A 288,358-nucleotide genomic window follows, 5' to 3' on the forward strand; every position below is an offset into this window, starting at 1 on the left:
AAACACAAATTTGAGTGAGATTTTTCAATATTTCAAGGGTAACTATTGTAGCTTTAGGGTGAAATTTTATAAAAATGGTATGTAATTTGCAAAAGCAGTGGTGTTTTCCAAGAGTGCATATTGTTAAAAAGTGCAAACAGATTCTCTTATCTCTGCAGAGCTGAGGAAAAATGCTTACTTTTTTATTATTATTTTTTTTTAATTTATTTTAATTTATTTTTTTTTCCTTGCATACAGGAATTTGAACTGCAGGGGGAAATTTCCTTTGAGGAGCATTGTAAGCACATTGTGTATGGTCTATTCCCTCTGCAAGTGACATTGATTTTCTTCTGCAGTGGGACGGGAGAGGCATGGAGAGGGGATCTCACTGCATGTCATTTGCAGTGGTTGGACTTGTTGTGCACATGCAAATCTCTAGCAAAGATACAGGACCAAGCAGCTGCACAAGGCAGACTTGTATGTTAAGATCCACTTAGTAGAACATTCTTGTTTTTCTCCCTCATGCCAAACATAACTCCAACTAAGTAGTATTCCCAATTAATTCAAAGACATAAAAAAAAAAATCATTTGTCTCAAGCTAAACTTGGAAACAGCAGCCCCATCCCCCAGATAAACCTTTGTGTCTAAATCAGGAGTATGAGACTAGGATGTGAGTCCAGTTTGAGTCTGTGTAAGAGAAAACCGTAAGAAAAAGTTGTAAGAATATAATTTGTTTTCCAAGATCTTAAAGATCTTTCAAGGATTCAGTGCTTTATTTGATTATGATTTATTGCATATTCAAAATCCCTCAGGACTGTTCCCTCAGGAATCTCAGTTTTTTTCAACACATTGAGAAAAAGAGTTAAATGCAAATGCTGAAAGTCATAAATGCCTGACATGGTGGCTGTATGTATGCTAGTAAAGTAAATAGCATCAGGGACTGTTCTTCGGAGCTGGTGCCAGCTAGCATATCTGACCATGTTCATTGTCCACACTACTATATTATTCTTAAATGTGATACTAGTTTTGTCCTCCAAATCAAAGCCAATACAACACTTACTTTTTGGAAACGGTTTCTGGTCCCTACTAACTACTCAACATTTCTCAGGAATTTTTTGGGACTGTGCTGGTCAACCCAGACTAGAGCATGTCAGGATCCATTTGGATAAATTAGCGTAAAATTCCAGTTATGTTCTAGTGCCTGAGCATGTTTCCTGGCATTGTTCATCTTACCAGGACTGACATTACTTGAGAGTCTAACCTGAAATGAAGAAATACATTTTAACATAGGTTAAAAGTTTTGGTAATGGTTCTGTATGTTCATAACAAGCATTTATTCTGAATGGGTGTTTAGCTTGGAGAGCTTAAATGCAAGTCCTGTGAAAGCTGTGATTCCTGAAACTGAGAGCAGTGTTAATGAAATAAAGAAGGAACCCCCATTCCTATAAACAGCACTATTAAACTTTTTTTTTTTTTTCCACAGAAAACAAAAAAGCAAACAACCAAGGATTTTAGAAATTTTGACAGTTTGAAGATTCCTTTTTTTTTTTTTTTTTTTTTTTTATTTATTGTGCAAACAGTAAAAATTTTCTTAAAAATGTTAAGAAAGTTTTGCTTAACACTTCTGTGAAATGTGACATCTTACCACTTGGTATGTGATACTCCTGAATTCTTTAGGTTGTAAAATGTTTCTTTATTAATTCACCCAAGTGCTTTCTTCTGTTGTGGTTGATATAAGTTCCAACAATCTGTAAAACAAATAGCTGAAGGTCAGATGCTAAAACATTTATCATAATTAAAATCTCCACACACTTGGTCTTTTTGTTTTGAAATGTAACCTCTGTTCCTAGATCATTTGTTGTTTCTGTTGTTGTTGCTTTCTCTTTCATTATTTGCTAGCTGAAGTCATTATCTGTAATTTAAGAGCAATTAATTTTTATTAAAGTATAATTACGGAAATCATTTTCTTCCTTCTAATGCAATCTTTGTTAAACTAAACTCAATAAAGAAATCCATATAAAATAAACAAACTAATGAAGAATAATATTTGTTTTACCAAAAATGATAGCATTCGAAATCAAGAAAAGAGACGCTGCCACTATGAAGTTGGATACCTGCACTCCTGCTGATAAAGAGAATCATCTCTCTATATGTTTTATTTTTCTTTAAAAAAAAGAAAAAAAAAGAAAAAAAAAAAGAAATAAAATAAAATCCCTTCTTTGATCTTGGAATGCCTCCCTGCTGAGCTGGGATTGATCTTTAAGAAGCACTGTTTTTAACTCTTTGCTACCTTTGAGTCTGTTTATGTGCTGAGAAAGAGACTGGACAAGCCATTTATTGCACTTGGACAGATATGTCTGGGTACATTTAGCTTGGAGGTGTTTTCAAGATCAAAGCAAGACAAAACAAGTGTTTACCTTTACTCTATCATTTATTGCATTGCTACATTGCATTCTAATGCATTTCTTGCATTGCTACACCACTCATGGTTCACAGTTCCCAAAACAGTAGCTTACTACTGAAAAAAAAGATCCCCCATGTCACTGAATCTAATTCTTGCTATTGTAGTTGACCACATCATAGAAAATCTTTCACAGATTTAACAACCAGTCTTTTGATACTATTAATACTGTCCCCAAAAGTCATATTAGAATTTAATTCTTTTTGATAGGTTAAATTTGCTTTGAATTTTTGGCCTGCATTTAATCATGGCCACTTTATCCCGTTGCATTTGTGCCAGCTGGAGTCTTTAGCTTACGTAGATTTTCCTTCCCTGTATTGTTTTCTATCTCTGAGTCTCCATCTTCAGCTAAAAAGTCAAATCATTCTCACTGAGGTTTCCAAGACCTAGTTAAACAATGCCATGACAGATAAAAGTAGTGTTGGTATTTTAGCAGAAGATTGGACTATGTGATCTCCAGAGGTTCATTTCCAAGTCACTTTTCTGTGATATTTGACTAGGAAAAGAGATTGAAGTTATATCAGTCTCAGAAACATAGTAACTTCTATTTCACCTCCTAAATCTAAATTAAAGGCTGCATCTACACAGGGAAAAAAAACATCTTTTAATTTTAGATATCCTATATTAATTGTATAAACCCTTGACCTCTTGCTATTTAGTACAGCATACAGAAGCTGAGCTGACAATATTAAGCTAAATGAAGTTTCTGCTTTGAGCATCTATGAAAACCTAAATTTTGGCTTGATTTCAAATATGCCATGACAAAACAAATAAATCCCCAAACCAGTATTCTTGGCTAAAACTAAGAGAAAAGCTGGTAGGTAGGTTTTTTATTTTGACATTTCAGTATAGTTTAGCAATTTAAGCTGTAGGTTAAAGATCAACATCAAACTTACTGTAAAGGTCATTTCCTTGAAAAAAAATTTAAAACTCAGGAAACACTTATGCCAGTATCCTCCTTCATACAGAGTGAAGAAAAACATGACACAGCTGAGCCATCTGGCCCAGATGAAATTTAAAGGATTCTTGCACTTACAAATGTGACTTGTAATGCATGTCTGCCAGTAAAAATTGCCTTTATAAATCTGGGTGAAAAAAGAACAAATCTTGCCAAAGCAGGTTCATTTAAACACCTAAGACTCTTTGTATTATTCAGCAAATTTTAGTCATAACTCAGTTCTTTCCCAAAATGGAATCTGGAAAGAAAAATATTGTCCTGGTTTCAGTTAGCACAGAATTAATTTTATTCCTCAGACCTTTCAATTTCAGGATTTTCTCAAGAGGAATCTCTAAAGATTATATAGAAGTTATTTGTAAATGTTATGTTTATGATTAGAGTTTAATTATTTTTTTTTTCCTAGGTTTATATTCAAGAAACAGTTTGGAAGACTCTGGGAAGAGACGTACAATGGATTTTATATGCTGATATATTTTTAGTAGCATGCTACAGGATAGAAGTTTTGGGAGGGTGAAGTTTTCATTTTCCTACAGGAAACTTATTTTTTTTCAGTACTGTAAACGGAATCCTGACTGCTGACTCCAAGCCCACTGAGCAAGAGTTGCTGTGGTTGGTACTGTTCTTTATACACCATTTTGAAGCTATAGGGATATGATTAAGAGTTGTCATTAATTCCTTAGATCTGCCACAGTCTAAGGTTTCCCCTGACCTTTTCCTCCATTATTTCTACTCACCTGTATTGTTTCTGCAGTCCTCATTCACATCATTGTCTTTGATTTGGCTCTTTTTTACTGAATAACCTTTAATATGTCTCAAAGTAGTCTGGGTAAAGTGGCAAAGAAACGGCAATTACTGAAACATCAAAGCATATTTCATGCTTCTCTTATGTAAATTCAGCAAAATCTTTGTCATATGCAGTCCTCCTCTTTTATATATAGGTTCCATTGAATCCTTTGTTATCTTTTAACATGCTTGCAGAATTCCTTCTTATCCAAGTAAGTTTTCATCCAGATATAATTTGCTTTCCATCGTGTGCATGCTTTTATTAGAATACTGTGGCTGAATTTTGTTCCTCAGAAAATATGCTTAAAGTCTGTAGGATCACTATTTTAGTGGCTGTTTTTGTATTTGTTGTTGCTTGTTTGTTTTGATTTGGTTTTGGTTTGGTCTATTTATTCATTCATTTATTTAATGATTTTTCCCATAGGTCTCTGTATGTTAGCTTATATATATTTTTAGGGTATTTGTACAATGACTGTAAATCAGAAATTTGTACTTACTGCTATAATGGATAGACATAGGATTTGGAGGGAAATATAAGCAAACAAAACCTTAGTGGTAGTCTTGGAACAATAATAAACCTTGATCTTGTAAAGCTTGTTAAAATACTCACATGCTTGAAGTTAAATATGCACTTAGCTCTTTGCAAAGGCAGGGATGAAATAGCATAATTGGCTCAAATAGAAAATAATAAAAAAAATTATTTTAAGAATAATACACATAATAATGGTGTATGGAACAGTAATCAAATCAAATATCAAAGTTTTCTAAGCATTTCATATTAATCAGTGTATGAAGACATACTTACATACTTGTATATTAGAAAGCTGTGTTTGCCTATCCAAATGCATTCATTGGTCCTCACATTCCTGTCAAGGGGATGACTACTGCATTGGAGAACCGGACATTGTTATAAAATAAACACACAATAAATTTTAAATTTTTTTTTTCAGGGCCCTGCTGAAAGGTATTGTATGTCCCAGAAGATACTGTTTGACTTAACTCTATAAAGCATAGTGAAAGGAATTCCAAGCATCTCCCAGGACTGTTAACCCTGTTGCGATAATATATGAAATGAAGAACATCACAATTGTTTGTGAAAGAAACAGAGATCCAGCAACACTCAGTTTCAAACAGGCTGTTGCTATCAAATGCAAATCAACTATGGTAATCTTCTTTTAAATAGTAAACAACAGGAGGCAAAAAGACTCATGTGGAGCCCTCCAAAAAGAAGCTGAGTGATTTTTTCTATTGTTTTGTATATCTAATAACTTCAGAAAATAGTGTGCAGCCAAAACATAATATCAGTTTGTGTGCATGGCTTTCTGATTTCAGTAGGAGGCACCCAATCTAGGGGTACAACATCTCTCTGTGCAGCGACTCCCAGTGGTCCTGAAGATAGCTGGAATGCTTCTGTTATCCTCAAAGGGAACAAGGCCCTCAAACAAAAACAGAACTTACCAAACTTCTCTACATGCATTTTACATATTCTGCATTTTTTGCAGATCACAGATATTAATTTATGAAAGATAAAAGTTGTCAACATACAATCCTCTGGAGACTTTTTTTTTTTTTTTTTTTTTTTTTTTTTTTTTTTTTTTCCTATGTAAAATCACCACTAAATTCTAATTTATTAGTCATTTATAGAAAGCACACATTAAGCTTTAATCCTACAACATCTAGGGCATAGACATACTGTCTCTACATCAGATAGAAAGGGACTCCTCCAGAGGCTGTTCTCTTCCAAGAGAAGAGGCTGTCTGCAATAGTGGGGTGAGCTGCACATCAGGTTTCACTGGTGACAGAATAAGGTAGGTGTTAAGCTTAGTTTAACTGTAAAATGCTTACCTGGATAAAGCAAAAGATTTTTTAAATCCATTTACTTCAATACTTCAATGAATAACGATAGAGTATAGGACAGGTATATGTTAATATAATTTCTTTAATTTCATTGTAATTTCTTTGGATCTACACAAGTGCTGGTCAGAAGCAAGTGCCTTCTTCCCGGAGCCACTCAGATATTATTAATTTATCTTCATATTTTGATTGCAGGTTCAAGAAAATCCCATACTCATCCAATGTAATTTATCACTGGACTGTATATGATGTCCTATGCAAAGTGAATGTGCTAGGAAGAAATGGCTTAGCAATGGGCTCATTTTGTACCAGAATCACATATTTGTAGCTTTGACCTCATTACCCTTTCTAAACAGCAAAAGTGTTCAAATCCTTATTCATAAATGAAGAATTAAGAGACATAAAATGCAAATGTTTTGATTAAAGCCAGGCAGTAATCTCCAGTGGAAGACTGGAACCCCAGTTTTCCAAGGCTTAGGCCTGTGTCATCAGTAACTTTTACTTGTATGTATATTTGTTGTTCCTAGAGTGAGGCAAATCTCATGGATTTAACTTTTTTTTTTTTTTTTTTTTTTTTTCTGAGAATATGATACCTATCCTAGAAAATCTGTGTTATAACTTAGTTGATGGGCTTCCCCACTCTTTTCTTCCTTGTGCACAGTCTTAAATTTGACCTCTATACAGTTATTTGTCTATTATCTCTGCTCTCTGCTTATATACAGAGACTCAGCTTATTTTTCATTTTGCCCAGTCTCTGCTCCATTTTCACCCTATTTTTCATTATTAATTTAACTTTCCATCACGTTATCTATTCCTGCAGGTAAAATGAATGAATACATAAAATAAAAGCTCCATAACACTCAATTCAGAACCAATAACATATCAGTGACTTTAGTATTATCATAGACAAAATGAAAATGCCTGTCCTTAGCTGTAATTCATTATTCTCCCAGGCATTTGGTACAAGTTATTAAATGTGAGCATTTCAATGAATCAACATGTTTCCCTTCTGTGTATGGTACATCATTCCCAGAATAAGAAGGAAGGACTAATGCTAGTCACTAATCAACTATCTGCTCAATGATGTGAACTTATATAATGTTATAAAAAAAAAGTCACTAAGTTGGAGGTAAAAGTTGATAACATTGCAAAGTGAGAAACCAAAGCTACTGAAAGCACTACATGACCATGTTTAGTTGTAGCATTTTGTCTAATTCATGTCATGTCACATTGCGTGTTAACCCCAGTAGACAACTAAGAACCACAGAGCTTCTCATTCACTTCTCCCCTCTTCCTTCCCCCTTCAGTGAGACAGGAGAAGAAAAAAGGAAAGGTAAATGTAAGAGAAATTTGTAAGCCAGGAAATAAAATGCTTAATAAGTGAAGGAAAAGTGGAAGAAGAGAGAAAGAAAATAAAATAAGTGATGCAAAGGCAATTGCTCACCACCTCCCTGTGCCCAGCCAGTTCCTACGCAAATGATGGCGAACTCTTAAATCATCCACCTCTTCCCTTCATATTGCTGAGCATGGTGTTATATGGCCTGGAATATCTCTTTGCTTAGTTCAGGTCATCTGCCTGGTTGTATCCCCTCCCAGCCTCTTGTGCACCACCAAGTGGGGGGTGGAGCACAGAATAAGAAACTAGGAAAGTCTTGATGCTGTGCAAACATTGCTTAGCCATAGCTAAAACATTGGTGTGTTATCAGCATTGTTTTGGTCACAGATCTAAAACATGTGCCATGCTAGCTGCTATGAAAGAAATTAACTCCATCCCAGCCAGACCTAGAATATCGCATTATGCTGATGATATAGTGTGCATCACAGAATCACAGAATTTCTAGGTTGGAAGAGACCTCAAGATCATCGAGTCCAACCTCTGACCTAACGCTAACAGTCCCCACTAAACCATATCCCTAAGCTCCACATCTAAACGTCTTTTAAAGACTTCCAGGGATGGTGACTCCACCACCTCCCTGGGTAGCCTGTTCCAGTGCCTAACAACCCTTTCAGTAAAGAAGTTATTCCTAAGATCCAACCTAAAACTCCCCTGGTGCAACTTAAGTCCATTCCCCCTCATCCTGTCACCAGGCACGTGGGAGAACAGACCAACCCCCACCTCGCTACAGCCTCCTTTAAGGTATCTGTAAAGAGCAATAAGGTCGCCGCTGAGCCTCCTTTTCTCCAGGCTGAACAAGCCCAGCTCCCTCAGCTGCTCCTCGTAGGACATGTTCTCCAGGCCCCTCACTAGCTTCGTCGCCCTTCTCTGGACCTGCACAAGCACCTCGATGTCCTTCTTGTAGCGAGGGGCCCAAAACTGAACACAGTACTTGAGGTGCAGCCTATCCAGATCCTCCTGCAGAGCCTTCCTACCCTCGAGCAGATCGACACAGGCACCTAGCTTGGTGTCATCTGCAAACTTACTGAGGTGCCCTCACCTCAGTGCCCTCACCCAGATCATCAATGAAGATATTAAAGAGGACCGGCCCCAGTACTGAGCCCTCGGGAACACCACTAGTGACTGGCCTCCAACTGGACTTGACTCCATTTACCACGACTCTTTGGGCCTGGCTATCCAGACAGTTTCTAACCCAATGAAGCATGTGCCAGTCCAAGCCAAGAGCTCCAGTTTCTTGAGGAGAATGCTGTGCGAGACGGTGTCAAAAGCCTTGCTGAAGTCAAGGTAGACCACATCCACAGCCTTTCCCTCATCCACCCAGCGCGTCACTTTGTCATAGAAGGAGATCAGGTTCGTCAAGCAGGACCTGCCTTTCATAAACCCATGCTGACTGGGCCTGATCGCCTGCTGGCCCTGCAAGTGCTGCGTGATGACTCTCAAGAGAATCTGCTCCATGAGCTTCCCTGGCACTGAGGTCAAACTGACAGGCCTGTAGTTTCCCGGGTCTGCCCTCTGGCCCTTCTTGTAGATGGGCGTCACATTTGCTAGCTGCCAGTCAACTGGGACCTCCCTCGATAGCCAGGACTGTTGATAAATGATGGTAAGCGGCTTGGCCAGCTCCTCTGCCAGTTCTCTCAGTACCCTTGGGTGGATCCCATCCGGCCCCATCGACTTGTGCACATCCAAGTGCCGTACCAGGTCACCAACCAGTTCTTCGTGGATGGTGAGGGCCACATCCTGCTCCCTATCCCCTTCCACCAGCTCAGGGTGCTGGGTATCCAGAGAATAACCGGTATTGCTGCTAAAGACTGAGGCAAAGAAGGCATTGAGCACCTCCGCCTTTTCCTCATCTTTTGTAACTAAGTTTCCCCCCGCATACAGTAAAGGATGGAGATTCTCCTTAGTCCTCCTTTTTGTGTTGATGTATTTATAAAAACATTGTTTGTTATCTTTAATAGCAGTAGCCAGACTGAGCTCCAGATGAGCTTTGGCCTTTCTAATTTTGTCCCTGCACAGCCTCGCAACATCCTTATAGTCCTCCCTAGTGGCCTGCCCACTTTTCCAAAGATTATAAACCCTCTTTTTTCTCCTAAGCTCAAGCCACAATTCTCTGTTCAGCCAGGTTGGTCTTCCTTCCCGCCGGCTCGTCTTTGGGCATGTGGGGACAGACCGTTCCTGCACCATTAAGATTTCCTTCTTGAAGAGCGCCCAGCCTTCCTGGACTCCTCTGCCCTTCCGAACCACCTCCTAAGGGACTCTACCAACCAGTGTCCTCAGCAGCACAAAGTCAGCCCTCCGGAAGTCCAATACAGATCCTTGCCCTTTAATACAAGTATTCTGAGAGTGATTCACTCGCATATATGCTGAAAAGTTTAAACTTGCTGATAAGCTTACTTCAGACCTGGTTTCCTCTCTATATATAAGAAAGAAGAGACAACAGGGCTCAGTGCAAATTTCTGATTCTATCTGGGTCTATAGTCTAACACTCTCCAAAGGTGTTAATATGGATGGATATATGCTAGGAATTGAAATTTCTAATTTCTCACCAAACAGCAGAGAAATACAGAGCTTTTCAGAGTAGTTAAGATCAAGATGATTATATGATCCTATATGCTTCTAGGCAAAAAAAGTCTCCTGTGGGTATACTAATGATATTTGCAAATGAAGGCTTAAAAAGGACCAGAACTCATAGTGAATAATTAAGGCTCTTTCAGAGAAACATGTATGCATTAAAAAAGACATCTGAAGTTGAATTCTGAAAATGTACGTATTTTAATACTAGTGTTTACAGCTATTTTAATACATTAAGCATTATGTGGATTAAGTATAAGCATTATATATAATAATAAGCATTAAGCATTATATATATAATATATATATATATATTATATATAACATATATATATAATATATATATAACATATATGTTATATATATATAACATGTATATTATAATATTATTATAATATATAATATATATATTATATATTATATATAACATATATTATAATATATAATATATAATAATATAATATTATATATATATATATATAACATATATATTATATATAATATATATATATATAAAAATAAGCATTAAGTATATTCAAATTTAGTATATGTAGTAACTGTGAGGTTACAAGATTTTGTGGGGTACAAATATGATCCGTATGGAGGTCTGTACATCTGATCTGTGAGGGCAGAATCAAGCCCTCAGGTCCTAGGAACCTCGGAATATGGCACTTCTTGTTCTCACATACTGTAGCTGAGTGGCTGAAGAATGCTGCTGAGAATATGGAGCCTGCCTGGGTATGGCCCATGCTCATAGGTAAAGTTTTATAGTCCTAAATTGTTGTTCCTTCTGCAACTGGTGGAGGTTAGTCAGCATTTCTATGAAAAACAGGGATTCTGCTATTAGGTTTTAGCAGCTTTTGTTTTTTAAGTACTTGCTGACTGAGAAAGGAAAAAAAAAAAAAGAAAGGAAGTGCATTTCCAATATATGTATATTAACTCACATGGTACCACTGTTTTTTCCTCCATGATAAACATTGAACATATCAGAATACTTCTATCTTTTCTGAGTTTTGTCCCATTTCTTAATGAAATGAATTGTCATTTTTATTTTTAATAAATATAATAAATAATTAAAAAAATATATGTATTTTTTCCTGACCTACTGGTGTAAGCAGTTCTAGATGTGCTGCTGTCCTCTTCACATCAATCTTTTCTAACAATGAGAACAGGTCTAGATGGCATTGATACATAAGCATCAGTGACTGTGTAAGGACAAACTCAATGAGTGTTTCTGTATTGCTAGTACAAGTACTAGTAACGTCAGGATATTGAAAGGAAGACTCTTAATAATGTAGTATCACAGGATTCTCCAATATTTAGTTAAATGTATTGTAAATGTATTGTGGGAATAATGCAGTTTTGGCACCCCACCTTAGAATTGCCTGTTTGTGTTGGCTTAGTGTTATACTCAGATGCTGCCCAAAACTTGTAGCAAGGTAATCATTGTAAACCTTCAAAGTAACTTCTAGGATGAATGCGTCTCTCGCTATTTGCATAGTGTTATCACTGAATTCTCAGAATGTGGTAGGCAGCCTGAAGTCTGAAATCAGGAATTGCTAATTAGGGTACAGTATTGGAACATTAATCTGATAGCCTTACAGAAGAGCAGAATAGGCCATAATATAGTCTCCTACAGTGCTACGTGATATGACAGGAACTACAGATAATTAAACAGGAAAAAAGAGTAAGAGAAAAAGTTATTTCCTCTTACCCTAACAAAAGAAAGATATTTTCTGGGACAGCTGCTCTGGTTAACTCAAACTCACAAAGTAACTGATACATCTGAACAGCTAAGAAAAAGCTTTATATCTTTTAACATATATATTTTCTTTTTATTAACTTGGTTTCAGCATTTCCAGATATAAGTTTCAATTAATCATGTTCTTTAATCCTTTTGGCTGTCAGTCATAAAGATAACTGAGTGATCTCATACTTGACCCTCCTTTGAGTCAGAGGCAAGACTAAATGACCTCCTGACATCCTTTTCAACCTGAATTATTTTATGATTCTGTGATCTGAGACACCAAGGTATTCAATTCCTGTGCATGTGTCAATCCCAATTCTGGAAAATTATACACTTTTCAGCAAGCAAGACCTAGTTCTTCTCCAAAGATGCCTTTCTATACTTAGCAACATGGACAGGCTTGTGAACTCTTTTTGAGACACTGAGAAGAAATAGCTTGTCTGTGCTAAACTCTGCCATCTTGAATTAGATTGGTCTCCAAGAAGGCTGGTAAAATACATTTTGTAATTACAAAAAAAAAAAAAAAAAAAAAAAAGTTGTGGAATTTACAGTTTCATGTAATCGAATTCTAAAAATACTTCTCAACTGTCTTTCTAATTTTATTGTCCAAAGAATATGTTTTCCCCTGCCCATATCACAAAGATCCAAAGCCAGGACCCCTAGTTTCAAAATGTAATTTTCAGTGTTGCTACAGTCTTATTTACAATTGCTGCCTCAGGCAGGTGACATGCACAGGGTGACGCTCCTGAATGGCATGGCATTACCGATAGTATAAGGGCTGCCCTGTAACAAAGTTTTTGCATTGCTGAGTTAGACAATTTCAAGAAAATATCTGAAGTCTTTCTGTTGACTGGGTAGAGCCAGCCTGAAGTAGCTTACCAAAACTTACAGTACTATTTATCTTCTCTGAAGGTCTTGAAGGTGCAGAAGGAATCTGCAAGTTTTGCTATTTGTGTGAAATAAAATCTGAATATTTTCAATGTTTATTATTATTTCATGTGTGTTCTGTATCCCTGCAGTTTACGGTATGCTTTGTCTCCACTTTTAATATCCTGTGACAAAAGTGTCATACTTTTTTCCCATGCTGTACTACATTTGAAATTTCCAGAAATGACCTTTTTAATGGTATTAATTCACTGAGCACACACTGAAAGAATTTAGCACATTTAAATTTGCAGAACTTATTGGCCATAGACAATTCAATTATGTCTAAATATTCCTTTATCATGTTATCTTGTGTTTTTACTTGCTTTATTGTTAATTCATTGCATAGTACCTATTTATGTTAGATCAGCTGTCGATTTGTTTATTTTCTTTTAACTAAACAGCTATTTTTATTCAAATAAAATTACTTTCCTCCCAATACTTGCTTTTATCAGCGTATTATAGATTTTTATTAAAGAAAAAATATAATCACTTGAAAACTGTCTAATTTATGTGCACAGTAACTTCTTTTTATATCACTTATAATTGTGTGTACATACCCATATTGATATTTAATGTATTAGAAACTGATGAATGTGGTGCTTTTATGAGATACCATATAAAATATATATTTAATGACCTTTCCATCCCATGGACAGATACTTTAGTTCATCACATTTGAGAAGAAGCTAGCTATATTCACTGTGGCTATTATGGTCTTTAATATCATAATTTGCAATTTTTAAAATCTATCACAATTCCTGGTACATAATAGAGTTCTCGCTGTATGTCAGGTAAATAAAATGTATTTTGAAAACTCCCTAAACACCTACTTTTCAACAGTGGTTATTAAGGTTATTTATAGATATTTCTATTCTCAGCATGTGGAATTCATAGCCACAGGAAGTCATAGAATAAAATATCAAAGCTGAATTTGAAAAGTAGCCGGCTCATTTTATGACTAGAGTAATGTTTGTGGGTGGTACATCCTTTAACATGGCAAGTCTGTGCAGGTACAAGTGCAAGAGTAGATTCATTGCCTTGAAGGAGAGAGGAACTTAAAATCAATCTTGTTGCTCTTCGCTGAATGTCATCTCATTTTTCATCGTTCCTTTTGAAATGTGATTGCCAGAACTGGACAGAGAAATACATGAACACTTTTTAAGTGCTTAATGCTTTTCTCGAGGTTTATTCCAGATCCATGCTCCTATTCAGATTTCCACAATTTAGTCTTGCCTTATTGTGTTATCCCTCTCTGTCAGCAGATCATGCAGTGTATGTACCACGCATCCTCTATTCCCATAAGTCATTTCTCAGAAAAATGGTTGTGCATGACTCAGTTGCCATTACGACTTTACTTCCTAACATGCAAATACACACTTACCATCTTAGATCTACTTTAGTGAATTATTCTTATTATTATGCTCTACCCTATGTTTTTTTTGTCATCACCAGATTTTAACGGCAGTAGTGTTATTACCCTTCTCTGCTAAAGGTAACTGGATCCTAAAAGACATCTGACTTCCCACTTCCAGTTACTTCAGGAAGTCTATTAGTCACCCACCATTAGTGATTCTCCACCATCAGTATGGGCTTTATTGATTTTATATAGTATTACATGCTGTGGTAAACTCAATAAAAAAAGTCTCACAGAAAATAAAACAGTTAATATTTTTCTACTACTACTCTACAGTTTCCTTTTCCAATCAAATTTTCAGTCCTGTAAAACTGATGACAAGTTTTAGAGTAGATCAGAGTATTAAACACAGTTGACCAAATGCAATGGGTTTGCAGAGTGTTTCCATTTCCCACCCACCTCCCCGCCCTCAACTGGCCCATGTTCAGGTGGCTTCTGAAGATCTTCATGGAGGAGACTCCACAGCCCCTCTGGGCAGCCTGTGCCAGTGCTCTGTCACCTTCATAGTAAAGACGTGCTTCTAATGTTCAGGTGGCACCTCGTGTGTCCCAGTTTGTGCCCACTGCCTCTTGCCCTGGCACTTGGCACCATGGAAAAGAGCCTGGCTCCATCCCGTTAAAGTATTCATAGACATTCATAATATCCCCTCCCAGCCTTCTCTTCTCCAGACTGAACAGTCCCAGTTCTCTCAGTCTTTCCTTATAGGAGAGGTATTCCAATTTTGGTGGTCCTCCATTGGACTATTTCCCGTATGTATTCATCTGATCTATTACAGAGATACAGTATTACATAAAAAGAATGTTTATTTTACTTTTCCAGTAGGTTCACAATGAAATAAAAGGTCTAACATATGGACTGTAACTGTCCTGGCAATTATTTAAAATAGCAAAGCCCAAGTACAGTCAGATCAGCCTGCCATCGCTCCTAGCTGCAGCACATACTGAAACGCTTATAGCTCATTCACCAGCCAATACCTCAAACCACCAACCTCTCCTCAAAGGTTAGCTGGAACAGATGGACCTTCCTACATAAAACCAGAAATATATATTTTTAATGATGTCTTTCCAAGACTCGCAGTGTGAGACTGAATCCTGATATTTAAAAAGTCATTATTACTTGATGCAAATCTGTTTAATAAAATCTCACAGGCAACAAAGACAACAATATGTGAATGGGAGAGGAAAGATCACAAAATCCAGCAAATGAATTAATGTAAATTCATGCATGAATTAATTCATATGCATGTAATCGTTACTTTAGGCATGTTATGCTTGCTGTGGAAACACCTACATGAGAAAATGAAGCTGTTTAGAGACATAGAGTCTCTCTGGAAGGCTCCTGTGTAGGCAGCTGGCCCCAGCAGAAGGGTGCAGGAGGCCTTACCCAGACATGTTCCACGCTGCAGCAGCTCGGAGCTCCAAAAGGCGCCGGGCAGATGGCTCCTCCACTCTTTTTGTGGCAAAGCTGGAAAATCTTCATATCCTCAGGGAACATGAAGAACCCAGAAAACTCAGACCGTTCCTTATAGACAGGTACTGCTGACCACCAAGTCTGTAGCTTGCAGCTGGCCTGTTCATTGGAGTATCAACCCCATTTTCTGCTGGTAGCTGAGCAGATCTGTGTCTGCTCTGGATATGTGTGCTCTTCTGAGGGAGCATATGTATCAGGGTAAAGCTCTTTCTTGATAAATTGTCTGTAGTTAGATCATTTAGATAGAAAATTGCACAGCAGTCCTAACAAATGTGTATTTTCCTGTTTCCAGAAAGTCTATCTAATCAGTTTCCTGGGGAATACCTAGGGGACAACCCCACAATGATCCTGCTGGGCTGTGTCAGAAGAACAAATAAGAAACTGCACCACTCTGGCATGGAGTCAAGGAAAGAAGGATCCCTACTGTTTTTTTCTAGCACCCATGGTTGTTTCTGGTGATCAGGATTTATGTAATATGAAACAAGAAGTGGAATATAAATCTCCCCTTCCCAGACAAACGATTGTCAAGACCAGCACGCAATCCAGTAAGAATCCTTTTTGTTATCTTTTCCAGATCTCATGACCCTTATTGTGGCCAACCTCCATTTAGAAAGGTGAAAGAGGCACTAGTTATTTTTTTTTTTGCTACCCATAATTAGGGGAAAAATGTGTCTGGAGTTGACCAAGATTGAAAATGTGGGTCTTAAGTTTCATTTTCTACCTTTGTAGGTAACTATGTAGGTAACTTTGAAGTAACTACAAGGCAATGTTTTCTACTGGGCATATCACGTTTGATGAATTTTAGGAAAGCTTAAATATATCCAGCAAGTAGGATTATCTAGGGAAGTGGGTAGAACTTAGATATCACTATATAATATAGCATATCTATACATTTACAGTCTTTTAGTACTTGTGCGAGGTTCATAGGGAATGTCTGTGATTCAAAACTTGGGCAAAGAATAATAGAGATGCCTCCAGGATTGGCTGGCTACAGTTGGAGTTTTCTAGGAGTTTCTGAATGGGTTTCTTGAAAATACATAACTCTCTTTTAAGTACCTAAGTGTACTCTTTGGATCTCATTCAGAATTTGCAAACCTGAATGTTTAAATTAAAAAAATAATAATTAATATTTAGATAGGTTAGTTAAAACTGAAGTAGTTCCATCCAGTGTCTCTGCAGCTTTTCTTTAGTGTGGGACAGCAATTTTGCCTCCTCAAAAAGCTGGAAAACAAATTAGAGGAGGTATAGGATGGTTCTCTATCATGGCACCCATTCTGACAGTGAAGCCCAGATGTTAATATTTTATTTTAGGCTATAGGATAGTTTTGAAACACTTCAAGATGTGCACACACCTGTAAGATATCTTCCCAATGGCACTTACTTAGGTCTCCTATGGCAGTCCTACATGTTTGCAGCACTGAACTCATGTGCTGATTTGTGAAGGGCAATAATTTTGTAATGAGATTCCTTACTTAGTATATTAATTAACAGTGCCAAACATTTATTATTAATCTGCATCTGTATTTCTCCATTCATGTATTCAGAAAGAGGCAAAGAAAAGCATGAGCTCCCTGCCCATTTTAAAAGATGAGAAAAGACTATGCTGTTTGAATTTATGTAGCTGAAGAAAATTGTCATAATTTATTTAAATAATTTGTATAAAATTATTAGCATGAGAAAAATATAATATCAAATTTACTTATCTGAAGAGAGTTGATGTTACACAGGATTTCTAATTTTGCAGAGCTGTGCAAAATATACTGAAAACACAATATGAATATAAGTTACACTTAGCAAAATGTATTGATTGAAATACACAGTTCAATCAACACCAATGTGTTTCCCATTACCAGACTCTATAATATGGTCTCCATCAGGATGCTTGGCATCTCCAGTTGCAAGTGAAGGAATACATGGCTTGATGCCAGTTCAAGCCTGTTTTTCTCTTCAAAATTCTTTTGTGAGGTGTTTAGGTTTTCTACTCTATGTTGGGCTGAGCCATGTATTCCCTCCCCCTATAACTCAGGGATTAATGTTTACACGAGCAGCTGATCCACTGAAATGATACAACTGTTCATTTAAAGCTGTCACCCCCCAGTCCCCTTTGTGTAGAAATAAAGTTAGCTTCCTTTCCAGCAGCTGTGGTCAGGCACACCCTGCATTATTCCCTGCGTTTCATAGGCATGTCACCCTTGCCCATCTCCACCGAGCCTTTTTCCAGTGTTGGAGTTTATTGGTCAGTCACAGGAGGATTCAAGCAAAATCAAAACTCTGTGTTTCTGATGCCAGAAAAGAGCACATTAACAAGAAACCATTACAAGTCATTGGGACGCCATGGAATAATTTTTCCCTATGGTTGTTTTCATGGCGGTGAAAGAACATGATGACTTAATTAGTTCAATAGGAAGAAGAAAATGACAAGTAATATATCCTCAGTTCCTTTGGTTTCACTCATAGTAATTCTCAGGAATATGAGTTTCAGTGACCACGGATATGACTTCTCTTTATAGAGATTAGTCCAAGTTCGGGGGCTAGTAATGTTAATACTATTCATGATTTTGAAAAGGATGGGACCCATGACTAGCATGCTTAATGAAAACCCTGTAGGATTTTGTCTGGATTAATCAAAAGAAATTGGAACTACGCAGGGAGATTTGTATCTGTAGTCTCAAAGTTAGATTTCTTTATATGTTTCTACCCCAGATCTTGGTTCACAGAAACATCTAGATTCCTCTTCTGAAAAGCTAAATGATGACTTGTGATGGGTAATTTTAACTGACAGTAGACTATTCTGGTTAACATGAAAAGTGTGTGATGGCTATTATGACAAGCAGTTGAAGCATTTTCCTCCTAGTGTGGCACATACTGCATTTGATATTTGGATAGTGAGTGTTAGTCTGAGAAGCTGATGTCTCTTTCACATAACAAATCTAGCTTTCTTTGATTTTAAGATTCTGCACAGCCAAAGTATACATAGATAGTTAGTTAGACAGTTTGACAAACACACACATGAATGCATTTTATATTTTTAAATGTGTAGCATAAACTATTCAGTCTTTAACCAGCTTCTACAGCTGGAATATTTACATGCTGAAGGTCATCTGTGAACTGGGAGACTCACAAAAAAACAACCCCCCAAAACCACCACCACCAGCACCACCACCAAAACAAAACAAAACAAAACAAACAAAAAAACAAACAAAAAAACACCAAACTCACAAGGGCAACAATAGTAACAATTCTTTCTTCTCTTTCTTGATTAAATATCTAGTATAGCTTTATGTCTTATGCAAGAGTACAGTAACTAGATGCTTTTTGTTTTTGTCAGTATCTTGGGACAAGTCATGAAAACAAATCCATCTCCTGTTCAGCATTGAGCTATATGGAATGTTTTGCTACCATGTGTCACGCAATTCTTGCAATCAATATTTGCTTGTGCATATGGTTTTGTGGGGTACATCCAGATAAGTTAGACCAACATTTCTGGGCTATTCAAACAACCATTTTTTATAATTTATTCTTTCCTTCACCATCTGATACAATGCTATACTTATAAAAGAGCTAACTCTAAGTGAACCAGTTTATCTACACAGGAGAGTAGTATAGAGCAGACATATATTTCTGGCTCATAGAAACAATATTCCTGCATCAGCATTGATGTCCAACGGATGTGGTTGTGAGTAGCCCCTGGAGAGAAGGATTATCAGTCCAATATACATCACTTCCAGTTGTGAACCTACTTCATTGAGAGCTAGCTGGGGATCTCCATGGAGACATATCCAAAGTGTACCTCTACAGCATGTGCATTTGGCTGAAACACGGGTAATAATAGCTGTGACCAACAAGGAGAGCATGACCTTTTTACTTGAAGGTAGACTTTGCCACAGTGGTACACATCTCTTTGAGTTTGCAATGAAATTGCTGTAATATACTCTGTATGAGTCTATACACTCAAATGGAAAGGGGAGTGACAGCAAAATACAGTTGCCCCATGTAGGTAGTATTTTGTGTTTTTGCATCATTGGTCTCCAGTGACTGCTAATTTGTTTTTGGATGGAGGTCATCTATAAAGCTCAGGCTGTGTGAGATCCAAGTGCTCCTCTCTGTCATCGTGACATGCTGATCAGTTACGATCAGCTAATGCTCTCTCATTAGTGAAAAGACAGAGCTGCCAGAAGCTCCTGTCCTCATGTCCTTCACAATGGATCCTGGGTTTTAAAATTGCTGCTTTCTGCCAGAACTCTGCTCTATTGGTTTTTCAGATTGCAAAGCCAATCTTTTCACCACCGCACCTAGGTCACAAAAACAATTGAAGTTTTTATAGATCATGTAGTTTAATATATGAAATATTTTATCTTCCAGGTATATTTTGTATTGGGTGGGAGAGTATTTGAAATGAATGATGACAGCAATTATATCTAGGTGTCTCAAGCTTGTCATGGATACTTATTAACACTTCAAATTGGAAAAGGAAAAATAATAATCAAATGCAAGTCATTTAGAAGGAGACCTGATTAGCTGATGTTGCCCATCTTTAGATTAAATGGATCCACTGATCGAACTCTTGTTATGTATGCTTTGTGGTAATTTTTAAGGTGATATCTATGCAAGTGAGTTATTAAGTACAACCTTATGCTAGTGTTCTACATTTTGAGTGGTGATTATCTGAATGTACACAGACAGACATTTATGCAATTTTGCAGATTTCTACCTCAGACTATGTTTTTATGCTGTATTTCTCAAGCTTCTTCCAATCAGAGATTCTAGTTATTTTGTTAAGATTTTCTTTTGCTTTTCAAAATTCTGGGATCACGATGATTTTGAAAGTAAGAGGTTGTTGTCACCAGATGTACAGGAATACTTTGTTATTTGATATTAAACTCCTTTTTAAAGTTATAATACATTGATCACAATTCTAAATCTGATACTCTGTTGAGTTGGCCCAGTTTTATCAACTTTTGAAGAATCATGTATACACATATAAGTAACAAAATAATTAATTCAAAAGTTAGCAGTAACAAGCTCAGTTCCATCTATTGCTCACCATACTCCATAGTATGGTGGCTTTGCAATGTTAGATGATATACTAATCTGTGGGTGACAGTTTGTTAGTCATTTCGAATAAGCAGCTAGGGATATAACCTACAATTCATTGGGTCTGATTACTAATGCAGGGTTGGCCTTCAGGAGAATGAGAATGTATTAGGAAATCTGTGATTCAGTTGTACTGCGATTCTAAAATTCTTTATAATTCTCAAAGTTTACCATGCATCATACCAAGAAAAAAAAAAAAAAAGTGAAGCAGTTGATCACATTTGTCTATTTGTTTTACAAGTAGGTGTAGTAGGAGAATATTTTTCCCCTTTATTTACTATCCAAAGATTGTGAAGCACAATCTACCTTGCTCGATGACTTCTTTTATCTATCTTCTTTGTATGTTATTGTAGAAAAAAAAGAAAAACATGGGAACAGTGATATTGTAGGATAGTTTATGTCAACTTTCTTATCCCTAGATACAAATACAAGAGCATTTTGAATAGGTAGATAAACTTGTCATGCCTATTAGGAGATTAATTTCAGACATGTGACTTGGAAAAATGTCTAACCTTGAAATGATAACAGAAGATTAGTAATTTATCAAATTATCTGTCTTTACATGGATCTTTACTTTTACTGTTAGAACTAGGAAAAAATAAACCTGGAATAGAAAGGTGGTCTCATCTCAACATCCCTGAATATTTCTGATCATTTCTGAACATTCCTGCCTATCTATTGCTGTCCATAGCAAACTGCAAAAGGCCATCACAGGCGCGGTAAATTTCATGCTAATTGTGAATCTGACAAGTGCATCTACTACCATTTTTAACATCTTTCCTAGATGAGTTTGATCTAAATTCTGTTTCCAAGTAACAGTGCAGCTAAATCACAGTACTTTGCAGATAAATTATAGAAGTCTTTCAGCACTTGGGGATTCCTATGTAGGCAGATCTTTGCTAACAGATGACAGTTCTGTCTACTTACAGATAACAGAGCTGAGCCCCCAACTTCTTGATGTTGAATTGCTTTGTTGTAGCAGGATTCGAGTAAGAAATTACATTCATATGTATCAGCAGCTGTATAACAGGTTTATAATTCATTTGATTTTCAATGTATAATTTGATATGTTAGGATCTTGAATATTGCCTGATTTCAATAAGTGGTTTACTCCTTTGTTATCAGCAAAAGCAAATAAGTATTTCATTTGACTTAGACATTGTCACTGTGTGAGTGCTGAGTAAACTGTTAATGGAGCTACCTCATTACACATGACAAGTATGCAAAACTAACGTGAGTGATAACAAACATTCCTGGACAACTTCAAATGCTTAAGCCAAATATGTGAAGTATTACCGTTTGCTAATGAGAAACTCTATTTACTTAATTAAAATGCAGTGCCTGTGTGCTAATACAAATGAGAACAGTCAATATGTAGCTAGCAGGCATAAACAAAAGGGGATTACCTATCTGGAAAACACATTTACCTTAATTACAGCACTCAAATTTTGTAAGTCTGTTCCTAATGAAAATGAGAGGACATTATAAAAAGAATTGAGGTTAGCATATTATTCAGGCAATTGATTTAAAAATATGTTTCTAATACAGTGACTGTATGCCATATTGTCAACCTAAGAAACATTGTTCAAGAAGTGTTATTAGTATTTCATTGTATTTAAGCTTTAACTTTGATTTAATTTGCTCATATAATTCCCTTAGTAATTCTCAAAGGACAAGAAATATTGTTCTGTAATTTATACTAATGATGCTGATAACAGAATGATCAGTGTTCTAAAAAAGATGCTAATCCAAATATAGCTATCTGCAGTTGGCAGTCAGCAGGAAACACCATGACGTGCACACCAAAAGAAAGTGACACCGTGATCTGTTAAGCTAATGTCACTTTTGGGAGCACCTCCTTAGGAAGCAAAGTATCTTGGCAGCAACATATAGGTGTTTTTGACAATAAAAGGTTATTTCCAGAGTTGCTTTTTTTATGAAAAGTTGTTTCTTCTGAAAATGACCATGAACTTGGTCACAGACACAGTGCCTCTCATGCTGTGAACAAATACTGATGCCCTTCATTATTTGTGAATCTGCCCATTTTCTAATCTTGTTGAAAGAGTGTTTCAAGTCTTAGGACTACATCTGTTGTCCTTCTCTACTCCTTCAAACTGAATGCACGTAACAGTGGTCTTTTTACCAATGAATTACCATGATATGAACTAAGTGGTACACCTGCTGCTTGACTTATGAATGAGAATATCATTCCAACACCAGGCTCAGCAAGGATATGCAGCCAAGAGCTGCAGAAGTGAAACAGGAGATTGGAGGGTGTTGAGCTGTAGCTTCATCTTTCACTAATTTTTATAAATGCTGCATGAAGCCTGTGAATGCTGCTAGCAAATGGCAGCTACTGCAGCTTACCTCTGGCCACTCAACATTGTAGTTCTGTGATGGGAACATAAGAATTTTACATTGGATATTTGTGACTGAAAATTGAAGGCTGATTTAATTTTTAAACTAAGTATCCCCCAAAGTTTAAGATGTATCTCTAATGGCTTCTCTCTGGCACTTTCCTAAAATTGTGTAAATTAAGCTGAAAACATGGTCTTTACAAATGCATGCATCCAGGCTCAGACAAGGTCTTTCTAATCCATGCTATCAATGCAAAGTAACTGAGATTGCCTAATGACTGAATAGCAGTAAATACCTTTCCTGTGATCACTGATGCTCTATCACAGGTAAGGGCACTGGCAGCAGAATTCTTCCATCAGCTTTCTACTTTGAGCCACTTGCTTCCCCTCAGTCGGCAATTCTTAGCCCCTAATTGTGCTGACACAATGGTTTGCTGGTGCCTTTGCAAATCTGCTCACTAGAATCCCTCAGGTTTAAAAAAAAATACACAGCATATTTAGTGGGTGGAGGAAAACAGTGTCTGTGACCACAACACTATTTTAATCCCAGACAATTTCAGATGTTTTAAACCACAGTCCCATTAAGAGTTACATCACTACAATTTGGTGGGGTTTGGACTTTGGCAAAAGGGATAGAAGGTAGATACAACTTCTTAAATCAGAATTACTGTGTAATGTTATAGATGAAAGGTAGAAATGTGAGTGAATTTTTGCTGACAACATATCAAAGGCATGTCTTTCTTTTTTCTTTCTTTCTTTCTTTCTTTCTTTCTTTCTTTCTTTCTTTCTTTCTTTCTTTCTTTCTTTCTTTCTTTCTTTCTTTCTTTCTTTCTTTCTTTCTTTCTTTCTTTCTTTCTTTCCTTCTCTCTCTCTCTCTCTCTCTCTTTCTCTCTCTCTTTCTCTCTTTCTCTTTTTCTCTCTTTCTTTCTCTCCTTCTTTCTCTCTTTCTTTCTCTCTTTCTTTCTCTCTTTCTCTCTCTCTCTTTCTCTCTCTCTTCCTTCCTTCCTTCCTTCCTTCCTATTTATCCAGATTCAACATAGAAGGTGAAATATAACCTTGTCTTTCTTACTTTGCTGAACATGTAGCTTTTCTCATCTGGGGGTATCTACCTCTTCCTCTTTATAATTGAACCTGGGGTGTCCATTGTAGGTCGTTGCCAGCTGAGCATCTCTGACATCAGTATGTAATACATCTGTGATTGTGTCAGCGAGACCAGGAGGAGAAGCGCTTAATGCTACCAGCTGCTGTCAGACACAGTACACAAATATACTTGAAACGTCTTTCCAGCGGCAAGGACTTATTTCCTGAAAGAGAAGCCCTTATTCAAATGGCAGCTACAGGACAGCAGAGCCATGTTTATTGCAAAGCTTTTAGCTGCATGAAGCTCAGAAGATTTGCAATGGCACCAACCTCTGTTTAAAACAAATCACTGATGCCCCTGTGTCACAAGATCTTTAAATGCACATTAGTCTGTAATTGGTTCACCCATCAGTGTGAACTTTTCACTCACTTGATAAGATAATTACCTCTGGCTTATATTAGTTTATCGCTGCTTTCTCAGAAAACAGCCTGATTATTGCATGCAGGCATTCATTAAACAAGCAGCTGCACACAAGGTTTAATTAATTTACGTTTAGGTGCATGATCCCCAAAAGCCAGCTCCTAAGACCACATGATGGTTTTACTGCCCATCGTGTGTCCTCTCCACAAGTATCTGTTTGCTGGCTTCTGGCTGATGACTTTGACCACCCGAGCCCTGCCAGCAAGAGGGATCATGTGGTTACTCCTTAATGTGCTTTTGGCAAAGTTAATCAGTTTAGCTTAAACCACTTTCATTGACAGGTTAAGTTAACCTGACTGACTTTGCCTGAAGAGGATGAGGGAGAGTTCACATGATCCTTTCCCCTGGAAGAGCTGTAGGAAGAGTGACCTCTGGCAGAACAACTGAGAGCTGCAACATCTTCATTGGGTAAAGCAGTTTTCAAAATGGATAAGTCATGACCTAAGTGTAGGCACCATTGGCCTAAGTAGCATTACGTACAAAAATAATGATTATGCCTAGAAGCATGGCATGAGGAACAGCCTCCACGACTATGTCTAATAATAGTAAATTAAGCAGAACGAGGCATAGATCGTGCACTGGCATGTGATCATCCATGCTGTTTGCTTGTTAACATGCTCCCTGGCAGATCTGGCCTGGGCCAACCAACCCGAAGAGCATAGCCTCGGGGCAGCGCAAGCCAATAAGCAAGGCTTACTTATGTGCAAGGCTACCTTTGCAGGAGAGTGGAGAGAAGGGTTTAACTTTGTAAGCATGAACTATGCCTTACCACTTGCCCTCAGGACAAGACAGGAGGAAAGGCCATCTCCTGTGTTATTTACTATTAGAGCTGCAGCAAATGGCGTGGGGCCATATGATACATAAGAGGAACTGAACGTCAGTAGGTAAGTGGCCAGATTCCCTTAGAAACCCTGCATCCTCCCTGAAAATCTGAGCTATTCTAGGCACTTGGATTACATGGTTAGCCTTTCAGTTGAATAGATGGGGAGTCATTCACTGTATTTAAGGCATTTGTGTGTGTAAAATTAGGCACTGTGATTGTTCTCTCCTGTCCACATCCCACCCGTAGTTTTGCATGGACAAGCTACAGATTACTTAACCTAGTAATGTAAGGGAGTGTGGAAGGAGAGAGTATCTGCTTCTGTAAGATTATCTGTTCAAACACCCTGTCAAATTGAAAGATAAGTAAAAGTGAGCAATAAACAAAACAGAGACATAGACCTACAGACAAACAGTAATGACAAAGACAAGAAACCAACCTCAGTTGTCACACTAATTTGATGGGCTACCAAGAAACTGCAGATACCACTTCAGAGAGGGACCAACTTGTATAAGGACACAAATCCAGGGCCCTGGATATTGGGGGTCATTGCTGAAACTATGAACACTGATGAAAGGGCATGCAGGGACAAGGGGGAGCAGGGAGGAATGAAGTGGGGAATAGACTGAAGGGGCTGGTCACATGTTAAACGGGGCTTGGTCAGTACACTTTTCTGACCAAGCCCTGCATCAGATAACCTCAGTATGTCCTATTTTCATGTTAAATCCTTCATTAACTATCTCTCTGTGCAACTTCATTCTCCATCCTGTGTGTGTGAGCACTGCAAGGAATAAGTGCCAGCTACTGGTGTGCCGGTGTGCCAGCTCCTGGAGTCAGACCGGGGCTGTGAAGGCCCTGGCCTGGGGTGCCAGCTATTGGAGCCAGGGGTTTCCAGTGCCAGTGACTGGAGCAATTGGGTGTCTATAACATCCAGCCACTGGTGTGGGAATGGTGTGTCCCCAGACAAGCTAATGAGAGGGACTCATTAGCATGTGGTGCTCCATACTGGGCTGGAGTGGGACAGTATGTCACAGCCCATGCATGTGCCACTTCTGGGGGTGCCAAATGTCTGTATCTTCCCTGGCCTGGTGTGCATGGGTTCTGCACGTGTATTAGTTAGCAAACTCCAAGATGGACTTGCCACTGAGAAGGAAGCCCTGGGTCTGGACAGGGATATCAGGCAGTTGAAGGTTCTGTGCTGATATCCAAGGGGACTTGCAGGTGTTGTTTGCCTGTGGGATGAGTGCATGGTGCATGTGTGTCATGGCTATACCCTTAACTTGTTGCAACCCATGTTCTGAGTTGCGTGTTATAGGAAGTCCTATTGGAAGGATTAGCCTAATGGAAGATGAGCCTCACGAGAAGCAGTGCAAGTGCAGCAGTGACCCAACCAGAGTTGGCTTTGGCATTCAGTAATTTCATACAACACACTGCGTCTCTTGTCCTGAACAACCACTACAGACAGAATCTAAGTCGTGGACTAAGAGGACTCATTTTGTGGACATTTTACAGATACTTCATAGGGCTGGTCCACAGAATAAGGGAATGATATCTGTGTATTAATCATAGAATAATAGAATGGTTTTGATTGGATTGGAAGGGACCTTAAAGATAATCAAATTCCAATGCCCCTGCAATGGGCAGGAGCATCATGCACCAGACCAGGTTGCTGAAAACCCCATCCAACCTGTCCTTAAACACTTCCAGGGATGGGGCATTCACAGCTTCTCTGGGCAACCTGTTCCAAAGGTGGTGATTAATGAAAATGTATAAAAAAGTATGGGACCTGAGCATTCCATACATAGTAGGGAATAAGGGGTTGATATTATTATAATTTTGGCTAGAATAGAGATAATTTTATTGATAGAAGTTTATAAGGTGTTATGTTTCAGATTTTTGATGAAACATAATACACTGATGTTTCAGTTGCTGCAGAGCAGTGCTCACACAGAGCCAAGGACTTTTGTGCTTCTCATGCTGCCCTGCCAGTGAGGGGGCTGGGTGTGCACCATGAGCTGCGAGGGGACACAGCCAGGACAGCTGGCCCAGGCTGACCAAAGGGATGTTCCACAGCATGTGGCATCATGCTGAACAATAAAAGCTGTAAGGGGGAGGATGTATGGAGTTATGGTATTTGTCTTCCCAAGAAACTTATGTGTGATGAGCCCTGCTTTCCTGGAAAAGGCTGAATACCTACCTGCCTGCCAATGAGAAATAGCAAATGAATTCCTTGTTTTGCTTTTGCTTGCACACATGCACACAGCTTTTGCTTTACCCAGTAAACCGTCTTTACTTCAACCCAGGAGTTCACACACTTTTACCTTTCTGATTCTCTCCCCCCTCCCACCTGGGGAGAGCAAGCAAGCAGCTGTGTGGTGCTGAGCTACCTGCTGGGGTTAAGCCACAATGTTGTGTCTGCAGCCAGCACTGAGACAGAGTAGCCACAAAGCAGGGGCCCCATGGGGCAGGAGAAGGTTGAGTGTGCCTGCACCAGTGACCTTCTGTCTTGGCAAGCCCCAGAGGAGTAGAGGACTTGGCTATCTGGGCAGAGTCCTCAGGTCCCCAGGCTCCAGCAGCTGGGCAGGAGGAGTCCTGTGCCAGGGCTGCTGAAGGAGGTGGCTGCTCCTAACAACCCTTAACAAATAATTTATAATGTGACTTGTTGCTTAAACATGGAATTTGGAGCCTCTGTGTGAGATTTGCATTGGAAGAAATATGAATCGTATCAAATTTAATGTATTCTGATATTTTTTTCTGTTCTTCAGAAATATGTAAGAATTATGTTAATCCTTATTTCTGGGGGAAAAGAATAAAAACATCATACTCAATCCTATTTTTCAGCCCACACTAAACAAGAAGCTGATAAAAATATGATGGTTTTGTGTGTGATTCTAAATGAGAATGATTAGCTGCAAAAATTTTCCTGCAGAGTTTGAAAATTGACATTCCCTGTTGTCTTTCAGAGATATATTGAAAATCATTACAAGTTCTCTGCAAGTACTCAATAGTTTAGTCAAGTTGCTAAAATATACTTCACCCTTGAGCTTCTCCCTGCTCATTGCCTTTTACTTCCAATGCTATCAAAACCCTTACACCTTCACAAATGTACATGACAGGGCTGTGCCTTTCTGGGGTTTGTGCATATCATGGTAAATTACAGCCTTATAATCCTCGGCCCTCAGTCTTATATTAAAGCTGTTTAGCCAGGCAATTTTACTTCTGAATATTTTGTCCCCTGAAAACTAAAGCTGGGGCTTATCAGATGATCTTGGTAATTAGAAACGAAGCCCATAATGAAAGGACCATTACTGTCTCATTTGGATTTGCTATGTCAGATGATGAGTTAAAATTACAGTAAAATGGCTAATTTGCAGTGCATAAACATGATACCCAGAACCTAAATTTGATGCATTTTAAGTTCCTTTTGTTTACAGAAATAAAGCCTTTGCTAGAGGGATTGAGCTGGCTGTTGGCATAAACTCTCAATTTTCTTGATAGTTGTGAATCCCCTTAATCCCTTGCATTCTTTGTAAATGATTTTGCATTACACATTCACTTTCTTTCGACTAGATGAGCTGTTTACATGAGTTGTTGATATGGATATATTTTTAAATTTGTTTTTAAGTAAGTTATTTTGATTTTGATTATTCAGAGCCAGGCTGAACTTCATAACTTGGAAACAAATTGGAATGTATTTGATATAGATTACAGGTCTTCTATGTAAGTCTTTAGAAATACTCAATAATTCTTAATGTTTGGAAACTACTTTTAATACCTAATCCACTAGTTTTTCTCATGTGGGTGGAGGGGAATACTAAAATTGGCAGTACAGAAATCGTTTCCCACTACAAGTCCAAATAAGTTGCAATTGTACAATAGTATGACTGTGCCTGCAGATCATATGGTTGAGTGTAAGTGATGAAAAAAATTACAAAAATACAAATGTCTCTTAGCTTGAAATAGATTTAAGATACATCTTGTATCTTCATGTGCAAAATATTATCTTATCTTATGTGCAAAAGATTGAACACCATTCCAACCCCACTCACTTTCCCCATTCCAGTGTTTAACTGCTGTCCATCCACATTTCTAGATCCACACAGGTTGTGGAAGTCCACTGGTGACAGTAGCTGAAGCAAGGCTTGGAAGGATCACTGCAGATCTGGTTATCCAGCAGATGAGTTTGGGAGTACATATACAACCTCTGGGTTTCAGGGATGAGACATAGGCTGCTTCCTCCTATACTTAGGCTATGGATACAGAGAATAGCAGGGGACAAAGGATACGATGGGCTGGATTTTCCCATGGTGCTGTCAGGAGCCCTTAGGAGCCCAGCCCTCTATAGGAAATCTACTCTATCTATGGTCTCACAACAGGTGGAAAATCCCTCAGGACAGAGCAGATAGTCAAAATACATGCAGTTATGGATCAGATGGAAGGTCCTTGGTGACAAGAACATGGCCTGTATCTCAATGTACAATTTGCGAATAGAAAAGAGAGTAATTTCTCTACAAGCTCCTGTTTTGACCTTAGAGGCCTAACTTGCTTTTGACAGGCAGACCGTGCATTACCATCTTTATGTGGTAGGACATAAACAGTGTAAGTGTGAACCAGTCTCTATAGCTTGGTGCATGGATCTAGGTCCAGCCAGATGTGGATGAGAAAGACAAGAAAGCTTCATGTAGTGACATAGAAGGCGTACAAGAAATGGCTTTATTTCAAAAGTACACCAAAACAAATGGACACTCACGCATTGTAAATAAAAAGAAGATACAGGTAAGTAACATCTGTGGATGACTGTACCTTTACAGCACTCTGACAATAGGCAGTTGGGACTGACTGTTATACTATGATAAGGCTTCCATTACATTATGTTTTTATATTAGAACTTAAGGCTTTGGATGAAGTAGACTCAACAGACAGAATTACGTGACTGCTGATCAGACTGTACATCATTCCTGCTGAGTTGGTTCTACCATCTGAAATCATGCATAAAATAGAATCCATTTTGATAATGTAAAACTTGATTTATGAATTAGAGAGAAGACAGTTTGACCTGGTTGAGAAAAACAAGCTAAATCAAAAGCTTTGAGCAGCATAGGAAGCACAAAAATTACGAAATAAAAGTAATTAAGGAAAAAAAAAAAGGAAAGAAAGAAAAAAGAAAATTCTGTGAATGGAAGCTTTAAATGAGAGACAGAGTTTGGTATAGTAAGATGTGGTCACCACCCAAATGCATACTTGGGTAGGAAGGGAAAGAGTACAGATATATATTGCAACAATGACCCATGTAAAGAAATATGTGGCTAGCTGCTTACCCAATCTATCAGTTTTACTCTGTAGATATTGAAAGACACCCATGGAATGGTGTCTACTCATCTTGGAAAAAAAAAAAAAAGATCCCAAGGGGAATCTGAAGAGCTTAAATTGTGAGCTTGTAGCTGTGTAATACTGTTTTTAGTCTGCTTTTCTGATTTCATGTTGTCTGTAAATGATATGTAGAAGGAACCTGGAATCTCAAACAAACAGGAAGAAATAGAGTGAGATTGATTGGATAGTTGTGCAGAAGTTTTTCTCAAAGCAGTGTTGTTCATTTTAGTATATGCATCAAATGAAGCAGACCCCTGACTCTTGATGCTCAGTGATTACCAAACAACAATACCAAACAACAAATGAGTTGTCTCTTCTGAATGTTCTAGATTACTTTTGATATGATGAATCACTAAAAGAGACAAAGAAAGATTAAAAAAAAAGTAAAAAAAAAAAGTAGTAATTTCAGAATGACTATTGTTTAGTGTGAAATGGAGTTGCCACACAGGATAGCAGCATAGTTTAGGAGAACTCAGAGAAAGTAACTTTGAGACAGAGGTCTTTCCACAAATATTAAAATTAAGTTAATAAATTGTCATACAAGAGGTTGCTGTCAAATGTTTTAATGGCTTGAAGGTTGCCTTTAAATGACAGGATGTCATCTTCTTTGGAACAGGCCTCATGTGTTTTCTTCTTACATAATTTGTTTTAAGAGATTGTTCCTGTGGAAAATAAAATTGAATGAATATTCTATGGCCCTCTTGGGATACATGTGGATGTTTGTTTTCCTTTTTAACCAGGTCACACTGTTGTTGTTTCCTCAAGATCATTTTAAATCTTGATTTTTAGAAAATGCTATTTTATTTTCATATTTGTTTTCTCCTGTCCAATGCAATTTCATTTGTGAAGTATCATTCAACATGCCTATTAGGACTAATATGAGAAGACAAACAGCAACATTATTATCCACACTAAGCACATTTAGAAATGTTCATTTTGCTTACTGCTTTTTTGAAGCAAGCCATTTCCTGAGCTGTAAGGCTGGCAGAGTCCACAGTTTTAGGTATTTATCAGTCACAGCACTCCTTCTTATGCCAATAGGCTGTTTCTTTGATCATTTGCTAGAATTTTCAAAATATCAAGGAAAACAGCCCAGAGGAATTTTGGTTGGATCACAAGCAGGCTTAAAAATATCTTAGCTCCTTGCTTGTTGATGGCACTTTACTTCAAGTAAGACATACAAAAACGCTTATGCTGGCAAAGACAGCCAGCTAAGTTATACTTCAGTTTTACTTACAGTGAAATTAAGACCATATTTCTATAATTTTTGTAATTTAATGTTATCAGGCTGACTTTCAGTACAGAAGCTGCAGAAGTGCAGGGGTGACACCAGAGGATCCAGGTTTAAATACACACAAAAAACAACCAAACAAAAAACTTTAACAGATATTTGTCAATGAGCAACATCATCTCTTAATTAAACTGGCCTTTGCTAATTGTGCAAATGCTGTCTTTTCTACTGCTGCATTGCCATAAGTGTACTAAATGTAAATGTAATAATGTATAATATGCTTTATTGCCATCAATGCTGGTGGTAAGGAGTCATGCCATAGCAGAAGAGCTGTAGTGCAGACCAGCTCTGAAGAAACACATCCAAGGGTTGAAAAAAGACTATTGAAAAAATTCCAGTAAAATCAGAGCCTCTAGAGTTTGACATGTAATCTGAAAAATAAGCATCTGTCAAATCTATCTGTACAGAAACTCATTATCCCAAATTATCCTTCATTGCTAAAATGGAATGTATGACTATTATTATCACTAATGTTAATAATTCCTGTACGTAGTGATTTTAACCATGTTCAAGCACAGTCACAATAATATCCAGTACTCAACTCCTGATAGGAAAGTCATCCTACAGATTAGATTACATTACAAATTATAGGTGCAAAATTCAGTATGAACTGTGGCTGTGATGTAATTATTTTTGACTGTCTAAATTATATAAATGGTTCTTACAAAGAATTTGTCTCCTGACTCCTTTCATGAACTATTAGTGCTTTCTGCCAGTCGTACTACAGGTAGACAACTTGTGTCCTGTACAGATGAAGATCAGGAAACTCATTCTTTCCATGCTGGTTTTAGAATATCCCTCAAGGTTTTCATAAATAATTCCTGTGTAAAGTTCCCCCCCTCTCCTTGAGTAATATTTGAAAAAGTAACTGAGGACTTTTACAATGCTGATTACTCAAAAGAGGTTATCTTCTATCATGTATATTTAAAATCCTCAGGCGTGATGCTTCATTTAAATACATATGTTCTATAAAGTGCTGTTTACATTTTTTTCCTCTGTTGTTTGTACTTCTTTTTAAAAGGAAGAAATGCTGATCAAAGTTGGAAACATCAGTAAAGTGAATCTAGTTCACAACATTGCACCATCACTAGAGCAATTACTATTCCTTCTTGCCACAAAAAATAAAAATAAAATAATAATATTAATAAAAATACTTTAATTCCAGAATTTGGCTTCTAACTTATCTTCAGGAGCATTTTACAAACTACTCAGAAGTGAGTTTAGTGTTTTGGTTAAAGACTTGCAAACAAATATTGCTCTGTACAAGCACTCATAAATTGCAGATTATCTGGTATAATCTTCTTGAAGATTTTTTTAATGCATTTTACTGGCAAAGCTTGTTTTCATGACAGCCAATACGACAACATTCTATGGAGATTATTTTCACTGTTTCATTTATTACATGATATTTTCCCAGATTTTAACAAAGCATTTGGTATGTCATTTTAGTCTTTTTCTTTAATACTATAATGTAAAATATTACCTGTTGTGAGACAGCATTTCCTTCTTTTTGATATTTTATGTTGTTTTTGTTTTTGTTTTGGTAATAGCAGCTAAAGGATATATATTTTGGGCAAAATATATTTTATATAGGCACTGAGATGCCTGTTTCATTGTTATTTTTGCCCCCACAGGACTGGGCTTGAATGCAGAGAGTATTCCCAAATGCCTCTACAAAATGATGGCTTTGCACTCTAAACATTTGTTTCTGAATCCAATTTAATTCCACATTGGGGCAAAAATTTAAAATCTGCTGCAGATGAAAGCTGGGTGTTTGTATCACAGTAGAATGAATATTTTTTCCTCTCAGTACAGTATAATCTAATTTTGCTCTTAAAGGTCGGTAAGATCCCTGATTGGAGAAGATAAAGATGCTTCCAGTCATTTTGTAAGGGTCACTTTCCCTTTTATACCTTCTTTTCCCCAGAGCAAAACAGAAAAATCCTGGTGTTCTTATAATGTTTGACTCTACACTGAGCATGAGAAAGACAACAGAAAGTGATTTTATGTACAGAAAGATTTTTAGTGCAATGTTGAAAAAGAAAATCAGGCATATTGAAGTGTAAAGCCATATTTTAACAGATGAAGCAAATTCCAACCTCTGCAACTCCAGCCAGTTCCAGGAGATTGTCTAAAAGGCCTGGTGTGCCCTCACTGTCTGCAGATTTTCCTTAGCCCTAGAATGCGAAGACTTTTTGATAAATCTACCTATGTTTGCGTTATTTGTTACATTGTGTGCTGCAAAGTCAGTTGTGCCAGTAAGACAACTCCAAGGAACTAGTGATAGAGAGGCAGACTTCCAGGGGGCAGAGGATGGAGTGAGCTGGCAGAGATTATGCTTCAGGAAGTGTGATACCCCCAGCTGCACATGGAAAAACACTCATGGCACCTAGGGCTCATGATAACTCTTTATATGTCTCACCTGCAACAGATAAGGCAGGTGTGAATAAAATTCAGGTAAGCTATAGTGAAAGAGTAGTCTCAAAAAATGTAAACAGGACACATAAAAATAGCTAACTGGAATAACACAAGATGTTGAGATAAATGCCAGGAGTCTAAAATGCAGACATAAAGGGAATCAGAAATTTTCTGAGTCAAGAATCAGTCAAGGCAACATTCCAATATAAGGGCAAAATTGATTTACAAACGTCAGAGGAAGCAAGACAAATGCAGAGAAAAGAAATCTAAAGCCAAGCCAGGTAAATAAATTAAGAATATCAGTAAGTCCCACATAATTTTTATTTTGCCTTTGATCTTCTGTTGTTTGTACTTTGCTGCTAAACACAATGGCTTTGTGGGGTCCTTTTTAAGTGCAAATATAAACTTCTAGAAGCAAAAATCCTCTCCAGACTTCTGCAGGAATTCAAGCTTTACAACGAGGAATTATAAGGGAGCCTGTTTAAAAAAAAAAAAAAAAGTAGGTTGGCGGGGACTGGAGGTGGTTACTCGTGAAATACAATGGTGTACTGTGCTGGGACCTGTGCTATTCAGTGTATTCATTTGTCTGCAAAAGAAGATACACAACAAGGTGACAGTTTTCCTAATAACTGAACATTTTTCTGCATATTAAATTTCAAAGCCAGCTGAAGAGAGTTAGGGAAGAGTCTCATGATACTGAGTGACTGGGTGATGAAGTGGGGAATGAAAACCAGCATTGATAAATGCAAAGTAATGCACCTGGAGAAAAAACAGCCTAACTATGTATACACAGTGATAGCTTCTAAATTAGCTGTTACCACTCAGAGGAGAAATTTTACTGTTATTATGGATAATTCTATGAAAACATCTCACAACAACACAGTGTTCTGTACTAGGCAAATATGCAAGTTCAGAATTATTAATAAACAAAACAGGAAATGTTATTACGTTGTATACATTTATGGTACATCTAAACCCCGAATCCTCTGTGTGTGTAGACCTGGTTCTTCTCAACTCTATCTTTTCAAAAAAGGTTCGGAGAAGGGCCAGAGTCATATTTAAAACTATTGAATGGATTAAAATTCTTCAACTTTGAGATGACTGAGCAATAGAAAAGTGGTGGTGTTGGGGGGAGGCAACAAACAAACAACAAAACCCACAAACAAAATCATAAATGGCATTGAGAATAAAACTAAGGAACAATCAATTACAACTTTTAGTAATACAAAAGTAGTCTGGAATATGATGTCAGGCAAAGGCTTGCAAGCAAGCTACTGAAAGATGCTTTCATGCTATTGTCACAAGATAGTCTTGATAGTCTTAATGCTGGAGGAATACATGAATTAGCCTAATTCAGAAAGGAATAATTATTAAGCATAAAATACAAACTCAACTGCTGACTCAGGATCTCTCTTAAGGTTTCAAGAAACAGGGAGTATCTAGCATTGTGCTTTATTTTCTCCCTTTTCCACGTGTGTCCCTAGTGAATAGAATCACAGATTCACTCACACTGGAGGAGATCTCAAGAGATCTGCCCAAGCTCCTGCTCAAAGCAGGGTCAGCTGTGGCGTCAGGCTAGGTTACTCAGGGACTTGAAAAACCTCCAAAGATGAAGCCAGTGTAACCTCTCTGGGTGACCTGCTTCACTGCTGGGCTGCTCACATGGTGAAAACATCTTATCCTCATATTTGGTCTGAATCTCTCTTGTTTTAATTTATGACCTTTGTCTCTCCTCCTCTTCACCACTATGAAGAGCCTGATTCCATCCCCCTAACACCCTCCTTGTAGGCACTCTGTCTGCTGTTATGTCCATTTGAAGACACCTCTTCTCCAAACTGAACAAGCCCAGATACCTCTCCTCAAAGGGCAAATGCTCCAGCTATGACCATCTTGTTGATCCCTGGCTGAACTCACTTCAGTGTTGCAATGTTTTTTTCTTGAACTCCTTGAACACTTTTGCTAAGTGCAAATGTCTGGGAAACACTGATGGAGGCTGAAGTAAAGATGCCCTTTAGTACCTTTGTCAAAGGCCAGTATTCTGCATGCCATCCTGTGCAACATGCGCTAGGTGACCCAGCTTGGCAGGGGGGTTGGAACAGATGATCTCCAGAGGTCCCTTCCAATCTCAGACATTCTGTGACTCCCTGGCCACGTTCATTTAGATATTCCACATGAGTTATTTAAAGATTATTTGCTTTCTTATTTGTGAGAAGTATTGCCCAATTTTTCATTTAGATTGACTAGTCTGTAGCACAGTCCCACCATGTTGCCACCTTCACTGACCTCTCCTCTGATCCTCACCCACAAACACATGCCCAGCCTGTTGTCTAACCCATATAAGAGCTCCACATATCTCAGATGCCATTTTACATAGAGGGATACTCTCCTTCTCATTGTCCCTGCCTATCTTTCCAAAGAGCTTTTATCTGTCTGTTGCAGCATAGCAGTCAGGAGAACTATCCCACCACATCTAAGTTTTTCCTGCAGTGTCATAGTTCTGTGACCATGTGCCTTCCTTCCCATTTCTCAAGCTGTATGCATTTGTGTGCGTACACTTAAGGAGGGTGTATTTTCCCCCATTATATCATTCTCTTGATCCTATCACTCAGTACGTTTTGCTTTCCAAGCAAATAATAATATCACTGATTTACCCACTAAGATAGAATATGCACTAGAGTGACCCTTCATGTGTTCCAGAAAGTTAATTCCTATATTCATATGCTATTCACCCCAGCTAACTACTTCTTTCTATATTCTCTGAGATCATATCTCCTGCTCCAGGTCTCTTCTCCCAAGTTGTTGGCCCCAAGCATGTACTCACATCAAAACCAATAGTAAGGGTGAAAAGGATTCTTATCTATTTCATAAATTCCCATCGAGGCCATACACAATCTAACACTCTTTTAGTCCATAAAAACGTATGGTATGTTATATGAATGGTTAATATTTAATCATAGATTCCCTTACATTTTATGGCCACAGTGAGTAAAACATCTATCTACAGGATTGTACAGAAAGTAAAACAGATTAAATATGTAATTACTATATTAAATAAAACAGCAATTCCCCTGAAATAATAATATGTCTCTTGGTGAGGCTTGGGAGAAGATTGGGTTGTCTATAATGCATTCAAGCATAGATTAGCTGGCAGCTGGAATTACAGCTACCTCATACAGGAGTTGTACAGAAAAAATATATGGCAGTCTAGTGAAGGGAAATAGAAACATATGATCTTTTATGGCATTCACAGATAATTATTGAAAATATGCTTTTTTTTTTTTTTTTTTTTTTTTCTTACCACACAGCCAATGTACCAAGTTCAAAATGTCACGGAAAAGAGGAGTCTCAGCAAAATAAATTTTATCTCTTTTTTTCCTGATCTGTGAATGCTACTAACAATGCACATTATATCTCAGGGTAGGTCTGTTGGTTCAAATCATTAGTCACAGTCTGACTTCTCACAAGAATAGGAAATCAAATTACGGTGAGTAACGAAAGAAACTCAGTATTGGTGCATAAGGTTCTATTCTGAAACCCAGACAGCTCGTTTTATATGATATTTTAAAGTGAGCTTAATAGTGGTGAAAGTTGCTGGACTGATGCTTTAGAAAAGAAATGGATTACAGGTGTTGCATGGGCAACCACTGGGCCCATGTCACAGCTTTAGCTGCATCCAGGGATGACAGCTCCATTAGTGAAAAACAAGTTAGTCATGTACTCCTGCAATTTTTGTTTCCCATTTGGCAAAGTTATTTTTTGTCTTATGTGCTGTGCTGGCAAAGAAGAACCTTTATGCAGTGCAAAGTCATGTCATCTCTATATTCCATGATGTGGTGCCACAGGAAGTTGACCTGGACCTTCTAACCCTTAGCCAGTTATGTTAGGAGCAAGAAACAAGGCAAAGTGATTTATACAGTGATTTAGTCCGATACTGTGTCACGTTGTAGGATCTTACAGCCTGGAATAATGTTCCTTATCACACTATTCAAGTGCTTTGGGCTCATCTCCTGCTAACTTACCCATCATGAACTAAAGCAGAGAAGAAAAAAGAAAAAAAAAGAAAAAAAAAGAGGCCTGCTAATAGACCCAGTAAGGTTAGTGGCAGTGTTAGCATTAGCTTTGGTTACTAAAGTGAATATTTATGTCCCAAAGGAAAACCGTGATATCTCATAGCCCCATATACCATCTTAACAATGTTCTTGTTCATAACTGTATCTGCTGGTACAGTTACAGCAGTCTTTACAGTCAGTCTTTACAACAGTCTTTAAAAAAATGGCTAAGTGGTGTTTGATTAGGCGAAGTGAAGCATGCAGACATTTATTGCCTGCACTTCTGCTAGATATGTGAAAGGAACAGCATGGACTGGGTTTTCACAGTTGCTTTCCTTTCTTTCCCCTTGCTTGGGGCAGAGGTGATGGTAACTCAGGGAAATTCACTGTAATTGAACCCAGGGGATGATTGGACTTGAGGAATGTGCCTGCAAGAAAGGATGAAGTCTGAGCATGACTGTGAACTGAAGCTTGCTGAGCCAGCTGGTGTTGCTGGACCCCCTGTCCATGCTCCAGGAGGTCCAGGCTACAGATGAAGCTTGTCTCACTGCTTTCAGTGAAGTGCCAGTCTTTGGTCATCTGCTGTAATGAGTTCAGCTCCAGCTGTGCCCAGTACATTCAGACTACTGGCAGGAGAACTTGGCTCTGTGTGTGGGGAGCAGCAGGCACCAGAGCTCTGGCTGAGCCTCAATATTGTCATCAGTGCAAGCCTTCTTCACAAAAGGTTTAGATCTAGGCTTAGCCAGAGAGAAAAGCATATCCTAGCTAGCCCCCAAGGCATCCCCTTGCTCCAGTAGTAGTATCAGAAGGAAAGAATAGTGTTTAAAATAAAAGAAAGAAGTCAGCCTAAGAGCTTTGGAACTGTGGAAAATAGGTTGGAAAGAAATAAATTGTATGACCAAAACTCAGTGAGTCTAGGTGAGAATTTATGGTACTGTTTTGATTAATAAACTAGCTTAGACAGGTATACAAATTTGCTCATGTACTATGAAAATACCTTCATTTGTTATTTCTAAGGCATTTCTGAATGTAGAATAGTCATGACATACCAAGATATCATGAAAACTTCTCTTAATGTCTTTTTCCTTTCAAAAAAAATATTTTTGTTAGACAGGATCTAGAAATCTTGATACTGAAAACATGACATATGACAGTCAGTGTGGTAAAAGCACAAAGGGAAAATGTTGCAACTCTGAAACCACATTCTTAATCCTTCACACTCTTCTTGATGTTATTCCATGATGTGGCCATTGTACTCTGCTGTTTTGATATACTCTGAATATGCAGATTTTATGTATTGTTCAAGTTTATTGATTACTTTTTTGGAAAAGAATGCTGAGAATGACTAAGACTTTAATAATCCCATAGAGAGATTAAAAATATTAAGGAAGAAAATGTTTATTCTGTGAGAAAATCTGGCCTTTCAGAATTTATGTCTGTTTCCCTGGAAAAAAAGTCCAGTTTTTAAGGAATGGAAATACTGGGATTTGATTCTGGAATACTGAAACAATATTTTTTGTTTGTTGTTGTTATTGTTTTGGTTTGGTTTTCTTCCCTAATAATTTTTCTAATAATTTCTAATATTTTTTTTCCTATTTTTTCTATTTTTTTTCTAACAATGCTAAAACATTTTCCTTCAATGTCGAAAAACTATTTCATGGTGTTTTAGAAAAGGATATTATGAAATACAAGGTATGTTGCATACAATGCAAGATGAATATTATCATATGAAAGACAAAGCATGAAACTTGAAAGTGAGTGATTAATTTTAATTTTGCTTTGATTTAATTATTTCTATTACATTTGAGTGAAGTTGATTAAATCCCTTGAGCTTTCCAGTCACTTACATGGTACTCTCCCATGTTCTGTTTAAAGATTTTGGCCAGTTCTAATCACCAAAAGTTACCTTTTTTCTTCATTACAATCTAGGGAAATTACCTTATTTTTCTTTTTTCTCTTGACAGTCGTGAAACAGCTGGCAGCAAAGATGACAAAGGTACTGACAGAAAAGTTATTTTTTTCCCCTTCATTTTGATGTTATGGATCGATGTCCATTCCAGTAGCAGCCTCAAAACCATAGATCACCTAGCGCGTGACTTCCAAATCAACAAGAGACATTTACAGGTTAGCAAATGTGTTCATTTCCCCCTTTGGCAATTCAACAGGGATTCTAGCCATCTGATTCAGAGAAGCACATATGGTAAATACTTAATGGAATATAAATCTTGAGAGCACACCTTGAAATTTAATGAGATTTTCAATGGGGCTCAGGTTCCTGTTTTTCAAAAGTGCTTTTGTGAATTATATCTATTGTAACCCTCTGACAGTTATTTATGATTTTAGGCATGCATATACTCAAACGTTTAACCTATCCCATCTGTGTTAAATCTAGTTTTATATCTGAATACCAATGTTAACTGCTCGCTGACCTACTGATATAATTAAATTGCCTTTATTCATCCTAGATTTTATTACCTGACCTTATGACAGAGATCAGAATGTGTATGAAGATGTCTTTGTATTATTTTTGCCACATTACTATATGTTTTAAAAATATTTTAAAAGATACTATGGCATATTTTGCTTTTCATTAATACTTCTTGGCCACAAGGGATGAATTACAGAAAATAATTTTTATGGATTTACTTTTACAATGCAATATGTCTCAGGTTTTGTATTTCCATAATATATTCTAAAGCCACATTTGTCTCTTGGGAGTCTGAAAGTTTTAGAGTTGTGAGCCTGCAAAAAGGCCCTTTGCTTTTTTTTTTTTTTTTTTTTTTGAATGACATGTACTTCAGTCAGTGGAGCTGCTCAAACTGAAATGGTTAAAAAATAGATTCCAGACCAGTGGAGGCTAACAGCAGAGTGTAGATGGTTTTCATTTCTTATATTGGAGCTGTGCGAAATAGGAGCAAAACATCATTCAGTTGTAATCTCCTTTAGCCAGTACACCTTCTGAGACTTGTCAGATTGCGGGAGGGCACAAAGTCCAACCTTCCAGACAGCCGTTCACTCCTCAGATGTCTGTGCTGGATGAAGTAATTGCTGGTCCCCATGCTGTTTGCTGCTGTCATTTTGCTGGAAGTTATGGCCCCCACAATCTTGCAGCAGAGTGGTTAATGTGAAGGATTTCTAATGTGATACAGGGAAAAAACAGCTGGTTTAGCTAAACAGTTTGTTCTCTCTCTCTCTCTCTCTTTTTTCTCTCTCTCTCTTTTTTTTTTTTTTTTTTCTTTCTTTCTTTTTAAACTATAGTAGAGACATGTGCTTCCTTAATAGACATCTGTAGTGGAAAATGTCTGGTTCTCAGTTACACTTTCCCTCAAGCTTAGCATTGTTAAAGATAAAGCATCAAGAAATCTTTAAAAAATACAAAATAATTCTATTGCATTTAATAGGCGTGCCTAGAAACCAACTCCTTGTAGGCCATCAAAAGTGACATACTTTTTTTTACACTGTATGTTGTGTGTGTATGTCTAGGGATAACCTAGTATGTATTTAAAGGAAAACATCAACATCTTTAACAACTTTTGAAGGTTATTTTCATAACACACTAGGACAAAAAAAAAAAAAAAAAAAATCAGAGCACAGAATCCAGAAAGATCTGAATCCAGGTCTCTTCTCTGATCAGGATCAAAGATTTGTCTTATTAATTCCTCAACATTTAGCTGAGCAGGATTGCAGAAGCTATGGTGCCTGCACCACCAGTTCAGCATTTGATATAAGTAAGTACCGTGGGCTCCAATGTCAAATGATTAAACTTCCATTTTTTTACTAGCTACATGAAAGGAATCACAAAATGTGGGGATAATGATGCCAGAACATTTTCCCACTTGCCAGAATAAACCCAGGAAAGTCATGAAGAGTTAGAGAATGCCCACAGATTTCCACCAGTTTTTATTCTTTATTCTTGCTTTGAATCCTTATCACACTATTAGATATTAGGAAACTATCATCCTTCAAAAATAAATAAATAAAAATTCCACTATCTTCCTCACACTTTTAAAAAACAATTTAGTTCTCATTCTGAAAGAAATGTGAGCTTTCATTGTGTGGTGGTTCCACTCGAGTGGGCAGCTAAGCTCCACCACAACCGCTCTCTCACTCCCCATCCTCAAAGAGGAACAGGGAGAAAATACGATGAAAAGCGTTCAAAGGTTGAGAGAAGGACAAGGATATCACGCAGTAATTATTGTAACGGGCAAAACAGACTCGGCAAAGGGAGACAGTAGGATTTATTGCTTATTACTAACAAGCTAGAGAAGTGAGAAACAAAGGAAAAAAAACAAAAGCACGTTCCCCCCCATCCACCCTCTTCCACCTCCTCCCCCCGAGCAGCACAGGGGAACGGGGGTATGGGGCTTATGGTCAGTCTACAGCACTTCTTCTCTGCTGCTCCTTCTCGGTCACTCTCGTCCCCTGTCCTGTGGGGTCCCACCCACGGGATGCAGTCCTTGATGAACTGATCCGGCGTGGGCTTTCCACAGGCAGCAGCTCTTCCAGAACTGCTCCAGATATGGGTCCGTACCACGGGGTCCATCCCTCAGGAGAAAACTGCTCCAACCTGGGTCCCCCACGGGCAGCAGCTCCTGCCAGGTCACCTGCTCCTGCGTGGTCTCCTCTCCACGGGCTACAGGTCAAGCCCAGAATCTGCTCCAGCAGGGGTCTTCCACAGGCGGCAGCCTCCGTCGGTGCAGGGCCACCTGCTCCACCGTGGTCTCCTCCACGGGCTGCAGCATGGAACCCTGCTCTCATGTTTTTGGCCGCACCTCGAGTACTGTGTTCAGTTTTGGGCCCCTCGCTACAAGAAGGACATCGAGGTGCTTGAGCGGGTCCAGAGAAGGGCGACGAAGCTGGTGAGGGGCCTGGAGAACAAGTCCTACGAGGAGCAGCTGAGGGAGCTGGGCTTGTTCAGCCTGGAGAAGAGGAGGCTCAGGGGCGACCTTATTGCTCTCTACAGATACCTTAAAGGAGGCTGTAGCGAGGGGGGGGTTGGCCTGTTCTCCCACGTGCCTGGTGACAGGACGAGGGGGAATGGGCTTAAGTTGCGCCAGGGGAGTTTTAGGTTAGATGTTAGGAAGAACTTCTTTACTGAAAGGGTTGTTAGGCACTGGAACAGGCTGCCCAGGGAAGTGGTGGGGTCACCATCCCTGAAAGTCTTTAAAAGACGTTTAGATGTAGAGCTTAGGGATATGGTTTAGTGGGGACTGTTAGCGTTAGGTCAGAGGTTGGACTCGATGATCTTGAGGTCTCTTCCAACCTAGAAATTCTGTGATTCTGTGATTCCACCGTGGTACTCCATGGGCTGCAGTGGGACATCCTGCTTCACCATGGTCCTCACCACAGGCCGCAGGGGACTTCTGCTCCGGCGCCTGGAGCACCTCTCCCCCTCCTTCTTCACCGACCTTGGTGCCTGCAAGGCTGTTCCTCACTCTCACTCTCCCAGCTGCTGTGTGGCACAGCGTTTTTTTTTTTCCCTGTCTTAAATATGCTCTCACAGAGGCGCAAAACAACATCGCTTATTGGCTTGGCTCTGGTCAGCAGTGGGGCCCTTACCAAACATACGGCAGCTTCTAGATCCTTCTCACAGAAACCATCCCTATGGCCCCCTGCTACCAAAACCTTGCCACGTAAACCCACTACACATTGTTAGCTACATACAAAACAAATAACCTCATTCAGAATTTTTCTCAATTGTTCTCGTTTTCTTGGTGCTTAAACTCAATAAATGTGAGTACTTGGTCTGCCTGTGACTTAGAAAAAGTAGATGCTTAGCATGGCTATTGGGCATTCCCATGGGATGTTGAAATACGTTTGAATCAGAGAAAACAAAATGAGGGCATGTGCCTAATACCTAAGTGATATTACTCATAGCCTGCTGTTTCAGGAGATGTGTGTGTTTTTATAACATTTTATTTCACACAGTTACATTTTAAGACATACTCCCTGATGAAATATTCATTGAGACTCTCCTCCAGAAATATTCAAGTTTGATAATTTAGCTTTCATATTAAAAACAAAAGCAATGAAAATTTCCAAGCAAATTAAATCCCTAATTAATTCAGTTTCAAATCAGGATAGAATGTGTATTCCATGTTTGTAATAACAGTGTTTCTGCACAACATTTTCTCAATATGATTTTTCTTTCCAATTTACTTTACTTTACTTCCCCATAATGTTCATAGATGAAACTTAAAAGGAAATTTGAAAAACAATAGGAAATTAATCAATAGGTTTGGCCCAAACACAAATTAAACTTTATAAACAATAAAGAAATAGGTATATGTGATAGCCGCCTCATGCAATTTTTAAAATGAACACCAACATTCTTGAAGAAACTGAACCACTTACAAAGTCACCTCATACAGTTTTAGACAGAGAAAAGACAGCATTTCATATTACAAGATGGCACCTGAATCACATGCATAGGATCAGGCAACTCACTTCCTCTTAATCCTCTATTGCAATACAGTCCTTAAAATAGAGATTGATTGGAAGGTCAAACTGGGAAAGTCTGCAACTAATCACTCAGTTAAACAAAATAAAATAACTTTGCTTTGCCCAAAGGTTTATAACCTTTTGATATTTGCATTTTGGAATGAGAAAATGAAAGAGATTTTGTTAAGCTCTTATGCAAGTGGTTTTCTTTTTTTTTAACTAGATTTATTTATATTTTTTTTTTACCAGAAATGCTATTAGTGAGATAAACCATGAGATTTCTGACTAATCATAAATAATTAACACAGCTGAAACAGTGAAGACCAAGTAATCTATGTGTGAAGAAAACTGTGATCAGTTTATTCAGAATTAAGAAAAACTGCAAAAATGAATTTGAAGAAATGGTGATCTATTCATGGTTGTTCAGGGACACAGAAAAGAGATAAACTTTCTTAGATAAATTATTCATGATCGGTTATTTGCTCAGCTTCAGTCCGAGTACATCTTGTGACAAAATTAGATTTTAATCACATATTTCTTTAAATCCCAAATGAAGCATTCAGCATTCAGAGATAGCAAAAAATGTCAGCTTCTCAGTGGTTAGGGGCTGGTTCTGCTGCACTGAAGTCACTGGAACTATTTTTAACCAATTTCAATTAGAGTAGGGTCAAACTGCTGGGACTTTATAGTTCTCTGTGTTCTGCTACATTTGCACCATTTTTTATTTATTTTATTTTATTTTATTTTATTTTATTTTATTTTATTTTATTTTATTTTATTTTATTTATTTTTTTTTTTGCCTTCCAATTGAGTTTCTCATGATTTAAAGGAGAATGTGCACAAGCAACTAGAGCACTGAAATAATGGGGAAAATTATTATTTTTTATTTCTTTCTAACAAACATAGAAAGAGGCTTTATTGGCTGCATTGCTTACTGGTCATCTGGTTTACACCATGATCATTAAGAGCTGGTTCTTCAACTTTCATGAATTATGTCACACCTTTTTCTACTGTGGGGTGAAGGTAATTTTCATGAGTTCATGCTCTGACATGATTTTTTTTTTTTTCTGTCATTTAAATATAATTGACTGGAGAGGGAGTCAAGTTGGCCAGTAGAATCTTGTTAGACTTTCTTCCTAATGTGAAGAGTAGCAGCCAAATGCTGTAGGTACATAGCAACTTTATATGACAACTTTAATTAAAATATTGTCAATTCCAAAATGTTTATGGAGAATAGTAAAGCTGGGAGGGCTAATCTATATGTTGGTTTATACCTGGTGGGTGTATACAGTGTGTACATATTAGCAGTTCTTTCCAAATGCTGTTACTTTTGCCTGTATCAGACTTCCACAAAGTTCTAGAAGAGAGAACATGTTTTTCTTATTGCAGAAATAGAAGCTTAACTAGCCATTTTATGAGCCATTTGGCAATTAGTAGTTTTGAAATTATAAACAGCTCTTTAGATAGCTCATCTGAAAATGTTTTCTGAAAAGACTGCTATCCTTTGAAAATAATATTGACTTTTAAGAGGTGACCTGTTTTACCATGTTGAAACTTCTTTTGTGTCTGTGATTCTTTTTTCCATGTTACAATGTTATTTATTGGGTAAGTACTTAGACACTACAGAAGAGAGAACCATCTGAGCATACAAGTAAATGTAAACTGTATGAAAATTTAACAACAAAAATATCAAATCCTAAATGTACTGAAGATCTAAAAGTGACTTGATTTGTAATTCGCCGGAGGGCAGACCCGGGGAACTACAGGCCGGTCAGTTTGACCTCAGTACCAGGGAAGCTCATGGAGCAGATCCTCTTGGGAGTCATCATGCGGCACTTGAAGGGCAAGCAGGCGATCAGGCCCAGTCAGCATGGGTTTATGGAAGGCAGATCCTGCTTGACGAACCTGATCTCCTTCTACAACAAAGTGACGCGCTGGGTGGACGAGGGAAAGGCTGTGGATGTGGTCTACCTTGACTTCAGCAAGGCTTTTGACACCGTTTCCCACAGCATTCTCCTCAAGAAACTGGCTGCTCTTGGCTTGGACTGGCGCACGCTTCGTTGGGTTAGAAACTGGCTGGATAGCCGGGCCCAGAGAGTTGTGGTAAATGGAGCCAAGTCCAGTTGGAGGCCAGTCACTAGTGGCGTCCCCCAGGGCTCGGTACTGGGGCCGGTCCTCTTTAACATCTTCATCAATGATCTGGATGAGGGCATTGAGTGCACCCTCAGTAAGTTTGCAGATGACACCAAGCTAGGTGCGTGTGTCGATCTGCTTGAGGGTAGGAAGGCTCTGCAGGAGGATCTGGATAGGCTGCACCGATGGGCTGAGGTCAACTGTGTGAAGTTTAACAAGGCCAAGTGCCGGGTCCTGCACCTGGGGCGCAATAACCCCAAGAAGAGCTACAGGCTGGGAGAGGAATGGCTGGAGAGCTGCCAGGCAGAGAAGGACCTGGGAGTGATGGTGGACAGTCGGCTGAATATGAGCCAGCAGTGTGCTCAGGTGGCCAAGAAGGCCAACGGCGTCCTGGCTTGTATCAGAAACACTGTGACCAGCAGGGCTAGGGAGGTGATCGTCCCCCTGTACTCGGCTCTGGTGAGGCCGCACCTCGAGTACTGTGTTCAGTTCTGGGCCCCTCGCTACAAGAAGGACATCGAGGTGCTTGAGCGGGTCCAGAGAAGGGCGACGAAGCTGGTGAGGGGCCTGGAGAGCAAGTCCTATGAGGAGCGGCTGAAGGAGCTGGGCTTGTTCAGCCTAGAGAAAAGGAGGCTCAGGGGTGACCTTATCACTCTGTATAAGTATATTAAAGGAGGCTCTAGCGAGATGGGGGTTGGCCTGTTCTCCCATGTGCCTGGTGACAGGACGAGGGGGAATGGGCTAAAGTTGCGCCAGGGGAGTTTTAGGTTAGATGTTAGGAAGAATTTCTTTACTGAAAGGGTTGTTAGACATTGGAACAGGCTGCCCAGGGAGGTGGTTGAGTCACCATCCCTGGAAGTCTTCAAAAGACGTTTAGATGTAGAACTTAGGGATATGGTTTAGTGGGGACTGTTAGTGTTAGGTCAGAGGTTGGACTCGATGATCTTGAGGTCTCTTCCAACCTAGAGATTCTGTGATTCTGTGATTCTGTAATTTTTTCTACAAAATGCTAATATCAACTATTAAAACAGCAATCACTCCTTTGATTATTTTTTAATCATGGAAGTTCAGAAAGTTTTATTTAGTTAGAATAATGGTATGTTAAATCACATTTTTATTTAGATATTCTAGCTGCTGGGAAATTAAAGCCAAACATGATTTATCATTCACCTTTACTATGTCACCTTCCAGCTGTATACTAAATCATCTCCACTGACTTAAGATAACTTACAAAACCTCAGCACAACTTCAAATAAAGATATCTATCTATCTATCTATCTATCTATCTATATAGATATAGATATATATATACAGGTATACATAAATATAAATGTACTCTGCATATAAAAGTGTAATATAATACACACCAGTGCAGTATTTAAGCTTTATTAAGATTGCCAATTGAATAAAGAAAAAGTTAGAAATCCAAATTTAAGTAGACCTGCAACTGAAGTTTTGCCTTAAAGCACTCTCCTTTAAGAGTACGATCACTCTTCTTTTGTTGCCCAAAGGAGAACTATCTCATCTGGTATGCTCAGTGCTCTCAGTGAGTGGCTGTTTCATATTTGGTATTTCTCTCAGGGCTTGTTTACTACATAACATTAAAATCCTGCTCTAACAATAGTTACTAATTTGTTCAGGAGCCATTCTGTGATACACATTATTAGAACGTTCAGACAACAGTTGGTTTATTTTCAGAAAATATTTGCCTAGTGAAAGGCTGGCATTATCCCATTTTAGAAACAGTGAACTGAAACATTTTGATATTGATCCTAATGATTATCCACTAATTGTAGTAGATCCACTTTGTGTTATCTCTTTGCCCACTTTTCAGAGTTCTGAGTATTCTATAACATTTCTTCAGTTCAGAGGCTCCTGCTGATTTAATTTGCAGCTATTAGTACTCAAAACCTCAGCAAATTCAGATCTGAATCTCAAGCTGAAACAAACAAACAAACAAACATTTAGGTTGAATTTAATTTAATTTATTTTTAAATTTTATTTATCTATTTAATAATTAAGCATCCAAACTGAACTAGCTTTCTAAGCTTCTACTTTGTCTAGTCAATGGAGTGGCAGGAACCTCAAGAGACCCAGTGTCTTCATCAGTTAGAGAAGAGTTTTAGAACAGAATGAACTGCCTTTTGGAAGTGCCTCCCATTGGCAGCAGAGAAAACCTAGCTAACTAGCTGAGAAAATCTACCTTGCTTGTAGACTGAAGTTAGGTGAGATATATCTTATTCTTTGAGAGGTGTTCCAAAAGTTAGCAGTTTGTTCTAGTCTGCTGTATAAGAGGATTATTCATGCCATTCAAACTTGTAAAAGTGCTGTGAAGAATCGCCCTCTAGAAGCGCCCATTTCTCCATTGACTACAGACACTTTAAACATCTAAATTGAACGAAGATGAACCAAACATTTACTGGTTGCCTTTGATGACTGTGGCTGTAGTGATTTGCTCAGCATGCAGGAATTCTGATGAAGAAATAAAATGCTCTACAAAGTGTTATGCAACTCAGAGAACAACTTTCATAAACAGGTTATCATTTCTCTTCATATCGTCTTCTGTCCTGTTCAATACATGGATTTCTTTGCCTTCAGAAAAAGATGTTCGAAGAACATCTGAGAGGGAAAGAGAGACTTCAAAAGGCGGTTCAGACAACCTTCATTGCAGCAGTTCCTAAATTCAGAGAGCTTATACCTCCAAACAAAATTTAGCAGGTTTTATGTGTGTTTTTCCTAGGCTTTTTAAAAAAGGCAGTCTGTTTTAATAAAAATATTCAATTATTGAACACTGTAATTCTCTGCTTTGAGCATGGCCTGAATACTATGTTAAGGAGAAAGGCAGAATTCTTCACAGGTAGCTGTCAGGCAAGACAAAAGTCTTCCCTGTCAAAAAAAAAAAAAAAAAAAAAAAAAAAGCCTGAGAGCCTTTTCTGTTTAATGGTAGACAATCAAGCAAATTTCTTCTCTTTGTAAGTTGCAACTAACTACTTGCATTTAACCCAGTTTAAATTAAGGATGATTTCAAAGTATTTGGGCAAACCAAGACACTGAATTTCACAAAGGGGAATCGCTATGAGTGAGGACTTCAAGGTAATCCTGGAAAATTCTTCAAGGCATCAAAAGTATAACAGAAAGTGCTGTGATAGATGTTTCAGAGACCATATGGAGAGCTGGTATTAGAAAAGTCAGAAGAACAAATGACTACCAGTTCTCCTGGATATATCATTACCTTCCATACATACAGGAGAAGTTTTCTATCAAAATAGTTCTCCTTGGGGAGTTTGTCACACTGGCACGACTGTGTTAGTGCAGGTAGGGATCCACAGGGTGTCAACATTTGCCTAACCCACCTAGAAGGGAATTTAAGCATTTATGTCAAAAACTGGGGTGTTATGCATTTTTCTATAATATCTGGATATGATAATTGTAAGCTGTTCAATGACTCCTTCATTGACTTCAGTCACAAATTTATTGAACATCACCATTTAATTAAGTGCCATGCCTCAATATCTCTCCCTGTCTTCCAGCTTCTTTTTCCATCACAACCACCTTCTTGTTTGATTTGCTTTTCTTCTTTGCTAACTGTTTTATTCCTTTCTGACTGGTTCAAAATGACCAAAAATTTTGTTGGAGGAGGAAAATACAAGCCACATTAAGGTAGATGTGCCACATGAAATTTCACTTAATGAACTGTATTCAAGTGGAAACAAGGTTGACAGCTCTCAAACTCATTGTTTGGAGGGGGTAACCCTAGTAGGCAGCTGAGCACTATGAAGCAGCTTGCTCACTATCCCAAAGTGGGGTGGAGCAGAGAATTGTAATGGTAAAAGTGAGAAAGGTTGTGAGTAAAGGTAAAGACAGTTTAATAGGTAAAGGAAAAGCTGTGTGCATGAGCACAGCAAGATTTAGGGATTCATTCAGTACTTCCCATTGGCAGACAAACCATTCCCTTGTACACACCACCGCCTTTTGTTTCTGTCCAAACTATCCTTCAAGTTTTGTAACTCTGCTTCAAATCTCATGGTTTGTTGAATACCTAGAGTTTCACAGTCCATAGAGTGGTTCTGTCTAATGTTAATAAACAACCCCACAAATGCTTTTCTTCTACTCTACCTGTTAAAAAAAATCTTTTAAAATTTCATAGACACGGAATACAGCAGCATTCCATTGTAACTTCAAATACTGCCTTCAGATACATAGACCTCACGGTAACAATAACGTATATTTTCTACACTGCAGAACAAAAAAAGAGATCTTCATAATTTCCCAGAAAGATCAACTTTCATCTCAGAAGAGCTTACAACACCATACTTAAAACTACAACATTTTAAATGTACAATAGCCATTTAGGTAATTTTAGAGGATTATTGGGCTCCCTCTACCATAGTCCTGAGTACATCTAGATACATAAATAAGCAAGGCTTTAAAAGAAGAGGCATATAAAAAGCTAGCAACAATGACATTTTTAAAAACTGTCTAAAACAGTCTAGGGTATCAGGATTTTTTACCTTTGTAGAGTGTAGCATTTGTGGAGTGCAGAATTATGTGATAAACTATTTTATCAGGTTTCAGCCAGCATGGCCTCCTTCACCTGCAGGGTGGAACAAAGCAACCTGAACTTAAGTCAGCAGAGTTTCCAGAATACATTTTCCCACGTAACATGTACATATTTAATTTTATTATTAATAAAATTTTATTATTAATAAAATTATAAATGTAGACAAGCTGTAGCAGCTGGCTTCATACCAACAAAATAAAGCCCCTGTATTTTGAAATTGCTTTATCCTAGCTACTCAAAATAAACTATATATTTTCTGTGATCTCTAGTTCTTAAGCTTAACTGTCCTGTGCCCTTTGTGTGCTCATATCTCTCAAAAATTTGTGGCAGCTGAAGAAACATTCACAATGATTTTGAAAAATAATGCCTGAGAAAACAGCTTTACAAATCTTCTTGAACTTTGCAGACATTATAGCATCATAATATGAAATGAGCAAATACTCAGAGGCAGAAAAAGTAAATTTTACTTTCCTGAATCCACCTACATCACACTGGGAGAGCACTAGTAGTTGTGAAAGTCCCATTTTCCTGTCAGTACTGGGTGATGAGCACCTTCACTTGGACATGGATAGAAGAGAGGAAGCATCTTCTATGAAGAAACTAGTTCACAAATATACATATATTACAATTTCCTTCCCATTCTAATGTTCAGTTGTACCTTTCTCTAGGATAAAAAAATAATAAATTCAAAAATACGAGGATTTGAAAGTGATAAGGTGTGGTGTAAATGCCTGAAGTAACTAGGAGAATAAAACTAACATTCACACTTTTAAGGAAAAGGTACAGCATTGAAGAGGCTTTCAGGGTAGGGCATAACTGCATTATCTGAGCGTTCCCTAGGCTCCCAACCTTAGATGCTATCGCGCTGTGGAAACTTGGTGTGCTAGCTCTAAGGAACACCACGGAGCGTGGAGTGGAGTGGAGACACCACGGCTAGGCTCTGTGATCAGGTGGGACCTCGATTGTTCTTGTGCACAAAGCTGCACTTTTTGCCACCCTAAGCCAAAGACCCGTCATGTTTTGACAAATGCTGTACCCTAGTGTTCTTTTTGCTCATTATAATATCATTATAATACCAAAACACACCTCCATCCCAAAAGCTACCCGCCTCCAAGGTGCGACCACCCCTCACTGAGCATGCGCTCTGAATTTCTCGGAGCCTATTACTTTAAACGGAGACGGGAAAACTTTACACCAATCATAACTAAGATATGCTTGACTAGAGTCACTCAAGCTCCACCTAAAAGATAGAAAATAATATAAATTGGCCCAAGAGAGAGGGGATGTTAGGGAAGATACCATCGTCAGGGGAGATACCATCCCGAGGACATACAACATCCTTAGGACCTCCTGACTCCTGGGATCAGTCGACGGGCTGAGCCTCTCTTCCCCCCCCATTGGGACGCCTTTGGGTGAGATCTGAATATTTGCTCATAAATCTCTATAGAGTCTTTGATCCTTTTAACGCGTTTATTTCTAGGCTGCGCACCTGTAACACCTAGAACACCTGTAACACCTATAACACCTATAACACCTATAACACCTATAACACCTATAACATCTGTAACATCTGTAACATCTGTAACATCTGTAACATCTGTAACATCTGTAACATCTGTAACATCTGTGACACCTATAACACCCGTGTATTTCATGCATACTAGCTTGCTTTTGCAGACAGTCACTATCACCGGCAATCCAAAAGAACCTGATTATCTGTTGCTGTAATAAACCATACTTGATTGCATTGTGATAGCTTTCATTAATGCGACTTGGGTGAGGGTGATTATCCGTGATAATTCAGTGTTCTGAATCTAACCAGACCCCCAGACGGTTAATGCATTGTTGGTGAATGTCTGAACGGACCCCCAGGTGGTTAATACGTTTTTGGTGAATGTCTGAGTGGACCCCCAGGCGGTTATTACGTTTTTGGTGATTGTCCGAACGGACCCCCAGTTTTGGTGAATGTCCGACTGGTTCAGTACTCTGAATCCAAACGGGCCCGTGATGGTTAATCAGCTACACCCCTTTAACGCGACATAAGGAAAGCTGTTATTTGAGTCATTTTTGAGGCACAGGCTATTTCCTGGCATAAGCCCATTCTGATCCATGTAATTAGAGATTGCTTTTCCTGAGAACAGTCTCATGTGGTCAGAAACCAAATGATCCATCGCAAAATAGTGGAGTAGCCCTGTTGAATTGAGAGCTTCTATTTACATTGAGTTGACTAACACTGTAGGAGAGGAGTAGTAACCCTGTCTTGGGATTGTTGTTCTATGGGAAATATAAATGCCTGGAGTTTGCCAGCAGTCTCATTATGACTCTTCAAGGTAGAAATAAATTCAATTTATACTATTGAAATGCAATGATCAAGAAAATGATCATATTTAGAAAGTGAATTGTAGGGAATAAATATTATGCCTAAAACCAACATTTTCTATCTTCAGTATGAAAACTCCAATGACATTTCACTCTGATTTGGCTTTGCAGTGGTATCTGTATTTCCTCCATTTAGTAAGCTTTTTGAGAGGTGTATAAGATGCTGCCACGAACTACTCAAATAGTAAAGGTATTGCACCAAACTCTGTGATGTTCAGACAGTGGAAGAAAATAAAACCCATCTTAAAACAGGACTTCTGCCAAATAAATGTTTCTTTCTTTTCAGATCCTCTGAAGTGTAAATAAACCTGTTTATAGAATTTGAATGCATATATTGCTCACTGTAAGATAAACAAAGATTTGCATCGGTTTATGAGCCTAGGTATATAAAAATTTTATGACATAAAACTTCATAACTATTCCTTGTAATAACTTAGAAACAAAAACAATGACTAGTGTGTGATTAGTTCTTGATAATGAGTAGAGAAGATAGCATATAAACATACTAAGTTAATAACATTGTGGGATACAGTTTGCTGAAATATAGGGATACTAAAAACAAGCAAACAATAAAACAGCTGAATTAAATGAGAAGGCAAGAAGAGTTTGGCCAAAAACAGAAAAAAAAAAAAAAAAATTAGAGTAAAGGAACAAACAAACAAAGAAACAAAAAACATAGCTCAAAAAATCCAGAGAGATGAAGGTAGATTTTTTCTCTCCATCACCAAAGCTTTTTTCACTGAATGTCAGTTTTTCCTGATGTGATTTTCTTATGCAACTTTAATGCTTATTTCTTGTCCAAATTGAGTTTCCAAGTCAAGGCTCCTTTGATGAGAAAAAATTCTTGTATAAACCTTCAGATAAACAAATCAGAAATATGTTATTTCAAATACATAAGTAAAATTTCTGATTGTTAACAGAGTCTACAAGCAAAAGTTAGCAGATATGCTAGGTATCTGGGACACAAATTTATGAAGATTATTTTCTTACTTTACTCATTCTGTGCTGGCAAGCCTTATGACTTCATTCTGTGTTTCATAACTGTTGTGAGTTTTCAAGAGCCCCAACCTTGAGAGTCATGCTGTCTGCAAATCCTCAGTTTTTCTTGAAGTATATTTTTACAACTTCTAGTCATCATAACTGAAAAAGAAAAAAAATATTAAAATCTTTGAACTTAAAATTGAAAAAAACCTAAATGGTAAATGGAACGGTCTCAAAGTGCTTCTAATTTTATTTCATGAATTTATCATGATACTAAGACTTTGAAAAGATGGTAGTGGTGATATCAAAGATTTGCTTTATTGAAAGTGAAGATGGAGAGATACTAAGAGTTCGCATGACTTAGAGAAAGCTTAGCATAAATTTTCCGTGTACACATCAACTATGGAGCTTCAGGGTAGAGAAGTTTTTAAATTTCTTTTCAGATTTTTTTTTTGTCTACAAGGAGAGTAGGAGAATTACTTGGCTTATAGTACCGATTTTCGTACTAGTACTTTTGCTAGAAACAGGAGCTGAGAATGGGAAGGGCATCACTTCCACATCAGTCTGAGATAGATAGACAGAAAGATAAAGACTTTCTTTGGCAGTGTTTGTTTTCCTTTTTTATTCTACATCTCTATAAACTTTAGCTTGTCTTCTCTGTCTGTCACGATTTAGTCTGTATTGCCATTTGCTCCACATTCTCCTCTCCCCAGGGACTGTGCTTTAATTCAGTGATAGCAAGCAGTGTGTGTAGGCATCAAGACTTTTTGTCACTTTCTAAACTTCATCACAAAATTATTTTCTATTAGAAAAGCAAAGTGTCTGCTTTCCAAATAGTTGGAGTCAAACTCAGAACATTACTTGAGGCAGAAAGTGGATGTAAAATAGTACCTGCTCTTATGTCCTTGCAATGCTTAGGAGACAAAGTGGCACAAAAACAATGAATGCCCTACTTATTCATCTGTATCAGGAGTTTGGCTTAGATAACAGATAAATGCTCTGGTCTCAGTTTCAATTGAACATTGTCAAATTAACACAGGCCACTATATCAGTTGTCACCTTAGTCTTTGTTCCAACAAATGACAGTTATGAGCAGCTACTCATATTTTTTTTTCACACCCCAAGAGCATCTGATGACATGGTGTTCATACATAGTGAGATGCAATGTACCACTGGGAATAGTTTTATCTGTGCAAAACCTGTCACAGCCATGAGAAGTCATTACTGATGTGGCTACACAGTTGTATGAACACAATATGGGTGCCTTGGGAGCTGAGCACAGCTTGCGATAAACCCAAGTGAGAAAAAAGATACAGTTCTGTTTTCTCATTGTGACACATCACTTGCAAGAATATGTTTAGGGTGGAGCAGAAAATGGAAGTCCTGACCACTTTGGTCATTAAAGAAGCTGTGACACTTTATAAAGTGACTTACAAAGAATAGGAATTTGAGGCCTTGTGTTCTGAGAAAATCCATTTGGAAAAATTTTATTCTCCCTAGCAAAATTACTCCTGTAGTTTCAATTGCCCATAACATTCTGCTTTATTACTACTCTTGATTATTCTCTATTGCTCATGAACACTGCTAACTTACCTACTTTCAGAAGTAGATGTGTTTCACTGGTGGGTGAAATGCTTGCCATATATATTAAGGGATATTATATCTTTCTTCAATAGATTAAAGATTCAATTAAACACAGTATTTTCTCCCTGTGGAGATACTAACAAACCATAATTAAGTTACCTTTCACTCTCTCTCTCTCTGTATATATGCAAAAATGACTCCTTTATGTATCTTGGTAAGGCATTTTCTTTAGTTCTTGAATAATTCTAACAGCTCTTTTCTGTATGCTTTCAGAAGTTTTAGTATTGTTTTTCTTTAAAAAAAAAAATACAATGAAGCCATGTACATATTTTTGAAGTCAATTTCAGCAGTTGCAACAGAACTATACGTATAGATTTCTTGAGTGAGTCCCAGCAGCACATCACACAGAAATGAAATCATTCCTCAAATCCCAGTCTGAACATTAACTTTTTCTGCCCATGTTGCATGCAGGTTCATGCTCTGCTACTAATCTGTAGTTGCTCAAACTATTTTAGAAACCTTATCTTCCAGGTGACAGTGTCTTACTCTGTACAGATGGCCAATATTCCTAGTTCAGTATATACCTTGTAGTCACCTGCCATGTTTGTCTGGTAACAAAGACACGTTGACTATAATTAACAATAATGCAATAGTCAGTAAAACAGTAATATTTTTCAAAGTATATCATCCAAAGAATCTTAGTTACAACAAATATCACAACACTTGGTATCAGTTGTATGTTCTCAAACACCAAATAGCTATTACCAGAAAATGTGGACTGAGCATAAAGGTAAATCTATCCTTGAGAAAACTTCAGCTCTGACAGGATGAAATGAGATTAAAGATAGACAGAAGGAGCTAGATTGACAAGACTGAATTAAGCTCTTTACTTCAAACACCAAAGGCTTTCTAAAATTTAGGTGCCAGTAGCATTTATAAGACCTTACTCAGCCAGTGCCTAAGCCTGTAAAAGTCTGTAGCTGCTAGAAAGCTGATCCCCAAAGGGATTTAGCCTGCCAGCTTTTAATTAATTGTCAGTCCCTAACTGAGAGTAATAGAAATGGTGAGTGCTTCAGATTCAGGACCTTAGAAACCTTTGTGAGCCTCAGTCCAAATGCTTAGATTTCATTGGCTATATCCAGACATCACTAAATAAACTGGGAAACTGGGACACTGGTTAGTATCTCAGGGTCTCTCAGTCCTGTATATAAGCCAAATGCACAAGTAGGACATTTTTTAGTGTACATGTATTTCATTTGAAACTCCCAGCAAGTGCCCTAGTCATACCAAAGCAGGAAGAAGAAAATAGTGATGCCTTCAGTGCAGCAATGCAGAAAGGACAAATTTTAATACCTTTGACTTAGAAGTGTTCTGTTTTTTCCAAAATTTTAAGTGGAGGTTGCAGTGTTGCTTCAAACTTGAGTCTCCCAAAGGAGTGCTGAAATACAGGCTATAAGGTTGTTCTCAGCTTCACTATGCTTTCACCAGAATTTATTTTTGCATATTAAAAACACCTCAGCAGGCATGAATAAAGACTTCCTCTCTTGAAAAGCAAGAGGCCTTTCCATGGATACCAGTACTTTGTACATTTGCACAGGTCAAGATTAAAATTAGATTAGATTACGCAATTTAAACTGATCTGCTCATGTGTCAGTATTCCAACAGTTGAACATTTTCTGAAGGGAGAAGCATTGCCACAGTTTCTTTATATTATTATTATTATTATTATTATTATTATTAATAATAATAATAATAATTATTATTATTATTATATATATAAATATATTATATTTATATATTATTATATAATATATTATATATAATATATAAATAATAATAATAATTATTATTATTATTATTAATAATAATAATAATAATAATAATAATAATAATAATAATAGTAATGAGTATGTAGGATGATCAGCTCTAGGAAAGGGTTTCCAGCTGCAGATCCCAAGCAGAGGGAAGCACATCCTTCTCTTCTGGAACTAAGCATTAACTCATCCACTCCTTGACATTTCCTGCAGATGGGTTTAAGCAGCTCCTTTCTGGAAAGTGGGTTCCTTTTTTAGTTCATCCCTTTTATGGGGCAATTCGATTTCCTAATTTGTGGGTGTGTTTTTAGTCACTTGCAAGGTGTTATGCTTAGCCATATTTCTATTTATTCCCTTATAAAGCTAATCTTAGACACAACAGCAAATCATCAGTCCTGGAAAAAAAATATAGCAGGAAGGGAACTAACTAAGCTCTTTGTAAGACTTTCAGTCACTTCGCTGACATGGAAGTGAATATTGACAATTTTCAACAGTAATAGATCTGGTGTATAGTCTATCTCAACCTCTCACTTTTTACATTTTTACATACAAAGGAGTGCATTCAAGCAAAGCACAGCTCTGAATCTCCAAGTCTCCATTTGTTTCCAGAAATCAGACTGAGAAAAACTGTAGAATACAGACGAGTGGTAGTAATGACAATAACATGACCATTGACACTGTTCATTTTTGTTGTGAAATAACAAATGATTGTTCTTGCTGATTTTGTTGTGTTTGTTTTCATTGCTAGCAATGTCTTTATTAAGTGCTCTGTTGTAGTGTCTTGTACTTCCCAGCCAGGAGTTGGGGACTCATTCTGATAGGTGCTGTATACATGCGTCATAAAGAAAACATGCTTTAAGCAGGTTGTGATCCTTGATTAAAATAAAAATGGGATAACCAGTGTACACAACAACAAACGTGAGCAATCCCAAACTGACAATGAGGCAGTTCTGATTAATGTAATAAGCAGAATTCACAGCATACAGCATGTCTGTCTACTGTTAACTGATTCACTAGTATTGTAACACTGGTAGGTTTTAAGTAGCTATTAAATGGAGGATATTGTGGCCATGTAGAAAGAGAATATTTCTCTCTTTTCACCCCAGAGACCATTATCTCAAGTACAATGAGTTGTAACTGTGACATGGTCAAACCTTGCTCACAGTAACACATTCAGCTTGAAAATATCCTAGACTCTTGTGGTTCTATGAATAGCAAGGGCTGGTAATCGTCAGTTATATCAACTTGACCTGTCTCATCCTCTTTGTCTTCTTCTAGTATGTGCATGTATACACAAGTTCATGGAAATTCTGCATCAATAAAATCTTTGAGTATTGAGAAAAATCTATGGACAAGTTCCTCTAAGGATAAGGTAATGCTGGTGAAAATCAAGAATGGCTCAGATAAAGTTCAAGTAAAACTTCATGACAGTTTACAAGAAACTTTCCATTACAGGCAGGATGTAGTCATACTTTCCTATAAACAGCCTAGGGCACAAGATTTTCCTTTACCATAAAATACCCAGTTCTGCTGCTTATTCTTTTAAACAGAAGTAAATTCTGTTTCTTGTCCCTTTTCTTTCTGCCACATTGAGATTATCCTGCTCCGTTCCCTCTCTTGGGAGAAGAGCTTTGCCTGCATCTCAAGTGAAGAGGCACAGACATGTGGCTTCCATTCTGCTCAGAAAATGAACACCCTATTTAGGGAAAACAACAACAACAACAACAACAACAACAAAACATCTCTACATTTTTCATAAAATAAAATGTTTATATATATATATATTGAATTATATGATATATATATATAAATATATATATATTATATAATTCTCTTTCTCTTTCTCTCTCTCTCTCTCTCTCATTCTCTCTCTCTCTCTCGTTCTCTCTCTCGTTCTCTCTTTCTCTCTCTCTTTCTTCTCCCTCCCCATTCCGCCATTCCCCTGGTTGTATAATCTAGAGTACTTTTTTCATATCCCTTCATTTCTATTGTACATCTAGAGTAAACCAAACTCTTAGCTGTGAGAGCTGAGTCATGAGCGGTGCATCATCCCAGTAACAAACAGTCCCCAAAGACTCTGATACACAGATTCTCTGACATTCTCCATTTCTCCACTGCATGGAAATAATCTTCACAAGCTTCCCAGAAGAGTCATCTCTGATTACTATTGTAAGAGAGGTTATGCACGTGGGTTTACATATTTCTTAAGTTTTTGCACTTCTCTCAAGGAAGAGTGTAATGAAGTTGTACCCAAATCCTACTTAGGTCACGTTAAGCTTATACAGGGACATAAGACATGTAGGCACAAGTCTGATATAGTGTACAAATCAATGCAATTTTTGGAAAAAGAGTGCAATTTTTGACAGGTTTATTTCCCAGATCCATTCCAAACTTTTTGCAGACTTTGTCAAGGTAGGCTTCTAAAAATATTCTTTTCACAGGAGAGTAAAACATCCAGATTTTTTCCATGGGAAAATAATTAACATCCGATAAGTTTGGGTAAGACATGTGTATATTTATTTCTGATTGACAACATACCCCCCCCCCCCCCAAACAAAACAAAACAAAACAAAAAACATAAATAGCTACAAGTTTATTAGATTGGTGCATATCCCTTTGAGGAAGTGCTTTTCCTGGCTATGGCAGGAGGTTAGTTACACATGTAGATAAATCAATGTCATAATTGATTTGGCAAATCTCATTTACCAGCCAGTCAACACTTTGTAGTGTTGTGTACCAACTTTTGAGAAAATCTCTAACTTCGAAACGTGAAATGTTTCCATCAAAATACCACCGAGATGCTTGTTTTTATAACATACTGTGGCTGTTTCAAAATTAGCTTGATTGTCCTTAGGAAATATATTCTAAAATTGTATCTAAAAGAAGATAAACTAGAAGTGTATTTGTTCATCTATTATACATATAGACCTTCCATATTGACCTTCCATATTCCACTTTATATGCACATAAACACAGAAGATGGCTATGTTAAATTTTTGTATTATTTTGTGATGTACTAGTGGCCTGTTCATGTAATTTGGAAATGTCTCAACCCCAGGTGTAAGCCTGAAGGCGAGATCCAATTGTGACATCTGTTGGGGAACAGAGAGAGGGGCAGTATTATAGGACCCGAGAACTTCAGATAGACAGACATCCCTCTGAGGGAAGGGATGTGCTGCCAGCATGCATTGACACACAAAGAGAGACAATCCCTGCAGCATCATTCATTATTTGCATGCACATGAGCTAACACTTTGGACCAATATGACTTAGAAAAGAAGCCTACACTGTTAAGTTGGGTTCAACACCTCATTTGTATTCCTGACTGGCAATGGATCGACAATAAACTTATGTACAGTATTCTTAGGACAGGAGGTCTGCCAATTTTCTGATGTGGGAGTCCTAAGCAAAAGCTGACTCACTGAAGAGCTTATTGAGACGGGTAGCCAGAAAAGTTGAAAGAGGACAAGAAGCATGCCTCCATATGGCTCAGAACAGCAATCAAGAATAAGGGGCAAATCCAACAGCTGTTGAGGCTGAAGTTCCCCAGAACAGCAGCCTCAGACAGGAAGTCTGGTGCTCCTTACTCACCAGTGCTTCAGATCATGCTGCTAATAGAGTCCCAAGAAACTATACATCACTTAGGAAAAACAGCAAATGACTGTGCCAAACAGTTGGATTTCTCTGAGGCTGGGCAACAAACTGTGAGTGGTGAATAGCCCAGGAAGGAGAAGGGCATTCTGCCAACATACTGACAGCTGTAGGAAGAGGACAGGCTGACAATGAACAAAGCCCAGGAGTGAAAATGTTCCTTTCTCTCGGTTATTTTGGTTTTCCAAATTGCCTTGATGTTTCCCTTGCCCTCTACAAAACTGTGGTTGCTTCAGCTCCTTTAACTAAAGACATGGCCCCATGTGGAGAAGTCATGTTCATTTTGGAATGCCCAGGTGAGATGATGCATTTTCCCAGACTCCTGTGGGAGGTTCCCATTGGGGTCACTTAATTACTTTTTAGCAGGAGCAGGAGTTTGTTGACCATTGTCCTTTTCCATGCTTGACAAAAAGGTCATATGGTACACAAGTAATTTGGAATTCTTATGGAAAAGATATTGTTAATGTCTACCAACGTTCTGTATGACACAATATAGCACAATGTGTTCTGATGAATTTCAATATGCAGGACACCACTTTCTTTACATCCAAGCATTCAGATTCCGGGGAATGAAAAATGTGACTCTGAGAGATCAGCGGTAAGCTTGCAAAAATTAAAAGTGCAGATTTAATTTATTATTGATATTAAACCATAGTCATATAATAGCAGAGACAGGTTCACAAGAAGCAAATGAACATTAGCAACAATCAGTCAGCTGAGCTACAAGTGATGTACTGAGATCAAATGGCAGTGTTCGGTAAAGTTCTGCTCTATGCCAGGAAAAGTAGCAGCCCAATGTGTTGCATTTAAGAAATACATTTTTGTGTAGCACAGAATGACATTAAATTGCACCTGTCAGGATACTGAGATTCAGATATAACTTAAATCATGATTTCCAAATGGCCAAGCTCTGAGCTGCGAGGAACACCTGCCAACATAACTAATAGTGAGGATAAAAAGCCTGTGGTAGCAAGTCCCTTGAGAAGGAGATAATAATATATGTGCCCTGTTCAATAAGCTCTTAGCCTGAGGTATTTTCAGTATGCAAAGAAAAGAAAGCTTACTTTTAATTTTTTATGCTGTCCCCCTTTATCTTGATAGGTTTGTTCCGTTTTCCTCAAAGAGATTCTCGATTAGTTTAACAGAAGTTTTCTTTTCTAAAACCAAATCTGGTTCTCTGTAGAAGCCTTTGATGGGAGTTTCCATATAAAGAGAGATTAAAGACATGAGGGCTAATTAATATGGAAAGAATAAGCAAAGCACAAGAGAAGATATAAGAAAACTGACATGTATCATATCATATATGATGTATATATCATTATATCATATATGAAGTATATAATGTATACACACGTATAATGTATAGATAATGTATATATATGTGCATATACATATTATATATAATGTATAGTGTATGTAATGTATATATAATGTATAATTATATGTATAATATATACATAAATAAACAGACTCATGATAGTCTGTCCTAATTGGACATGTTTCCAAGATGGCAATCTTGTAAAGAGGAGGACCAACAGGAAAAGAATTTTTGGGTTATGACTTGCAGGACTACAAAGAGCAGCCAGATCCTCAGTCATTGTCATTCTTTGTATTCTGTATTCCAGATACTACCCGATATTGATGTATTTTCAGTAATAGAAAAAAATTGACTGCAACAGTGGGATCACAGCAAGCTCCATCTGGACTAGCAACGATTCACAGGATGTTGCTAATGGTTTCAATCAGAGGAGTCATCTCTAAGTTTTAGTTAAGCCTGGTCACTTTGGGTATAACTGAAGGGTTTACGCCACTGCCATGCAATGAACAGAGAGATTAACATCCATCATGATTTTGTGGTTTAACACAGCCAGCAGTTGTGGTTGTGTACCACACAACTCTCCCTCTCCCCATGTGGGATAAGGAAGAGAAAGGTAAACGTGTGAGAATTCTGTATCTCCCGTATGTATACAGGTGTTAATGTATACTGCTGTGTTCTTATAACAAATTTACTTCTCCAGAACAAAAGTTAGAGAAGTAATAGTAGTACCTTTAATTTTGAAATATATTTGTGAAGAATGTTATGAATGTTACTAAAATAAATGCTTATTCTGTAATTTAGGAGCTGCCTTTGGCTACATATCTGAAAGATCTCAGATAGAAACAAGAGGATCATAATGCCTACTCAAGTATTATAATTTGTTTCATGTAATCATATCTTACTAATCATAAGAAGCTCTGATTAGAGATTTTTATTTATTTATTTTTGTCCAATACTCCTGTTAAAACATGGTTTCAGAATCTTATTCTTCTGTGTTTCAAAATATCCTAAGTTGTAGGCTAAACTGAGTCACAACTAGGTTTTATCCATTTGTACTTGTGCAAGCATTGCTCTTTAACATAAAATGTTATTTTGCAAATTTTAAGCAATTCCTTCTTTTGTCTGAACTCTCTGCTGCTTATTCCCCTAATGTATTTATAACAATAATATTCTCAGCCAGCCTTGGTTTTGTTGCCTTTTCTTCTCCTAGGCAGAAGAAGCTTTTTTTTTTTTTTTTTTTTTTTTCCATGTTTAATAAATTCTACATCATCTTGGTCATTTTAATGGACTTTTTCACATCTCATTTGAATCACCTGCACTGAGCCTTAGTGACTACATGCAAGATTTCATAGTAAGTCTCACCAGTACTAATAGCATTAATACTTCTATACCTGACTGCAGTTTGTGTCAGCAGACAAGGGGCTCAGGGAGGTGTTTTGAACATTATTACTGTGAGAAAGACACAGGTTATCCAAGTATATGGCTTTAATCCCATTCAAAAACAAAAATACTGCAATTATTCAAATAGTTTCTGTTAGCTGTATATTTTATAAATTTCCATGCATTTGGACTGGAAACTTTAGATTTTTAAACTGTTTTCGTAACTACATATACACAAATGAGTTTTGTGGGTAAGCCTAGACTTATCAGACAGACAAGGCTGTTGTCCCATGCATTCACTGCCTCAGAACATGACTTTCCTTTGTGTTTTTGTGTTTTTCTTACCTTCTCTCAATGATCAATGAAGTCAGTCTTCCAAGTCTTCCACTGTCTGACAAGTACACTTTCACTGTGTTTGATTTTCCTTTTCCTGCCTTTTTCTACCCCCTGATCCAAGAAGTCCTGAAGCTAGACATACCAGATCTTATATGCAGCAGGTTGCTGATTTCTTGTGAGAAGTATGGTTAATAAACCCACCTATTACGTAGAGCACATCCATATTGTGGAGGAAGTCTGTAGTATAATTGTTCTGATCCATCCATGTATAGGTGTCTTGCTGTATCCCTGGTAGGTGGCATAGTGTTATTTATAGGGGCCTGTTCCACTGAGCATTGACTGTTTGGCACATGGGGATGAGTGTAACACAAGAGAGACTTGTCCATCTACATAGTGATGGGTATAGCACATATATAGATTATAGGTATAATATATATTACCAGAACACCACAGATCGTACATGGCGTATATAAATCAATGTACAGTTATGCATGGATAATATGCCTGGGGAGAGGGGAATGGGGTTAGTTATCATTCTATGCTAGGAAAAATGAACTAAAATAAAAATAGATTGTTCCTGTAGCTGAGAACAGCAATGTCTTTTCAAGCCATAGTCCTTGGAGAATAACCAAGCAGGAATTAATTAACAATTATTTTGTATTTTTTTCTAGGTCTTTGTTTTGTACTGGGGTAGCATAGAACCCTTCTCCTTATTATGGGGTGGTGAGTTCAGTGTTGGCATCTTCTGCTGGATGTAGGTCATTGCTGAATTTAGGGATTTATTTTGTGTCCTTGGAATTGTTTATAGTTTATTTAGGGGTATGTTAGTGGTTTTTGTTTACACAGTGTCTTTAGTGGCTGAGCTGTTTCCTGTGGGTTGTGGGGATTTTTGAAGGGTATGGGATTAGAAAAGAGAGGTCTGCCAGGCAGGCAATGTGCCCAGTAGCAGGGATAGGGAAAAAAGAAGAGAACTTAGGTGAGGAAAGCTGAGAAATACAAGAACTGAAATTACTATTGAGCTTAATAATGCATTTTCACTGTTTGCAACATGGCATAGATCTGTTTTGTCGCTGTAGATCAGCACTCTATATTTTTTTTCTGTCCTTTTCTCATTGCATAGAGCATCTTCTCTCAAGCTTTAATTTCTGTGGCACAACTGTACTTAAAACAATCTCTTGTTGCCAGATGATCCATCCCAGATCATTCTTCTGGCTTTTTCTTTCATTTGTGCCTTTTCTCCTTGTTCCTGTCCATTGACTGTGTAGTGCAAGCTGTTTGTTCACAGAGTGTAAGCTCTTTTCAGCAGGAATGCTAAACTTGTCTGAGCTCTGTAAAAAGTATGGTTGCCAGAATCTTGCTAACTTAGCTGTAGTTACATTATATAGTGGATAAATGATTTTCCAATCCCTTTTCTCCCATGTTAAAAATCACTGTAACTACATATAGGAGAATAGCATATTTGTGTACTGCTTTTCGATGCTAGCTGAATCCCCTAGATCCATGGAAGCAAAATCAAATTCAGGTATTTAATGCTTTCCTTATGATCATCACTGCTCTAGAATTGCTTTGCATGCTAAAAGCCAAAATTTCTCTAGGGGGTACCACTCTAATAGTTTGCTTCCTCCTTTTCTGCCCTCTCCAGGTATCCCTTCACAGTCACAATGAAACACTAGGAATAATTTTCCTAGGAGACTTACAAAGCACTGCCAGTAATTAAATGTGAGGCCCGGAGAGAAAGAAAGAGTTGTGAACAACACTTGCGTCTTTAATTGATCCTGGAGAGGAGCTTTTATTAATTAATTAATTAATTAATTTATTTATTTATTTATTTATTTTTAATTTTCTCCCCAAAATTTCTGGGAGTATATTAGTTTCTTTTCTTGATATTTTACAGAATTATGTAATTGATTCATTTTTAAATAGGATTTTTATTATACTTTTCCTTTTCTTTTCCTTTTCTTTTCCTTTTCTTTGCCTCTTCTCTTCTCTTCTCTTCTCTTCTCTTCTCTTCTCTTCTCTTCTCTTCTCTTCTCTTCTCTTCTCTTCTCTTCTCTTCTCTTCTCTTCTCTTCTCTTCTCTTCTCTTCTCTTCTCTTCTCTTCTCTTCTCTTCTCTTCTCTTCTCTTCTCTTCTCTTCTCTTCTCTTCTCTTCTCTTCTCTTCTCTTCTCTTCTCTTCTCTTCTCTTCTCTTCTCTTCTCTTCTCTTCTCTTCTCTTCCTCTCTTTTCTCTTTTTTTTAGTAGGTTAATAGCATTTCTCTAATTCACAACTCCTTTCTTTCTTATTCTAGACATACTCTTAAATTCATTTTTTTCATGGAGCATTCTGAGATATTCCAGACCCCTAGTTATAAAGGAAATGCATCCCAACCATACCTGGCAGGTATTATTTCCAGATAACAGAGATAGCCCTAAGGCATAAATCTATCAAGTGACTTGCCTGCCTAAGGTCATACAGATAAGTTTGCAGCAGGGCTAGGTCTCCTGAGTCCTGATCCAGTGATTTTACCAGAAGGAAAACATCCTTTCTCCTAGCAGTTGCAGCCTATTACTGACAGGAAGATGAAGGGCTGAGAAATGGTGACTGTGGGCATCAAGGAATTAATTTTCTTTTAATTACACAAAATAATTTAGCTATGACTCTGACATAGAAGTTCATTAGTGAAATGCATGAAGGGACATTGCAGCCTAAACAAGGTACAGAGGGGTCTATTTTTATTTCAGTGAAATAACATTAAAATTAATGAAAGCTATAATTATTGGATATGGGAGGTTAGTCATGTTTTCAAGAATAAATTCAATTGTAGCTGACACTGAGACTAACAAATTCAAATACAGGAGGATTTCTTTCATAAAAATAAAAGGAGGGAATACAGCATAACAGTATGATACCTTTAGCATATTGAACTATGCAGTTGCTATTGGTGACTTCAGTAATTGCATGCTATATCATTCTTGAATCTGCATTAGAAACGCTTTTCACTTAACATCAAGATTTTTCTGTAGTTATGGTTCTCAAATTATATAAAATATTCATGTAATGTTTGCTTTTTAAGGGTAATATCTAAATGAAAAGCTCAATAGATTGTTTGAAGAGGTATACGCTGACCATTTTATTGTTTTCTTTACTTAGAGTTCTCTTGCTTCAATCTAAACCTGATGTTTTTCCTTGTCTGCTTATGTGATTAGATTTAAGACAGGATTAATGGAGATAACTCTGCTAAACAAACACACAAACAAACAAACAAAAACAAAAATTTTCTGATGAAAGCCACAAAGCATTTCTGTTTCCATTATTACTCCCTAATTCTCATTAAACAGAAAATTAAGATCTTTAAGACAGGGAACACTGTGTACCCCAACTTCGCAGTAATTGAAAGAAATATCATGAAGTCTAAGAGTTGTAGCTGGAAGGAACATTTCAGTTTTCTTTTCAGTGACCCTAATTCCTATGCTGTATATAAAGTTTCACCAAACCTTTACCTCCTCTTTTATATCCTCTTGACCTTCTACAAGTCAAGATGTCACACTAAGTTGTACAGTGCACTTAACCTCAATAAAACATGTCATTGCACTCAAAAAGATAAGTTGTGTCCTTACTCAAGCAACAAATGGAATAGTTATCATTGAAGGTGGCCTGTCTTTCACAACGTGTATACATACCATGACATTCAGCAACAAACTTGTAGGCAACCACAATGAAATTCACAGATTTATGGAAGGTATGTGAATTCCCTGGAAATGGAATGGAAAGGGTGAGATCCTTACTAGTGGCATTCACAAAAGGTAGCACATACAGTAGTCAGGTATACCTGAACCAGGCAAAAAGACTTGTGGAAGGGACACCTGACTTCTTTTATTCTGGACTTTGAATAAGTGAAAATGCGAATGTCTAAGGTAGCTCTTGTGTTTGTGTTATATTGTTTCTGCGCCAGTATAGGGAGTATGCCCTTCACTGTTCCTGTTTAACTTGATGCATGTTGTGAAAGTGTTAAGGGAAAATGGAGAAAAAGCAAAATATTCACTCAATAGCCAGTGATAAGCATGCTTTATTGAGAGAGGAGTATCCTGAGCACTCATCACTGCTCACAGATCCAATCCTGATTTTAAGCAGTGTCAAGTTCATATAAAATGCATAAAACTTAGCAGAAGCCAACATATGTGTTGCATCAGGGCTGCAGCTGGAGTTCAGTGGGGCAGAAGAAAAACAGACAAGGAAAAACTTATTTGCTATCTTCAGGTAGTATCCTGAAGTGAGAGACATAGGATTCCCGTTCCTAACATCTGCATAATTATACATTATGGAGGCTTTGGTTAAAACACAAAAATCATCTAGCCTGTATAACCTGAAGATAGTGTTTTCTAAGGCTTTCCTACTGGCTGATTAGACAAAAATCTGACCTTTTTTTTTTTTTTTTTTTTCCACCAAATTAGTGATTGTGGTTTCTTGTAAAACAGATAAAAATGGTGCCAATAGGTAGGAGGAGGTGGCACAAAACTGAGCAGTAGGTGAGGGACAGGAGGAGTGGGAAAGCAACATTTCTCATACATACTATCTTTAAGTGCTCATAAGTCTACTAGTCTGAAGGAGGAGAAAGTCAGAGAAAGTCAGACTTCAGAATTTACTCAAGAAAGTGTTATAATTTGATTTTTCTGTCCTTAAATGGACTGAAGATATCAGACGGTAGAGACTGTTAATTAGTATTACACTCTTAATTAGAAAATATAAGACTCAGTGGCTGGAAACCAAAAGGACTCTTGTGTCTATGAATGAAAGTTATTAATCACTAGAATAACTTGATTTAAAACAGATAAGATATGGTAGCTTATTCATCGCTGAAAGAGTTTGCATTGAGCCTGGCTCCCTTTCAAAAGATGTTCTGCCTGATACTACCAGAAGTTGCTGTCTAGAAACTACATGTATATGGCAGAATGATACAGTCTTGTCACACAGGCAGCAAGTCCAAACAGTCTGGCCTGTAAACTTTCAAACTATTATATTTTAGGATTGGTTTCTGTGGAAGAATATCTTTATGGCACCTGTTGTACCCTATGGTGTGGAGTTGACATATTAAGCATGTAAAGCTCTTGTATAGCAAATAGCATTTCAATTTTTTGTCACACCAAGATATTTTACTCTGTTAATTATATTAGTTTAACTTTTTTTTTTTTCCTCACATTTTTCTTAAAATGTATCTCCCATGTAGTCTGAAATGAATAAATACTAACAAAGGAAATGGAATATTTAACTGATGATATAAATATTCATAGACCACTTGAGTTACATTCACTTAACTTGGACAGAAGTAAGTTAAAATGACTGAGTTTCACTTTTTCTTCTTAGAGAATGAAATTATTTCAATTCCAACCCCAGCATTAAATGGAGGGGTGGGACAAAGATTGTGCTTTTCTGTCATGCCTCAGTATAACCTTACTCTGTAGGAAACCACCTCAGAATCTACACTGCCAGTAACTGTGACAATTTTACTCAGTTGTCTGATCTGAACACATTATTTAAAAGCTGAACTGCAGCTCACTTTCTTTCAGAAAGTTAGGCATTGTACATCCCTTAAGTGTTAGAGTTTGTGTTATGTTTGAATTGGTCCTGAGGGCTTAGGTTATGTTGGCTGTGAGATCCTGTTTGTGCAGGAGGCACAAGGCAGAAAAACTTCCCTAAGGAAGCATGACAGTGGATTGCTGCTCATATTAATTCAATTAAGGTTTGATAATAACCAAAGAAATACAAATCTATATGAATTTAATATAATCATATCCTAAGTATACAGACTGGTGAATTTCTACCAGTGACCTTTACTTGCAGTATGTAATTATGTAAGGTGGTTAAGGCAAAAAAAAAAAAAAATATATATATATATGTATATATTACTAGAAATAATATGATTTAAATGCTTTCTTAAACCTCTACATGAACAATTTTTTCTTGTCTTTCTTTATATTAGACTGTGAATAAATTTAGATTGAAATATTTTAGGTTAGTTAGGGAGAATGACAGGTAAAGCAGGCATTCTTAGAGACCGATATAACACTCCATGGATGAGTTTTAACAGTGAATTACTTAACTAGACAAATTCTTGGTTTGACCTTCCATCCCCAAATGCTCCTTGCATTATACATCAGTTGCCTATAACAATACGTTTTGTTACTAGTTATGGTTATTGATGTTCCTTCTGCATTCAGCATTTGCCAATACATATGTGCTAAAGGTTTCACCAGCTAGAAAGAAAACAAACAAAAAAAAAAAAACACACACACACCACCACCACCACCAAAAAACACCTATATGAAATTGGATGCTTTGGGTAAAATTTATGCTTAGAAAACATACGCAAGCTCTCATTTTTCTATACACAGTAGAAAGAAAACAGCAAGATATGGCTTCCCTCCCATGTCTCCAAGATACTTTCCCAGCTAGAAGTTTATCTGCAAAGCTATTTCTCCATTTAAGTATCACACAGCAGGTCCTTCTCTGGCTCCAGACTGAATTCACAGTCTTTTCTGAAGGTTCCTGGGTTGCTTCTATTTACAAACAAGCTCTGAAAGCTCCACCAAGAAAACAGGAAATCAAACCTCTTCAATCAGCAGAAACCATATATGCAGCTAGTATTTGGGGGAATAGTTCAATTTGTTTAAAGCTTTGAACATTAATGTTCGAAATGAATGGCAGCCACCAGTCCCAAGAATGATGGCACCTCCATTTCAGCTTGGCTCATCTTCTCAACAAAGTCCCATAAAATGACTGTTGTTATAGACCATCTAGAACAGAAAGCAAGAAGAATAATTTACAGATTACATATGTTGCAAATTAAACTTTCATGTATAACGACTCCTTTTTTATTTTTTTCTCTCAAATAAAAATAGATACAACACTCTAATTCCTTTGGATTTTGTTTGCTTGCTTGCTTGCTTTCTTGCTTTCCATGTGTTTGATTTTCTTTCTCTCCTTTTACCCTGGGTAATGCCTTTTTTTTTTCTCAGAAATCTACTGAGTTAGACAAACTGTTGGTTTTGTTCAGCTGGAGAACTTTTTACTGCTGCAGCCATTCCATTCTCAGCTGTCAATTACTAAATTCCTAATCTCTCCTCTTCCTGCTATTTCCTTCAATATTCTTTAGGAATTTGGCTTAATATTGTACCTAGGTGTGTTCTACATAACACACATTGGTGTTTGTTTGCATCAGTATCATACAAAGGCTCTCTAAAATTTTCTTCCAGCTCAGGATTCTGATTTATTTCTAGGATTGTGAAACATTTAAACATTTCCCACATAACCTTATATCATTTTAATGGTAGTTGCTCTCAACTTCCCTCTGACAAAAGAACATGAGTTTTCAATTTTGGATTGCAATGTTTCTGCAAAGTTCTTTGTTCTTCTTCAACAACTCCATAGAAGAGGTTTCTTGGGGTCCTTGTCTCACACTGACATATGAGAAGTGCCAGGACAACATTTCATACTCTCTCATTGTTTGCTTTTCCAGAAGCCGTCAAAAGGAATAGGATATGCTTATTCCAATGCCTTTGATACTTTTCTAAAATGATGGCCAGCTGAGCCCTTCAAATCTAATTGAATTTTGCATCCATCTCAATGTACCATTGGTACTCAGGGCATGAACAAGTTATGTGGATTCCCAAGACCTTCCAGGCCAGCTGAAATATTTTGAATTTCCTCCTTCACTCATATAAAGTCACCAGAGAAATCAAAAATTCATGCATTCATTAGCGGAGCTGGATGGACAATATTAGGTGATTCTTCTGGAAAGAAAAAAAAAAAAAAAAAAGCTACTTTGTTAAAGTTTGCTTGTTTCCCAGATGGAGATGGAAATTAAAAAATATATATACAGAAATTCTGAGGAAAGGTAAAAGGGATTTCATGACCTGCAGCTTTCAAGCAGTGAGTGAGCCAGAAAGGAATTTTTGGCTGTCTGGATGCCTTTCTGGAAGGTTTTTGTTGATTGACAGAAATTACCATTGACCAAAGCTTGCCAGCACAGCTGCAGAAAGAAAGGCCCCTGCCCAAACATACTCTAGAGCTGGGAGCCATTCAGCCTCTTTAAACCCAGGAGAATAAAGACATAACTGCACTGTAGAGTGAGGTACAGAGAAGCCCAAGCTTGGTTGCTAGCCAACCTTGTCACAGGACTGCCTCACAAGCTCAATGCAGAGCCAAGCCCACGGCACTGCATTGTTCAGCTGTGCTGTGATACCCCAGTGCACTCAGACAAACCACATGTCATCATCTTGGCATCACTCATTCCTCAGTGTAAGCATACCCAACAAGTGAAGGTACTGCATGCTCAGGAAGTTTCCGTCAAGGTCACTGATAGAAACTGGAGGTAGATACGTTACTATCGATTACAGAAGACAATTTTGTACATGATATACGAGATATGTACATGTATGTACAGTAATATGTTTCTGAAAAACTGGTATTTAGAATCTTAAGATTTAAAAGGACAAAGATTTTCCTAAACAGTTGTCCCATTAGGAGGTAAACAATAGGAATGATAGACACATTTACACGTGTCTCAATACAGTGTCTCAATATCTATTCTTTGCTGGTGTCACATGATTATTTATTTATTTATTTTTAATGCTGTGCAATTAAATCTAATAAATAGATGGGAAAACTGGTGTCATGGAAAACTTGATTTTCAACACAGACTTTTATAAACTGGGGGGAAAGAAGAAATACTTTAAAACTGAGAAGTAGATAACTTTTTTTCTAGTGTTCAGAAAAACTGCAAGAGCCATGGTACGGCTAGTTATAGCTCTGTCACTACATTTTTCTGAGTCTCAAGCCAATTAGGCCAACTTTTTAAAGTCTGGATGTTTAAATATGTTAATACATATAATGTGTTAAGGACGGAATTCAATGAGGAGTGAATTCTCTCAGCCTCCTTGGGAATCAAGTCCACTGATTCAGGAGGATAAATATGAATGCTTAGTCTGATAAAATTAGGCATAGTGATTTGACGGTGCTGTTGTAATCTGTACTGTATCTCATCTTCTCTACCTGTGTAACAGGACTAATATTACGAATGAAGATTACCCCGTAGTATCTGTAAGTCACTTTCAGAACAGTAATATTATACAAATACAAAGTACTACTAACATCTATAATTTGAAATTTAGATGTTGGACAGGCTCCATGTATAGAATTCTGTAGCAAGAATACAGTTTCATCATGTTAGAAACCTTTTTCTTACAGTAAAATGATCATCTTTCTGAAATACATTATTTAAATATACTAGCGCTAGCCAAAATTCACTTGATGCAGAGGAAATGTTGAGTGCATTGTTCAATAACTATTCACTCTGTACCACAGACAATAATTAGTAGTATTATCAGGTTGAAATTACTGCAATGAAGAATTCACTAATATAGCATGATGAACTCCCTTGGAAAGTTACTGTACTTTTTTAGAATCACAATCGCTTTGTTACTAGCTGCCAAATAGTGATTTTGGCAGTGTATTGTCTATGAATACTCTCAAAAGTACCCTTCAGTGGATAGTAAAAAACTGAAATAGCAATTCTTTCATTGAGTAATGATTGCTCTGGATAGACCCTGTAGCATATAGTACAGTACAAACACTGAACTCTATGATTTATTTATAGACCCTTGGTTACTATGACTCACTAGCTATTCCAATGGTTTGGGGGCTACTTGTCATTTTTCTTTAATTGAATGTTACAAAAAAAAAAATAGTAAAGGCCATCTTCTAATATAAATCCTATGAGATTTTTCCAGTCATAACATTATAAGAGACTTACTTTTAGAACATTTACTAATGCTTTTTCTCCTAGGATAAGTATTCTATGGAGAAGAGTGTGGAACAAAAGGTGGTTATCCAAGTCCCATTGAGAGATACATAAGGTTGGAAAGTACAGTTTCAGTATTCTTGATTCTTGGTTGCTCAGGGAGAGGATGCTACCCAATGGCAAAAAAAAAAAAAAAAATCCACAAAGATTATCTGTAGCATAATGAAAAATAAAGTCACTAGTAAATTACAGATACTTTATGTGATAAGATTTATCAGACTCATCAGGGAACTGATAGAAACCAGACTTTCCCAGCCAGCAACAAACAAATAGCAAATTAAATTCTAGCTGCTCAGTCTCCTGAAGTGTGTTGGTACAAAACTAAGATCTTAGATATCCCATTATTCAATTTTACTCTTTGCATTACTTAGCATAAAACCAGACTTGTTGCACTGGCTCTGTACTGTATGTCATAAATGTCAACTGGCATACCAATTTAACTCTGACAAACTTTACACCAAAAAAAAAACCAACAAAACAGAAACAAAACAAATAAACAAGCAAAAACCCTGAAAAATAAAACACATTGCTAAAAACAGGAAATAAAACTGTTAATGAGGAAGGACTTAGAGAAATTCAGATAACCTTAAAATGATCAGTAGCTTTTATTTTATTTTCAGTGTCTATAAGGTTCCACTTTAAGTCTAGTCATTTAGATTCAGATTTACTAAAAACTGAACCAAATACACGGTTTTTGCCTTACTCCTTTGTGAATTGAGGTCAAGATTTATCCCTCCTTATTTCTGTCAGTAAACAGACTCTGTAGATTAGGACCTCAGTTTGTTTGTCTTTTACTTACAGACAACAGAAAAACCACAATACCTCTTCAGGTATTACAGATCTTAAATGGCCAGATTTGACTCCATTGATCAGGAAGGATCACAATAATAAGAATCCAAATCTGAAAAGACTTCTGAATGACATGGTATCAGGCACCTGACAGAGTATCACCACAGCATCATTTTATTTTTCCCTTTCCAGAAATGGGCCTGAGATTTGGTTGGGTGAATGTAGTAGCTGGAACAAACTGGGTTATCTGGACCAAAAATTTGCTTTCTTAAGACTATGAGTCTATAATCCTTTCCTAAAGGGTTGAGCCCTCTACCACTGCATAACAATGGGCGAAATTGTAGGCTATTCGCTGTAGAGTTTATTTAGAATTAATCACACTAGTTTGAACACATGAACTTCTCTTTAATAGGAATCACTTATGGGCAAAGAGTCCTATAAATTTGACTCAATCGAATTATTATTTTATTATTATTATTATTATTATTTTTACTATATGATTGATTTTTTTTTAAGTTCTTGATTTTAAATTTCTGAAAATAATTTAACTATTTAATACCCAAAATGTGCGCTGTTCATTTATTTCCCCTTCCTCAAATGAATTTGATTGACTGTTAAAAAAACACTTTTGGTAGGCATTTTGGAAACATATTTGTGAATGGTTTTAATAAAATCTTGAAATATCACAAAAGGATTCATTTCAACTCTTGAAATGAAAACATATTTTCTACTGCATTTTTTCAAAACCAGTTTTTCATTTTTCAACCATCTTAGAATGTCAAAACATTGCAAAGTTTGGAAGTACTCAGAATTACATAGGACCAGGCACCTGACAGAACGTCACCACAGCAACATTCTGCAAATACAAAATGAGAGCTCTTTTTCCTCCAGAAATATGCAGGGACCTGTTACCACACCTCCCTGCACAGTCTATTAGAAAGCGTGTTTTCATCAGAAGCAGATGTCTACATGCACAAAGCAATCTGAATGCTTTTTATTTCTTCTCCTGCAAGCCTGTCTTTACAACACTGAATCTTTAAAAGTTACCCCAATGTGATGTAAAATCTGTATGAGTTTATTCCCGCTTCTGAAAATCTTCTCTGGGATTTGTTCTGCATTCTGCATTTTTCTCATGCTCCTATTACTGAGTAGTTTCTGTTTCTGGCAGGAAACCATCATTTTTTTGAGTAATTATGCTATCTCTATATGTGCATGATGATCAGCTTTTATACATTTACCATGACTTTCTTCTATCTCCCCTGTGAATCCTTAATAACTCTCTCTTTACTGCCTGATAAAATAAAGACTTTTAATGTAAAAGCTTTATCGTAGATAGAAGGGAAAAGGGGTGTTTTCTGCAGGAGCAAAGCAGACAGTGTCAGTTAACAGTGGCAATGGAAAAAATAATATATATATATATATATATATTCAAACTGTAAATTTTAATGAGAAGCATGTTTTATGGAAAGAAGAGTCTTTACTTTTTATTGGTAGATGTTAGCTTACATGGAGCATACATTCTGCAATGTAAAACTGCCTAAAAGGACCCCTTCTGCAATGAGAAATCAAAATCTATTCTCTTTTAGGGAGTTTTCTTTTATGTACAGACCACCAAGACAGAAACTTCCAAACAAGTCTTCTCTGCTCCTGCAGAGGTTTGAATTGAAATTTGTCCTCACATTTCCTGAACTGCAGGTGAGATATCAGCCTTGCACTCTGTTGGCCTTAGAGACCAGCATGGAACTAGCTTAAGCTGGCTTGATATAGACTCACTATTTGCAAATTAAAATCCATCATCTCTGAAAAGAATCCCAAAAAAGAATACAGTTCTTTATTAACTGTAATTTTTTTTTTTTTTTGGATGGCTCTTACCTCAGAGTGTCTTTCAAGAGTTATCTTTTCAGACCTATTATATAATCCCAAATCCTGATTCTTTTAGGTATTCAGCACATATGTAAAACTATTGGGTTAGCTCATGCAGTGCTTTTTTTTTTTTTTTTTTTTTGTGTGTGTGTGTGTGTGCGTTTTCTTTCTTTCTTTCTTTCTTTCTTTCTTTCTTTCTTTCTTTCTTTCTTTCTTTCTTTCTTTCTTTCTTTCTTTCTTTCTTTTACTTAGTAGTTTTTTTGTTTTTGTTTTTGTTGTTGCTTTGTGTTTTGTTTTGTTTTGTTTTGTTTTTTTCTTTTCAAATAGATGTAAAACATCATAGTGTTGGGGGGGTGGACTGGTTGCTTTTTTTTGTTTTGTTTTGTAAATACTTTAGAAAAATAACTCAAGGAATGAGCAGCCAATGAGCATATTTTTCCATTATTAATTTGAGATAGACGGGCTAGATTGTGTCTGATTATCTTAAGATATATCAAAACAGTTAATATTACTGGCTCACCAATTGAACTCATTTGCCCTGAACTATGCACATTTTTCTGTCTGCAGATGTCCAAACCTTTATTGAAACTTAAAAATGTTAGATGAAATACCTCTCTCAAAAGGTAATTTTGCTACTATTATTTCTTAGAATATTTACCCTTGATTTTCCAGATCTAATTCCTTTTATTATTTTTAATCCTATTTGGCATCAAAGATATATCTCCTATGTGCTACTGTAGCGCATGCATTTGTCATGTCATGTCTACTCTGCATGACAAATTCTTAAGCAAAATTCTTGCTGTCTGTTACCGTGAAAGCTTAATCTCTTTGGGGTGGCTTTCTTGAACTCCTGCTTTCCCAGCTATTGTCTTGAGGTCAGTATCATTCATCTGGAGGCTTTGCACTTTAAAAAATGACAGACTGTGATTAGACAAGGGCTGCTCTCTGATTGTTTCCAGTGGATGATTCTATCTGACAGTACATTCTCCTGACAGTGAAATCGTGCTAGGACATTTAAGATCAAAATAGCTTCCAATATCTTAAAATTTTCTGGAATTTCAAAACAGATAGGATCATTTGGAACACAGCTTTGCTGTTTGCTCCTCATAGCAAAGAGCACCTTAGAGGACAAAAACATTGATACTATAGCATGACATTGCTGAGAATAAGATACTAGCCCTTCATGAGATAGTTGAGGTAGAATTCAGACAAGCAAAAGCAGGGATGTAAAAAGAGAATCAAAAGAATCAATTTTGATATAACTCTTGGTGCAATAATAGGAAAGAATTCAGAACCTGTTCATAAATACTTGAAGTATTCCAGGTAGTTAGTTTCTAAAGCTGAGACAAATCTATTAGGCTAGGTGAACAATGCTTTGGACAGGGCTTAAAACTTCTTACATATTTAAAAATATACTTTGGTGAGTTTGTTGTGAACAATTTAAACTGGTAAACTGGTGAAGCTTGATATCCTGTTTTTTTGGTTTTTTTTTTTTTTTTTTAACTGAGGAGATGGAACTGCTTTACAGCCTGTGCTAAATGGAGCAGATGTTCAGAGGACCTTTCAAGGCTTTCAGTTACAGCTGAAATGTCCTACTTTGTGGTCTTCTGAGACTGAATGAGACTCTGTGATGCACCATATATCACAGAGGACACATGCCGGGACACTGCTCTTCTTCCACTGTGTAAGAGAGAGAGTTTCGTTTCACAGAAGAACCAAAGGGGAAGAGCCTTCTGTTGACCACAGATGGGAGAAGATAAGATGATGAGAGGAATCAGGGGAGAAGAATCTGTTGCAGTTACTTATATTTGTGTGTGGGCATTTCCAGGAAAAAAAAAAAAAAAAAAAGCAGACTAATCATGAATGGTATGATAGAGTATTTGATATAAGAAGGAAGACAGAAGAGGCTGCTTAAGAAGCTGACAGTAAGAATTTAATTCTGAATATGATGTGTGCTGCAGATAAAAGGAGTCAGAGGCACAGGAGACCAAAGCAGAAGGGGTTGGAGGGAGAAGCACCCACAGCATGAGTGAAGCTAGTGAGATGCCAATGCCACGGGATCAGCCACTACATAACCATGGCTGCTCAGGAGGAAGGATGGCAGAGAACCACCCTGCAGTGGGAGCAACCCTTTGCTATGCCATGCACTCATTTAGCAAGGAAGATCTTGAACTTTACCTTCTGAGGAACTTGGCTGTGTTTCCCATCAGGGTTGTTTTTGGAAAGGCTCAGTCTGTCAGTGGTGCTATGGAAGGCAATATGTCTGCTATGTGCTGGGGCCTGTTCCTGGATATCTCTATGAGGAGCAGAATAAGAGCACCCATTAACTTATCACAGCTAAAATGCATTACCACCATGCTCCTCATACACTACAGACTTGCTATTAATTTTTATGAATGCTTCCCCACTTAAGAACCCTTTGGATATTATTACGGATGAGCAGATTGTATTATAGTAACATGTAAAGGCCTCTATCCACATTTCAAGATACTATCTTGCTCTGCTCATATCACTGTTACTGAAATGGCATGGTAGAAAATTCAATACTTCACGTTCCTTGGTTGCACGCCAAAGTGGTAAAGCAGCAAAATCAGGCCCCACCGTTAGTGATGGCAGTCTGTAAAACTAGAATAATTTTCTATTGAATACCTGATTGAATTACTTGTGAATTGCTGCTCTGCTGAGAAAATAATATTGGAGGTTGGCAGGCGGTCACTGCTTTTATTTGCTAGAGGGTATTATCTGAATTTGCCTGTCAGGTGATTGCCTGGTTAATCCCTTCCCAATATAAATAACTGTGTATTTTAAAATGTGATAAATAATAGTAATAAAGTTCGTAGGGAGAAATATTCTTGCTGATACAAGAAATAGCACTTAAACCAGCCATTTATCTACTGCTTACAAACAAACAAACAAAACAACAAAACAACAATAAAAAAGGCTGATTATATGATAATATATTCCATTATTCCAGTGGTTTGAAAAAATAAAAAGGAGGGGGACTCTCTGTTTGAACACCCCCTCCCTCCCTTCTTGTAGCTACAGTTTATAATAGCTTTGCCTTTAATTGGTATTTTAATTCTTTATGTTTATGAGATTTGATAATTTGAAGAGTCCTTGCAGTGGTATCATTTTGTTCAGTGAGCCAGACATTGCAAAACTGCATTTTTATGTAATTGAGGTGATTTTGCCTGGTAGCTTGTGGAAAATTTCATAAAAATGTGTATGCATTGATCAACTCATTTAATGTGATATCTCAGTTTTTGAGCTGATCGGCATTTTTCCCTGGTACTCCATTGCAAATCAACTATTTTGTACTTTGTTTCTAATGGTAAAATAATGAACAATATAATGCTTCCCAAGGTGGAAATACAATGTTCATTTTCCCTTTGGCAAATGAGAATGTAGCTATTAGGAACAGCGCTTTCCCCACTGCTCCTTAGAGGGAAGGGCCAGTATACAGATCACAGGCGCATAGATTTTGTTCAGACCACGGGAAAATTATGTAAGACCTGACTGTGTGTCTCTCTGTTCCTGACTCTGAAGCACTGCTGCTACTCGAAGTGACAGATTACACCAGTTTCACTGAAAGAGTTTGGGAGACTGTTTGTGGGGGTACCATTGCCACAAAAGATCAAAATCAATAATATGTCTTTCTCAATGAGTTCTCTTTGCCCTTTTGTTAATAATGGTGCTTTTGACAAGAAATACTGTGTCTTTTTTTCAAAGACAGACTAACCACCAAATCGTAAAGTTCAACAGCTGGCAGGTAGAGACTAACACAATTTCTTATACATGATCTATTGTCAGGAATAGCAAATACAATACTTCCTTGTGGAGGTTCAGTGACTTTGATCATTGGTTCAAATCCAGTTCAGATCTAAGCCACTAACTGAGAGATGTGCATGGCTGCTGCCAGTGGTGTACCTGTTCTGCCTATAAAGAGGGCCTCAGCCTCCAGGAGTGTCAATCCAGCAGGCTGCTTCAGACAGGCAGTGAAACCTGCAGCTGCAGGGGTGCCCCTTGGGTCGAGTGCGATGTGCTATAGCTCTTCCATATGCATGTGAGTTCTCCATGGGGATGCTGAGAGGAGGAAAGAGGTATGCACTGGCACTGAGAGCAGCAGAAAATCTCCTGGTGTGATAAACACCTGGCTGCTAAGCTGTTGCACAACACTGCTGGGATATTTCAGGCAGGGGACTTCTTTATTCATGAATCTGTGGTATTAGATCAGATCAGACTGGCCATGCTAAGCACATGCCACGAGAGGCACTGCTAGCAAGTGCAGTCTGGAAGTTTTGGACTGTTTTCTTGTCAGTAGCAATAAAGGGTGTGGTGGGTCCCTAGCCCCTGCCTTTCAGACGATAAGAGAGAGATGAGGAAGATCTCACTTTAGACATCAGCTGGACTGAAGGAGCAAGTTTCTTCAAAACAGAAACTACTTTCTCAAACTAATGGCCACCACCTTTCAGATGGTATCAGAGTATGTGGGAGTGACCATGGAAAGAAGGGTAAACCATGCATAACAATTTCTCTCAAAGTGCTGTTTCTAGAAGTAAAGTTGTGGCCAAACTGACTCCAGCAATAGCCTTTCAGCTTCTTGTAGCAGAGCAAAACAAGCTGTGTTCTCTCTCCTGGCTTACATGTACATGAAGCTGAGTGACACAGCAGTTACTTGACAGAGTTGTGTCACCAAGGTGTTGTCTATAGAAAAAGACAGCACAGAAGGACAGTGGAATTCAAATACATCTCTTTTGTGCTCTTTGTGTGTCTATGCTTTGTATCTTGCATTCAATGGAAAAATAGTGATTTTGTGAAGATGTTCCTTAAAGCAATATTTGGAATATGTGAAACCATGTAAGACTGTAATGCAAATGCATGGAATTCCATGGGGCATTAAATCTGCATTTCACAGAACTCTGCTTTGAAGCCAGTTCTGATGGTCTCATTACTCTAATTTAGAATAAAATATCATAATAATTTAATGGTGAATATAGTAATAGCAGTTATGCTAAATGTACTCTTCAGAGCCTTCCCATTGTGGGATCCTTTAACCAACACTGCAATTTTGTAAAAAGAAATGTATTAAAATAATTTGTAATGACTCTTGTACATTGGATAGTTTCTTGAGCCCCCTTCCCACCCAGACAATCTTTCTAGTTTAATAGAGATCACTACAGCAGGGGAAACAAGCAAGTTCCTTACAACATGTTTCCAAACTGTGCCTTGTGAGACTACTGTAAAATAAGCAATATGTAGTCCACAGAACATTTTTTTTTCCTAAGTTAATTATAAATGTGCATGTGGTTCTAAAGAAAAGTGGAGTATTATCCAAAATATCTTGGAATCCTGGGATTAAAATACCTTGTTTACTGACAGTACTGTCATAAAGTTTAAACAAGAAGACTGTATTCTATATATGTGCCTAATATTCTGTAGGCAGAAGAACAGCTCCTCCTTCCCCCATATACCCTTCATTGCACATTGTTACAATCTCTCACCAGATAATGAGACATCTGTTGACTGTACCTCTTTAGTTCCTTAGGTAACCTGTCTCTAAATCAGGTTTATGCAACTGCAAACTCCAGCACAGGAAAAGCAAAACCTGTTTTCACGAAAGCTGGGTGAAATGCAGTTATGCAAATAGCTGAAATGGCAGGGCAGAGAGGGAAGTAAGCTCTGATAGAAAAGAGGTGGAAGGGAAGGGGGTCTGGACATATGAGTTTAAACTAGGTCTTCTACTGACAGAACTAGTAATCTATAATGACAGCTTGTGTGGCTTTCCTAAAGCCAGGAAGAAGATCTGTGTTGTATCAGTGAATCAACTACATATTTCAAACACTAGTAGTTTGAACTATTTGAAACACCCTGAGCATTTACCAAATATCTTCTTATCTCAGATTAGCAGTATGGTGTAGATTTCTGGTAGGTGTATCTGGTTATGAAAGCAAATACACTGGTGGCTTTTTTTTTTAATGTTAGCGGCTGTAGAACAACAAAGCTGAAAATGCTTTTGTCATGGAGCTGTGCTACAGGTGGTGAGAACTAAGGTCCTACACTCAGTTGATGGCATTTCTCAGTTTATGGAAAATTAATAGTTTGAAACATAATGACTCCTGATTTACAATTGATTGTAGACATTGATGAACACAATATTTCTGATTTTTGAGTCTGTAAACCATGTAAACAGGAGTCAAATTTTACCCATAGACTTGCGGGTGTTATGGACAAATTAATCTCTCAATCAGTGTTTGTGCTGTCAATGCTTATTTATCTAAAAGAGCAGCTTATTATGACATGACACGTTTGAAAGACCCAGAGAGAAGGCTTTAGATAGGCACTCAGAAGTTAGCAGGATAAATAAGAAAGGAACAGATGTCTCCAGAAAAACCTACAAGTAAAACTTGCAGATAGCATAGTTGCCTGCTTTAAATTGAAATTCTGTCCTTCTCAAAGGAGAAGTGAGGTTGCATATTGATATGACATGTTGATTTGACATTTTGTTACCTAATTTAACTGGACTCTACAGTGATCCAAGAAATACACGTGTTATGTGTTGATCCTTGAAACTGTACCATTTTGAACAGAGGATTTCTACTTTCATCAATTAATTATTAACACAAAAGCTAGAACATTTGTGGCCCCCATCGCTGCTTTGTGGCAGGAGCCTGAATTGTCTGGAGAATGCTAAGATGCAATTTTTCTGCAGAGTGACTTATGGTACAAGGTATACTCATGCTCATAAACTCTCATGCTCGTATTAGAGATCTGTGTTTCTCTAGTGGTTTAAATGAAAAATTATTAAAAAAAAAAAGTTAAGTTCTGATTTCTGCTTTACTAACGGTTAAGTAGAAGTATGGGGAGAAGTGGACTATTATACAGTCATCCCTAAATCTGATTTTCTTTTTATTATTCCAATTAAGTAATCAAGGAATTTCAGACCCACATCACTCTACCTTGATCCTATGTCTTTATCTGCACCTTGTAGCTCTACCGTGTTGCTCGTCTACGGCTGTTGTGTGCAGAGTTCGATTTGAATGTCAGGGATGCCGTTTCACTGTTGTTAAATACATTTCAGGAGTCACATTGGCACTTTTTCCATACCAGGAACTGCTGAAATGAGTAGCGCTCCATTAGGCAATTTGGTTAACATCATGCTTGTATTCTGTGGCTCTCCCTTGAGTATATTACAAAGACAGTTTTACTTTCTAGCCTGAATAGTCCACAAAACCCATCTTCCTGGACACAAATGTTTGTGACTATATGTAGACAGTGGAATTTATGGATATGGAAGTTTAAGTGCTTTGCTAAAACAAGGCCATCAGGAGTCCATGTAATGGAAGATTTATCACCTTCACCGTTAAGATATCTTAGTGGTTTATGACTCATTTCTAAGAGTCACATTTTCAGCTTAAACTTTAAAGATTTCACTTTTAAAGTATCTCATGACTTTTTTTTCATATTTGACAGGTTTACCATACATAATTAAATCTTACATAAGCCTGCAAAATAAGGCTTACCTAGGATCTAAGGAGAATGTTGGTCTTAGGCAAGTCTACTGCATGCTTAGGGGTATATTTCATCATTTAAACTCATTCATTTAGCTTTGCTGCTAGTCAATTAACTATCAAGGTAAATCAGCACTTCACTGCTTTCTGAAGTGTATTCATATCTAAAGCATGAGGATGATTCTTTTTCCAAACATTATCAGAGAGTATAAAGAAATTAGGTCTTCTCTCACCAACTCAGTGGAAGAAGCAGCTGTCATACTATCAAACAAATAAAACTGCTGCCATTTATTTATGTCACAGAAATGTATTAACTAAACATATCTGAAGACGTTGAATGGTTTAATAACAAAAAACAAACCCAAAGTTGTTTCTAGCTTATCAGTGATTTTGTTAAAAGATCAACCAACTAATTTGCTAACTTTAAAAATAGGTGAAAATCATGTTTTTAAAACTCTAGGATAAGAAGAAAGAAAAATAATGGTTATATATCTCGAATCAATATAAATATGTCATTATTAGAAAAGCCTTGGAAACAATATACCATGAGGAATTCATGATTCTGAATAAGATTTATTTGTCATGTTCTTAGTAAAAAAAATATGTCTAGATCTACCTATGTGTATTTATGTAGAATTCACAATCAGCTATTTCTTTCTAGAGGCAGATCTTATCATCTCTTGGCTTCACTTCATTTTAAGATTTTTTTTTTCCAGGTTACTTTTTAGTTCAGAACTGGTGAAAGAAAAGACAAGATGAAAAATAAAATAAATAATAGCATTATTCTGGAGGTGAAAAAATAATCTCAATCTTGAGGCAACTTTGCCTTTTTTTTTTTTTCTAATTCTAAATAATTTTTGCTGAGAACAATTTAGTACCTATTAATTCCTGTTCTTGAATATTTTGATCAACTAAGTCCTTGAGCTTTAAAATTCTATTTACATTTTCTAATTTTACACAGTGATGTACTTTATGATTTATCCTCTGGGATGGATAAAGTTTTAAGCCTCCAGTATGTTGTTACATAACTTAAAATGCATCTTTTCAGTGAACACTTGTGCCTAGTAACTGTACAACTGCACCTAATTTGATGAATTTAGAAAGCCAGGTTAATGGTACCTAGCTTACACTGGGAACTTTCCATCACTTAAAGGGAGTGCAATACTGCAAAGCTGGTCAAAGAAACACCTTATCAATGATCATACCCATTTAGCTTTTGGTTTGTCATGAAAAAGAGGCCATAAATGAAAAGAGGTCATTTAACAAAACAGGCATTGGAAAGTAATTGAAATTACTTTAACTTAAAGATTTTTATTTTTGTTTTTATTTTATTTATTTTTATTTTTATTTTTTATTTTTATTTTTATTTTAATTTTCTGTCTGGAAACCTACACATCTGAATTAGTGGTCTAGAATGTAGATCTCTCACCCTGAACCAGCCATCTCCCATTTCCTTTGTTGTTAGTCATAAAAGGAAAAGGTACTTTGGGGAATGCAGTTAACGCCATTAGCTTGAGCATCTACATTTGAATGAAATTATTTATGTCCTAGAATTGCTTGTTATGTTTTTGTTTGTTTGTTTGTTTTCCTCTGAGATTGAAATTAGAGCACTAAGAAATTTGTTAAATAAGAGGTAGATATCTACACCTTGTCAGGTGAATCCTACATATTGTTCCGTCTTTTGGTATAAAATCTTAAGTTATAGTTAAGTAACCTGAAGAAAAAAGAGGTTAATTGGGAGTGGCAGGTCAACGTAGATCTGTCCCAAGAAATAAATTGGGTCAGTGAAGCAAACATAGAGTTGTTAGTCCTATTTCAAAGTCAGTTTCTTTTAAGAAAACCTCTGTACAGTAGAAGTTAAAAAACAAACAAACAAAAACTTAACCAAACAACTCTGTACAGCCCAACAGAAGCCCAATGGAAATCAGAAGCATTTACAAACAAAAATAAAATGAAGCATTGTTCTGAGAAGCTGGGCTCAAACCTTCAAAACAGTGTACAATATTCATGGAAAACCTCCTTTTCATAGATTAGGAATTTCTGCATTAGGGGAAAAAAAATTAAAAAAAAGCAGTGCACGTATTCATGGTTCTGAAAGCTTTGCCTTTGGATTTTCACAATGTACTGGGTCTAGGTAGAATGTTAACTTTCCCTTCAGCAGCCCATACAGTACTGTGCTCTGCACTTGTAGCTGGAACAGCAGTGTTATCACACCAGTGTTGCGTCTGCTGCTGAGCAGTGCTGGCACAGCACCGGGACTCTCTCTAACCCTCCTAGGGAGTGGGCAAAATGTGAGAAGAGAAATATCACCAGGGCAGCTGACCTAAACCAACCAAAGGGATATTTCATACCATGTGATGTCACATTCAGCAATAAAAGGTGGAAACAGAAAGAAGCGGGGAGGGGTGGGCTCTCATTGTGAAAACATCGGTCTTCCTCCTGAACAGCGGCTACATGCGTTGAGGCCCTGCTTCAAGGACGTGGTCAAGCATCACTCATTTGTGGGAAGTAGAGAGTAATTTCCTCTGCACTTCCACATAGCCTTCATTTGTTTTATTTGTTTGCTTTCCTCCCTTTTTTTTCCTTTCCCCCTCCCTTTTCCCCTTTCCTTTTTTTTTTTTTTTCCCTTTAGTTAAATTGTTTAGTTCATACTAATCTTTCATTAATTATTATTATTATTATTTCCTTTAATTAAATTTATCTCAACCCGTAGGTTGTTCTTTGCTTTACTTCTTCCTCTCCTCATCTAAGGAGGGGGAGTAAGAGAGTGGTTGTGGTGTTTAGCTGCCCAGCATGGTAAAACTACCACACATACTTCAAGACAACTTGTAAATATCATCATGTTATGTCATATGACTAGTGGTATGTCATCTGTATTTAAAGATAACAGTTACTAGTTTTCTCCGTAGCTGTTGTTACGTACTGTTCTAAGGAAAGATTAATGGAGATTTAATGGAAAGCTAGGATTCATTTTTGAGAGATTGTTATGTCCAAATGAAAAATATCCACAGTTCCACCATTTAAAAACTAAAAATTCTGCTGTGTCATCTCATCTGAATTATTAGCTAGATTCAGAAGATGCAAAGTTGAAAGATTCTGTCAATAAAACAATAAGAGGTAATTTGGAGTCCTATAAAAATAATAAAATTTAGAGCAAAGAGAAAATTAATTGTTGTGATACTTAATAAGGGCTCAACAAAATATGTCTGTACAGGATCATAATGAGTTGTTTTTGTATCTGGAATGCTGCCTGAGCTGGCCCTCTGCATCCCACCAGCTGCTGCAACCATGTCCTCTGTGTCTGCTCCAGACAGAGAAGCTGCAGCATCAGTGACCAGAGCATCTCAGGTATTTTCTTTTTTGTCATGCTCTTGTCTATGGGTCTGTGGCTATGCTGTTTATTGTGAAGATATCTTGAAGCTCAGATAAGAAAGCTGCATTACAGCAGTTTTATTTACCATGGTCTACCTCTTGTTCTGACAAAGAACAAGATTATTAATTTGAATAAGTACCTGCTGCATGAGATGCTTTACACTTTTACATAATGGGCAAAGGAAGCTGTGGATATATCCAGTGTATCTTGGCAGAGTTCCTCTATGACTCACGAGAAAAATGAGAAGGATGAGAGCTGCTAGGCTTAAAAGATCTAATATCCCTAAGGCCCAGGAGACTCAGCTTAAGAGCATGGAGAGAGGCCCACAGAATGATTCCAGAGTCAGCCAGACCATTTGGAAGACTTAGCCTTTGGGATTTGCTATCTTAGCATTTGAATTACTACTGAAGTTTCTATACAGAGAGCATGAACTTTGCTCACATTCATTTTTCTATGTAGTAATTTCATATTTGCAAATATGGTTTTATATAGTTGCTTCTCTGACTTTAAAACTCGTGTTTCTGTTTTATCTCACAGATGGCGGATGGCTATGAAATATTAATGCTAACTCTAATATAAATAATGAATTAAACAATGAAAGCTTTGGCTTAAAAAGTCTAACTCCTAAATGAATACAGACTTAAAGGTGCACGTGATGACAGAAATGCATCATTATTTCTTCCAAGCTGAGTAAAGAATTGCTTGTTTGTAAATCAGACATAATCTTGTTAGTTTATGTTTCTACTTGGGGCACAAACAGTAACCACTTAACAAGGTGAACTCCCTGTCTAGTCTCTCCCAATATTTGTTATTCTAATTTATCTTAGCAGAAAGAACATAAATTCCCTGAGCACCTGAGCTGAGCCCTGTTTTTGCTGCAGGCTTCTGATCTTGCATTCTTTGTGTCACTCCTAATGCTTTCAGAGGGTGTGCAAGGGAAGCAGTGCAGGCCCCATAACTCTATCTGAAGAAAGGCAATTTAACATTTTCAGTTTCACTTACCAGTTCCTGCTCTGATCACAGTCTTGCTGTACATCTTCAGTTTTAACAATCATTCCTTTCTTTTTGTTGTTAGGTATAAAATGATGATGTATTTTTCTATAACATGCTGTTTCCTTGCAATATTCTCACTCAGTAGGGTAGGTCTCTATTGATTATTTATTTTTGGAAGAACCTTAGCACAACCCTATGCTGTGAGCTCTTGTCTCTTGAGACATGACGTTATAAAGTCTGTGAGCATTCATGACAGAGTACAGTACCTAAAGATAAAATTATGCTTCAAATTGCAGTGTACCTGTGCAGTAGTTTTGCAATATGTAGTGGTAAAGAACTCTTTTTAATCTCTGATTCTATTTTTTTCAGATTATATGTGCCGGAAAATGATGTGCCAACATCTTAGCCTTTCTAGGGGACAAAAAAACAGCTGGAAAATGGATGTATTTGTCTCTATTGAAGCCAACCATTTTAAACAGCTACGATGACAAGTTTAGGCAAATCCCTTCCAGATCCACTGTGGAGGTGCCAGAGCTTGTGAGAAGCCAGCTGTGATTAGAGAGATTTTATTTTAATGGTTAATTGGTTAAGTTAGTGGAGTTGGACATGCAAAAATGCAAACCTGGATCCTCATCCCTAAGTTTCTACTTGACCTAGCAAAAATTCAGATGGCCATTGTGGAAATCTGGATTTAATGTTTCTGGATTCATTAAAAAAAAAAAAAAAAACATCTCGAGCCCTCATCAGCAGGTCTGTGAGGATAAGCCTAAACTGTCTGTTCTCAGTGAGCTAATTTTATTCGGTTACTCACAAACATAACGTTGTCTTGAAGAACAACCCTTTATTGAAAGGAGAAAAGAGAGGGACTGAGCACATGGTTGCCTCTTCTTCATAATATAGGTTACTATTCATGGTTCTTCTCTCTAGCTACTTGGTGAGAAAACTGTTAGGGCAACTGACTACTTACCAGTTTCTGCATTACCACTTTCTCTCTAATTTGAGACTGTGAAGTGCCATGGGTTTTGTGTTTACCCTGCAGGCCAGAGAGGCTTTACCCAAGGCTGAGCTTCCCCATGGTGTAAAGTGCCCCGCCAGCTGGTATTTATGGGCCCTTCCAGTGCCCACCACAACTTTGCTAACAAGTTCTGTTCTGTAAACAAGAGTGCAACTAGTACACAGAGGGCACAGGGGCTAAAACCCCTATGACCTCTCTTACATAGTTGATGCTTTTAAATCTGAAGAATTTGCAACCTGAAGTGGCAAGTGATTGACTTAATGAAGGGCATAGTCAATGCACAGCTAGACAAAATTATCTGTGCCACATTTCTACACAGTTATAAAATTATTAAATCTTTCTTCCTTGACATTTTAACTTTTCTTTCTCTTAACAGAGGCAACCCACTTATCCTAAAATAACACATACAAACTGAGTATATCTCAGATCTGTCCATTGACTCATTTTGTTTTACTTTCTCCCCACTAGAAACCAACAGATCTGTACTTCCCTTTTGCTCTGTCCCACTTGGAGCCCTTGGGAGAAAGATGGGGGTGCATCCTCCCTTTGGCATCAGGCACCCTGCTAGTATTCATGTGCTCTGAATGACTCCTCTGTGCAGACTGCTGCTCTGTGGGAGACAGGATATAAAGAGACATTCATATAAGCAGTCTTTCTGGCATTTGTGAAAGAATGTGGATGTTGTGTGCCAGCTACACTGTTTCTTAATGGTCATTAAGGACTTGAAGTCATTGTACCTCAGATTAAAATGTGACTCTATAGTTTTGTCTAATTAATGTAAGTGACTAAGAAACTGAAGAAAAATGATCTGGAGTCCTTCTTTGAGCTGTTATCAAACTTACTGGTTTGGCAAACACTTCAACCATAAATGTTCCACACTTCTTAAGAGCACATTCTTCTAATAAGGTCTGATAGAGATTGCAGTATATCAGTTGGGTTAGAAGATGAATTTAGAAATATCTAACATATTAATCAATGCACAGTCCTATAACCAATCTACCCAGCAGCAATAACAAAAGTGAGTTAGCACCATAAGCCATCCAGAATGAGACATTTGTATTACTGGTGTTTCTAGTCAACAGCACTGCAAACTCTGGCAGAGCAAGTTAGAATGCTGTCTTCTGTGTGATGTTGGAAATCACCGGGTGACATTAGAAAAGTTGTAACAACTACTGGATATAATGTGTGTGTATATATATATATTCTTGAAGAAATATTAACATATTTATCTTTATCTTTGATCCTATGCTTGTGGTAGAGAAGGTGAGTGTCCAGATCTGAATGGCAGCATTTATCAGCAAACTGTTACACCACATTAACCCCACTGCTGTCTGATTACAAGTGTGTGCCAAGCTACTGTGACAGTATTGCAGAAAATGAATAGACTACTATGTAGGAAAAATAGTACACAGGATTTGGACACCTTGGAAAATCCATTTATTCTCTTTCATTTTTTGTATCATGGCAGCTGATATAACACAACCAAGGTACCACCTCTAATTGAGAAAGTGAAGAGAAAACTCATATAACAGGTGGTAACACGTAGCTTGTTGGTGGCAAAGACAGTGCGTTCTGAGTTTCTAGAACATCATTTTAAGGTAGAGAGCACCTATATTTTATTAAGTTACAGGAAGAAGAGAGTCCTCTACCCTTGCCCTTTTTATATTGTTAAAATAAAAAAATAATTGTTCATTCAAAATGTGAGCATTTAGCAATTGGATTTTTAATTGCTGGAATGAGAATTACCAGATTTTGAAAACAGATTTTAAAGGATTTCATGTTTGTTATTATGACTTGAACTCATGTGTTTTATTAAAATAATACTTTGTGGAACCTTGCTCCCCTCTAAATCTAAAATGATTCACTAGGGCAAGGGTTTCATTCTCAGATTTTAAAATGCACATTTTGATTTTGCACATTATCTCTAAAAAATTACACTGACTATCTAGTAATTATTTTATTTGAATAATGAGATGTCCTCTGAAGTCTTAAGGTAATTTATTTACGTTTTAAATTAAATTGTGACTGAGATATCTGACATAATTGTGCTTACTAAAACAACACAGGAATATAAAAAGATACATAGAAATCTTGAATGAAATACAATTGCAGTTATCACAAATTATATAATTTGAAACTTTATAGCAGATTTCATAAGAATCTCCTTCAATTCCATCCAGATATTAAGCTCTCAGCAACAAGGGCATGTTCTTAGGTCAATCACCAATTCTGGTACTTGTAGGTAGCTTCTGCAACACCTGATATATAGTCCATAATATATGGATTTCTCTTTGGGCTTCCATTTCTCATGGACCACAGATCTGTGTCAGACAAAGTAAAACATACGCATTCCATCTTTGTTTAAATCTGTTGTAGACTATGTAGGCTCTAGGAGGTCCTTCCAGTTTCTCCATACTCAGTTATAAAGTGGGGCTAAAAAAAGGAGGACACTTATATGCTGACATGTGTCATGCAGGCCAAAGCCTTTCACTTTCCAAGGTATAGAACATCCCACAGCTAAAGTCCTTGGCTAAAGGAGTGCATCTATCCAGTTTAAAGTCCTGCTGTCAACACTGTCAGAGCCTGGGATTGTTCCAGAGAGCTGTCAGAAATGGGAAGAAAAGATGGATAAGATGGATTCTGAAAGGGGCTACAACACTAGAAAAGCATGGAATATGACCATGAACCCTGTTGTTTGGTGACATCTCTAACTCACCATCAACCTTTTTTTTTTTTTTTTTTTTTAAATCAGAACTGATAATCTATAGCAACATGTCAGACTTCTACAGCGATATTTTTTACTAAATGCAAATGCTAAGTAATTTTGTTTGATATATTTGACAGTGATAGGTAGTTTCAATACAAGTACTTGAAGTTATGCCTTTTCTAAGTTATTCTTATAATTTGTTATCTTTTTATACACAAGCAGCTGCTATTCCCTAATGGAAAGCTTACTTCCCCACCCCTTCACACATTCATCTCTGCTTTGGTACAAGTGGTAACCAAGAAATACAATGTTCAAAGTGAGCTTTACAGTTTTACAGTGATCCCGAACTCCCAGAGAATCTCCACTGCAGTGTTTTGGAACCTAGTGGACCCACTTATTGTGAAACAAGGATAAGGACTGAGATCTTAAAGAGTTATTGTTGTGAGAAAATTTGCCTGCCCTAGAACTCAGAAAATGCCAGGCACTTTAATAAGAGCAAGGTAGTTTGATGCTTTTGTGGATGTGCTGTTAGATCCAAGGGAAGGATTAGTGGGATTTGTAGAAGTACTGATTTAGTATAATATTTTGGAACTATAAAATTATATACAATTTACAAGCTATATATTGAACTGCCAAGCTGTGCACACTGTTAGCCTACATAATGGCAGGATTGCTTGTAATCTTATCTCTTCTCTCTTATTGCCTCCCAGTGTCTGAAATGCACTTGTTGTGTCTTCTCCTTAATCATCCTCCAATTCGATATGAGCTGTGAAGCCCTCTGCCTCTGTTGAATGATGCTGATTTCAGTTAAGCTCTCCAGAATACAAAGGTCTGCCTGCAGGGAGAGGGTGAAGGACAATAACCTTTAAAGGGAGAGACCTCATTTATCTCTGCATCCTGTGAATGCAAAAGCCCTCCAAGATACTCTCTGCCAGCCAGTTTATGACAGGGTTTTAGAGTAAGCACGCTCTCAGCTGCAGGATGACTCATATCTTTTTCTGTGATGACTGTTCCCCATCAAATTGTGTTTGGGACTGAGGATGGGACCTAAGCTCCAGACTGGCTGAGCCAGTCTTCATCAGATGGGTGCCCATGCACCCAACGCGGAGCATTAAGGCAAATTAGTGTCTTTGATGATCTTAAGGAGGAGATCCTGGCTGTCAGAATTTATGTACCTAAATCAAGCACTGTGGATCTTCTTCTCCATGGACTAGCTGGGAAATATGGTATGCTTTTCAGTAGGACTAATCTGCCTAGAGAGTTATGTGCTGGAATCCAACAGAATGGATTTGCCTTTGCCATGTCTGCATGAGTAAATTTGCTTTTCCAGCCCATTTTAGAAGTAGATTAAGTTAATGAAAGCGCTATCCTTGAAGTGCCTCTACAGGCAGGGGAACATTGGGAATGTGTGCCTTCTGGAAGGGAGAGAGACTTCATTTATTTCAGCCTGATTCAACCCCACTGTTTCCATGGGAAAAACTTCAAACCACTGCAGTCTACCTTAAGGCAAGCTTTTTTTCCCTTTCTCTCTCACCTGTAATCTCTCTCTCACAGTTACTATGTTCTATTCAGGATTTCAGACGCTTTAAAACTGGTGATTTCAAAAACTCATTATGTTTGACCTAGGTGTCTCCAAGCTATTAGTGAACCCTGAGGTCTTTACCTATCTATTAACCCCAAGATCTGATTCATCAGAAAAATATTGGTAAACATGAGGTGTTACTGAGAGAGCAACATGGCTTGCTACCAACAATTCAACTCAGTGTTCTGCATAGATATATTTTGTATAAATAAAATGTGCTAGCAGAAACCATTCTAGATCACATGCAATAGCCCCATTGCCTTATACAATATTGATAAATCAGCATAGCAGAAATTGTAAAAAATTGTAGACTGAACTTTTTTTTTTCAGGTTCCAGGTACAAAATAATCCAAACACCAGAAGCAGCTTAATCCTAAGAGCTCTGCTTCTGTGCATAGGGATGAGCAACAATCAGATTCCTTATGGAACACCACTGAAAAGTAGGGCTCATTTCATCTTAGCAAATATTTTAATACATAGAAGGCACCCTCATTTTCACTACTGACAATTCAATTTCCATTGTCTGTGGCTGGGAAAAAGGGAGTTTGAAATTGCTGCATTTGTCTCAGAGAACATATTGAATCACAATGGTGAACAGAGCAGAAGGATTCAGATAGATGAAAGAAGTGCGGGGGGCAGGTGATCATTTACTTTTACATTTAATAGAAGATTATTTTTTGTTTATTTATTTATTTATTTATTTATTTATTTTTTTCCAGTAAAGACTAAGCTTTAAAACCTCAAAATATAATTTCTACCCGAAAATAGGTTGGTGAAAAGACAAACGTTTCTGAGAGATGTCCCCCTTTCCTCATCCCCACAATGTCTCCTGGTTTAAGCTGCCACTTCTGCTTTACATTCATGATGCAAGGTACAGTACAGAGCTGCAGCAATTTTGGGTGCTTGTCTTTCAGTCAAGTCAGCATAAATGAAGCTGTCAGCAATGAGAACAGAGATGTTTGTCTGAAATTAAAGAAGAAAGGCTATGCTAAAATGCATTGATCCCCCTATTTCATAGTTTGTAATGTTATTCATACATTTTTCTTTCTACACCACAGCTTCAAACTCATATTAAAAAAATGTCAAAAACATGTAGGGCTGCTGGTACTGTACAGAAAGGCTCTTCAAAAGTTAGTGCAGTATGAGCTCTTAATATTTAATGTGCACTGAACTTAAACTATGCTCTGGTTTTCTGTGTCCTTAATAGTTTTATTATGTCTTGGCTGTAATGTTTCTGAGAGGAATCTTTGTCTCTACTGCTCCCTAGGTGAGTTCACACATCTGGCTGGTGTGAATTCTTCTCACTCTTGTTCCACCCCCATTTTTTGCCTTAAGTGTTCTCACCTTGAAAAGGTGCAATTCACATACCAGCCTGGTGCTTCAAGCAATGACAAAATCTGCAACCAAGGAACATTGGAAGTTTGTAGGCCTGCATACCTTATCTGTATTTTTGTTTTTTCTCTTTTCTCTTGTTTTTCTTAATTTTGTTCTCTTATCCTTCTCTGGGGCATTCTTTTTCTCCTTCCCATCCCCACCCCTCACTTCCCTAGATCATTATTTTTTCTGACTAATAGCAACTCTAAGTATCAGATACTGAACCTGGTGCTGAAAATATATATATAAAACAGCTGAATAATAACAATAATAATACACAAGGAAAATAATAGTTGTTGTGCAGAAACATTAAATATTTTGAGGTCTGACTTTATGAGCTATAAAAAAAAAAATCTACAAGGCTTTGCACAAGCAGACTTGCTGGGATTACATCTGTATTTCCTCAAAATATTTCTTTTGCATTAAAAATTTATTTGTGTGGAGGTATAAACACATCACTTGAGATTAGCACCCCACTGCCCCATGTACTTCCTTGTACTATAAAGGTGTCTCTTCCCTGAAGAGATTATATTCTGGGTGGTCAGGAGAGTCACAGGATTCAGGAAGTACCAAGAAATAAAAACTTAACAAACACATACTCTGTCCTCCATATCTATAACATGAAAGGCCTACCTCGACCTGAAGTTGCTCAGCACCAATGCTGTTTAGGTGAAGTTTAGAAGAGCAAGGGGGCCTCTCTTTGGATAGAGCATCTGGCACTCCAGGGGAAGACTTAACTATACCAAGAAAAAAAAATCCTTTTGCTGGTAGCGGCCATGTTTCTGTTAGAAGTGTCTCTCAGTATACTTCTATCTGAATATTTCTGCTTACTGGAAGAGCTTTTGTACCAGAAACTAGCCCAGTGGAACAATTTCCCTAAAAGAAGAAAAAAAAAAAAAAGGCAAAACCAGGGGAAAAGATTATTAGAGAGAGTGGGAGGTAGAAAAGAATGAAAAACAGTGATGATAAATTAGATATAAGGGAGACAGCTAAAGTCAGAAAAATTTCGGTGCCTTCACTCACCCTTATCCATACAAATATTGTCACTCAAAGAACTGCACATAACATGACAGCTATTCTCTCCTCTCAGACCATCTATTTGGATTCCATAATGATGACTCTACTCCTGGGACACAATGACCAGATTTTTTCCCTTCCCCCCTGTGACAGCCAGATAATTTGCAATCAGTTAAATTCCCTACTCAAAGACACCCTTAAACTTTAAAGACTTTTTATAAGGCTTAGGGAACATTATTCCAATATAAAAAGCAACTGTTATAAATTAATTTCATATTTTTGAGAAAATCCAAATGGCCAAGCTGTATTTCTTTGGCCTCAACTGCCAGCAAATAGTCAAGCTTGGTATCTATTTATCATTTTACAGGCTGTTAGTTCATTCATTTCTATTTTTGTTGTGTTATTGCAAGGTACAGAATTGTAACAGATGTTGGTAGCAAGTAATATATTTTATGTCTGAAAAGTCATTTCCACAGTAATTTTTGAACTGGAAACAAGACGTTCTTTTAGATAATTATTTCAAACTCCAAGGACATTCTCATGTGTATATGGGATGTAGGGAGTGAACCCTGAATTAATTATGAAAATTTATGTCTCTGCTATACATAATGGAAATGTATATATATGTTTAACAATAGATCTTTTTCAAGGTTGAGATTCTCAGAAATAGCTAAGAGACTTATGTTAAATCCCACTGATTACTTATTTTAGGCAAAGGAAAAACAGAAGGACTTTGAGATTTTCTTATGTCAGTCAAAGATCCCATGTTTTCTGTGTTTTCCATAAGTAAATTTTCAGCAGTTTAGTTACTCTTTTCCTGTTCCTAATAGAACGTTGTTGAAACATATTCCACTTCTATTACTGGAGTCTGATTGCTTCATTGGTTTCCATTTGCCACAAGGTGAGAGTTAATTTTAAAGCAGCAGTACATGGACCCTCTTGAAAGGAAATGCACACTCTGGAATCTGAGGAAGCTCATTTTTCTTTTAACCAGAAAGCCTTTGAAGGATGCATGAACTGAAAGTGAGAGCAGGAGGAAGGTATGGTATAATTTCTTTTCTTGAAGCCACAGGAGAAATATTTATAATTTTCCAGAAGACAGAATTTTCTTAATTCTTATGATCTGAATTAGTTTTTTTTTTTTCTGTTTGATAAAAGTATGAAATATTAACTTTACTAAAATAAATCTGAATAGCCAGCTAATGCCCAGTGCACTGTATTGCAAACGGGTACACCTCGGGAGAAAGAAAGTGTTGTGGTGGTTTTTTTTTAACCAATATGCAAATATTTAATAGCAACAACAATAAAAAGATTATGGGACATATTTAGACATTATGAAATTCTGTTTAACAGGTGATAAGTATGTATGCACTCAGGGATCAGCATGAGCTCAGAAAAAAATGGATTTGAAATTAAGAATATAAACGTGTTTCAGGCTGCTATTACTGCCTAACACTAGAGTTAGATGGAACCCTGAGACACAATCTTGACCAATTGGCAGAGTATTTCAAAAGAACTAGTGTTCTGTTTGTTTTCATCCACATTCATCCTGTATTTGGTTATTTAAAGTGGAGTTAGGAACAGACAAGACACGTGTTCCTGAAGATCACAAAAATAGCAACAGCTGGGGACAGGCAATGCTAGGGTTTGTGTTTATTAGTCATGCCCAATGCACTTCTTTCCAAAACTAAATAATTTCTACCGATCATCTCTCTTTCACCCTCTTCTTGTTTTATCTTCTTTAAAGAAAACATGACATTCAGAGTCTCTCAAAATTAATTAGAATGGATAAGGTGAAACCCATTCCTAGCTCTGCCAAATAATATAAATGGCCACTATGCATGAAATCAGATGATTAATGAAAATGTTAGACCATTAGAGGGAAGAGAGCCTTTAAGAACATCAGCAGCTTAGTCTCATACAATACATAGCTTATAAAAATGAAATTAATGGAGCATAATGAAATAATAAGAAACAATTCTCTACTTCTAGAGTACAACTAGAATGTGCAGTCACTTCAGCTAAATGTAAACAGTAATATATAGGAGCAAAGTATTGCCTGTGAACTATGATTAAGAGTCCCATGGTTTTGAATGTATTCTTCATCTATCTTCATGATACATTCAATTTAGTTATTAAGACTGGGACCCTCAAAGAATAATTACCTTTTGTTTCAGATATATGAAAATGTTACAAAATCTATTGTTTTCTAGTGAGAATTCCAGGTGCAACAGAAGGAAATTGAAGCTTCTGGATTTCCTTTACTAGCAGAGATGTCATCTATTAAGCCTCCACTGCACATTAGATAGATCTAGTTCTCACTTGTTTTACCTAATAATCCTAGGTATTGTCAAAGCACAGTAAGTACATGGATCTTGCTCATGTTTCATGTAATTAAAAATGTTTTCTCCGTCTTTTTATTTCAGATAACCAAACATTTTTACTTTTAATTTATATGATAAACCTCTAAAACCAAATTTATTTATAGTGAACACCCTCTACTTACATGTAGGTTGTTCAAAACACTTTCAGCATTTCTGAAAGCATAACCATATGCTATAAAATTAATTCAATTTTGATATGCCTTATCATCTGGCATTTTTATCTTTGAGAGGATTTCCTACTTATTTTCCCATGCTACAGATGTTTTTTGCCTTTTTTTTTTTGTGTGTGTTTTTTTTTTTTTTGTTTTTTTTTTGAGTTACAACATCTGGCACTTAGTAATTGGGTCTTTCCTTCAGGCAGTAGCCATCTTTGGATTAAAATTACAGTAAGTCTAAATTTAGTTTTGTCATACTCTTACTTTTTTATCTCACTCTCCATTTTGTTATGACAGATATTTGGATGGATTAATGGATGAGACCGTGGCTGTTGTTTGCTCATTCTGTCTGCCAATTACCCTTTTCTTCTAGATGCATACAAATTTCACAAAAGGCAGTCAATCATGTAGAGTTCTGGTCTCTTGATCAAAATAAGCAAATTCTGGCTCCCTTTGCTTCCCTTTTCATTTCTTCCATTTCCTTCCTTCCTTCCTTCCTTCCTTCCTTCCTTCCTTCCTTCCTTCCTTCCTTCCTTCCTTCCTTCCTTCCTTCCTTCCTTCCTTCCTTCCTTCCTTCCTTCCTTCCTTCCTTCCTTCCTTCTTTTCTTTTTCTCTCCTATCTTGTCTTGTCCTCTCCTAACCTCTCCTCACCTCTCCTCTATTCCCCTTCAGAAACAGATTGCTGTAGTTATTGTTTAAGTGATTTCATAGGAATCATACACCATAGTTTTGAAAGACTAAAATAAAAATATTCACCTCCATCCCAAAGGAAGCACACAGAACAGATGCTATATGGGGATGGGGCTCTCCAGTCACTGATTAAGTGTAACTGTTGCACAACAACAAGTAGAGCACCTCCAGAAAGTGCAGCTCTGCCTAATCATATAAGAAGTTAAAAAGTACGGTAGTTGATGTGGTGTGGGAAGAAATATTATTTAAAAAATGGTAGAAAATAATACATATAGATTTAATTTGTGATGTTGGTTTAGAGAAAGGAATGAGGAATTTGAAGTATTGCATGTGGGAGGTCTCTGCAGATGCTGAGCATTTGAGATTCAAGTGCTTTCACAAAGACTCCAGTAAAGAAATCGTTATATTGTCCCTTACTAAATCGACTTTAGTTATTGGTGTCTAGACATTATATTACAGGTGAAATAAAGAAGCCCAGCTAAGTGACACATGAATGCCAAGCTAACAACTGTAGTTTACCACTAACTGCCATTTGCAGTGGTTTGCTCTGGAAGAACCAAAACAACTCTTACCCCAGTTTCCAACCCCAGTATTCTAGTTCCTTTCATTGTTTCCATGATCTCTGTGAAAAATAGATACCATTTTACTAACACAAATCCTTGTGTTTTTCAAGAAAATTTTCAGCTCCAAATTGTTCCTTTTTATGTGGTCTAGAAGGTTTGAAGAGACACTCTGTCTAGAGCCTTCCCTCTCCTTAAAGAGATGGCTGAAACCGTGCCACTACTGCTGACAGCTTTACAAGAAAGAAAACTTCTCATCACCTATTTGCGAGCCAGAACTTCTGTGATCTGCTTATATGGTCAACAGTTGAGCTCGGACATCAGACTGCAAGATCATTTTTACACTGTTCAAACTCTACTGGCTTTGTGAGAAACCTGATAAGTGTCAGGCTTTTTCTGTGAGCACTGTTGGAAGGCAAAGAGTGGTGGAACAGATAGAGGTGAGGCTAAGGAGATATACAGAGCAGGTTGGCTGGGAACACTTCTGCATGGTGGGAAAATGCCCATCACATGTGAGTCTGGAAGCACCTTCCCTTCTGTGAGCTTGCAGAGTACTATTTCTGTAATTCGCATAGTGATTCCTAGCTACAAATTGTCAAAACTCAAAGAAATAATGTTATGAAACATGTGGACTTTTCAGTATTGTTTTCATTCCACAGAGCTTGACACAGAAAATTGTTTTCATGTAAAACCCCAAATTTCATAAAATTCCATGTTCATGCTTTATTATTTTACACAACCAACACCCCCACACAACTTGTACTGGAAGCAGTTAAGTGCACTGTTACTCTTTTTGTTATTCAATTTTCCCCTAAAAAATGCAAGATAAATATCTACTGTGGACTTACCACACATTTGCTGTCTGTCTCCTCTCCCAAATCACTTTTTTTTTTTTTTTTCTTTTTTTTAATGAAAAGCTGAGCATCTCTTCTGAGATGTATGTAGGACACCGAAGCAATATTTATATGGATAAACTAAACAGTGGCAATTGCCTATCAAACTTTACCCATATCACGGCAGTCAAACTCTCCCATCCTCCAGGGTAGTGTGATCCAGCCTGCTCCCTGGGAATGGTCACTACCAGTATGCTAGTAGGTACATGCTATAAGCACCTCAGGGAGTATGCAAACAATATAACAGTGTAAGAAAATCAGTTTCAGGGCCCTTACCTAAGCCCTGACAATATTTTCCAGGTATGCAACCTCCATATTTAGAAAGGATACCCTTTAAGGGCATGCCATAACTGTGTATGGATTATGCAGATGGGTTCAGCCTTTAATTTACTACTTTTCCCTTCGTGACTGAAATGTCTAGAATTAATACTGTAATCACAAATAAATGGGCCACAGCTGAATCTCCTTTGCTTCTTTAAGGTGTTCCAAAGAGTCAACGTGTACAAATTTTACTATATGTTTTTATACAGTTTTCTTCCAGTTCAGAAAAATATCAAGATCCAATTCTCATTTGAATGAAGTCATATTACAATTCCTCTTTTTGTGGATTCCTAACTCTCACATTGTATGATTTCAATGACTGCAGATACAAATAACAAACACATATATTGCTAAACACCTGCTATGGTGAAGAGTTATTTCAGAGTAACTAGGCCTCTGCGAAATGTGTTGTCTTGTTTAATTATGAGGGACTTCTTTAGTATAGCATTTTAGGATATCAAATTTATTTGAAGACATTGAGATTCATCATTTCTCATGTTGCTCATCATAGAACTGGAAACATATTTGGAGGTCTGTTAGTGTGAAACAAGAATATGATCCATTCATCTCCTTCTAGAATTGATGAAAGGGCTGAGGGAATTTGAGTAACCTAGTAAATTGTAATCTTATCCTTTCACTACTTGAAATTCAACCTTGCTGAGGCAGGTGATTGTCACAGTGAGCAGTTTGGGCTGTGGGCAGTAGAACAGCCTGCAGCCAAAGTAAAGACAATCTGTGCACTAAGACCATTTTTATTGGAAATCTGCATAGCTATGTAAAATTAAGCAGAGATGTACAGTTTCATTAAGAAGCCCTAATCAACCTGTTTGTCAGATGTCTCGGCAGTCTTAGGAACCTCAATATGGTTTAATGTCTCTTTGTTCCAATTATTCACAGATTATCTGTTCCCATTCCCTACAAAATTTTACCAGTTTTGTGTTTGATTCAGTCAATTCCACCTCTTACTCCAGTGGTTACATTCCTTTCCACTGTTGCTGTCTTCGCTCCTTACCTCTTCCAATCTGATTTAGGGAGTCTTATATCACACAGTGGCAGCTACAAATCTCGTTATTTGTTTTGGGTTCAATTACAGTATACTTGCAGTAACTGATGCTTAAAAAGAATACTTGGCCTACAAGGCTATATAATACAAAAAAAAAAAAAAAAGAGAGAGAGAGCAAACTAAAAAAAAAAAAAGTAAATTAAATACAACCCTGTAAGAACAGAAATGGAACCCAGAATGAAAATCTGTGGATAAAGGAATGAAATTAAAAGGATGGAAAGAGGAAGAGAAAATCTCGTCTGAAAGAATACACTTCTACCTTTGTTACAGTGTAGTTTTCTCCACAGAACAAATGCATTTTTTGTTAAAATTTAGAGAAAGAGAGGATGCAATTGGCTTAAATTATAATGAAAATGTGTAAATCTAAAAGAATTGAAGGGGAAAAGAAAGTGATATTATTTTTAAAATGTACCAAAGACTATGGATAAATATAGAAAGCAGATAAATGTTCCTGATGTTTGTAGGCTGCAGGTGTCACCAGGAAAAGTGGTTTCAGAATGGATTTAGCAGGAGAGAGTAAATAATGACTAGAAAGATCCAAAAGAGAGGAAGAAAAAGAGCTCTGCCACAAGTGTATCTGGACCATATAAAAGCATTCAAACAGTTACATTGCTCCTTTGTCTGTAGTGAGGATTCTTTTTTTTTTTTTTTTTTTTTTTTTCATTAGAGCTAAAAATATTTATTCTATATTTCTCGTTTTCCTTATAAATAAATGAAGAAGCTATGGTAGAGAGTTTATTCCAAGCAGGGAACTGAAAGACCTACTTTCTCCAGCAGTGCAGATCCCAGTGATCATATGATACAACTCTCAGGAACAAAAAAGGCAGGCAATGAGAAGAGTGAACAGACAAAAATGTTCAACTTATATTTAAAATGAAAACAGTGTTTTTATTTAACAGTAGCCTCAAAACAATGTGTCAGTGGGAAGCCAGGTGGCTTAACTACAACATGCTACCTAGATGTCCTCAACTGGAGTTGCTTTTGCCTTGTTTTCTATTTTCTTTACCTCTGCAAGCCTATTTAGCAATCCTGACATTGGTTTTAAACATGCAAGTTGAACATCTGAAGTGATCTTTATTTCACATTCATAACTGAGGCTCAATTTACAATTTCCATGTTCCAAAATATGGATGAATGCTTGTCTCTGTGATGGAAATGTTATGTAATGCCTAGCTTATAGCTAGAGCTAGTTCAGCCTATTAAAAATAATAATAATAATAAATAAATAAATTTTATTTCAGGTTTTGAAAATGTGAGTTGATCTGTCATTAGGTAATGTAAATTCAGCATGCAGTTCAAGGCGTTTTGTCACCCTCACTCACAGAAGCCTTGTCTTCTTGTCTAGAGTTCAATGTAGCCTTTCTCTGTTTCACTGGTTTTCAGTCAAGTTGCATTATTCTCAGAAGAATATTCAGTCAGATCATCCATATCTCTTTTTATTCATCCCCTGAAGATTCTACAAATGTAGACCTTAAGAAGAAATATAATTTGTTATTAAATACATATAAATAGGGGCAGTCCCTCTTGCAAAAATTGTGTTCTTAGTGAGTTTTATACTGTATGCATCACTGCAGCTTGAAAAATCTCCTTCAGTCAGGTCTCATCAGTGCAGTTAGTTTATTCAGCTGGATCACTCATATATGCTGTTCAATTTTAGTGGCTTTAAAAGCTGCAGGGATTAAAATAATACAGTATTATTATATAAAGCTACATTGAGAGAGTTTGCTTTCAGAAGCTGCTTTAGTATACTAAATTTAATCTAATCAGAATTAGATACATTTTATTTTCATTCTCTATTTTAAAGTTAGAAGCTGCAAATATTTTACAGTCCTATTATTCTTGAGATACTGCTTATATTTACACAAAAATGATGTCCAAGGATTTTTCATTCTTATTTAAAGTTTTGAATTTAAATTTATCTCAATGGATTCTTACTAATCCCCTTTTGCAGCAAAGTTGGATGGGTGATGAACCAGCTCAATGGTAGACTTCAAAGGGTTTTAGTGAATGGAGCCATACCCAGCAGGCGGATGGTCACTAGCACTGTTCCCCAGGGCTCAGGGGAACTCAGGAATTCTAGGGCCAGCCTTGTTCAACATTTTTGTTAATGGTCTGGATGCAGGACCAGAATGAATCTTCAGCAGCTTTGCTGATGATGATAAACTGGGAGGTGCTGTTGACTCTCTGGAAGAACAGTAATCCTTGCACAGGGATTTAGATACACTGGAGCACAGGGAGATTAGCAACAGCATTAAGTTCAATAAAGCAAAATGCTGGGTTCTGCACTTGGGAGAGAGTAATGCTGGACATAGGTACAGATTAGGAGATGAGTGACTGGAGAGCAGCTCAGCAGAAAGTGAACTGGGGGTGCTGGTCAACAGAAGGCTCAACATGTCAGTGGTGTGACCTGGCAGCCAAGAGGGCCAACCCCATTTTGGGATGCATTAAGCACAGCATAGACAGCTGGACAAAAGAGGTGATTTTCTGAAATCTTGTGTGCAGTTCAGGGCTCCACAATACCAAATAAAATAAAATAAAAAATCTACGGTACTTGAAAGCATCCAGAGGAGGGCAACAATGCTGGTAAAAGGGCTGGAAGGCATGTTCTATGAGGAGAGGCTGAGGACACTTCGGTTATTTAGTTTGGAGACCTCACTACCGTCTGCAGCATCCTGAGGAAGGGAAGTGGAGAGGGAGGTGCCAGCCTCTGCTCCCTGGTCACCAATGACAGGATGTGAAGGAACAGTACAAAGCTTCACCAGAGGAGGTTCAGACTGGACATTAGGGAAAATTTCTTCACTGTGGGGGTGGTCAAACATTGGAACAGGCTTCCTAGAGAGGTGGTTGATGATTGCCAGTGTTCAAGAGACATTTGGATAATGCCCTCAATAATATGCTTAAACTTTTGGTTAGCCCTGAAGTGGTCAGGCAGTTAGACTAAAAGATCTTTGTAGTTTCCTTCCAACCAAACTATTCTATTCTATTCTATTCTATTCTATTCTGTTCTGTTCTGTTCTGTTCTGTTCTGTTCTGTTCTATTCATTCCTATCCATCAGTTCTCCAAGTCAGAAAGATTTAATCAACATGCTACTAACAAATAATTAATAAGTACAAAAATAAATAAATAAAAACATTGCAAATTAGCATACAGTCATCAAACATGTTCCTGACAACCCCCAAAGCCCACTGTTCAAATGATTCAGGAAGCAAAAATTAGAGGATATATTGCTAATAAGTCCTTCAGAAGCGAACAAACTGAACCTAAATAAACCTTTTTTTTTTTTTTTCAAATAAAAATTAAAAAAAAGAGAGAGAAAATTTCTTATCAGATTACTTGATTCATTACATTAGACAGCTGCAGCTTAGTTTCATTCCCTTTTCATACTACAGGCTTAAATGCAATATAATTCAGGACAATGATATTTCAATACAGTATAACATATTTTTAAAAATTCTCTTAGAATATTAAAATATGGTGCTGAAGATCATCTTGTTAGGTAAAAAAAAATGGATACATGGATATATAAATATTTCTGAATACATACGTACATATTGATCTTTCCTTAGATCATCTGGTAAAATGCTTGAGCTACAACAGAAAGGAATTTTACTAGTAGCTTCTGCCTTGCTAAAGAATGCATAGTAGTTTTCTACAAGGATACTTAAAAAGAGAATATTCAGAAATATATTCTTAATATTTAAATTTATCAGAGATAGATTATATTAAAACAATAAATAAAATAGTTACCTGTAGTGCTGATACCACATGTTTAGGAAAGATGCAAGTAGGGTTTTATAGAACAGTACTAAAATCAGGTTGATAGAAGAAAATATCATGAACTGGCTCTGGCATAATGAAGTCTCTACCTCTTTCTTATGAATAGATCAAAGGTAGTAGTGGTTGGACAAATGACAAAAAAAAAAAAAAAAAAAAAAAAAAAAAAAGAAAAGGATCTGATTAAAGTAAGGGCTAAGATGAGAACAGATGGCTGTAATCTGGCTCTGTCTAAATTTATTCCAGGTATTCAGAGGAAAGATTACAGTCACACGAAGAATGAGAATCATTAGAAGTTTCAGATAAAATCTGTGAATTTCAATGAGAATTATTTTCATGTTTTTAATTTACTTTCCACTAAAGCTCAAAGTAAAATTTAAGGTGTTTGTCTGCCTACAGAGACCAACACTGGAGAGATTAACTGCTAAAGCAAAATTCTACCATCTGCTCTAACAATATATAAGCACAAGGGAGTAGGAAAATGGATAGGACATCCTTTCTGCTCTGAGCGAAGCAAATAACCTATTTTTGGTGTGAGATTATATTTACAGCAAACTTGGGTAATGTAAAGGTTGAGTTGGGATATAAACTGTGCAGAGAGCTGTCTGGGGGTTCAGTTTATACATAAGAGTAAGAAGGAATTCAAGAAGATTCCGTAACAATCAAGAGAATCTCTGATACTAGGGAATTTTTCAATTGCATATATTTTGTTGCTGATTGAAGATGCTGGTTGTTCAAATTATTTTTTTGTAGGAACCAAATTTCCTGAACTCAGCTGGTGATTAAAAAAAAAAAAAAGTCAGATGGGGGAAAAGGGAAGAAACCCTATCCATTAGGGAAATACAAGTAGAGAGAGAACAGGATTACTCTGGGAACAATTAGAATGTGTATATTCATTGTTCAGTTCTTCCCAGTAGTTAAGCTTACTGCTGCTGAGGTGAATTCTCCAATCTATTGAATAGGCTATTGACTGTTGTAAGATTATTATATGTTAAAAGATTATTATATGATATTATATGTTGTGGACCTCTGAATATCTTTTGGAGATATGATTCAGTTTATATAAATAATTCAAAGCAGGCAGAATCAGACCGGAATTGCCCAAATCCAAAATTTGGCCTGAATTCAATCTACGTGGTCTTGTTCTCATATTTTATCTCATAAACTGAAAGAGCATTTTGATTCTCAGAACTTTAATGCTGTGAAAAATGTGTTTTCTGCTCATTTCTCATGGAAGATCCAGTAAAGAACGCAACTGATGAGTCATAAAACCAAATAAAAATCTCACTCCTTAATTTCTCATGGACCTTTCACATTCAAACTTCTGTTGTTGAGCTTGTAAGACACCATGTGAGCTGGAGTATTGATGAACAATTGACATTTCATTTGTATTGAGAAAATTATGAACAGTTTTCCCTTTGAGTGAGAAGTAAGTGGGCTGAAAATATTGATCACTAAGTAGGTATTCACATACCCCAAGGTTAGACACATCACCTAGCTGACCAGTTTGCCTAGCCTCCCTATACATTCAGTGCAGAAGAACATAGTTTCATCTTTGCAGGTTTATTCAGAGCAGGAACTTGGTGTTTCAGGGGAGAATGTTTCTGCAGTGATACTGATTATCCTGCAGCAGATGAGCATCTGGATGCTGAAATTGGTATGTACATTACCACTGCAATATTTTAGTTTTGACAAATCAATGTTTTCTGTCAACATTAGTTTGCTCACAAATTTCCACTCATTGCCAGTTGGCATGTGTTTACAGCTAGCAAGTCAGCCTCATATACTGTCCACTGGCACACAGGACTGTTATTCAGTCTGACTCTGATATGATGAGCGTTTGGCAGGTTGGTTGTAGTGAAGAGGCAAAGAGATGCTTCTGTCATCTTCTGCTCCTCTAGCCCCCAAGTTGGCCTTGTAGAAACTACAAGGTCTCTACATAAAACAGCAACTCTGATAATGCAAAAGTTTGTTAAAAGATCCTAGTAGAAAATGTGTGTTTGACTGGAACGTGACTGGAGAGGTTGAGCAAAGTTGATCTTCTGGTTAACATGGTGTAAAAGTAATTACTTTTTCTTAAGGGAACAAAAACAAACAAACAAACAAACAAACAAAAAAACCATTAAAAATATTTAACCTACAGTGAAATGAAATCTTAAATTTCTTTAAATTATGTCAAGACTTTTCTTACCATAATTCTGTAAAATTTTGTCATGTGGAAAAAATTAAAAAATTGATTATTTTTTTTTTGTGAAAAAGTGGACTTTTCTAAATTTTTCATTTTTCTTCTGCTGAAGTCACTTGCCATATTTTACCTAACTTCACGAATAATTACTACATATCATTCCCCTTCCCCCTCAAACAACCTCTCTGGCCAGCTGTAATCAAACTGAAGAGAAGCTGGCTCCCTCAGAAAAGAAATATTAAAAAAGGATTAAATTCTATTGTACCTCTGTTCAGCAGAACCCTTAAGAATCCACAGGAATCCACTGAATCCACACATGCTTGCAATGTATAGTTAGGTGTTCAGCTGATTCCTTGCTCTCTACTTTGCAGGATATAACTCTGGCACTTTAACTGAGATGTAAGAATATTTTGCAGGACAATGCAAATATTTCTATTTATTCACCTTACTTGAAGGCAATGGTTCTGCTTAAATAGCCACATTTTCTTGCATATAGCCTTATCTACCACCTTAGCTCAACATGAGTTAGCCTGAGTTGTCTTTTCCTTGGCAGAACAGTCTTTCTGAAAGTAACCCATTAAATGCATTAGTCTCCATCTCAGTCACTACTAGTCTATGATGCTCCTCCTCAGTTTGTTGAATTTCTTTCACAGAATTCTCAGCGTCTCCAAATTCTCCCCTTATATTTACTATAACATTTTCACAATGATATCTTATATAACTTTTTCCCCTAGCCCATCAAACTTAGGATTTCCATTCTCTTCCTAGTTTTCTTTCCCATTTGTAAGGCCTTCTTCTACACTTTCTGCAGGTGCTTTTCCTCTCACTCTTCTCTTTTCTGTCCAATTACACTTCATTAAAACTGTCAGATATGACCCTTTGTTTGATAACCCTGTTGCTTCTTCATGGGAAAAAGATGCTTAAATTTTAAAACACGTTAGCATATATAACAGAGGATTTGGCTGACACCTTCTCTGGCATGTAGTTCTTATACATGGATTTGCTGATCATAGTATCATAGAATAAATTAGAATAATAGAATAAATATCTGGGGGATATCTGGTTCATATTCTAATACTGCTTTTGTTCATTGAAAACAGTAGGATATATGATATTCCTTTTCACTCTATGTGCTGTGATTCCGATAACGCATAACAGGGCAATTAAAGCTATTTTCCAAATGTCATGCAATATACTTTGCATTCTTTGATGATAAATGCAATCAACCTGAAGGAATTAAGCATTTTGGATGTTCTAAGCTGTTTGATCTTGTTAAAAGGAGTGATTATAGTAAGATTTATCACAGTTAGGGACCAAGTACCCTCACAGAGTATTAAAGACAGACTATTATAACAGAGTTCTTCAAATGAGGGAAAGTATGAGCTACATCATTGCAGAGACACCCTTAGTTGAGCTCATTTTTCATAATCTGGAATGGACTTTCTTTGAGAGGATCATCTGCCATTTCAGTTTGTAAATTGCTTGTAAGGAATGTATGATGTCTGATCTATTTAATTGAAGGTCATGCCAATCATAAGGCTAATCAGAAAAAATATAAAAATAATAAAATAAAGTAAAAAATTAGTAGTGCCACTTAAAATGTGAAGTATCTGCTGTATGCCCAATCATTAATGTTGGAAAATTGATCCTCATTCTTTTCTGAGGTGACACTTTATTTCTAGATTAAGGATAATAATACTAGTTAATACTTTTCACATTGACTAAATCAGAAATACACAGAGATTTGTTTGATCTTTGGCATATTGCTATCAGATGGCATTCGAGGTATATGAATTTGAGAGAATTTGAGATGAATTTGAGGTATATGAGAGTCAAAATGGCCCAAAGAGAAATGCAGGCCTAATCACATCTTGTTAAGGTTGAGGGGATTTTACATTTGACTTCACTTAGAACAGATAAATTCTCTGAATTAGAGTCTGAATACAGCCTGAATTCTTAACAATTGCTTTTTAAATATCATAAATTGCAGGTGCATCTCAACTGGGTAACACTCCTAAAATACAACAACATGAATTAAAAATTAAGACACCTTGTTTTAGTAGTATAAATAGGAGTTATTAGTATTAAAATTCCATTTTATATTTCAATGGGGGGCTTACACTGACTTGTGTCCCACAGGGTAGGACAAATTCTTAGATTTGTCAGCATGGCCACTGAGCTGCTATGAAGTCCTCACTCAATCATCTGTAAATCTGCCTCACTTTTCAAGCACCTTGGAGATGGAGACTATTTCTAATTTTGTATATGCACAGCTTTGTCCATGGGTATCTCATGGGGTCTCTAGTTTGCACTGTGAAGTTATTATTGCTACTGCAATAACAAAGTTTTTATGATACAGTTAGGATCTATTAGGACATCTTGTCCATCTCATGGTTAATGAAGAATTGTTTCCCCATTGCAATGAAGAAACATTTCCCTATTGCATTTTCAATTGCTTTGACCAATCTACATTTAAATAAATCATACCAAAGGTGCTTCTGCTGTTCACACTGGGAGGCTATTTCATTATTCCACATTACATTCACTTATGTGATGTGCCTTGCCGTGAGTACTTTGTTTTAATTGCTGAGTTCTTTTTATATAGTAGTCACATTCATAGGAAGATGAGAAACTCAAGGACAGTTTTTATTTTGTTTTGTTTTGTTTTAAAAAGCAAAACCCCTAATTCTCTTCTCTTTGGAAGGAAATCTTGCCCTGATGCTCCCAGGCTACTGGGACCAGGTTCAGAGTTTGGCAACACAGCAGATGTTTCAAACTACATTAAACGAGTGTGTGAATACCAAGTAACCTCTGCTTTTAAACTTACAGAGACAGAACATTTAGTGAAATTTGCTTATTGATCCAACAGCACAACGTTAAAAAAAAAAAAGAAATGTTGTTAATCAAAATAAATGTCACTCCACAAGAGCATACAGTCTTTTCTAGATCTTTAACAAGAGAGCTTGGAAAAATGAACAGTGCTTACTCACCTACTAGGTTTCTGGAGCTGGGTAGAATTGTGCATGGTGCATCAGGCAGACAATAAAGCAGAATATTCACCTATGTTGATGAAGTGTATTACCATATGACTGCTCTTAAAGAGCAGTAGAATGATGGAACTTATGCATATCATGAGGTTTACATCAGTACTGCAGAGCTGTGCTTACAATGAGTCCCAGAAGGAAACGGCTCAGCAACCCTGTATAGGTTCTGGCATGCCTCTGGTAGCCCCAGAAAGTTATGAACCAAACCACTTGCTTCTTCAGTGGAATGTCAAGGAGAAAGGGAAATGCTAAAAACAAATAAACAAACAAACAAAGAATCTTGCAGGGATTTTTCATGTCATGGAATAATACTACTCAAAAGATGAAGATGTCTGGTCTATAGTCTCTGATCAGACAATTAAAATTAAGTGAAACTCTAGGTAGATGTTGAAATGTATTCCTCGGTGCTATTAAATTTGTAAAAAGCTGGATATCAAAGTACATAAATCATGCATGTAGTCTTGCTCTGTGATGGCACAAAACAAAGGTTGAATACAATTTTTAGTACAGTCTTAAGGAAGAGATTGTTCTTTGCAAGCTCAGTTAGGCAGTTTGTTATGCATGAATTCATTATTCCAGCAGACTGGTTCTCATGATTGAGCATATCCAATGGATTCAAGTGTCAGAGTAAAATAGTCTCACACGTAATGTTTGCAGAGATTTCCAAAGCAACTGACGTGCTATTTTAAAATCAATTTGCAGTAGCTGAAGACTCAAATCAACATGGTCTTCAAAATTAATAGAATGATGAAGTATATTTCCATCATGCTTAAAAGTACCACAGTAAACTAGGAAAGGGAGACTGAACCGAGTGACTGCATCTTGTGTCCAAGTATGTGACTCTGAGCCCAGGAATCCCACAACATGGTGTGCTGTCTCCACTTTGTTTTGCTGTTTCACAGAAGAAGGAAGGCATCTTGCTACTTGCTGGAGGCCTTCAGGGAGGTGTAATTTCTGCACTCCTGCACATGGCTGTACCAAGCGATGCATAACCCAGAAAGTGAGACAGTTCTGAAAAGATGCCCTTTGCAAGTGCCAGCAGAGAGAGAAAGAGCATTTACAGCTTTAGCAGAGATAATGTGCAATCCCACTAGGTTAAGGCGTTATTGTAGGTAAGGGATTAGAAAAACCAAACCAAACCAAACCAAACCAAACAACCAAATAAACAAAAGGATATTATAAGGATATTATTCCTTTAAAAATGAAGAAAGTAAAAGCTAATTAAAGTAAGTTGGAAAGGACTGTCTTAGCTATGGAAATATTAGCAGTCAGAAAGTTCATTGCTGAAAGGTAATTTCCTTGACAAAATATATGCTGTTCAATTAATCAAACATTTTACAATTACAAAATTCACTTTATCAAAAGGCATATACATTCTGATTCTCACTACTTCCTAACGGTAAAGTTGATCCTTACATTCCTCATTTCATCATCAAAACAGACTTCTGCTGCATAACATCATTAAACAGGCAGATCCCACTGAGAGAAATAATTCCATTTGGTGAACAGAGACCCTGAAAGTGTGACAGCATTTCTAAACATTGCATTTAATAGTTTTGTCCTCCGTGTGTGTGTGCCATTCAGTATGGACACTCATGTTTAGAAGTATGTGTGTGGGTACGGTTGTCTAGAAAATATTGCCTGTGCTTAGCTCTGTAAGCCCATAAACAAATCAGAGGTTGTTTATTTTCTGCCTTGTTTTGCTGTTTTGGAGAGGGAGGAGGGCATCTTTGTCATTAGGCTGTCTACAGTACAGTTTTATCCAACAACTGAAGTTAATTTTGAAGGACTCAGATGTGCTGCTTTGACACAGACCAGCATTAGAGGCTATTCAGTAGCAGCAGCAGCAGCCACTTTCACTGATAAACTAGTGGCCAACTTCCTTTCAACAAATAGGTGGGCAGCTGTACATAATACACAGGGCCAGTGAGAGAACAAGAGAACAGCAGCTGCAAACACCTAATAGGAGTAGGCTTATTTATTTATTTATTTATTTATTTATTTATTGTTAGCAGCAAATATTAGCATCTTGCATTCCCAAAGTTTTATCAGGATATGCATAGGCTTCCCCAGTTCATACACCAGAATAAACCTGTTTTACATGTTTCTGGCATATACAGTCCAGGCTGTGCACCAGGATGATGCACATTACTTCCTTTGCTACCCCAGCTGTGAAGATTTTCTCTAGCAGATGAATAGACAAAAAAAAAAAAAGAGAGAGAGAGAGAGAGAGAGAGAGAGAGAGAGAGAGAGAAACACGTAGACCGCATCAGCTCTATCCACTCAGTTTAATATTGCTCATAATACTCCCCATCTTCCTTGGAATCTGCATCCAGCTCAGTGGAATTCTGCATCAGATACAGGGTATTTATTTATTGGTTTATATATATATTGTGAACTCTAATACTGGGTATGACTTTTTTCTTCCTAAATGCCCCTTTTTATGCATATGAAAAACTGAGCATCATCTGTAGGATGTGACCAAGAAAAGCAGTTTTCAGGATATCATTCTAGTTATGTTAAGCCATGTCATTCAGACTGCTCAGTACAAAAGAGAAATGTGATATGCCTTAAACTTAGAACATCTCTGGCATGAACTGCTATGAAAAACATGCAATGGTTTAGTAGTTAAATAATTAACAACAGAGGATGATCATACTAGGAATTATCCTTCTTTTAAAAAGATATGGCTAGGCAGGAGGTCAGAAAAAACATATGTCATATCATTTATGTTACTTTTTGTTGATACAAGTTTTAAGAGCTACTTGAACCTGTCACATAGGGTTTCATCTAATGTTCTTTGAAATTAATGGAAATCGTTGAATTGACTTAAGGTTCAGGCCTATAATTGATCTAAATGAGGTGCTAATTAGCTATATATGTTAATATTTCTGCTTTGTCTCCTCCAGTTGGTGGCACAACCATTTTAGCTTCTCTTAAGTTCTCCTAAGCTAAATCACAAACCTCTGGGAGAAATAAGTACTTTATTTGACAACAGAGCTACCTAGAAAATGTACAAGTGAAACATAAGGTTTGGAGAATGGGGGAAAGACAAATTCAAATACCAAAAATTTGGTGGGATGATTTAAGAGCCTGTCAACAAAAAAAAGGTAAAAATATCCTCCAAGATGTTTTCAACAACATAGTTTACCTTCCCAAAAGATCTGTATACAACTCTCATTGGATCTTGCCCAAGGATTCTGGCTGCTACAGTCAGACAGCTAAGTGTTTAAAATCACTCTTTTTGACAATATATGTAATATTGTCATCTCTTAATTATTGATAATATACACTGTGCTGGACAAGGCACAATCTAGCTATGTGGGAAAACACATTTATTGATCACTGAGACTACAAGCTCTCCGTAAGATATTACCACTTAAGAAAGACTGGAGAGTAAGGGGTTGATGTTTGGAAATAAATACTTTGCACATAGAAAATCTTGATGTAATTACTATAATATTCTTCCTACCTAAAGTGCTCTACTATACACTAAGGATCAAATTAACTGTTGAAGTACTTGAAGTACAAATGAAATGTTGAAGTACATTCACTGTACTGGTCAATATTTATCTTTAGGAAAACAGGTAATGAACTTGAGACAATTTGCTTGCAGCAAGGTTGTTATCACCCCACAGTAGTGTTCAAAAATACAAATGTGAAAGTTTGAGGGTAAGCCTTAAGAGGTTTTTGTTTGTTTGTTTGTTTTGGGGCTTGGCAGCACTGTCACATGCTCATCAGATTTAGCTAGATTGCAAAAATGTGCCTTCCAGTCTAACACAGCAGGCTTCTCATTTTCTCATCTCTTCTCTCAAGCTGTCTGCTACTGTATCTTAGATTATATATTATTTTATTAAAGATTCATGTAAGTTATGAAGTTCAATAATAGCTTATCATAAACCGTATGCCATATACAGACAGCCTAAACTGCACACAGTTTCCAAGCCTGCTGGTTTTTATTTTATAGGCTTATCCAAAGGTCTTAGCAGACAATTAGGAAATTAAGTCAGTCAATATTTGGAAAGTAAGCCATTTAAATATGTTTTTAAATATATTGAACAGAGTGATTTTCTCTAGATTTCTGTTCCCCTGGAGTCATAACCAATATGATTCATAGGAATATAATGTAAACCATGCATCTATAAACAAGGAGTTTTGAAGACTTTTAAAATATTTTTCTATTTTGACCTGTCAAGCAGCAGAGACAAATAATGTTAGTCTGAATACCCTCACATACAAAATTAATTTTTACTGAAGATTATCTTCAAATATTTCTACATTTTTTTTGAGTTTCCAAAGTAAAAAATGTTGTTTCATTTTTAATTGAATACAAATGTAGTTTATTTATTTATTTATGCCAAGAATTTATAAAATATCAAAGATACCAAGTTTTGAATGCAACTACTCGACTGACACGCATTGTTCTAAATTAAATTTTCTTACTTCAACTAACAGTTTTAGAAAAGGGATTAAAAAATGTAAAATTTTAGATTTCCGCACAGATGGCAAATCCTAAACCTGTGTCATACATACTCTCACTAATTAACAACAACAACAAAAAAATCAGCTGCTGCATAGCAGCAAGTGTATTGTGGGAAGCATGTAACTACCAAAGCCAACTTTAGCAAAATCAGAGGTACGTTGCCACAAGAGTGGAAACACCCTTTCATAAATGCTTTAAGTAATTTCTGCCTTTTCATGGCATAGATTTTGGCTTCAAGATAATCTTGATATAATGCAGCCATATTTTTATGCAATTAAACAATATTTTAATTCAAAAAACATGAAAAACAAAATTGATACCCTTGTCAATTTTGTCATCACAACCTTATTAGCCAAGCTTTTCAATTTACAGAATATCTGAAAAAAAAAATATAGACACTAATGTAATATGCATTTTGAAAAATAAAGTGGTAAACAATATGGTTAATTATTTAATGAACGATTAAAGCCTTGCATGGTTGTGTTAGGAGGATCTGTTGTAGTTGACATTTAAACACTGTCTAACATAGTTTGTTTTTACTTACCATCTGTCTATCTATCGATAAGACTTGAAAAATCCTGAAGGCCTTCACCTATCCCAGCCTACTTTTCACCTCTGACTGGATGTGCAAGAGGTATCACAGCAACAAAGAAACGAGAAAATGTATGGGGCTTGGATAATGCAGGCTTTTCTGTATGGATGGACACCCTCAATGTTAAGGATGCCCTTAATGTGGACTTTAATGGTTTCTTATGCATTGAGAGGATGTGCACGGAGCTTGCATGAGCAAGATATTACTGTTTAAAATAATCAGTCATCATTAGAAAACTGTATTTTATTTTATGTGAACTTGTATGGTAGGGGATACTATAAGGACATATTTCTGGCCCTCAAACAGGGGCAACAGAAATATCTTTAATTAGTTATTGTAAATAATTTTTGCCTAACAAAATACACACCTGTTGGAAAAATAGCCAAACTTGGTACAAAACCAAAAAGTAATGGAGAAAGCATCTACACTGTTGAGCCATATACTTTTCAGGAACATATACAGTATTACTAGTCACTGTTGTCTAACAATATTTATTTCAGGAAAAAAGAAAAAATAATAAAAAGAGCTGTTATAAAATTCAGTTTTCTTCAGTTTAGTTTGCTCAGATACATGGGGATTCAAAAAACGTGTAGAGACAGAGTAAACCTAATAGTCAAATTAATATTTAATAATGTATCCCACATTGAATAGATAATATAGCTTAGTCATTCTCTTGCCCTATGAGATCCAAATCTGTTACTGGTTGAAGAGGGACTTGAACCTTGGATTTACACAACCAAGATGAATAATCTGCTGGCCAGCAGTTAATGGGTATCTTTTACTGTTGTTGCTTACACTGTTGTTTATGCTTGTGTTTTTTGTTCATATGTTTGTTCATTTGTTTCTTTTATAAGATGTGTTACACATCTTCCAAAAGAGATAAAAATGCATAATAGGGGAAGAAGTGGGATTAAAAAAGGGGAGTCCTTTCAGATGGTAAACCAAGCACAACCAGAAAGACATAAAATATTTGCATCAAAAGTTACTGTTACAGTGAATAATTAGCCTTATTCGTTGTGGGTCTCTGGAAAAGACATATCTGTTTATACATTTAAGTGTCTGAGGGCTTGCAATTGTTCCTCATTTAGTTTCCCCTTTTAATGATTACATTTGCAAATTAGGATACTGTTAGGGTGTTCTCCCTCTAAATCATTTTATTTGCATTCCTTAGTCTTGGGAATCCTAGTAAATAAATAAATAAATAAATAAATATCTAGGATTCTTCATCTGCAGCTGATGACTTGCTTGTTGTTTGCTATTAGAATAACTATTAAACCTTTAGTTTTGTTACCCTAGAGAGATCAGATAAAATTTGCACAGACTAATCCTAAGGCTCCTAATGCTATGGACCACAAAAATAGAGATGTCAGTTTGTTTTTGTAGCTGTGGAGTTCAGAAAAGTATTAAGTTTCTTAACATCTAAAGCAAACATCAAATTTGTTATGTTCATTGATTCTAGTGGAGAGGAGAGATCATAAAAGTCATTTAAAGGATCCTAGGTGTATGAGAACTTGATGTTTTAATAACGTTTGTTGGTAAGGTTCAAAATTGTTTGCCTTGCACACAGAGAAAAAATAGCTCCAGGTCTTGGAATACGTATTCTCTCAGCACAGAAAAACAATCTTTCTAAATTGCAACTTTATTTTTTTATTATTTTTTTCTTTTTCAGAAAAAGAGGATTTACTTCACAAGCTGATATAAATTCTGCACTGTATGCAACTGTTATAAATGAAGTCTTTACTCAGTCTGAACTTAGTAATATTTATAAAAGAAATATTTTTAAAAGGTATAAAAGGCAAGTAAACAGCGCTGGGTGTGCGGGGAGTCTACGCTCCACCAACAGGCACACACAAACATCAAACATTCTAAATATACAGAACATTGCTTTTACATACTAAACCCAAGTATGCCTATACAATCAGAAAAGGCAACAAACAATCCTTTAAGTTCCATAAATTAACAGTCTCCATCTTCCATTCCTTTTCTTAATTACAAACAAGTCTCCATTTTCCATTCCTTTTGAAAAATATGTCTTGCTTTAGATTGTCAAGCAACTCGGTCTTTGGGCCTTATGTATCCCGTTCTTCTTGGATTGAAGGAAAGCATATCCATCTCCTTTTCAAGGCCAATAGTCCTGGGTCAAAAGGTACATCCAGGTCACCAGGGGGCAAAACAGCAAAAGCCTTCGATGGCTGTAGCAGCAGAGGGGCCGATGGCATAGCAGTCGGATCAGTGAATGAGCCCGCCGCTCCCTCACTGTCTGGCAAACCACACGTGTCTGACTGTGGCCCCACATGGCTCTTTAAGGCCTCAGAGACTGCTCGCCAGGTGCTGAGCAATCCCCCCGCAACCTTGTCGTTTTTAGTTGCAGAGTCCCACACCTTGACCTCAACTTGGTCCCATATTTCAGGATCATAAACTGTCTGATTGTTAATATGGAGAATAAGCTGTCAGGTTACCAGGATAGTCTTTGTTTCCAAGGATGTATGATACCCCATAATGAGCAGCTGCTTACCAGTGAGGGGCAGTTAGGTGCACGGGTCCGCTTCTCTCAGCTTTAGCTTCTTTCCGGCTCCGGTGCGCCTATTTCCAGTGACTTTCAGTACGAGCTTCTTTGAGCGGTTTGCTGAGTTTGGCTGAACCTGTCTTCATGAGGTGATCAATGTGTCTGTTCCCGTCCTGGTCTCTGTTCTGCTAGCCTGTTCCTTTTCATTCCTTCTTTCTGCTTCTTTATCGATGACATGACTTCATCACATTGTGTTGCCTTTTTTTTTTTTTTTATCTTGAGGACAGGCTCCCCTCTTTTACCCTTCACCCCATAGCAGCTCTTTTCAAAACAACTTTTCACTGGTCAAACAACTTTGAATATAACAACAACAGCAAACACCCAGAAACATCCATGCCTGGAGACATCCATGGCTGGAGAACAAGAGAACCACCTGGAGAACAAGAATCCTGAGACTGAATGGAGTCTCCGGAAGCACCCTTCTTTGTTCCCTCTAAACTCTTTTACATTCCTGATAGTCTCATCGTTAAGAGTCTAATGTTATCATTAGCCACGGGGCTTTCCGACCCCCATGGCCACACTCCCAAATCTCCCCCTTCTTGATTAATATCAACCATCTTCTTGACACGTATTACCACTCCATATATAACACAACCAAAGTCCACTGTTCTTATGTTGCTCTTCCTTAAGATTCCTTATTTTTTTAAGGAAACATTCAGCTATTGAAATTCCACTTAAGAGATTTCTGTTTCCCAATGAGGCTGCATGTTGAGGATTATGCTGCATGGCCTTGAAGAACATATTCTATTTTCTGGAGTGATCTTTCTCTTGAAGAAAATGCTAAAAGTGCAAACACTGTCAGTGAAAGTTTTCCTGGTAATGAGCCTCAAACCTGACCTATGTAAGCCATTAGGACAGTTCATCACCCACATCTGATTCATTGATTGGCCTGTGCTTTAGGAGTGTGGCCAAAGGTAGAATGCTGGTGCCAGCAGTGCAGACATGCTTTTTTGTGTGATGTAGACATCTGTCACCTGCTGAGACAGCCAAATTGATTTCATAGACCAATGAGCCCCTAAGAGAAGGCATTCCAAGGCATTGTGTAGTATGATGGAGAAACTCAAGTTACCCAAAAGTGCATCACATATGCAGAAAACAGTTAGAGAAATATATTTTAGTAAGTTTACTAACCTGAGGCATTTTCCTTTTATTAGTTCCTGAAAGTTCATATTTGTGTGCATATTAAATATTACATTTCCCAGAAGGGAAAGAGAACACTTGAACATTTGCGAGCAGTGCCCATACCTGTTGCAAGTCCCACTCATTTCAACAACTGCTACTTATATATAGCTGATAGGATGATGGACACCTTTTAGTCTGGAAATGAGTAACAAAACAAAACAAAAACCAAACAAAAAGCAGAAACAAACAACAACATGAAAAAAAAATAAAAAGAGAACTATAAACTAGAATAGGTCAAATGTATAGTACTGCAAAAATATTAATATAAAGGAGCTTTCACAGTTAAAATAAAGCCCATTTATTATTTGGAAACTTAATATATATGTTTCCCTACCTCAGTCATTTTATATCCTAAATCTTACTATGATTTCAGACCTATGGTCTGTATATGTTTGGATCTTTCTCCTTTTTTAATTTTAGGAATAGATTTTTCCACCTGCTTAACTATAGTCTGTTATGTCTAAATTGCTATTTCCCCTTCATACACACAGACTAATATCAAAACATTCACTGCTTTCCCAGAACAGACATTTCGGCCCCACAGTAATAATTTTTACACCTGCTCATGAAGCCCACCTGCAGCTTTTTAAAATACATGTTTAGATTTACTCCCAGCTGTTCCCATGGTTCCTGTGTTCCTGCTTGCCTGACTTCTTCATCCTAAGTTTAAGATCTAAACACCCACACTTTCTGAGCAATCCACAAGAATGAGTAACTCTTTGCAAGTAGTGATTCACTTTAGCCATTACTGCTCCATTTGTGCTTTGTAGGAAATAACAACCAAATGCCTGCAAAAGTATTGGTCAGCTCTTCTACCCAGTTTCAGTAAAGGCCATGGCATTCTCAGGGGAGAGACTGAGTGGTCTGCAATTCTAGTAGTCAAAACCAGCATTTTATTGAATGTTAACTGTAGTGAATATTTACCCTACCATATACCAGCTCAGAAGCAAGAATAAGGAAGGATGTGATCAAATTCAGGCAAAACTCCACTTGCTTGATCTATCAAATTCTCATTTCAAAGATAGAAGTTTGTCTTGAAACAGATCTGTTACTCTGAACTCATATTCTTTGAGTTAACCAGGGAAATAATTTGCTCAGTTCTTAAGTATTTCTTTTGTAGTTGGCATAGTCAAGAAAGCATTTTCAGCACTGTGCCATGCACTGTGCTAGCTGGCAAGATCCAGCTTAGAGGGCTGGGAGCTTCAATCCATTTTGGATCATAAGAAATCAGAGTGTTCATTTGTCATCTAAAGAGCCATGCTTTCATCCGTGAACAACATGTAAATCAATGTGCAGAACAATTTCAAAACAAATATCTGATGGGAGTAGATGGTACAAAATACTTGAAGTTGATGCTCTGGTGCCACATTTAAAAACACAGGACAGATCTTTGGAAAAAGGCAAAAATAAATAATAGGAAACATCAAACAGCCTTTCATCCCTCACAGATCATTAACAACTGAAAGCTATTACCACTTGATTAATGTTGGATATGGTATCGTAATATCAGTCCAATCTCCTAGGAAGAAAGACTAAATCCAGAACAACAACAGAAAAAAAGATTTATGTACTGCCTATGCTTCAAAGTCCCACTTAGATATCACTTTGGGATACTAAGTCAAAAGAATTACAGTTTCCAAATCCCTGCTAAGCTGTTGTCTACCCTGGAAATAGCTAAACATCATTGGTACCCCAGATTATATATTAATTTTAACTGAGTGTTTTTAATTCTGTTCTGGGAAAAGCTGGAATTTTCTCATGTGGAACACAAAGTGCATATGGAACACCTCATATGTAAGATTTTTCAAAACCTCTAGACATCTTATCCTTCCCTCTGTCTTCCTAAAGGTTTAAGAGTTCTTCTTAAAGCTTTATGAGAAGGCCCAAATGAATGCCTGGCAAACAAATATACCTGTTCCTGCTGCTTTCTGTCAGAGGGAGGCAGAGCAAGACCCTCACCACTTTCGTACTTCAATGACTAGGACTCCCAGCCAATATATGGGTGACTAGAATTTTCTTTCTTGAAAGGAATCAAGTGTGAATTTAAAAAGGTTTTGTACTTTCCAGATACCTCTTCCAGCACAAAAAATTGCAGCTCCATTTGTTCACTTTGATCCAGGTATTGCATTGCATATAAAGATCTATCAAGCAAAAAGCTAAAGTTGAAGACGACTCTAAGCTAACAGGGGAGTCCATTGTTTTGAAAAGGGAGCAACAAAAAAATAAGTAGTATAGCTGCAGTAAGTACTGTGCTACACCATGAAGAAACCTTAAGAGTCTTTGTGTAAATGTCTGCAACCCTAATGCACTCTCCTGCAGAGACTGGAAGATCTAGTGGACTCTCTTAGAGATCTAGGCTCATATAGTCACATTAATAAAATAATAAAAATAATATTTTTTTAACAATGGAATTGCATTGGTAGTTAGAGAACAAACTAAAAAAATGCTGCACAGGAATGCTTGTATTTTCTTAATTTACTGATTTGCCTGGCAGGCCAGCACCAAGACAGGGTAAACACACTTAGATATGTTATTGCCAGTGTGAAGATTTTGTCAATGAAAACAGCTTGTGACATGCTGGAACTAAACCCATAGAGTTATATGCCAACTAGCTTCTGAAAATAACAAATCCAATCCAATAACGTAAACTCTCAAAAAGCATTCACCCCCAAATAGTATTGTTTATAAGTACTTATGTTTTGTTTGTTATGAGACTGAATGGAAGCTGAGATCACAGGATTTCTAGGTTGGAAGAGACCTCAAGATCATCGAGTCCAACCTCTGACCTAACACTAACAGTCCCCACTAAACCATATCCCTAAGCTCCTGAGTTATTATAACTCAAAGTTTGTTGGTCACCTTTTAAAGACAGGACTCAGAGTATGTACATAAATATGGCTGAGCAGAGCACAAGAAAACTTCTATGTGTTTTATAGCTATTTAACTAGCTGTTTAATAACAGTTGGAGACAATGATTCTTCATTAGCTAGTGTTAGCACAGTTTTTAAGACATAGGGATTTCCTTTTATGGTTTTTAGGCTGTTCTCAAAAAAAAGTTAGCTATTATCAATACTCATGTTATCGATACTTTTTGCTAGGTACAAAGTTAGTTACTCCAACACACTGTGAAGAATGAATAATGCCAAAGTCTGAACATCGCTGACATACTGAAGTCACAACTGTGCAGCTGCACCTGTTCATGAATCTTGTTGGTGCCACATATACCTTGAGTTCTACATCTGAAAGCTCTGGTAGAAGAGCAATCCTAGGGATCTTGATGAAGTTGTTAAGAAGCAAATAAATTAAGTTGTTCAACTTGACTTTATTCCCATTAGAGGTTTCCAGTCTTTTATGAATTGACACATATCTTATCATTACCATGTTCAGGCATGGTATACCAGAAACTTTGTTAAGCCATTTTAAGTCAAACAGACCAGGAAACTTCAAACAGTATTGGAATCATTTTATCACAATTAATTCCCTCTGCTATTGGTACACAATGAAAAAATAATTTGAGAAACTGTCAAATTTAAGAAGTTTCTTTAGCAAATCTCTCCTACCACTCCACTTCAAGGAAAAACTGACCATAAGATATTAGGATAGTCTATCATCTACTTATTCATTAGCAGACAAATCAAGCACATTACTGACTGAGAAAACATATCCCTAAAGCTCCCAGACTTCACCAGGTAGTACCAGCTGAAATTTAATTGGAGAAGACTAGATGTAACCCCTAAGGTTACATCTAACTCTGCTACCATGAAGGAAGCTGTCCAGATTTGAATGATCATAACCGTAAAATAAATGGAGATTTCTCCTCAGTATAAGTCAATTCAGTCTTATCTGACTCTCTGGTATAATCTTCACAATATCCAGACATAGGTATTTTATAGCCTTAGCATTCTGGATAACAAAATTCCAAAGTAAATGGAAAATTTGCCATAAATTTTCAGGAGAATAGTCTTCATTCACATAGGATCAAAGACAAGTGCAAATGGTTGCTGCTTTTTCCAATATATCCAGTCACATTTTCAAAACACTGAACAAATATCGACTAATGAATTAGCATTGTAATTAAGTCAGGAAGGATACAGAAACAAAAGAAATGCTTTTATGCAACATTTCTTAAACATCACTCCCAAAGTCTTTGTCATTATCACACTCTAAAGAGAAGATAATTAGAAACATTTATACTGAAGTTACTGGTCAGGAACCAGATTTTGTTTCCTCAGGGCTGATGTATTTGGTGTCTAAAGAACGTAAGGCATGATTGGAACTTCTGTTCTGCAACTCTCATAACATTCCTCTCCTTTCCAGATTCTTCACGGCGAAATTTTACGCACCATTTCATGTGCCCAGTTCAGGCCTTACTTCACTGAAAATATAAGATCATGAACCAGGGAGGGAGGAGAATTCAGTGAGACTTCTAGCAGAAAGAAGCAAATCACCCAAGATACCTTCAAAGGTTCACTTAGGTGCCTCTGTCTTCCTTTAACAGTCTGGGCTTGTGCAGGACAAGACAATGTAGTTGTTTCTTTATAGACTTTACAAGAAACTTTAAGCATCTACATCTGGTTCTCATATACTTTAGGTATCTTCTGAAGCAATTTCAGAGGTGGATAAAGTTAGTTGTAAAGCACTACAATTCAAGCTAGGCCATGGCAGTTTGGTGGATGTGACCTCCCCCTCCTCACCTTCCTTGCTGCCTGGACAAATTTACACAGCAGCCTTTCCTCCAGTAGAAGCATTAACAGTGTCTTCCTCCAATACACAGAGGCCAATTCTTACATTAATATTGTTGGGAGTTTCAGTCTCCAGACAAATTCAGCTTCAAACAGGCAGGTAGCTCAATAGTTATTAGAGGATAAGCTGAACAAAAACGGGCCTCAGTAAAGAAAATAGTATCTGATTCTTTGAAAGACAGGGTAGTGCCTCAACCTTCTCCTATTTTAATTAACCAACAGTTACTGAAGTCACTAGAGGGCAACAAAAGCATTATATGGTCTCTACTACAAATGAAGTTAGACTAGAGTACCTGCAGCCACATCTGTCCTCAAGCTCTCTGACCGTGGAGTTATAGATCAGTTCCCTTATTAATTCCCTTGACACACTCAGGTGCTGCAAACTCACTTGTCACAGCTGTTCCTGCTTTTAAGAATAATAAATCAAGCTTAAAATTATATTTTTTTCTTGTGGACCAAGTATATATATATAAAATGATTAAGTTGTGGGCTGGAAATGTTGGCCAACAATTTTATTTCACTGGCATAGTAAACTTCCTACAGTTAGGAAATGCTCACCTGTTCTTGAGAGGGGCTTTTTGTGGGACTACTTTTTCAGGGATCAGTAACTGTCTCATACCTGATTATTTTGTACTGCAGTTACCAGGTATATTTCTTTGATGGTCATTATTAATAGAAATTCATAAAAGTAATTTAATTAAATAAAAAAAAAAATCCGATGTTCACTGAAACAAAAACCACACACTACACACAGGGAGTAGAAAATGAGAGAGGTCATGACTGAGATGTTAGTTACTTTTCTTAATACACATTAGAAGTCATTCAGAGAGTTTGGTGATAAAATCTATATAGGAATACATGTATGTATATAAAATGTAATGTAAGATCGTACCTTGTTGGATTTAGAACTATCAGACAGGAATTACCTTTCATGATCTAAAGTGAGGTACAGAATTATGTGGTCAAGATTCTCATCAAAGATCCTGAGCAGTACCAGTGAAGCTGCTGTCATTTAAACAAGCAGAGGTTAATATATTACTGTGTATACTACTATATATATAATATACTACTATCTATAAATTGTGAGAAAGGCCAGAGGTAAAAATTATCTGAAATCTGCTGAGGAGGGAGTTAAGCTAGCCCACAAGAGAAAAGTTGGGCATGGTCAGAGATAAATAAAATCTGTGAAATCTGGAGAATGAGTCAGATGGACATTTGTGGAGTTCAGTTCAGCTACCCCACACACATGGGCATCATGAACCTCTTTGTATGCCCTGGGGTGTTAACTGAGGTCAGCCTTGTTGGTTACTGACTAAATGGAGATCAGATCTCCACTGATTGTAACAGGGGCTTAGCTACGTAGTTCTTTAGGTAACTATACAAAGGCACCTATATTTAACTGTCTTCAAGACGAAAAGGTAATTGTCCCTTTCTTTAGATTTTCCTCTACAAAATAAGAGAGAAGGAAAGAAATGGCACAACCTAGTTTACCAGTATCCAAATAACTGACAATCTTTCTTGTACCTTATTCGTGGTACCATAACATTATGCAAATCATGGACTAAAGCTTCTGGAAACCTAATGATATTGTTTGAAGCTTTTACTTTCCAACAGAAGCCTACACTGTATCATTTCTTGTGTTCTGAGGCTGTTGAACTCAGAATAATAAAATGACATTTTAGTTATACTCAGAACATTCACCCAAATTCTCAAGCACCAAAAAATATAATAGTTCCCTTTTTAGGTAATAAATAATCAAATAAATAAAAATAAAAATAAAAAAGGAAAAAAGGCTTCTTACTGATACAATCTGAAAGAATGAACAAATCCAGCAACTGTCATCACTAGAACTAGAGAACTCTGTTAGTTTCAGTAGACTTTTCACATATTGCATTTAAAAAAAAAAAATGGAGAAAATAGGATCTTCATGCTTTACCTGGAGACCCCTAACCTTTGAAAGCCCCTAATGACCTAAACAGAGGGTTCAGCGTCACAACACATTCTATTAACTCCAAAAAAAAAAAAAAAACCCCAAACCAAAAACATTACTTCTCAGAAGATCCTAATTTGCAGTTCTAGGATGACAGCCTAACTAGTGATGTTAAATCATCTGGTATGTTAAAAATGCACTTTGTTCTTAGTCTTTGGCTTGGACTTCTGAGCTTCAAATAAAAGATACCTTTGGACTCTGAAGGTATTAGTCAATCTGCCAGTTTAGGATCAGAGTACACATACCAAAATGACTTGGAAGGGTACCACATTAAAAGTCTTAGGCAAACATAGCCAAAATAATGTTTTGTGTTTTTTTTTTTTGTTTTGTTTTTGTTTTTGTTTTTGTTTTTCTTCTCACTTTGCATAGGCTCCCATTATGCCTCAAACTAAAGGTATGATTATATAAACTAAGAATATCAAGGTATCTCATTTGATATATGTATTCTTGGAATATGGTGAAAGTATACTTTTTGTCATATTCTTACACTTTACAAATAGTATCATGTTTTCCTCATGTGCATTCTGCTATGTATTTTTTAGAAAAGCACTGTAAGCAGTTTTAGGGTTATAATTCAAAACACAACAGTTTTGTGGAACACCAGTATTTCCACCATACTACACTGAAGTCAGTAATGTAGTAGAAAGATGCCTAAAGTTTCCACCAATACCAAATACTGAGTGATATAGATAAAAATAGTTAAGACTAAGGAAAAAGTGCATTCATGCCTGAAGGTCTTCAGGTATGACTGATCCCTACATATGGACTGAATGAAAGATCAGTAACCAAAGACTGCATTTTCTGCTTTAGTTTATCACACTATTGTACTCATCAGAAATTAATAGTCTTATTACTGTGGTGCCCTCACTTCTCTGATAAAAAAAAAAAAAATCCTCAAAACTAGAGCCCTGTAGGCCAAAGTTTCTAGTACTTATCACAGAAAGAAGGAGTTCTGCTGTAAGCCAGTATTTTTTGTAATTAAGTTTGCTATGAAATGAAGGAACAGTACTGGGAATAGGACCAAACTTATGTCTCCTTCTCTGAGGTGACCAGGACTCTAGAGAATGAGATGTTAAACAAAAGCTGAACAAGAAAACAATTGCTACTTCTGACCACTACATTGGAGTAGAACCCTACAGGGACATAGAAGACAGAGATTAATGAAATAGAATTTCTATGAATAGGACTTATCTGTTTTGTGGAAGTGAAATGTATTTGGTAAGATAACTGAAAGTAGACATACACTTAACGTTGACATTTAAATCAGAGGTTAAGAGGTTTTGAAATGTCCTTTGCAACTATTGTAGCTGTTGTTCGTCTGTCTAAGTTCCCAGTTTTCACAGCAACAGGCTGAGGTACAGTATTTGAAAATGGATGCATTTCTCATGAACAGCTTCATCAACTGTGACTTAGAAAAGACTTTCTGAAGCAAGCAAGAGACAGCACTTTTGACAGTGATAGGATTCCATGTGATGGAGATCAGGTAACATCAGCCTCACACATCTGCTATTTTTCTCCATGTTTGTGGACAGCTTTCTGTTATTCATAGAACTGTTCGAGCATTCAGCATATGCAGTAGAGTTCCAGTGATTTAGAACCATCTGCTTAAAGTTTAATTTTGACAAGCTGTTCTGCTGAAGTTCTCACACTGTTGTTCAGGCTTTTACCAAATAACTACTAAAAGCCACTAACCACATTTGCAAGCTACTTTTGGTAAGTGTTCCTGTTCATTTCTTAAAAAGATTCATGCTAATTAATCCAAGAACAAACAAGCAAGCAAACAAACAAACAAACAAGCAAAAAGCACCCAAAAACACAAAGTCAAAGTAATATGCCTTAACTGTTTCTTGGTTATAATTTGGTTTTCAAACACACTGTCAGGCAGAAGTGTACACCTCTGGAATCATCACGTCATGAAACCTTTTCGATCACCCATAACCAGTTTTCTTTCAACATATTATGCACCCTACAATGCTCTGAGTACTCATCATATTCCTCCATTCTCTGCAGAAGTAAGCTGGTTATTTTTGTTGTCATACCAAACACAGGTCCCTCTTGAGCCTGCTGGAGGAGATCTGCCACATTGCTCCAGATACTCTCAACCAGCATAATACAGCAAAATATTGCCATTTCCAAATGCTATGAGAGGATTAAATTCTGGCAGATTACCCCTTGTTTTTCTTTGCCAACACTTCTAAGATGACAAATAGATTCATGGTGTTTGTGTGCAGACCGTTGTGATCACTTGGTCTATAATGTATATAATTTTCTCAGATGCTGAGTCAAAGCATGTTTTTTAGAAAGATATCTAATCTCATTTCACAGACTCAAAACCACAGCACATCTATTACCTTCCCTGATATGTTGTTAATTACATTTATTGTCACCATTTCAAGGTTGAATGTGCATATCTCATAATGTTTCTGTCTGCAGGATTGAAATATTTCCTTTTCCTTCATGATCAGATTGCACTTCCAAGTAGAAGTAAGTATCTCTAGTATCTCTATATGGGAATCAAATCGCCTTTTAACCCCCACTTTGATTCACAGAATAAATTGAGTTCCTAAAGGCTCAGTTAAGAAGGTTTGCTTTACAGTTATCATGTTGTTTTTTCTAACATCCTCTTTAAATGCAGTTAAGAGATGACAAATAGTAGTACGGTAATAGTCTGAATAACTGTATTTGCAGTGGCATATTCTTACTCTATAATCTCCTCTCTATACATCCAAAAATTGGATCAACGCATTAGGACACTCATATACTATGGCTCTAGTGTACCTTCTGAATTACTGTTTTCCAAAACAGTGTTCCTATCCTTTACCTAGAACATTCATTGTCCCTGGATGAATTACATTATCTTCAGCTCTTTGAAAACATGCTTATTTGGAGAGTAACCATTTAACTGAACAATTCGTATCATTCTGTAGGGGCAACCTCTCCTGTTATTTACTATCCTATTCATCACTGTGTCACCTGCAAACTCAGACAACATTTGATGTTGTTGTCTACATTCTTGATAAAATTATTGAATAGAACTTGGCAAAGTACTAGTCCCTTGGGATATTGCCCCACAAATTTACAAATCTCTATTAACAATTACATTTTGAGATCTCAGCCTCTTGCCTGCTTGATAAAATGACTAAAAAATCTCTTTCTTATTTTTCTATAAGGCAAATTTTTAATCAAGCATCAGGTGGTAATAGCTCTAATATTCTGATGAAATTCAGATACACAGTTCTGTATTACTATTGTATACCTGGATGTGATTAAAAACTTGGATGAGGAAGGTAAACATGGAAAGGCACCTTTTTTAGTGTCCTGTCACATGCTTTAAAAAGCAGCAAAATGAAGTACCAACAATTCGCAGGTCATTTGGATTACAGCTGACTGGAAGATCTCAAAAAGTAATTGAGATCTTGATGAAATAGTACATTTCTAGCAGGGCTCTGGGTTGACCAGAAATAATGCTGATATTGTTTAATATTGGGATCATTTAATATTGATCTAAATGAGCTAGAATTAAATACAGAAAAACATCTGAGTGATTTAAAGACTTGAAGAATGATGAATGATGATTAAATAAGGCCACTAACAGAGTGTAATCTAGGTAGTATGATGAAATGGTCCATTCAAACAAATTCATTTGAATGCTGTCAAGTAAAAATACAGGTATGTGCAACATAGGTGAAGTTGCTGATTGGAAGAACAGGGAAGTCTTTAGGGACACATTAAAAGGGGAACAGGAAGTATCAATATAGATGCTGTGTTAGTTGGGAGACTAATACTGTATTAATTAATTATTTAATTGATGCCAATTAATGTAGCCAGTAGATACATTTTTAGAAGGCTGCTGAAAGAGAAGAGAAGAGAACAAAAGAAGAAAAGAGAAATCATTAGTTCTAAATTAGTGAATAAAAACATGTAAAAACCTGAATATTTTGAGAAAACTAAAGAATTAAAATTAATAATAGTAATAAAAATAATAATAATACGTGTGTCCTCGTACTGGATCTGGCTGAGATGGAGTTAACTTTCCTCACAGCAGGTCATGCAGTGCTGTGTTCTGCACTTGTAGCTAGAGCAGTGCTGGTATCACCCCTGTGTTTTGGCTATTGCTGTGCAATACTGGCACAGCATCAGGACTCCCTCTGACCCTCTGTAAGCCAGCAAGAGGTGGGGAGGGGACATCACTAAAGCAGCTGACCTAAACTGACCAAAGGGATATTCCATACCATAGGGTGTCACACTTAGCAATAAAAGTTGGGAAAAGGGAAGGAGGGAGGGGGCTCTCGTTGTGTCCTCCCAATCAACTGCTATGTGTATTGAGGCCTCACTTCCTATGACATGGCTGAGCATTGGTTGCTGATGGGAAGTAGAGAATAATTGTTTTTTCTTTCTCTTCCACACAGCCTTTATGTGTTTTTGTTTGATTGTTTGTTTTTCTTTCTTTTTTTTTTTTTTTTTCCCTTTAATTTATCCTTATCTCAACCTCTGAGCCTTTTTTTTCTTTTTTCCCCATCATATTTTCTCCCCCCACTCTTCCTTTGTGGAGGTGGAATGATAGAGGGGTGTACTGGAGATTAGTTGGCTGTCTACAGTCCTTCAGTGACTGTTGTTAGCCACCAGAAAAAAAAAAATAATAATCTAACAAATAAAAATATATATATTTTTTAATAAATTTATTAAAAAAAATCTAATCTAAATAAATCTGCAAACTTACGGAGGGTACACCCTATCCCATTATACAGATCATTGATGAGATATTGAAGAGAAGTGGCCCCAATACTGAGCCCTGGGGGATACCACTAGTGACTGGCCTCCAACTGGATTTAACTCCATTCACCACAGCTGTTTGGGCCCAGCCACCCAGACAGTTTTTAATCCAATGAAACGTACACCCATCCAAATCTTGAGCACCAGCTTCTTCAGGAGAATACTGTGGGAAACACTGTCTAAAACCTTACTGAAGTCTAGGTAGACTGCATCCATACCCTTTCCCTCATCCACTGAGCATGTCATCTTGTCCTAGGAGATCAGGTTCATCAAGCAGGGCTTGCCTTTTATAAACCCATGCTGACTGGGCCTGATCTCCTGGTGGTCCTGTAAGTGGTGTGTGATGGTTCTCAAGATAATCTGCTCCATGAGCTTCCCCAGCACGGAGGCAGACCAACAGGTCTGTATTGTCCCAGATCCTTTTTCCAGCCCTTCTTGTAGGTGAGCATCCCATTTGCTAGCCACCAGTCTAATGGGACCTCCCCTGCTGGCCAGGACAGCTGATAAATGATGGAAAGCAGTTTGGCAAGCCCTTCCATCAACTCCTTCATTACCCTCTGGTGGATCCCATCTGGCCTCATAGACTTGTGTACATCTAAGTGAAGTAGCAAGTCTCTAACCATTTCCTCTTATGAGGGCTTAATTCTGCTCTATGTTCCTATCTACCAGCGCAGGGTGCCAGGTACCCAGAGAACAACTGGTCTTACTACTAAAGACTGAGGCAAAGAACGCATTAATTACCTCAGCCTTTTCCTCATCTCTTGTCACTATGTTTCTCCCCACATCCAATAAAGGATGGAGATCCTCCTTAGTCCTCGTTTTCTTGTTTCTGTATTTATAAAAACATCTTTTATTGTCCTTAGTGGCAGTAGCCAGATTGAGCTCAAGTTAGGCTCTCCTAATTTTCTCCCTGAACAGCCTCATGACATCTTTGTAGTCCCTCTGAGAGGTCAGCTCCTTCTTCCAAAAGTCATAAACCCTCTTTTTCTTACTGATCGCAAGCCACAGCTCTGTGTTCAGCTAAGCTGGTCTTCTTCCCCACTAGGTCATCTTTCAGCACACGGGGACAGCCTGCTTCTGTACCTTTAGGATTTCCTTCTTGAAGAGTGTCCAGCCTTCCTGGACTCCTTTGCCCTTCAGCATTGCCTCCCAAGGGACTCTGACAACTGGTCTCCTGATGAACCAAAAACAAAATTGATGTGGTTTATTGTTCAGTGGTGGTTGCTAGAGTCATTGTAATTGTTTTGCAGCTGGTGTATGGTGTGAAGTTAAGCAGTAACATTTCTAATTGCCTTTCATAATAAAGGTACATACAGATATATATTAAGTGTCCATTGGTCCAAAATGGAATCATTCCTTCAAAACCAGTTTATTTGGTTTGGTAGAGGATTAACTCAGTATTTAGTGGTTAAAAACATCTATTAACAAATGCTAGCAAAAAACAAGTGGTTAAGCATTTTCAGAGGATCCTCTCAAATTACAGTCCTAATGCCTTCCCTCTCACCAGTACAATAGTTCTGTAAAAGCCAAAAGCCAACATTGCTTCCCAGATTCCCAGTATTGTGCATTTGAATTTACTTTATTAAAACTTTTCATCCTTGCGCTGCATGATGTTTTTTGATAAGAAAACATCAAATCAGATGTAGCATCTGGAATATTCCATTAACTATTTTGTTAAACTATTTAGATATCTGCATATATCGTATGCATATATCTGCATATTTCAGCCTGGAGAAGAGGAGGCTCAGGGGTGACCTTATCGCTCTCTACAGATACCTTAAAGGAGGCTGTAGAGAGGTGGGGGTTGGCCTGTTCTCCCACGTGCCTGGTGACAGGACGAGGGGGAATGGGCTAAAGTTGCGCCAGGGGAGTTTTAGGTTAGATGTTAGGAAGAACTTCTTTACTGAAAGGGTTGTTAGGCACTGGAACAGGCTGCCCAGGGAGGTGGTGGAGTCACCATCCCTGAAAGTCTTCAAAAGACGTTTAGATGTAGAGCTTAGGGATATGGTTTAGTGGGGACTGTTAGTGTTAGGTTAGAGGTTGGACTTGATGATCTTGAGGTCTCTTCCAACCTAGAAATTCTGTGATTCTGTGATATACAGTAAATGAAAATGAGATTAAGTATGATAGTATGACTTGTTTCATATAATTAAGTTATTATATATGAGCAGAAAAAATACAAAGTAAGTTGGGGAAATTACTATCTTGTAGCACTTATGTTTCAAAAAAGCTTTTTACAGTCTTGCCTTTTCACTATGTTGCGCTTTCCCTTCAGAATTGACCATGGGCTGCTGAAGATAAGGAAGGACCAAAGGAGGTTCTAATGTTGACAGTTGGCTCTTATATGGTACCTGCACACTATCTCTAATATTATTTAATATCTTCCCTGCATTTAAATGTTCAAATAAGTTGTCTTTATGGTTATGTAACTGGGATCACTGATTTATTTCTGATTCATTGAGAGATCACACCCAGTTATATGGGAAGTTACTTGCAACACTGTTGTAATCAGTTAACCACCTGAATTCAGCTTGATTGCAACCAGAAGTGAAACCTCCTAGAACATGTTTTCTGTATGTAGGTGACCTCATAGCCTAACACACGAAGAACTAAATTCTTCTGCATCTTATGGTGAATGAGAAGTATACAGATAATTTTACATTTCCTCTTTGACCAATTCATTGCACTCTGATAGATTAAATAAATGTGTCTGTATATGTATGTATTTCAGGCTCTAAATCTTTTCCATGTATTTTCTAGTACATACGCTTGTGCTTACAAAAGTAATAATTCTATTTTCAAAGTGTTTTTGACAATCTCCTTTTTATTATTTTCAACCAGGTCTTTTGTAATAAAGACATACTGTAGCCGTATAGAAGTCTGATCCCCTGTTAATTTAGTTTACCAAAGGGTTACATCCAATTGACCAGCCACTACCTCCTTAAATCCAATTAGCTGGCTGTGACCTTTTCTATGGCTGTGTTTTTGTATTTTCCTTCAGAAATTGTCTTGCCTGCCTCCAAATAATTTCCTCAAAAAGTCTTTTCTTTAAAAGCCAGACAGAAAAATATTAACTTGATAATGCTAGCTAAAGTGTCTCAAGATTTTCTCTTGCCATTGAACATCAATTACTCATGAGTATGGGCTTTCAATAACTATCATTACTCAAAATCCATCCAAATTTGTAACTTCATTTTATAACAAGTACAAAAACAACCATGGAATTACAAATTAAATCTGTTTCCTGCTGCATGGTAGTCTTATACTAAAAACAAAAAAAGGGTAAAACCAACCAACCAACCAACCACCACCAACAACAAAACTTATCTCTCCTTAAGGTACTGAGGTCAGTGTTGCCAGTATAAACATCAGAATTTGCTGTAATTGTTAATTTATTTTTCTTAAATTGCCATCAAATGGCTTGTTGGTATCTGCAGTTAATTCTGTACTATACATTTCATTTTGAGACGGTTTGTTACCAGCTCAGGAACATAATGGCTGCCTGTTAAAGAGGATAAAATACTCAAGGCTGAATTTATCCCATCTAATTTGTTTACAACCACATTTGTCTACAGATTTTTAATCTGCATAGTCATGCGCTTGGGCTAAAAAGAAAAAAAAATAAAAAAGATAAACACTGCCAGGGCATGATTCATCTCATCCAAGTAGAAATATGACAAGTTGCTGATGATCCAGATTTATTTAGGGTTTATAAAAATGAAAGCTGAGCACGAGCACCTGAGGAAGAACTTCATACTCCTAAGGATAAAATTTCTAGCATCAGGCATAAATATCCACAATGCAAACATGTCTGAGTCAGTCCATTTTGCAGTTAGTGGACAGAAATAAGTACCTCAAGGACGTAAGCCCTTTTCTTCCAAGGTAGCTACTACTAATGTAAAACTATGTAAAACTAGTCAGATGAATTTCTGGCAACAGTTAAAAAGAAAGATGAGACAAACCCCACCCTACCCACTCTATAAACCCTATAGATCTATCTTTGAAAAGCTGCAGCTGTGTCTATAACATCTGTAGCATTTTCTGCTGTAAATTTGCAGGACTTTATCATAAATTTATAAAAATGAACAAAACCAGCATTCAGACTTCACTTCCATGCTGAAATTCAGCCTGTCTCAATGCAAATTATTCATGCAAGCAGAGACAATTGTAACACCATCTTTTAAATAGAAAGTATAAAAGGAAATGTGCAGTCTTCATGGTTTTTGTCATTCAAAAAAATATATAAATGAATAAAAGAAAAAAGATATAATCCAGGTTAGAATATCTCTTTAATAGTTGCTTTGCAAAAAGGATTTTGTTTGTTACTGTACATTACTTCTTCAGGTGATGGAACAGTTTAGTGTACTATTTGCTATTCCCAAAACACCAGATTGAAATCAAGCCTTCATTCTTAAACTATTTTTACATTGCTTTGTGCTTTTTTTAACTCCATTTCTGCAAAAACCTATTTCAGCTCACACCATCTAATTCCTACTCATATATAGCTCCGTTAGTGCTTGATTCATTCTGATGATTCTTTTTTTAGTTGCTATCTAGCTTTTCAGCAGAAGCGAGGATAGAATTTAATCCAATACTTACTATATTTCTCTTCTACCGAATAAAAACAATTAGGTAATACATGGGAGAAGGTGTGGATTATAACTGTATTCTTTTTCCTAACATACTTACTAAATCTAAAACAAGTACCTTGGACTTGTATCATTGTGGACTGGTTTGCCCAGCTTCTCAATGACTGTAGTCACTGGAAGGATACTCAAATGGTGAATTTTGAAAAAAAAAACACCACCACCACCACCAACAAAAAGAAATATAGAAAAGAAAGTGACCTTTCTATCCCTCTGAATGACTAGTTATAGTTTCAGACCCCTATGCTATCTTGAAACAGCATGATAACACTGAAGGAATATATTAAGCTCCACAGTCTAGACTCTGATATTCCTCTAATATTAAAGGGAGCTATGGAACTGAGTCAGAACAAGGTCTTTTTTAAAATCTTTTTTTTTTTTTTTTTTTTTTTTTAATATATATATATTTATTATTATTTATTATTCTGGAAGATCAGAGAATTCTAACATCTTCCAGCTCCAATGTGTACTGTACATATTTTATACTGAAACAACAAATGCAGTTTGTTCACAGATAAATCAATACTAGATATTTATACTGGAAAAAAGTCTGTGCAACCCTTCTAGGACTAAAATGTTCCTGCTGGTGAGAAGAAAAAAAGAAAAAAGAAAAAAACGATTAAGAGGCTGCTAAAACTAGCAAGAGCTAAGAAAAGAACTAATCAGCTTCCAGCTCGGCATTTCAACACTCACTGCCAATATGCAAGATCTACAATTCTGAAATAAACACAAAATAATGAATCTTGTTTAAATTGCAGTTCAGTTTTCTTAGAGTAACCGAGAGGTTTCCAGCTAAATATATCTTTTCATGGAAAACAAAAGCAATAACAATTCGCATTATAATGTTATACAAGAACTAGTAAGGTTTTCTGTAGTGGTTTCCATCTCAAAAGACACAGAAAATTGAACAAATACTCCTTGTGACCAGTTTCCACACAGGCTTCAGTCTGACTCAAGATCCACGTTACCATGCAAGGCTGTCTCCTCCTCCCCACAGCCCTGGCCTGGACCCCACTGGGGCTGATCCAGCCTTGTCTTGGCTTTATCCCCAGAGAGGAGCACGATGCCTGGGGCTGGAGCTGTCCCAATGCCCCAGCTACCCTGCTCCTGGCAGGTGGTGGGATGGGCTCTGGTTCCAAGCCCTGCCTTGCTGCTGCAGAGAGCTCCCACTGCTCCTGGATCCCCATGGAATTTCCATCATCAGACCTAAATCTCCTTCTGAAAAAGATCCTCACTGCTCATACACTTGCACCTGAAGCTTCCCCCTCCCTCTGACCTTGTCTGCCTCCTCTGCTTCTACTTCATTGCTCCGTTATGATCCATTCAACATTGCAATCCCCCACCAGTAGCAGTTCCACTTCCAATACGGTGTTAAACGCCTGCCACTTAACTTTAAGTGCTAATTGCCTGGTAATGAAACCTTTAATCATCAGGTGATTAAAATTTTAATCACTAAAAGGCCTGTGGAAATCCACTACATAATGCTGAAGATTAGTTTCTAAGTTTCTTTAACATGTGCTTCTAGTGAAAATTGCCTTATGTTGTAGAGACCAACAGACTACAGCATGTGAAATCTGAAGTTCTTCAGCAACTTCTGTGCCAAGAAAATGGTTAAGGAAGTGAAAGATACAGATGTAAATGTAGACTATAGTTAATTTTAGATTATTATATTAAATGGATTTTTCTTTTTAATCTTCAGGTTTCCAAGTCACTAGGAAAAATATATTCTTGCATTAACCTCCTAGCAACTAGACACAATCTGCTTCTCCAATCAAATTGTAGAGGACAGTTGAAAATCTAGCTTGAAAAAATATGTAGAGGGAGCTTTAACTACTTTGTTGTACTGAATGAGAAAGAGTAGCTATTGTGCACATGGATCAGATCTTTTCATCATAAAAATTTGCATTGAAGTTTAGCACATGGATTCCAAATTAACACGCTAGACTGTAATGACACTACTAGTTCAATGAGCCACGAACTAAGAAGGATTTACCAGACAGAACAAGCCATCTGCTACAATCTACTGTATCCACTTTCAAAAAAAAAAAAAGAAAAAAAAGAAAAAAAAAAGTCTATATTTGAAAAGTTCCCTAAACTCAAAGATGTCAGTATGCACATTTCAGATGTCTGTCTTGGCATTTCATAACCATATATTAGCTGGTGCAGAGTAGGAAATCCTTTACCAGTCAGACAAACAGGCAGAATAGATTTTCAAAACTGCATTTAGGAGCAATGCAAGTATCTCTGAGGACTTTCAACATTCTCCCACAAAGCTATGTTTTTACAATACATTAATTATCTTGGGTTACCTTACACTAGTAGCAAGAAAATATAAAACATGCATCAGAATGGCAGCATCTGACGTCAGGCAACTGTAGCTAATACGAAGTAAAGAAGAAGCTGGTCTGCACTTCTAAACCTTTGCAAATAAGCTTTCCTGACATTGAATTTGTTGCATTCCCTTATTCCATGGCTTTATTGCTTTTCAGGCTCATAGACTGCTTTTCCTTATGCATGTCCTTTGCTTTTCTAGCAAAGCAAGTGCTTCATGCACTCTTTGTTACCATGCTGTAGCTTCCTGTGATCATGAGCATACCAAGCAATTCAGCTGCTAGAAGTCTTATTAAGCATAATACAATTCTGTGTGAATATAAAGACATGTAAGGCAGATAATCGCTTCGCAGGCTCACAAAAAAATTTGAATGTATCAGCATATTGCTCCATCACTTCTGAAGCATTAAAAAACATTTAAAGCATTTTTAGTCTTTTAGATGAAGAGTATGATGATAATTCTTTACCTCTATACTATCACAGAAGTATGAAGAAATTGAGAGGAAGTAATGGAGCTGAAAAAAAAAAAGTTTTCACATGGTCAACAGGAAGCTTTGCAGAGATAGATATGCAAAACACAGCCTCACACATCTTAAAAACAACTGCATAGATTTGCCTTAAACTAAGCCTGAAAAAAAAGAACAATTTTTCATCTGGAAGAAACAAAATATTTTTAAATCCAAAAGAATGGACCAGTGAAAAACATTACATATCGATTTATAAAATAGTTTAGTGTATTCCAAACACGCAAAATATTTTCTGTAATGTTATGATTTAAATGTAAAGGGAGAAAACTCCCAAATACAAGCAAACCATGTGTTTGTTGTTATTATTTTTGTTTTGTTTTAGTAATCTTGTATCCAAGGCTAAAAGTATTTACTGCTGCCTAATTTACAACTGTGTTTCTATTTGCCTATACATTAGCTTCATATTATTATTGGTTTATCAGTGATTGGAGACATCGTCAGAATGAAAGGCGTTATAAAAACTAAATTTTATTCTATTCTGCTCCATTTGTAAAGGTCAACTCAGCAATGAATCAATGCAGTACTAGAAGGGGGCAGATCTCCAGAGACTGGAGATATCAAAAGGGCTGACAAACTGTGGTGTTTCGCAAAATCAATTCACTACAAGAGACATGTTATGCCAAATCCATGCCTCCTACACTAAGCTGGTCGTATTGCATTGATATCAAGGGAGTTGAACCTGCTTACATCAGGTTCAAATGAGACTCAACACGACAGTCGTCTGGGATACAAATTCCTCCTAATATATGGAGTTATACCAAGGATCAGTCTGGCCATGTTGCTTAGCATTGCAGGTTACTTGCCTAGTTGTTTGTGTGATGATCGCTACGAGTCATACACTGCACTCTGCATAGGACCTTTTGGGTCTAGTCTTTTTGGGTCTAGTTACAGATTTTTCATCTGCAGGACCTCCTGTGTTTTCTTTTATATAAAACCCTAAAGAGGAACAGGCCAGCATTATAATGGGTCTCATCTCACTTATGATCTGTTACTTTTACTAGATCAGGTACAAAGCAATAGGTTGACAAATGAAAACAAATATATCCTTTGCTAGAAAACATCATTTAAAAAGACACCATTCTATGAACATTCTGTAAAACAAAATGTGGCAAGGGTTAAGGGCTAGTGGAGGTATGGGCTTTGGCATTTAGTTCTTTGAAGCACTAGTGTTCCTGGTAGTTGAGACTGAAGCCACTATAAGTAGCTTTATTTCTGCTTTTTTCCTTATTAAATTTATTCAGCTTGTTTGCAATGCCAAATTCTATACTGTTTTAACTCTTTAGTTCCTCTTTTTCATCTTGCTATAAAATTTCCTATAAAACTTTTAAGCATTCTGGTGTTTCAGTATGTACACGATGAAGCTGTAATTGTGTGACCTACTCTCTCTAAACTATTAAAAATACTACACATTTCTATTACTATAATAGCTTCCTTCATCTTCAAGAGTCACACTGCTAAGAAGTTTTTTTTTACTACATTTCTTATTATTCTCTATTTTTATAGTGATCTAGTTGATTTCTGGTTTTGCTTATATTAGGGATTGGAGCTGTGTTCAGTGTGTCTGGTTCTTTTAGTTTCAGACTTTCACTTCGTATCCCAAACATTCTTTCTGTTTTTCATATGTTTTAGCCCTTGATTCTTCCTTCCACTAATGCATGGGGCTCTGACTCTGTGTTTAAGTCCTCTTCTGCCTGAGAAAACTGAGTTGTTTGCAGATTTTTTTTCTTATCATGACAGTCATAGAATTCTCTAGAAGCATGTGTATACTGGTGTATTTTCATTTGTTCATGAAATTCAAATTTTGATGTAACATCGTGTCTTTTTTTTTCTTTCTGAAATTGTGGTATTCTTATCTCCATTCTTTTTGTCTCCCTCAGTTTTCTTGCTCCTTTAGATTGTCCAGGCTGAGGCTCTTGTTTATTAGTGCCAGCTATCTTGACTTTAACCATACTGCACTTACCTCATAGTTCCTGATTTCTAGCTCAGACACTCCCATCAGTGATTTTGTTCATCTGTCCAGACACATACTTCCTTCTGTTTATTGGCATTGACAAAACTCTGGGCAATCAGACCTTTTACCAGCTGGACTACAAACTGAAAATATGTAATCTACCTTTAATAGTTGAAGTGTGTGTGTAGGTGGTGACTGAAATGACTTTGTTTTCTAATCTATATCTCCCCTAGTTATTCAGCAAGGCTCTTAAAGCACTACCATATTGCCACCTTAGGGAAAGTCAGGTCAGTACTTAGGTTTACAAGATGTGTGCAACCTGAGCGCAGTAAGTATATTCAATATTTTGTGATTTTCCAGAGGAAAATGTGTTGGAAAGAAATGCCTATTAGCCTTCATGTGCAAATGATCACCAGTAATAATTAGGGATTCAGACAGAAATGACATTGCCAAAAAAAAAAAAAAAAAACACAACTAATTCTTATTTCTTGGTCATTCCTCAGAAATATAAGCAGAAATATGAAAAAAAAAAAAAGTCAGAAAAAATATATTTGATTACCAACATAAATTTAGTAGCAGGTACTTACAGTGTACAAAGAACAAATGGAATGTGCAAATCAGCTTCTATTTGAGTCCCAGTGAAAAACTCAGTCTGAACACGTGCCTAAGTCATTGAAAGGCTCTCTTGCTTTTGTACATGATACTAGTATTCTAATGCCATCTCAAGTGATATATAACAGAACCAATTGGATACATGTAGAAGGGTGGCTAAAATAATGTCTTCTTTTTTTTTAGCAGAAAAAAAAAAAAAAGGAAAGCATCTTCTCATCTGATATTTTTTCTTATTTCTTTGTACAAGGTATTCTACTTCACAGTGGTCAGTTTCTGCAATGACCATCATAAAATATAAGTGCAAATAGATGTTACAGTTACCATAAGTATAGGAAGTATACAGCTACCGTAAGTATAGGAAATAATATAGGAAATTTAAGGTATCACAACTGCTACTGTATAGCTTTTTATATGAAATATTATACTGTAGCAAAGGTTATTTTCCTTTTCAATTTTACCATGCATTTCTGGCTATTATGCATCTGTCAATCAATGTAATGATTCTGGATTAGGAAACCGAACGTAGCAGCGGAGAAAAAAAAAAACAAACCTACAACAAAACTCCACGTCTTTTAAAAAAAATGAAGCTTTCACTTACAGGGAAGAATTTTCTATTTCTGAAGAAGGGTGAAGAGTAGCACATTTACCTCTAAGCCTCTAAGCTCAATGGTAATTTGAAAGGCAGAAAAGGAAGCAGTAATTTCAGAAGTGAAATATATAAGGTCATTCAGAAGCATGGGCTATGATATATAAAGCCATTCAGAAGCAGTGGCAAAGCAATCTGATGATGATCTGCAGATGCAGTGTGAGCTTTTGGCCCTCCTAGCACACTGCCAGATGCTTATGCAAATTATCAGGCATTTTCTCATACCTATGGGTATCTTCCCTTATGATCTGTCTGTACCAACCAAAACCATATTCTCCAGGTACACTGACACACAGCACTCTGTGAAACACACATATGCTTCTATCATCAGAGTTAACAGGGAAATTTTAATGCATATGTATTGACTGTCCACTGTTAATTCAAATGCAAGTGAGAATAAAAACAAAATTAATTAGACTTGGAGGAGGACTTTGTTTTGATCTCTGTCCAATATGAATCAGAAATAATTCAGCTGAAGCCAGCAGAGGCAGCCTTGTACTGACACACTGTAAGATCTGACCCAGGCCCATGGTGTCTGTTACAAAAGTCTGCAGTATTCCCTAATTGGGATCTTTGAAGTGTTTGGTGTTCTTGGCTCCTCTGCCGAGAGAAGAGGGATTTCATTACTTGAAAGTGTCAACTGTAAAGATTTTAAAAGCAATCATTGGATATTTGTAGAAATGCACATTTGTCTCTTTTACCTGATCATAGCTACTGATTAATGCACATCATGTTACATAAAGCAATTGACAAGGGGATCTCCAAATGTTTTCCTGTGACTGTGGCTCTGATAAAGTCAATGGATTTACCCTTGTAGTAAATTCATCCTTTTTTCCTTATTTGTGTACCTCTGTCTCTTATTCTGTACCAGGACAAATAGCCTGCACATTCAATACCAAGTAGTGAATCATATCCTTAACCATCTTGTTTAGTGAACTTTAATTGTGGCTTTTTATTCACAGATATGTATGTGAACTGTGATACATGAAAAGTGTATAACGCATGATACTAGACCATGCAAAATTTGATGTGTCATATTACCTCTCCTGAACTCAGCCACAGTTCGTTGTCGGTGAAATGTTGTACAATCCCACTGGCTTCCCTTGACTGGTTTGCAACCCCTCTAAAGTTGGCAATTTATTTAGTCAGAGGCAGAATTTGGTCATCCGTTTTCAGCATGTGTCAAGGTTTTGCTACTCGGTTACCACCAGGTGGTAGCATTTTAAAGCATTGCTGCTATTTAGAACAGCTATCCTTTATTATTTTGGCAATTTTTCTGTGGTTTCTTGTAAAGGTTAACATTAAGGAGGTTGGCATGGTAACCTACTTAGAGTGGATCGAATTGTCATGTGGAGAGTCCAAGCATGAATTAAAACATGGAAAGGTTTCCTTCTGGGCAGGGACCAGAAAGACTGGGATTGTAGGTTGTCCCAGCTTACGTTCCCATAATACCAGAAAACGGTTTCAGCACCAGGAAAAAATGCAGTAGAAGAAGCTCAGTAAAAGAAAAGTTTCATCTTGATTTTAATATGATATTAATTTATGGGAGAGATTTTATTAAACTCTATAATACATTGTAATGGAGGCAGATACTTTGATTTTTCAAGGCATAGCTAACCATTAAATGCCTTCATACAAAAACATTGAAATATTTTTGTACATCGTTTGAGGGAAGATAGTGAATTTGATGGCTCTCTTAAATAATTTCTTTTTGTTCACTTGAAGAGTTTTGCATTGGTGGTTGATGAGAAAGTTATTTTCAAGCGCTACCTTGCTGACTGTTCTGATTATGTTTTAGGTTTTGTTTGCTGATTTTCCTCCTGCCCACACTATGAGCCAGAGAATAAAAAAGCCTTTGTAATGAAGGAATAATGAACCAGCACTGTAACTAGAAGTTTTGATACTTGGAATACCTTTCGCATTTTCCAGTCAGCTCTTCCTTGCTCTTTATCCTGAATGCTTTTTAACAGTTCTGACACCTCAAACACTTTATTTTGCTCAGATACACTTTCCCTCTGGCATGTGCTCTTAAGATGTCCCCCTCCCAAGCAATAGTCTGAGTCCAATGAAAGTCATCCTCTGGATGCTTCTCTAGGTCACTTCACTACTTTATCTTGTTAACCCAATGTTGAACCTTTGCTTTGTGGAATTAGAAATGATTTAGAATAGATAAACGTGGGACATTTGAGCTTGAAATGTGACTACTAAAGTTTACAGGGGAGACCAGACAAAAACTGATGGATTATATGTGTTCAATATTAGAGACCTAGCCTACAGCAATATGGCACTTGTCAATAGGCAGCATCAGAGCTTGGTTTCTGAAACTGTCAGGGGCTAAGACCAAAACCATACCATTCGTATTATGCTAGTATATGTTCTTATCTTTTCATTTTTTATTTCTCTTCTTGTTTCCTGTTTGAGAAAGATAAAGTCTGGATCAGTCTACCTTACTTAGGCTTGTGTATGTTTTCAGTGCCTTCTGAAGCAATCTGTCTTACTTAAGTGTATCAGATCAGTAGTAGTATTGCCAAGACAGGCACCTTTCAAAGTCTTCTGAAGGAATTGCGTAGAAGCCATGCTGAGACAGAAGCCATTTAGATTAAAAAAAAAAAAAAGGATGAAATGCAGGCCTCGAATAAGAAACAGTTTTCTGAGAGCAATGGAAAATCAAAACACATCATTTACATTGCATGTGTATAGAATATGCAGTAGGCAACAGCTCTGCAGGGATAACTACAGACTCTAAAGCCTTGGAGAGTATAAGATTGTATTGTGTCTTGCTGGAATATTTCAGATTAGTGTTTTGCAGCTTGGGCAAAGGTTACTATTTTTAGTGGTAGACACAGTGGTATTGCTATCTGAGAGAATTTATTCAAACATAAATAAATAAATCTAACTGCTTTTGCTAAATCCAGCTTATATCTGTTGAGTCTTGCTTCTTATGTAAATTAAAATATAGGAGATGAAAATTGTCTGTGGCTTTTAACTATTGTCTTTTATTCTTTTCTTTCTGTTAGGATCATTTCCTCCAGTTTTGAAGACCACCATCTACTTCCGTTTCATGGCTTATAGTTATCTAGGTAAGAAAAAAAGTGTTATTAAAATAGATGTAACTTTATTCCCTAGAAGTAACTGTATTCCCAAGAATTCAGTTCCATCAGAGCTGTAGGACTGTGCTTGTAGAAACGCTTACCCTGAAATTTGAACTTTAACATATACCAGCAATTATCTTTCTTCCATAATGGATTTTTTCCTTCTCAAAAGAATCATTCTACATGTATGCACATCCTGCAGTGTTCCATTTTCATTTCTTTCCCTATCAGAGAAATGCATTTCCGTGTTACCAGATTTAAAATTCATTTTATGCATTAATTAGAAAAGAATGCAGCTCTTACTCTGCATTAGGATAAAATGCAATTTGCCCTCTTTTACTGTGTGTTTCAGTTAGGAAACTTAATCTTTTGGCTAGTGCAACTGAAAGTTCTGCCTCTTACGTTGCTGCTGCTGGCCCAGTTGGAATGGAAACAGCCTGTCTTTGAATTGTATTCTCACTGCAGACTTGTGGACACTTTAGCCTTTCCTATAAGAAAGCAAAATTGAAGTGTATTTGAATTGAAGTGTAATTGAATTGAAGTCTAATGTTTTCTTGAAATTTCTGTTTTAAACATGCGAGAAAGATCCTGTACACCTTTACACTAACTGCATGGGTTCCAGCGTCCCTACTGGACTTTCATGGGAATTGTTCATTGGATATTGAATGATCCTGATGGATGTGGGAAAATATTAATATTGATATCTATCATAAATATTTAGTGAGCTTAAGAGATTTCAGATGCAATTTTAAGAAGAAAAGTCCCATTATGTGGCAGACAGTATTTTAAAAATAATTTAAAACTAAAAGTATGGTTCAGCCCAAAAAATGTTCATTGTTCATGTTTATATGTGTTCATGTGTTTTTCTCTTGGGATACATACAAAGCATTAAATTATGTAAAATACCCAGTAAAGTAACCTTTCTTTTAATTTTAACACATGTATTTGTGGTAAGTGTCCCATGCAATTGGTAATACTGATGTTTTGAAAGGGATATCTGCTTATTGATATTCTCTTTGAGAAATTATTCAGTGAGGTTTTGTTGTTGTTTTCATGGTTTTTAACTTGCTTCTTGAAAACTAATTAATCAAGTGTAATCATTAGGTTGTGTGAAATATTTATAAACTGTAATTTCCATTGCTGCAAATGTTCTTCAGCATCTCAATACTGTCTCTTAATGACAAGTCTAAGGAGAGGGAGAAAGACATGTATAAGGAGCTCTCTATAAGGAACTCTTCTCTAAACAATGAATTTTTCCTATGAATATTATATTTCTACAGAGAATACTTCAGAGATGTAGAGATGTTGATATTTGAAGCTTATACCAACATTTGGCCTTATTTATTTATTTATTTATTTATTTTCTGAAACAATTGGCAGGAATTATATACAAGGAAATTATACACAGGAAATGTTAACTCTTCCAGGAAGGTTTTAATTGTACTTGATAATAAAAGAAATCTCTAATGTTTTTTGGCTAATATTAGGTCTGAAAATTGTGATGATGGTATTCAAAAGCATTACAATCCACAGTTTAGAGGATTCCATTTAGTTTCTCACAGTATCTGTCTTGTTACTGAGAATAACTCTGGGATTAAGACAGGCCACTTTTACCCTGAGAAGCTATTTAAGAAAACAGCTTAACTTCTGGGGAAGTGCCACAAAGTGTTAGTCTGAATGAATTTTAAATAAGCCTAGAGATGGCTCTGCTGTAAATAGTAAACAATTCTGCTTTCATTGGTGCAGACTAATGCAAACGGGTCTGTAATGAGCAAATCAGAAAAGCAAACTTGAAAATGGCAAGAAAGAGCAAAACAATCTTCAGATCTGTATTGTTTTCAGAAGCATGACACCAGAAGCAAAATGGTGATACCTGAGTTACAATACAGAGCATATTAATCAAGGATTAATCAACAAGAGGAAAGAAAGTTTTTCAGTAATGATTGTTCATTTACCTGTACTAGATGGTCTTATTTACCAGTTGACAAATGTCAAAATGTGTATAAGAAGTGAACTGAAGCAAATTATGTTGCCTAAGAAACATAAATGGAAGAGAGTTTGCGGAGCTAAGAGAACAATTCTGTTAAGGTCAAATAAAAGCAAAATTGAAATGTCTTAGTTATTCTTAGGGAAAAACAAGGAGGAGTTGATAGAGATGTAAGCAATTGTAACTTTAGGATTATTTTTACTTACCTATAAAGCAGCAGAAGGTTTTGCTATTACCAAAGGAAAAAAGTTTATTTAGAATCATAGAATCATTAAGGTTGGAAATGTTGTGCTTTAACCCAGCAGGCAGCTGAGCACCACACAGCTGTTTGTTTACTCCTCCCCACCTCCCATAGGATGGAGGGGACAATCAAAACAAAACAAAATAAAAACAACAAACAAACAAACAAACAAACAAAAAAGGTGAAAAATCATAGGCTGAGATAAAGACAGTTAAATGGGACAGAAAAGGAATGGAATAATAATAATGATAAAAGAATATACAAAGTAAGAGATACACAATGCAATTGCTTGCCACTCTCTGACAAATTCCCAGCACTGCTCCCAAGCAGCACTCCCCCTCCCCAGTTTTATTGTTCAGCAAGATGCTGCATGCTATGGGAGGTCCCTTTGGCCAGCCTGGGCCAGCTGTTCTGGCTGTCCCCTCCCAGCTCCTTGAGCATCCCTACTCCCTTCGCTGGCAGGGCAGCATGAGAAGATGAAAAGTCCTTGGCTCTGTGTGAGCACTGCTCTGCAGCAACTAAAACATCGATGTGTTATCAGCATTATTCTCATCCTAAGTCCAAAACACAGCACCATACCAGCTACTAGGAGAAAAATTAACTCTATCTCAGCGGAAATCAGGACAGAAACTAATCAAACAATGTAATATAATTTTCTTTAGTTTCCCAGGCTCAGCTCCACACATCAGTTATACTGCCTTAAGTGACCTTTTGGACCTCACTACATAATTTATTAAATCAGATAAAGCAAAAAAATCAAGATTTCAGTAATGATTAATTATTTATTTAAGTATCAGTGGATTTGCTCTTTCTAGTGCAGCATATTTATCTTATTCTGCTGGATTTACCCTGCTATGCAGCTGAACTCCACTACAACCTCTCTCTCGCTCTCCCTCCTCAAAGTAAAAAAGGGGAGAAAATATGATGAAAAGGTCTCAAGGGCTGAAATAATGACAGGGAACTCACTCAACAATTATGGTCATGGGCAAAACAGGCTCAGAATAGGGAGATTAATGTAATTTACTGCCTATCATTTGTGGACTACAGCAGTGAGAAACTAAAATAAAACTAAACACATTTCTCCCCCCTGACCCCTTCCCATCCACCCTCTCCTACCTCCTCTCTTGCAAGCAGCAAAGGGAAATGGGTCATGGGTGCTGCGGTCAGCCCTTGACTCCATGGTCCCTCTCTGCCCCTGCTCCCCATGGGGTCCCTCCCACAGGATGCCATCCTTCCCCAACTGAGCCTGCGGGGGCTGCCCAGAGGCAGCAGCTCTCCAAGAACTTCTCCCACGTGGCTCTGTATCACGGGGTCCATCCCCCACTAGCAAACTGCTCCAGCACGGGTCCCCCACGGTTGGCAACTTCCCCTAGACCACCTGCTCCTGCGTGGGCTTCTCTCCACAGGCTGCAGCTCTGGTCCAGTGCCTGCTCCTGCAGGGACTCTCCATGGGCCGCAGCCTCCCCCAGGCCACATCCACCTGCTCCACCGGGGGCTCCTCCACCAGGGGGCTGCAGCATGGAGATCTGCTCCATGTGGGACCCATGGGCTGCAGGGGGACAGCCTGCTCCACCAGGGGCCTCTCCACAGGCTGCAGGGGAGCTTCTGCTGCGTGTCTGGAGCACCTCCTGCACTCCTTCTGTACTGACCTTCAGGGCTGTAGGGCTGGTTCCCTCCATATTTTCTCACTCCCGACTCCCAGCTTCTGTAGCACACCATTTTTTCCCTTCCTTCAATCAGCTCTCCCACAGTCTCACCCAGCATCACTCTGTGGCTTGGCTCTGGCCAGCAGCAGGTCCCCTTTGGAGTCACCTGGAGCAGGCTCTGAGCTGACATGGGGCAGCTGCTGGGCTCTGCTCACAGAGGCCACCCTTACAGTCCCCTGCTACCAAGCCCTTGCCACATAAACCAAAGAAACTTATACACACATATCAATATATATCTGTTAACTTTCATATCTTTTGTATTTTATATTCACTTTCAATGATTCCTATATATATGCTTCACTAATCATGTTACCAAATGCGAACATCCCTGCAAGCCAACCATGAGTTCTTTAACTATCCCTTCTGTTATTAGCTGAATTTACAAACACAAGCAATGCTAAACAATCCATTTTGTAAAGAAAAACAGGGTGGCAGTCATTGAAGTCATTGCTACCATGCATTTCTCTGCGTCAGGGATGTTAGTGTCACACCAGGAGCAGGTGAATCAGTGGTAAAAGTACAAATGAGTGTACTGGCATAATTAGAACCATTTCTTGAAAATCTGGAATGCCAGTCAACAGATGAGCAGTTAGTGTCAGAGTCAACTTACTGTGTAATTGTGTACTATTGCTTGCAAAGCAAATAAATAAATAAATAAATAAATAAGGATTCTAGTACCAGCATTTATTCTCTGTGAAGACCTTTATGTTTCAACACTGGAAGTAAAGCTCCCTGAAATCACTGTAAAGCTTCCCATTGGCTTCAGTGGGCATTTGATGAGCGTTTTTATGCATTGATTGATTTCATGCTATTTTGGCAAACCTTCTTTTATAAATATAGCTTGATAAACCTCTCACATTAGTTAATGTGAAAGTTAATCAGCTTTATCTATGAGACAGGTGTCTCCATTAATTTCAATAAGATGACACAAAGGTTCCCAATTATCGTTGCTATAGTTTCAGGCATCTTTTCTTTGGAAACTTTGTATGTCCTAATCAAGTGATCTTAATAACATGTTTGTTTTACCGTCATATTTTCTATTCTACCTGAGAGTCTAAATTTTCTTGTTATCTGGTCATTTTGTTAATAATGCTTTGTGGAATTGTAGTCATTTGTCCTACTATCTAAAGCAAAATTAATGTAATTTATTTAATTCTACTCTATTTTAAGACCTCTATTCAGGGTAACATATTAGCATATATCCTGTTTCATAAAACTACACAGAATCATAGAATCCTTAAGGTAGGAAGAGACCTCAAAGATCATCTGATGTAACCATCCCCCTAAATTTTGCATTTCAAAACAATTACATGCAATAGTTTTGATTCTCATCAGGAATAACTCAATGCAGTTGCCTTAAAGTAAAAAAAGCTACATCAATGCTTATGGAATATAGCAAGATGTACACTGTATATCAAGATATGTTTGCAGGTGGAACTTGAAATTATAGCAGGGGAAATAAAACACAAAAAGCAAAACATGGGGGAAAATGGTTTATTCTACTTGTATATATCAGAGACAGATAAAACTATTTTGTTTTCTTAATTTTAAAAATTGGTCCATTTCTAAAACTTACAAGTCAAAGCATTTTCAGCTAAAAAATATCAAATGACTTAATATCAAATATGGTTTAAACATGACTTTCTAAATTCTTTTTTTTTTTTCCATGACAACATGGATAATTCAAGGTGGATTTTCAGATTTTAAAAATATATTTTAATCCTACCACAAAATGCATACACTGGATGTATATAAATTACATTATAAAAGGTAGAAATTTTTTTCTTGTCGATTTGGTAGAAAGAGCAATAGCAACAAACCTGCCTGACTGCTGAGCAAAGCACTCAAAAATAAATGAATGCCTAAGTTAAAATTGCCTTTTCAATATGAGTCTTGTGCATATTGATTTAATATTCTTTCACTGCTCTCCGTATCTGTATTTCTACCTGTGATATATTTCTGTTGAATCTTAGTTCAGGTAATGAAAGAGACAGTGGTGAATTGTTTACTTATCATTCATTAAATAAACTTCTTCTGCATTTACATGTCACCGGCATTATTCTCAATATGTACATACATTGAACAAATTATAAATGTGATGAGAATTAATTTTATATTATTCCATTTGCTATTTACTGCTTCAGATATTTGTTGCTTACTGTTTAATTTCTACACGAAATTAGGTGAGTCAGAGATAAAAAACAACAACACAAAACCATGGAATGTTATGCAATTAACTTGTCTGACAGAACACTGGTGCAATAGGACAGCTGTATTTTGAGAAGGCTCCTTATCTTTGGAATAACTTGTGCACAACTGCAAAAGCATGAAAGCTTTAAAATTTGGGGGGAAATTTAAAGGAAAAGTATCAAAAGAAGAGATTCTGTCATGGAGCATGGTTCAAATGTCTGTTGAAAATGCACCTTGAGTATGATGACTACAGAAAAGACGTGCCTTGTGTGATATAATATGAAGCTGCCTTTAGATTTTGTCAATAGTGTGATACACAGTAAGGCAGTTTTACTGTTGGGGTTTTGTTTTTGTTTTTGATTTTGTTTATTTTGTTATTCTCATTTTTTCACTTGGTAAAAAAGGTGGAAGACAAAACTGGCTGTTTACAGTCATGTTCATCAGTACAGTGACTTAGATCATTTAGATTGGAGGGCCACAAAGATGATATGGGGCCTGGAGCATCTTCCCTATGAGGAAAGGCTGAGAGACCTGGGTCTATTCAGCCTGGAGAAAAGAAGGCTAAGAGGGGATCTCATCAATGTGTATAAATACTAAAATGTGGGAGACAGGGATTTGGCCAACCTCTTTTCAGTGGTTTGCAGGGACAGGACAAGGGGTAATGGCCACAAGATAGAGCACAGGAAGTTCTGCACCAACATGTGAAAGAACTTCTTCACAGTGAGGGTGACAGAGCACTGGAATAGGCTGCCCAGGGAGGTTGTGGACTCTCTTTCTCTGGAGATATTCAAGGCCCTACCTGGGCAGCCTGCTCTAAGGAACCTACTTTGGCTGGGGGGGTGGATCCGATGATCTTTCAAGGTCCCTTCCAACCCCTTCAATTCTGTGATTCTGTGATTTCAATTAGACTATACCCCATTTCAGTGTCAGATAAAAATGCATTGGATTTTTAACTGGAGAGACTCTATACCATCCTACACACTATCACACAGGTTCGGTTCCTGACTCTGTTCAGGCCGGTATGATAATGAAGAGTGGATTTACTGGTCTATGGGGTATTGAAGTAAGAACACAATTCTCTGCATCAAGGCAAGTATGCAAAGGTAGGAAAAAATTGTGTAATCAGTGCAAATGACCTTCACTATGTGATGGCATGACCACACTCTCAGGATCAGTTGCCAGGTACCTTTAAGAGTGTGCAATGTCATTTCATACAATATTAGAGATAATGATAAATTGCTTTGTCATTGCATACATACAGAATTAAATCAGACATGGGCACAGAAATAAAAACATGGACACTGAGAAATAAAAAAGAATTACAACAACTAAATAGTGGAATTTTTAATAAAGCTATATATTTTTACAATGTTAGCAATCTGCCAAATGCAGACTGAGCTTCAGTAAGTCATTCAGAAATGTGCCTGCAACCAGAAATTGTAATACAGATTCTCCTTTGAGAATTTGTTTAACCAGTTCCAGGGTGGAAATCAAAAAAGCCAAGGCCTGTAAGAAGAGAGTAAGTCAAGCAGAAAGAGTAAGTCAATGAGCTGAAGAATTGTACTCTGCTGTTTGTTCTCCTCTGCTTCCATGATTTCATTGCACGTGGTAGCACAGTGGATGAACACAGCCAGAGTGGGGGGTACTATTGAAGGACTATCTATAGCCTGGCTTAGTTAGGAATTTAGCACAGACTAAAGGCCATTCCCAGCAAGCTGTTTAGATGTGACCCTTTCGGAGAGTAAGAGAGTTTAATAATATGGAACTTGCTCTTCCATCCCATTAGTCTCAGTATGAAGGAACAGTCACACTTGTGTGTATTTTACGATAGGTAAAATTGAGAGACTTGATCTGCTATTGCGAAAAGAAAGTTCCTGTCCTATTTTGAGTGCCAGAGCTCAGGTAAAAGAGAAGGCAAACTGAAAAATGGGAGACAGGAGCAGGAAGGGAAGAGGAACCCAGTAGCTGAGTGAGACCACTGCATCTACTGGCAGCAGCAAAGGATCTCAGCTCAGGTGACTTTCACATACAACCTAGATAAGATGCACTTATTCAGAAGTTCATTTCCCCCTTCAGCTGTAAAAAGGGAAACATCCAATTAGCTTTATTCATTAAAACAATGGAATAGACGCAGGCAGCAAATGTTCAATTCTGATTCAGTCACATAGGCTTCAAGGAGTGACACATCTCAAACTCAGTTATTTAAGGTCTTTGTTGTTGTATGTGAGTGGAATTTTTATCTTTCAGGGACTCCTAAATCTCCCCATTGATGGTACAGCCATACTAAATTCTCCATTTCTACTCTCGGAATCACCCTGTTGATGCCACATCCCTAATTTTCAAGATGTTGTCATATGGAAGTTAGTTTAGACTAAATAGCTCCAAATATCACACCTTCTCCTTCTGAGTCTTGAGGCTCAAAAAGAGAGTGCTGAAGTTGTTTCTTACAGAAAGAGTTATATTATTCTCTCTAAATATGTTCATTGAGACTTCAAAGACACTCAGAATGGCCCTCTAGGATGCAAATATTCAGGCCGCTTTAAACACAGACATCAGTATGCATTCTATATATAATTAAACTTTCAGAATTACAAGAGAACTTCAGGACTGGTCAAGCTGCTACAGTTAGGTAGAGCCCCAGAGGGCTAAAATCTTGCCAAGAAATCATTGGAGCAGAGCAGTGTGCTGTCCATGTCCACTTTATCACAGACAAGGTCATTTATTTATTTATTCATTTTTAAAAAGGGGAGGATGATGAGAAAGCTGGTTGTGTTGACTCTATGCCTGCTAGATAAATTCTTATGCCTGGGGAGTTTCCAGATGCCTGGTGGCTTTCTAGCCCTTTTGCTGTGATGCACCAACATGAAACCCCATGAATTGTTTTCCTAGCTTGAACAAGTAGATAGGGGACAATACTAATTCTGATTTTGTCCATTCTCTTTTCAGTTTTAATGTGATTTGGAAAGTGTGGAACATGAGCTCTGAAGTCTGGAAATTAATAGGCACCCTTATAAACTTTCAAGAGTAGAATTTGGCTAAAGGTTAACAGAGTTAGGGGTCTCTATGTCATTATTCACTCCCATGCTGGGAACTCAACACCTCATTAAAGCCAATGGAAGCTAAGTCAATAAATTCAGAAGATCCTTGAAAGCAGTTCAGCTGACCATATCCAGCCTCTCAGTGGAATTGTGCGCCAGAAGGTCACAGCCCTCCCATAAGCCCTCTTTTCTACCTGTTGGCCACCTGCAGATATCTTGGATAATACTGGGCATCCTACTGGATGCCTACATTAGGACAACCAAATCACACAGTCATTACAATTAGGTTTAGATAAATTATTCCTTAGGTTCCACTGGCTATATTACCTAGAGATTTAATTTTAACTGCAAAAACATCTATGGTCATTTGAGATACCCTGAGGTATATCTGTAGATGTGACATGGGATGTATGTTAGACTCATGCCCTTGAAGAACTGTAGAGAGATTCTGCACAGGAGACCCTAGGGCATGTAAAATCTCACTGGACAAAGAAATTGATGCCTAGATCTTTCTATTGGGAGATATCTGTGCAGATACTTACGTGTAGACAGATGAACTTGAACTGAATTTTTCCTCTTGCCTGACCCTCCCTGTAATGTGAGCCACCAAATTTGAATATGATTTGAGTATGAGCCTCATAATTTCTCTCCACACTGTTGTATTTATTATAGAAAGGTATGAACTGGTTTAAAATGATGAAGTGACAAAAAATCCTTCCTTCATGGGCAGCATATCATTAGACAAAATGTTTTGTGAGCTCTTTTTGAGGTAATACAGATTTTTTTTCAAGTTATCTAGAGATAAAATAATTCACCACATGAAATTACAAAGAATATACTAAGACTAAGTAAGATCTCCTGGACTCCTTACATAGACAATGTAAAGATCCAGAAGGAGAATCATTTCAGTGTAAAAGAGGATTATGAGATAGGTCTAATTAATAATTTACATCTATAAATGTGCCTATTTTTCTCTATTTATTAAAAAAGAACACAAATTTTACTAGGTTAGGCTTAGCCTTCTCAAATTCTAGATGCCAAGATTAGGTGAAATGAATCCCACCTTTTCTTCTTCTGCACAAAGAAGATACAATGAAAGGAAAAGCTGTAAAGATTGTTTCTTAAAGAAGTGGAATTTGTGTCTCACCCTAACTATTTTAACATTCTTTCAAAGGTACATTGAAGCAGAGATAGGCTCAAAGAGCACTTTCAGGTCTTGCAATAAATAAATAAAATAAAATTCATTGGTTTTACCAGCTAGTAACAAAAATGAAATGTGGTGTTTAAGTTCATTCGGTCACATCACTATATCAGTTCTAAATTTGATTGGAAACCTATGAGGTGGTCTATGCCCAGCTACCACAGGTTAGATGTTATAGACAAATATTCATATCACAAAAACCACTGTCACTGCTGTTTTCCATCCAGCTGAGACTCTGAAATTGAGCTGGCAAAGAATGAACTACAGTACCAAGGACAAGCTTGACAAACATTGCATTACCAGTAAAGTATGAAAAAGCCTCTATGGTGGCTTTTCTACTGCTGTCCCTACTCTGTGAAACAGACAGCATCAATCTTTAGTGGTGTCAGCTGAACTATTACATCATATATTGTAAATCATAGGTTGGTTAAATTGCATTTCCATTTGTCCTTCAGCACTTTAAAAACATAATCAGATTGTTAACAAGAAGTTGCACTTGTAAATTTTATTTTAAGTTTATATTAGTTTCTTATGGTTCATATTGAAATACACATTTAAACAAGAGAGAAGATAAAACCTTGCAAATAAGCTGAGAATGTAAAATGAATTTCTGTGTGGTCATTGTTCCTTTTTAAAACACAACCTGAAATCATCTTCAAACCCTGATTTTGACAGGCCACATAATAGCCTGCCAGAAGGCATGTCTTTGGTTTCTTCAGAAGGATCTGTTTTGAACATTTTGTGTTAGGCAGAAAAGAAAAACTCATATAATCAGCAACCATCAATATAATGCAGCGATCTCATGCAGGAAGACTACTCTATATTTCAATATCCCTTTAAACATTCCCCAAATATATCAATAATTAATTGCTAACACCTGGCAGGATCCATCTGGCAATATCCCTTCATTATTGGTTGACTGAATACTGATTTTGTTCAGCATTCAGATGCAAGATCACGTGCTGATGATTTCTAGTGAGTATGTAAAACCATGAGTATCTATATACATGTATCAACCTTAAAAGCCAGGTGTTTTCAGACATTAAACAAATTTGAAACCAGTATCCCAGTTGAAGATTTTTTTTGAATTAAATTAGAAATATATATAATAGTTACCAATACATTCTGTGTTAAGTGCATTTTTGTAACATTTCATCTGCCTATGAGAGAGAATATTTTTAATAAAGGACATTTACTAATTTATATTGAAATATCCTGTTCCTAAAATACTCTCATACTATACTATATATTCTACAACAAACCATTAACTACTGTTTTTGTAGACTAAATGAAAGACAAAACTTGTTTTTCAGTAAATGTCAGTACTTCCAGGTAGTGAGAACTTACCTTGGATATTGAATTTATGTTAATGATACATTTGCCAATTAAGGGTGATTAATTGCACATTTCTCTTCCACTATTCTAGGGAACTAGTTTCTAAGCTTGCTATTTGCCACAACTCTGGCAGTGTTTTCATAGTAATGTTTTATTTTATTCCAGCATCTTGATTCTTAAAAACTACTCTTATTACATAAACTACATAATTACTAATTAGAATTGGAGGTGAACAGTTGTTTGCTACATTCTAACTGTAATGCAAGTTCATATTTTGTCAAATTATAAAACATCTTTAAATAGAGATCTATTGACTCTTTCTGAGTATTTGTCCCTGCTGAACAATTAAATAATTGAAGCTGAACAGTCTAATGACTTGGAATATTCAAGGTGTTTACACAGCCATTAGTTTCCAGAAGTTTTTAGCATACGACTGACTATCCTTTGGTCTTTACCCTGCAGTACTATCTTACTTTATTCAGTCTTTCCAATTAGCCAAAAAATCTTTTTCCTTCTCTTTCTGAACTACAGAATGAAAAACTAGGAACAATCCTCTACTCGTGGAAGAACGCCTGGATAACATATTTTTTCTCTTCTCTCAATAATTTCTCTGCAGTTTCATGCTTTCAGATAATCAAGCAACAGTCAAATAACAGTGCATGAAGCAGTAATATGGAATAGCTATCAGCCACACAAAAAAAAAAAAAAAAAAATTCCTGGAAATCACTGGAATTTAGCACAAATATATCACATCCTCAGTTCCTGTTATTCAATCTGACTGTCATAATGAAAAGCTAAAATCCTCATTCTTTGAATGAAACAAATTTCATTGAAAACCACTCAGGTTTCCCAACTTGCATGGTGACTCACGTGTTTGGTTCTCAAAGTATTTTAGCAAGAGCATAAAAGAAGAAGTTTTTCTAAGCTCTACAAATATCTGATTTCCCCATTTCCCTTTACTCACTCTTTTTGTCTTCCATTTTTGTTTTAATTCCACAAGCTCTTATCAGATCTACCCACGATGCCAAATATGTCAACAAAAAGCAGGAAATCACAGCACCAGGTCTTCTGTTGTTTCTGAATGATTAAAGAATATTAACTTCTAATAAGAGTTGGGACCCTAAAATGCCCAAACTGATATTTTTTATCCACCTATAAGGATAGAACCGAGCACTGACACTGCAAAGATCATTTTCTAATTTTCATGCAGCTCTGATTTGATTTCACCAATGATAACAAGAACCAGAAGGCTATTTAAGAAATAGCTGCCATAGGGAAATCCTCAAAAGGTTCAAAGATTTTCTGTCTTGAAGTACTAATATCTAGCTGGCACTCAGAGGTAAACCTTTTGAGCTTTATTTGGCATAATTAAAATAACTAATGAATATATATAAAAAAAATAAGATAAAAAATAGCCTTTTTATTATTATTATTGTTTTTGTTTGTTTGTTTGTTTTTAATTTCACTGCAGATTAGCTTAGCTAATGTTTCTGTCTACTTAATTCTTACTAATATAGTTTCAAGTTATAGACCTCAACATGGACTCTGTGTATTAAATAATAAACTAAAGGACATTCTGCCTTGTATCACTATTTAGTTTATAGAGTGTTTAATGATACCAAAATTCTTACTAGTGTAATAAATGTAATACAATCATGTTATATGAAGATAATCTAAATTATGTACCATTACCTTAAATGAATGTGGTTAAAATATTTATATTCAACATAATATTATCATAGCAACATATTTTTCAAAAGTAGCAGTCTGAATAGCTATAGATTTCTTTCATACCTCATGTACTTTAATACCTCAAAAGGGGAGCAGAGGGGCAGGGACTGGCACTGGTCTTTTCTCTCTGGTAACCAGTGACAGAACTTGAGGGAATGACATGAAGCTCTGACAGGGGATGTTCAGGCCTGGTGTTAGGAAAAAGTTCTTCACTGACAGGGTGGTTGTGCACTGGAACAAGCTCCCACGGGCAGTGGTCATGGTACCGAGCTCAGGAAGAAAACTCTCAGACATAGGGTCTGATTTCTGAATGGCCCTATGTGGAGCCAGGATTCAATGATTCTTGTGGATCCCTTCCAACTCAGGATGTTCTATGATTCTATTATTCTATTTTTCTTTCTAATATTGGAAAAAGTGATTTTAGTTTTCAATTACAATTACATAAAGTAGGCACCCACAGATTATGGTAACATGAAAGGCACTATGTTTTGATATTTACAAAATCATTTTTACTATTAGGTCACAGATGAATAGGTAAATTTCAGAAGGCTGCCAAACCACAAACTGTGACTTCTTAAACAGAACACTTGTAATGATTATTGCAGATTACTTTGTCTAGCATCAGACCAAAGAAAAACATTGAAAATGCTGGTTTATGGCTTAGTCAATAAAGAATTAAAGTACAAGAACGTCATTAATGTCAATAAATATGGTTTTACTGAAAAAAAGGTATTAGATAAAACCTGGATACTGTATTTTCCCAGTAATGCATTGGTTATGGTTTACATAAATGGGAAGGGATTTTGTAAAGACTTAATAACCCATGACATTACAATATTAAAGTAAGACTGAACAGTAGTAACAGAACATACATTTAATGGATTAAAGCAGGTCCTTTGACAATTTCCACCAAATAATATACTTCTACTTGAGGTTTTTCAGGAGTCAGTGCTAGGCAAAACGTTAACAAATGCTTTTGTGAGTAAGGCAGAACTAAATATATATTTGTTGCCATTACAAATTCAGTGTATTTTAAAATAGTGTTGGTAGAATAAAATTAAGAAAATGACAAATAGTGATGAATCTGTGTCCATAATCAACTATCTCAGATTATTATTTTTTTTCAGTAATTGCAAGGCTTCAAACAAAATGTGTTTTCAAACAGTGAGAACTATACATCTAAGACCAGTGACTGCAGACTGTTGTGCGTTATGTGTTATGTACCCTGAACAAGAATAACTGAAATAGGATATGACAGCCATAATGGCCATGGAGCACAACAAATGCACCTGGTGTGACATAATGGCAAAAAGAAAGAAGCAGACAGGAAGGACATGGTCAGTTACATGATTTAGCAGTATTGATCATCCTTGTAACAGAACACTAGCATTCTGGTGGAATTCAAAAATAGGTATAAAAATATTTTCACTGTAAGAGATAGCAAACATTGGAACAGGCTTCCAGGAGAGGCTGTGAAATCTCAGTCCTTCATCTCAACATATTCAAGCCAAAACTTGGCTGGACAAGCCCTGATGAACCTGATCATCATTGTTGAAGATAGCCCTGTTTTGGGCACGTGGTTGGAATAGATAACATTCTTTCAAACTAAATTATAATATAATTTGGGGTTATATACTCATATATACTCATTCTTTATCTGTTATAAATAAAAGGCTGAAAGATGCTCTGGTTATTATTTATCTTCACAGGCCAGAGAAATCCTGTTTACAAAGTATGTCTTTAATCTGATATACAAAGATAAAAGGAATTCGAATGAGTGATAAGTAAGACTTTTTAAATTGTAAAGGTGATCAATAGTTACAAAAAGCATCAAGGAAAATATCGGATCTCAAGTATCTTCATGTTCACTTCATCAGAAGTGATTTTTCTTTAATTCACAGCATATATATGCCTCAATCAAATACCAGTTATTAGGCTTCAAAGAGGGATACCTGAATGCAATTGCTTAAATTATATTATCTCAAATCTGCAGGTCAGGTTAGGTAACCTAAGGATCTCTTCTGTATTCAGAGTTTGCTGAAGCAAATAATTTTTTGTTGAACAGTGTGAATCAATGCATAAAGATTACAGTAGTTTGGAACCTGACAATTAGCATATTGTTTGCTTGCTATTGTTGGGATCTTTTACTGTAACACCAGGAAAAAAAAAAAAAAAAAAAAAAGATCCTCTGTGCACAGAGGAAACAAAAAAAATTACAAAACAGACTTGTTTTTCTCTAATAGGTAGAGCCTGTCTCACTGTGTTCTTGGGATCTCAAAGTGCATTTCAAAGCTTGCTGCTTTGAAACATGCTAAGAAACGCATTCTGTACTGGTGGGCCAAATATAAATACCTTAGGGACTGGCATAAAGAATAAACATATCCAGACAGCAGCATTTTCATAACCTTTTTTCATGTTACCTCTCTTGTGCTCCTCTTACAAATACTCTCCTCCAGACTCAAAATCACACAATGTTTTAACATGCCTTCATGAGCATTTTCTCATGAATCATCGTGGTGTTTTTTTCTCTGCACTTTTTTGGAAACAAAATTTTCTTTGTACTTGTAGATATCAAATAAAGGGCAAAAGATAAAGTAACTGATTCAGTATCTTTGAGAAATATTTGAACTTTTACTTGTTTCACACATCTTGATTTTTTGCAGTAGGAAGCAGCATTTTTGTTTGTAAAAATATATTTACATGTCTTCTGAAGAAGCGTAACATAAGTTTATCATGCTGCGGTAGCAAAACATGTACTTTCTAAGAGTATAATCTTTTCATGCATTTAGAGTTATCTCTGTGAAATGCTATTATAAATAATGAAGTTACTATTTTTGCCCTTCTTAGGGACTGGCACCAATTAATTTGACTAGTAACCTCTTCCAAAAAAGGGAATTAAACTTATGTCAATGTTTTCTAAAGTGTGATTATTAACCTCTGTACTAATTCAACTGGCAAACCAACAGAGTATATGCTGTACTTCAAATATTAATTTTCTTTGAACTTTTTTTAACCAAGTGTTGCCTTTGGGGCTACATTTAAAGTTATAAGGATTGGGTTCAGCTGTTTTAATTAAGAATATTCAATTAACCCAAACAAAGCTGACTCTGAAGCCTAATATTTCCAAAACTGGTAGATGATTACCAAGTAAATAACTATTGAATTTAGAATAATTGATTTTTTCCCCTTGAAATCTTAGGTAAAAATAAATAAATAAATTATTTGCTTATTTCCTTATTAAGCAATCAGGCAATTAAGACACTATTTAGATGCTGGACTGACATTTGGTAATTAAAAGTAATGATACTGTAATGTTGTGGATGTGGAAATCATGAGTATCCTATGTTGTTTTTGTTTGTTTGTTTGTTTGTTTGTTTTTCTGAAAATTCTATCATTTTAAGATGAAGTATTATACTGCAGCTTTGTAAGATCTTAAATCTCTTACAGCTTTTGTACTAATGCAAGGTCAGACAGTTCATTTATCACTGCACGTTGGCTCACAAGACTACATTTCCTAGACCATTGTGTTTTGGGCTAAGTACTGCGCCTTTCAGCACAGCCAGTCTGTCTGTGTGCCCTTCAACACTCATGGCCCATCGAGCTCCTTTCCTTTTCCTTTTCCTGCCTCAGAAAACCAGCTGCAAGAATCCTAAATCCAATCCGGAGAGCATCCAATCCCCATGGCTCTCCTTTCTTAATTCTAAGTCTCTTTTCACCTGTTTCCAAATATCATGTGACTCTCAGGTTTTAGTGTACACGCATGCATGTACCTGTTCTGGTAAAATGCTAGAGGAATTTAACTGGCTTCAGTAAGAAAGTTAAACCTGGCCAACAGAAAACTTATTGGGAATGGTTTCTGTATAGGAAGAACAGGTTAGGTAGACAGTAGGAATGAAACATTGTGCTAGGATTCATCCTGAGACAATGAATCTTCTTCCTCAAGTACTTACTCTTCAACAGAGCTTAAAAGCTTTGTTTGTGAAACTCTTTCATGCAGAGATGCACATCTCCCCTGAAAAACATAACCCCACAAGAGTCAGGAAGACTACAAGGAAAGGAGGAAAGAGCATAAGCAGACTTTTCCTCCTTTCAAAAGTCATGTTTTCACAGTCGTAATTTCACAGGTTCCCATTTTTCTGCCTTGAGCTTTAAATTTCCAGCAGTCCACAGAGCACCACCAGTGCAGCTGGTGATACATGGCTGTAGTGGGGTGAAAAATTAACTGATGATTTGAGAAAATCTTGTGGGCTAATTCTTGTGTGGAGAGAGCTGAATAGTGAACTGATTAAGGATATGAGATTAATTATAACAAAGAGCCACTAACCTATGAATATATTGGAGTGTGTCTGAAGCTTGGAATATATGGCAATGGAGTAGAAGGAACCCCGATAAATAGGAAGGAAATGAAGAGAGTTCAAAAAACACTTTTAATTTTTCCCTCAGCAAAAAGGTAGATTTCACATGTAAAATATCTATTTAAAATTCCACTGTCCCCAATGGACTTCTTGCATTCCATTTTTATTATTATTCCTTATTAATCAATTATATTTAGAGATTTAATGCCACTCAAAGTTCAGACCTCAGTGTTGCCTTAATATGAAGTCTTCACTGCCACAGCTGATCATGGCTTTAAGAATAAATAAATAAATAAATAAATATACATTTGATTTTCTCTGAGGCTTTTCTTGGAGAAAGGACTACTCTAGCTTTGAGGACTGAGACAAACCCCAAAAGCTTAATTGGTCTCCATAGGGAAACTTATGTTTAGGATGCAAAAAGACACCAACTACAGATATAGAAAAAAGAATATGACAGTGCTGGGCTATTAGCTGACTAACTCATGCCAGTGTGAGCCAGTATGGACCCTAATTGCCTTGATATAAATCCTTTCCCAAGGCAGTAAGAGTGATAATGAGAAAGCACTGTGTAGGACTCAGATTTTTTTCTTAATTTTTGTAAATTTACTTACTTTTTTATTTATTTTTTTATTTTTTCTAGACAGCTGTCTGCAAAGTAAATCCCATTTACTGCAACAGATTTTCTCTCCTTCAAAGCACTGATTTATTGACTCTGTTTGGACTGATATGCATTTTCTTGCACTCTACACAGTAATTTAAAAATTGTCATGAGGGCTTTCTCTTCAATAGGCCTTTTGCTCTGAAGAGATTCAAAAGAGACCTTGTTAGTTCTACTGTACTGAAAATACTATAAGATTTTTCTTGACAAGTAATCTTATACCCGTGGAATTATACCTTTAAAATAATGGTTTATTAAAAGTTCCACCCAGTTTTCTATAAGATCTTGTAAAACTTTGTGCAGCTGCAAAAACTGGTCAGAAGAAAGTATTTAGTTAGACTGACCCTGTTCTTTGCTTTGAAAATCATGTCCTTCCCTATACTGGGAATTAATCTTCTTGAAATCTGTATGCTACTGAAAAGAATAGAGTATATTTAGCTGCCTTTTTTCTTGAAGGAAAAAAAAAAAAAAAAGGAACATCTTCAGTAAAAACAGGTCAAAAAGAGGTTGGGAGTTACAGCTTTGGGAGGTACTTTATGCTAATTTAGACATTAACCTGGAATTTTGTTCTTTCATTTCACAAAAGTGCTCTTTAATTTCTCAGTAATATAAAGCTATCCAGAGAGAGAACAATCTTCTCTTCTCTGCTAAAGCAGTTGTCTTACAGGAAACAGAGGGCTGGTGTTAGACTTTTGGAATTATTGCTCAAATGCATGAAATAAAGTACAGAGTAAACAGTTCACCTTGTACTATATGTATTTTTAACTCTGCCAGAAGAAATTGCTGTACACTTTGAAATCTCTGTCTTTGCACATTTCAGCTATCTGCCAGGTGCTGATAGCAAGAATCAAAGATTTCTGGTAACTGAAATTGAACCCTCTAAACTGGAGTCTGAAATCAGGTTTAAAATAAAAATTAAGTAGCAAACATGATTTTAACTAAATTTCATTATGCTTCATTAAGTTTTTCCTTTCTATAATTTTTCATAGATCACTCCTCAATAAAACGTAAGTCTTAAATCCATGAGACGCTGGGGGACAATTAACTCTCTTAAAACGAGAAAGTAGAAAACAGAAGATATTACCATTACCTAGAAGATTGTATTGATCTATCTAATGCTTTGCCCACTCCAAATATCTTACAGTGGCGTCATCAAACTTGAAATTTTAGAATGTGATTGCTTATACCAAAGTTTCATTTCCCCTATTGTATTACAGTCATAAGCAATCATACTGAAAATATCCATGGAAATCTCTGTTATTATGCAATTCATACTCCACTGCACTAAAGTACATACAAATATTCCTTTTCTTCTGCTTAGGTAAAAAAGATTCATAATAAAGTATTAATTGCCTCCTAAGTTGTCTCTTCTGCCACATGTAAGAACTTCATTTTGTAAATTGTAGACAAAGAACTTGTTCTTGCTGTAGTTTCAGCTTTGCTGAAAAAAATATTATAGGGCATTATTGATTGCTCTTATAACTGTACAACTGTGTTGACAGTTTAAAGCACAATACAACCCACTCCTATCTCCTTTGGTATTTGTAAAAACAGCAGTCAGAACTCAGGTGCTAATGAATTCTTACACTATATTAATGTAGAATATTTAAGCATGTTAGGATGGGAAGATAGCAGGTAGGTTGAGGTAGGCTTCCTCAGCTAAAGGAAGAGTCCCAAAATCATGTACTTTTCAGAGAGTTAAAACTGACTTACACCAAGTAATTCCATGAAACTGAGATTCCTCCTCAAATTGCCAGTTTTTGCTTAGCGATATTCAAGATACAACTTTCAAGTCATAGAATAGAATAGAATCATAGAATATCCTGAGTTGGAAGGGACCCATAAGGATCATCAAGTCCAACTCCTGACACCGGACAGGTCTACCCAAAAGTTTAGACCATGTGACTAAGTGCACAGTCCAATAGCTTTTTAAATTCAGACAGGCTTGGTGCAGTGATTACGTCCCTGGGGAGCCTGTTCCATTGTACAACCACCCTCTCAGTGAAAAACCTCTTCCTGATGTCCAGCCTAAACTTCCCCTGCCTCAGTTTAACACCATTCCCACGGGTCCTATCACTAGTGTTTAAATCTTTAGCACTAGCTTTATTGAACAGAATGCATTACTAATGCATCACAAGGGCTGTCCGAGGAAGAAAAGTTTGGCAAGAACAAATGCTGTGTACATTTTTTAAAATTTCTTCCCTTCATATTAAAATGTTGCAGCACTTGAAGAAATTAAATGAATTAGATGACCATGTTAGACCCCAACCCTAAATTTCTATGTTTATTAGAGCTATTTATGTAACCATATTTAGGTTGCCCATTGATGACTTGTTATCATTTTATATAGTTTTTTATATATATAAAGTATAATATATATATATATATATATATATATATATATATATATATGTATATTATATATGTGTATATATAATATATATATATATATATATATATATATATATATATATATATATATATGTATATTATATATGTGTATATATATACTATATATACACATATATAATATAATATATATAATATACATATATAATATATATAATATAATATATATGTGTATATGTACATGTATATACATATGTAATATATGTATATTATATATATATAATACGTATATATTATATATGTTATATGTATTTATTTATATAAAAATATATGTATAATATACATATATATGTATATACATATACACATAAAATATACATGTATATATAAAATATATATAATATATATAATATATATTTATACTATATATATTATAATTATTTATTTTTATATATATAATGTATATATAAAGTATATATATAATATTTTACCAGAAAAAGCAAATTAAATAATACATCAGTCAATTATCTGTTCAGATGTCAATTGATATCAATCAGGGAGTGACATCTATCTCGTCTATCTTGAATGTTATTATTTTATTTTTTTGTTGTTGTTGTTTAAAATTTAAAGTATTGCTGCTGAAATACTTTGTTCACCAATAACATTTTGCGTCATCTTGGAATCATTAGTCTACCACAGGCTTTCTTAATAACTTTAAGCAAAGATCAGTAAAAAAATTGTCTCATTAATTGCGATTAACTAAGTCAAGAGCAAGAAGGGCAGTTCAAGACCAAATCAAATATCTATTTAATCTTCTTTTTTTTTTTTTTTTTTTTTCTAAGTCTGTATCTGACAATGGCACATGGTGGATGTTTATGGAAGAGAATAATATGGTAATATGGTGATATTCCCTAGCAATCATACCTGCACTATCATTTAGCTTTCTGATATATTCTGAGCTCTATAGGAATATTCATTTTTTTTTTAAAAATGTATTCCCTCAAACCTTAACTAACAGGGAAAATCATGTTCCTAATTAAGACATGGAACCATGCAGTATTTGCACATGGGAGTTCTGAGTCTATGCAGCCTTCAAAGGTCTCTTTTTTATGCTGGTGATCTTTTGGATAGACTGGAACAGGAAACTAATACCCCACACAGTTATCCATAGTCCAAATGTATTTTTGATATCCAATACAAATGATATTGTCAGCTAGAAATAAACATGTTCAAAAATGACACAATTCGTCCTTCATATCTGAGAGTAATACAGTATCATAACAGTGAAAGTGAACAATTCAGCATCAATTTACTTTTATATTACTAATGAAAATGAAAATTATACCATACCATAGCATACCATAGCATACCATACCAAACCATACTATACCATGCATTTTTCTAAAGATTTTGACCTAGTTGTGCAAAATATATTTTCCTGTGAAATTTCTGACTGTAGTTCCTCTTACCATTCCAGTTAATGGCCATGTGTAATTACTGATTTGAAAGGAACTTAGGTTGTTTCTTTTCAGCTACATTGGTGGTTTTTGTTTTGCTTTGGTTTGGTTTGGTTTTCTATCACTGTCATTTACCTCATATTCTTTCTCTGGAAGTAATATTTCCCTGACTTTATTCAAAATCATTATACAACATCCTAGAATTGTGCTTATGATCAAATGATCAAAGCTTTCGCATCTTGCTGCTTAGGTTGGTATAATGAAAACTTATTTGTATGGGAACACTTAGGAAAATTAAGACAAATAGCTAACGATATAGACTACTGTGCATTAATTAAAGGACATTAAACAATGTGAACGATCGCAGTTAGAATGTTAACTTCAGGCTGTTCCATGTCAAACTGGCTTGAATGGCAAATCCAGTTTAATTTGTCCCCTAGTGTCTGCCTGCTCCTGCCTCTGCTCAGTGCTGCCCCATCAATAGTTAGTTTTTGTAAATTCACACTAAGTTCACACTCTCCAGGCAGAAGCATCTGTCTTCTGGTTGTGAGAACTGAACCTCACATTCAAGTACACTCCTACTGGCCAGTTAGGCCAGAGGGGGTGAGAGACACGAATGGTTCCTTTACCTCTCAGGAAAGGTATCTTCCTGAGAGGTGAGTGCTGAATGCTGCCTCAGAGGCAGGATATAAAGGCAAGGCCTCTTCATCTATTTTCTGCTGTGTTCCAGGAACCTTGGTTTTATACCTTAATGGGAAATAAGCACAAAGAAGATACTTGCTTCTATCACTAGTTTTTCTTCCTCATAGGAAAAGCCTAGGGGAAAAGAAAAAAAAAAGACTGGCTAACTTACCAGAGTCAAAAAAGGCCAACAATACTTTACTTGGAAACCACTGTGTACTGCATTAGTTTTATCTGCTAACATTAGCTTATTGTTTTTATACATTGCACATTGCAAAGTGCATCTTCTGCTATAAAGACAAAGGCGCAGCCAAGCTGCAGATGCTCTTATTAAACGTTGCATACATTACAGTATTCCTGCTAGCTTAATGATAGCCTAAACAGTTAATTTAACAGTTAATTACTGGGAGGATCATAGAGAGAAAACAGTAATTCTTAAAAATATACTAAGTCTAGTGCATAAATGTGTATTGAAAAGACAAGAAAAGGTTAATGATAAGAGAAAATGAACAGATACATGATAATATTAGTGTTAGGTTTTACAGAGCAGAAACATTGTCTGAAAGCAGGCAAAGGAAACACTCAAGGGAAAAAATATTGTTTTAATATAAGAACAAAAAGCAGAGAAGAGAAACTTAAAGGCAATTCAAGCTTATAAGCTAACTGAATTTAGCAGGAAGTAAGGAAGAAATAATATCTATTTCAGTTGCCTGCAACAGAAGCTAGTTATAAAATGGAAAATGACACTGTCAAAAGTGATCGTTTCAAAAATCAGATAGAGCTGAAATAAGTTGATGTTCCAGATAATAGCATGAGAAGTTCAGATATTAACTTAAAAACTTCTGTCGTATTTTCTTTCTGTGGTGTTTCAAACACCATCTAAAAAAATAGGCATGGGAGCTAAGATTACTAAAACATGTCTGTAAAAGATCCAGAGGTCATTAAAATCCTAACATTTCTGATGCTGTTTGTAGAATAATTGTGGGAAAGATATTTGCATATTAGTAATGATAGCTTACTTGCGGTGAATATTATAGCAAATACTTTTAAATAGTATTAATGTGCTCTCTCAAACCCATAGCCACCTGAATTGGGTTTATTGTTCAACACAACGAAAACAAACTTTTCTTCAGATGAATAATGTAACAACTATTTAATTTAATCTGTTTATATACATGCATATATATGTTTATCTTACTCTGTTTTTAAAATTCTGCCACATTCAAAGTTAAAGATCACCTGACATTTATTACTACTGAAAAAATACTCTTGAGCTGTGACTTTTATCTATTTCAGCTTAGAGGCATATACATGCATACAGTTGTGAATAGAAAACCACACAGCAAGTCCTAAAAATGTTTTGAATAGAAGACTCTTTGTAGTTTACCAGTGGTTGGCTTACTTTCCTTTAAAACCCTTAAAACTTTGAAGATAATGTTGTTACTTTGAAAACTTTACAGTGCTCTGTTCATATGTCGACCCATCCTGTCAGGGTCTTGGGAGACAACCTCTGAATGAGGCGGGTCTGTGAATGGGACTGGCTGCATTAAATTTCTTATGTTGTGTGGATCCTTTCCTCTTGATGCAATATTTTCCCTTTAAATATCAGTTTGTAATTGATGTCTCAGGTGTCTCTGATGTCTCTGATGTCTAACCTCTTGCCCTTGGCTGAACTTGATAAGCAGATGATTCAAACAGCTCATAAAATTCTTGCTGGGTCATTGAAAAGAATGACCAGACTGCTGAATTCCCGGTGCAGTGCCATGTGGCATTACTGACTGCTTAGAAAGGGATCTGATTTGGTGGGTGTCCATAGCTTTCAAAGATGGATATGTAACCTGGCTCACTCTGTTCTTTATTCTTTTGGCAGAATTGTATGCACTTCACTATTACTCTGTTGAATGTGTTGAACTGATGACAGATCTTGAACAGACCAACCAGACCAGAACAGATTGTGGGCAGCCAGATCCAAAGTTCCTTTGCTTGGGCCTGACAGTCTTGTTTAGAAATGTGTAAACCTGCAGTCATGGAATAGCATGCACTAACAGTCTTGGGGCCTCAGAGAGGCCTCAGAGCAATGATTGGACTAAAGTTTTGACTCTGAGCTTTCCTGTAGCCTCAAAGTAAGTCACTTCATTCCTATCACAGTTTCTTTACCTGTAATATTGAGGGAGGTTAGGGACTCTAGGAGGTTAGGGAGCTTCAGGCTTCCATGACTTGTAGCTCTAGGACAGTAAGCGGCACAAAACCAGAGACCTTGCGGACAGATCAATACCATCAAAAACATCAATACATTGTCTTGGATCCAGGTGTGACTCCCTGGAGTCACACCTGCCAGTTGAAGCCTGAAGCTCTTTACCCTTGCACCAGAGATCTGGGATGGCTCTCCCATACCTCGTGAAGTACACAGAGGAACTGGTCTAGATCTGCAAACACTCAGAGTGGCAGTCACACAGCAATCACTGATTAAAATTTCACACTTCTTAATCTCCTGACAGATGATAACTGCCATGAAATAAGGAAGATGCACATTTTATGTGGTAGCTGATAAGCTTTGGGTGCTTGCTTCATTTGAAAAGTATTCGATTTCAGTGTTGTCTAGCAAAGTGTGGGATTTGGGTTTTAAAAGACAAGTTTGGGATAAGCTTGGAAAAGTCTGGTTTCAATACAGTTTTTATTTAAAAAATAAATACCAAATTTTGTATTTTGGCCACTGGCATCTAAATAGTTGTTTTCTTCTCCTTACTATGTGAAATTTTTGGGTTCACAACAAAAACAAACAAACAAAAACCACCACAACAACAACAACAAAAACATCTAGACAGATTCAACATTTACCCTCTTCTGTTTTCTTAAACTGAGCTTCCATAAGCTTGAGCTTCCATGAGCTTCCAAACTGCAGGTAATCTGAGATTCTTTGCTTAAAGTAGAATTAGACAGATGCAGGTATTGAAACTGTTCTCTAAGGCTAATTTGCAGACTATTCACTTCCTCAGTCCTTATAAGAGCTCTTGAACTTTAAATGACATTCTTTTTCCTTAGTTGTTGTGGAAAAGAAAAGAAAGGAGACTGAGCTTTGGTGTCATTTGGTATCATAACTGTTTTATGAACTTGGCAGTCAGCAAGTGATACTCATCTGTTATTTAAAATAAATGTTCTTTTGATAAATGGCATCAGCCTAACACTGGAGAGAGCTCTAGCTGATGAAGTACTATAGACTTCTACCTCAGTTTAGGTTAATAAACAGGAAAATCTCTAAAATCTATACTTTTAAAAATGTAAGTGATAGCTCTGTCCAGCTTTTTCTTTGGCAGATTTCCATTTATCATACACTTTAACACTGATGCTGACCTCCAGCATATGGCTATGGGTCAGGTAGATGAATTTCAACACAAATCAAAACTAAAAGGACTCATCTGGAGAGGTGATTGGTTTTGGTTAGGTTTTCATATTTAATGGTACAGAATCATCAATATTCTTAGCACAAATAAGAGCACATAAAAATGACACCAATCTGTTTATCTTGCATTATTTATTTTTAAAGAGAAATGATGGATGTGTTCAATTTGGTGTTATTTAAAAACAATAATTTGTATTTAGTCCCCAAATTAATTTGCATGTCCTGACAATCTAACTTCTAGAAACATAATCCTGAGATATTTAATAACAAAGAAACAATTAGGTCTCTGTTTCAAACATCTAGACATTATTAGAGTTGATTATCAACATTTTCTTTAATTTATATAAATATTTCTCAGATAACTAGATTTTCTAATGAACTGTGCAACCAGTAAATAATGTGATGTGAAATCTTCCTAAAATATATAGCCCCTTTTATTAAATAGACTCTAACAGCCTACAGCTCTGCCCATGAAAATTCACTGCTATACTTTATATACTTCAATCATGGGTACAAATGGGAAAAAAATAAAAGGCACAAAAAAGGTCCATGTTAAGTTTCTCTGAGTATTTCTGTAAAGTCTGTACTGGGCTGCCTAGAAATAAATAGGCTATTCAAATACTCCAGATTGCAATACATTTATACATATTCTGCAGAAAATGAAAGTGTTTCAATTGAGTAGGAATCATCACGAATTTATTACTACAACTACTACAATGGATCTTGTGAGATCTTTTTGTTGTTGTTGTTGTTGCTGCTGTTGTATTGTGGGTAAATATATGTTATAAAACATGAAATTACCACAACTAATTTATTTTATGCTCCCTTTGATTCTGGCTGATTAGTGCAAATCAGATTTCGTGCTAGCCAACTCGATCAGTTAGTTCACTGTTAGGATCTTGGTGACAAAGATTATGGACTATGCAATACATTATTTCTTTCTGTTATTCCTACTATTTTTAAAATATTCATTTTTCTTAGTCTCAAATACAGAATGATTTTTCAAAGAATGTTAGGGCACAGAGTCTGTGTCTGTGGGCTGTAGCAGATGAGAGAGCTTTAAAATAAAACAAAACAACAACAAAGGCAATTTTTCTGTTCTTACTAATTCTTCATTTTGTAGATACCATGAAGTTATATCCATACAGGTTGTAACACTTGTGTGCAATATGTTCAAAAATGCATAGCAATTTGTCTGGTATTTTGGGCAGGAAGAATGTGGGGTTATTTGGGATTATTTGGGATTTTAGTTTTTATTTAAAGCCATAGTGTTAAAGATATGAACCGAAATTGTGGATTCTTTCTCATAAACTTTGAATGATTTTTAAAAAAAGATGAAGAAAGAAAAAAAAAAAAAGAAAATTTTAGCCAGAAAAAAACTTTTCTATGGTCTATTTTTTCTATGTACAAGTATTTCATAAAACATCTACCTACCTTCCAAAAGGCTTTTCCAGTGTCTTTTCCAGGAAAATAAATCTAGAAAAATATGCTGATGCAGTTTCCTAAATATTACATATCTCCCACAACTTCCAAATAACATTATCTTAAAATGCAGAATGTCAAAATAAATGTGAACCAATCCAGGAAAACACGTAAATATTTAAAATTAAATGTGCCTACAATTTGTATTTTTTTCATGTTAGATGTCACTTATTTGTTGGGTTTACTGATATCTGAATTTTTTAATGCCTTGTTTTTCATTAAAGAATATCAGAAAGCTTTAGAAGCATTAAGTAAAATTTCATACAGAATAATCCTGCTAAGAATTGTATGTTAGAAATGGAAAAATAGCATCATTTAAGTTAAAGGGCTTGCCCCAATTCACATTGCATTTTAGTAGCAAGGGAAGGAACAATTCATGGGAACTGTCATTCCTATTCAACATTTTCTATATATATTATCTGAATACATGTCAAAATGTGATATCACACTTTTTTGTGCTTTATATGCACATGGGCGACCTCTTGTATAAGTTAACCCTTAGAAGGTGTAATGATTACCTACAAAGTCTTAAGCATAAATAGATGGTTTGTTTTCACCTGTTCTGTTGAACCATGTCTCTCTATAAGTTTCTCTTCATTTTCCTTAGAAGTGAAATATTTTTGTTGTCTCTAATGAAAGCTACTTCTGCAAGCCTTGTCAGTCTCTGTGTGTGTATGTGTGCTTCTTTTTAATTTCTGCTTTCTGTGTTTTAATTACTTAGGATGAAATCAAACTTGATTTTCTTTAAAGCCATCATTAAGGGTTCTTGTAATTTTTATTGTGTGCATCTGCACTATAATATCATGAAACAATATATTCACCTGCCTCCTCAGTGAATGCATTATTACAAAACTGACTAAGGTATTTGGAGTTTGGGAAGCACATGCTTAAACATAGTGAATTTGGGAACTGACAAGAATTAAATATTTGAAACACAAATAAGGTTGCAAAGCTTCACTTTCAGTCATTACTTTCAGTGATTACTTTACCAATTACTTATTGATCCTGTTCTCTGCTGGATTTGTTGTATGCTAATTGCGGACAATAAAAAAGGAAATATTTGCTTGACTGAGATACAGATTTACTGAAAGGACTCCAGAGATTTTAGATTCTTCTTTCTTCTTTTTCTCTCATTTATTCCTCTCAGTTTGGTGTGGCAACATGAAGTATATTAAGCTGTTGTGATTAAATGTTTCCTTGGCTCTGCCCAGTCATTTTGAAACTGGTCCAGGTAGGTAGTTGTCCAGAAGTCAATCAAATAGTAAAACCTGTTAGTTGAGATTTCATGTAGTATGCCCGTATTTCTAATCTTGTTCAATAGCTGGAGACTATTTCTCCAGATATGATTCTCATTGATTAAACTGATGTAAAAAGACAGCTTATGTGTCTCCTCAGTTCCATCTGCCAGTATGTCACCTTTACTCTTGCACTTTTCTTTGTGATAGAAGACATTTTTTTCCTTGGGTTTCTGCCATACTTAACAGTGTGGCAGGCTGGTTCATTTTGGGGGTTCTTAACCCCTCCACCCCCCCAAAAAACAAACAAACAAACAAACAAAAAAAAAACTTACCACAGTACTGAGTATAGGAAGCCAATAAATTGCCCAGAGAATCTGTGGATGCTGCATCCCTGGAAGTGTTCAAGGCCAGGTTGGGTGGGGCTTCCACTGGTCTAGTAGAAGGTGTCCCTGACCAGGACAGTTGGAACTGTCTAGTAGAAGGTGTCTAGTAGAAGGTTGGAACTGTCCTGGTCAGGGACACCTTCTACTAGACAACCCTGTCTAGTTCCAACCCTGACAGTTGGAACTGGGTGATCTTTAAAGTTGCTTCCAACACAAACCATTCTGTGATTCTATGATTCTAAGAAATGTTGTATAATGTCATCGTGTAGATTCTTGTTTCATAGTTAGTTCTGCAAATCAAGTGATGGAGGGTTAGCTTGACAAAATGACAAGAGCTTTATATACTTCATTCTATAATAAATACTTTGTGTTTGAAATTAGAATGGCCAACACAACAGGAATTCTGTCTCACTATGACAATCAACAAATTGTGAAAAGGTATAGTATAGCTCAGGCATGCATGACTGAAAAGCAGATTTACAATGCTCTATTAGACAGTTGCAGTCCCTACATGTTCAATGAAGAGATTCACAACCCCATACATAATCTGTATATAGAAACATGACTGCTTTTATAAAATGACTATGCAATTTTAAATGCAGAAATCCACTGTTGTCCCTTTTTTAACTGCTATGTGCTGATGTGATAATTAGTAGGTCACAGAGTCAGTCATAAAACAACAGAACCCTGGTATCTTACTTTGTAGGAAATTACATGAACTGAATTTCATGAAATGTACATTTCATAAACTGTAATTTCATGAATTACATGAAATTACATTATTCTTCAATTTAATAGGAATAAAAGAATGTGGCCACCAAGAGAATGATAACTTTTCTGAATGAAAATTACAATGAATACCGTGCATTGTGCTTCAAGCAGCTCAGGTCTGTTGCTATATGTTACACATGCTTGGAACACACCTAGTAGATTGCATCTTGAGGAGAGGCATTTCAATTACAACAGGCAACCTGTTGGTGACGTGTTTTTTTGCATCTCGAGAGGTCTTGATGGTAGCTTTAAATGTGGATAGCACTATTATTTTTTCACCAGACCAAGGAACTGTATCAGTGGTGTCAGCGTAGTAGTGAATGGGACATGCATTTTGTATGAAGTTCCATGGTTCTTGTCTATAGTTGCATATCTGGCCAGGATCTAACTTAGGAAGGAAAACAAACTGTGTGGAGGCAGCTTCTTCATGTTTCACTATGTTGTGAGCTGCAAGAGACAAGGATTCATGTTGCACTATGAGCTGCTTCTCCATGAAGCATCAAAACAGATGTACTGTGGATAGATATTATGGATTTCTGAACTTGGAACACAATATAGTCAGTTTTCAGGAACTCATTTGCGATTTTTGGTCAATTCCAAGGTGTTTCTGTATTCTCTAGAATCTAAGAATGTGTCAAAGAATCTTGAAGCAAAAAGAGACAAATATTTCTGTAGTATGCATAGAAGCACCACACAGAAAGAATGTCAACATAAAGTATGTAGGAGTACAAAACAAATTCCATTATAAATTTGTTATTTCAAGAATATCAAAAAATCTGAAATATGATAGGTAAAATCTCTAATTTTAAAACCAGCCAAAGCATTTTTTTGTGTGTGTGTATTCAATAGTCCAGTCAAAACAAACTTACGTTTTTATGTTTGTATAACTGGTACGACAGTCTGTTATATGGAATCTTTCATTATTACCTCATTCATAGCATGTTAGAAATTTATGTAAGAATTTTTCATTAGCTGTTCATACAAGAGATTTTTTCTGGTTTTGGTGTTAACCTTCACCAATTATTTGTATTACCATTTAAGTTTAGAGAGAAATGTTGAATGCAAAATAAAAGCAAAAATCTAATTGAAATTATGATAGATTCAAGAAACTATTGCTCATACATAGAGAAAGATATGACACATGCAAGGTGAATCTGATTTATGATTGATGAATTTGGCAGCCCACCTTCTGTTAAGATTGATTTGATACATCTGCAAAAAGAAGTACAAATGAAAAGTAACGATATGAATATTAAAGTTACCTAAGGCAAACTTTTAATATCAAAAGGTAATCCATCCATACATCTAATCAGAAGTTTTACATAATGACTGTACCAATATATAGGGTATAGCATGTTCAATTTATCCATGATTAACACACATGAAAAAGTAAGAAGGCAACATTTATTTTTGAAGTTATGAGGAAATCCAGGTATGACAATTTGTAGTGACCAATGCTAACAGTTGCAAATAAGCAATCCTTTTCCCCTGACATTTGTGGTTAGAAGGACTGCTCAGGCAAATACATAATATAACGTTTGTGTAGCATTGGGGAGTTACATTTTAAAAACACCACATTCCAGTTGTACTTAGTATTTATCCTACTCTCAGTAAAATCTCAGTCACACCAAAACAGGGATGACCTTAGTGAGGCAGGCTGAAGCACTCAAGGCTGGATTCTATAAAGACATCACAGAAAAGACTCAAGAAGACTTATTTCTGCATTTCTCTCTTTTACACCATCTCCACCTTATGAACCTTGTGATTCATTTCTGGACTGCCATACTGTTGTAGCAGAAGAAATGAGGTTTCATCCTTTCAACTTAATCTAGATCCTAGTAATTAAGGTGCTTTTCAGATCAGAAAAGTTTTCCATTTAGATTTAATTTGAGATGAACCCATGATGCTGCTCCTAAAAACAAACAGTAGTTCCCAGATGTCCTAAAAAAAAAAAAAAAGACAAAAAAAAAAAAAAGACAGAAAAGACAGAGAGAGACAGATGGAGACAGTCAGACAGAGACAGACAAAAAGACAAATCAATGAACCAATTCTTTCAAAAGAATGATATGAAAAAAAGGAAAAGTGTTATATGGAGCTGTTGTTTGCCTGATTTCTGTACTTAACAGCAGGAGAGTAGTGAGATTTCACCGACTTTCCAGTGTTTTGGTTTCTTACTTTGAAATACCTAAGTGCTTTCTTTGATTGAACTATAGTGTAAATAAAAAACTTGTTGAAAATTGTTGGCATGTAACTACATAACTTCCTGGAAAATCTAAAGCTGTTGAAGAGGAAAACTGCATAAATTCCTTGTGTCTCTTGAAAAATTCATACCATATTCATGGCATGGGAATTTTTAAAGCAATTTATTAAAAATCAGTTATGTCATTTCTAATTTAAACATAGATTTATTTAAAATCAAGATTAAAATGTGTCAGAAAATTTTAGTCATCTGCAGATAACAGTGAAATGTTGCGTACACTTCTGCCACTTGGACAGCTTATTAACGTGAGGCTTACATACAATTAAGAGTGTAGATAGTTCTTCACCCATTTCCCAAGATACCCAATGATAAGGAAACTGATCTGACAGTTAGTAAGTGAGTTATCTCTGCCTGCTGTGAGACCAGGCTAAGCCTTCCCCAGGAGTAAACAGGTTAGCTTTCGTTTAGCATGACTGATAATGGTCATTACGTTAGCTTCTGGAGCACATCTGGCTCATCATGAAGGCAGAGCAAAGAGTGTCAGAGCGAGACCCTTGCCTTGAGACAAGTTTGTCATGAGACTACAGCTTTAATGATGATATTACAATGTAAGATGTCTTCTCATCTTAACGTTTTATGTTATAGTAACCTATGAAATGACAAAGATTCATGATTCATATAAATTAGATTAGTTCAAAATACATTTTAGTGAGTAGTGATTGACACAAGACAACAGCAATTAATCATGGTAGTGCAATAATGGTTTTGTGGTGACTGACCTGAAAATCTGCCTTCAAGAGATAGCATTACAATTATCATCTGAACTCAGTGTCTTCTTTCATAGAGACAAAGCACATTATCTTAATAATTTCTTTTAATTTCTGTTTCACAGAGAATACAGTAAAGCAATGGCAAACTAGCTTTCATCTTTCACAGAAACCAAAATAAGGAAAACAATCCTTATCAATTTGACAATATCTCATTAATGACCTGTTTTCTCCATTGCAAATTTTGTTTCACTTTGCTAGTGCTTTCCAACTCCAGACATTTAATACTGATTTTTTTTTTCTATTTAATGTTATTTAATGTCAGTTTATCTGAATCATTTGCTTTATATTATTTTATTATTTGCTTTATATTATTTATATTACATTGCATATATTCTTCCAAAAGAAAAGAATGCTACTGATGTGTTTTAACATTACTACAGCATGAAAGAAATACACTATACTCCATACCAACAAAAACAGAGGACCTCAGTTACTGACATAATACATAATGCTTATTTCGCTTCCTGCTGTGAATTTTTAAATTTTTGCTACGTTATAGCCCATTTTGCCATCTAGTTGAAAATCAATGAAGAGGGAAAAGGCAAGTTCTATCTATAGAGAACCCCAACACTTTTTATGAGAACCAAATTTAGCTCAGTCCCTGTGATGTCCTATAAAGGGCAAGGCAATATCTAGATTTTAAGAACAGAATGTTCTTACTTCTGCTGTTAGTACATGTCTGTCTGGTCTTGAAGTACAAGTTAGTGAGACTGTGTTTCTGTAAACTAAAAGTGTATTATCAACGTGTATGTCATGCATTGGATGATGGTCTTTCATCTGCAACAATTGCAAGTACTCTATAAAAATTTCATGAGTGTATAATCTCCAAACAAGAAAACAGTTCTTAGATCTTATCACAATAATATTATTCAACTTAATATTTTGTGACATCAGGATGTCTCTGACAAAAGAAAAAAATGCAAGTCTTGTTAAGGTCCAGAAAGGCCAGTTGTAATGACTGTCAGTTGAAGTCAAAAGATGTCACCACAATTTACAATTACAGCAAGCATAATATTTCAGTCTGTGTATTCAATTAAATATATGCTGAAATTACAGATTAAAAATAATTGGGGAAAAAAAAAATATCTGGTTGATGTTTCAATAAGGACCAGTCTAGTCTATTGTCTGAATGTTCTGACAATAAAAAATATATAATGCCCGTTACACATGTGCATAGGAGCCCTGAAAAGGCTCTCCTCCTGCAACATTACTCACTGGAGGAAAAATAAGTGTTCTCCAACTCCGTAAGCAAAATTTATTCTGCCTGTGGCAAGTAAGCCAGTCAGAAAGCCAGTTCCACTATCCATCTCTGGTCTTTCCTGCTGGCCCGTTAGAGCAATAAGAGACAAGCAGCAGGGTCAGCAGGGTCAGAAGTTGGCTCTGATTGATGGTGCTCAGGGACTATCATGCCCAGGTAGCAAACCCTGTAAAAGGGATACAAGCGCTTCATGGAGGGAGGGATGATGTGAATCACAGGGCAGAGTTTGGTTGTGACTGGAGTGATGACTTCAGTTAATTCTCTGAAGTGTAAGAAAAGGTGACAGAGTGTGAGGAATGTTGAGAAGAGGGCAAGTAGCAGGAAGGTGCCCCTCTTCCACATCTGCTCAAAGTAGAACATAGGCAATGACCAGCAGGCTCCTTATCTTGTCCACCACTGCAATCATATGATTAACTGCTTGATTATATGCACATAGTCCAGTAAACTCTGAAACCAGTCGATATTCTTATTTTAAAGTGTGTAATACTGAAAGTCACTGCAGCTTACACAAGTTCACTCTAAAACTGCACAAGCAGAACACAGTAATCTTTAATGTTTGATAAATATGCAGAAAGATTGGACTTAGTCCCTATGCCATAGTATCGTGACAAAACTTATAAAACACTGCTGTTCTCAGAAAACAAATCTGTCTGCACAGTGAAACTTGCGGGATAAACTGAAGTTCCTTTTCATTTTAGCTATTATTCTAATAATTTCCATCAGAAGTGCTGATGCCTTAGGAGTCTCCACTCTATGCTATGCCATGGCATATGTAGTTATATATCATACATACATACATATATATACATATACATATAGAGCATATATATATACATATACATTGTAGAGCTTAGGGATATGGTTTAGTGGGGACTATTTGTGTTAGGTTAGAGGTTGGACTCGATGATCTTGAGGTCTCTTCCAACCTAGAAATTCTGTGATTCTGTGATTTGTCATACTATGTTTCCATAGTCAATCAAAGGAAAACAGGGAAGTTTTCTACTTCTGCTGATTTTCTAGCTAACACAAGCAGAGCTATCTGATCTAACTTGGCATACATCTGCTGGCCCAAAGAAAGGTGGTATCTTTTTACAAAAATGCATGAAAATCTATGGCACTTCTCCAGTCTGATTACAAGCATTTTGCAAGGAAGATAAACTTAAGTTTGATTTGGGACTGCACACAGAAAAAAATATACCTACCTACAGTAATACCTGCATGTTTTTACTCATGGCACCTGCTTATCTTGGTGAGAGAGACGCAGACATGGGTCAGGGTCTTTTGTGTCATAGGCATGTAACCATCTTACTATGAGGCTCTAAATCTATTTTGATCTAAACCATGCATCTCTCTGTTAGGACCAAATCATCAATCAACTTCCATGAAGCAACTGTGGATTATTTTTGTTTGCTTGAAAAAAATAAATAAATAAAATTTCAGTTGGGGCATAAAATGAGGTAAGAACAGGCCTAGTTATTTCTTTTTGTGTGATTACACAATTAATGATTTTAATTGTGAATTTAAAACTTGATCCTAAAAATATTTATTAATTTATTTTAAACAGAAAGAACAGGTCACCCTATTAGTTCAAGTGGTGACTTTTTTTTAAACTTTATTTATTCAAACTTTAGTGGTTATTCCACTCCTTAGTGCATTTCAACACCTTTCTAAAAGCAGTTGTACTAGAAATTGTATTACCTTAAATTCAGGCTTATAACCTTATGATTTTGCTCCAAAGGATATGCTATTATGTTCATGCCAAAGTTAGAGTTCTTTTGTGGGTGGAAGTCAGTGGAGTACTATGAAAAGTACTCCATATGAGGCTGAATTATACTTTCTTTTAACACTTTTTAAAATGTTATTTTGTCTACAGTTTTTGTCCTACAGGCTTTGTTTTTATTCTGCTAATCTATTTTATTTTTTGTGAGGCCAATAGAACTGCTAGTAGCTTTCCTTCAGATTAAAGTTAATGTTACTTTCATATTAGGTAAGCAGGAACTTTCCTAACGTTTTATCAAATAAGCACCAGGAAAAAAAGCATTCCATAAACAGGAACAAAGATTACCTTCTCCTATAATGACAGGAGATAAAAAACATTGTGAAAGAAAGTTGTGAATGAAGGTCACATTACCTATAACAGGGAACAGAATTAAGAGTCTTCCAGATGGAATACAAGATATTAGACTGCATTATCTAAGTGTCCAGGCTTTAACTTTGCAGACTAGCATAAGCAGTATAAAAATGATCCCATTACACAGTTATTAAATTATTCTTGAATTATTTTTTTTTAATTATGAGATGAAATTCTGTTGTTTTCAGCACTGCTAACTAAAATAATGAGTCAGAATCCTGGCGTTGGATTAAAAACCTAAGGATCTTCTTAAAATAGAGAGTATTTTGTGGTTTTATGGTTTTGGTTTGGATTTGGCTTGGGATATTCTCATGGTAAGATTTTTCTTCATATTTGCCGACTTTTCTCTAAAATAATATAAACTTATCTTTACTGCTCAAATATGTTTCTATCTAATATTCCCATGCCTACAAAATCTACAAAATCAGATTCTACAATGCTAAGGAGTGATAGCCCTATTGTATACACAATATGCAGGCGCTGCAGATCATTAAAATTCCATTTCCCCTGCATTCGTCATGGAAAAAAAAAAATAAAAAATGTCTTCTCTAATAGAGCTGTAAATTCTATGCCTTTTTACCAAAGCTTGCTTTAAAGAGTAAACTATTTGAAGTAAAAACATTTGTTTGTGATATAGATTTTTGTTCCTAGCATATCTCAAATACTCACACACAGACACACACACAAACCTTTAGAGATTGCTGGAGTAAGGATTGATGCATATGCTGCACAGACATTGCTATAGTTGTAAAAGACAGATGAAATGGAAAATCTCTGGCCACTGAATACAGAATAGAGAGAATATTTACTCTGTACTTTATGTTGTACTGCTTTAAATATATATAAATAATAGTATAATGTTAACCAAAAAAAAAAAAAAAAAAAAGGAAATTCAGCCAAGTCCAGAAGACTTAGAGAAAACAAACAAACAAACAAACAAGCAGAGATCCAAATGGTTGTCTTAATTTAGATCTGCTCTTCTCCTTCAGTTTATTTTAAAGCTCATATATATTGAGTTTTGAGAGTAGCTCATTCTCTGAAATGATAAAAGCAAAACTATTTTAAAGTCAAAATTTCTTACCAAAAACATAAGATGACTTTTTGGTCTTCTTTTCTATATCCACTTTGACAGCCACCAGCATGCTCTGCTTCTTAGGCAGAGATGAAATGACTAAATATACAGAGGGGTATTTCCTGAGTCCTATCAGAAAGGGAGTAATTTCTGAGGCAAGAAGAGATATTTACAAAGTTGTCTTTTATATGATTCCTCTAAGGACATTTCAGACATATGGTGACATAACCTGAAGAGTATCTGCATGTACCCATTGTAAAACCAGCAGGAAGGACTAAAATGCAGCAACAGATGACAAGTAATTCCACTGAATCTCAGGTCTCCAATTTCTCTACTCAAATCTCAATTCCTAGTCATCTTTCAAGACTGTTAACAAATACCAATTCCATACATGTTTCTCTCCCCCAAATTAACCATCAGTTCCTATATTCCTATTCCAAGTTTCCTGGAATCAGAACACTTCCTTCAACACATACACTTTAATGAGGCTGTCTGAATTTATATTAGTCTATCTGAATTTTTGTCAGACAGATTCTTTTTTCACAAATCCTGGAGGAATCACTGAGAACATTCAGTATCTGCTCATTTTAGGTACCCACCTATACATGATCTACAGCAGCCCAGAGTGACAATTTCAGAAAAAGTCACAGAATCACAGAATCATCTATGTTGGAAGCGACCAAACTCTGACCAGTCCTCCACTAAACCATATCACTACTCTCCACATCTAAACGTCTTTTAAAGACCTTCAGGGATGATGACTCAACCACTTCCCTGGGCAGCCCATTCCAATGCGTAACAACCCTTTCGGTAAAGAAGTTTTTCCTAATATCCAACCTAAACCTCCCCTGGTGCAACTTTAGCCCATTCCCCCTCATCCTGTCACCCTGCATGTGGACCAATCCCCACCTCGCTACAGACTCCTTTAACGTACCCATAGAGAGCAATAAGGTCACCCCTAAGCATCCTTTTCTCCAGGTTGAACAATGCCAGCTCTCTCAGCTGCTCCTCGTAAGACCCCTCACCAGCTTCATTGCCCTTCTACAATATATATGTGGAGAATTTAGCTACCAATTTTTTAGCAAATCTGAGCATGTGTGCAACATCCTTACAGCTAGATCAGACCGTGCTGGATATTAGAAAATTTGAAGAACGGTAAGAAAAAATAAATAATAATAAAAAATCTTGCTGAAGATAAACTCCTTTCCCCACTTTCCTGCTGCCAAAGTCCAGTTTCAAACTATGGTTTCTTGAAGAAGATTCTGTCTGAATGTTTTAACCTAAAGCAATGTTTTTCCTCTATCACATTCTTGGATATGGTTACTTGAAAAAAAATTCAGGTGAAGTAAGCATCCTGCACAGATATTTTCTGCCTTGGTTTGGTGTTCAAAAACATAGCTAAATACATTGAAATGATGAACAGCTGTAAACAATAAGATAGATAAAGGGAAACCTGGTGAATAAAGTATTGGAAAAATATGAAAACTGCAATAGCCTGTGTTGGACACTCTGGTGACAAAAGACAGAATTTTGTTTGCTAGAGGTAGTTAGGCTGCCAGTATATGTCTTTATTAACTGTATAACTCAGCTTTATTTACTATCCACACAGTATCTCCTCATGTAACTCTTTTTTTTACAGACTGACACACACACAGAGTTAATAACAATTTCTTCTCTGTTAGACTTTCTAAAGTTTTTAAAAAATCTGTGAATCAAACCATCAAAAACAGATATTCAATATATGCAGTTAAGAGCAATAGGGTGTCTATAAATTTACTGGAAAAAAAAAATAGATAATCAAATTCAGTTTGTTTAGAGGTAATGGGAATAATGGCCTCAAATGCTGTCCTAACTGAACTTTTACTCTAGGAAGGATTTTCTCTATATAATTATATGTTATAGATATAATATTTATAATTTTCAACAGATGTTTCTCTAATCTCTACTTGAAGACTTCCAGTATTGGAAACATTTCACTTTCCTCACTGTTCCCGTGTTTCAATATTGTTATTAAAAGTTTATCCAAAAATTTAATCTCTCTTGCTCCAAATTAAGACCCCTGCTCTTACTGTCATTCATAATCAATGAGCAAAACAGAATACTTTCTTCCTTGATATCCTAGCTTTGAGGACAATTATGTCCCAAAAGCTTTTCTTCTCTGGGCTAAATACTAATTTGTTCAATATTTCCTTATAGATTTTATTCTCTGGACTGCTGGTCATAATTATTACTCTACTCAAGGCTCTTTTCAGAAGGTCCAACTCATTCCTGAAATGCCTTTTGCAACACAGGAAGCACTATGCCAGCTAGAGCTTTTCCATTTTTGGTTGAGCAGACTTTGCAGGTCTGACAAGCTGCAGTTCTTTTTATATAATCACACATGGTGTGTGTCTTCTTTGCAATAGTGCAAAATGTTTCACAACAAGGCAAAAATTGAAATGTTAATGTTCAGCTTCATAACATGCAGTGCTCTTTCTATCCACCAAACAACTTCTTGCTCACATTTCTGTGTTTGTGTCACTGATTATTCTTGCCCTCGTTACATTATATCTTGCTCCCAGTATTTCTCAGAGTGCAACTGCCTGAACATAACAGGGTACTGGGGTTTCAGTACACCAGACACTTTCTGAATTCCTACCAGGTCCCCTAACCATTTTTATTGCTCTTCTGATCACATTATGCTAATAACCATGAAATTAGTCTTAGGTGCTTCAAATTAAGTTTAAGCACCTAAGTCCACTTGAGAAATACACAAATCTACTCACTTGATTAGTGGTTCATATACACATGAAAGAATAATGTAATCTACCCCAAATTCCCCTAAATTGTAATTTAGGCATCTGATAACTATATGGCAATCCAGTCTACCTATTACATTAACACCATTTTAATACAAATATAATTAGGTTCTTCCTTAATTAGCTGACAGCATTTTATGAAACTAATCTACACATGCTTGTTCAGAAGTGCCTATTATAGGTCTTGAGCTTCTTATTAAGTGTAGAGCCTGTAACTAAAATGAAGGTCTCTGAAAAAGCCTGATCAGCCTTAAGAGTAAGGAGGAGTCAGACTGTAAGTTAGACTGTCTCCTAAACATGCTAAGGAAGGAATTAGTGACACTTTCTTCTTATGAGCCAATAATAATTTAATCAATGTAATTAAATATATATATATATATTACAGCATTACAGTATGACCGTCTTCAGACCAGCTCACTTGCAGTGGAATCCACTCATCCTTACAGACTTTAATTTTCCAGTTAAGGACCTATACTTTGTAGAAGACTAAATCTTTAAAGCCCTTTCTGTTGCCCCAGGGACTAAATTTAGTTTCTTATGTTAGGAGAAAAGGTCTCACCCTTAGGCAAAGTAACACTTAAATTAGTTGAAGTGATCTCCATCATAAAGTTTAGTCACTAAACCAGGTACTGAAATCCTGCCAGAGTACGCATCTGATGAAGGTGCCATTTTTGCCTATGCAGATTTCCTCAGTGCCTGATTTATATTCATGACTATGCTGGTAGCCCCCAGTGGATTAGATTTGAAGATTCTAGTGAAATACAGAAATTGATCAAAGTAGCATAACTAAAGCATTCTTTATTTTCAAAGTTCCTTGCAAACACGAACTAAATCAGGCACCTTCCACATTGTAATTGAAAACCCAAGTGGCAGAGAGCTGATAATCTTTCATTGAAAACTAGTTAAAAGGCATGTGGCTATACACAGTAAATAAATGACATTATCCTTCTATATGTGGAAGCTGAATAAAAAAGAGTTGGACAAAGGAAGGGTGGATTCTGTCATGTTAGATAGTATGAGTTTTATTTCTCTAACAACATGTCTCAGAATGCTTATGAAATTTCAAACACGTGAACCCCATGAAATGGAGAATTAAATTAATTAACTCTTGCCCTAAGTTAATTGCCCGTAATGCTTGGCTTTTACGTCAAAACATCCTGAATATGAAAACTTTGTCTCTGTTGTAATCTGAAATCTTCGTTTGGAAACCACTTCATCCCTTCCCCCAGTTTCCAGCTGTTACTTTTGCAATAATAGTATTTGACATTAAGTAACAAGAAGTAAGCTGAAGAGAGGATGTTAGCTCAGCCAATGTCATATCCAGGTACAAGTGAAATCTGATGCAGACAGCGTAAAAGGAATGAGCTATGAACTGAAGCTGCGTTTTCGTGAATCAGATGCAGACAGAGATATTGATATGACTTCAGCTTCAGAAGACCCAGTTCAGACACTCACAAGACCTTGATTACTTTCTTGATACAAAAATGTGTTATTAAAAAACCCACAAGCTTAAAAATCAGGCTTTTATTATGTTATAAATAATGTTAATATAAAAAAGGATGTTATAAATTCGATGCATGTAGAGAAACTTTGCATTTTGTTTACCTGCTAGAAAAGAACATCCTTAATTTGTTGTTTCCTGGAGCTGTGTGAAATCTATACTTAAATATTGATTGAAAATTTAATTGGCAATTGTAAAGGTAATATTGGGAATGGCAAAAAAATAAAAATAAATAAATAAATAAAAAATAAAGGAACAGCAAAATCAAAAGAACTTCAATAACTATTTGAACATTTCCCATGAAGCTCCTGAACATGAAAAGAAATCTACAGAGGGAAAAAATAGATATGGGATGAAATATGTTTTTAAAAGTATCCTACTTGAGAAGGACCACTTTGAAATATTGAAGGGATTGCATTGTTTGTTTTGAGCTCTTAGAAACTAGAAGCTAACTCAGGATGAATTTTCAAAGTGGTCAGTTTTGAAAGTATTTATAAATCGATGTAATGGTGTATAATTTTTTGCACTACCCAACTTTTTTTTTCACTTTTTTTTTTTAACCCTTTAATCTTTTTATTACCTTCATGTAATATTTAAGAAACAGTTTCTGATCATCAAATGACATAAGAAAGCAACAAAGTAGAAACAGCTCTGCTATGTTAAATGAGAAACCAGTCAGAACTCAGACCCATACAAATGTCTAAGGAGAATATAAGAAAGGACATAATGTAACCACCTTTTGCTAGTTTTCAACCTGTTACTTCATAATTTCATTATTTTTTTTATTAACAGTAGGGTATCATAAAATATTCTCCTAACATAGGGATTAAGGAATATTTAATTTCTATTAACTTTATCCAAATGGTTGCACAATCTTAAAGACATCTTTAATGTCTTTTTTTTTTTTTTTCAGGCTAAAATTCCTCATTTACTTACTTGTCGCTCATATAGAAATTAATTCACTCTTTTCTTCATCTTCTGCAGTTCAACCATATCCTTTTTGAAATGGTCTGGCCAGAACAATTATCAAGATATGATCATGCCGTGGATTGTATAATGGTGTAATGGTGATTCTTGTTCTTCCAGAAATTTATTTCCAATTAATTTTTAATATTTTACTTGTTTCTTTTATAACTACTGAATACTGAGCTGATGTTTGTATAAAAATTATTGATCTCACTTGTGAAACTTTCACTATCCTGTCATTGTGTATTTGAAATTAAGATGTGTATCCCCCATACAAACCATTTTATTTAATATCAAGGGTTATTACATAACCCTTGTGATCTCATTCACATCATTTTATCAATCACTGATGAATAGCTTGAATAGTAGTAGATTCTCGCTCTAATTCCTATGGGATTCTAATAGTGGCTTTAGTCATCTATTCTTACCAAACTGTTATTCTTACTTTTTAATTTTACTCTTTTAAACAGTTTACTTTTTTATGAACTTACATTTTATTCAGTGCCAACCCAGATTTCTTGACAGTTTTTGTTAAAAGGTTTGTCAAAAGTTTTTTAGAGACTGGAATAGCCTGTAGCGACTTGATGACTCTTGTTCTTGCTCACAATGACTCCTTTAAAGAATGCTAGCAAATTTCTGAAGCATAGCTCATTTCTTCAAAAACCAGTGTTTCTTTCTTTTCCAGCACGTTACATATTGCTGTGATTATGTATATCTGTGCACTATCTGTTCTTTATTAAACTTTCCACCGGTTTTGTCTTTTCTTCATTTTCTTTTGTTTCAGTATAGAAATCAGATTTCTTACTTTTCAGGTTTGGTGGATTTTTTTTTTATTATTTTTTTTTCTTTATTTTTGTCACCACATTTGAATTAAAATTGCTCTGCTGAAGCATTTTTAACAGACAGCAGACACATCACAACTAAATAGGTCACCTATTTTATACTTTGAGGAATGGCATCTGGGTCTGTCAAGTCATTACCATTCATTTCTCTAGTTTGTTCTAGAATTTTTCCTAATGACACTTCAGTTTAGAATCATAGAATCAGCTGTATTGGAAAATAACTTCAAGATCATCAACTCAACCATCTACCTCGCCTACTGAGTCCCATCACTAAACCACATTTCTTAGTGCCATTTCTTAAATACCTCTGGGAATGGTATTGCCCTGAAAAGCCCATTCCACTCCTTAACCACCTTCACAATGAAGAAATTCTTCCAAATGTTTGTTCTAAACCTCTCCTGGCACAACTAGGTAGAGTAAATTTTGAGACAGGTCCTCCAGTAAGTTTCTCACAAACAAGGCTTCTTGCCTGGGTTTCTCACAAACAGGTCTTCTTGCCTCTATTGTGAATGTAGATGCAAACAAGTTACTTAGCTTTTCTGCTAAATTCTTATCTTCTTTACCATTCCTTTACACTTTGATCATGATATAGTATAAACTCACTTTAGAATAAAACTTGTGGTTAAAAGTTAGCAAGGACAAAGTAAACGACATCTTGTTATCTGTAGACCTTTTGTTATGTTTAAGCATCTTGTTATTTGAAAACATCCCAGTATCTGTTAACCGTTAGTCAGGCTGAGACTTGAGATAACTTGAGTCAATTGTCTTGTCTTGTTAACTGAGACTTCCTGTTATCTGCCGACCCTCAGTTAAACTGAAAGCCAACTCAGCATTTTTACAGCTTGGAAAACAACTGATTAAGCAAAGGTGAAAAGTGCATTACGAGGAAGACCTACGGCCTTCCTCCCAAAGACCACTGCCCACATCCTGGAGACCCCGGCCCACAATTCTTGGAAGGCTTTGCGCAAGCGCAAGGACTGATAAGCTAATTAGCATACGAAGCGAGGGTAGGCGGGGTTAGGTGATGAATATGTATGCATGCTAATTGAATATTCATTGTTTTGCTGTATAAATATGAGATATTTTGTCACTTCGGACATGCACGATAGGCGGAAGGATCCCCCGTGCATCCAGCGCTGCAATAAAGAATATACCACTTAAGGAAATTTCGGCTTTGATCTTTAAATCAATCACCTGTTGGCCCTACATATTGTCTGGCAAACTTCCTTTTCCATATCTGTTTGAAAACAGTTTAATATCATTTTTTATGCATTCCAAAAATCTTTTTAACAAAACCTATTTTGACCCATTTTATTGTTTTTAGATTTAACTCATCAGTGTTTGCATCCTTTTTGTATTTTTTTTAATGTAATATGACATCAATATTTTAAAAGATATCTTTGTATGTTTAATACCTTCCTTTATTTTGCTGTTTACTGCTGTTTACTGAAACCACAGGGTACTTTTACTTAGAAAAAAATGACTGGCTTTTTGGAGGAGTATTTTTTTTTTTTTTTAAGTCTGCTCTAGTAGTTGCGTTAATTACTATACATTTTCTTTCAGCCTTTGCTGAATTATCTTTAAATAATCACCTTGCTACTTCTTAGCACTTTTTCATTTTAGGTACACCTCTGAATATCTTATCCTTCTATTGGGTTCTAAGTTGAACAAGCTTGAAGAGATAGATCTAAAGAGAAAGCTGTATCCCAATAGTGTGATGTGCCTCATTTTTAAGAACTAGTTGTGTAAAAGAATTCAAAATTTAGTACCTCTACTCTTTGTACAGTGATTTATTATAATCTTGTTTTAGTTTTTCCATAAGTATCCGGAAAGAGTAGCTCATTGAAAAGGGAATAGTTTAAAAACCCTGGGGGAGCACTAAAGACAAGATTACCCAATAAATTACATCGCTCTCTCTTCATCTGAGATGTTATAAAAAGTATGGAGAAATACGTTCTACTCAGTATCCAAAATCCACTCTAGAATTGAAGAGTTATGACAATGGGAACATATATCTGCCCTAGGATGCATAATGAGCAGCTGCCTACCAGGGAGGGGCAGTTGTGTGCATGGGTCCGCTTCTCTCAGCTTTAGCTTCTTTCCAGCTCCGGTGCGCCTATTTCCAGTGACTTTCAGTACGAGCTTCTTTGAGCGGTTTGCTGAGTTTGGCTGAACCTATCTTCATGAGGCGATCAATGTGTCTGTTCCCGTCCTGGTCTCCGTTCTGCTAGCCTGTTCCTTTTCATTCCTTCTTTCTGCTTCTTTATTAATGACATAACTTCATCACATCGTGTTGCCTTTTTTTTTTATATTGAGGACAGGCTCCCCTCTTATACCGTAGTTCCCACAGCAGTCCTTTTCAAAACAATCTTCCATTGGTCAAACAGCTTTGCAAATAACAACAACGCAAACACCCAGAAATTTCCATGCCTTAAGGCTGGAGAACAAGAAACCCCAGACTGCATGGAGTCTCCAGAATCACCCTTCTTTGTTCCCTCTAAACTCTTTTACATTCCTGATGGCCTAATCGTTAAAAGTCCGATGTTACCATCAACCACGGGGCTTTCTGACCCCCATGGCCACACTCCCAAATCTCCCCCTTCTTGATTAATATCAACCATCTTCTCGACACGAATTACCACTCCATATATAACATTTTTTTTTTATATTTTTTTTTTCTCAGAGAGTTAAAAATACAGTAAGATATACCTGTTTGCAATTTTATGTTTATTCTCCTCTTTCAAAATGAACTTATTGATGTTAGTGTGCCATAAAACTCTAATATCTAATAACAATTTATTCTTAGGCCTTGAAAAAAAATCACATTACAAAGTAACAGGAATTATTCAAAATAAACACTAAGGAGCTATGAGCATTTGCAAGTGGTAAATCTGCAACATTTGTCTATCTAGACTGGCAACACAGAGTAATTCCACTGAAATCTAGATGTAAGAAGGGCAGAAATCTAAACTATGTGTCTAATTTACTCTAGATGTACCAGTTAAAAAATGAAAGAGTCAAGAGCTCCTGAACTACACACTAAGCTCAGAAATGCAGTAATAGATGCAATAGATGTGTGAATAGTGACTATTACCTATTTTCAACCATTCTCTTTTGAGCAGTTGGTACTTTGGCTAAATCCCAAGTAAAGATCTGGTGCTCCTCAGCATTTTTCGTGTCATGTGTAAGGGAAAGTAAAACTTCAGTGGTCACCACCAGACCAGAGCAGGAGCATGAGTTATTTTCTTTTTACAAGTTCAGCCAATGTTTTCACAACAATATTTGCTAATGGCTGTACTTCAGAGAGACACAGGCATTCTGCAGCTACCTCCTCCTGTTCATCGCACTAGCACCGTGCAGTCTACTGAGCTGTTTTCACATATAAATGTTTGTTTTTAACAGCTGTGTCTGTGGTGAATTAAGCCTCAGTTGTAGCTGTTTAAATAAACACTTAGATCACAGTGTGGTACTTACACACTGAGCAGTGGTGAAACGGGTTTAGAAAACAGGAGTTGGTATTCTTTTAATGCAACGTATAGAAAATATATGCAAGCTTTTCTTGTGTGTGTGTAAGTAGCTCCACACTTTGGTTATAGGTCTAAAATGTAGAGGTTCAAAATAGGTTTAGAGTGTAGCTCCTACTCTGCAATTGCAAAATGATCTTATAATATGGCCTAGATACGTTGAAACCATGTCTCTTCCTACATTTCTCTTAATGTTTTTAAGAACCATGACTTTTTCAAAACTATATAAACTTATTATTATTATTATTATTATTATTATTATTATTATTATTATTATTATTATTATTATTATTATTATATTTTCTGACTTCCTAAAAGAAAGAGAAAACAATGTCAAGTTTGCAGCATTTTTTTTTTTCATTATATATGAATATGCTGAATCTCACAAGCGTCAACAGGCACACAGAGGTCAGTCTTTTGTTGATCTGAGTCATATATACACCTAGAATTTATGATAATAAACTTTATATTTTTTTTTAGCATTTTAACCATGAATAATGTGTTGATGCAGTAAGTATAGTATGAGTAGGATACATCTCACTTGTCTTCAGTCTCTGAAATGTTAAACATTTATTATAAACTAGGTACTAAATTCTTCTGTAGACAATGCTGATGGTCTCTATTGGAGTCTTTCATAGCACCCATCTTAGATAGCTATGTTTGGATTGTTTGCATTTTCCACTGATAATATTTATCTTCCTTAACAGAAGGTATCTGTCTTGAGACATAACTGTTAGAAAAAGGCAGCACGATGAAGTTACATGAATAAAGAAGCAGGAAAAAGAAGTGAAGAGGAACAGGCTGGCAGAATGGAGACCAGGATGGGAACAGGCACATAGATTGCCTCACGAAGACAGGTTCGGCCAAACTCAGCAAACCGCTCAGAGAAGCTCATACAGAAAGTCGCTGGAAATAGGCGCACTGGAGCTGGAGAGAAGCTTGAGCTGAGAGAAGCAGACCTGTGCACACAACTGCCTCTCACTGGTAAGCAGTTGCGCATTATGTTGAATCATACGTCCTTAGGAACAAAGACTGTCCTGGTAACCTTACAGCTTATTCTCCTTATTAACAATTGGACAGTTCATGAGCCTGAAATATGGGACCAAACTGAGGTCAAGGTGTGGGATTCTGCAACTAAAAATGATGAGGTTGCAGTGGACCTGCCGAACAGTCTCTGAGGCCTTGAAGAGCCATGTGGGGCCACAATCACAAACGTGTGGTTTGTCAGATAGTGAGGGAGCTGCGGGTTCCTTTACTGGTCTGACTGCTATGCCATCGCCATGGGCCCCTCTGCTGCTACAGCCATCGAAGGACTTTGCTGTTACGCCTCCTGTTGACCTGGACGTGCCTTTTGACCCAGGCCTATTGGCCTTGAAAAGGAGACAACTTAAAGCAAGACATTGTTCAAAAGGAATGAAAAATGGAAACTTTTAAGTTATGGAACTTAAAGGATTGTTTACTTGGTTACCTATCCTGATTGCATAAATGTATAGGCATACTCGGGTTATTATGTAAAGCAATGTTCTGTATACATGTATTTAAAATGTTTGATGTATGTGTGTGCATGTTGGTGGAGTGTAGACTCCCCGCACACCCAGCGCTGTTTACTTGCCTTTTATACCTTTTATGCCTTTTATACCTTTTATATCTTTTATACCTGTTAGAAATATTTTTTTATAAATATTACAAAATTCAGATTGATTTTAAATCATTTATAACAGCAGTTTCTTTTTCCTAAATCTTTCCCATCTCTTTGGAAGCACTTTTTACTTATGCAAGTAATAAGACGATCAAGGAAGTTGAACAGAGGTGCAAAGAAACATACAGCGGTGGTGGTCACATATTTGGGCAGCTCTCTCTCCTACTGCTTTTCCTTTTGCTCTCCTCTGTCTCCCTGACTTTTAAGAGAGCTGCAAGGTACCACTTGATGCATTCAGCAATAACTGAGGCCAAATGGAGTTCATCATGATAGAATCATAATTGTTAATGATAATACATGTTTAATCCAATTCATACTCCAGTCTGATATGAGATTTGCCTTTTATTGGAACAATAACAGAGAATTGGACAATGTTCTATATTAATGCTTGTAAAATGCTCTACTTAACTCTCTGCCATAGGGACAGCTTTCTCCCATACATGGTTTTCTAAGTTTTTATTCTCTGGATATAAAACTTAATACAATTTGATTTAATCACCTTTCAAACAGAAATTACATTTTGAAAAAGAAACAAAAACCACCTTTTCAATTTCAAATATCAACTTTATTTTCATGTAATTTTAACATGGCTTTTTAGCCTAAAAGGCTTAATGTAAATGTTAAGGTTTTTCCCTTCTTTATTTTTTGCCTTTCCCTGTGAACAAGGAGAGAAAAAGAAAAAAGAAAAAAAAAAGCATGAGAGGGGAGAGTTAGAGAAGCACACTCTTCTTAATCATCTACTTAAATCAATGGAAGGTATGGTTTCCCTATTTCCCATATTATGCTACTACATTCATACTATTACATACATATAATAACAAACCTTAGTAAACAGTTGTAAAACATGGCATAGTGGGAGAGAATATAAAACCAGTTTTTCACATTGAAGGTAGAACAAGGGTACAGATAAAAATATATATTAAAAATAATGAAAATCTGTTATCAGATAATATTTTCATAGGAATTTGGAAAAATGGAAACGTAATATTGTTCTATGTAACGTAAGTGTGATTAATAAGTGCAAAACATTCACTAGGAATTTAGAAACAGACATAAGGCCTGGAACCTAGGAACAAACTCTTTAGCATCCATAAAGTTAGCATATTATTTGATGTTATGGCAAAACTAATACATAAAGTTTTGACACAATTTTTGTTTTTTAAATTCATTTTTAACTGATATTCAAAGAGGCAGAACTGCAGAATACTTTTTGTGAAATTATAAAGCTAAACTACTTGAAGTAGATATCTTGATAAAAACAAATAAAAAAAAAATGTTTTTATATATATTTTGTTTGGTTTTGTTTGTTGTTTTTTTTTGTCCCTGTCAAGTGATCAAAAATTTTATCATCGATATAGAAATTTGCAAGACTATTTTTTCTTTAGAAAGTGTATTAGAAGTTAAACATGATAGTGATTCTTTTTTGTTGCTGTTGCGTGTTTTGAAGTCACTGGAATTTTATTATATGCTTCAATTTAAGTTTTTGAAAACCTGCAGCTTTACAATAATGTCCTTTTAAAATAAAAATCTTGTAATGAAAATATATTTGAACTGCATATGAATATACTCAGCACCACTCAATTCCACTGAATCTGGATGAAGCTCAACTGCTGTTTTTCAGAATGGAGTAGTTCATCACCTGTTGTCTAGCAAATCTGACGACAACAATAACATAACTATGGTTGTAGGCAACAGACATTTCATATAGAAGGAATAATCATAATCACAGATAAGGTGTTTTACAATATGACTATGTTAAGTGGTAGGATGGGCCTGCTGGTAAGAAAGATAAATGGGCCTACTTGGCATAACTGCTTGCAAACATAGTAAGTGCTGTGCAGTACATCTCACAGATCCCTGCTTTGAACATAGAACAGGACCAACCCATGTTTGGCACGGATTTATTTATTTATTTATTTATTTATTTATTTATTTATTTATTTAAAAGAATGAAACAAAACACAAACAAACAAACAAAAACAACTGTCAGATTGCTGTTTTTAAATGATGCTTAATTTTTATTTTTTATTTTATTAGTTCTACAATGCTTTAGTAGGAGTGCTATGAAAACTTGATATAATTCATTATACATTATGCAAATAACTGTTAAAATTGTTACCTTACGACTACATAGTTCAACGTTTGATTTTATGTAAGAAAATGGATTGGCTGCTTCTGGCATGTTAATGTTATTACTACTGGCTTAATTTGTAGCATGAAGATCTGTAAGGTTGTGTCCCATGATAGTTGCCATCTTGTTTTATCACTGTTAAATTGTAATTATAGCTTTGGAAAACCATATGTTTGGGGACATTAATGGTGACAGCAGAATCTTGACAAAACGCTTGTTGCTTAGCTACGACTGGATGGAACAAACTACTAGTAGAGCTGTAGAAACATTTGTTTTCCAAGGACCAAGGAGTATGTTTAAATGAAATAGCAACTGCTTTGTGACTGTTACTGTTGGTTCTTCCACAGTTACTAATACACTGTCAAGAGAAGTTTACAGATAATGCAAATTTTTATTTTTTTTTCCACCGTGAATGTTACAGACTAGAATTGTAGACAATGTTAGCAGTTTTTGCGAAGAGATTTTTCTTTAAATTTCATTTCAATTTTGAAATGTTGAAAAGTGTTTCATGACTTTGTAAATGAAAATTCCCTCTAGTTTCGGTTTCTAATGCTAAAGTAAACGGAAAATTACCTAGGTGTTCTTAATTAAAACGAACCTTATCAACTGATAGAAAAACATTTTTCTCTCTCTAATAGGAGAGAGAAATTTTATTTTAAAATAAAGTATTTTAAAATAAAAATTATTTTATTTTATTTATATATATTTACATTTTAAAAAGTATATTTTTATTTATTTTCTATAACATTTTATTTTAAAATAAAAATTAAACTTAAATTTTAAGACTGAAATTGCCTACAAATTTTTATTTATTTATTTATTTTCATCACAGGTCAGCCCACAAATCTGAAACAAGATAGAATTACACAGAGTTGCTAAGTTCTGACCCACAGTTTTCTCCCTGAGAGATATTTTGCATTCCATGCTTGACTTTAGCAAAAGGCCAATAAGTACTGAATTAATGCAAGAAGTTTGAATTGATGCTTATGGCCCCCCTATTGTTTTAGCATAAAGAATATGCAAATATTTGATTAATGAGGCTCTGCTGCTTCTTTTGTTAAAGATTTGTTGAAGCCAAACATATCAGTTTCAGATTTTAGCTTTAATGATCTCTTGCTTGTAATTTTATTGTTTAACTGTAATCAAAATTGAGCTGAGACAAGATAATAGTTTAAATGAAAACAATTAATAAATAAAACAGACTCTGTCATTGAAAAACCTTCTAGAGCTTGTTTACAACTTGCATTCTGCAGCTCTTTCTCTCTTATGTATAGAGAAGTTCTAATTTCCTTCACCAGACCTACTTCATTATATGAAAAATTAATATATTGATGTCTTATTAAACCATTAGGCTATAATTCTACACCAGTGAAAATTTACGAAATGAAGATACAGAAATATTCAAACTTTCGCCAGTGCAGTTACACTACCATAAACATATAGCTTTATTTCTTGTCTTCTCATTTTAAACACCCTTTGTGGGCCAGTTCTGGGAAATGTTTCTTCTCTGTTCTTCTGTAGAGGTCCCAATCAGATTTGCCCCATTTCTTTTGCTTCATTAAGTAAAATGGATAGTCTAATATTGGTGACAGAATTTCCAGTATTCTGATGTTTCCCTTTTGGTAATGGCTATAGCAGTAAGGTTTTTGAGAGGAGAATGACATTGTGTTCGTTAGAAGGATTATGTACATTTTTTCTGCTTTAATTCAATGGATTTTATTGTTAACCATGTGACATTGTCTGAAGATTTTCCCCGGTTCCAATTGTCCCTATAAAAATAATCATTGCTTAAATTATATCCTACCAGATTTTTTAAAATAAAATTGAGTCATATAGAAAGATGTTGCAATATTAGGTAGCAGACATCAATCTTTTCCATATTTTGAGTAGCAAGCATAGTTCCAGTTAAAAAAAAAATAATAAAAAAATAGTAAATTAAAAATCCAGAACTCAACATCCAAAACAAACAAACAAACAAACAAACAAAAAAAAAAACAACATGTAAGTGGAAGAGTAGATAGTGCTAATTTTTTGTCGTAGATGGCAGTTTCCATCAAAGTTCCATTCTCTTAAGTGTATTTTTTGACAATACTTGTTAATATTGATGAAAGTTAATACATTTTTTGTTCTTTACACAATAACATTACCAAAACCACTTTGATGTACAGACCTCTGTGGAAGAGAGTAGCTGAACAAAGCTGATAACATTATTTCAATTTACAGTTTGACAGTTATCCATTAGATAACTTTTTACCATTGAGAAGCCTAAGTTCTCAAGGAGCCTATTTTTTCTCACACGCTGCCAAGTGATAGAATTCTTTCTACTCTGAGCTTTGATATAATTCTTCATACTCTGAGCTTAATGATGACATTGATCAAAATGTTAATTTATGTAGATTTATCAGGACATGATGATTATAGTGATAAGGCCTCATGATTGGAAATTCCAGAGTAAATGTACTGAAATTATAAATATATATTTCCCGGACTAAAGAAATGGATTCAGCACCACAGTTAATGTTTCATACAGCCCAAGTTCATTAAGCACAACTCAGCTAATATCATCATGGATTTGTTTCATTTTATTAAATTGCATTAATTAGGGAAATGCATTGAAAGCTGATTATGAAGAAATTTACTTTTCCTTGGAATAACTAAAAAAAGGGGAGTAATTGGATTAATTTGTCCCTTTCCCCCCTATTAACTTGGAGCATGATGATTCTTTCTCAACTTTATGTCGTGAACTACTTTATGTTTAACATGATTCTCATTAACCAAGTTAATTGTAGGGGTTTTAACCAGGAACACTCACAGGCTGGACAGATGCCAGCTCATTCCTTTCCAGTCTTATTAAATGCCATCTCTCCAGAGATACAGGCCTTTTTTAAAGGTCTGTGTTACCATTATTCTTTATAATGTTAAGAGAAGCAATCAACAAGGTCTTGCCATGGTTCCTTAAATTATTCACGCCTGATCCATTGTATCAAACTACAACGTTTGTTGCAAAATTGTTGTCTTCTGAGTTCTGATTGTGATAATGAGGCTCTGCAGGATACATATGATTCATAGTGATGTCTCTGAGCTCTTAAAAACATTGTTGTGCTGCATTTAATTATAGGAACAGACTCTACAAACAGTTGAAAATCACATAATTTGCATGTAATTATGGGTATTATGTAGATTGGAAAGGGATAGGTGGCTTTAATTATGCAGAAAGAGTAGGTCTTTCTAGTTTTAACCTTCTGTTGTCCAGGATTCCTAGAAATTATAAGTTTATATTCACATTAAAAGTAATCTGAGAAATCAGTCTATGAGACAGCTGTTAATGCATTTTTCTGTGTAATGTGTTATAGGCACTCTCTCTCACTCTTAGCAATGCCTGCCAGTGTATTAATGGCAAATTACCACTGAAGGTAAAAATAAATGAATAGTGTATAATATCAGTTATATATCTTATATATCTTTATATATAAAAGATACTCTGATATAATAACTGATACATCTTTTTATTTAATTAAAAATAAACTAACAGTAACTTTTTCAAATATAAAAGTTTCCAAGAAATATTAAACTGTACAAAGATGAACTGTTGGTCCATATCTGCTCTAGGAAACAAGGCTTTTCAATGGTGTGTTGGTCAGGTAAGGTTACAAACAGGCACATACATGTATCAAAATCAGGGACATGAACACATCTGACCCAGCTCTATTAATGATAAGCAGAACAAGAGGCAGCACATGCATGGTGCAGAGCTCCCTGAGCTGACTGGAGGTGAATCAGCTTGGGTCTGACTACAGACTAAGCCACATTTGTGCAGCAGTGCATTCAAGCTATTAAAGATAGCTGCAGAGCAGAGCTTGTTAGGTCAGGCGTAGAGGTGATCTGCACTGTGTGGATTTCCTGACTTGCATCTCTGCTAGCTCAGGGATCTCCACACCGAACTTTGTGCATAGCAGAGACAGGCTGATAAATAGTCTGGAGACTATGCCTGAACATTTAGAATCAATTTGGCTTTGTAAATTCCTCAGCTGACATCAGCAACCACACACCCCAGTGCTCCAGGAGAAAGCCTGTCCTGTGGTAAATTTCACCAGACCTCTTACAGCCAAAAAAACCTGCAGTGATATTCTCTCCACAATTTTCTGTTGTTTCTGGAGGATTAAATAAGTCATAGATTATATATTTGCTGCAAGGAAAGTTTATATATTCAGAAACCTGTTTGCATACTTTGGAAACTCTTATAGCAACATAATGATACAACCACCATTGAAATTACAATACTAGTATAGATGAGTATGCTCCTATTCTGAACCTGCTGCATTTTCACGCTAATCTAGGAAGTTTTACCTGTACAGATATACTGGCTTAGATTTATACATTTACTAGAAATGTGTACAATAGCTAAAAATCAAAGCCATTATCAGAACAATAAGCTTGTCAAGTAATGACCTTTATTTGGAACACAGATAGCACATATGATTTTTTGTACCCAATGACATCAACTTATTTCTCCACATTTTGCATAGAAGTAGAAAGAGGAAAATAAAACTTTAAGATATGACTATGGTTGTATACCCTGCTAGAAAATGTTAACGATTATTTGTATTTAAATGGTTTATTTTAAACTACACTTGTCCACAACCACTATAATACTTGTAACAGGTGTTTTTTACTGCCATTTTTGTCATTTACTCTCATTTCTGTGCCACTTGCTGTCCAAAACAGACAATTTGTAACTTCCTCCAATACATCCATCACCCCAAGAATGGCCCATAGGGATGTACAAACTATTTCTTCTAGCAAATGTACTGAATTGTGTTTGAAGTTGAGCATATTTTCTAAATGGTCACTCTACTTATTGTATCAGTGTATTTGTTTCAATGTTAATTTTCCCTACTGTAAAAAAGTCACTTATTTCCATTTTCACTTCATGTGACTTCCATGAAATGTAATTAAATAAAGATTTATAAATGTAACAGTAATAATTTCTATTCCTAGAGAAAACTACAGCCAGAAAAACTTAGCTTTCCATATCTCTATGGTCCAACCATCATTACATCTAAATCACAATGAATCTTTCATGAAAGTGAGGGCCAAGTGAGTTCTCAGTTTCCAAACATTTCTTATTAGAGACAATGCTTCAGAAAGCATGCAATTTTATTTTTAAATTATTCTGAAAATGCCAGGGAAGAGGGCAAACTAGGTTTCAGAAGGGTGAATAAAATACATTAGGTCCTAAACATGCTATTATGGCAACAGCAAACCATTACAATGTTGTTGTGTCAAATATCTAATAGCATAATTTGTTAGCATGTTGTAGATACCTCTTTCAAATTCTGACATGAAATATTATGGGATCATCTGAGAAGATGCATTATCCCTGAAACTATACCAGTTGGAATTCCTATATTTCATCATGTTACCAATGTATACGATTATACTAAGAATTGTATGATGCAGGATCACGTGAGTTGTATAGTAATATATGCAATTAATTATGTGCCTAGGTCTGCAAAACAGTACACACCATCAACTTCCACTGTCTTTACTCATGTCTTTGATTATTGAATAGCAGGAAACAAGAAAAAAATGAAAAACTCTTTAACATTGTGTTGATTTTTTTTTCTATTTTTCATTTTTCAAGGTGTAACAACATTGCCAGTCACTACCTTATTTTAGAGCAAAAAAGATTTTATAAAAGATTCATTCTGAAATTCAAAACCCTACAGTGCTGAATCATAAGTTTCTAAAACAACATCTCCAGGTAGATATGCTTCCAAAAGTGTTGTGTTATTATTTTTTTTTCAAGTTACAGTTTAGCCAGCTGTCGTACAATAAATAGAGAATGACAACAAAAGAAAGAGAAAGATAATGTATCTCCTAAATGTTCTATTATTCATATGAATGCAAACAACTTGGCTAATAAGAGAACTGAAGACAGAAAGGTGGGTAAATATCTTCTCAAATTTTTAAAAGGCAGAATCTCAGAACCATAAACCCAGTGCCATCTATCCCAGAACTGAACCTTTTATCAGCTAAATTTCTAGTACTAAAATGCTGCATGGTGCTTGAGATGCCATTGCCAAGCAGTACCACTACAAAGTCCAGCCAACCTCCTACTACACACCTGTCTCTCACAGCATTTCATACAACTGAGTGTGGGAGGAGAATTGGGAGGGACAAAAATTGGGGTGGAGCAAAGGGTCATGAGGATCCAGGGCGGTCGTGTGTACAGGTATAAGAAGCTATGCTACACAGCAGTAAATTGGCACTTGAGGTAGACATGTTGTGTCCATCTCTGGTGTCCCTGCTCTGGGAGCAGACGTCCAGGCAGCCAATCAATGTTGTCTCTCAGGCTGGGATAGCATGGAGAGAGGCAACACTGAGAAGAGTTTAACCAATTTTCTAATAAAATTCCTGGCATTTTGTATGTTTTTTGTTTTTGTTGTTGTTTAGTTTTGTTTTGATCTTTCTTTCTTTCTTTCTTTCTTTCTTTCTTTCTTTCTTTCTTTCTTTCTTTCTTTCTTTCTTTCTTTCTTTCTTATTGGTTCAAATATTACCTTTGTTGTTGTTTGTTTGTTTCTTTGTTTGTTTCTTTTTTTGTAGAAAGTGGAATATCTTTCACTCACTCAGGAGTCTGAGAGCCACTGAAAGGACACTAATTATGTCACTCTCCTGTGAGACATGAGCTTACACTTTTAGATGAAACTAAGCAAAAGAAGTTAAATTTTACAATCCTTAGTGAATGATGTGGCCCTGGGGTGAGTGATGCCTCAGTGGAACTGCAGGAGATGAATAACTTCTATCTTCTCTTTGTCCACAGCTTGTATGAGAAAAGACTGACCTCATCAGACACCTACTACTAGGAAAGCTCTGGCTGCGAGTACCAGGTAGGTATTTCACTGCTGCTGAGAGCACTTCTGTGCCCTTCATGTCTCTCCTTGTGACATTTTGGACTATTTAAATTACAGAAAGCTCTGCCAGGCTTGCTAAGGTTGTGAATTCCAGCTGCACTTTATTTAGGAAACACTGATTGCCATCTTGGATCTGTTTGTTTTCAAAAAGAGATGTTTTATAGTACAATACCGCATCTCTCTGCAGATGTATCATTGGAAGTTTTTTGATGTCCATTTGTGTAAGTGATGTATCACAGTTAAAAATTGTTCACAACAGGATTATTGCTGACAGTTTGACTTAGTGCAGAACATAACACAGAGCTCCTATACTACCCCCCAAATAATTTATTTTTTTTTTAAGATCTCTGAAAAATCTGTGCAAATCACGATAGCCAAACACCTCAGATGAAGAAACTGAAACTTGCTCGTAATGTTCTCAAACTATAGCAAAACCCAAACTACCCTGCAAGATTTTTCTAGCTGTTTTCCATTGGCATCAGTGACTCCCTCCGTTAGATAGTCCTTTTAAAAGAACTGGGGTTATATCAGACACAATTGGACAGAGGTTATGTATTACATATAAAAGTTTGAGATATCATGAGACATGTGGAAGAGCTTTTTAATAGCAAAAATAATGGCACTTTCTGGATTTGCAAGTTAGGGCAGGAAAGCACCACTCTTTTGTCTGATAATTTTATCTAATTTTAGTTTGAAAAATGAAACTGGACAGGTAAAAGAGTCCAACTGATTTGTGAGCAGACTAAAAGCTTCTTCCCCTTTGTTAGGCTATGGACAGTGATGGCAGTACTTGGCCCTCAGATATTGGGTGTGGGCCTCTCACATCTCCCACTATTCTTCACCCACAGCCAAATCCTAGTAAAGAAAGGCAAATAGATGACAAAAAAAGTGGCTAACTCCAAAACAATCAAAAATGAGTAAAGAGAGAAAGAAGGGCAAATAAGCTTCTATTTAATTAGTTCTAGCTGAGATCACTACTTTTTTGGTGTCCCTCTCCTAAGTCCTATGCTTGGCTTGCTCAATTGTGCATTTCACATAGTAACATGTTTAAGAAAAAGTCAGCATTAAAAATCCTTATATGAAAGTAGCGGCTTGCTCCAAGCAGCTTTCAGTATGTAATGATAGTCTTCTTTGACTATTTCTTCATAAAGACTTAAACACTTTTAGTGATGTTTAATAATTCTAGTGTGGTTCCTACTCTTATTTCTGTCAGAAAGAAATAAGAACTTAAGACATAGTAACAAGCTGTAATAGCCAGTAGTCACTCAGCTCATAAATGTGTGTGATATGGGAAGAAAATCACTGATTAAAAGTGCGTAAGTGGCAAATTAAAAGGGAGGCCAGCTGCCATCCCAGTGGTACCATAGTTTTCTGCTCTGTCATGCAACAAATACAGATTAATTATTCTGTGTATTTCTACAAGAGATGATCACTTTCCAGAACAAAAACAAACAAACAAACAAACAAAAAACACACACACACAAACAAAACAAAACAAAACAAAAAGGTTAATCTCTTATCTTTTTTCCATATCTTAAAGATGAAATTTGAACCTAACATTTTTTGAAATATAAATTGTTTCACTTTTAGATTGTCTACATTTTTCCTTGTCTCTATTACTGCTACCGTAGGAATTTTATAAAATCTGTAGTGAAAGTCCCAAATGTCTCTCAAGAAAACTTTTAAAATTTGTTGTGAGTTTAATAGATTCAAGGAAGTTGAAAAAAAAATAAAAATTAAAATTAAAAAAAATCAGGGATTATATGTTAAAAAAGGGCTTGAAATTTCACATTCCTTATGTTATATATGGAGTGGTAATTTGTGTCGAGAAAATGGTTTTTATTAATAAAGAAGAGGGATATTTGGGAATGTGGCCATGGGGGTTGCAAAACCCCATGACTGAGATAACATTAGACTCTTAACGATGAGGCCATCAGGAATATAAAAGCGTTCAGAGAGAACAAAGAAGGGTGATTCAGGAGACTCTATGCAGTCTGGGGTTTCTTGTTCTCCAGGTGGTTCTCTTGTTCTCCAGCCTTTAAGGCATGGATGTTTCTGGGTGTTTGCTGTTGTTACATTCAAAGTTGTTTGACCAATGAAAAGTTGTTTTGAAAAGAACTGCTGTGGAGAGAAGGGTACAAGAGGGGAGCCTGCCCTCAAGATAAAGAGAAGGCAACATGAAGTTACATGAATAAAGAAGCAGGAAAAAGAAGTGAAGAGGAACAGGCTGGCAGAATGGAGACCAGGATGGGAACAGGCACATAGATTGCCTCACGAAAACAGGTTCGGCCAAACTCAGCAAACCGCTCAAAGAAGCTCGTACAGAAAGTCGCTGGAAATAGGCGCACTGGAGCTGGAGAGAAGCTTGAGCTGAGAGAAGCGGACCCGTGCACACAACTGCCTCTCACTGGTAAGCAGCATTATGGGGAATCATACGTCCTTAGGAACAAAGACTGTCCTGGTAACCTTACAGCTTATTCTCCTTATTAACAATTGGACAGTTTATGAGCCTCAAATATGGGACCAAACTGAGGTCAAGGTGTGGGATTCTGCAACTAAAAATGACAAGGTTGCGGTGGGATTGCTGGGCACCTGGCGAGCAATCTCTGAGGCCTTAAAGAGCCATGTGGAGCAACAGTCAGAAACGTGTGGCTTGCCAGATAGTGAGGGAGCTGCGGGTTCCTTTACTGATCCGACTGCTATGCCATCGGCCCCTCTGCTGCTACAGCCATCGAAGGCTTTTGCTGTTTCACCCCCTGTTGACCTGGACGTGCCTTTTGACCCAGGCCTCTAGGCCTTCACAAGGAGATGGATATGCTTTTCTTTGATTGGGAAGAATGGGATACATAAGGCCTGAAGAATGGAAAATGGAGACTGTTAAGTTATGGAACTCAAAGGATTGTTTGTTACCTTTCCTGATTGCATATGAATAGGCATACTTGTGTTTAGTGTGTAAAGCAATGTTTAGAATATGTTTAGAAAGTTTGATGTTTGTTTGTGCATGTTGCTGGAGTGTAGGCTCCTCGCACACCCAGCGCTGTTTACTTGCCTTTTATACCTTTTTTACAGCTTTTATACCTTTTAGAAATATTTGTTTTATAAATATTACAAAATTCAGATTGACTTGAGACCTCATTTATAACACTTATCATTCTTCATACACAGATGAGTCTAAAACTAAGTCATTAAATAATGATGACTGTTCAACTCTACAGTTCTGTGAATCTTCTATACATACTTTCCCCATTCCCCTCCCCCCCAAATTTATTTCCACCCAAATAAAAAGATGGCAAATTTCCCTGAGAGTATACGTGGAAGCTTTTTACCAGGAGGATTAGATCCATTATACTTTTTTTTGAGAGGAGTCTACTTAAGGTTTTGACAAGAATGACCATACCCATGATACAGAGGAGTCTGAACTATTTGGTAGAGCACTAAATATTGTCTTTGGAAAAAAGTGAGACAATTTACTTATCATAGAGTACAAGAGCTCTCCATTTCATGTGTAGGAAATCAAACAGGGAAGGAAGGAAACCAGCATGGCTGAGGAGCAAGAACATACGTGTCAAACTGAGGTGTAAGAAGAAAGTGTACAGACAGTGGAAGCAGGGACATGTGGCCTGGGAAGAGTACAAGGATGCTGTCCGGATGTGCAGGGATGGGATCAGGAAAGCTAACACACATTTGGAACTGCGCTTGGTAAAGAATAACAAGGGAGGTACATTGGTACATTGGCCAGAATAGGTCAATAATAGATCAATAGGTCAATAATAGGTACATTGGCCAGAAAAGAAAGGCCAAGGAGAGTGTACCCTCTCTGATAAACAAGAAGGAAGAACTAGTAACAACAGACAGAGAAGACCGAGGTGCTCAACTTCTTTGCTTCAGTCTTCACTGCCAGGCTTCCCACATCTCTTGAGTCTCTGAAACTCTAGGCTGGGACTGGGGGAGCAAAGTCCCTCCAACTGTGAGCAAAGAGCAGGTTTGAGACCATGTGATGCAACTGAACAGGTACAACTCTATGGGGTTCAATGCCATGCATCCCAGGGCACTGAGGGAACTGGCTGATGCAGTTGCCAAGCCTCTCTCCATCATATTTGAAAAGTCCTGTTTGTCAAGTGAAGTCTCTGATGACTGGAAAAATCACTCCCATTTTTAGAAAGGAAGACCCAGGGAACTGGTGAGCCTCAGCCTTGTGCCTGGAAAGATCATGGAACAGATCCTCCCGGAAGCAATGTCAAGGCACATGAAAGACAAGGAGGTAATCTAAGACAGCCAGCATGGCTTCACCAAGATCAAATTGTGCCTGGTCAATCTGATGGCCTTCTATGGTGGAGTGAATGCATCACTTGACCAGGAGAGACTGACTTTATCTACTTGAACTTCTGTAACATCTTTGACATGATCCCACATGACATCCTGATCAGGATGAATTGAGATGGATTTGATATGGGTTTGAAAAGTGGATTATTCAGTGGATGAGAAGTTGGCTGGATGGCTGCAGCCAGAGAGCTGTGGTCAATGGCTCCATGTCCAGATGGAGGCTGGTTTCTCTCAGGAACCATCTTGACACCACTGTTGTTTAATATCTTCATCAATGATATAGACGATGGCATTGAGTGCATCCTCAGCAAGTTTTCAGATGACACCAAGCTGAGTGGTGCAGTTGAGACCACAGAAGGAAGGGAAGCCATCCAAAGGGATATGGATAAGCTTGAGAAGTGGGCCCATTGGAACCTAGTGAGGTTCAACAAGTCCAAGAACAAGGTGCTGCACCTGGATCAGGGCAATCCCACTCCCTAGTGAAACACTCATGGAGACCAGACCTACAGAGAAAGACTTGGGGTTTCTGGTGGACAAAAAATTGACATGAGCCAGCAGTGCATGCTTTCAGCTCAGAAGGCCAACTGCATCCTGAGCTGCATCAACAACGGAGTGCCCAGCAGGCAAACGGAGTTGATTATGCCCCTCTGCTCTGCCCTTGTGAGTCCCCACTTGGAGACCTGCATCCAGGTCTGGGGACCCCAAACAAGGGGGCTAACATTCTGCTAGTGATCAGAATGCTGGAGCACTTGTATGAAGAAAGGCTGAGAGAACTGGGGATGTTCAATCTGGAGAAGAGAAAGCTCTGATATGACCTTATTGCATCTTTTCAGTACTTAAAGAGGATTTAAAAAAAAAAAAAAAGAAGAGAGAGTGACTTTTTACATAGGCAAATAGTGACAGGGCAATGGTAATAGTTTTCAACTAAGAGATGGCACCCCGGGCAACCTGATCTCGTGGGTAGCACCCCTGCCCATGGCAGGGGGTTGGAACTAGATGATCTTTAAGGTTCCTTCAAACCCAAGCCATTCTATGATGAATGTATTCATATCTTGTAGAGAAAGTGAAATACATTTTCTTCTATTAGTATCTTGAGAGGTTTATTAACAGCAAACATTAAATAAGTTAAACATTTTTAAATCACAGGAAAAGAGCATTGACTAGTATTGACTGTGAACTACTGCTCTTGAATCAGAGAGTGTCATTCGTTTGAAATGGCATGGAAAAAGAGAGAGAGGGCTTTATTAGTTAACCACAGAATACCTATGAGCTAGTGATCTAGTGTGTCTCAGGAAAAAAAAAAAAAAAAAAGTGACCAATGTATTTTCTATTAAAATAGGAAAAATTCAATTCATTAGACATTGCTAAATATTTGGTCACACATGAGAAAATGTATTTCAAAGTGGAACAGTTGTAGAGAAAAACTAATATTGTGACCAGCAGTATTTCTCTTGGTTAGACTGAGAAACAATACCTTGTTTAGCCTAGAAAAAGAAGGGCTGTATTTGAAAGGGTATAAATACTCATACTTCATATCAGCAGAGTAGGGTGAAAATATTGAGAATGAGTATGACCATTAAGGATAAAAGATAATGCTGGTCTAGAGGTAAGTATATGCAAGCTGGCTATGAGAAAAAAAAAAAAAAAAAAAAAAAAGGAACAAATCTATAATAAATGTATTTTTTGTTGTAGGAGAGGGGGGCATGAGGAAGTGGTTTTAAAGTGGACCTCAATATGTGTACAGAAGTACTTTGTGGCCTGCTGGAAGTGGCCAAGGATATTTTTCCAATTCTCAAATATTAACTTATTCAGAGTTTTAGAACAATCAGTAATTTTTGTTGCACCAAAATTTAAGGAAGATTAAATATGTGAACTCAGAAAGCACTGATGGGTTAGCTTGGCTTTCATCTAGGCATCAATAGAGAATAATATGGGATATGATCAGTAAAGACAGTAGCATAATTAATGACAATTAGCATAGTTTTATAATAAACAACTCTTATCAAACAAATGGTGTCTTTTTGATGAGAATACATTTGGTTTAGGGTAATAATTGTGCCTTTATAATATAACTAGAGATAGAACACAAAGTCATTTGCTTTAAGAAGGCATAAAAACTTGCAAAAATATGGCACTGTTCAAAATTCACAAAATCCATATTCATTGTTTTAAAGACTGATCATATGAATGGTTATAGTTTACAGACTCTCCTGTATGTGCATCCATCAGGCACCAGTGTTGTTCAGTGTCTTTATCAATGTTCTAGAAGAAAATATAAAATCAATACAAATAAATCTGTGGATGACATAAACACTGGTAGAGCGCTAAATAATACTAGAGGTGGGTTAGTAATAAAGATCGCTATGCGTCATTTGGTAAAGAGATGGTAAGGCTAATTTGAACTTGTACAAGGTCATATAACAAGAAAAAGAGAATGTACATCATAGTTATGGAGTAGAGAACAGTTATTTGGAAAGCATGGACTTAAAAAAAGCTTTAGAGTAACATTGAATAAAAATGGATTTGTGAGTTTGTTAACTTTTATACACATATATTGATATAAAATTCTTAACTTTGAAATGTTTTAATTTTTTATTCAATCACACGTTTGAAGAAAAAATGATTAGAGTGTTTGTTTTCTATGAGATAAAAGGTATTAAACATGTCAGAGGAAAGCTTAGAGTAAAATGCTATTTTTAAATTAAAAAATCAAAATGTTTTAAATTTTTCAAGGTTGATACTCCAGGGACTAATGATATAGATATTATGTACCTCCATTAAGCACTCTTGAAAGGTTCTCGATTGCTCTGGACACATCAACACCATGGACATACTCAAAACCTTGCTGCAGAATTGTCTTGCACCATCATTAGGTCTTTCTAAAATTCAAGTCAATGTCCCACGCTGCCTTGTGTCTTAAGATACACTGCCTGGCTTTGTAAATCAGTACTATTTCTAAGGCAAAGTCATTTGCCTTCCAGGAAACACCCTCCACAATCTTAGTGAATGCAGGATACTTTTCTGAGTCTGTTGATTTAGCATTGGTTGAACCAAAGCTGTTGGCAATATCTGGGCCTGCACATTTGTTATTCTAATCAACAGCTGCCTTTTCCACACAATATAAGGTTTCTCGTGCCCCTATAAACTGTCTTCCATGCAGGTCTCTCATGGGAGTACACATTGTCCAATTTAGTAACTTCTGCTTAGTTTGCATTTGGAATTAATTACAACTCTATATAATACAACGTACATTTCTGATAACAACAGCCAAATTAAGCTGATAGTGTGCATTCTGTATATTTAAAGTAGAGCTTTTTCTTGTTACCTGTGTCACAGCAACAAAGTATCATCAAGGTTCCCCCACTCTGATCTTCACAGAATGCCAGTTATATTGCAACAATATAAAGAAATGCATACTAGCAAATTGATGTGCTTTTCAATGCTTGAGCTACATGTATATAAATTTATTAAAAATATGTCTAACATTACTAACCATCTTGCCAGGAGGAAACATGCTGGCACTTGCTTCTGAGTGAGACAGGACTTCTCCAAGTGTTCAGTCCCACAGCTGCAGTGCATAATTCTTCGTTCTTATCCTCAGTGCACCTATCAGTCCCTTGCAAGTGGTCTGTTATTTCTGGATGGTCTCAAAGAAGGAACCAGAATTTCCAGCTCTTTGCTTTTCTGATATGATCTCTTATCTCATTGTGTATTGATGTTGGTTTTCTGCCCTCTCCTTCTCATTCTTACAGATTGTCTCTGTTCTTTTCTTCACTTTTATTTATTTATTTATTATTTAGTTATTTATTTTTCTGTTCTCAATATTTCAACCGTCTTATTGCTGGTTTCAGTCCAGAATGTCAAAATAAATAGTAGTAAACATACATCTAGGTCTTCTTCATCTCACTTGCTTGAGTCTTGTCTCTCATTTTCTTGTCTATGTTTCTTCCTATGCCCTGTGTCATTCCCATGCAAAAGCAATCAATTTTACCATTTTTAAGTCACGGTCTTTGTTTCTAGTATTCCTACACCTAAAACACTAGCTTTTTATTCCTCATCAGACACTTTTAGCCTGGTTTGCACAACGAATTTCTCTCAAACTTCTCTTTATTCTTGAGTGTGCCACTACTACTGCTACTACTACTACTACAATCTTTATTTGTATTTTGTTTATATTGAGAGTATTCTATATGAAGTTTAAACACATAGATAAGTGCCTCCTAGCATCAGGATTTAGATTCCTTTCCAAATAATTTATCATAATTTTCCATTTGACCAAGAAGGGGACAAAAAATGAATATTTAATCATTTCAAGAAGTGAGAACTGTAGAGTGAAACAGAAGAACAAAATTGAAAATGCAATAAATATAATTACAAGACAATTTTTATTTTGTTCTTATTTATTATATGTCCAGCTTGAGAATACAGCTATTCACTCAGGCAAAGAACTAGATGATGTGTATAAACATCCCCTTGTTCTTTTTCTCCTCTGAGCTCTGCCCCATTTAGATTGTATGATTTGCTTGGGTAGTAACTATATGGTCTTGACTACCTAAATATCCTTTAATTTTGTTACTACCAGAAACAAACAATAAGATCCCAAAAATATCTCAGAGACTTTCAGCCCACTCCATTATGAATGAAGTTCACTGTTATGCACAGAGTCAGCAAATACATTAGATGTTATGTAAATCTTGTTGAGTTCTAAATGCAGGACTTGTGGAGTGTCTAGGTTCTTATTGTGAAGTACTACAGAAAGGATTAAAGTTCTACCAGAGCAGTTTGAAAAGATTAAGAATCATTAGAGTTTTTTTGGGGAAAGAAAGAAACAAACAAAATAAGTAGGGGAATAAGGTACAGAGACAGGTAAGGAATTCTTTGATATACTTTGTGATAGATGGTAGACTTAATCATTAATAAAATAGATTAGGAACTGAGTATAAGAATAGAGGAAAGGTCTGATTTAAAAATGAAAGACCTAGAGAAAGAAAGTCATACCTAAAGTAATACCTGAAAGATCATACCTAAAGCACTTGCTGGGAGCCATTACTACAACAGGACTGTACAATCCAATTGTGTAGGCAAAAATGTATATATATATTTCTTCATCTTCATTTTTCTCTTGAGTTGGGTTAGTTGTTTGGTTTTGTTTACAAAGTGGCCATTTCTGGCCTCTTTCTGGTGGTACCCTGAAACACCTGCAGTAAAAAATACAGTGCTTCCATGCACCTGGCCCAGGACACCTGGCCCAAACTAATTGATGATCTCTAGAGAGGTGAAGGTCAGGGTGAATGATACATGCATGACAGTAGTGAATAGTAGGACACCCCAGATGCTCCCTTCCAGCTGCTCTGGTATTTCTGCTTGTAGGGTAGGGGTGTTGCCAACACAGTTAGTTTAGAGCTGTTATGTTAGAATTAGTTTAGAAATTGGAAATTGGGAAACAATTAACTGGAACAGCACTTTCTTCTAAAGTTTTTTTTTTTTTTTTTTAAATACAATTTTGTTTCTTATTCTAGCATTGCACTTGAGACAACTGTACAAATCTTCCTCTTTACATACAGTTTTTGCTGCTCTAATTAATTCCCTTCTTCTCATCTCCCATCCCTCCTCCTGTCTGAAATTGGATCAAACAATAGGGGCAGGCTTCAAACTTTGTTGTTTGATGTACTTTTATCACAAAATGAAGCAAGAATAAAAAGCATGACTTCCTTATTATGATATTGTTACTTTCTAAAATAACTTTTCTGTGAAAAAAATAAAAAAATAAAAAATCTGGTTATAAGATACAAATCTGCCATGTGATAAAACCTCTCACTCTTCTACACATGTGCCAAATCTTAGAAACACACCTTTTGTTGTTATATTAGTTTAAAGAACTCAAAGATGAAGGATAAAAGTATTTTAGACACCAAGCAGACTGCAGGATAATCCCCTAATCCAGATAGATGAAAGGAAATGCAGATTTTATGCCCTCTTGAGACTGGCAGCCTGTCAAAACAAACAAACAAACAAAAAAAAACCAACAAAAAAAAACACAAACACAGATCCTTCTATTCAGCTTGCCAAAAAACGAGAGAGGGAAAGAGAGAAAAGGTCTCTATCTCAAACATGTAAACGCACATACAGACACAAAGGGAATGTCTGTGCTACAGCACTACATAACCAACACTCATGTAGAAATCAATGCCAAAACATATATTAATAGATGTATTGATATTTCTTTTCTGAAGAGAAAGTATATTGCATGAAAATAAGAGAAGTTTGCACCTTAAAATATACAGAAAAAAGAAACACTTTAGTGTATCTAACAGATTGAAATCAGAATAGTAATATTTTCTCTTACTTAAAATAAAGGTTTTTATTGCAATCAGCACTAAAATATGTTAATTGCAGAACACTATTGTTTTAGAAAAATCTTAAGATATTCTGTTCAAATAACAATCATGGTCAATGCACACTACTTCCATGTTTCAGAGATTTTCTGGGCCAGATTGTGCTGCTTTTATTTGTGTCAAATACTACTTTTGATTTCAATTAGTATACTCGAATAATAAGGGACTAAGACAAAACATGGTCTTGAATTTTTAATGTTACGATACCCTCTCATTTGAATCCCACAAGGTATATGAGAGATTCTTCTTAGTGGAGAAAGTGACAATATTACTTTGAGTACAGGAAAGCAAAGCTGTGTGATTACTTCAGTTTCTTCAGCTCCCTTGCATTTAATCTATTTTTTATCTTTTATGTTCACAGGGTGCAGAAGGTGAAGGTGGGGATGGAAAAGCATATCAAGCAAAATGTGGGTAGAGTCAGCAGTAAAAGAAAAAATGCATGCTGTCCTCTACTGTGCAAAGCAAGCATAATCGCTGACATGAAGCAGTTTGCACTTCTGGGAGGAAAAAAATAACCAACAAAGATTCTTTACCAATGACAAGAACAAACCTGGAGAAAAAAAAAAAAAAAGAAAAAAAAAAGAACACTTTCTGTTTTGCAGCATAACTTAATGCTTACTCTGAATTGGACATATTACATTAATACTCATTTACCTGGACTTAATCTTATATCCATACTATTTCCATACTATTTGCATTTTGTAGGTCTTCATTTTGTGTTTTAAACTGAGTACTGGCCATTCTCCAAGACAAACTCTTTCTCATGTCCACAATCAAATGATGATATATATTTAAACATATAGCAATGTATTTCTTTAGTTAAAAAGCAAAAAAAAAAAAAAAAAAACAAATTCCCTTGAACTTTCAACAAAGAATTAGTGATGTGCTAACGTATATAGCACTGCTAAAATGTTAATTTCTTCACTTTTAATAAAATACCTTGCAAATCTGACCTATCTGCCCCTAATGGGAATTCTAATCTGTTGGGGAAGAAGATTCACCATTCACGACATGACTGCTGCTTTTAGCAGTTGTATGAGATATTACAAATGTTTCTTCCCCATGTGTAAGGAAGCAAATGAGCAGTAGGAATGGGAAAGTATTATCCTCTTGGGAGAGGGTGTTATCATTGTCATAGAGAGACACATGAGGAGATACCCAGTGCACACATTATAGCAATGCAGGAGAATCTAAGATGATTTTACCTCCCTATTAAACCCCACCTTGTAATTCCTTGCCACAGTGTTGAGGACCCCTGTGTTGCCAGGGAAGCACCATGACTTCTCAATAGCTCTTTATTCTATATGTAGTTTGAATGACCTCCAGCTTCTGACACTCAGCAGAGGACATGGCCAGGTACAATGCACAGGGAGGAGCTTTGGCTTCATGAGAGAAGATAAATGTGGCCACAGCTTCCTCACCTGCCTGCTGGTCACAGTGGGACTGGTCTCTCAAGGCTGCAGTTTGCTGGAAGAGGTTTTATGCACTAAAAACCCTCTAGGCAAAATTTGTTTCCTTAAATGTTGTGTTATATAGAAAGATTTGATACAGTCTAAAGTACCCACTGTAGGGATAATTCAGAGAGTCCCATGAAAAACAGAGGTCATAGCACACATTTAAGTCATTTCCATGTCTTTTTTTAGGCTTTTCAGAAGAATAAACTGTTAAGAAGAGATTTCAAACAGAGCGGTGAGATGACTTTTCGTATACTTATGAAAAGAAAAGGGAACAGAGAGGGAAAAGTATGAAGGCTTTGCAATATCAGAGTATTAGTATTTGATGTTAATATTCATCCTATTATGCAAAAATGCAAAATTAGACTTACCTTCTTAGTCAAGAATGCTCTGAGGCTTCAGCAAAGATAGCAGAATTTAAAATATTAAGATAAAAATGATACATAACTGCAACATATTTTAATGACTATTTATTAAAATGGCAGTGCAAGTACAATAATAACTGAACATAATTTCATAACATACTAGTTATACCTTTCATAATGTGCATGGGCATAATGACTTAACTGAGCTTTTGGGTACCTCACTGGGCAGAAATTAAAATGATATGCTGCAACATACAGTTCCTCCTCATGCCTTCCTTGCCTTAAACTTTATTATCATTATCAGAATAAATAAATAAATAAATAAATATGAAGAAAGCTAGTTTTACAAGGACTCAGTAGAGGTACCAACATAATCTTAATTTTGGTTTTGGTTACTGTAGGAAAAAATATTTCTATTTCACTAAGAAGCATGTCAGAAAGGAGTACTAAGTGCTTACACCTACATAGAAGGAGGAACCCACTCCTCCTTCAGAAGGTGTATATATATAAATTGGACTTGGATTCAAATGCTTTTTCTACTTAAGGGAATTTGAACCCATCTCCATTCTGACAGTAAAGTGGTGGAGCTATTAAATGACAGTCTGAATGTGGATCTATGAATACCATACTCTCCTGCTGTAGATTAAGTCTAAGGAGCCCAAACATCATTCCTTCAGGTGTTCTGATCTCAATCTATCCTGTTAGAGATAAATTACCTTGTGCATATTTATTGAGAGTAATTCAATAGACTGGTTAGAACATTAATAAATAAATAAAATAACATACAATAAAATAAAATAAAATAAAATAAAATAAAATAAAATAAAATAAAATAAAATAAAATAAAGCTTCTTCTTGAACTAGTAGCTTAGACTATCTTTTTGAAGGAGGTTACTGATTCAGACCAAGCAAAGATGTAAAACAGTTCATGATGCTCTTCTGCTGGGATTTATCTTCTGCAGCATTAAAGTTATATTTGAATTAGGATTTTTCTTTACATTGGAACTGTGTTTTTCAAATGACTCTCTTAGTCGCTTCCATTTCTTGTGCATTGTCTCACATAGGGAGCAATCCTGGATTGCACAAAACAGGTTCCTTTTGGATAAACCTGTACTGGGAGAGAACCTGTACAGTTATAGCCCCAAATTCACCTTTCTGCAGTGACTTCACTCTGCATACGAGTCAGTTAGGAAGGACCAAGCCCCATTTACACCAACGCTATATTTTATAGGAAAAAAAAATAAAATCAGGACACTACCTAGACTGATGCGCTAATTCAAATTCAGTATACAACTCCCATAAAAGATCATCATGTGCAGGACTGTGCAGTTGTTTATAGTGAGGGGATAGGAAAGCTGACAATACAGTTTTTAAAATTCTGGAAATACAAAGTTTTTGCTTTACACTGTCCTTAACAAATTCCTGGATATTGTTGTCTGGAGTAAGTCTAATGATCATTAGCTATTGACTAATCCTAGGCTGCCAAATATTCATTTAAGGATTGTTTGTGCTATGCAGTTTCTCACATAATTCTCTTCCAATATGGAGGAACTTTCTGACTAGTTTATTGATAAGAAGTGATAGCTGTTGAGTTTTCTATTACTAGGACTCCAGCATACAATATTTATTAACTGTACCACCGTTAATGTATTTGGGGTTCAAGCCATGGACTGCAGGCGTCTCCAAAATAATGTGAAAACTATGAAAGTGAAGAATGAGTAATTTACATGAGCCACAAATGTACCATTCACCCAAATGCAGCAAGTAATTCGTTTCAAAAGCTATTCTAATGAATGGTATCCATACTTCTAAAGCAAACAAATGAGGGGACTGCCAACTTTTTTCCAGAATAGTCTTTGATGTGAAACAACACTGAATATGCAGAGACTTTGAACAAGCAAGTTCAGAAAAGAATTGTTAATATGAGAAATAGTCTGCAATATGATTGCTCAGATTTGTCTGTTATGGGAAGTTCATGAAAAATGTTTCTGGATTATTCACTTGATTTTTTTTCCCTAAGATACTGTAATACAGATTTCTTGCTGAATTACAAACTACGCTCTTTTTTTGCCAATTCTTTATTGTTTGGATCTCACTTGTAGCACAGCTGAGTTTTACTCTATTTTAGGCAATCTTTTTACATCTTCTTCAAATCTCACACACACTGCACAAAATCTTTCTTTCCTGGAGAGACATTGCTGGACTGAGATGAAGTCAAATGCAAGTGAAAAAAGAGGAAGGACTAGAGTAAAAGGTTTGGCAGCTTGCATCCTAAAGGCATATACGTGATTAACAGAATATATTTTCAATTTCCACTTTCATGCATTCACATGCAAAACTAGAGCATATTTTCTGAAGCTTTTTACTTCTAAATTGTTTACTGTTACAGAATTATACATTAACCAGTTGATTTTGATTGAATAGATAGCATTTTGAATGCACAAAAAGAAATTAATTTACAGTAGCTGGTTCATAACATTAATATGAACAGTGTTTATAGTATGAGGATATGTCCTAATAGCATAACATACAACTCTATCCTGCTGCATTTAAGTACTTTGTAACCCTTCCAGACAAATATCACACCTATCTAAATTTAGGCGAAATACTACTTAAATCCATTTACTTGGTCCAGGAAAATGTTTCTGTGTAATAACTTTGAAGGAGCTCTATAGGTTTTCATGTGAATTAAGTGACAGGAGCGTTGAAGAAAGCAATACTCTAGCTCTCAAACGGCAATGAAGGTGAAAACTTGGGCCATCACAACCACAGAACCTGATTATAGTCCCTTAAAACAATTTCTAGAAAAGGAAGACTTGGAAACAAGCTTTTAAAGCTGCATGAATTCAATATCTTGTACAATCTGGGATGTATACATTTAAAAAATAAAAATAAGAACTTAAAATTCTGGGATAAATATCTGTAACTACGGTATAATCAAACTTGTCTAGTATGAATGAAAGTCATCTGTTATTCTTCCTGTGTCTTCAATTTATGCCTTTTCTACAACCATCTCTATGTTCCCATTATTAATTCATGAATTTATACATTCTTTTGTCTGCTTGGAAGAAAGTGTGTGTTTGTGTGTTTTGTCAGAAAAGAGCAGGCTGAGAAGACACAAGATTGGCCAGACGTCTCTGTTGATGCACCTGAAAATAGAGATTCTCCTGCTAACAACATCCATGCAGAGATGAAACCTCTCCAGTAGCATATTTTGCATTTGGCAGTTAAAGATTTATCACTTCTGAGAGCATTATCAGTAATAATTCCAGATAAACAAATATACCTAAGTTTAGCTGTCCTCGGTATCAAGTTCTGTGAAGAAAAAAACAAACAAACAAAGCATACAAACAACCAAACAACAACAACAACAAAAATGAAACTAAACTGAGCTTTTTAAAAAAGAGACATAATAATGTTCCCACCAGCATTTTGTTGGTCTTATGACAGTTAAAAAAATAAAAATAAAATAAGGATTTCAAAATGTCCTCATAAGATTGATAGAAAGTTATAAGATGACAATAAAAATAAATAAGATTCAAAAAGATCAGTTCCAGTTAGCAGGGATGTACTACCCAATGTGGGCCTCAAAGGAAAAGTATATCAAGAACAGAAGGAAGCTTAGATGAACAAGGCTGTTGAAGATTATATTTTGCTGTCTTCCCTGAAAAGCTCTCTGGAGAACCTCAGTAGATTTACTAGATTCAGTAACATAACTTGTTACAATATAATGGCTAATAGTGAAAAAACGGTTGTCAAAGAGATACTAGTTTTATTGTGTGAAAAAGTAATATTGTGTCTGCAGCTAGCTGGACATATGGTGTTCCCTCAGAGTTTTCATTTTGAGTGAAAAATCATGGCTAGAAATTATGGATGCCTTTAAAAAATCATTCCTTGTCTCTATGATGCTCCTTACATGGATTTGGCTCTTCAGAGCACTTTTCTTCCAGGGTGACATGACTGGCCACAGCTGTGCATCAGGCACAGACAGGTTATCCTACAGAGCAGGTATTTTCAAGGGGTGTAGTACGTGGGCTGTATTGTAGCCCAAAGTCTGCAGCCAGATGCTGGATTAGCATCAGACATTTTAGCTAACATCCATGCTATGAAAATAAATTTCCCCTAACTCTCATCTTTGAACCATGCTGTCAAAACATCTTCTAAAAGTTGGCAGCATGGTATTAGTAATAAAGTATCACAAAAAAAAAAAAACATTCAAAGTAGAAAACTGACTAAAACAGGTTCTCTGTATTGGATTTCAGTAGGCTCGATTATAGAGCATTTTATGTCTTAAGAGAATTATAGGATTTTTGTGTGATTAAGTTTTAAATTTTCATATTAAATTATATATATATATATATATATATCTTGACGTGTTTCTTCTTCAGGCTGACTTTCCTTTGAAGTTGCATTTTGCCTAGCATTAATAGAAAGATATTGAACCAAACAGACTTTTGCTAAGTTGCATTTCTGGAAATGTTTGGTTCCTAAATATAATATTTACTTTTAATAGATGTTTTAAATATCAAATATTGTTTTGACTATGTCACATTATATGATGTAAAAACCTGTCTGCACATCCACAAAAGAGCACAGAAAATAGAAGGGCAAGCAAATAAAAAGAAGTGATCATGCCAGCAGCTGGACTGGACCATGGACCAAAGGGTGTATGACAAATCTTTGGAATTACCAAAATGATATAACTGTCATGTATTTTTTCCCAGACATATGACTGTAACCTCAGTTGGAGTCATTTTTGGTCCTAGAACCTCATTCTTACATTTTCCTGTCTGAAGAAACAACAACAACAAAAAAACCAACACAACACATAAAGCCAAATTGCACAACCAAGCACATACTGACATCCAATGGTATCACCCCACTCTATCCAGCAGATATGTTTGGCTCAAACAGTTCCATGAAGAGTGAAGTCGGTAGTGGCAAGAGTCCCTACGAATCCTAGGTGCCAAAATACTGTTTGATTTCATTTTGGATTGTGGTGGTTTTACTTGGGTGGGCAGCCAAGCTCCACTACAACCACTCTCTCACTCTCCCTCCTCAAAGGGAAAGGCTAAGGAAATACAATGCAAAATGCTCAAGGTTCAAGATACGAACAGAGAGATCACTCAACAATTGATGGGCAAACCAGACTCAGAATAGGAATATTAGTAATATTTATTGCCTATTACTAGCAAGCTAGAGAAGTGAGAAACAAAGGAAAGAGACCAAAAGCACCTTCCCCCAATCCACCCTGTTCCACCTCCTCTCTCGTAAGCTGAGCAGGGGATCAGGGGAATGGGGACTGTGGTCAGTCTATAGAGCTTTGTCTCCACTGTTCCTTCATGGTCACTCCCTGCCCCTGCTCCCCATGGGGTCCCTTCCACGGGATGCCGTCCTTCCCCAGCTGAGCCTTCAGGGGCTGCCCACAGGCAGCAGCTCTTCAAGAACTGCTCTCACATGGCTCTGTACCACAGGGTCCATCCCCCAGGAGCAAACTGCTCCAGCACAGGTCCCCCACAGGCAGCAACTCCCCCCATACCCCTACTCCTGCGTGGGCTCCAACTCCAGTCCAGGGCCTGCTCCTGCGGGGGCTCTCCATGGGCCATAGCCTTCTCCAGGCCACATCCTCCACCAGGGGTTCCTCCATGGGCTGCAGCATGGAGATCTGCCCCATGGGCTGCAGGGGGACAGCCTCCTCCACGAGGGGCCTCTCCACAGGCCACAGGGGAACTGCTGCTCCAGTGCCTGGAGCACCTCCTGCACTCCTTCTACGCTGACCTTGGGGGCTGCAGGGCTGGTTCTCACTCCTCACTTTCTCAGCTGCTGTTGAACAGCAGGCATTTTTTAATTTTTGTTATTTTTGTTGTTGTTTACTTCACTCTGCTCTCACAAAGATGCAAACAACATCGCTTATTGTCTTGGCTCTGGCCAGTGGCATGTTCCTTTGGAGCCTGCTGAAACTGGCCTTTATCTAACATGGGGCAGCTTCTGGATTCTTCTCACAGAAGGCACTTCTGCAGACTCCCGCTACTAAAACCTTGCCATGTAAACCCACTACTGGGATCCTTGAGTTCCAATGCACTCGATAGCTTATTTTAAATTATTTCTTAATTTTATAGTGTTTACTTTCAGTCTTGTCTAGTTCAAAAAATACTCAAATTTAAATTCATAACAAAGACTGTCTCTGACTGCAGTACTTCAAATCTGTGTCTGAAATTTTCTTGATGGAACCTGCCTTGACTTTAAAAAAAGGCATTGTCTAAATCTGCCTTTTCAAATTCTAGTCATTCAGGCTAAATGGGACATCTTTGACAGCTGATTAAAATATCTAAGTGTTATCATTTTCAATGGTCAGTATTGTGAAGAGCACTCATTTTTTTTTTTGTTTTGTTCCCTCTACTTGGAAATTTTCATGACAGTTTTGCAAAGCAAATCTCAATTAAAAGCCCAATATTAAATCACATCAGGAAATCCTTTCACTTCAGTGAAGTGAAATAATAGAACAATAACTATTATTAGTCAAAAGAAACATTTAATATAACAGCATAACCTTTCACAGTGTTATCGTTAGCTAGCCATGGTGATAATTGTGTTCATTTACACAATTTACACTATCTAAATTAATGTTATAGGGCATATCAAATCACAAGTCTAGGGAGCCCATCTCTGATGATCTGATAATAAATACTTACTGTCCTTTAGGGAAATATATGCTAATAAAGATTTATCCTATTTCATGATTACAGTGAATGGCAAAACTGTTTTGGTGAGAAAGGCATAAGATCTGATGTGTTACTTCGAAGACCAGTACAAGGCAAAGCCAGAGACATTGCAGTAGAACCCTTTTCCGTGGGTATACACTGCCAATTTCAAAATACAGACATCTTCAATAAGCAGACAAGCAAACAAAAAACCCACTGTGTGATTGTCACTTCTTACTTTCCTTGTCTTTTGATGAGATTCACGTTTTGCAAATTTTCCTAGTTCTGAGGTTACAGAGCAGGGTTCTATGCAGAACAATGAGGAATATGAGCAGGCTTACAAAATAGCTGTGCCATGTTAGCCTCTAAGGAGCCACACTGAAGTACGAGACAAAGAATAAATGTACAATAACAGGCTTCACAGCCTTGTGGCTGGACACACTGAGGGACTGCTCAAAACTGTTATTGACTCAGGTTCAAAGCAAAACAGAGCCATTGAAGTCAGTCTGAATGGCAGGCTGCAACTTTAATTTATATTAAATATATGTCTTAATACAAATTATGCCTTTAACTTCATCAACTGCATATAACCTCATTACCATATAACCTCATTTATGGAATGCTGAAGTCCTTTGATCCATTTTTTAAAATCATGATGGGTAAATAGGAAGGAATCTGTGTTAAGGGAAAACAAATCTGTGGAACTTTAAGACCCAGGAGATTTATCTTTCTTGGTCTCGTTAAATGAAAGTTGTTGTTCTCCAGTCCCAGGTCTAGCCAATAGTGACACACACCCCTGCTTAGACAGAGTCACCCAGACCAGATTGCCCAAGACCATGTCCAGGCAGCTTTTGAAGATATCCAAGGAGAGAGAAACCAGAACTATCTGAGCATACAGTGATCCATCATCCATACAGTAAAGAAGTGCTTCCTTCTTTGTCTTTTATGTTGAATAGTCAATAAACAGACATTGTTGCAAACCAAATGTCCTTGCAGGTATCCTTGCAGGTATCCTGAATCTGTGAATCATTTCCCCAAGGCTCCTACACTGTCAATCCATAATCTCCTGGTATTTTCTCCTGCAAGATTAGCATTTTATTATACATTAGGATCTATCTGTCTATACCCTCCTTTTCTTCTGGGAACTGATCATTGGCAATCCACCTGTACTGAATCCCTCTGTTTGCATTATACAAATAGCACAGACTCCTACCACAGACATTGTGATGGGCCATCAATCATTACATCCAGCGTTAAGTAAGTTGGCAAATTGATAATTGATGAATAAACATCACCATAGTAGTTCTGCTCTCCCGTATTGTATTTTGCCATTTAGTGTATAATAATTTTCTGTTGGTCACTGTATCCTTGATGTGGTTGTGAAGCTTTTCCATGTATCCTAATAACTTATGGTTTTGTGTAACTACTTTTACCACGATGGTCTCATTTTAAGTGACATGGGGCAAGACTGTAGGGATAGCTCTTCTTGTACTTACTAGTATCTCCAGACCAGATACTCCTCCACAATTGTCCTGAGTGTCCAGTGAGGCTGTTGAGTGGCAGACTTTTCTTTGCCTGGATGATATGGCCATTGTTGGCTCCAACCATGTTCTTATAGAGTCATCTTTTTAGGGTATGTTGTACTGGGTTTACATGGTGAGGTTTTGTAAGCAGGAAAGTTGCCCCATGTTAGTTAATGGCCAGCTTCCGCAGGCTCCAAAGGGATGCGCTGCTGAACAGAGCCAAGCCAATAAGAGATGCTGTTTGCATGTCTGTGAAAGCAGATTTTAGAAAGTAAAAATAACAAAAAACAAAAACCACCAGCACCACCACCAACAAAAAAAATGGGGTAAAACAGCAGCTGGGACAGTGAGGGGAGAGAACCAGCCCTGAAGCCTCAAAGGTCAGTGCAGAAGGAGGGCAGGAGGTGCTCCAGGAATGCAACAGAAGTTCCCCTGAGGCCTGTGGAGAGCCCCTGGTGGAGCAGGCTGTCCCCCTGCAGCCCATGGGTCCCACATGGAGCAGATCTACACGCTGCAGCCCCCCCGTGGAGGATACCCTGGTGGAGCAGGTGGATGTGGCCTGGAGGAGCAAGTAATAATTTCTCTAATCTCCGTATACTCCATATACTGTTTTTTTTTTTTTTTTCTTTTTTCTTTTTTTTTTTTTTTTTTTTTTTTTTCCCCATGACGATAATTGTTGAGCAATCTCCCTCTTCTTATTTTGAACCTTGAGCCCTTTGCATCATATTTCCTCAGCCTTTCCCTTTGAGGAGGGGGAGTGAGAGAGTGGTTGCAGTGGACTTATTTGCCCAGCTGGGTAAAATCACTACATATGCTTAACTGTCCCAGCTTTGTATTACATGATTATTTATCACTCTGTCTTCCCTATAAATTTGAATATTACTGACAGAGCTTCTTTCCCCTGTTTAGGTAGGTTATTATTTTCTTCCTTTCTTCCTCTGTAATCCTCTCCATGCTTTCCAAGGCAGGGAAAGGGTGCCTAAAAAGGGAGAAACTGTGAGTAGCTTGTCTGCTGCTAAAGTTTCATTAAATAATTTTCCTTTGCACCCTTGTATCTAGGGGGGAAGAAAATGACTGGTTGTTTGGCTGATTTTCACTGATCTGTTTATCTGTTTGTTTGCTGATTTGTGTGTTGGTTGGAAACAAGTGTAGAATACATCATCAGGTATGTCTTGCACACTGTTGGAAAAAGGTCAAAAACCCCTGAAGTTAGCTTGAATTAAACAGAAGGAGGCTCTTTATTTCGTCATAATTTCAAGGCTTTTTTTTTTTCTTTTTTTTTTCTTTTTTTTTTTTTTTTTTTTTCTTTTCCATAAAGAAAACTGCATATTTGTTATTCTCTAGCTTTTCACCAGGTTGTTCCACAAAGTATTTCCCTAGATGTCTCTGAGCCTCTCTCTCCTGTTGTCTGGCTTAGACATGCCTGCAGCTTTCTTACAAAAGCAGAGACACTGTCTCTTACAATCAGCTCTTTCTATATCTATACCCCATGAAACCTCTGCCTTCATAACTTAGGAGTATGAAAGGCAAAAAAAAAGTCTCTCACAGCTCAGGAGCTGCATAGCAGCATCACTGTTATTACATCAGGGACATAGGGAAGAATAGGAAAAATAGGGAAGCTTTTCATTTTTAATTTAGTATTTTCTGTGAATTAAGGGTAGCATGTATTCTACTAACATCAACTAACTATGAAAACAACCATACTGTGAAAACAGTAGCAGCTTTTAGGATAGCAACTGCTAAAAGATTCACCACCACCATGCCCAAATTAAAAAGTAAGTACATCAGCTCTGCATAAGAATCTCTGTCCTATTGCGGTCCAAGATAGTCACAGAATCACAGAATCATTAAGGTTGGAAGGGACCTCTGGAGACCATCTGGTCCAAAGCCCTGTTCAAGCAGGGACACAGGGACACCCAGCGCAGGGTGCCCAGGTCTATGTCCAGGTGGCTTTTGAAAATTTCCAGGAGGAAGACTCTGTAGCCTCTCTGGGAAACCTATGACAGTACTGTCACCTGCACTGTAACAGTGTTTCTTGATGTTCAAACAGCACTTCTTGTGTTTTAGTTTTTGCCCATTGCCTCTTGTCCCGTCACTGGACACCACTGAAAAGAGCCTGGTACCATCTTCATTGCACCTTCCCTTTGGTTATTTAAGTACATTGATGAGTTTCCTCTTGAGCATTCTCTTTTCTAGACTGAACAGTCCCAGCTCTTGTCCCTTCACCATATTGGTGGCCCCTTGTTGGGCCCTTTCCAGTACGTCCATGTCTCTCTTGTACTGAGAAGTCCAGAACTGGACACAGTACTCCAAGTGAGGCCTTACCAATACTGAGTGGAGGGTAAGGATCACCTCTCTTGACTTGATGGTGATGCTTTGCTTCATGCAGCCATTCTTAGCCTTCTTAGAAACAAGGGCACATTGCTGACTCATGTTCAACTTAGTTATCTACCAGGAATCCTAGGTCCTTCTCTGTAAAGTTGCTTTCCAGCTGGGTACCCCCAATGTGTCTTGGTGAACTTGTTGAACTACATGATGTTCATTCCTCCAGTCTGTCAAGGTCCCTCTAAATGGCAGCACAGCTCTCCAGTGAATCAGCCACGCCTCTCAGTTTTGTGTCATCTGTAAATTTACTGAGGGTGAACTCCACCCTGTCATCCACATCATTAATCAAGATGTTAAACAGGACTGGACTCAGTATTTATCTCTGGGGACTCTGCTTGTTACTGCCCTCCAACTACACTTTGTGCCACTGATCACTACCCTCTGGCCCTAGCTGTTCAGCTTGTTTTTAATCCACTTCACTGTATGCTCATCCAGCCCATACTTCAACAGCTTCTCTATGAAGATCCTATGGGAGACAGTGTCAAAGGCTTTACTAAATCTAGAAAGATAATATCCACTGCTCTCGCTTCATCCATCAGGCTAGTTATTTTATTATAGAAATTTATCAGGTTGGTCAAGCATGACTTGCCCTTGGTGAATCCACGCTGACTACTCCTGATGATTTTCTTCTCCTTCATGTGCCTGGAAATGGTTAATGTTTGCACAAACATATTAGATTATTGTGAGTTACCAGTTTTATTCTTTTCTATTTAGAAAGAAAATAAAGATTTTCTTTTTAGGCCATGCTGAGAATGACTTCAGGATTTTTTTCTCTTTGTAAAACAATGTGTTTGCTCTTCTACCAGGCTTCTGATTTCTTTACTGTTTCCAAATACATGGTTTGTCAGTCATTTCCTTACTTTTGGCAGGTTATTTGCAAACTACCTTGATGACCCTCTTCAGCATCACTTTTGGATCCTCACTCAGTAGTATTGACTTCCCCACTGTGTACAGTATTGCTGTCAGCACTATATCTGTGGAACATTGCTAAACTGCTCTTTTTACTAAGTATCTCACCACTGATCTTTCAAAACTAGGAGCACTAATCTGCCAAGTTTTTTCACAGAAAGGTGATTTATGTCTAATCACACAATAAGGCATATTCTTTGTGGTGTCTTTATGGCTTGATTGCAATAAGAGGAAAAGACACTTAACAGTGGACACTGCTATACACACTCCAGTTGTGCTTATAGAAATTCAAAGGTAGCTGAAATAACAACAGTTCTGAAAGTTCTTGTAAATAACTAGCTTGGTAGCCTGTGTGCTAGCAGCAAGGGCTTACTAAAATTTATTTAATCTGCTCTTAAACCATTTGTATATGAAAAAATCAAATGAACCATTAACCAGGTGGGACCTAGAGTTAAATAGATTGTGAAATATTCTGGTAATGGCACATTTCTGTGACTTAGTTTCCTTTCTTAGTGAAAGCACAGCATGGCACTTTTGGATACTTCTGTCCCAGTTTGCTTTAGGTAGCTCCTGCTGAGCAGAAGAGGATAAGAACAGCCAGCAGAACGTAACAGGGACTCCTTTACACTGTCTTACAGCTCATACAGCAAATGAGTGGTGTTTGTTTGTTTGTTTGTTTGTTTGTTTGTTTGTTTTTCCTGTTAGAGAGTGGCTGTCATCACTAAGGAGTTCTCTGTTTCTATGTCCTTCCTAGACATGTTTCATAGAGCCTTCAGACCTAGAAAATAGCTGAAAGGAGGCATGACTCAAATAGAGACTTAGGTATTTTTGCACCACCTTATTCTTTGCTCTGTTCAAAATGAAAAGTAGAAAATATTTTTGTTGAGAAACTGGAGATGTTTAGCCTAAAGTCCATTTGCTGGAATCACTGACCTAAGGGCAGATTCCAATTTTTATTTCAATTTACATTCTGAAGTATCCTAAATATTTTTATCAAATTTGTTTGTCTATATTTTTACCTAACTGCTCTCTAGGGATTCATAAAGTCTGCCAAATTGTCGTACAGCAGTGGAGAAGGTAACTGTTATAGCACACAGCCTCGTGATTAGACCGAAAGTGGTTATGTTGAGGGCAAACTAATGACAAATGTTTTTAGGAAAAAAATGTTATCAAGATGTTTAAAAATAAATCATATGATAAGTAAGAAATTTACAGCAGTAAATTTTGGAAAATGGTTTCTGCAGAAACAGAAGACACAAGAACAAGAACAATAACTGTTCCACTGAGTTTGTTCACTTATCCTCCCAGGCTGGGATTGTCAGTAGAATTATTGAAGCAGACCATAAAATCTCTCAAATATGTTATGTGATAACAAGTCTCTCAAAAGCTCACAAACAATCTTCACTGTCTTTGTGAGATTAAATAAACCAGCTGGGACTCACTAAAAATGGTTCAAAGTATATAATACTTTTAGTAGATGGCTTCCATTAGCAATAGTTTGTCACAAAAGTGCTATGTATTGTTTGTTGCAGTCACTGAATCTTTATAGACATTATATTTTTATGAATACAATAAACAATGCTTACAAAATACCTTTGTATATATATATATATATATAAAGACATCTTACTCTATGCCAAAGAAAATTGTCTTGTCAGTGTGACATTTTGAATTTCAAATTTACATAGTAATTTTATTGGTGTTTATCAGAGTATTACAAATTTGGTTGCTTTAATTTGTTGCAAAATCCTAATATTCTCTGCTAAAAAAGATTATATCATTCAGATGCAGCAAACAGATTTGAGCATATGTTTAATTCTGACCAGGTAGTATCAATGGGACCAGTAAAGTAAAATGAACATATCTTAAGTAACTATGATTCTCACAGACCTGTGCTCTTCAGAAAATAAAAGAAACAATCTATCTGTATGGTTTCTAATGTCCAGATGAAACTGTCATATATTTTTTCTCTTCACTATAGGGCTTTCATCTTACATTTTTTAAATGTAGCCAGGAAAGCTAAACAGGAAAGTCATTTCAAAACATTTATAACATTAATACTATGTAATAGAAACTCTGTTGCATAGATAACTATTGCCATTCAGTGACAGAATATTGTAGATATTGCAGGAAATTAGATGTATTAGTTCAAATTTTCAAGTTGGAGGCTTAAATTTCATGCAAATATTACCTGCCCATAAAAATGTATGTCAAGTCCAGCTGTTCTCATTGAATGTTTCAGTCATAAAGACAATACTCCATCAGTTTGCACATAAAAGCAGATGCTTTGAATATGCAAATATTGTTCAGGTACACAAGTAACACAATAACTTATTGAGAAGACACTGAGACAAGTGAGTTTACTCCACAGTCCTACCAGCCAGTGTAAAATTCTCCTTTCCACACAAAAATATCTTCTTCACTGTTGAAATTTCCATTGTACCGGAGAAGCAGTGTTTATCCTACAACTTTTTCTTGCTGTCTTAGATAGCCTTGGCACAGGTCATGAAATGATTTTATGATAAGAACAAAGACCTTGAATTGACTGATAATTTCTGGAGAGGCAAAGCAAGGCAGAAAGGATAAATTTGATAATGCTTGTGATTGCTGGTGCTGTGGAGGAAAGGTACTGAAGTATTTTACATGAGTTGGAACTTCCTAAGTGTTAAAGATGTTACATCCACCCATATGGAGTTGCAATACTCCAGATGAAATGTGATGTGTGAATCACTATAATCAAGTTATTGTCTGGACTGCAATCATCAAGCTAAAGGCAGTACTCCACCAGAATTACAGCATTACTGTATCACTCTTTTTGGGATTGCTGAAGGTTGCCCAATTTAGGATTAACTGTAGATGTGTTAAAAAATAAAAATTTTAAATAAAATAAAATGATGTGTCTACATACCCTTCAAGATGTCCTCTTTGTGTTTCCAGTCTGACATCATTCTTATTTCTGTTCACCTCCAACCAGTTTTTCTCCACCTGTGGATTGTTCTCATTCCAGTAGTAGATGTCCTGATTGCAGGTGTTTGGTCATACACAATGAAATACAACCCTTGATCTTTCCAGATATTTGTCTTAGAGTTTGCTTTTCTGTCTCTCCTTAAAATAGCCACAGAAATCCCTGTAAGCAAATTTATTATTAATTACTCTCACCTACCATTTCTTCTGTTATTTCCACCATTTAAAAAATAAAAAATAAAAGCTCTTCCTGGATGCTAATATACAACTTTGTAATAAGGTCCGTGTAAGCAGGCTATTGTTTGCTAGTTGTGCATACTACACTGAGCATAACAGGGAGCCAATCTTTCTGAAACTTTTAGACACTTCAATAATATAAATTGTAAACAGAAACAAACAAAAAAAAAAAGAAACAAACAAATAAAAAATAAAGGTTTAGAAGCATACACTTTAACAGACTTATGAAAGGAAAGCAGAGATGAAATCAGAGTTGGATGGGTGTCCAGCCTCAGTTCATCATAGTATTGCATGAATATCACACAACTATGTTTTTAACGATTAACAGGTTTGCGAATTCAGTGGTGATGAGATGGTTTATGTTAATGATTTCTATCTTTGTTCAGAAAACAGATAGGAATATTTGAGTTTCCTTAAGAATTCCTGAGAGATCATACAATGGAGAATCTCCCTCTTTAGTATTCTCCTCCTCACGCTATGCTTTTCCTAAACCACAGAAGCCAAACATTCAAGGAAAGATGTTTCAGCATGGTAAAAGGAAAGAGGAAAATTATGTGACCATGATGATCATGCCTTTCATATTCTAATAAATTATGGTCCAAAGGAATATGTTGGCTACTCCTTTCATTCCTTTAGTACAATATCGGACACTTATCCTTAAGATAGTAATAAAAGCATGTAATGAAGTGTAAATGTCATTTCTCTTCTCTGTGGAGCTCATAGAGGGGATCAGAACACACCTGTGAATTCATCTACTTAACTTAAAAACCCAGTTGGTCAAGATGTCAAACAAACGTTGCGAAAGGCCCAGAACTCATTCTCTTGAGCTCCAGGCATTAAAGAGTGACAGATGACAACATTCTATGGAGAGCAAGGATGCTTTTCCACCTTCACAATAGGAAAAAGGCAACATACCAAACATTTTTGCAGCTTGGGTGTTGTCAATGCATGCTCAAACTTCTTAAGAAAAGTATCTGGCTTTTTTTTTTTTTTTTTTTTTTTTTTTTTTATGTGGATTGAGCAATTTCATTCACATAACAAAGAGAAGTGGAACTCTGAAGTTTGGAAAACTCAAGTGGCTGCAATAGATGCGTAAGCATCAGAGGCAGCAAGAAGTTAATGTGCACTGCTGTTTCAGTAAGTGACTTAAAGAATGGCAAGACTTCATTGCATAGAAGTTGTTCCAGGTTGCTGGTCTGATGGCAAAAAAAGAGTTGGCTGAGTTAGATACCAAAGACTAGGATGGATGACTAAGCTTAAGTTTTTAAAAGAGGACAAAAAGGAAGATGTGCATAGTACAATGTGCATGGTGTTCCTGCCATCAGAACAAGTATTATTATTGCACATGTGTGCAACTTTTGTAATATTTCTATTTTTAAACAATTTTGAAAGTGCCAGATCCATCTATTTTCTGGCTTCACTCTTACAACTCTGATGCCAAAGAACTTGGCATCCTGAACATTTTAGAAAACCTCAAGTTTTTCAGAAACTTTTTCTCTGACCCTGACTATGGCAAGAAAAATAAATAAATTCCATATAGTTTTGGCATATATGTTTCATTAAAGATTTGTGAACAAGTCCCTTGGAACACAAATTAACTCCACAACTAACTTAAGTAGCAAGATCTAATAGGTGGATGACTGCCAGAATTCATCTAGAGAGCATTTTCAGGTTGACAGTGCAGCACTAGTAAAGATAATTGTGATTTAAATTAACAATACAATTCTCTTAAAAATATATTCTACCAATGTTTTAATAAAGTATTGTGTGTTTTTTATTTTCTCATTTTAGTGTTGTATTAATGAGAATATACAATATTTGTGGAACTTAAAAAATCAATAAACTTTAAAATAAGTCTAAGGTATTCAAATTTACTAATCATCTTATTTTCCTATTTTATTTACACAGAAATCATTATCTGAAGTACATTACATTTAAACACAATGAAACATATATTTAAGAATCTCTAGCCCTGTCTCTTTATGGCATTTACACATACATCTTTTATGTCCTTGAATAGTCCCAGTAACTTACAAATATGCTTACTTTCTTTGGAGAATCATTGCTTAGTTTCATATTCTCCTGCTGCATTCAGCATTCTGTTTAATAATAGACTATGGAGAGCTGAATATTGTAGGTTGTTTAGTGATATTCTTAAAAACTAGTGAAATCTTACAGTGTTTGCTATACCGCTATGTTCCTTGTATTATTAATATTATTATTAATAATATTAATAATAAAGACTCCTAAAAAGACATTTCCATAAACCAATTATTATTTTATTGCTGTTCTAAAAACATTGGCATTCACCCTTTCTATTCCAAAATGTTTAAGCATTAATTATTTAAAAGATTCATCTGATATAAACCAGAAACCAAATGTTTGTGTCTATATCTCATTCAGGTAATAGAGGTAAAAAAAGAAGAGACACTTCTGTCCTTTATTTTTAGTTACAGAGAAGATGGCAGGCAATCTAGTGTAACTATCTAGTCTATTGTATTTCTGTATCACTTGACCTCTTCAATAATTTTGCATTCACTTCCTTAATTTGATTTACCTATTCCAGTTAGTTCAGGGAAAGTCGTGGAAAAGGAAATAAGATCTTTCCCGCTTTTCTGAAAATAAGAAAATAATCTAACTTAATTTTCTCAAACCCATATTTATTACATGCACTACCAAGATAACCAGAAATATATCTTGCTTCGAAGCAAGTCAGATGTTCTTAAATGGGTCCAAGAGTAAAGCAACACCATCAGCTATCAAACTTACCCAAATTTACGCCTAAAGTGCCATGTTATTTATTTTTTCCCTTCTTTTTGGTTTTCTTTTGAGTACTTTTATTTAGTCAGTACATATTTTACTTGCTGAGAAAATCTAACTATGTTTTGCGCTACTCAGTTTATGGTTATAATTAAAATTGAAATACTGTTTGATGTCTCAACTGAACAGTTTTCTCTTTAAATCCTGATGTTGATAGAAGTAATGCAGAGTAAAGTCAGAAACTAGAAATGTGTAAGGCGTGGAAAATGTGTGACTTCTGAAACAGGATAGTAGGATGACATATCTCCTGCCTGATTACTGTAATGCTTCACTCCTGGGATGAACATCTTAAAAGTCAAGAAGTAATTGAGGCATGGATATGCTCAACACCACTCAATGCAAAATGGTGAGCACCTGTCTATTTTATCAGAGAGGTTGAATCTTCATATTAGATGTATTTTGGTTTTGTTTTTATAATTTTTTTAAAGCCATGCAGGTGTTCTTTGCCTTTACTTTGATTCTTTAAATTAAGGCATCTGTTTGATGAACCTGATTCAAAATGACTATAATTTGCATATTATTTCTTCCTTTAGTAGCTTGTTGGTAGAATCAAGATAAGAAAACAGATGCTTATCCAGTTATAACACTCACAAGGAAATACCCTTTGCCCATTGGAGTGCTTTGATAATCAGAGTTGCAGGAGATACCAAATCTTATTACATCTAATATGGAAACTAGGCCTTGTAATTTTCCTATAGTAGTTTATGAATGGTTTGTGCACAGACACTGAACTTTTTTTCTATTGCATTTTCCCATCCCTATATCCTGTTTAGTGAAAATTTGCAGAGTTTACTCCCTTTACTTTTGATAAAATGCTTTTTGAAATAGAAGTGCAAGACCACAAATCACTGAGAAGACACATTTCCAGTGTACTGCAGATACGGGAATCTGAGAATAAGAAATGCTGCCTAATATGTTAAGATCCTCTCTGAGAGCATTAAATCACTGGATTTTCCTCTATGCCTGCATGCTTCTCCCTTTTTCTTTAAATTCCAGTTAATGAACAATGCAGTGCCACTGAATTTATCAGAAGAAAATATACATTTCTCAGTAGAATGAAATTAATGCAAGTTGTCTTGCCAGCTTATTCTTGTCATATCCTCAGAAGGAACGAACTCTTATATTTACATGTGAAAGCAAACATCTACCAGTTCAGGCACACTTTTTGATATCAGCTTGATAAAATATTGGTGGCATGCTGTTGCAGTTAGCATTTCCTTTTGGGCATTACTTTGCTGTGTTTGCAGAAAGCAAACATCAACTGACTGTGGAAGCTGAGTTATCTGGGAAGCGGTTCATCCAGAACAAAGCTCAGATGTACTGTTGGGCTGTCTGGAGAAAAAATCAGAATCACTACTGCTTTCATTGTATCTGTTCTGACCAGAGTGCAGACAGTTTCAGTAAGTAGAGAAAGTTCTTAAAATTATATGTAGCAAAGATCATAAGGTCAAAGAACATGAGGACCCCAAATAAAGGGGTTTCTCTTATGTCATTTGAGATTTATGACATTTTCTACTACAGCTAATGATGATACCTGCCAATTAAATGGTGCTTTTAACTCCAGATCTAAAAGAATTTGATAAATGGTGGCTAGAGATTAATAAACCTTTTTTTTTTTTTCTTTTTTTCTTTTTTTCTTTTTTTCTTTTTTTCTTTTTTTCTTTTTTTTTTTTTTTTTCTCAAAAACAAACAAACAACAACAAAGAAACTAAGGGACAGAGATGACAATTAATGTCTGTGCAAGTGAAATAATGGAAATGGTGCTATGGTCATTGGGTAATACTATGATTGTTTTGCAGAACTGAAGTCAGAAAAAAATAATCATTATATCTCCTCTGGTTGTATTTTAATAGCTTGTCCAAGTACTTAGAAGCAAAAGAACCTAACTGAAAAAAGTATATATAATCACTTGTAACAGCAATGCTGCCACAGGACATCTGCTTTCTTTACCTCTGTATTCCTCTCTATTCTCCCCAAAAGAGAGAGCATTAAGTAGGACACTGCAAGAGTTAATGTAGGCAATTGGATGAGTAGTCTACTACAGATTGTAGAACAAATGTACCATGTGAATCTTGTTCTTCAGTATGCATCGCATGAGCTTCAACAAGTCCAAGTGCAAGGTGCTGCACCTGGTTCAGGACTATCTGAGACATGAGGACAGACTGGGAGAAGTACTCATTGAGAACAGCCCTGCAAAGAAGGACTTGGGGATTCTGGTGGATGAAAGGCTTGACATGAGCCAGCAGTGCATGCCTGCAGCTCAGAAGGCCAACTGCATCCTGGGCTGCATCAACAGAGGAGTGGCCAGCAGGTGGAGGGAGGTGATTGTGCCCCTCTGCTCTGCCCTTGTGAGGCTCCACCTGGAGTGCTGCGAGCCCTCTTGCAGTCTGGAGCCCTCAGCACAAGAAGAATGTGGACATGTTAGAGCAAGTCCAGAGGAGGGCTACAAAGATGATGAGAGTGCTGGAGCACCTCTCCTATAAAGAAAGGCTGAGGGAGCTGGGGATGTTCAGCCTGGAGAAGAGAAGGCTCTGCGGAGTCCTCCTTGCAGCCTTTCAGTACTTAAAGGTGTCTTATAAAAAAGATGGAGAGGGACTCTTTACTTGGGTAGATAATGATAGGACAAGTGGGAATGGTCTTAAACTAAAAGAGGATAGATTTAGACTAGACATTAGGAGGAAATGCTTCACTGTAAGGGTAGTGAGGCACTGTAACATGTTGCCAAGAGAAGTTGTGGATGCCCCATCCCTTGAGGTGTTCGAGGCCAGGCTGGACTGGGTCTTGGCCAACCTAATCTAGTGGTTGGCATCCCTGCCTATGTCAGAGGGGTTGGAGTTAGATGATCTTTAAGGTCCCTTCCAACCTGAGCCATTCTATGATTATATGCACATTACCTGGAAAACTCAGTCTGTCGTCTTTTTATCCATTTAAGACTTCTGCACTCATTGAACAAAACTGTCCTGGTTTCAGTTAGAACAGTTAATTTTCTTCCTAGTAGCTGGTAGAATGTTATATTTTGGCTTAGGATGAGAAGAGTGCTGATAACACCCCGATGTTTTAATTGTTGCAGAGCAGTGCTTATACCAAGCCAAGGACATCTCAGCTTCTTGCTCTGTCCTGCCAACGGGCAGGCTGGGGGTGCAGTAAGAGCTGGGAGGGGACAGACCCAGGACAGGTGACCCAAACTAGCCAAAGGGGTATTCCATACCATCTGACATCATGCTAAACAATATATAGGGGTGGCTAGCCAGGGGAGTGGGCCGGGGTTAGGCTGGGCATCAGTCAGCGGGTGGTGAGCAATTGCATTGTGCATCACTTGTTTGTACACATTATTATTAGTAGTACGATTATCATCATTGTATTATTATTATTATTATTATTATTATTATTATTATTATTATTATTATTATTATTATTTTCCTGTCTTATTAAACTGTCTTTATCTCAACTCACAGGCTTCACTTTCCATTTCTCTCCCCCGTCCCAGAGAGGGAGTGGGGATTGTGAGCGAATGGCTTTGTGGTGTTTAGCTGCCAGCCGGGTTAAACCACGACAACAACAAAAAGAATCATAGAATCTTTAAGGTTGGAAAAGACCTCCAAGATTACTATACTCAGAATGAAGAGTTTAAGTAGACTTATACAAATGAAGGACAATTCCAGTCTAGCTTTTTTAAATTGCAAATTGTTCTTACCCATAAAATCCTTGCTGTGCTCATCAAAATGCATTTTCTGTAACACTATGTCTTGAAAAGCATTATGGCTCATTAACTACATACCAACACATACCACCTAGCCAAGACTTGAGTCTTGGTCCTTAAGGATCATCAGTTGGTGTCACAGAAACTGAGGTTCCTTGAGATGTCTGCAGGTTAATGTCAGAGGGCTAGGAACTTCAATCCTTCCCTGAGAGCTCAGTTCATGCTATCAGATCAACACCCCTTCTATCCACCTACAGTTGGCAGAGTGAGGCAGCAGGACCTTTCTCTACTGCAGCTACAGTTGCTCAGCACACTACTGAGAAGTCCTTCATTCTAAGCGATGCATTCATTTCAGTAATAAAGTTATATTTTTCATCGTATCAGGGTAAACTCTAATTTTTATTGCTGGAACTATTTGCGTTAGAAAGAATAACCTGAAGCAGAAGTTAAAGGAAGATTTAGACATTAAAGGAGTAAATCATTTACCTTAGTAAATATTTTAGGTCTTTGTTACACAATTATGCTGAAGAATTTGCTTATTTTTCCATGTTTCTTTGATGTTCATTACTCAATAAGGGAACACCTCACAGCTAAAGTCATTTCAACACACTGCTGTAAATGTGAGCTGCTTTTCATGTTCCTCTTGAATTCCTGTAACTTCTTAAAGGGGTTGTCAATTAAGCAAAGTAGCCAACATCTTGTTTAGTACCTTCCTCAAGGTTCCAACTGCCAGACAAAAAAGTGCCAATTCACATCGCCACCAGCTAAGTCTCATTGCCTCACCAGACTGAGCAGCTGAAACGAAGAGCATACAAAGGATTCCTTAAGGGGGCTAATGCTGGCTTTACACTAATTTTATCTTCTCTCACAGCATAGTAGACTTGTGGAGGGAAGGAAGAAAATAGAGTGAATTGCCTCATTCTTGCCAACACAACCATTAGCAAAAGAAAGAGCACTAGAGGACTCCCAGATTGCTCAGAGTAGAGAGGGAGGGTGGCAAAGTAAGTGGCTCTGGGACTGTGATGATTGAGGGAAAAAGAGAGAGAGGTGGGGATAACAGAAAAAAATCCTCGTCTCAGGGAGAGTGGCCACTGCAAAGACAAAGAGCTCATCTACATCGAGCTCTGGTTCATTGCTAAGGAAAGGGAGACAACAAACATGAATGGATATGTTATGAAGATACCTGAAACCAGAGATGATATATCTAAAAAGTGAGGAAGAGAAAGAATCAAAATTGCAGAAGAAAGGAGATGAGATTATTTGGTATGAAAGTAAATGTTTAGAAGAGTCTGGATGTGATGGGCTACACCATGGTTCTACCAAGACCAAATGAGTGAGGGGACACACAGGTTAAGTACATTGTTGACAGGGAGTTGGTAGAAAAGTGAAGGTTTCATGGAAAGCAAGAAGATAAAAGAAAGAAAATGAAAAAGATCATGAAAGATTACAAACTTAGAAGAAGAATTTTAAAGATGTGGGAAAGGAATTAAGAACCGTTTTTTTTTTTTTTTTTTTTTTTTTTTTTTTCCTGAAGGTGGATTCTGTGGGTGTTGAAGTTGAGAGAAAGAGATTAGCAGGGTATTATCACTAAAGTGGAGCATAAGGAGGCAGAAGAAAATTTAAGGATATGTTATTTCCAGATAGGAAGAAAATCTGGAGTGACTGAGCAGAAAGGCAAAAACAGTATAGGGTGGGAGAAGAAAAACTACAAAAATTAAATAGATCATGGGAAAATAAAAGTGAAAAGGGTACAGCAGTTAGAGTATAGAGCAAAATGTTGAGGAATTGTTAGAAACACTCAGAACTAATTTTAGTTATACTGTTAAATGAACTGTAAAGTTTAATCAGAGTGAAAGTTGAAACTTTATAAGCATTAAAAGTGAGATGTAAAGTCCAATTTATTTGAGAGGGCACTTTGGCCTTCTGTCTCTCATACTGTATGTAGTGAAGATGTAGAGGAAGAAGTCTAGAACTAACAAGGTCACGTAACTTTGATTTTTAATATATTTGCTATTTAAGACCTCCCCTATAAAGAATGAGTTGTCCTGGAAGTTAGAGCACTGATGGTCAGCCAACACCAGAAATCTCATAATTGCTAGGGGTGTAAGAATTGCATCAAAAAAAAAAAAAAATGGAATTTTTAGGGGAAGAAAACTGTTGAGAAACTTCCCCAGAGTGCAGTCACAACTTAGGATAAATCATTCACTTCAGAAAATCTTGGCTGAGTGTTAGAGAGCTGCTCTAAGCAGAGAAGAGTATTAAAAATTTCTGCAGAAATCCCAAAACTTCAAATGCTAAATTAGCTATTAAATTCAGTTGGATGTGAAGAGCAATAAAAGTGTAATACCTACACTGCAGATAGCACCTAGGCAGTGTAGGTGACTTTCCTTCAAATAACTGCAGAATCATATTGGATTTATGTGGCAAGGGCTTGATAACAGGGGGCTGCAGGGGTGGCCTCTGTGAGCAGCCCCATGTCAGAAAAGAGCGAGCTCCAGCCGGCTCCAAAATGGACCTGCTGTTGGCCAGAGCTGAGCCATGGAAAAGAGATGCTGGCTGGGCCTCTGGGAGAGCAGACTGAAGAAGGGGAAAGAACTGCTGCGCAACTACAGCTGGGAAAGAGGAGTGAGAAATGAGAGAGAATCAGCCCTGCAGACCCTAAGGTCAGTACAGAAGGAAGGCAGGAGGTGCTTCAGGCATGGAGCAGCAGTTCCCCTGAGGCCTGTGGAGAAGTGTGGAGAAGCCCCTGGTGGAGCAGGCTGTCCCCCTGCAGCCCATGGGTCCCACACGGAGCAGATCTCCACACTGCAACCCGTGGAGGATCCCCCAGTGGAGCAGGTGGATGTGGCCTGGAGAAGGCTGCAGCCCATGGAGAGCCCCTGCAAGAGCAGGCCCCAGGCCAGAGCTGCAGCCCGTGGAGAGGAGCCCACGAAGGAGCAGGGGTCAGGGGGGAGTTGCTGCCTGTAGGGGACCTGTGCTGGAGCAGTTTGCTCTGGATGGATGGACCCTTCCTGACAGATGCACCCCTCCATCACTGGGAAGTGAGAGAGCTGCTGTGGTACATTTCAGCTGCCCAGCAGGGTAAAACCACTATGAAAATGAACAGAGGGATACCATTTTTAAATGAGTAGAATATTGTTAAATAAGCTGTAAAGTAGATACAGGAGCACAGAGATGTGCTATTTAAACCTTGACTTAAAAAAAATATTTACTTGGTTTGTGTTATGAACAGTTCACATTAATGATGCGTAAGTGTGGAAGACATATATTTAAACTTGTATTCGATGGACAACAGGTGACATTTATAGTATTTATTGCCCTATTAACCATAAAAATATATGCAAACTATTCCAATCTTTTTCAGAGGAGAACGCCACAATAATTTTCATTTAAGATTTTCCTTGACATAAATTGTCTTAAAACTTTATAATCTGTTGAAATATCATTTTATGTGAAACAATTTCAAGAGGATATTCCTAATAATTTTATGAGTTCCTCTTCTTATTACTTCCACACAGGAACAAAAAGCTTCCTTGGAGAATACCACTCACTGACGCCTAACTACATCATGTGATCCAGTGGGCTATTACAAAAAGGTGTACACTGTAAGAGTTCTCCATCCAAAAATGAAGCGAACCAAAAGCTTTTTTGAAAAACTTCACCCTTAGGAGAAGAATTTTTGTTTCTTGTGTGAACTGAGAGTCTTAACTCTTCAGTTTTAAGGAGTTCAAATATTTGAGTATAACATCCTATGGTAGGTCCCTGCCAAAGACCTATATCACTTCATTGGTTGCACAAGGAAGCCTCTAATTTGGGTTCTGTCCTTGCTAAAGCCAGACATTTATAGGTTTTTAGATGATGAGTGGAGACCGTTTATTAAGCTTCAAGATTAACTGCAAAATTCATGCCATAGAATCACAGAATCATAGAATGGCCTGGATTGGAAGGGACTTCAAAGATCTCAGGGACCTCATTTAGTCCCAAACCCTCTGCCATAGACAGGGATGCCACCCACTAGATCAGGTTACTCAGGGCCTCATCTAACCTGGTCTTGAACACCTCCAGGGATGGGGCATCCACAGCTTCTCTGGGCAATCTGTTCCAGAGCCTCACTACGTCTGAGTGAAAAATTTCCTTCTAACCTCTAATCTAAATCTCCCCTCTTTTAGTTTAAAACAATTTCTCCTTGTCCTATCGTTATCTACCTGAGTAAAGAGACCTCCATCCTTTTTATAAGACCCCTTTAAGTATTGAAAGGCTGTGATGAGGTCACCCCAAAGCCTTCTCTTCTGCAAGCTGAACAGCCCCAGCTCTCTCAGCCTGTCTTCATAGGAGTGGTGCTTCTGCCCCTTGATCCTCTTTGTGGCCTTCCAATGTACCCACTCTAACAGCTCTAGAGGGAGATGTCCCTCCTCACATCTCTCCTGGAGCCACACCATATTTGAAAAAAATCACAGAGGCAACTTAGTGCCCTGTCTCTTGCTCTCTTGCCTCTTTTAGAATTGCATTTGAATACCTCTCATTTTTCTCAGTCATTTTCAAAACTTTATATATATATATATATATATATATATATGTATGTATACATATTGGTTGGTGAAAAGCACAGGATTCTGTAGTATGTCCCATAGCTGTTATGATTTATTTATCTTTTTTTTTTTTTTTTTGATGCAAACCTACCACTGACTACTTCAAAATGCCCTTTTTATCAGTATTTTACAAGATTCCCTTGAAATTTAAGGAATGTCTGAACTTGAGATAAACTAGAATCCTCTTTAAAAAACAGGAGCATAAACACATCAGAAATGAATTTAAAACAGGAAGAATTCCTAACAAATTTCTTAGCAATATTTATGCATGGTAATTCTCACTCTTACTTCCTCCAACTGTGCCTTAAGGAAAGATTTAATTATGAATGTAATCAAGACAGAGAATCAGCCATTATTTTACCTTTTTCTTTTTTTTTCTTTTTTTTTTTTCTTTTTTTCTTTTTTTTTTTTCTTTTTTAAACATAACTAAGTCACAAGTTCTTTAAACTCTTTCTCTCTCCTTTTAGTCTTCTGAGAGTGCCTTTAATGAAATACAGAAAGGAAGGGATGATGTTATTCTCTTAGAGTTGTTCATTAACAGTTGGCATTTGGGACTAAAGTGCTCTTCTGTTCTTCATGATGCTCTTTCATTGTTCAACTCTGAAGTGATACTAGCTGTAATTGCAACAATGGCTTTTTAACCCTTTCAGTAAGTCATGACAAAGAATTCTTTAGTGAGGCTACATGTCAGGCACAACAGTCAAACTGTGAGACAAGTGCCTCTGGAACCAATTAAAACTGCTTGAAATCTTCCCTTCTTGTTACAAATACTCACTCAACCTTTTTCCAATTAATTTTTCGTCATCATAAAATGAAATCTGATGGATAGCAGGGTCAGAAAAAAGCATGCTTCAAATCATGTTAGGTTGGAAAGAGTCAGGGAGCAATGGTGTATAATTCCTTTGCTCCTTTGAATTACATACAGTATTTTCAAACATTTCTCTGGTGTATTTTGGTGGTATTGGTGGTAGTAGAATGCAAAGCTGTCATCGGAAGTGCTTTTAAAAGGAAGTGGGGGCTTGCCATTACAGCACTGCATCAGTTCTGGGAACTTCCTCAAAGAAATTTTCTTGGCCTTCATATGTGAATATGAGCAGCTAGTTACTCAATGGTTTTCACTTGCTGTTGTTCCAAATATGAACTGGAAGACAGAATAATTTCACACTTGTGAAACTATCATAATTTGGGTTTGTAATGCTTTAATACAAGAGGAAGAGTATGGAACCATCTAACACATGGTTCCATACCGGGAGTCAGTGAGTTACCTACCCCTTATTTCTAGAACCTTCTTGAATGGCATTTCAGATGCACATAATAACATAATATGCATTACTTTTCATACTGATGACTATCAAATAAAGTTATGTGAATTTTAGAACTGATAATAGAAGTTGTCAATCATATCTAGTATTCGGCTTTAGTTTTAATGAAAATTGACATCTAAAATTGACATTTATTTGGGGCTATTCATGCAGACATTTATTACTGCTGATAATTTTTCATCAGTTCTCATGCTTTGCATCTTTGCATCATAGTGTTCCCTATCTATAAGTCTATCTGCACATCTTGCACAGAAAAAAAGCGTTACATTTTAATTACAGTTTTCATACACATTTACATATTTCAGCCTCAAAATAAAGTTGTAAGATTTGTAAGAGCACAAAATATTTAAAACAATATAAACACTGGAATTCACCAAATCTTTACTGAAATCAGTTTCATCAGACTCTTGGCTCTGTGATAACCAGAAGCATTACTTTTGTAATTTTCACAGTTGTCTTTACTGAAGTAAAACAAATCCAGAGGTTCATGTTCAAACTGAAATATTTCTTTTGCTTCATTTTTTTCTAAAAAGAGCTAAATGAATGTGTAATGCTTAAGAGTGTAAGAGACATAGATATGGAGCACAATGCCAGGTTACTAAGCTTTGCAAATGGATGCTGTTTATATTTTCAATAGTAAATGACTTCTCTTTTCCATACCTTTGGTTGTATAGAGATTAAACTTGTTTATAATATTCTGACATCACATTGACATATCTTTATTAGGAGTTTATGTGACTCAAGTCTTTTGACAATAGAATTTTCACTCACACCCAGTACTTTTTACTGCAACACACAAACCTGTCTCCAAACAGCTTTCTTGAAATATTTTTAGGTCTGGTTATATCACACTTGTCTCTGAAACTGAACAGAAATTACTAATTTCCACTACTTTATACTCTTTTAATTATACTGCGTTTACGGTTTCTTCATCATCAAGAAAACAATAATTTGCATCTATATTTCTATTTATTTTGCTCAAGATTTTTTTTTTTCTTTGTGGGTCAGGGGAATTGCTTCCTTTTTTTTTTTCCCCTCCCCCCCCCCCCTTTTTTTTTTCCTTTCCTGAATAATAAGCACTTTCTCAAGATTTGAAAGTACAAAACAAAGTGTTGCATTGATTTCCTCTTTGATTTTTGCCATCTCTGAGAAGGTGTTTAAGCTTTCTCATGCTTCAGATCTGTCAGTTGAATCTTCTGAAGCAAGGGAATTGGCAGCATTTTCCCAACTGTTGCACACGTATCATGCTGACATAAGCCACGAAAACTACTGTGTTAGAACCCCTCTAGGGAAAATATGCAAATACTTTTTAGCAACTCTATACTCTGCTCTTAACATCAAAATAGAGGCTTTCCATCTTTTTCAATTGACTTGAATATATAGAAGTAGTAAATATACAAACAAAAATCTTCAGATCAACATAATTGACAATATTTAGTGTGAAATTAACTGCTACACATGTATGATGAAAAATATAAGGAACACATGGCAGGTACAGTTGCCTTCAACTGCAGGAGGAGTCCACAAAAGGTCTGCTGAAAATCACACTGTTTCCCACAATAACGTACATCTTTCCGGAACACACATTAGCAAAAAAAGTCACAATATAATACATTTCTCTTTATAAGACAGAAAAATAGATAACTTGGGTTGTAAGGAGTGTTTGAGAAATTCTCCTTATAACATGGGGTATGCACTGAATCTTATACTAGAATTCTACATGAGAGTTGCTACTTCATGCCTTAAAGCATCTTTCCATCCTGATTTGCAGGAAGAAGACTGTAGTCATGATTTATATGAGATTCCAGCTGTTGTGAAAATCTGTTTTGCCAGTATTTGCAAATAGAGACCACAAAATTATCACCTCCACTACAGATTCGTTTGGCTCTGCACAACATTCTCATAGCAACTTCTACACAGTACTTACAAACTATCAGTTATTCAGGCATGCCAACCTAGACTTCCTGTTCAATCCCTGTTGAACTGTTTAAGAGAACATTTTTACAATTCAATCATGCAGTCTTCTTGACAGAAGGAATGAATATTCTCTAAAAGCATGAAAATTCACTAAAGAGTATGAATATTCACTAAAATAATAAAAAAAAAAAAAAACAAGAAAAAAGAAAAAGAAAAAGAAAAAAAAAGAAAAAGAAAAAGAAAAAAAAAAGAAAAAGAAAAAGAAAAAGAAAAAGAAAAAGAAAAAGAAAAAGAAAAAAAGAAAAAGAAAAAGAAGAAAAAAGAAAGAAAAAAAAAGAAAGAAAAAAAAGAAGAAAAAAGAAGGAAGGAAGGAAGGAAGGAAGGAAGGAAGGAAGGAAGGAAGGAAGGAAGGAAGGAAGGAAGGAAGGAAGGAAGGAAGGAAAAAACATATCATACTCATTTGGCTCCTTGTGAGCCTTTAGACAAATTCAGACTAATTGATTCTTAGGATACCTCCCTTCAAGTCACCCCCACACATTCTTCCATCAATACTTTAATGCTTCTCTAAAGTCTTTCGCAAACTTCAGTTTTGTTTTGTTTTGTTTTTCCTTCAACTGTTGGTAGAACAACAGCTGTGTTGAGCTTATTGAAAGAGAAGTTCCCCATTCACTGTTATAGTCTATATAGCTGATACTGTGTCTCTTGCTAAAAATATCTTGAGATACTTGCAGGAGAACATCACCTTCTCTAACAGCATTACTGCTTGTTTAGGTTTCCTTTCTGAAAATGCAAAATTGAAAAAAATAAAATAAACATTAGAGACCTGGCACTAGAGACATGTAAAAATGTCTCAGATCAGAATCACTCTGATCTGCAAATAGTAGAACATCTACAATAAATAGAGCAGAGATTGCCTATATATATGTCTGCCCTTGATTTCCTATATTATTTTAAAGAGTTGTGTACACTTGTTTTTTAGTTGGTTGGTTGGCTTTGTTTTTTGGTTTTTGTTTTGTTTTGTATTGTTGTTGCATAATGAGCTCAAGTATACAACTTTTATGTTTTGAGGATTAAGGATGAGACAAAGTTTTGAAAAAATGAAAAAAACATCTTCTAACCTTTCAGCTATTCAACCTCATTATTAGCTAGAATTTTTCACTGTGCCTGAATCACTCTCATTTTCCACTCCTCACTTTTCTGGATGTTCTGCTCTTTCCATTCATCTCTTCACTCATCAAGTACAGAAGTTGTTTGTAGAGCTGATCCAGTACTTTGCTCTTGTCTATGGCAACTAAGATTTCCAGGAGGACATCCATATACTGAACAAAGCCAGCCCCACATTTAAGTGCAAATATACTCAACTAGGTGGACAAGTGGGTTTCTGTATACATCATTTGAATACATGTATGTTGCTAAGTTTTGCTATTTTATTCATAGATTTCAAGTTTCTATAACAGCAGCAGAAGAAAAAAGAAAGAGACTGGTTTTAATAAATTTTGCTGATTACTATCATTAGTCTTATCTCCTTTAGCTTAGCAGCAGCTTCATTCCAGGTATTTAATTTTTCTTTAGCTACCTAAAATGGATTAAATTGGTAGCTTGAAGTAGGCTACAATATCTTACCTGTCAAGTTTCCTTTTTGCATCTTGCACCTATCTCACTTAATTTACATTGTAAGAAATGCTTATACCTTGCACTTATCCTGCTTAATTTACACTGCAATGAATTTGAGGACATCATACTCCATCATGTGGCGTATTTAAACAGCCCAATAGATGGAGTTATTTCTTTCAAATTTGAATATCCTAAAAAAGAAATATCTAAATATGAAATAACAAATTGACTTTGGTTTCTGCAATTTATGCCTTTCATTATACATTGCATTAACTCAATCACATTTTTATAATTATTTTAAAGCCAGAGTGCCATAGAAAATAAGTGATTCAGTATCGACAGATTTGGGGAGTGTTTTTTATAAGCACAAATATTACTTAAGCACTCAGCTTTCATTTGAAATAATCATGCTTTGTCTATCTTCTCCTTAGTAACTAACAGCATCTGAACAGTTGTTGATATTGGTGCATGTTACATAAGAAATAAGCATATACTGGTTTAAACCATTTTAAATGAGTGTCCATGTATTAAAAAAAAAAAAAAAAAAAAAAAAAAGGATGAAGTCAGTGGTTAAAGAAACTAACAACAACAGCAACAACAAAAATACAAATTCATGCAATTCTGGGAAATAACAGTCAAGCAATTACAGCCAGGCAGATGTAGTAGGTAACAGCAGAAAGAACATTTCCTGAGCCATTGCTTCTTGACTTTTTTGGAAACCTTGATTTTAGTGATTTATTTTAGAGTCAGTGATTACTGGATAAATTTGATTTGGGGATTACTGTATGGACAGTTAACAGAACTTCAGAAATGACAAATCATTTAGAAATACATAAATTATGTTACCTGAGAATCATTGACCTAGGAGGAAGTTTGACCTACTTAAAGAGGACATGGAGAGACAGACACCTAACAACACCTAAAAAAGGCAAGGTAGGACAAAGACGTGACAGACTGTCAGGTAGCACTACAAGCGCGCCTAATGGATCTTTACTTGTAAAGAAAGTTTGTTCACCTACCTGTAACTGAAATTAGCTTTGCTTCCATTTTTCCCATGTAAAACAATACTCCTGAGACTATATTATTTTATATTATTTCTTTTTAATATATTTTTCAATATACTCCTCTAAGCAAAAATTACATTGTCCCAAAATTCCTGTAAACTTCTATTATGATAGTGAAACTGCTAAGAAATCTGTTTTATTTTATTTTTTTTAAATATTCAACCAGTCTTTTTTTTTTTTTTTTTTCCCTAAGGAGGAAGAAAAACACAGAGATCCTCAACTACCAACTAGTGTAAAGGAATTTTGGCACCATACTCAATTTTACTCAATTTATATAAGTTTTATATTCATTCTTCTCAACAAGTTTAATATGGTAAGATGTGTTTTTCACTTTATTTACCACTCAAAACCTAGGGAACATATTCTAGGTCATGATCATTCATATTCTAGATCATTTATTTCTTTACTACATCATACACAGCTACAAAATGCTATGGTGTAGTGTTGAACATAATATTAGGACATCTGGGAGAGTTACAAATATTGCACAAAAAAATTAATAAAGGAAATAGAGCACTCAGACATCACAGAATCATAGAATGGTTGAGACTGGAAAGGACCTCTGTAGGTCCAAACCCCTGCTCAAGCAGGGACACCCAGACCAGGTTGCCCAGGTCCACGTCCAGGCAGCTTCTGAAGATCTCCAAGGAGGAGGATCTGCAGCTTCTCTGGGCAGCCTGTGCCAGTGCTCCATTACCCACACAATAAAGAAGTGCTTTCTGATGTGCAGACAAAACCTCCTGTGTCCCAGTTTGTGTCCATTGCCTGTTTTCTTATCGCTGGGCACCATGGAAAAGAGTCTGGCTCTGTCCTCTTTGCAGGAACCTTCTCTTCCCAAGATTATGAAGTCTCAAGATGAACTTCTCCAGTGGAGGTAGACCCAATAGACACTCTCTCAGGAGAAGAAAACACTTAAGCTATATACAGTCCTCTAATGTCAGGTAGGGAGACGTAAATAAATGAAACAAGTCATCAAAATGGCTATATGTAGTGTAATGATAGGAAACAGACAGTTAATTCTTCTTTATATTGCCTTAATGCCTTCCTTTTTTTTTTTTTTCCTTTCTTTTTCTTTGTTCTTATTTTTCTTTTTTCTTTCATTTTTTTTTCCTGTCCTCAGTCTAATCTAGTAAATTAATTCTTTAAAGTCTATAGCAATAAATACATATACAAAATAGTTATATGGTATAGATATGGACGGTAGATTTGAACATGTGAGGGGAGTGTGAATTATTGCTATAAAGACAGTGGGGTACACTTCACTAGTCGCGAAGAGAAATCATTAACTCCGCACAGCATCAGTTTGTTGAGAGAGCTCTGTTCACAGCAGTGCCAGACAGTGGTACTGAGTGTTCACAGCCCCCACTGACATCAACTGAATAAACTGTGAGTATCCAGTGCCTACGTTACCCTCAACATAGGACTATTGCGTTTTTTGAAAACAGATTTTATTTTTTTAATTATTTCTGTTTAATTTTAAGAGCATCAGGTAACAGATTTCTCCAAGGGAACTCATTTAAGTTAATTCTGGTCTCTGCCAAAACTTGATTGTTCTGTTCCTTCAGTTTGTGTGAAATATATAGAAATAACACTGTAATGTAATCACATATTTGTTCACTAGGTAGCCAAGAAAAAGAAGCTGGTATATACTAAATCTGTGAGCCATGCCCACTTATCCCAGGGCTGAAATGAACAACCTGTATAAACATAAAAATTAATCATCCACTGAAACGATCAGACCATACAAATGCCGTTTTAAAATTTGAAGTGACAAGCTGGTCCATTATATTATTTTTACAACATTAATATTTTCCACTTGTATTTGTCTTCTTTCTCTTTCTAATGGTCTGGGTGTGGAGATGGTTACCTCATCATGCCATACTGTTGCTTCTTGTCCGTGACATCCTTGCATTCCCAAGGTGCAGTACCCCAGTATAGGCACTGGCAGTGCAAATGGCCCTGGCCATCCTTCCTCACCATGTGTGTGCTTTACCCAGAGAGCTAGACAGACTTAAGAGTAGCGGATGGCTGCTGCCAGCTCACTGGTTTGAATGGAATAGTAAAAATACAGAAATAACAGAAAAAAAAACAAACAAACAAAAAAAACAACTTCTTTCCATTTCTCCAGTGACTTTCATCTCAGAAGATATTGCTGTAATTTGTGCATTTTGAACTAAAACAAACAAACAAACAAAAAACATATTTATTTTCACAAAAACATAGATTTGTTTGTTTGTTTGTTTGTTTTTGGTTTTGTTTTCTCACTATGGCTTCTCATTAACAATATCCTCTTTGTTTTTGTTAACTCTTCCATTTCCCCCCCCCCCTTTTTTTTTTTTTCATGACAGTTTTCTGTTTCTTTTGGCATATTCAATATTTTGAGGTTAGCCTTCTTTGTGATGTTAATGTATATTGATCCAGACTCTTAACAATTTCATCTTACTTGTGAATTACATCCTCATCGTCCACTAATGCTATATTCATCTGATTTTTTTTCTTTCCATTAGCCTGATTATTTTGGTGCCTTTAATGCTTTTACTTCTGCAAATGGATTTCTTGATTTTTCTCTCCTTTCACATAGCAGGCTGCCTTGTTCTTTTTCATCTCGTTTGTTGTTGTTCCCCAAGCTGTTCATATGCCAATGTTAATTTATTTCAGTTTCAAATGGTTTTCATTTTAAAGTAAAAGAGTGGAATCCTCTTAAAGCAAAATATCTGCCTTAAGAGAAGAAATTCAGGGAAATTCACCTAGCTAGAATTTCCATTAGAATAAATTGTTTCTTTCATTTTCTTTCTATATATTGTGCTGACAAAGAAGTGCACTAAGCTTAGCAAAGAATAAAGTGTTAATCAGACTCTGCTTTGTTTCTGCTAAGTTAAACAGTTACATGTGGTCCAAGTTATTAGGCCAATGATCTAAGTGGCAACATTAAGTTTATTAATTAAGCAGATTCCTATGACCATTCATTTTTCAAAGACATCTCCAAGCACGCTTTGCTTTGTTTATTTTAGCTTAGTATCTGTATGGCACTATATGGCAACAATATATGCTGAGGGATGGCTTAATGAGGGAAGAGAGGTATGGGGGATGTCTTTTCCTTGCAATGAAGCTGCAGCTTTACAAATCTCTTCATTCATTTAGATTGGATCTCTTTCTATCACTTGGATTATTTTCATATAGTTCTATTTTTAATGACATCTTGTTTTGGAGTTATATTTGAATTGTGTCACTGATCCACAGTGAACTTTTATGTTCAAGTGTGTGTTACAAAGAAGACAGCAAGTAAATGAGATGTTGCCCTTCAAAATAAATAAATTTCTAATTATTAGATGCGTCTGAGCACTCCACTGCTGGTGGCATGCGAGGAAGGACTGCAGTTTGGCTTTCCAGAAGTGAATGGACAAGCCCAAGTCTCCCAACTCTCCTTCCTTTCTCCCTGTCCTCCCTTTTCATTGGGCAGAAGGTGCTTTGCAACTCCCAGGCTGATTTATTCCATCTTTTTTTTTTTTTTTTTTTTTTTTTGCATTGACTTAGTAGAGGTGATAGTTCCCGCCTCTGTGCTGATTCTTTTGTGGATACTGAAAGAGATGTTCAGCTGTCAACGTGATGACAGAAGACCACATCCATGAAAAAAAGATACATTTTCTTAGATCCCCATGTAGGCTAGACTATATTCATTTTTTGAACAGTTATCAGCTTGGTTAAAAATTTATATCTTTATACCACTGTGGGTTTTGAGAGTTTTAACTCTACTGTTATTGGAGCAGTATTTCATTCTTAGTGTTCCACTGTGGTACCAGTCTTTTAAAAGTTTACCAGTTAACTTGTCTCCTAGTCAAGGAAAACTGTTAGCCACACTTTCATTTTTTTCATATCACATTAAATCCAATTTACCAACACTGGTAACAAGAGAATTGTACTAGATTCACATAGATGGAATTATCCTCATTATCCCTCTGAAGCTTTTACATTTTAAGGGAGAACTGAAAACTACAGTGTCAAATGTATATTATCATTGAACATGAATTAAAGATACCATTTAAAAACTACAAAATTCAGTGGAATCCCAATAGTGATAAACATGATTTCCATTGGTGTACAGGGAAGGTTTCCCACAGTAGAGATAAATATCACTTTTGAATGAACAGCAAAAAATAGAAAAATAAAAATAAATGAGGCATGAGACACCAAGATACATATTTCTTCCTACCTGCCTAATATTAAAACTTTATGCTGGGCAATAATACACTTGTGAAAAGGTTAGCAAAGCATTTGAAGAAGAGGGAAAGCCAATGTGAACTATTAATAATTAGAATATTTTCTCTGAGCACAGTAACCTTAAATAAAGAAGATAAAAATATTAAAGTATACAGAACTTAAACCAATGTATGCCATTTTTTTTTTTTATTGTAACACCAGATTTTTCAAAGACTCAATGTCATTCCTAAAAGACACTGTTCTGTCATCTGGAGGAAGAGACTATCTGAGGTACTGATATGACACACACAAAAAAATTTTCTTGACATGCAAAAAAGGCATGATCTAAGTTCCTTTACCAAGACAGAGGAGAAAGCCATAACTTTTTTCCTTTACTCTTTCTGGATTCCTACTGTAGAAGAAATTAAACACATAAAAGTGATATTTAAAGAGACGGAAGTGTCATTTCATTTGGAAAAACAAAATTCTAATTCACTGGACTAACTATCTAGATGACATTGTTTTGATAAAGCTTCCTCTTTCAAAAGAAACTATGCAGGACAAATCTTCATTCAGCCTTGCTTTTATACTTTGTATTCTTGCCTCTTGAATGCACTTTGAATGGTTCATCAGATTACTTGACCTGTGCTTCTGTTCTCTCCCAAAGTGGAACAGAGTGCCATAGCCATTTTTTTTGCCCATAAGGGCAGGGAAGGATGTAATGTTCTTATGAAGGAGCACAAGTTTCAAGAGAAAAGAGTTTAGAGGACATGTGGGACTGGCTACAAAGGTAGCTGCATTTTAAATTGCTCTCCAATACTTTCTCTTACAAAATAACTAGTTCATCTTTAGGAACATGGTAGAAGTTATCTTATTGAGAGCCTCAATAGGACATTAAGACAAATACACAGAAAAGGCAGTATTCAGAAATAGAGCAAACAGAGATAATGCAATAACCTAAGCTCCAAAGAAAAGACAAATTTATATGCAAAATGGTATGCCCAAAAGTGTAAATATTGTGAACAAAAATGAGAAAATGAAGGCAAAGTTCTTTTATGTTATCGGGTGGAGGTGAAAAACATAAGAAACTCTTTCCTGAAATAATGAGAAACCACTGATGAAGGTATTAAATAATGACTGATCCCAGAGAGTGTGAGACTGCAGAGATGGAAGATTTTATTTGAAACCAAGAAGCAGAAGGCAGAGTTACAGTTATTACAGATCTGAGACCTATGACATCCACAGATAACTCTCTAAAAAACAAACTAACAAACAAAAACCCACACTATTTTATAAGAAATATTTTTTCTCATGTGGAACAAGAGATCCCAGGTGATGGAAGGCATTCTTGAGAGAAACACAGACTGCTTTGCCAGAGCAGGACGAATGAACTGTCCAGCAAGAGCAACAAATAAAATTTATGACATATAGGTTAAGTGAAAGAAACCAAGGGAACAGAACAGAGAATTCACCACATCAAATTTTAGCCACCTAAAAATTAGGCATAGTCTAAGTTAATGAAGTAAACAGGTTCCCCTATTGGATGAATCATTTAAATCTAAATCAAACAAGCAAGACTTAGAACTTTCTGAAAAACTTATCTCTTCCCACTGACAAGTTTTAAAATTTTACTTTAACAGGCCAGTTACTTCTGAATTATTAATATTAGATGAAATAAAGGATTTGTCTCATTGTAATTATTGCATTGGGAAATAAAATGGAAAGAAGGGGCAGAACAATGTCTTGCCATTCAATCAAAACCTTATTTTTTTTTAAACAAAACTACTTTCTGTGCTTATGTGACTTCAAAAAAAAAATAAAATAAAGTAGTGATTCAGCAGACAGAGATCTCCATTGAAGAAGATATCTGCAATTTGACTCTAGCAAATGTAGACATCCATTACACAGAAACTGCAGAAGGAGGTAACCAGCCATTCAGCCACCATATTTGCATTGATGCTATTAGATTAATGGCCAATTCAATTCCACCTGGTATACAGAGTCATCTGGAATGTAATCCCAGCATCACTGATAAACTGCAATATTAGATCAATGACCAATTTGATTCCAGATGGATTGTCGAGCCAGCCACAATGTAATCCTAGCAACACTGATAAGCAGAGAAATATGACAGAGTTATGATGATGTACACTAAAACCATCTGAGACTAGTGGTAAAATGCAGTCTGTCAATAAAACACCATAAAACAAGAGACAATGCTATTTGGAAGCTGGACAAGCTGACAGACGAAAGCACCACTTGCCTTAGACAAGTAAAGCAATACAAACCACAAGATGGGTCAGAATATAAAATGAAACTATTCTCAAATGCTGATAGAGCTGGTTCCTTCCAGTACTCTGAAGAGAATGCGGCATGTAAAGATTAAAAATTACCCTCATCTCCCTCCCCCTGGGTAGTACATATGTGTGAGGAATGTGAAGTTTATTTATCCCTCTGTAAATCCCGTTTTTTTTTTTTTTTTTTTTTTTTTTTTTTTTTATTGTGTTAAAATCAGTTCTGGCATATTGAATTAAATTAACTGCCCTCCTGGCAACAGTTGCTACATTATCAAGAGGCCATTGGTTGGTTATGCTTCTGGACATAATTAGTACTAGACAGATCCTCCGAAGTACATTAGATCAAAAACTGAAGAGATTGCCAGACAACACAGTTGTACCTGATACTGATGTTGTTTTAAAGGACAGAGACATCAAGAAAAAAAAAAAAAAAAAAAAAAAAAAAAGGAAAAAAATAAGCATCCAGAATCATGGTATTATGCTGAAGCAAAGTATAAATAGACTTTGGAAGCCTGAAGTCAGGTTGAGCTTGGAGAAGCTGAAATTGATCAGAGCTGATCCCTTGTTTATGTATGTTTGCCTTTTAGTAGCTATCATCACATACAGACAGACAAACCAAAGCAATTCAAAACATACAGGCACAAATATATGAATAGACCTTTGCATATTTGGTACACAGCTATTGGGAATCTCAAATCCTTAAAATATGGTAATAATATAATACATCATGACACTGGCAGTAAGCTAAATTGAACAACTAAATAGAGCCCCAGCTCTGAAGAAAAGTTAAGCAGAGCAGTCAGAGCTCCAGTGTGGTAAGTCTTCAGAAAGAAGCATAGCTGCAAAATATAAATTGTCAAGCAGTTCTAACAGTTCTCAAGATTTGCAAAATGACAGGCTCAAATTGCTGAAGAAAAACTGACAGTAACTTTGTCATGGACCATCCAAATATGCTCTGTAAAGGGTTGTTTTCAGTTTCCCAGAAACCTTAGAGATTTACCAGTTTATTTCTTTTCCCACCCTCCTACCCCCCATTATAACCATAAATGCACCTGAACTTCTAGCGTTCATTCCATATGCTTCTTGTGTTTTCTTGACTTGATACAACATTTGACTTCACTCATTCTAGCCACATCATGGTACCTGATTACTGCATTTTGTTGGAGCAAACTACAGGGTTTGCACTTAGCAAACTTGCACTTAAACAAGGACTATGATTGGGGATTTGGGCTGAAAGGGTAAAGGCTGCACAAATGAAAAACTTGGAAGAGATGTCAGTAGCACTTCAGTAACAATTTCAATTTGAAGAAAGTCTGAATTTAACTCTCATTTTAAAGAAACTCTCAATTTAAAGAAACTCTGATTAACTTTCAAAAGAATTGATGTAGGAACAACACCTGAAAAGCCTATACACAAACAAGAAGATACAAAATGAATCAGACAAAGAGAAGGAGAAAACTTTTTTTTTTTTTTTTTTTTTTTTTTTATTTTGCTGGAGCATTTCTTGTAAAGAAAAGGACTGTTCAGCTCAGAGAAGAGATGGGTTAGGGTGTGTATTATAGTATAAACACCTGTAGGGAGTGTGCAAAGAGGACAGAACCAGGCTCTTTGCCAAGGTGCCCAGTGACAAGACAAGAGGCAATGAGTACAAGCTGGGACACAGGAGTATACTGGGTTGGGATAGAGTTAACAGTAGCCCGTACAGTGCTGTGCTCTGCACTTGTAGCTAGAATATCACTCGTATTAAACCAGTGTTTTGTGTACTGCTGAGCAATACTGGCACAGCATCAGGACTCCCTCCAACCCCCACAACAAGCCAGCAAGGCTGGGGGTGGGTAAGAGGTGGGGAGGGGACACCACCAGAGCAGCTGACCTAAACCAACCGAAGGGATATTCCATACCACAGAGTTTCACACTCAGCAATAAAAGGTGGGAAAAGGGAAGAAGAGGGGAGGGGTGGGTTTTCATTATGAAAACATCTGTCCTCATGAACAATGTGTATTGAGGCCCTGCTGGTCAAGCATTGCTTGGTGGGAAGTAGAGAGTAATTTCTTTCCTCTCTCTCTGTGCTTCCACACAGCCCTTGCTTGTCCAGTAATCCCCCTCCCCCCCTTCCTTTTCCCTTTAGTTAAATTGTTTAATTTTCCCTTAATACTAATGTTACCTTAATAATTAATTTTCCTTTAATTAAATTAACCTTATCTCTACCTGTGATTTTTTTTTCTTTTCTTCTTCCCCTCCTCTTCTAAGGAGGGGGAGTGAGAGAGCAGTTGTGGAGTTCAGCTGCCTAGTAAGGTAAAACCACTACAAGGAGGTGCCTGGGCATGGACCTGAGCACCCTTCTCTGGGTGGCCCTCCTTGCATAGGGAGTCGGACCAGGTGGGCTCCAGAGGTCCCTTCCCACCTCAGCTGTTCTTTCTGTGTGATTCTCTGTGATTCTTGTCAGGCTGCTTGGCTGGGCATGGGTAATACTCCTAGAAGAGAGGTTAAATAACAGCATACAGTGGTGCAAGGGAAGAGTCACTGATGTTGTCCTTGGTCCTTCTTTTGGTGCGTGTCTAAAGCTTTTACAATCTTTTACTTGATTAATCACAAATTTATGCAAAAACTAAAAGTATTCCTCAATCAACATTGTCCTGACAGAGCTCTAGAGAAGGATTTAGCATGACATTTTCTTCATGGTTTCCTTCATGTCTTTTGAACCATAGCTCCAATTTCAGGCATTCATGAACTGAGATCAGTACTCTAAGGATACATTAATTGAGTGTCACATCACATTTAGTGAATTCCTCTACACACACATACAAGCGTACGTATAAATGTACAGTTTTTAGAAGCAGAACACTATGCAATCTGTAATTGTTCTTTATTTCTCCACTTTATTTTTTACTCTGGAGATTCCACAATTATTTACCCTTCCAAAGTAAATGTGGTTGAGAAATATTTTGAAGGTGATTATTTACCCATATGTTAAGTGTTGAAGAATAAAAGTACTCAGTCTACATGAAATAATTGAAATGAAGAAATTTAAATCAACAGTAATTGTGTAATTAAAGACACTACAGCAAAAGCTTTAAAACATCACAACTATTTATTTTCATCTCAATTATTTTTATTTTGAACCAAATCAGATATTATTTGCATGCCAAAACCACAAAAGTATCACTTTATCTTAAATAAGTCTATTGTTATTGCTTTCTTTCTGTCCCTCTCAGTTACAATTATAGCTACAATCAATATGATGACACAAATAGTCTGAAGAATGTACTCCTGTGGTTATCAGTAGCAAAAATATTGTCTCCAGAGAAATTTAAATCTATTTAAAAAAGGAAAAAGATCTAAATAAAATATCCTGAATGTAGTTACACAGATTACCCCTCCACATACCTGGCCAAACACTTCTTGTATTCTATTATGTATAACTGCTATGTGACTTGAACATTTTTCTGCCTGTAAGTTCTATCCTCTAAATAAGAGGAATAGAATTAATGAAAGTGCAGCAATGCCAAGATTTTCCCTATGCCCCAACTCATTACCTATATTCAGATGCCTTTCTTTTGTGACTAGGCTAATAAAATTGCACTTTATTAATTTAGACTTTATGAACAGCATCTGTAACAGTACAGTTATATTGGTAGAACTGAGAAGGACAAACCAGGCCAGATACCAGGCCAGATCCTCAGTTACTGCTAACATACAATTTGGAAGACAATTCTGGAAAAAAAAAAATAAATAAATAATATAGACAAATCATCCTTTCATTTACAGCAGTATAAACTTGGAATTGTACTGAAATCAGAGAGCATATATTTGCCCTAAGATGCATATTTGATTTCCTTATGTGATCAGAAAAGGGACATCAACTAACTGTCTTTAAAATGCATAGTCTACAATACATTTAACAAAATATCAATATAAGGGTGGGAGAAATAAAAGCTACGTTTTAATCATTATTTAAGTATCTAGTCGACCTTAATCAAGCTCACTCAAAACTATGACTAATTTTCCTCAAAAATGAAAGAAGTCTATAATTTCACAGAAATACTTTTGATGGTAGTTAAAGAATTCCCTTCAGGAGCATAACTAAATGATGCCATCCTGTTAAGTACCTGATAGGGCAACCATCAATAATCTCAACACTTTGAGGTAGCCACTAGGCAGTGAAAAGTGAGCAATACATCTTATGTATATCTTTTCCTGTTCTGTCCCTGTTTTACAACCACAAAATAATGTCACCTCAAGCTATCAACAGAAACTATGGTTGCCTAGTGGCATTGTAAGTTAAGCTAATTTTTCATGCATTTAAATCTACAGACAAAATTATTGACTGGGATCACATAAGAGAAAGGTACAGCAGCTTACAATACTGTAGACTGAAGAGCAATTTTTTTTCAGTCACTGGACTCCAAGACAGATGAAGGATGAAAAGAAGGAATAAAAAATATATTATTCCATCTAACCAGTCTACATCTTGGTCTGTTCTATGTGGTCAAAGATCATTGTCTTTATAAGCAGTCCCTCTGTACCTCACAAGTGTCCTCAGATAGAAAAACTGTGGTCCTCTATGTTGACTGTCCCATTTGCATTGGTGTTTTATTGTTGGTTTTGCTGTTCTTTTGTTTGTTTGATTGTTTCTTTTCTGATTACCCTTCTGGAATTGTGTCATGTAACACTTATTTCAAAAAGTTCAGTCATCTTGGTTTGATGACCTTCTTGAAGGTCCACTTCTTTGCCATAAACAGCATAAATCAAGACCTCATGTGTCTTGAGCAAAATAACATGTATTAGAACTGCTCATAATACTTTTATTATTATTATTATTATTCTTTAAATAGTAGTCTTACATACTTATAGCTTCTGCTTTTACTAACTTTGATTTCTGCCTAGATTCCTAAATTAAAAGGATGATTCACAGTTTAGGTAAATTAAAAAGAAAGTATAAAACAGTAGAATAAAGCCACAGGATAACATGGTGCTTCTTTCAATCACACATCATTAGATAACAAGATCTGCAGCCAAATGAATCTTACAGGTTCTTATATTTTCTGATCATAGAAACCTAGTTCTCATCTGTCTTATGTCTATGCCAACATTCATGAAAACTGGCAGGCTTTGCAACTTAGTGTAAAGGTCAAGAAATTAACAGTATGTGACACAAATGAGCTGACCATTCCAAAGAAAAAAGGGGATTTTTAAATTGCATTCCTTATGTTCTGCAAAGAGAGGGAACAAGCTTTCATTATAATGACAGCAATGTGGCTGAAGCTGACAGCATAGGACAGAAAAATCTTTCCTTGTAAGTTAAAATCAACATAGCAGTTTTCACATGAAAACCAAAAGTCAGATAGAAAGTTCTCTGAACATTGGCAAATAAACTGATCTGAATAATTGATTTTTCAGGTCAGTGGTTAAATGAACAAAATTAAAAATTGTAGGGGTCAACCTGTTCTTTTCCTTCTTTTAGCTTTTTGCTACAGAAATAAAGCTTCTGTTTTTTTTTTTTTTTGTTTGTTTGTTTTTTTGTTTTGTTTTTTTTTTGTTTGTTTTGTTTTTTTTTTTTTTTCTTTGTTGTTCCTTTGATGTGAACAAAACTTTTCATCAGATTCCAAATGACTCATTGACTCATGAAGGAATTTTGTGTCCTTTACCCTCTCATCAGAATTAGGTGTTGGTATCTTAACTTCAACACACTAATTTCACAGTCAAAATTAATGTTCCAGCTTTCACAGGATTCTTTTTTCTCTTCATTTTTTCCCCAGTAAAACTGTTTTCTAAATTCATCATAAGTTTACAACCAATTTTGGCTAAACCCACACCACAAATTTCCATTGATAATTTATTTGTTAAAAACCTTTCTCCTGTACTTCTTCTTACAAAGTTCTTTTCTGGATATCCAGCAAGCTTCTACAAGTGCAAATGTACTTTGCTTACATATAAATATTTGTTGATGGGGAAATGTATCCTCAAATCTTCTGCAATTATCTAATCCCAGCATTTTGTGGGCATTGATTTGGTAGGAAATTCTGTCCCCAAGGATTATCATTACAGGCTGCTTTTTAGTCAAAAATGGTAAAACTTCCTAAATACCTTTTTAATGTACACAGTCAAGAACAGGCAAGTATCCAGCTCCGCCATCAAACTGTGTATGAAGGTGGCAAGTAATGAGCAAGCATCAGAACAGATTTAGAGTAGAAACAACCTTGCCATACTTTCTGTTTCACTTCAGTTTTAAGAAAGTTTAAGTGACATGGAGGTGATGTGCTGTCTTCTCTCTCCTATCAGAGGGTTTTACCTATTAGACAGTGGTTATGTACAAGGGATTGCCTGACTTGAGTTTCCCTCTGAATTGTTTTTGTTCCATTAACAGTCATTGTATATTACATTCTATAATAACCAATAATCAGGAACAGAATTTAGTGACAAAGCTTTCACTCACTCCAGATGGAGATACCTTTCTGGTATTAGTGAACAACAAGCAAAAAAATCCCATTATATTCTTGATTCTAAATAAAACCTTCTATTATTGCAATTATATTTTCAATGTATTACATGAACAGCACACAAAGCACTGTCACTTCACAATTAGTTTTCTAAGATAAACTTTTGCATGGTAGAATAAATATTGTTGCATGGCAATAAATTTTTAGTAGAAAATATAGTAGAAAATGCTGTCATAAAAATCAATTAATTTTAAAATACATTCCTAAAACAAATACCAAATGTTTCCAAAAAAAATGGAAGGGAGGAAGGAAGGAGGGAAGGAAGGAAGGAAGGAAGGAAGGAAGGAAGGAAGGAAGGAAGGAAGGAAGGAAGGAAGGAAGGAAGGAAGGAAGGAAGGAAGGAAGGAAGGAAGGAAGGGGGGAGGGAGGGAGGGAGGGAGGGAAGGAAGGAAGGAAGGAAGGAGGAAAAAAAAAGAATTTACAGGGTTTTACAAGGGTTTTCCTCTTCCTACAGAACATGCTGCTTTTCTACTTTCCCATGGAAGAGTCTTACTTAGGTTTTGAAATATGCAAAACCAAAGAGTATCTAGGAAGAATTTAACACTCTGAAACAAGAATATCACATCTCTTTAAAAATCCATGTCTCCCTTATATTTTGAACAGGATGCAATTCTAGTCTAGTCTATGTGAAAAAAAAATCTGCATCAGAGATTTAAATGTTTAGAGGACCAGCATCAAGGATCAAAAGTGTCTTATATTTGTCAGAACTTCCTAATTTTGCTCTGTTCACATATAAATTTAAATGAAAGCAAAACATTGCTACTAAGAAAACAAAAGTTTGTTTTTATGTTTATGTTTACAAAATTGGAAGCAAAGGGTGGATTCTAATACCCAAAATCTCATTTATCATAGAGGAATGTCCAGTATATTCTACAGGACTGCCTAATCTGAAAACAATAAATGCACAAAGCATCTTCCTTCACAACCCTAAAATTCTCTAAACAAAATTATAGTTATACCCACATTTTCAGAAGTGCCTTTGCTGGGAAAACAAACTTGTATCCCAATCACTTGGTCACCAGTGACTCAAATTTCAAAAGGATGGATGGAAAGTCTCTTCCTCTGAGTACAGAAGAGCACATGGTCAGATAGTTATGGTACTATCCTTATATGCTACCCTGACACACTGATATCTAAATGTAGTGGGAAGGCCCTGAGGTATACTACATCCTCAGCTACTTTGAACTGTAATGTGAAAACCTTCTTCCACAAAAAATAAAATAAAATAAAATAAAATAAAATAAAATAAAATAAAATAAAATAAAATAAAATAAAATAAAATAAAATAAAATAAAATAAAATAAAATAAAATAAAATAAAATAAAATAAAATAAAATAAAATAAAATAAAATAAAATATTAACCAGATAGTATAATGGAAGAAGATTTATTTGGTAAGGAAGGTTAGAAGTGTAGTAGTAGTGCAACAGTTTGTCCTCATAATAACCATATTGTGCCTGAGCTGAAAGTTCCCCTGTGACTATCCATACCAGGAAGACAGAACGATCATGTGAGGAACAGGGCCTCTCCAGGTTAGGCACAAATACAGATCCCAAGAACATTTAGATGAAGTAAAGTGCAAATTAAAGAATTCAACCTTAGCATCTTGTCTAACACCCACCTTATGCTTTCTCATTCATACCTGAATTTGAAAGCTAGACCTTCTGAAGAAGCCCATTCTAAATACAGATGTTACGTTATACGCATCAGAAGAAACCTGAGAGCAATATATGAGAGTATAATAAAGGCAAGTGCAGTGTCAGCACCAAAACTACCTAGGATGGCTTAAAGGTTCATAGATGATGCCCCTTAAAATGTTCCAAGCTTTGAAGTTATTTCTGAAAATGATCAGCAAATCATGAAGTATTTTCAAAATGCAGCACAAATTGGAATGACTCTTTACTCGAGAAGGGGTAGAGTTGAAAACATCAAGAAGCACTGATCAATTTCTGTAAGAAACACAGAGGGCAAGTATACTTTTCAAGTCTGTCCCAAAGGTTCTCAACATTTATCTCTGCAGATAAATACTTAGATAACTCTGCACAAAAAGCATGAGTGCCTGGAATCTAAGGATTTCTTGGAACAGATGAATATGAGAGAGAAATTAATTCAAGGAGCAAAAGCAGACAGAAGCAATTTAGCTGCATCTTGGCTTGACCTGCCAGATGCATGTGTTTCCATCTCTCTTGCATTAATGAAGATTACACTAAACAAATATCATATTCCTGAAAAGATTCAGTCACTGAAAAGTATTTCAGCTGAAAAGTATTTCAGCTTTCTCTGTTCATTTTAATGGGTGAGAGAGATACTGAAAAGATTTGGAATGTAGGATTGAAAGGAAAAAAAATAAATCAGTTTGAGGACTTTTATAAATCTCAAATAAATATGAAATAGACAACAAGCAGAGAGTGGCAGTAATAGTTCCACAAAGGAAACAGAAAGATGAACAAACAATAAAATAAAAATCCTTAATAGAAAACATGTATGTGCAACAATTTGGAAGCAAGCATAAAGGAAACATGCTTTATATAGTACGTACATATGGAAAAAGAAACACACACACACAAACTTTATAAAAGTCAATTATTATTATAGATCTATTTCTTGCAATGAGAAAGCTTTTCTTGAGTTCCATGGAGAAGAATTAAGCCATAGGTTTGCAAATGATTTGGTTTTATCTAGTAGTGCTAAGGAAGAAACTGGTGTTTTCCAAATAAATTGGATAAAGTTCTCTTGGGTATTACCTAGCTGAATGTCTCATATGGTCAAGCAGGTGTTAATTACGATGATAACAGTGCTAAGCACAGATAACTCTGGACCTGGAGTAGAACAAATACCTGCTTATATTAGAAACATGTGGAGGAAATGGTTGGAAGCATTATTGTTTTCCTAGTTGACATATGTTTTCCAGCAGAGTCCATTCCAAAAATGCTTGAAGTAATTAGCACCAGAGGGAAAAGAGAAGGGAGGTCAGATTAAGGCTACCCAAATCAGGAGGAAAAAATAAAAAATCATCACATTGGTAAAGAAAGTAGCAGTATGGCCATTTACGTGCAGAGGGAATGTTGCTGTTGCCAGAAAAACAGGCAAGATGGGATGAAGTGCTTACTCCTTTGACAAGATCATTGAAGAAGACTGGAAGACATGGCATGTGATTTTTTCCTAGTTCAGCAGGACTGTTTAAGAGCACTAGAGCAACATTTTTGCGACAATATATAGCATGGAATAGGAAACAAGGAACTCTGATAAGACCACATTTAGCTACCTTAAATGCAACTTTTTCTTGTTTACCAAAGGTAGGGGGGGGAGTCAATACACTGTTATGTAGGAATGTGCAGTAGGAGATTCAGCACATGACAACGTATCAGCAGAAGGAAGTGAACAGATGAAGTATTTTTACGATCACATATGCTCTGAAGAACAGGAATATATGGATAAGAAAATAAAATACTGCACACTTGTTCATGTGTGGTTGGCACTCATGATAACCTTCAGCTATTCTAGTCCTGAGACTTTGGACAGGGATTATAGTCACCTAAAATGAATGATAAATGTTCTATGAATGTATTTAGCTGTCATTAATAATAAATGAACTACCCAGGATGTTGGAAAAGGTTTAACCCATGGAAAGTACAGTCTTTTCTCTCTGGCAGAGGGCAAGAGATTATTTTTAAACTGATGCATATTTAGATGTGAGTCACACATGAATGAATTGATTTTTGCCTATAAAACTTCTAAGTAATCTACCCACAAGACAGGAGAAAAGAAACATGCTAAAAAATGAAGTCATTAGTTGTGCAAACAAGTGTACAAATGCTGATTGAATGATTTGACATCATTAAACATACATAAAGCTTCAAGTTCCATGAGAAAGGTGTTTCAAATCACAAAATACTCAAAACTTTGGAGGTAAAGCTCTGGAAACCCAGACCTCAGTAAAAAATGAGAGAGAGAGAGAAGCCAGAGACTACTGACAAGGTAAAAATGAAAACTTCAGGGGATTGAAGAGGATTTCTGAGAAGATTACTGACAAATGTTTTTATATTTGTTACTACACACTCACATATGTCTGTGCTTCTGGTTTTGTGTATGACCCTGACTCAATGCTCACAGAAGTCAATATCAAAAATCCCAGTCTCCAGTAAGACTTGGAAAATGATCTTTAGGTAGATAATGAGCACTGCCAATGATCACATATTAAGTATTTGTAACTTTGTCCTAGAAAAACTTAGACTGATTTTTTGACATTTAAATGAAAGTATGATTTGATATGCTGTAAGGTTTCAGAACTCTATCCAGGTTTCTGTTTTTTGCTCTCCCCTTGTAATGAGAAGAACTTAGAGAAGGCAACATCTGCTTTGCTTACTAGGGAAAAAGCAAAAAAGCCTGCATTTTTTTTGTGTGTGGGTAAGCTAGGATGTAACTTAATTTTGCTCCATGGTCTGATAACCTAAGCTGGTTCTGAATGAGTCAGTCTGTGAGCTGGAGTGGTATATCCTCATGTCTGTGCTGCTGCCCTGGATTTTCCATTTCAGATGGTGTTAGCCCAGGACACTTTGTGCTCCACAGCCAGCAGCATCCCTGATATTCCTTGTTTCTTTCCACTGTATTTTCATTGTGTACTCTTATCAATTAATCCCATATGGTTTAAGCCTCTTGTGGTTTTACTCTGTCTAGACTAGATCCATCTTTTCCAAAACTACTATTCTATAAAGAGCTTATTTTGGGGGATGGTTTAGGCCCCTTTTTCTGCAGAACTATGAACTTGTCATGAAGCTGTAAAAAATATGAATTTCAAAGAACTACAAAAAATAATAGTAACCTCCCCCCTCCAAGTTTATTTCAATAAATCAGGGATGTCCTTTGGTGGACAAGTATACAACAGAGAGGCAAAGGATCCAAGTACTATGGGCTGCGTTTGGGTTTGTGAGAAGGGAACTAGTCAAACTCTATGAATGAGAGAGACTGGCAGGCAGTTCCACAGGCAAAATGGATTAGTAATATTTCTAAATACAGTTGAGAGTGGTCCTGAATGTCTTGATTCAACATCCTTCTCACATATTATCTTATACAAGAGCTCCCAGAGAAAATAACATTTAATAACTTTTTTTTTTTTTTCAGATTTCTAGCCCACTAATGTCTGAGTAAAATCTTAATGTGACAACAATAATGTAGAAAAAGTCAAAAAACAGACCAGACCTCAAAGAAAGAAACACCAGTAAAACTTTACGTAAAGATTTCATTGTAGTTAATACAGTAGTATATGTTTTACATCACTATTCATGGTATATACATAAGCTGTTAGCAGCACCAAAAAGAAAAAAAAAGAAAAAAAAAAAAAAAAAAAAAAGCAAAGTGTAAGAAAACACAAGAGAAAGAAATGTGCACTCTAATCTTGAAAATGGTCTCTACTACTTTCATCCTTCATCTGATAAGGAAATGGTAAGACAAGGAAAATTTTATAAAAAGTATCAGACTGCAAGGAATTATAAGTTCATGCACAAATGGAGACTTTCTCAATCAACCACATTTCTCTTTTTAAATTTTTTACTTTTCATTTAAAAATGCATATCCTCAACCTTACTTTCATAATGGTTTTATTTGCTATAATGGTTCATGTCTAATTTCTTAAAAAGGTTTGAGTAGTTCTCTGTGATTTTAAAATATGCATTTTTCACCAACAGAGATTTATGCTTGAAAAAGCTAAGCAAGAAGTGATCTGGTTAAGTGTAGTGCTGCACTGGGAGATACTTTTTTTTGTTTGTTTTGTTTTGTTTAAGATCAGTTTAAAAGTGCTCAGAATAAACTAGAACTACTGACACAACTTGTCTGTTTTTCTGTTCAGTCTGGAGCCAAATCCAATTAGTGCTAGTTAGTGATGGCTTCCCGATATGGGAAGATAGGCATACTGTGAAACTCAAAGCAAATGCATATGTAGAAATCAATTATGTCAGCTGGTGCAGGTTATCTCATCATCCAGGGCAATCTAAATGCAGGTGCTCAAGGGAAAATCTACATCCCATTCCTCAAGGCACATTTTAATGAATAATAGAAGATGAAAAGGCTTCTCTGAAACAATGATGGCTTTCCAATGTTTCCAAAACAGAATATGTGGGAAATAGTAGATCTGTTCATACCCTTAAAACTCTTTGAGGGTCTTAACTCTTCTGCTTCCTCCACTCCAAATACAGAAAGTTTTTATGACTGTCTTGTTGTCAATCACATGCTTGTAATTCTTGTGTTCCTGTGGAGAAAATACCACTCTTAGTTTTAAAGTTTTAAAGAGCAGGGCTATGAAGCTGGTGAAGGGCCTGGAACACAAGTCCAAGCAGCTGTGGGCACTGGGGTTGTTTAGTCTGGAGAAGGGGAGACTCAGGGGAGACCTTAGTGCTCTCTGAAACTACCTGAAATGAAGTTGTGGGAGCTGGGGGTCAGCCACTTCTCACAGGTAACTAGTGATAGGGCTAGATGAAATGGCCTCAAGTTGCACCACGGGAGGTTTAGGTTAGAAATTAGGAGACATTTCTTCTCAGGAGGAAGTAGCCAGGCATTGGAACAGATTGCCCAGGGAGGTGGTGGAGTCACTATCCTTGGGGGTGTTTAAGGAAAGATTGGACCTAGTACTTAGGGACATGATTTAGTGGGTGACATTGGTAGTAGAGTGGTTGGACCAAAAGGTCATGAAGGTCTTTTCCAATTTTAATGATTCTATAATTCCATAAAAGGTGCAAAGGTGTAAATGACTGTGGTTCACTCAGCTCCTGCTAGGAAGAAATAGTAAATGGAGGTGTCCAAGGCATCAGTGACTTGAATAAATGCCTCTATATGTCTATAGGTATATAGTCTAGCATCATTTTGCTCTAAAAATCCATGAAGCTACAAAGGTAGTGTTAGAGCAGTACAGTTTCCAGTAAATCCACGAAGGTTCAGTAGGGAATTGCATGTATGTATTTAGCAATCTCGGAAGTTGCAACCTAAAGAAGAAATACTTTTGTATCTTTGTATCCTGTATCCCTGAATTTACAGTTCAATCTATTGCAGATAATAATTAAAACAAACAAACAAACAAACTGCTGGGCTCAGCAGACTGGGTCACCATGAGGTGTAATTCACTGAAGAAAGAAAAAAAACATTTTGAGAAATTCTAAAAGTATATTTTGTTCTTTGCTACACATTTTATTGGATAGTTTTATACATGTATAAGCAGGATACAAGTAACTATCAGTGACGTAAGTTAACATATTGACCTGAGAATCTTACTGTTACTGTGACTTCCTTATATAGAGGCATAATATTTTGGTCTATGAGGCTTTGTTATTACTGCAGAAGTACTGTCAAAAAATTCAGCTCTCATTTAGGAAACTAAATGAAACAGTTCTGTTCTCAGGAGTGTACATTCAACAGATCCTTTCTTCTCAATGGGATATGCTGAGAGCTGAATATCTCTCTGGTTCATTTATGTGTTTAAATAGAAATGAACTTTTTGGACAATCTGCCTTCTCATATTGGTATCAACCCAGGAACTACTGGGTTGCAATTGCTTTTGACAATCCATCTTAAACTTTAATAGCAAAGACCATTCAATATGATTAATGAACAAAATAATAGGTGGTAAAGTCTTTTTCTTTTTTAAATCCTGTTTTTAACAGGACTAAAAGAACCAAGAACTCAAACAATATTCCTTTTTTTAAAATACATAAATAACAAACTTATCACTTATGTTTGATTTTAGCCCACCTGAGAGTTTTGTTCAGTTCTAATATATAAATAAATAAATATGTTCCTATTAAATATTATAATAAAAACAATGTTTCTTCTTTTCTCACTAAAATAAATGTAGAACAGTCTTTTACTGGATGGTGGTGCTAAAATGACTTAATAGATACAGAAAGATTTGAATTTTCTGAGACAGAAGATATGTTTCTGAATAACACAGTGATTTCTTTCTAACTCAGAAATATAGGTTACAGAGTTGAAAGAGTTTTTCATCTATTAACATTCATCTTCACTAATTTCATGAAAACATTGCCTTTCCAGAATTATGAAAACTGCGTTTCTTTCTCAAAAACTAAGTCCATTCCAAAACAGTCCATTGCTAATAGTAATAATATATGCAGGAAAGATCAAATAAGATGTGCCTTACTCAGTTCAGGGCAGGCACTTGACCTCCTGTTTCCCAATTCAAAGGAGAGATTTCTAATCAACTGGCTGCAGATAGTATCACTAAATGAGTCACTGTATCCACTCTCTCCTTTTCTTCTCTCCCCATCTCAACCTTAAAGAACTTCTGAACAAATGTTTCACCAAATGTTTCATCTCCTTTCAAGTCTGTGGCTGCTCTTATCAGCTTATACTCAACAAGACACAACAGTATTTGTAGAGCACAGCTGCTTTGTGTTAACAGAGTTCTGCGGCACAAGGTGACAAGCTACTTTCACAACTTTATTTTGGCATTTCTTATGCCAAAGAGATTAAGCAGAGATTTCTTATACTATCAGAGACCACAACACTGTATAGCATTTTGGGACACCTCTGAAAGCCACTTGGAAAGTTGAACAAGTGCAGAATATAGATATTTGTCCCTTTAGATGGTCATCTCAGAGACAGTACAACTTGTTCTTTCTACAGTCAATTTCTACCTATATTAAAAGAATGCAAACATTTGTTTCATACCATTAGCTTATTCACAACAAAAGAGCCTGAGGATATTAAACTGGTCTGTTCCTGTAAGTATCCTCAAATATACCACCTCAATCTATAATATTATCAATATTTTAAAGTGCCATCAAAAGCACTTAAAAGTATACTTTGTTGATAGCATATGGATAAATGCTTTTGTTCTAGCTTAATGATTAAAAACTTTCTACATTTGTATTTAGATTTTTAATACCATTAATTTTTTATGAATGATTGACTTTAATGGACACAGTGTTTCGAATTACTTCTAGTACTGAATGAGGTTGTCCTCTTCTATTAGACATTCACAGCTCAATAAGGTCATAATAACCTGTTGACAGCAAAGAGCATGAGTATCTGCGAGAAATGGTAAACAAAAGAGTGAACAGCTTCTACTTCTGAGTTCCAGGAATGTTCTACTACATTTGGATACAATACTCTGGTGAATTGGTTTTACTATCCTCAATTTATTGAGGATAGTAAAAATATTATCTGTTCATTTTTTTTTTGTACACCATGCACCTCAAATATCTTCTAAGAAAATTATAGATATTAACTATACTATTTTACAATTTTTCCGGATTTTCAAAGTTATTTTGGTTAATAAATAAATAAATAAATAAATAGACCCATAAGCAACAAGTGAGATTTCCGTAAGCAATAAGGTAAGTAAGAAACACAATTTCCATTGAATTTGTGCATTTAGTGAGCTCTACAATTACTAATTCAGACATTTAAAGTCAAAACACACAGTATAATTTATATTTTTATGTTCTGGAAGACTGGTGGTAATGGTGAATGGGAATGGTGGGCAATGGAAGACTGGTGGTAATGGTGGTAATGGTTAATATCATCAAATATTAACTCATAGCTTGATGTTTAGCCTGTGGAACAAGAGGAAAGGACACATACTAAATAAAGGCGTTGTACTACCTTATTCGTTTATTATTGGTTCAGCCAATGGGGGCAAACCTTGGTAATTCTTAATGTCTACAATGCAGGAAGAATGTTGAAAGATCATCAGGGTTTAATAAAGAACCATGATAAGTTTTGAAAACCTGTTATACCATCAAAAATTCACAGAGATAATTTATTTAACTTATCAAAAAAGGTAATGGTTATCAACCACCATTTGTGAGCATGCATGTGGAGAACAAAATGGTAATGAAAGGCTCCTCAATTTATCAGTAAAATTATGTCTGGAAACTGAAGCTACACAAATGTGGATTTATCACACAATTTTTAAATAGCAAAAGTAATTAACCTTGAACATTCTTGTCAAGATCTGTGGTATGGTCCTCCACAGTCAGACTTCTTCCATTGTATTGGGGCATACTGTATAAGCAGAAATCAAATCAGAAAATTCTGCAGTCTGGTCCACAGGGGAAAGTAGGGGCAGGTAGGGGAAATAGTTCATCCTGGATATTCAGTCTAAGAAAAATCTGTCAAAACAGAGCCTTTTCCCTCTGTATCCACCTGTATTAGAGCATGATTAATGATTAAATCATTTTTCAATTAGGTGAGACACATGGATTCAAGTACCACCATTACTTGAGGGAACTAAATTCCTAATTCTCCTTCTAGAAAATCGGAATGAAGAAAATTGGGAATACTGGTATTAAAGCTTTGCCATGGAATGGAATAAAACTGAACTTGCATTCAACCAAGGGAGTATAAATAAGTCTATAACTTAATAGTCCTTGGACTCTAAACTGAAAGTGTGAATTTGGTATTCTTCTCATCACTTGCAGGTCTGGATATGTATTTTATAGCCAAAAAAAAAATATGTTTCAAATGGGCTCCCCTGTCTTCTTCTATTCTTTCTTCTTCCAAATGTCCTAGTCATTAAATTTCAGAGTGCTTCTCCCAGCATCGTCTCTCAAGTAATCAGTTTTAAAATTGTCTACACTAAGGCACAGCTTCAACATTACCCTACTAAATGATTCACTTGGGTTTGCCTCCACTCCAGATTTTAGGTGACAGAGATAGGTTTCCCTCCTCCAGAAAGTATTCAAACCAATAGGACATTAAGCATGAAACATTGACTCTTTTATTTGAATGAAAACTTCTGCTGGCAGTTTCTTTTGTGCTGAGCATAGTGTTATCTCCCGTATTAGGTGTGGTCAGAGTCTGATGGCTATATTACATTTAAAAGTTTCTGAATTACACTATAAATTAGGAAAAAGGCAAGCACCAAGCTGTCTATGCTCTTCTGGCCTTTAAGTAAGTCTCAATTCAAAGGAAGGGAATTATATTATACAGTCATCTCCAGTGTGATAAAGCCTGTCAAACTCAAGCTTTCTGAATTTATTTTTGGGCTAAGCCATCTAACTTCCTCTATTATCCTACTTTAAGAGCCCAAGTGGCATTTATACACCAAAGTATATGCTCACCCATATTGTCCAATTTCAAATGTGGTTCATGTATGTAATAAATGCTAATAAATAAGCCCTAATAAATAAGGCTACTAAAATACAGAATGCTAATTAGGAAATTTGTGTGATAGAAATAACTGTGTGCCAAACCATGAAAAAACAAATAATGAAGAAAGCAGGCTGACCTTCAGTCTTTAGTGTTCATAGATTCTTGCTTTGTCACACTAAATGTTTTCAGCTTAAATATATATTTTTTGCTTTCAAAATGTCAAGAATCTCCCACAAATTTGTCATCATAGATACACTTTAACTTTTTTTATCTGATGCAAATTAATTGTTCTGAAATATTCAAGTATCAAATTTGTCTGATATGATGTCTTTGTACAATAACACTCAATCTGTATAAACCATTCTAAATTCCAAGTAGCGTTCAGGACAAACAAAGATATTCACATGTTGTCCAATTCAGATAGTCTCTTGGTAACCATCTGGGATAAATTTGATTTTAATTTCATATATAAGGTTGTAAGAACCTCACCAAGGACAATATAGAAAATATTAATATATAAATTTCTATTTGTTTCAGACAATCTTGTCATTCCTTCCTGCAGAGAAAAGATCTCACTATGTTCGTGTAATATTAAGAATTTCAAAAAAAAAACCACAAAAAAAAAAACAACAAAACCTACATACAATTACTGAAGTTTCAAAATAAAATACTGATAAAGCTGAGGGTGTTTATTATGCAGCCTTCAAAGCCTTCAAATTCTGGAAAACATGATCTTAGAAAAAAACTATTTAAAGGTGTCAGCTTGAAAGTCATGTGATGTAGACATGTAGAATGTTTCCTTCTACGAGTCTATGAAAGAAAAAAGTTTTTTTTTATCAGACTAAAAACAAAGAAAAACAAAAGCTTTGACACTCAACTTTTCAGAGTTGTTATTTTTCTAAAAATCACAAACCAAAAGTTACTATATGGGGGGGGGGGGGGGGGGAAAAAAGAGAGAAAAGAAAGAAAAATATATTATTTCAGTAATCTTAGCTAATTATGTTAGCTACTGCTGGCAGAGGAGTTTGACTCTTGCTTTATGGAAGAAATACTGTCTTTCTAAATCTGTAAGTATTTCATAGGTCTTCTTTGATCAATAAAGATGTGAAAATTTATGACACTTATGAAGGATTGAGGTGACATTAAGTTCATATAAGTGATGGCTTAAAAATGTACAAACATTTAGGAGATTTTTGGGGAGAAAAGCATGTGATTTGAAAAGACTGATCCTAACCGGTAAAATAAAAAATAAAAATAATAAAAAAATCCAGACATACTATTAATTTCTAAATGAAATTTTCTGATGAAGAATTCACTCAGATTTTCAGAAAATTCCTCCATATTTCCCTATGTCCAAATACACCCTATGAAGAAAGGCATAACACATGCTGTAGCTAGTCTAGTTTTCTCTGGCTGAATTCTCCTTTTTCTTCCCTAGCTTCTCACAAAATATGGAGGAAATAAGTATCTTGAAAACTTCTTCTCATTGAAATTTGTCAAAATTGTTCAAAACATTTAAAACTTAATAGAAGGGCACCAACAAGCAGAAAAGCAAATATTAGCCCGGTGATATAAGTAAGTCTCTTTTCCTTAGGAAAATGAACTAAACAAATAAGCAAAGATATACTTGCCAGTATAGCTTTAAAAAGGAGTTGGTCAGTTTGCAAACCACACAGTGAATTATGTATGAGGTAGGAAACTAGATAGACGATGTAGTCTGAGCTCTGTATTGGTATTAAAGGGCTGTATTTAGTTCTGCCAACATCAATGGGCTTTTGGTCATTTCCTCCAGAAAATCTAATCTACTGACAGCTAATGGAAAGTCTTCCTTCGCCAAAGTGGTAGGGACTTGTGTATTTAGGGAAGCTCTATTTCCCATGCTACATGTACTATGAGATTAACAGACAGCTCTGATGCCTTTGTGGCAGCACACATTCTTCTCTGTAAGAGGTTTGCCTTCCTCTAACTGTATCATATTATTTCCTTTCTATCGCTCAGCAGTAACTGCTAAAAGCTGAAATTCTAGTGATAAGTGTTTCTAGAAATAGTAGTGAACAATTGTCAAAGATTATTTTTACAATACCTGGAGATCCAAAATAGCCAAAGATAAGAAATTATTTTTTCTGCTTTGCAGTTATCAAATAATTACTTTATGTAAGTTAATTTAAAGTGATTGAATCTTTTTCATGTGGTTGTTGGGTAGGAGTGGTGGCATCCCTGTAACAGGCAGGGAGGCTCTGCTGAACAGATTTTTAGCAACAGAGGATGGATTCCAAGACCAAATGTGAAATTCATGAAACATGAATTCTTTTACATGTATATATGAATTACCTTTCATATCACAATTAAAAGCAGAACCATAATGTGTTTTGTGTGAGGTACAGCATTCTTTGTTCCATAGACAATTATTGAAAATGTGCAAAATTGAAGAACTCATAGTATTGTAGCATTCACAGACTGTACCTGTATTTTCTGGTTTTATAAAAAAAAAAAAAATAATCTGCCATTAATATTTCCCCTTTTCTGAGCCTTTCAGGATTTTGGTACTAAAGGTACCTGATCCTTCTGTAAGATGTATGCTTATGGCTGATAAACTTAGCCTTCCAAATCTGTTCAAGGCTTCTGGCTTTTCTTTAGTGAAAAGTAATTATTATGTCCTTGCCAGGATTTTTTGGTCTTCAAATATTTCAATTATGTAAGTCTTAGTCTTGTTCTAGATATCTTTCATTCAGCTGGGAAATAGTTATTTTTGTAACATTATCCTTTCTTTTCCTGTAGAGGTTCAGAGAAAACCTTCCTAGAAATAGCTTCTGATATCATTAAAAAACAAAACAAAACAAAACGACAACAACAACAAAACCCTCTTGGTTTTCATATTCATGTTTAAAATTGTAACTTCAAATGTATGTAAGGAATAGGCACTGTTCCAGCTTGCTGCATGGTTAACTAAATGGAGCTCATTAAGAACAAAACCCAGGCTGATCAAGATGATCATAATTTGTCACAGCAATACTGGGTTGGCAGAGAACAGTTTCCTAACCCAATAACACAGGCTAATAGTTTCACTTATGAGACTGTGAATTCCCTAATGTGCAAGATGCCAGTAACTTCCGATAAAAAATAATTTTCTAAAACTATCTTATCTGAGTGCTATCTAGTAACATTCCCTATGTCAAGGACCATGAGGATCCCATGAAGTGTCCTGCTTTTCCAGTCACCAGCCTGTTGCTGACAGACCACTCACAGAGCCCTGACTCTTTCCTCATCACTTTCAGGGATGCTTTTCCCAAAGTCTACTTCCCAGCTCCTAGCTCATCATGTTCCTTAAGCTATCAGAAATTCATTTATTTACACCCTTTTTTTGCTACCCTGAGGTTTGTAGGAAACCAGCCTCCCATAAGCCAAAAATGAATCTTTCCTGAATGCTATTTGCTTAAATCTAGGTTAAGTTTGCAGAATGATTGACAAAGTTCAGGTTGCAAACCTAGAAAACTTCTCACAATCTGCTAAACTCTCCCCACAGCCAGGCAGCTGGGGAAAAGGTCTTAGATGCAGCAGGTTGGTACCCTAGTGCTAATGTCCACAAGCCAAAAGGAATTCTACATGTCACATCCCAAGCGGAATTCTGCAGGCTTTGAGCACAGAAGGGTGAATATGCTCTGATGGGACTTCCTTTTCAGATAAACTGAAGTCACATCAAACAGGGCATGCTTCTGCAGCTTCATCAGACAAAAGCATGCTTCTGACTACACTGAGAACTGCTCCCTATATTCTTGCTGCCACAAACGTTTTAAAATGTGATGGAGTAACTACTATAATCTTTGTCTTTGCAAATAAGAATAGATGAGAGGGGGCTGGCCCTTTCATTGTTCTTATCTGGTCCAAGAATTCTACTGGCATCCTTGAAAAGGCAAAGGAGGTTTTTGTTTATTGCTTGTTTTATTTTCAGAACAGCTAATTAATTTTTACAATAAGCAAATTATTTTTGATGTCATTTTACATATTTGGTGGTTTTAATAAATAAATAAATTAACTCTTTTCCTTGTTGCAAACCTTTTCTTTGCTTGTTTGCTTTTGAAGTTTTCACCTTGAAGAGGCAAATTTCCCAACTTTGTCTCTAATAAAATGAAAGGTGTGATAGCTTTTTTATTACTGTGAGTTTGCAAAAAACAGTTGTGTTCTAGGAATAAACAGAATCTATATTCAACCGAGCTGACAGCATTAGGAGTACCTCAGTTTTATGGGTGAGACAGGCAGAGAAATGTTAGTGTAATTAATCCTGTAACAGCAAAAGTATAAACTACACAATTAGCTTTTAGCTGATTACACAGCAAAAGGTAACTGCCAGGGGAACTTCACTAACACAAAGTTAGGTACCAGGAGACTGTATTCTCTGTTAGATTTGACAGTAGCTGAGCAGGATTTTGTGAATGTATGTTATTATGTTTCCCTTTGATGGTGAAGGGTTTTCACCCAAGTTTCTGAAACAATAGCTAAACAGCTAAGTGAAAGAATTCCCTGGTCAGGAACTGGAACTGGATTGCCTACACCATTTAATTACTAGGACTGTGAATGGTGTCTGGGCCTCTGGCTTGGCCCCAGGGCAGCACTTAAAAAGCACACTTCAGAGATAATAGGAGCCAGGGACCACTCCCAGTGGGATAGCCTTGCATACAGTCATCTACTTTTGGAATATATGAGAGTTTTAAATTATGGAAAAGGTTGGATCACCCTTTTTTGGACAGGCCAGACACTAATCTGGTTGTATGTGCAGATACAGGCTGAGGTTCCAGGTGTCCATGGCACCAATTCTTTCCTCCCAGCTTATGATAAAATAATTGATCATTAAAATAGACAGAGGAGAAATCCCAAGAATATTAAGAGACAGGAAGGAAAAAATATGATATGCCACCCTGAGTCTGTACATTGTAAGAAATACAAAGACACTGGACCCTGAGCCAGGACTGCGGTACCTACTATGGAAGAGTTTTTTTGGAGTCTTTCTGCGCATAGTGTTTGGGGGATATGTTAAAGAAGGTAAGATTGGCATCATTTCTTTTCCTGTATCTCAAAAGGCCATAGGTTACAGGACATATTCCCCTCATGGATTCCCTGGTGGAACCTAAAGCTGTAATTCCACCTTTAAGAGTAAATTAAGGTCTAAATTCTAAATCAAAAGAAAACTTAGAAACAGTCTCAAACAGCACTAGGCACCTATATTTAGGCAACATAACAGAGTTTCCATTAAAACATTAATCTCTCTAGAATATATCTGTGTATAAATTGTGTGGTTGAGACTATGTTCACATCACTTTAATCTAAGACTATGCTTTTTTGCAGCTTTAAAGTGAGTTTTGCCAGTTACTGCTCCCAGAGATGCTCATGCTGGAGCTAAATTTTTGCGTGCACAGGGGGAACCAAAACAGGGAATATAACTGGATAAAACCTAAAAGACAATAAATAAATAAAGAAAAATAAATAAAGAAAAATAAATAAATAAAATCTGTACTCATATCCATATCCAATTTTATTATCAATCACTTACCAAATCCCACTTCCATGTCACCACAAAAGATATGGAAATAAGTAGAAACAATGGAGCTAGGTGGAACCACATTTCTGACAACCTAAATTTATGTTCATTTAAAATGACTACATAATCATGTCTTTTTATAAAGCAGTCATCAAGATTCCTTCTGCAATCAAGGGTAAGGAGAAGGCAGTTCCAGAGGGTGATTCATTCTCTCCTAAAATAAAGGGGATGAATCAGCCTCTGGAGTTGCTTGTCTTTCACTGTTTATGGATGGACAAAGCCTGATTTAGACTTCTTACCTTTTGATAACTACAGTTACCTCCGTGGTAGCCATGAGAAATGTACAGGAGGGGACATTTAAAGGATTGACAATTAAGAAAAAGAAAAAAAAAAAGAGTGTCTTATTTACTTAGGTTTTGATGACAACATTTATAGAATTGAATGTTTAAAGCAACAGAGATTGTGTGTGTGTGTGTGTGTGTGTGTGTGATACAAAAGTATCAATTTAGAGCTTAATTGGAAAAAAACCAACAATGAATGTGAAATGCTCTCCAGAAGACATGGTGCATTTTAGCTTGTAGTGTAAATTGTGTATTAAAGAACATACAAATGTTGTTAAATTTTATACGTAAGGTATAATGTAAGGTATGTAAGGTATTTTATATGAAAGGTATAATATAAGGTATACATTTTATATGTAAGGAGTGCATCAAAAAAGAAACAATAATTGTTTTATAGCAAATGAAAAAATCAGTCTTTAAAATGGAAAAATGAGTTAAAAACTAGACTAAATGGCAACAGGATTGTATGTGTTGCATGACTTACACAGGATTTAATGTATTGTTATGTCAGAAAATGCTAATCACTATTATCAATCACAAGGGTCAATCACAGACCTTATTAAAAATGACAAACATGGGATTCACCATTCATTTAGGTAAGGTGGAAAAGAAATTAAAAATGGTTTGCTTTGGAGTAGCTGAAATAGTACAGGTTAATACCTCCTTAACCTCTTAACCTATGCTGGATCATACCGGTGAGGATGGTGATGAACACCAGGCTAGAGAACACAAGGCTAGAGAACGGACTGATTAGCTGTTATAACACAATATAGCATTGAAACAGCAGGCTACAATTTAATGCTTAAAACCAAGACATGCTTCATATTCTGGTTGTCAGCTGGGGACTCCTGAACATGAAATAAATCTTCAGCCTTTTTTTCCAAGTTCCTGTCTATTTTCATTCTTTATGTGTTTGTTTGGGTTATTTTTGTTTTGGTTTTGTTTTCCTACTATGTACTGTTCTCAGGTTTCTACAGCTTATATATCTGCTTATAAATCTTTTCCTTGGAAGGACAGGACAGATGTCAACTTATTGCATTGGACCCACTCTCCGTTGGGACTCATAAGCTACATCTGTACCTGTAAATAAAATAGGCCAGGCCCTATTTTTTGACACATGTGATGTTCATCTAGTAACTCTCTAATGAACATCCAAAATATGAGTTTGGGATGGTCTCTGGTTCTTACCATCCCATAATTTTATACAAGGTGTTGCCTGCCTAATATGCAATTTGGCCTTAGCCAGAACTACACCAGAGACTGTGCTAGCACTTCAGCGTTATGAACAATGGCTGATATTCTTAGCCTTCAGAATGCCCATAACCTAGTAATGCACTATGGTATACTAATACAAACTTAACCTACAACACCAGGGATTGCAAACCTTCTAACATGAACATCTTCTGCTGACCATCCCATTGATGCTGAACCTGCACGGGAGACTGTTTTCAGGAAGATACCAGCCTCCGAGCCTCGTTATCTTGGATTACCTTCTTCAAACAGGACACAAAGGGTGGAACGCAGTTTCCAATTTCTGGATGGCTCTACTGAGCTTGCACTGGTGGTCCCCTCTTAGTTGAAGGGACTTCTGAGTGTATGAGTGTGAGATCTGCAAGAGACAGAAAACCACTTAGAAAATCAAGAGGCAGTAAGAAGAAGGAGAGAAAAGCAACTATTTTTTATTTTTTTTTTCAGACACAGAGACCTCCTAGAGGTATGGGTTAAACTGGAGGGATGATGTGACTAGATTGTGGGCAGAAAAACATTACTTTTCTCCCAAAGACTGGAGAGCAAGATCACTAGTATCTCCTTTTTCCCCTGCTCATGGGAACAAACCAAGAAGGGCACAAGAGATTCCTGATTGCTAAAACTCAAGTAGTGATGCTGTCAGTCAAAACAGGGAAACCTTGCAGCTCTTTTAATAAAATAGCTAGTGTAACTTAATGTTTTGTAAGTATCTTAGAGTGATTATAACCAACAACTAATCACAGACTCCTGAACTATGTTGTCTTTGTGTACAAGACTGAAATATAGTAGAACTTTTATTGTTAATATGGTTATAAAAAAATGCAGTTGTTATATCTGCAGCATTGAAACTGGGGCCCAGGTCCCATGATAAGGCTGTAAATGTACTCTCAGGGTGGGTTTAAGATACCAAACCTAGCAGCATATAGGTGCAATGTTGCCAAAATTGCTTGATTTGTCCTTGACATATGAGCAAGGACATAAAGTGGCTTGAAGCATAGTTTTTCCTCTAACAGAGACATAATCCACGTTTTTCCATATTTTGAACGTTTTTTAAAGAGTATTTAAAGATAAAACTGATTCAAGGATCAACATTAAAATTTTGCAGTTTAATAAGAATTTGCAAACTAAGAAAATTATAAAGTACTTCAGAGAAAAGAGTTAACTCATTTAGTAAAACTGTCAAAGTACTGCTCTATATACTTTACCCTCAGTAAAAAATGCTTTTAATAATTATATCTTTTTTTTTACTTTCCCAGCAGATTCTCCTTTCTCCTCCTAGATTTAAAAGGCACATTAATCTTCTTAATATGTGGCTTTTGTTCAAATCACTGAAATTTTTACTTATTGAGCAGATAACGGTAATTAATAGTCAACACTATCATTTGTCTTGCAGACAAGCTGAGATGACAAACCAGTGTCATCTTTCTTAATTACTGTTTTACCAGGGTAGAGTTTAATGCTAAATGACATTTATGGATTAATGCTGTGTAATCTGAATATCCTGATGGAAATGACTTCAGAAAACAGACAGGCTGAAAGCAAAGTTCAGGGAAAGTGATATTACCCAGGGACTATCTTGGGCTTTTGAAATATACTCCACAAGCACTAAAATGTAGTTTTAAGAGTAAGTTTCAGTTTACTCGCATCACTCTGTAAAATTTTATCTGGTATGTGATGTTAACTGGGACAAGCCCGAAACACTTCAAAGAACATTCTACACTTATCTCTTCAAGTAGGCTCAACAATCTGACTGCACACTATGATCCATTATGGCAGTACAAGTCACAAAATTATCCTCCAGACAACATGTCATGCAGGTTATATCATGCAGCCCAGTACACAGTGCAAGAGATAAGGGTTGAGAGAAAAGTCCCAAGCCTCTGTTCCAGCTAAAAGAAGAAACGCTGCAGTCATAAAGCAGAGATTTTAAAAAGTTCCTTGAATGCGTACTTTTAGGGATACATTGTGAAGAATGCATCTTCCTTTTTAGAATGCATCTCATGTGGCACCCCACTGCATTAATCTTTGCATTACCTTCCAGGACCAACTGTGAGAAGTCTCAAAAATGTATCTGTTTCATGAAAGATGCCATTTTGCTTCCATTAAGCTGAATTAATCAACCTGTTCTTTTCTGCTGAGAGCCATACAAAGGAGTATATGGAAAAACTCTGGCTAGTGTAGATGTGCAGAATGGAATAGAATGCATTTTGCCATTTCACAGAGACTGCAATACTAAAAGTATCTCAAAATATTTTATAGTGTAAAAGAAATGGATTCATTCCTAGAATGAGAAATCTATTTTAGATTTCCTACATGTATATTCGATATCTTGGATGCGTATCTTTCTTAACATTAGTCTGCAGAACTTTGCTTGGACAGAATTTTACATTTCAAGGAAATTCTAGTCTTAAAAACACAGAGTAGCTATATAAGCCATGTTTCAGACTCGCTTCTAGATAATAACAAGGCAGATCAGGAGTAAAAATATGTCAAGGGAAACTGATAAAGTAGTAACACAGTAAACAGAAACCTTTTGATATTCACTAAAGGGGAAAAGAAAAAAAAAAAAAAACACTGTTCAGGAAAAGTAGTACTTCTGTATTTTTCAAACTGTAAAAGTGTATATCCTGTATTTCTCCCAAATAAATGTTAGAAATTATTTCATTGTAAATCCCTAACATTATTCCACATAAGCTATAGAGTATGATTCACTTGAAATTATAATACAAGTCTTTTCTTTTTTTTCTCCAGTACCCTGTTTAGAATCTATATTCCATCTTTTTTACATATTTAGTATCTCTATTCCTATACATTTTATATATATATATATATGGTATCTCTCTATATATAGTATATATATTCCATCTCTTAAGTGTCACTGATGGCTATCAATCACCTGCAGGTCACTTTCAGAAATGTTCATAAATTTTAGATGTATGCAGTAGGATACAAAATTTTGTGACTTCACTGGGTATTTTTACTTACCAAGTCTAAACACCTCAGTCTATATGTCATGTTAGTATTCCCCATCTTCCTATTTTGTACCTTCATTTTCTTTTTCATATGACTGATTTCATTTGACCTCAGCTTTTGGGACATCTTTGTTGATTTGCCATTATCTTTCTTTCCTATTTTTGCCATCATTGTGAGCAGCTTTTTGGCTGATTTCTATTCTGAGAAACAATTTTTTGGGCATAGCTTTCACATCCTTTTAATGAAATGTAATTCTCACCTTTTATATGTCTTCATCCTTATTTTAAGTAGCAACTAAAATCCATTCCTTTCTGAATGTGTCTCTTGAAATATTGAACTTTTTCTATTATTGAGCTACAAATTTTCATGACATTTGTGACTCAAAGAATACTTAATATTTTATCAATGTAAAGAATGTATATGGATACGTAATAAATAATTACTCCTGTAATTCCTTTTATTAAAATATATGCTATTTTTAGAAAATGAGTGATTAACAGTAACATCAGCCCAATCTTATTTTAATTATTTGCAAAGCAGAAGAACACAGCTATGGCAATCATTTATCCAATTGGTTAACCAATGTGAACAAAGTCATCATTTCTTCTACTCTCAGTGGTGCTCAGGTTTCAAAACTACCACCCTTCTCCCAGTGCTATGACTGCTTTTTAAGATGTTCTGTCCACTTAAGAGGATAGCAATGATAACCTCTAGATAAATTTCTCTTCATTTCAGTGTCCTCCTACTTGACTAAGAATAGACTGTAATTGTGTAAATGTTCCTTACTTGTTTGATGGTACTCAGCATACTGCCCAATGTAACACTGTTGAATCACAGCATGTCTCCCTTGCCATAAAAACTAATTGAGACACACTGCCACAAGGCTGGGGCAGTGTTAGAGTGGAAAAACATACATATTTAACTGTTCATTAGGAAAATACTTTGCACTCAGCACATTTGCCTTTCACACATAGTTTAAAATACACATTCAAGAACTGATGAGCTCTATACCCATCAAATCGCTACACGTAAAGGCAGGGAACTGATCTTCTATAGCAGTGGAGGAAAAAAAAAAAAAAAAAAAGTTCCCTGAATAGCACAAAATAAGAAAGGATAATTCCAGTATTAGGGAACCTAGTATTAGGTTAGGGCATTAGCATGGAAATCTGAAGTCCAGGATTCAATTTCTGCTAAGCAGGAGACTTCAGACTGCCTGGGTGAACACTGGCAAGTCATTTAGTCACACACAGCTTCTGTGCTCTGTCAGTAAATTCATGTTAAGAGAATTCTCATACTATGAGAATACATACATTAAAGGTTGTCAGGCATTGGCTATTCAGTGATAAAGGATATGAGCTAGAGAAATATGAGCAATGTACATACACATTTGGCACAGCAGAATGTGCTGCTGTGTGGATTTTCCTTTCCTTTCAATTCTAAAATGGGTCTGGCTTAGAGCTCAGTATGACTTTAAGATAACTTGATTCTTTATGCATGTTAGTCTAAAATAATGTATTTATCCTCCCTAAGGATTCTGATAACATCAACATTTATTTAGAATCAAAATCAGGAGCTGATATTTTGTAAGAAAAGTTTGGAAAAAAAATGTTTATTGTTTCAGTGAAAATAAAATATTTTAAACTTCACTGAACTGAAGCATTTCATCCTCACTTTCTATTGTAGTTCTTTTTTTTACTTTGTGTGTTTGGAACATTCCAACTGTTTTGTTACATTAAAGATTGAAGTCACTTCAATATTTGTTTTACTGGTCTTGTTAGTTTCTAGGGGGTTTTCACATGTTACGTTGATAACAAAGGGAAGGGCAAAGAGACCCATTGTATTCCTTCCATATCTCCTCTTCATCTCTTTTTCTCTCTATGACTGCCTAGAAATCACAGCCTACTGGTATTAAAAATGCTTAGTGATATAGCATTGTTATGCTTAGCCTCCTGTTGCATGCTCTTCAACAGCATCTTATTAAAATAGTGTGCTTTACATATGTATTATATATATATATATTTATATATATATATATATATATAGCTTATCACCATAATAATTTTTTGCACAGTATTAGTGGATTTTGAGACACAAAGTTCCTGTGGGGCAGTAAAGTGGTATCACCATTTTACTGACTGAGACTGGGAACAACAATGAGAATAAAAGGCAGAAATTTTAATAAAACATGCAATTTTAACAGCAAATCAGCACTGATGTTCAATTGAAATTGGTCTACTTTGGTGCTTTTTTTCAGGGAGAAAAAGTGACTTGCCAGAATTGTGACAGAAAATCAGTGGCATGATTAAAAACAGACTGTGGGGTCATCTTTGGGACTTCCCTACACCTTTTATTTCCCCACATCTTTTCTTTTTGATGTCTACTTTATAAACCAAGTTAACAACTGCTTTTTCCATTTGTTACTTTTGGAAACCCTAAAATGTATGTTTAAGTGTTTTTTCTTGCTTGCTTTTTTAAAACAATTTTCCTTACCTTCATGTTGTGTAAATATTAAGGGAAAAATAATTATAAAAACAAAAACAAAACAAAAAAAAACACAAAATATCATCTCCTTTCAGAGATTAAAAAATTCATGAATTGGATTTTCCTCTTTAAATGATATTGAGATGACAATAATATTATTATTAATATTATTTTGTGTTTCTAATAATGCTTTTTGTGACAAACACACATAAGTTGTAATACATTGTTTTGAGTCAAATGACAGAAAAAAATCTTTATCTCCTAAAATGCAAGATATTAATATCTAAATGCAAGAGCTGCCTATCAAATCAGTAAACATACTGGTGCCTTCTAAGCTTTATACAGTTGTACATGTACAAGGAGCATTCCTGAGTTGTGACAAATATATTTTATTCTGACAAGGTAGATCATTATCATTTTACAGATGAGAGGTTTGAATCCAATTTAGTTCTGCACTTGAACAAAGTGTCAGCGTGAGTGATGGCATTTTCTAGAGTGTTGATCTTATACCCACAGTAGGGACTAGACCAGTGTCAACCAGGACTGCCTAACAAAAAAGTTCCTTTGCTTTGCCATCAGCAGCACGTGGAAGAGAGGTGCAGAGTAGAAGACACTGGATGTCAACACTTAAATCTTTTCCCATATTTTACGAACATAATTAGCACACACATGTGGATACAGGGCCTGGGAAACTCTGCTACCTCTACTGTTGGGCCATAGCCAGAGTGCAAGGTCATGAAGGAAGGACATGTCAGAACTTGCATCGGGATTGCAAGCTCTATACCATGGTCCCTGCCATGGACTTGAAGGCATATCAAATTGTTTAAATACTAACCAACTGTTAAATTATGAAGACCTAAATAGATTACAGTCATTAAGAGTGATGAGCTTTCTCTTTTGTGATTCTCAGTCTGTGGAGATGAGCACACGGCTGATTCTTGCAACCAATATATCTTCAATAAAGGCAATTATTTAAAAAAGGTAGAACCAGGAAATTAATTAAAAATGTTGAATAATAATTTGATTTAAGATTTTTCTTCATCCATGGAAATTAGAACTACTGTGAAAGTGCTACAATTAAAAATCTATGTCAAAGAATCAGTCTGGCTAAATAAAACACCAGAAAAGACAACTAAAAAAAATTAGATGAAGTCAGAGGAACCTGATGAATATGCCAATATCTGACCTGTGTCCAGACTAGAAATTGTTGTTGGCATGCTGAAGTTGGATAGTGATTTTTTTTTTCATGACATTCCTGTTCTGATATAGGCTACAATGTTTACACTAATATTCTGAAAGGAGAGATATTACCATCAACCCAGGAACTATTGTCACATTAGCAAAAGTATTTTTTATCCTATATGAACTTAATTCAGATTGAGGCCTCAGAACTTTTTTACAGTTCTTGAAGATGAGAGCTGGAAGATATAAGAAAGGAGAAAAATATTACTATGTGTACATAGTTGTCAGCATGAATGATATGGATAGAAAGTAGCGATCTCTCTTTTTACCAAATTAAGAGAATAACTTGTTATTAAAACCATGGCTAAATCATATATGTTTTTTATTATCTGTAAAGTATTGACACCTTTATACATATAAATGATGAATATTATGGGTTCAGCTCATACCCGTACGCAGCTATGTAGAAACTTTTCCAGGCTCTTAGGACATCTGGGTTACCAGATATCCACCTGGAGGTGGCAGCTACATTTCAAGATATAGGGAAGACCTTCCCATCTGTATTTGCCTTGAGTAAACGGGCCTGATAACTTAGATTATCCCAAATGACACAAGATGCCTACATGTAGTCAAGTGCATTAACTCTCTGCTGCCTGACCATCTGAACCGCTATCTGTTCTCCCCCGACTGTTTTAACAGAAGGTCTGGTGTCATTTTAGACAATGTGTGCTGTCCTCTTGAGCTTGGCAGAAATTCAGTACGTTCCTTCTCTTTTCTTTCAAAGCAGTGGGTATGTCAGTCCTCTTGCAAATAGCACGTAAAAATGTCCACAGAAATTATTAGCAACACTTGACAGTAAACTATTTAGGGAACCAATTAATATACTGTTCTGCACTTTGGAGGACCAGGTAAATGAAGTCTGACTAGCCCGGCTTCTGTTGGCTGAAAGACTCTGATGCAGATAGACTACAGAAGACACGTGCAAAGTACTAATCTCATTTTCCCTTCTTCTAGGCTTGTGCTGGAATTCAATGAGGAAAATGTTTAGTTCACTTTTAGGGGGGAGGAGAGAGAGAATACACAAGGATTATCTGATGAGGATGAGATGAAGACAAAATCCAGAGGTGATTCTCCCCCTCTACTGTGCTCTTGTGAGAACCCACCTGATGTACTGCGTTAAGCTCCGGGGTGCCCAGCACAAAAAAGACATGTACCTGTTAGAGTGGATCCAGAGGGGGGCCATGAGGATGATTAGAGGTCTGCAGTACCTTTCTTTCAAAAACAATCTGAGAGAGCTAGGGTTGTTCAGCCTGAAGAAGAGAAGGCTCCGGGGAGACACTGTAAAAACCTTTCAATACACTCAATGTCAGTTTCTAATTTGGTCCATTCCATGGCTTAAGTAAATGTGGCAGACTTTACACAGTTTTGGGGCTTTGTGTGTGTGATAAGTGCATACCAAAATAACAGAATGGAGTTCATTAACCCCCTTTTGAATGAGTGTCCAATGAAGTGAGCTGCACCTTCATGAGTAAGACACAAAGAGAGGAGCTACTGGTCTGCTGGCATGATATCTCCATATGTGATCCAAGTGTAATCAAACTAAAGTTTAGTCACACTAAAGCCATGAGATCTTTACTTCTTCTTAAGTTAGCTCCCGTAATTTGGTCAGGTATTCAATAAAATTGAGAGGTCAGAGTTAAGAGCTGCCATATTTAAAAATATTGCTGGAGAACCATCAAGGCTCTCTTGGCAGCAGCAGCAGCACATGCATTGCCAAGGCTTACTTCATCTAATG

At 36.4% G+C, this 288,358-nt stretch overlaps 1 long non-coding RNA gene across 2 annotated transcripts; it reads right to left on the reverse strand.

The window, feature by feature from the left end:
- Positions 1-53,724: 53,724 nt before the first annotated feature.
- On the reverse strand, positions 53,725-184,201 carry LOC119716614 (uncharacterized). 2 transcript variants are annotated; one of them, XR_011808542.1, is made up of 4 exons: positions 184,065-184,201; positions 133,637-133,727; positions 55,025-55,174; positions 54,750-54,888 (listed from the first exon to the last, which is right to left on the reverse strand). It is a non-coding gene; the product is annotated as an uncharacterized lncRNA (long non-coding RNA). The 2 variants fall into 2 exon arrangements; XR_005264942.2 differs by lacking the exon at positions 133,637-133,727 and having other exon boundaries at positions 53,725-54,888; positions 184,065-184,198.
- Positions 184,202-288,358: the final 104,157 nt, after the last annotated feature.

This window comes from Anas platyrhynchos, chromosome 3, assembly GCF_047663525.1.
Source record: "Anas platyrhynchos isolate ZD024472 breed Pekin duck chromosome 3, IASCAAS_PekinDuck_T2T, whole genome shotgun sequence".
In the NCBI taxonomy this organism is placed as follows: Eukaryota; Metazoa; Chordata; class Aves; order Anseriformes; family Anatidae; genus Anas; species Anas platyrhynchos.